Consider the following 288,358-nt stretch of genomic DNA (forward strand, 5'->3'; position numbering starts at 1 on the left):
GAAAACATAGCAATAACTATATGCTGTAGGTGTTTTTGTTGATTTAAGTAAAGCGTTTGACACAAGTAATCATTCTTTACTTTTGCAGAAATTGGAGCATTATGGCATAAGAGGTGTTATACTGAACTGGATAAGAAGTTACTTAAGGTGTAATAATAATAGGTTTCAGTTTGTGAGAATAAATAATATTGTGTCACATTTTAGAAAAGTAACCTCCACCAGGTTCTATGTAAATGATATTTGCACAGCATTGAATGGGTTGAAATGTTTTACATTTAAGGATGATACAAACCTATTTTGTTCAGGACGAGACATTTAAGAGTTGTTGAAAACAGCCGAAAGGGAGTTGATTATGTCAAAAAAAATATGATATGATACCAATAAATTATCATTAAATGAAAACAAAACAAAATGGGGTTAAAACCAATTGTGAAATAAAACTGAATCTAAATGAGGTTGAAATTAAAAGATTATATGACATTTTTTGGGAGTAATTATAGATTATGAACTCTGTTGGAATTGCCACATATAGATTAAACATAAAATGTCTAAATCTATTGGTATTATTTATAAAACAAGAGATCTTTTGGAAAAAAAATGTCTGCATATATTATATTCTGCTATTATAATGCCATACATGTTATATTGTGTTGAGTTTTGAGGGGATACTTACAGAACCTATATAGACACTATAGTTACACTCCAGAAAAACGTTATAAGAATAATAAATAAAGTTTTCTATCATGACAATACTAATACATTATTTATAGTCATGTACATTAAAATGTATAGATATTATGTATTTAAAAACATTAGAAATATTTCTTTGAGTAAAAAATAAAAACCTTCCTATTTCTGTTCAATTCTTTTTTCAAAGTAAGAGAACAAATTATAATTTAAGAAGGCTGTGGGCTTTTAAAAAGTGTCATGTGAGGACTAATGTTAAGTACAGATGTGTTTCACTTTTGGGAGTCAAATTATGGAATGGTCTGAGTGATGAATTGAAATTATAGATCTTTGTTGGGTTTTAGGAAAATATTGAGAGGTAAAATAATTGGGGTTACAAGGTAAAATAATAGACTATAATTTGACCAAGCAGAGTCATTTAGAGTTCTTTTCCTATTTTTCTTCTTTATTATTGGCATGCCAAGTAGTGGCATGACCATATTACAATCATCCAAAACGGCCCAAAGGGCAATGTTGCTAGCATTTTGCTAACAGGCTAATGTCTCAAAAATCTCACTGCGGGTGTACAGCATGACCCCTCTCTGATATGGAAGAAAAAAATCCCCCAAAAATAAAACACGCCCAAAAAAACAAGGAAAAACATGAAAATTAAGGCGATATATGGTATACAGAAAAGGTTTCCCTTTTCTTATTATTATTATTCCGCACGCTTTTTCGTCCGTTAATGTAGCCTGAACCACAACGTGCACCCACACATAGCATACATCAACAGATGCGTCTCCATCGTGCCTCGATGGGCAATACTTTTCTCAGTCAAAAGTTTTACCGCGGCCCCGCAGTGTTTACATCCGCTCCCGCGAAACTCTGAGAATTCATGTCCGCACAATGATAGAGATGCAAGAGAAACGTCCTTGACAAATCTATCTGATTTAATGTTAACATGATAATTGTGGAGCTTGATGGATAATTGGCAGTTCATAGGCACCTGACCGAAAGTTGGATGCAAATCCATCATTGTCATCATCACACGCCTCTGCGCATGCGGGTCAGTTCAGGCCGCGATGCGTTCACACTCGAGTCGGATATAGGACACATTTTAAAAGATAATGTGAACAGCCACACAAAAAAATCGGATATGGGAAAAAAACGGAATTGAGCATTAAGGACTGCAGTGTGAACGTAGTCTTACTGTACTTATTTTTATTTTTTTTCATAAACCTTTTTCATTTTCTCCCGTTCAAATCCAATCCAATAGGGTCGCGGTGGGGCGGTGCTGATCTCCGCAATCTGAAGCGTTGTATAATAATGGTAAAAAAAAAAACGTTGCTACTTCGCAGATTTCACTTATCCGGGTTCTTTTTGGAACCCCCGCGAAAAACGAGGGATTACTGTACTAACATATCGCGTTCATTATTCAGGTTTTCTCAGGCGTGTTTTATTTTTTGGGGATTTTTTTCTCCCATATCAAAGCGGGGTCATGCTGTTCACCCGCTGCTGTACCCCCGCTGCTGTACACCCGTTGCTGTACACCCGCTGCTGTACACCCGCTGCTGTACACCCGCTGCTGTACTCCCGCTGCTGTACCCTCGCTGCTGTACTCCCGCTGCTGTACCCTCGCTGCTGTACTCCCGCTGCTGTACACCCGCTGCTGTACACCCGCTGCTGTACACCCGCTGCTGTGCAGTGGAATTTTTGCGACTTTAGCTTTCTAGCAAAATGCTAGCAACATTGCCCTTTGGGCCGTTTTGGACAATTGCAATATGGTCATGCCACTACTTGGCATGCCCATATAATAATTTTATTTATAGAGCACTTTTCATTCAGAGAATCTCAGAGTGCTTATTCTCCCAGAGTGACATGTGAAAGTGATACTTCACACCCTTCACTGCAATATGACTCATCAGTTTTGGGTCAATTTTGCATGAGTTTCATCTAAATTGAATTTCCTTGCTATTGTGGATTAGTGTTTTCCCCCAGTGGCTTTTCTGATTCATTCTCTTGTTTCGTTATACGTCCTGGCTGATTCATCTCAACGGTGGTGAGGAAATGTGGTTGACACTGGTGTTAAAGTATGCCCAGGTTCAGGAAACCACTGAAAAGGTTCAGCCTCTTCTTTCCCTGTGAACAGTTGGACTTATGACTGTAATCAGACTGATTCAACTAGACAGCGTAGTGTTTTCAACCTCAGAAAGTAACTGAGTAATTTGAAAACTCGACCCCGTTAGACTCGCTGCCAATCATTAATACATTTCTAGCTTCCAGACCGGCTGGAGTTAAAACTTTGTAGATGTTTCTTACACTAACAGGACTATTCAAGCCGTCGCTATTTCAACACTTGAGGATACAGTTTATGATCTGTTGGTGTAATTAAATGAAGGATAAATGAATGTTGTGACTTCATTCATGTTAACCGAGTATGTGTTTTCATCAGTTGTGTCCACTTGAACTGTGGGAATGTGGTCCAACTAAATGAGATGATGACATTCCAACGTTCTCCTCACACAATCCACAGAAAACTAACCTTCACTCACCCAATCATTTCTGCCAGTTCCTTGGAGAAACAGACAACTTATTAGACATAAATATACCATCCGATCAAGAAGATCTCCCTGGAGACTCCCTGCTTCACTTCGAGGTTACAGGGAAATATTTGCCTCAAGTCTTTATGCACGCCGCTCTGTCCAGCTGCAGTTTCACACACAGCTGCATCATTGGACAGGAACAGGGCCGCCGCAAAGGGTGTGCGAATTGGCGACCGCACGGGGCCTCGCGCCCCAAGGGCCTCGCGCTATGGGCTGTTTTTTTTCTTCCTTTTTTCCCTTGTAAATATCAACAGTCACGTTCCATTACAGACCTAAATGTGTACTAGTCTGTGCATTTCTGTAAATATATGATGTGCTTGCTGATTGATGTCGCTGCGCAGCTGCGCGTGTCTGTTGTTCAATAGAACCATACAACTGCGTCAAGCTTGAGTTAAGGCTGAGTTATGGTTCTGCGTCAAATCGACGCCGTGCCTATGCCGTCGCCGTGACGCCGTCGTGAACCCTTCGGACTTCTCCTTCACTCCATTTCGCCACGGTGCAGTACCCCCCGTGACCGCTAATTCGCAATCTTTTCCTGAATGGTTTATCAGACTTTTTCCGGTCACAGTGAATCAAAGAGATAAGGACAACTATTGTGCAAAAAAACAAAACCAAAAAAATAACACATACACGAAGAAAAGAGCGTTGAAAGTTCACGACTGCTTCAAAACGGAAACCGAAAATGCGTTGCTATCAAGCAAACCAATCACAGCCCTCTCGTCTGCGTTTGGTCTGCATCGCCTCGACGTGTAGTTACAATTTTTGGGAGGTGCACGTCAGTGACGGCGTCAGTGATGGCGTCAGTGACGGCGTGTGGTACGCGTCGACGCCTACCCTACGGCGTATGCACGGCGTCGTTTTGACGCAGAACCATAACTCAGCCTTCAGACCAAGCGCATTGACACAAGGTGCTCTGATCGAGACGAGTGGAGTGTGTAACAAACTGTCACACAATGTCGAGAGAACGAGACAAATTCCATCAGGGGATGAAAAAAAAACTAAAGAAAATGGAAGAGTTTAATGGCTCTCTGAAAGGCTTGTTTGATAAATTCGTTACAAAAATCACCGATCCGACCGGGTCTCAAGCAGCTGCGGCCCCGCGTCGAGGCAAGCCGAGGTGATGATGAGGCAGGGGAAGGTATCCAGTATTTTGCTTATTGGAGAGCTAAAATTGTGCATAAAGACACCCGATCCGACCCGAAAAACCCAAAAATTTCGAGGGCCTCCCCCGGCCATTTCGCATAGGGCCTCGCAAAACTCCCAGACGGCTCTGGACAGGAACGTCTCTTCAAAGTCCAGATGTTCATGACAGTTTTGTGATTTTGTTTAATCATTACATGCATGTACTAAAATTTGAGTCTATAAACAGAGAACTTTAGATGTTCAGACTTCATGAAGTCAAACTTGTAAACTAAATATGCTCATCTCTCTTGGAGGACGACCTGCTATATCAGCGCACATTTAATACATGTTACTGTTCGGAGCTTCCACTGCAATGTTTTGTGCATATTTGCTGCACTAAAGGATGAACTAGTAGATGATCAGGTTTTTGCAATTGTTTGGAATTTCTCCTAAAGATCCATAACAGCACATCACAACTCTGAGGAGGATTGTGATCATAGAAATCTGCCCAAATCTACTTTGTGCTGATGAACATTACAATTATAATTACATTAAAATCAAAATTAATTAATTTTTTAAATGTATTTTGGAGTCCTATTTCTGTCAGTCAGAACAATGTCCATGAATGTCAGAATTAATTTTAGTTTTCATTCCCGGATCAATAAGAACCACCAGCCTCAGAAAACACAGATTAGATCTCAAACTCAAATAACTGAAGGAGTGAAACTAAAGTCGAAAAACCTTTGAAAGGTGTTCAAAGGTTTTGTGTTTTGGTCCTCAGGACCAGCAACATTTGTCTCATTATCATGTATAAATTGTGTTGTTGCTTTCTGATTAATTTAGAAGCTTTCAGAAATGAATTTTAGCAGGAAGAGTTTTTTTTTAGGAAACAAACTGTCATGAACATTTCCATCTTCCAGCCGTCTGTGTTTGTGGTTCAGTCCAGTTTATTGTTCAGGTGGACACCTGGATACCTGTAAAAGTGTTGTGTTCATGCTGGCTAGTGCCAGTATCATTTATCTTATCTTAGTTGGAGAACAAATTTACTTGGACTTCTTCAACATTAAAAGCCTGTTCGTAAGGGACCGGCTCAGTTGTGGGCTCCTGAACTCTGGTGGTCACTTTTGAGAAGAAAAATGTAATAAAAATAAACAAATAAAAACATGATCATCACCGTAAAAACAAATGAGTTAGTTCTGCATAGATGCTTACACGATGATGACCAGCACTTCAGGAACTTTTCTAGAGTGATAAAGTATCCTTTTTTTCTTTCAATAAAGTTGTAGAGTTTAATCAGCATGTGTGTAAGTGCGCTCACATGTGGGTCGATGTTTCCACGATGCTTCCTGAAGCCGATGGCAGGATTACAGCTGACAAATCTCCTGTAAACATCACCATGACAACAACCTTCAGCTTTACAGGTAAAGATATGATGTCCCTCGAATAATGGCTGTGGGTGTGAGGTGTGTGTTTGCACATGTGTGTATAGGGGTCTCAGAGTGTGTGTTAAGGCTGTGTGTAAATTGTAATTGGACTATTTTCTACAGTGTTTTTCTCGTCTCGCCAAACTCTCAGAGCTTCACCCGTTCACGCACTCTGAATCACAGAGAATCAAACCAACAACCCTGAGGTCTGCAAATGACAACTCTACGTGAGACATGGCAATATGTATGTGTGTGTGTGTGTTGAGAAGATGAACACAAGTGCACTTGTTGCTCCCTGGAGGAAAACACGAGCAATCGATCAGATCTGATCAAATCCCAATACATACATACAACTGTCTGGACGAACAGAAGCGAACACTGAAGTATAGAAGCATTTAGTACAAGTATCATGTTCATTTAGTCAAGTAGTCATTCATTGTTCTACTAATTATTATTTAATCAGGCATTTTTTCTCTGTTTAGAGTCTCAGAGGCATTTTACAGTTTGAGAAGCAACACAATTCATAACAGAGGATGCTGTTTCACATTCTAACTAATCACACTCATTAAGATGCAGTGAGATATGATAAGACCTTTTCATATGAGATAAGGGGGAATTCAGTGTGATAACGGCACTGCCTGGGACTTTTTTTTGAGTTAGTATCTCAGAATCACAACGTTTTCTTTTCTGTCTTTTTTTGGATAAAGAAGAACGAATATAAAAAGGGAAACATATCTACATCTTAATGGTTAATAAAGAATAAAATCTAACTTGAAAAGAAGGAAACCTAACTTATTTAAATGTGTGTACCGTCCTAACCCAACTTATGTAAAATTCTACAATCCTAACATTAAAATAAGGAAATGTATATACTTATCTACAATCTAAGCAGTTATTAGAGTATATTTTGTGGGGGTTTTTTCAAGAAGAAGGACAAACAACCTGGAAAAATTAAACGTATCAACTTTAAGCTTATCTACAATTTATAGGATAAAATCTAACTTAAAAAGAAGGAAATTTATCAACTAACTAACTCAATTACAATACTTTTTTTTTTCTTAAATTTTCTTTATTATTATTATTATCCTCACATCTTACATTACACAGCTGATGTACAATTGGTTTACAATTTTGTCAGGGAGAAAGAAAAACATCAGCATGTCAAAACATAGCTGTTGCCCTATAGTTGTGTAATGTTGAAAGAAACAAAACCTGCGTATATTTATATTTTTTAAGGTAAAACGAACAAACAGAACTAACTAAAGACAAACGTACACACAAAAAAAGGGAACAATGATGAATCAAAACGGGATGTATGGGCTTGTAACAGCGACTTAATTCAGTTGCAGGGAGACCAAACTACGATATTATAAGGGTTTGGATATACACACACATAAAATTATGTACGTATAAAACGCATGAAACCTGGCAGTCCATCAAACCAACAGAGAAGTGACCGAGAAAGTAAGTGGGTGGAGACAAGTAATTCAGTTTCTAGATAATTGTGACTTTTGTATATAGGAGACCCATTTTGACCATGACCTTGTGAATTTATCCATTTGTAGGCGAAGTGAGAAAGTAATCCTTTCCGTTTTATATATTTCATTGACAATATCAGTCCATTCCTCCATTTTGGGGGGGTCAGGATGCAACCAGTGACGTGTGATGGTTTTCTTCCCAGCAGAAATCAGAGCACCAAATAGATATTTTCTTGAGATGCCCTGTGAGAAAATTATTTTCTCCCAGAATAAAAGTCTTGAAATGATATGGTATTTTCATATGAAACATGTTTTCTAATATTTTGTGCATCTCTAACCAAAAACCTACAATTACTGGACATTCCCAAAATATATGCCAATGGTTTGCATCCTGGCTCCCACACATTCTCCAACATTGTGAATCCCCTCCTGCAAAGTGAGCTTTCTGTTTAGGGGTTACAAAAAAACAGATTAAACATTTCCATACAAATTCTCTCCATGTATGCGAGTTGGTGCATTTCCACTGAAACTCACAACAACTATACCACTCTTCCTTGGGAATTTCCAGATTACCTTCCTTCTCCCAGTTATCTTTAATGTAGTCTGTGGAGTAGGTTTTTTTAATCATGAAGCCCTTATATATTCTGGATATAGTGCCCTTGGCTCGCTCTGATGAATAAGCACGTAATATCTCTTTCAGCACTGGGTCTTCTGGATCTACTGTATAGTTTCTAATTACCTTATCAAAGTAATTACGTAGTTCTAAATACCTGTAGAAATCTTGCTTTTCCAAAGAATGGTCTTTTTTCAAAGTTTGAAAACTTTTAAGTTGTCCCTTATCTGTTATTGAGTAAAATGTTGTTATTCCCTTAGTTAGCCACTTTTTAAATCTAAGGTCCAATTGATTCGGTTTAAAATCAGGGTCGTGGGCGCACCACCTAATTATTCCTAATTTATCATGCAAATTATATATATCTTTAATTGAGTTCCAAGTTTTAATTTTGAATTTTATCCATGGATTCTGCAACTTCTTTACATATCAATTACAATACTAACAGTTATTTTGTTTTGTTTGTTTTTTTTGTGAGAAGAAAAAATGGAAAATAGAGCTTGGTGAACGTTGCGACTCACATGCGGTTGACCTCCCAGGACCCTCCAAACCTCTGAGGCCTGCTGGGAGTTGTGCTGGGAGTTGTGCTGGGAGTTGAGCTGGGAGTTGTGCTGGGAGTTGTGCTGGGAGTTGTGCTGGGAGTTGTGCTGGGAGCTGTGCTGGGAGTTGTGCTGGGAGTTGTGCTGGGAGTTGTGCTGGGAGTTGTGCTGGGAGTTGTGCTGGGAGTTGTGCTGGGAGTTGTGCTGGGAGTTGTGCTGGGCGCTCCGTCATCACTGCCCTCCCTCCCAAAGCGCAGGGGCATGTTGGCGTGAAGTGGGGAGGTGGCGCCGTGGGTGGATAGAGCTTGATGATGGTGGGCAGGCTGATCTCGCTGGAGCTAGCACTCACGTGTATGTTCAAGTTCTCCAGAACTAAACCAATCCCACTTTTCGCCTGGAAAGAGCAGATTTGGAGATCAGATTGGTTCAGTTGGCCTCATGTGTTGTTTTTCTGTTCTCTCTCAAGTCAAATGTAAACCATTTGTTGACTAGTTTCCTCAAATAAAATGTTGTCTTTCCTATTTGATAGAACGCTGAAATTCATTTTCATAAGACATCAATGATGCCTTCAGGTTACATTTTTCCTTTTAAATTTGCCCTGAAGACGAGCAAATGCCTTTCACAAGTAAAAGCCTTAAATACTCATGTTCACAACAGGAATTTGAGTTAAAATGTTTTTGTTGAAAATGTCTGAAACGATGAACTATTTCTGAATTCTGAATGAATGAAGTCTTTCATCTGATTTAGTCCGTTTAAAAACCCAAATCAGAAGCAGAAAGGGAGTGAAGGGTCCTGATGCAGAACAAGCATGCGGCTGGTTGAGCTTCGTACCTGCTGGTGCTGGTTTCCTCACATTGTGCCTGCTGTCGTGGCCGCTCTGCAGAGTGTTATGCTGCGGATGGGTTGCCCAGAGACCTGGAGGTGGGATGCTGCTGCCCCTCCAACACCTCCCAGGATCCCAGATCTCAACGTGTCCGTCAGCTCCTCTCAGGATGACGTCAGGACTCGTACCTTGTTTTGAGACGGCAGCATTATCACCTCTTATTCAAGACCCCAGCAAGCACGTCACCACGGGGTGAAATACAGGCACGTTCAAACATGCATAAGTGACAGGTGCACATACATTCTCAGCCTCATTTAAACAAATGATATAATAATAGTAATGAAGATAATAATAAACCCTCAGCAGAAGCTCCATCCCCCAAGAGCCTGAACCCAGGTTTAAATTTGAATAGGTGTCATAAAGGTGTAGAAGTGTCCCGCCACATTGAGCTACATGTTCTAGAGCTACATGTTCTAGAGCTACATGTTCTAGAGCTACATGTTCTAGAGCTACATGTCCTAGAGCTACATGTCCTGGAGCTACATTATCTACATGTGGTTTTATTGATCAGTTACAGGTTATGGAGTGAAGGAGAATGTCTGGATTATCTGTATTTTTCTTACTTGATCCTAATAGATCGTATTCAGAGAACAGGTGAAAGGTCATCTAGGATATTTTGTCTGACTTATTACAGCAGCTTCGTAGACAGTTTGTAGGGAGGGATATTATTTAATACCGGTCACCTCCACAGCCCTCTTTACCAACTAACCATATAACAGAAAACAGCTGGGACAGAATCATGCTGCCACGTGATCCTGAACTGGAAGAAGCTGATGTTGACAACAGATTGACTGACTGAAAAAATGAAATACAATACTGGATGAAAAAAAAGAAAGGGAAGAAAAAAAATCAACTTACTGGCCAAAAAAATAGAATAAAATAAAATTAACTTACTGGCTGGTTGAAAAAAGAAAGAAAAAAACTTACTGACCAGGAAAAAAAATACAAAAGAAAGAAAAAAAATCAGTTTATGGCTGAAAAGAAAAAAAATCCATACCGGACAACAAAACCCAACGTACCGGCTGCACTTGTAACGTTTGGACTCTGACATATTGTTATTTTTGGCTGTGTAAATTGCCAAATTGGAATTGAAATGAGGCAGTAAATATGTATCAAGGTTTTAGCTCTAACTAGGGTTCTACTATGGGGGTGTGGCGACATCTAGTGGCAGAAACTAAAAACTGCAGTCAGACCTTTCAAACAGCAACGTGCTCCTCACTCCCAGTTGGCCTCCTCTAAAGTGGATGAGATGGGACATGCAGTCTGTTCTTGGACAGGTCGTGTCTCCTGCCTGGATCTGCATTTGTGTCACAATGTGAAAAAGTCAAATTTCAATTGGATTAAACCGTCACACTTTGCTTGGTGGAGCCTAAAACTATCAATGTATCGCGTAAGCTAAAAGACTGCAACAGTGCTTCTGTCACATTCTGTCTGAAAGGATCATAACAATCATCTTATGTCTCTGAACTACAGAGGAAACACAGAACCTGTTCATTATGAATCCAAACTTTGGTGGTGAGAACAAAACAAATAAAGCTGGTGAGAGACGGTGAATGTTTGCGCTCAGGCTGGCCGGACGTGGACTCAGGAGGAAAACGTGTCCAGAACAACTTCAAGAGATTCAAGGTGTCCTCCAAGGTCAAGGTTTATCAGTGTCAGATCATCCATCACTGTTGGAACCAGAATGGACCACTGAGAAGGACTCAACTGATAAAAAATACAGACTGGAATTTGTCAAGGTCCATTTCGAGGAACCACAAACTTTCTGGGAGATTGTCCTTTAGAGGGATGAGACAAAACTGGAGCTTTTTGACGACGCAGGCCAGTCCAGAACCTGTACCCTCCTCTTCCTCGGCCATATCTTCACAATGAGGGCAGCCGTTAGACTTGTCGATGATGCCTCCGAGCCCAGAGATGCTGATGCAACCTCTGCACAAGGTTGACTTAGGCCTTCATGTAAAGTTTTTCCTTTACACTCCCCCCAAGATTCCTTGAGAAACGTTTTTGTGATGTATTAACGTGGTGATCGTCCATTCTTGCTCTTTAAAGACAGCCAAGTCATTATTACAATCACCGGTGTGCAAAAGTATAACTTATTTACTTGTTTCACCTATTTAGCGACACCTGCTTCAATCGTTTTTGAATGACTACACTGTTCGAAGTGGAACTGAACACGTTCTGCAGACAATTACCTCGCTGTTAACCAGCCCTGACTGATGCAGGAACGCGTGTCCAGATCCCAGGGGTCCGTGTTGTTGGCCGGCCTGCTTCCTCCCGTCAGTCATTTACTCCCAATTACCCAAAACGGCAGCCGAGGCAGCGCAGGCTGCCAGCGGGAGAGGAGCTGTGCTGCTGGAGCGTGCTGGGGCTGAACGTTTGCACACAAACACTTGTGAGCGACGGCAGTTGCTCTGGAGCAGGAGGACGTTCTGGCAGATCAGTGAGAATCATCAACGTGCCGTTTGGCTGTAATGGTTCATTAAGGAGCATCTGCTCGGCGTCTGCAGATGCAGCTGCTACTCACACATCCTGGTTGGACTCCACCAAGCCTTCGCCGCCCTTCTACTTCTCCCTCTCCTCTTCCTCTTCCATCAGCATGTCTATTAAAATACTTTTAAGCTTGTATTTCTCCCTTTCACAGCGAGGTTTCAGCCGAGACAAAACGACTTTTGTGATTTTCTTTCAAAAACAGGATTTATTTTACCACCATCATCATTATTTTTCCAACTACGTCAACAATCAAATACAGAAACGTATAAATGTTAATATTCAATTATATTAACAAGCTTAGCAGAAAATCATTTTATTAAAAATCTGTTCAAATGTCAATATCATCCATTAACAGAGTTAGATTTACACGATTTGACTGATACAATCAAAGTGATTTCAGGAGGGGTTCGGCCTGCAGGAGGCTCGTTCAGTCCCCGATGAGGATCCTGAGTGGACGTCGGTTAAACATCTGCTTCTATCGTTTCAGCTGTAGTTTCTGAGGAAGACCAGCCTGTGAGGCGGGAACTTCTCCCGACACAGCGGACACTCCGCCTGCGAGCAGAAAAGCACACAAGTTAGGAGGAAGTCGTCTGCAGATGTCCAGGTTTGGGGACGCCAAAGGCACACGCGAGCTGCTCGTCTCGGATTTCCTTGCAAATATGTTTTTTTTGTTGTTTTTTTTTATTAGTTTGCACACAATAAAAGTAACACTTGCAATCAAAATAGTAAAACAAATGTGACAGGAGAGGTCCAAAAGCCAACAGGCTTATGTAGCGGACCTCCCCTCAATTTAGGAAGTAAAACAGTAATTACAAAAGATCAAAAACAAAAACACAACAAGACGAAGACTATAAACAAAAAAAAAAGGTTAGACTACATAGTTACAGATCATCAACACACAAAAAAATAAACAAAAACAAACAAACAAACAAACAAACAAAAAAAATCAACGAAGAAAACTTGTGACATTTTTTAAATGTGAATTAAATGAGATGATACATTTCTTTTAAAAATCTCTAGAGAAGCAGAGCTTTTGATAATGTGAGATTTGGAGTTCCATATCTGCACACCGCGATATCTGAGGGAAAACTGGCCGTGTTTAGTTTTATAAAAAGGAAGATGATTAATCTGTCTAGTATTATATGAATGTATACATGTTTTTCCTCCTCGATATTTCTCCTGATCTTTAAATTGATGAAAGCCGCTTCCAAAGTGTAACGCCTGAGTTTCGGCTAACCAAACTTTACCCGTGAACAGCTGAGCAGCACCTAGAGATGTGGCTTTCTGCACCAGCTGGTGCTGGATACCGAGTTACCGCAACTTGGGGACACAAATATGATTATCTCTCGCAGTTCTCGACAGGCAAGAGGCGAGATTCACCCGCACAGATGAAAACAAACAATTGCTTGCACCGACGGTGACTTCAAGATCCCCAAAGGACGCATGTCCATGCTTTTGAAAGTGGAGAAAAACCCATGCAGACGCAGGAAGAGGAAGTTCACCATGGACCACAGACTCAAACCAGCAACAGTACCGACCCCCACACCCCTGTGTCATCCTGACCTCATTTCCATGACATAATTAAACAAATTTAAAGACACTCGTGAGAAGCTAGACAGCAAACTTGTTAAGTACCACAAAATAAAACCAAAATCATTGAGTTTGCTGGTGGAGCTTTTCTTGTAAAGCAGCATCAGCACTGGCTCATGGGAGGAGGAAGGTCTCACCTTGGTGTTGCACCACTCGGTGATGCACTCCCAGCAGAAGAGGTGTCCACAGGGCGTGGAAGTGGAGTTCCTCCTCACCTCCAGGCAGAGGATGCAGCGGGCCGCTCTGGGGTTGGAGCTCTGCACGCGCTCAGGACTGAAAACACACGGTATTTTACTCACTGAAACAGGCAGCATTGGAATAAGATTTAGATGTTTTGGTGGTGTTTTGACTGGGCGGTGGAGGTCCGGGTGGACCGGCCCGACCCGTACCTGAGGCGCCGGTGGAGCTTCCACTCCTGCCTGGCTCGCTGTCTTTGTCTGAAGTTGTTGAGCTGCAGAGACACTGTGACGAGCAGCTGGAGGAGGGAAATGGCACCCAACACGCGGTAGCAGCGCCTGATGGTGGCATCGTCGCCGCTCTGCCCCACCACACGCAACTGCGCGGGCAAACAAACACACACACACACGCATGCATTGTTAGGCAGGAATTCTCGCTAACTCTCCTTCACACTTCATTGAGGTTTGCAGACATTCGTTTGTACACAGCTCTCTAAAGAAGCCACCATAGAGTTTCAGGTGGAGATTTGAACTGTGACAGCTCCTTGTAAACACCAAATCATCATCCCTCTACCGCCGTGCTGAACAGGTAGTACAGGCTCTTTGAGTCGTGTCTATGTTCTGCCTCCAAACATCTCCACCATCGTTGAAGAAGTTCTGTGGTTTGATCACATGTAGATAGCAAACCTAAAGCTCATTGTTATGTTCTTCCTAGAGAGACGAGTTCCCCTGGCAACCCTCAAAAACTGTTTTCAGTCATAAACTTTTACATTTGAAGTGCTAACTGTGGCCTGCAGAGACTGAGCTACAGCTTCTTGGTTCCTCTGAGTGTTGCACGGTCCGACTTGAACTCAGACTCAAGCATCAACTTCATTTGAATTCATAAATCAGAGACAAATCCTCACGTTTTTTTAGTTTAATGTAGTATGCCATATTATTTGGTATAATTTCAACATTATGATGTAAAAGATGCCGCAATGCAACAGTTCATGTGAGATGAACTGATGGGGCTAAAATACGAAAATGCCCACAGGACTGACTACTTTTCTTTTTCCTGATTTTTCGTGTAGCGGTAAAAAGAAATCTATGAAAAGAAGTAGTGAGTGGTGGGTGCTACAATAACTTTTCTTTCCCTCCTTTTATAGCTGGTGCAAACCAGAGAGAACTCTGTCTGAGGACGTGAGTTAGGGGTTTACTGGTCGATGAACTGCGAGTTAAAGAGTTCAAACTCACGGCCGTTGCCTCCTCGCTCAAGCTGCTGGCCTGCTGCTACGGCGCAGAGCTGCAGATGCCTAGTGATGTCACAACGCGGCAAACTTCACACCGATTTGGACTTGGACTGGACTCAAAGTTTGGCAACAAGACTACTGAACTGGGTTGTAATTTTAAGACCTAAATAAATGGCGAGTCCCTTACGTAGCTGATGCCCGCCGCCCTCTTGGACAGCTGGTAGAAGGAGCTGGTGATGTAAAACGTTGCCACGTGCAGGCGGTGCAGGAACGTCAGGCTCTGCTGGGCCATGAACACAAGCGGCTGACACGCCCTCCTCTGGGGCTCGTCCAGTAGGCCCACCCCCCTCTGCACCCACTTCCTGAGCCAACCCTCCAGGCTCCACCACCCGGAGGCCGCCCGCCTCCGACCGATGCCGCTTCCCTGCCCCCCCTCCAGCTCGTTCTCCAGGCACACCAACACCTTCTCCAGGAAGTATGGGAAGAAGGTGTGGAACAAGACGAAGACGCCTCGTCTGGCCCGGGAGGGGATCCGGCGTTTAGTGGGATCCACCTGGACGATGTTGACATACTCCTCCCCCAGGGTTTGATAACCTGCACAGTGTAATAACACAGATCCAGGTTTGTGATACCGGTACAGCTATACATATGAAGTCAGTATTCATGTTTGAAAGATGGTAATTACCAGAGAACGTTGTTAAACCATAGTATGCCAGATCTGACAGCAGCTCTATCTCTCTCCTCCAGTCCAGCCATCTCTTGGATCCTGCAGATAAACAAACACCTGTTATTTCGTGCTCCAACAGTCACAGACGTGATCAGCTCAAGCATCCGCAGGTCTCAGTACCGCCCCCAGAGACATGATCACTTCATCTGCCACTCTTCTATACCCCGACGCTCCCATCACTGCAGATCAAGAGGAAATCTGGACTCATCAGACTGCATGATTTTTTTTTTCGATGACTCTCAGTTAAATTTACATTATAAAGAAAAATTTGTGTACATAGCAGGATTAACAGAGAAGAGAAAGCAAGTATAACTTAAAAGGAACAGAGATTTTTAAAAAAACAAGATGCAGGACAAAATTGATGGAACGTTGTGTTTCTGTGAAAGGAATCAGTTTATGGAACAATCTGAATAAAGAAAACAAAGAATCCAAATCAAACATTACATTCAAAAGATCAATTAAAGTCTGTATGTTAAGTAAATATAATGAAATATGTTAGTTTAAGTTTGATTGACATACCCATAGACGGCGGTAATTTTATCTATTTTTTTTAGTTTTTTATTTCACTTAGTTGTTGTTGTTTTTTTTATTTTTAATTTATGTTATTTGTGAAGTTATTTCTTGAAAAAAGGGGCAGATCAGATAAGATTCTTCTTCTTTCTGCTCCCTTTTCATTCACAATTTAAGAGCATTTGTATTTATTGAGTTGTTTTATTTTTTTTGAATGAAATAAAGAATAAAATGAAAATGAAATTAAATGAACAGCCGCTAAAAAAATGCTTGCTCTTCGGTGGAAACCACCACATGATGTACCAACATGTCACTGGTTTAATCTGTTTATGGACATTTTACGTATGGAACTTTCAGTGGCAAGAATTCATGGTGCGGGACCAGGAAACTAAAAATATGGACACATGCCATTGAAAAACTGAAAGAACTGAATATTGACTGAACATTTATCAAATTTTTTGTTTTTTTGCTTTCTTGTCTTGTCCTGTTGTTGTTGTAAGTGTCTTGTTGGATCGCTACAGGGTGGGTGGGGGGACGTGTGATTTAAAGGTTTTTGCCAAACAATTGCATGCATAATCTTTCGATTTAATTGTATGCATCAACAAAATAATAAAAAACAGTTGATCACAAAAAAAGGCTTCTTTTATTCATTGCTCCAGTCCAGTGTTTCTCAATCCTGGTCCTCAAGGCCCACTGTCCTGCATGTTTTAGATGATACCCTGCTTCAGCACACCGTGATAAAAGTACCTGTGTCATCAACAGAGTTGTGCAGACCTTGGTGACAAGTTAATGAGGACCTTTAATTAAAATCAGGTGTGTTGGTGCAAGGAAACATCTAAAACATGCAGGATACGGGCCCACGAGGACCAGGATTGAGAAACACTGCTCCAGTCATATCTTTGTGCATGTTACATCTAATGATCATCAATCCAAGGGTAAAAGATTAAAACTTGGGATCCTGCAGTGTAACTATCTACAAGACAAAAATCTACTTCCTTTGTGAATCAAAAGGACAATAATGGTCCTAATTAGTTGCAGACTCAAACTGTATTTGCCACTGTATGAGAAGATTACATAGCGTGGCTTTAGGGAATGACAGGGGGGATTTGTAATCAGGAAACTACAGCGATCAGCAGGTGCAGTAGCTAATGTTTACGTTTCGTCATATGGATCAGTTTTCATTTAGATTTTCAAGCGTTTTACAGAATATTAACTGTGGACGAACTGACCAGCAAGGGTCTGCACAGCCTCGTTGGCGTTGTTCCTCAGCACGGTCCGGTAGTGCTCGTCCTTCTGGCTGGAGCGGATCAGCTGAGCCGGGTTGGCCGGAGCCACAGGCATCACCGACACCTTTAACTACCGGTCCTGGAGGATCTGCAGCCGGACAATCCCCACCATGACTGCAAACACCACACAGTAATCTGACACGCAGACCCTGATGTTTTTACGCACAAATTACCAACATTTGTCACGTTTCTATCAAACAGATGCGTCCTGCAGGAACACGGGAAGCGCTTCTTCTGCTGCGGTGTGGGAGAAAGACGACGCACTAGCGCCACCCAGTGGTCTGGAGTGTTACATTATTAAATACATAAATACATAAATAAGTAAATACATAAATAAATAAATAAATGTGGAGACTTTAGCATCACAACAAGTCTAAGTTTTCATGCCTGCCTTGGGATTGTACTTCTTCTTCAGTACTTTATTATTGTGTTGTTCCAAAATGACTCTGAAAAGCCTCCAGCTGATTCAAAATGCTGCAGCGAGAACTCAGAAGACATCAATCTTAACTTCTCTTCATTGGCTTCCTGTTAAATCCAGGACAGAGTTTTTAATTCTTCAACTCGCACATATGAAGCCCTCAAGGGTCATATATACCCATCTCCTCTTAAGACTTCATTGTGCCATATTATCTCAGCGGAGCACTTTACTATAAGCTGCAGGCTTATTTGTACTTCCTAGAGTTTGAAAATGTAGACTGGAAGCAGAGCCATTATTGCCGTGATTAACTTTGTGTTTGCTCAATGTGAAGAACACCCACTGGTGCTGTTTTCTCTGCCCCAAAACACGTTCTCAGAATAACATTCTGGTCTAACAACACACATTTTCCAGCTATCCCACACAACGCACATCTCTCTTGGATTAAAGATATCTGTGCTTCTTGTCATTTGTGAAGATTATCCTTTTTATTATAATAATGTTTTGTTACACAGAGGTCACATGAACAAGCTTTAAAACTTTATTTTCAGCCTTTTAGGGAACCCAAGGGGTTACAGGATGACTCTGTTTGATTTGATTAGACATAGAAATGTTTCTTTGAGCCCCAGCGGAGCCATCGTTCTGGCACGTTAGTCAACACATCCTGGCTGGCCTATTTCCTGTTTTTTAATGAACAGGATTCATTAAACCTATCTTACCTTCTCTGGGGTTGATTTCAGTTAAAAGAGAAAGAATGAATGTTGAAAAGGTTAAATTGTTCCTCGAAGTATCACATTTACCATCTCCGTTTGTTTTCCCGTGCCAGCTTCTCCTCCCAGACATCACCTGACATGAATTTTGCTAATGTTTTATCCACATTTATCAACATAAATGTAAATATAGGGCATCTGATGTAAATACCAAACAAGACTCCAGTCTCCACCCCCTCCTGGGGAAACTTCATAATGGCCCAATTTGACTACAGCAATTAACTGTATTGTCACATTGCTTATATACCTAATTAAATGGCAACAGTTTTATTTACATCATTTACAGCGTGAACCAGCTCTCCTGTGTGTGTTGAAGTCCCAACCTTTTGCCTAGAGCCACTATTAAATACCTCACTCACATCACCTGCTCTCCAGTGGACCGTAGTTTGGGAAATGACCTTTGACATCCCCAAATTCTCAGCATGAAGAACAGAATGAGGGTCTGAACATCAGTCTGGATCTGCAGCATTCCCCAGGGTTGATGGCTCTCACGGTCTTCACGGTTTCAGACACAGCCCGGGTTCCTGGATCTAGCCAGCTGGACAGTGTGGAGCATTACCTGAATGAGGAAACCCTGCACTGCAACAATGGTTTCAAAAGATGGATGCCTCATGGTGGAGGGGGCGTGGTCAAATCAAGATGCTGACTCCACCCATAAAACCTTTTAAAACCAGATTGAATCCCACGTGGACGTAGATTGGTATTCATTTGGAGTTTCAATGCTAATTGAGCTATTTCCACTAGTTCCCACAGCTGAGGTGCTGAATCATTGGAGATTATTGCTGTGGTGTATGGTGCTTCGTTCTGCATTGGTGAGAATTCTGATCTAAGCCAGATGGATACGTTGAATCAAATAATGTATCAGAATCTTTCATTTGCCTTCTGCCTGTTTAATTTACAAGGTCAGACTTTATGGGAAGCTTTGAATTTCATTGAACTGATCTACCTGGATGGCGAGCCAACCCTGAACCTTTTCATTTCATTTAATTTCATTTCATTTATTCCATTCATGGTATATCTTCTTAATAATATTGTACACAATTCCAAGAAGTACACTTTATCACCATGAAAGAAAAGGAGCAGGAAGAAGAAAACGTATGATACCTGCCCCTCTCTGTTAATACAATTACATTGACTTACTGAACACCAATCTATCTATACATATATTTATAAACAAGAAAACAAACAAAAATACCACTCTTCTATCTATTTTTTTCTCTTTCTCCTTCTTCTTTTTTGTAGGCACTTATCCTTTCTTTTTTAAACATTTTCTTAAGTTGATACAAACTTGTGCAACTTTTCAGTTCCTTGCTTTGTCCATGCCATATTTTTACACCTGTAACAGAAATACACCTTTGTTTTATGTTTAGCCTTGCAAAAGTATGTTTGAAGTCAAGTTTAAGTCTGTTATCCTCATTCTCCAATCTGAACAAATTTTGTAACTGTTCTGGTAATGATCTATTTTTTGCTTTAAACATTATTTTTAAAGTTTGAAGTTCAACTATATCCACTATTTTCAATAAACCTGCCGAAATAAACAATCTGTTTGATGGTTCTCTGAAGCCGACCCTGCGAATGACTCTCATTGCTCTTTTCTGTAGCACAAACAGAGGAGAGATGTTACTTACATAGGTATAACCCCACACTTCCACACAATAATTTAGATATGGCAAGATAAATGTACAATACAGAGTTCTTAGTGTGTTAGTATTCAAAATAAACTTAACCTTATTCAAAATATATATACTCTTCGCCACCTTGGCTTTTACATATGCCATATGGTTTTTCCATGTCAGCTTGTCGTCTAAAATAGTACCCAAAAACCTAAACACAGACACTCTCTCAATGCTCTCTCCTGCAAATGAAAGTGCAATTTCATCCTTTTTTCGATTTGTAAAAACCATAGATTTAGTTTTTTTCAGATTTAACAAAAGCTTATTTTTATCAAACCAACTTTTAAGTTTAACCATTTCATTGGTGAACCTTGAATACCTGCAGAAAGGATTTGAGCTCAATTAGCCTCAAGTCTGCCTTGGACTTTCCTGACTTGGCCTGACTGACTGACAGTGGTTGAGAACTGAAGTAAAAGTGCACTACTTATTTGACAACTCTACATACTAGTATTTGAAATTACTAATCTGTTTGAAAGGCCTTTGTCTTTTCTTTTTTTTCTATGTTATATGTTGTGTCCTTTTTGTAATGTTTTAATCTTTTTAACAATATACTACAGTTAAAGGAGCTTGAGGCTGGATTGTGGCAAGATTTATGAAAAAAATCTGTATACATTTTAAGTTTTCTAGTAATAATGTCAGATGAAGCGTTCCAAACCCAAAAGAATGAGCCCTCTAGCGTATCTCTCCTTTGCCTTGAACAGGCTGTGTGCTGCAAAATGTGCTGCAATTCGGTCCCGAATTTCCCGCGCTGGGCTGCGGATGTGACGTCACATGACGCTGCATGCATGTTCTCCCCGTTCTCCCGTGCCGGCTTCACTGTTGGCTGCAGTACCCCCAACGGCCGTCGTGGTGAAGGGTGGCGATAGAGAGTCTCATTTCTTAAAAGGAGCCTCATGCTCCTTTAAATTCAAACCTTGGTCTCAGTGTTTCATTGTCCTTCAATCAGCTCCTTGAGTCGAGCCTTGCACTTGCCCACACTTGATTGTAGCCTGATATGTGCTACAAATACATTTCTAATATGAGCCTGTCACAAGTTTATAGATAAGGACCCAAGTGCAGGAGAGATGCAAGAGGCAGAAGTTCAACAAATTATTTATTGACAAAAATAAATCAAAAGCGCTGCAGAGCAACAAAAAACATAAGAGCAAGAATCCGAAACCATGACAGGACACAAGCTGGATGGAAGCGGTAGGGAGACGCGTTAAATGCAGCAGTAACTTTTGATATCGCCATCGATTCAACATGTGAAACGGGATATTCTGCTGCAAACGTCCATCAGCAGCTCTGCAGCTGCTTCAGCGGGGATCGGCTGACGAAGCTGGTAGCCACTGCTATCTTTGACACACGGTGGGCGTGCTCCAGTGAGCTTAATGGGCAACATGTACGCAGTACGAGGAAAAGGGGGCTTCAAAAACAGCTCTTCAGAAAGCTATGAGTCATGTGACTGATGCTTCGTCTGTGGCTACTACGAACAGAGCTGTATCAGTTTTGAAAAGGGAGCGGTACTTTGTATCTCTGTGGTATTTTTTGTTTTAAAGGGCAGAAAATATCTACTGTAATAAAGTTTACTCCAAGTAGGGTATGCCTGCTCCTTAGCCTTAAGAAATTTAAACACAACCAAAGGAGCAAAAAAACGAGATATAACGAGATAAAAACGAGAGCGATGTAAAAAGTGAATATAAGTTGTTTTAATCGAACACCTGAGTATTTGTGTATTTACTGTATGTCCCTCTTTAAATGTTGCTTTCCCCGGTAGTCCATGTTTTTTGGACTGACTTCACATTTGTCAAAAGTGCTCCAAACTGAACATTTTTGCTATTTTAATAGGAAGTCAGGTTGATCCGTCTGAAGCTCTCGCTGATTCCACAGGGACCTCAGACTCGTGTCACACTCTGTCTGATGCTGAATTGCGGTCACTGAGCCTTGCATGTGGTTCGGATCCTTCTCTGCTTCATTTTTCAGATCCAGAGATGAACTGAGGTTGTTTTTATTTGATGCATTTTTTTGTTAACAGCGAGAAAGTTCCAGACTTGCTCCATGCCGCATGAAGCTTTAACTTCTAAATGCTGTTGGCGTCAGGTATTTAACAGGTGGCTCTGGAGTAGCGGGTGCAGTTGACTCGCCCTTAAGCCAGAAGGACGTCACATCGATCCTTATCTTCCCCACGGGTCGAAGCGTCCCTGAACGGGACACTCATCGTCCCAGCCGTTCACAACGTAGGTCCCAAGCCTGGATAAATAGTGAGACATCTCTACCAAATCAATATGCAGAGCACAATGATCCACGGCAGCAACCTCTGCATAGACAAAAGCCAGACGAAGCTGTTTGCTGTGCTTTTGCTGTTGGATGCTCTTTGGTATCAACAGAGGTGTCAAACGTATTCACATTCATTACTCAGGTAGAAGTATAGATACTAGAGTTTAAAAATACTCCTGTAGAAGTTGAAGTATCAACTCAAGTTTTTTACTCAAGTAAAAGTATAAAAGTACTGGTTTCAAAACTACTTAAAGTATAAAAGTAAAAGTAATGTAAGGGGGAAAAAAGCCATTAAGGACAAAAGCCATCTTAGTATAATGCAAATATATTAAAGAACCATATATGTGTACTATTGAGCATTAACATGTGTTTCAGAGAGCAGAAGATATGATGACTAGTTGTCTATAAGTATTGTAATGGTGCAAAAAGTCAAACTTCAAAGGCATGTTATCATTTATCCTAACCTTTATTGGAATGTACATCCAAGTTTAGTTGCAGGAATCTGAGGGAACGGATGTAAGAACAAAACTGGACAAGAACATCTGAAACAACCACAACCAAATTCACTCTATCCGGATGGAGCAATTTAACTGGATAGTTTTTTTTAAAGGCCGAAATGAAATAGAGTAACGAGGCTGTTTTTAAAATGTAAGGAGTAAAAAGTACAGATAATTGCGTGAAAATGTAAGGGGTAAAATTAAAAAGTCGTCTGAAAAATAATTACTCCAGTGAAGTATAGATAACCAAAATTTCTACTTAAGTAAGGTAACAAAGTATTTGTACTTCGTTACTTGACACCTCTGGGTATCAAAAGATGAAGTTAATAGAAAGAAAAAAGAGAAACGCTTTTCTGAAATGAAGACATACTGTTCTTTATGTTCTTTACAGCGCAGCTTTAAACCTTTTTAAGTATTAAAACTACCGGTCTTGTAGTTGCTGCCACTAATGCAGCATGTTCACATTGCATCTCTTCAGCTGTATTGTTGCCAGAAAGCTCTCATCTGCCTGTGTCAGTGGGTTAAACGTATTCATGCACGTATTTACTCGCAGCTGAGACAGCTTGGTTGTGATCTGCTGGGAAAGTTGCAGAACCAGTTCCTTTGTCGTCTCAGTGCTCCTCACTAATCCAGCGGGGTGTATTACAATCTCTGCAGAGATCATCCCGTAGCCTCACCGCTATCCTGTTACCGGCACTTCTGTCAGCACTTGACTCCGCGCTTGGCAAGTTGGCCCCTCCATCCTACACACCAGGAAGTTGAACTTTGCTCTCACGGTGAGGGGAGGAGCCAGAGGTCTTCCTTTCTCCTCCTCTGTTTAACTTGGCAGCTACTTGGAAGTTGTTGCAGGGAGAAGGTGGAAGGTGTGGGAAGTGTTTCACTGTCTGGACTCAGGCACGGCCGAGAGCACGCGGAGAGTCTGCTATTTTACAGGTAGGACACAAACTTGGCTTGCTGCATGAAAAAAAGGAGTTCATCTACCTGCTTTGCCTCAGACACTTAACTTCCAGGTGGTGTGTATGAAGCCGGCCGGGTGCTTCAAGGCATTTAGTGCCCACTTTAAAAGTGAATCTTGTGTTGTGTTAAAACCGTTCAATGTGCAGTGGAGTGTTATATGAGCGGGAAAGGTAAACATCTCGGCTGACACTCCCAACAGCTAGCTCAGGTGAAGGATTTTCTTGATTTTTTTTTAATAACTCCAATAGATTTGAGATGGATGTTTTCAGTAACTGATGAGTCGGCAGATCTAACTTATGGGAGTTTACAGTCGCCGAGATGGAGGGAGAAGAAGACCTGCACTGTTCCAAGGCTACAAAATCTCAATGAACTTTATTTTTGCACAATTAAGCACCAATAATCCTAAACAGAATCATGATGATTTCCTTTCTGCCAGTAGAGACATGCTAGAACTTAAAAGCATCTTTGTGCACTTTACTACCAGTGCTGTTAATTGCCTTCTGATATCAACACACATAAAGTTAGACAGAGCAGGAGTTTCTTGGAGAGGAAATGGTTCATCCCAAATATTATATGTAACAAAACAAAAATGTGTATCAAACTATCATAGATCGCATTGCGTTGGATTCACTCAATATTGTAAGAGGTTGATGTTTTTCTGAATGTTATGAATGATATTTTAAGCTTACACATGATAATGCTTAAAGTCACATGTGACAAAAGACAATACACCTTTAAATCCTAAGGGTTTACACGTTAGGACATAAATCTGCCTGTCATATCGTAAAATTAGCTAAATACAACCTTTGATGAAGACAAAATGCACATCAGTGTGTGACAAGTTGAACACGCTGCAAAACAGGCCCGAATCATCAACCCTCCACCACCGTGCTTGACAGTCGCTATGATGTGTTGCCTTTAGTATTGAACAGGATGACAAAGGCCTGGTGAGTCTGAGATGAAGCTCTTGGATGTGTTGTAGTTTCTCCAAAACGTTGTACATCTGAACTCTTGCTGAGAAGGCCGCTCCTGAGAAGATAAGCAGTTACCTTAAATATATATGTGTATTATTTCTTGGATTGTAAAAAGATGTTCTCCGTGATAATCTCATACAAGATAACCGTTGCCCATCAGGGGTTGGCAGCTCTGCCTCGGTCACAGTGGTCATTCTGAAGAGTCCAGTGACGACGTCCGTTTCACAAAACAACAGAGAGAGAGCGGGAGCCGCTGGCCCGCTGCAGAGCGCGTGTAGGTGGCTGATTGTTTGTGCAGAAACATCCTGAACAGGCCCCTCGGACGCATGTCCACAGGCAACAACACACACATCCGGAAGGAAGCAGGCGAACTGATGCAACACCTGGCTGAGGAGAAAGAGAGACACGGAGGAGACAATGACCTCAACCAACATCTGCTTCACGTGAAGCGGAGAGTCATGTCGGGGACGGCTGTCTGTGTGCTTGTCTGGAGTTACCTTCAAAACGTTTCAAATTCAGCGTTTTTTACTTTCTTCTTTTAATCTCGATGTCTCAACAGATAAACTTACAGTACTAAACTTCAAGTTACTTTCATGCAGTGTCAGATCATCTAATTATATCAGAAAAAAACCCTTTCTGACTGGTGGAGCCTCCTGCAAGGGCTCACACCCACTTACATGTAGCAACAGGTAGGGTTACTGGTTCCTCTTTCAGTCATTGTTTACACTGCTCCCTCCATCGCTTCTTGCAAGTGCAACCCCAGGAATTACTCTGAAGGCAGACTGTCTTAAACGTGCCCAACCCCTTCTCTTGTGATAGCATTTTTGTTTTGCCTTTCTGTGTGGCCCTATGGAATAGTTAAACCCTTTGTCCAATGCTTTCAGATGCCGTGACGGGGAATTTGAAGCATGCAGGATTTTTAATGTTGACACTATATGTGGGACTGAGTCCCGTTGTTGCTACATGAAATCTGGATGCGGTTTGAATGATTTGTTTACACTTTGGCTGATCATGTTCCATCTGACCCTTTCCCCCCCTTGCTTGCTACACCTGGGGGCAGGGAAGTCATACATCCTACCTCGCCAACAGCACTTGTCCTCACATGAAATCTGGTTTAGCCCTCGGCTGAATATAAGTGTTTTATTTGAAGGCAATGGGAGGCTTGTTCTCACAACTACCACAAAAGCTGTGTGAAGTCAGAGAGCAGGTATTGTATCGTATGACTTTTATGAGACCATGAGGTCAGGCAAACAGGCCTGTGTGGAACGGGCATGACTGCACGTACTTGACATGATTGTAGGCTTCATTGTCCCGAACCGGCCTGCTTCACACGAAACACCGGGCCGCAGGAGAGCTTCTGCTTTGTTGATTTCCCTTTGTAGATTTGTGGGGATGCAGTGATGTATCCTTGGCTCTTGTGACGTTTAGAAACAGGAGCCCACACTGCTGCACGTCTTATCCATAACCGAAAGTTAGAATGGACACAGACATGTATGCCATACGTTGGTCACGTTATCAATCAAGGGTGGTAAAAATGAAGCAGCATCTTTTAGTCCAAGAATGTAAAACAATGGTAAATACTGGGTGTGTTTAGATCAGATCCCACTATTACCGCTGGATGATGAATGCGTGTTAAACGTGCGTTGGGTCATACAAATGCAAGGCGTGTTATTTGCCTCCCTGTGCCTGAAGGTGAGTCGAGGGGAGGGAAGGCGAGTCGGGAGTTGTTATCCACGTAACATAACGTAACCTGTGTGGGCGTGCAGAATGATGCATTATCCCTACATTATTATCCCTACATGGGCAGGATTCATACACTGTCAGACAGGCGTAATTTTCAAAATGAGGATGGATGAACATCAGGATGAGGGTTCTTGTCTGGGTGTTGCTTCTTGCAAAGCCCCGGTTTGTCATTTTTGTGTCCACTTGTTCAAACAATGGACCATCCTTTGCGCAGGTTTATGGCATCTTCGGGCATCTTCGGCTCTTTTTCGTGTTTTCATACAGAGACCTGAACATGTCATTGGGTTTAAAAGTAATACATTAGACTGATGTAAGTCAGATAAGGCACAGAGGTTTCCTCTGTAAAAGGGGAGGTTTTGCTTCTGACAGTCGGCTGGTTGATCAGGACCGGGATTATATTGCTGAAAAGCTTTGATGCAATCTGTTGTTTTCCTTAGTGAAGCAATAATTGTCAGTGTCATTTTCATTTTTTTGGCTTTGTATCAACTGAAATAATATAGAATGAGTGAAACTGTATTGTTATTGTTATTTTATATAAATAAAACTGAATTGAAATGAATCGAAAGTGATGTGACAATTAGTCAAGATCCCAAAGGAACATTTATACATTTATACCTCATGTGCTCAGACTTAAACATTGGACACAATAACTAGTGTGCTTTAAAATATGTTTTTGTTTTGTTTTTGCTGTCTGTCTGGTGGAGCTGCAACTATTATTTTGAAAATCGTTTAACGTGTTTGTTATTTTTGTGGCTCATCGATTAGTTAAAACCTTGCTTCTGTAAGAACTCCAAATCCCTCACGATAGTGCTGCTGTGAAATGACAGCGGTGTATCGGAGCTCACACAGGTAACTCACCTCTGGTGCACAAATCGTGGAAGATACAGACAGAAGATTTAAAGGAAGCCCTCGGTGGCATCTCCAGGGTCACACAGCTGAAATGCTGCAAGACACCTGCCATCTGGCAGCTTGTCATCCTTTAAGTCTTTGGTGGGTCACATTCAGTCACTGGGTCAGAAGGTGCACACTATACCGTTTTAAAAATTGATGCATGAGTTGGCAGTGTCCGCAGCGTTCCTGTCCATCGATCTCGTGATGTCTAGCGCTGGCCAACTGGAATCTAGGTCCATTGGTTTTGGCTGCTCAACTTCTTATCATCTTATCATATTAGCATCGGACAATTAAACTGTGGCTTCACAGCCAGGACTAGCCAGCGAGGTTTGTACATGTGGGCAGGACTTACGTTTGTACTCGGCGGGTAGAAACTAGATTATTTCTGTTACCTTGTTTGACAAAAGGCAGGTCAGGAACAGCCGCCGCCATCAAGTATTCAACAACCACACTGCACTGACGTTTTACAGAAACATAATTTCCCTTATTGCGTCAATAAAGTGCTATTGGATGATACTGAGTTGCCCCATACTGTTTCTATCAATTAGTCAGCATGGAATGACAAATGTCCCAATTAGCTCATACTGATTCCACAACATCATTCTTCATAAAGTTTCATCAAATCATCAGCTCCAGCATGGTAAATGTTCCTTCATCTCAGGAAGTCTGCTAACTGGACCCGACGGGAACCTGTAGCTGAATGGCTCATAGGCAGATAAACACAACTGTCTCCTATCCCGGGCAGATGCCACACAGGTTTTCCTGGCGGCTGTCAAGCTGCTGCGACACCACCCAGCAGTGATTAAAGTACATGAGGCAATCAGTCACCAAAGCACGAGCAGAGCAGCAATTAACATGTCTGAGGTGTGGAAATACCGCTGCTGCACTTGTTCATGAAAGAGGCGGCATGTTCCAACACGGCGCAATCACATGTTGTCTGAGAAAGTGCCCCACTTCATTTCTCCCAATGTGTCACAGAGGGAATATTATAAACCTGCGTCCCCAGAAATACCCACGTTTCAAAGTCTGGATCAGTTGAAAACACGCTTCCTGACCTTTTCACTCGCAGACTGCTGTTTTTGTTGCCTAAATTATTTCCTGCTCCTGCTTTTGTCTTCGTGTGATGTTGAATCTCGTCGTGAGGCAGCTTGACATTTTCAGTTGGATAAACCACATGAAGGCTTTTCTGCACTTTGTGGTTGACCCTGGAGAAAGGACAAGAAATCTATAACAAGCCTTTTTTTTACAAGTGTGTGCCTTTGTTTCTAAAGTCTTATGTAAATGCATCGTGCCAGACTGCCTTTAACATTTCGCCATGCCATTTTGCTTCCTCTAACATTCGTCCAGGCCACCTCTCTGATATGGCTTTGTCTCCAAAAACCAAGGGTCTCAATTTATATTCCAGCCTCCCCCTGCTGTCATGATCTGTGGGTAGACTTCAAAAGAATAAGGCTGCAAATATAAGATAATAAAATGAGCTGTCTATGAAAGGAGGCTGGGCTTATATGGTGAGGAGCTGAGTGGCCCAGGAGGGATGACTCCTCCACCCAAAGGGCCCAGTCGAGGGTTTTCTGCACATCTGGTCAGTACCATCCTCGAGAGGAGTTTTAAAAGTGTCCCATCGGAAAGAAACTTGGTAACAGGCCTGTGACTCACTGGGGAGATTATATTTCTTAGCTGGCAGAACTGGAGTAGGCGTCAAGATGGAAAGCGGTCATTCTGTTGTCTCTGGTCCTTGATAAGTAACAGAAAATGGCTGGACAGCATCTCTTTCTGGATGATATCCTGATCGCTCATCATTACTCTGAGTATTAGCATCATGTCGAGGGCTCCAGAGACCCCTGCTTTACTAGGATGTGAAAGCTTCATGATCTGCAGCTTGCCTTGGATCCGTCAGTGACAGGGAGGAGGGGAGGAAAGACCCAGAGACAGATTAAAGCCGAGGCTGAGCCGCCTAAATTCAGCATCTGAGAACTGCAGCAGCGGTATTTTGGTTTTGTCAGCTTTTTCTGCCATTTCATCAGGAATTACAGCCGCGGCTGGAAACTTCAAACTGATATGCAGATGGAGAAGAAAGCCAGACTAAAAATACCGCTCAAATGAATGTAAAGATATGAGACTGTGGAAATTAACGTTGTGAAGGAAGCATGTTGGAACATAAATGCGTGGCATTTTAATCAATTATGGTGACTTTTTCGTTAGTCGACCTGCAAAAACAGACCTGAAAGAAAACAACACACACAAAAACGGTGATTGATACATTTGCTTTATCTTTTTATTTCTCTGTGGACAGCATGAACTTGAGATTTCATGCTTTTGTTTTACAGTCAGCTTCTTTTTGTATCTTAATATTCATCAGATAGATCAACCAAATCTCTGCATGTCTAAGACAAGACGGTAATATCAGCAACTGATTTGTTTCCTGATAGATTAATAAAGTTTGGTGTCATCAGCATCAGTGGAAGTGCAGGTCAGGTTTGCCATCCCTTTTGTGTAGTTATACTTTTTGTTTTTGTATGTTAATCTTGTGTTCTTTATAACACATGAAATTTTAATATCTTCGGTGGAGGCTTCAAATAAGCCCATTGGGTTTTTTGCCTCTTCCTGCACCTATAGTATTTATATTTGATGTTTCCTGTATATTTTTAAAACTGTGCAAAGCAATAAACTAAACTAATAAACTAGGTCAGGTTTTTCTGATTGTGATGCTCAAATGAAATGTTAAAAGAGAACAGAACTGGTCCCAGTCCTGAAGCCCATGGAACATCAAAACTGACTCCACGAGGGAGATCATGTAATTGTTCAATCTGTAATCTCCGAGGTAAAGTGACTGGAGCAGTCCAAAACCGCAGCCACAACCCTGATGTTATATTCAAGTCTTTAAAATGGTAAAACAATTTATTTAGGGTAAAAATCTCAAACTACTTCGGTGTCTTTTAGTTTAAAATGCTATAAAATACTTTAACACGTCTCCAAGATGACGCAGCAGTGACGCTTGCTGTTCAGATCTCATCCAGGCGGGTCACAAGCAAATCCCTGCAGCACGGCTGGATAAAAACGACTTAGCGTCATTCTCCACTGTTTTAGGTAAATCTTTATGCATTGCAGAATCCCTGCCACAATTCTCAACCCAAATGGAAAGTTGTAATGAAAAATTGATGAAGGTGTTTGTTGTGAAAGAAAACCTAAACGTTCTTTAATACCTTCTTTCCAACTAGGTGAATAACTGGACTGAAACTGAGCATCTAAGTTTCCAAGAATAAGACTTGAGAAATGATTCAGATTTCATTTTAATTAAACAGTTGCATGCAAAAGGGTCAGAACATACATGAGGCATCTCGAAAAGAAATGTCCTATGAGATGTGTCCAGCATAAACATTTCTATAAGTAGGGTGCACCGAGGCCAGTACCCGAGGGCCGGTCTACAACACCTTTTAGATGTTTCCCTGCTTCAACACAGCCCTGACAGACATGTCTGTGTCACTGACAGACATGGCTGTCTATGACAGTGTTGTGAAGACCTTGATGACACGCCGATGATGACCAGTGATTAGAATCAGGTGTGCAGTAGACTGGCCCCCGAGCACCGGCTTCTGCACCACCGTCTGTAACGTTTGGCTTTCTTTTTATGCTGACTTATAACTTCTCACAAAAAAGCCTGTCTAAACCTGTGTTTTGGGAGTTTTTGCTACGGTGGAAAATAAGTCAGCCAAGACTCATCAGAGTCGCTCTGCCTATTTTGTTAGAGATAAAGACTCCTGTGAGGCGGCAGACGTCGGGGAGAGGGATGAGTGAGAGAGAGAGGCAGTCAGTCACAACAGGAAGTGAATGAGTTGAGCTGGTGTAAACCTGGATACAGAACTTCAACAGTAACATCGTTTAGTCATTTTCATTGGAGGATCATTAGCGGATACATCTAATCCTGGGCAGTTAGAGATAGAGAATGTGATTCAAGCAAATCCTTAAATAGATAGATAGATAGATAGATAGATAGATAGATAGATAGATAGATAGATAGATAGATAGATAGATAGATAGATAGATAGATAGATAGATAGATAGATAGATAGATTTATTATAGTACCCTTGGGTAAATTTGGTTCACAGTGAGTGCCTCCTCATACAATATAAAACCATACATTCAACAACACAGGATAAGATAAAGTGACAACAGTGCTTTGGCTAAAAGAACAAAGAACAAGAAGGACGGCCCCAAGATAAGAATCAAAATAAGTTAAAACATCAGTAGAAAAAAAACACTAAAATATTAAAACCAAGCAAAAGGATAAAAAAAAAAAAAAAAATGTGCTTTTTCATAAAAACAAAATAAAGGAAACAATACAAAACATAAATACAAAGTTATGTTGCAGTTCCCTCACTTATTAATGGCACTGATGGCTGCTGGTACAAAGCTATTTTTATAACGTTTCGTTTTATAGGCAGGTACCCTGAACCTCCGACCTGATGGAGCAGCTGAAACTCACATTTAAGAGGGTGGGAGTTGTCTTTTAAAATGGAGCCAGCTATCCTCTGTAACTGTTTAGAAAACAAGGTTCCTGGCTGAAGCTGAGACTCTCCAATCAGCTTGCTCGACCATTTCACAATTTGGTTTAAACAGTTTTTGTTTTTAAGGGACTAAGGGAATAAGCTGCTTTTATTTATTTGTTCATGAAATCAAATGAAAAACATGTCAGAGCCACATTTTCTAGGGTTAGTCTACTCAAGTTGCGAGCATAAAATTGAATTTTTATAACTCTACTGTGTCAGATCACACCATCAGTGATCAATTCTGGTGCCGATATGGATCCATGTTTAGCATTTTGATAAATCAGAGCTCTTCTGCGCTTTAAACGTTAAAGTTCAGCGCTGACAGTGAACACTGTCATAAAATGATATAAAAAAGTCAGAAACTAGCTTGTATTTGATGTGTTTCCTAGTTGTAATGATCAAATTCATGTGTGATCAAATATATGGCTTAATTAGGTGCAATTCTGAACCATTCTTCACTTAATCGATGAAGAAACTCCTTTGAGAAAGTATTTTAAGTATTTTTTGAAACTTCAAAAGTACAGTATTTTATTTTGGTACAGGAGGAGAATGCTCTATTTTATAGTTCAGTTTGGTATTTTATTTTGAAATATGGTCTGACAGTGTTTTTTTTTTTTTTTTATTGTTTTTTGTCCCTCACAAGACGCTACACTGGGGTCAGTGGTGTCAAATGCAGCAGAGAGATCTAGAAACTACTTTCTAGACACGTTTAACAGACTGAGCTGTGATGTGAATCAATGTCTTAAATAAAGAATTGATCAGGTAAGAAACTAAGTGTGTGACTGAATTACAAATGTTAATTGACCTTAGTTGCTTATTACAGTTGATATTTAGACACCAGTATCACCTGCAACATGTTTGATTGTCTGCATAACATTAATGTTTTGAAGTCTTGTGTAAATTCTGAAGAACAGCCTTTGCACCTCAAAAAAACAGGAGTTTTTAAGAAAAACTTGCCTTTCCCTCTTCTCCCGTTTGATCTCTTCTCATCTTTGTAAGCTGGACAAGACGGCTGCGTGTTTGTGCTGCTGGCGAGCTGCATGACGCAGCCTCACTGCCTTTGAGTGTCAGTGTGCTTTAATGGTGGATGGTGCTGGTTCTCGGTACCTTTGCAGAGGGCAGGGTTGCCAGCAGGGTGTTGGTTTTCAGCTGCTTTCAACCCATTCTGTGGGGACTTAACGGCACTGAAACCGAGCACCTTGCCCGGGATAAAGGACCGGGAGAGAAACAATGCTCCGATCTGGGAAGCCGCTGGTGATCTGTGTGGATTTACTCAGCAGAATGAAATGCTGAATGAAATAAAAGCTCCCTTTGGGTACAAGATGTAAAAGTAAAACTATTAGGTTTCAGTAAAATATTGTTGTTCACTACTGTTCACTGAACCTAGGTCATCCTGTTTTGCGAAAAAAAAGCTCTTTGACTGCTAAAAATGAAAAAAAAAAAACAAAAGAGCTCAGCGACTTAAACAGTCCAGGAGATAAAACAGCAAACTTGATCAGTTATCTTTATTTTCCTCTGAGAGTTTCCACTAAGATGTAGTGTTCAGGGAAGATACAGCTAACCAAGTCCAGTCAAGTCAGTTATCTCTCTGATAGTCTGCGCTGGAGTGTCAGTGACCAGCAAGGACGGCTGCTTCAGCAGTTTGAACTGCAAACGCCGTCACATCTCATACGTCTATGAGGCCTCTATTTCCAGGAGTGCACACAAGCCGGGACTCGAGGGCTAGTCTACTGCACGTTTCCCCGTCTTCAACACACCTGATTCTAATCACTGGTCGTCATCAACTTGTCATCAAGGTTTACACAACTCTGTTGGTGACACAGCCTTGTCTATCAGGGTTGTGTTGAGGCAGGGAAACATCTAAAACGTGCAGTAGACTGGCCCTCGAGTCCCGGCTTGTGTGCACCCTATTTCCTCATTTGAGTACACCTGCCATATAACAATGAGAGTTGAAGAGTCCTAATGCTCAGGATTACTGCCCTGTTAATAGATGGGGAGTGTTAGGATGAAACAGCTTCTGAACAAAGTGGGTTTTGCAACACTTCCTGGCATTCAGGCCCCTCTGGACTGGAGCCAGTAAAAGATTTGTCCAATTCAGATTACGTTATCTCCTGTGACTGTTTGAATACTTAATCTTAGGTGTATGAGTTCTTTGGGTTCTTCATCAATGCTTCATCAATTTTTTTTTTTTTTTTTTTTTTTTTTTTTTTTTTTTTTTTTAGCCTTAATCCTTGAACCTTTATCTTTTTATAAATTTTTTTATATATTTTATATTGTATGTCAGGGTGCATTGGTCTCCCAGTTTTTATCTTTTTGGTCTCCCAGTTTTTATTTGTTTATTATGCTTATTTTTCAATCAAAATGTCAAAGCACCTTGTATTTCATGTACCTGGACGAAAGGTGCTATATAAATAAAATTTGATTGATTGATTGAATGCACTTTCATTTGAAAGACATGCAATTTTTTTCACAAGATGATCAAATTTCCTTCCGTCTCGGGGAAATTTCTGATGAAATGCACGCTGCAGTCACCCTACCACAGCGATAAAGTAAAAAAGCTCCCTCATCAACCACGTCTTTACAACTCTATTCATTGCAGCCAATTTTAACAGTTGGGGATTAATTTCTGGTTCCACCCTGCTGCTTTATTTCTAGCTTCATTCATCCCACTTCTGAGGTACAAATCTGGATCTGTGATGTCACAGTATTCAGAGATTTCATTAGACGGGGCCAACGCTGCAGGAACAGTGTCATTAGTTTGTTCAGGAACATAGATTTTATTGCTCTGAAATGATGTGCACTGAATAGATCTCATTGTACGTCCATATGCTGTGCGACTGGAGCGGCCTTGTGGGTAATGTGGAAGAAAGAGCCTTTGTGTCAGCCTGACTTTGATGAATGGCCCGCAGCATCTGCCGATGCTGTCGGAGACCATGTTGAATCCAGTAAACAAAAGCTTACAAACACACTTTTAAACGCTGTAACTCAGCTTTTTAATTGCCGCCATAATAGCTCTGTGCATCTGTGCTGGCATGTCTCTGTCTCACCCATTCTTTCACCAACTGGCATTGGAGGAAGAGTGAGTGTGTAACCGGGTAGTCACAACAATGCCAGCGGTCCAGAGAACAAGCTGAAGCACTTTGCTGCTGGCAGCAGCACCGATGCAACATCCGATTGGCTGTAATTTACTCATGAGACTGATGCTCGGCAGTTGTGGCCGGATTGATGTCTCGTGTCTTCAGGCTGTACAGATACACCTTTTGTTTCCTTCTTGTGTGAAACCATTGTCCGTTCCTCGGTCGGTTTGGTCACAGTTTGTGTTGTGAAATAACCTGACCTGAACCTGATCTCAATCTTGCTGTCATGAGCAACAAATGGGTGTTGACCCACAGTTTAAAGGTTCAAGAGCCCTAGCTTTATGTGACCATCATTACTCTTTATAAACATGGAGCTTTCTGTAGAATCAAAATAAACTAAGATAAAAAAAGTCTTTGATCAGCAAAAGCTGAGATTAAAGGAGAGATGCGAGTCCTTTTTCAAATGCTGAGCAACATAGCAGAGCAAATAGCCATAAGCCCGAAGCTGTCTTCAATAATTGCCAAAACTGTGAAACTTGTTCATTTTTGACGGACTAGTGTGAAGTCCCTGGTCTCATTTCATGCAAATCTTGCCTTATTTCCTTGTTGTTCACCGTCTGTTCTCTGCCTCCAGATCCACTTCCTGTTGCTGCGTGTTTCCTGATTGCTCAGTTGTTTCAGCTGCACTGATCATCTTCCTCCTGTGACTGAACTTTTGTTCAAAACTAAGGCTATATCCACACGAAGACGAGACACTTATGATTTCAAAAACGTTCTTCGTAAAGGCGGCGATGTGTTAGTAAAATTGTGCGACCACATGAGTATACTCAATACATCTGAAGACGCTTTAAAATGTACGCCAGGCCTGTTAGCAGCGCTGTGATGCTACGTATGACAGGAAACAAGCGAGACAAGTACGAGTAGGTAGTTTGACGCAAATATTTCAGAAAAGTTCTAGCGAAGCAGTAACGGACCATGTATGAACGTAAATGGGTCCGTTCAAATCTTTCCACTCTGGAACCTGGTTTCAAAAATGATTGTTTACAGACCCCCAAAATGCTGGCTTCGTATGAATGACACGCTGGATTTATGAAATACTTTTGCGTTTAGCAACCAGCCGTTTGTATTAACCCAGTGTGAGCTAAACGTGACGGTCATTTTTATATTTCCCCATCAGGTCATCATGGTAAACATTATATTCTGCTGTAAACATCTGCCGGCAGCTCTGCAGATATTTGGTTGGTGGGCGTGTTCCCAGCAGCTTCCCGAGCAATGTGTCTACACTCAATATGAAGAAGAGACTTCAAAACTGCTCCTAAAACCCAATGGGTCACGTGACTTAATACTCTGTACATAGTTTTTTACAGCCTGTGGTTACTCCCTGTGCTTCTCGTGTGTATATTGACCCGCCCTCTAACATGGTTTACATGGTTTACCATCTGCCAAACCCACATCTGACCTGGCTGGTCGTGTAAGTCTGATTGTACTCAGCTTATTTGGATTTGTTGGATTTGCTTGGACTACTTACCTGTGAACCAGCTTTCTTTTGAAACTAAAGATCTGCTTGGATTTACTCTGTCTGCCTGATAGGTCATTTAAGTCTGTAATGTTGCAGACATTTGGTCTGGATTTAAAACAACAGCTAACGCGGTTCAGCTTATTAGTGAATCACCCAGGTAACAGATTTTTAAAGGCAGATTTTACACACTGTTTGCACCTCATTGAGTTTGTGTATTCTGGCAAGTTAATAAAACCGAGGTGTGCTCGGTGTGGACTTTTCTTAATCAAATTTCTGAGCTGTGGATTATTTCGCCATATCAGCCCTCAGAGCAATGTTATCACAATGTTGCAACCAATTACTGAGGCTAGAAGTATTTGGCCCAACACAGAACCCTTGCTGAGGTTAAGACGAACCTACGAGTAACAGTGAAAGGCTTGAAGACTTCAGAGGAACTGGAAAACAGCTCTGTTCTTGACTCTACCATGCATAATTCACTGGATGGATGAAGCTCTTGGTCCCCAAAAAAACATTGCTGCTTGTCTCAAGTTTGCCAAGGAGCACTTTTGCAATCTGCAACACAACTGAGAAGCTTTATTTATACAGCGCCAAGTCACGACAAACATCATCTCAAGGCACTTCAACATTACAGTTCAACTCATACTGTAATTATAATTCCGGGGGGTTCACATATGTTTCTTCTTTTGTTTGTGTTTTTGCATGGAAGAGCATACCTGATATTTCATCTGGAATGTCATGACTTTACCAACAGTTGACAGTTGTGTACTGATGTTATCAAACTTTCAAGTGATTGTGCCGACTCGAACGATGTGGGATGGACAGATATGCTGCCTTTTTCTTCACAACAGGTCCTGCAATCACAGTAGAAGAACCTAAGCAAAGTAAATGAAGTAGCCCTCTGGTGCTCAATGACCTGTTTAGACATTCCCCTATGAGCTGCCATACATTTTAGATTCATTGAAGAGAAATCACAAAGTGGACCTCAGAGTGATGGACTGATACCTCTGTTAGCATTTTATTCTCCGGAGTTTCATTCCCTCTTGACTGTACCAATATGCATGAAAGCACACAGAGATAAAATACCCATTTAAGGTATTTGATTTGATAAAAAAGGAGTGAGTGCTAGCGGACTCTCCTCTCATGCATGTCAAGACAAAAACCAAGTAAACATGCTTGATATAAATCTTGCGCTTGCACCCCAAGGCTGGCATCCAAATCACATCCTGCCTTTGGAAAACAAGTCCTTTTCAGCAATATACAAGCTCAATTTTTTATTGTCTCTTGCTTGATGTAAAGTTAAGTTTAAATGTCTTGTTCTGCATCTGCACCGTAGTTTATTTTACTGTTACAGTTTGTGAAAAAAAACATCCAATCAATATTTAAATCATTTTTTAAATATGCTTTATTGGACTTTTTAGCACCTTTAAAAGGTCAATAAAAGTAAATTATAATTAGATAATTTATATATTCTGATAGTTTCAGTATTACAATTACAAAAGTATTTTTTGATTTGATTTGTTTATTTGCACAACATAAAAAACGGTACAAAAGTTGAAATGAACATAAAAGCATGAAAATATGTGCAGGTGAGAAAGGAAGCCCTAAATGGGCTTATTCAAAGTTCTCACCAAGAAAATACATTGTATTGAAATAATAGCAAGAACAAAAAACTAAAATTTGAGCTAAACTTGTCAAATCAGTCTCATGTATGATTAAACACTAGTGTCTGTTCATCAATACAGCTGAATTCCCAACACATCGGTTGCTTGCAGCAATTAAAACAGAGCGAATGCTACTCTGCTCTGAATAAATCCAGATTTTATAACCACCGTGTTCACATACGTCTAAGACAAGACATATGCCGTTGTCTTATTTACATAATTGTTACATGTATTGTTTTGTTTACTTTCTGTAGAAGAATAATTTGAGTCTTTTGATGTGGAAGCATTTTTCAAACTGTTGTCACATTTTATCAGCACAAGTTCATACAGAGGAATATTTTCAGTTCACTCTCTCGTCCAGTAACTATAGGTGCTCCCCAGGGTTCCGTTCTTGGTCCACTTAAAATCATTTTTTCAAATTCAATTCATCTTGGCCGTATCGGAGATGACACCCAGCTCTTTTCAGACTTTAAATCCCAAGTGAAGACTTATTTTTAAAAACTGCATTCTTTGTAGTTTATTGTCCTTGTTTTATTTTTGTTGGAACTTCTTGTAGGAGCCCTTGGGTACGTTGAAAGGCGGCTATAAATAAAATGTATTATTAATGTTATTATTATTAATAAACAAAGCTGTTCATCCACACAGACTGAATGGAGGTGTCTCAGTGTGACATCAGTTCTTTTCTAGTAACTAACCTAACCCTTATCTATACACATTTTACTCTAAATGCTCCTTTTTTCTAATGCAAATCATACAGCCTGCTTGCATTTACCCCCGGCTGTCACTTTAGCCCACGTAGATGCATCAGATACAAGTACACAACTTGTGTTGGACATTATTTCCTTACATTAAGCACAACAGTACAGGCCAACGTCCACTGCAGCTCGATAGTTTATAACAAAAGTTCAAGTTCAAATGAATCTCTTTTTTTGTAGTGAACTTTGCAATGACTATCCAACAAAACAATAAAAACTTTGTTAGAGCTACAGACTTAAAACAAATTGCGTGTTTCCAAGACCTTTGTGGTTGTGTCAAGGTCGCCCTCCCATTGTTCAGGGGTCTAAGGCTGTTAAAAGCATCCATCTGTTCACTGTTCACAGCTTTCTCCCACTATCTCTCCTGCTGCTTGGTCCTTGAAAGACCTGTAGTCACTCTATGTTCATTCACTTTTAAACTTCTCTCAGTGCTACAGGAAGGTTTGAAGGCAGGTCTGTGCAGCTGGTAGCTGAGCGACTGTAGGATCATCTCCACAACCACGGGGTGTGTCTTCTGACAAGGTGGTTCAAATGTTACTCACTTCATCAGTTTAGACATCTCGTTGAAGCTGAAAAATCGTTATAACTGAGATGTTTTTCCAAGGGGAGACTGATTTGATTGCACAGTTAAATCCAGGTGATGACTTCTTTTCATCCAGACCAGCAGTGTCCTCAGTTAGCTTACATGGAACAACTAGCGCAGCTGGCTGTTCACGATGACACACGTTAACAGAGTCAGTACTGGCGTTCTTTCCGAGATGCCGGTATGTAGAAGAGGCCGTGCTAATATCATGCATTTCTGTGAGATCGGATTGGTTGTGAAGTCTTCATGTCCGTTCAAAGATTGTTCTGTATCTGTATTAGGAGAGTTCTTGTAATGGTCTTGGTTTTGAGTTATCTGAGTCTAGTTCTCTTGAAGTTTCAGCCTCGTTATATTTGTGCGCTTTATTTACTGTTTTATTTTGTTGTGTGACTCCCTCTGATCTCCCCTTTGGTAATGGTCCACATTTGTGTCTCATTATCCCTTAAGTGTAATTAAAAATGTAATCTATAATCTGTTGTTTTTTCCTTCTTTTCAACAATAGACATCAAACAACCACAAAGGTACAACAGCTCCCTTTGGGACGTGATTCTACAGCTCTGTTTACAGCAGTTAGATTTAAGGGTCAGACATTTAGTTTGACTCCACCCCACATCCTTTTAAATCAGTTTTACAGCTTAGCACTACGTCCTTTAGAGGCATAGCAAATGTTGCACAAAACCAAGTCGGTGAAAAAATAAACCTGGAACCTGGATAATCTCTGATTCCAGCATGTGATGTCACAGAATCCTGTGAGTGTGCTCGTTGCAGCTCTGGTCATTACAGGTGGTTTTCAGGGGCAAAGTCAGTTACACAGTCAACTCAAACCCCCTCTTCCGTGGGAGCTTGTATTCAAATGTATTTGACAGATTTGAGCTCTGTGCTGCCCACTTCTGAAGTGCAGAACACGCAGTACAACGTTAAGTTGGGTAGAAATAAAGATAAAAAGGATGCAAATTTGCACTCTTATCTAGCTATGTGATTTCACAGTATCCTGCAGATTTGATTGGCTGACTGAGAGACATTTTTAGACTTAGATGGCACCAAACAAAGTGGAAGAATATGACCTGTTACAGTTTTTGAGTTGGTGGTCACTTCAGATACTCTAAACAAAGAACGCAACGGCTTGGCATCCACGCTCGCACGCCTTCCCCCATGTCCAGGTGGGTGTGTTTAGGTGTGTGTGTGTGTGTTGGATGGTAACGGGAACATGCCCAGACGTGCGGATGATGGACAGCTTTCCTCAGACAGATCCCAACATGCTCTCCAGCCAGCCTCCCTCATCGCTCCAACTCCTGAGTCCCTCAGCACACATCTCATTCATTGCTCAGTCCTGCGCAGGCTGCTGGATTACACACACAACAGAAGGTTTTGACTTTTAAAGCCATCTTGAAGGATGCGTTCAAGCAGAGAGGTAACTGTATTAAGGTTTCTTAACCTTTTTCATGGGTGGATTTCTGGGAAGAATGGGTGGCGGAAGGCAGCACGGTAGCAAACAAAGGAAGTTTATGTAGGAGAGGCTCGAGGATTCTGGGATGTGGCGTAACACGCCGGTAGCCAGCACACCGCGTCCCAGACAAGAGCCAATTCACGCCAGAAGTTTTACTTTAAAACAATTTGTCTTTCAAAATCCTTTGCGTCAAGTTTGTTTTCTGTTCCTGTCGCTAGTTTTGTGTCGGTTCACCTCTGCCCCCAGGTTTCATTTTTACACGGCCGACATTTCACTTGTGTGACTTGTGCTCTGACATCACAACAACTACATCATCAGTAATGAGATGCATCAGTAATGAGATCACCCCTGATGGCTGGAACGGCTTCCTGTCCCCGCGTGGTCCTCGATCGTTAGCTTGTCATGTGCTGATAACCTGCACAGACGTTTGCTATTGTCTTCTTTCAGCTGGTGCTTGACATGTTTGTAAATTGTAGATGTCACCATGTAAATGTGTTACATCTAATACTTGCTTCATCAAAACGAGGCTGTACCTCTGATGAATAAGCCACTGATCATTATAAAGAGACTTTACTGGGAATGTTCAGACCACCAGACTGCATTCCTGCATAAAAAAAAAGAAAAGCTTGTGATCTTTTTTTCCTCATCAAATGATTTAAACTTCTTTATTTATCATAATTTTCCTCACATCCTTCATCCTTCATAGCTCTTCTTAAACTCACCTGGAGTGGAGTCTTATTTCCGGCCTGTTTTCAGTCAGCAGCTCTCACATGTAACAAACTTTACCGAGGTCTTGGCTGCTCGCCTTAACAGTAGTCCAAAAAACAATTAGGGGGTGAACAAACCTTTACCTTCCTTATCAATACGTTAAACTGAAATCGATGTTCCATATGCCTTAAAGGTTGAATGGATAATATTAAATAACTGTGGTGAAATACATTTCCACAAAACAACATTAATTGTATTTAATACAAGAGAGCTTTTCTGAGCGATAGTCCAGCGACACGGCCCAGACATTCCAGTCTTTTATTTTTGGATAACATTTTGAGGAATGAAATGCTTTGATTCTGTCAATATTGGGCAAAAATGTAATCTTCGAGGTGCTTCTGAGGAATGGACTTATAAATCTTGTTCTGTGACTCTTATTCCTGCAAAATGTATGTTTGTGGAACTTGTGAAGCAACGAAACAGAAAGGAATAGTACCCTACATTATGCAATGATATATCAATGATTTGTTGCCTGCCTCCAAAGCTATGTCATGCCTCTAATCTGCATCTCTCTGTTTTCTCTGCTGCAGGAGGCTGTAACTTCATGACCTGGCTGTGATTACGTTTGGATCAGAGTGACGCAAAGTATTTTTAAAGGTCTCTGTCAGATGTCACACATCACGATCTCTTCATCTCTTCAAAGAGGACAGACAACGAGTCAGTTTTCCCCCAGCAGCCTATCAGAGCTAATAAAACGTGTCGCGGCGGATTAAGCTCGACACCTTTTCAGGGAAGAGTCTGTGAATCTAGTTTGAAGACTTTCTTTTGTGACTTAAGTTGTTTTTTTTGGGATTGTCTCCCTGCAAGCCACCCACAACTTTAGAACACTTCCATACGTTTACGGGAATAATCTCTCTAGTAACATACGACATTGGGTTCAGCTTGGAGTTTGGATTTGTTTGACTGCGTCACAGGTGCGGACGGACTGGTTTTGGATGTGCGTCTGCCCCTCAGCTGTGAGGACGTCTCAGTCGTACGTCAGTAATCATGGAATCAGTGGCAGCCAGGATGGCCATGGTAACCGACTCCCCAAACCCCTCATTGAGATCCAGGACCACTGTGACCACCGACGAGGATTCTTTCGTGAGCACTGCCAGCCTTCCCTGCAGCCATTTCCTGTCAGCCAACATCATCGCTGTCGGTAAGTGTGTCCTCTGTGACCTTTGATCCACCCAACACGTTTTTGTGCTTGTTTTGTCAAGCGAGACATAAAAATACGCCTGGATTCTTCTGATGTAGGGACGTGAACAGTGTTGGACCGACTTGTCTGCAGCGTCTGCGGTCCACACTGCCTGAATCCATGCAGGTGCTTTTCTGAAAGAAGTAGTTCTGGGTTTTCTCACGTTGCAAATGGTTGTTTAAAGATTGATGATCTTATAAATTAAGATGACATTTGGAGCTGGTGTTGGAGCTTGTAGAGGTTCTGGTGTTGATGTTGAATGGACTGGATGTTTTCATGGTGTGGACAGTTCAGTGATTGGGGCATCGCTGTCTTTTTCTTAATTTGAATTTAAGTTCCAGTGTTCTTCTAATCCTAAAAGAGGTTTAATGTTGATGTGTAACATTGGAAATGCACGCGTCTCCTCCAGTTACATCTGGTACGTGACCTGTCCATCTGTTGTCCTCTCCACTTCCGTCCTCTCAGCCACCAACCCGGCCGAGGTGGAGGCCCTTCCTGAGTCTGGTTCTGCCAGATGTTTCTTCCTATCGTTGCTTTTCCACACTCACCTGGCTTTTTCTTGTTTCCATATCTTCAACTAAATAAAGGGCTGAGTCTGACTGAATCAGTTGTTAAAGCAAGTCAGCCAAGTCAGACGGCAGCGGTGACCCGGTGTGGGACAGTTCTGGCAAATGAGACGGCTGCTTTACCAGACTCACGCCAAATCAATTCTGATGTCCAAATGTGAGAAAATGTTTGCAGTATTTTCTGCAAGAAGGAATTCCTCTTTATCTGTGTCCTTGCTGCAAACTTGAATCAATTGTGAGCCTCAGACAGTAGCTCCAGGTTAATTAAGGGCACCAAATTTCGTGTCTCTTTTGTGAATTAATTATAAACTGCATAATCTTTGTGGTATTAAAATCTCTTGGTGGAGCTGTGACTCATCAGTTTTGCCAGTATTTATTAAGAATAAGTGTCAGATGTATTAGGTGTGTTTCTTTAAGAATAGCTCCTCTGTGCTGGGTTTATGAAGGTTCTTTAATTTCCTGTCGACCTGTGGCTGCTCGGTTGCTCTGGACGCCCACACGTTAATTGGAAAAACGTCATTTGCATCTTCGATTTTCTTCTACCTAATGTGATCGGGCAGGTCTCGATTGCCCCTTGACTCTTAAGTTCATTGTGTGTCCTTAGATGATCTGTGCTCAGCTGCTTGTTAGTTGAAGGCCAGGTCAATTTAAACAGTGTGACCGAGTGTTGGTTTGGTGCAGCCACAGAAACAAATGAAAAAGGATTTTATCTTTATAGACTTTTGTCTACAAAAGAAAGTCGGGGTTGACAGCATGTTCCAGAAATGCATTTTACTCACTATTCAGCAACGTAATATTAAGATACTGCTTCCCTAAGAACCAATCTTTGATGAGCAATGTGTAATATGATACCAAATAACTGAATCATTAAACGAAAATGGGGGCAATATAGCTGCACAAAGTGAGTTGGTCTACCCTCGTGTGAGACACAAGAAAACACACATCCCTCCTCATCAGTTACATCGCATCAGTCCAGCGCTGAATGTATTGCGAATAGAAGCCAAAATCTTAGAATAAAAATAAATAATCTGTAACTAATTACTGAAAATAAGTCCTTATTGAGTCCTAATTTCTACTATTGACAGTCTAATAAATCCTGATTTTAACAAACACTGATTATGTACTAATGACCTCTTCTGCACTTCCACTTCAGGAGCTAAATTGATCTTATTAGAACTAGCAATTTATTTGACAAGAAAACAGTTTCTACTGAAACTGTCAGGATTCTGATTTAAAGGAGCCGTCTGTAAGAAATGTCCAAATCTGGTACTGCAGTCACTTTCCAAATATTGTTGAGTGGCGTGTCCCCTCCCCCTCCTCCCCCGACCAGAGGTTGCCAGGTAGGCTGCAGAATGCAGCAGGAACGTAGGCTGCCATGGCTGCGATAATTAGAGCCGAGCTGGCAACCCGGATGCTGAAACAATACTGACTTGGTGATTGGGAGATAGGTGGAGGGTGGAGCTTCAGGCCAAAACAAAAAATGACAACATAAACATCAGTTGAGGGCTGCAACTCCTCTTTTTAAACTGGAATATCCTGGCTTGAGCGCTGTTGTCAGTGACATAAGTATTTGAAATGAACATGATTTTTAAAATCTGTTGACATATCGGGGTCATTTTATGATTTGTTTTATTATTGCTCTTACATACAGCTCCTTTAAAGAATGTCTGATCGTGTGTTCAAAGAAAGGAAACAATGAACTCGATCTGGTCAAACCCCAGCCTCCATCTTGTTTCACATGGTCCCCCTCATGTTCTTCTGTTCCAAACACGTGCTAGACTAAGCGCAGCTAAACAACTTATTTAATACATTTGTGATATAAAATGAAGATAAAAATACACAAGAATCAAAGCACAACTGGAAAATAACCAAAACAATGTAACATAAGCCCAAGATTCAGTACACAGTAGTAGTAAGACATCAAACAGTGGGATAAAAGAAATAAAAGTACAAAAACCAACGACATGAAAAATAAAACCTAGCGAACAATAACAAAATAATAAATGAAAGAAAATAGGTGGCAAGAAAACTTTCATCCGAACAAAACTCACCTAAGGAAACACTGGACGGCTTGTCGCTCGGAAGAGTCTTCTCAAAAGTGAATCCCACGACCGGCCTTTTAGTGCTGCTCTCTTCAGATGGGTATCAAAGTTAATGTTAATGTTTCTAAAGGCAGGCAAGTGCAACTGGACCAGGGCCAGCAAGCCGGCTCACATTACACCGGTTTTATAATGACTGCATTGGCTCCTTGTGTTTTTAAGGATCAATTCCACGTACTTCTAATGGTATGTAACAGTCTTAACGGTCCTGCACCTTCTTATCTTACTGATTTCCTATACCTTATGAGCCCCCACGGACCCTCCGGTCCTCTGGCACCGGCCTTCTTAATATTCCCACTATTAGATCCCAGGGTGGGGCAGCTTTCCAATACTACGTTTATGGACCAGACCACCGGAGAACCGGAGGGTTGCAGAGAAAGTAAATGTTTCTAAAGGCAGGATCAACACCCACCTTTGTAATCTGGCTTTTAACTAATGCCCTCTTTAAAAAAAAACCTAAAATATGTTATGAAGCGCAGAAGGGAAATTCATTAAATCAGCGCTGTGTCAATCTACTGCAGGTAAGACATAGTTCAGATCAATACATCTGGCGTTGGATTAATGCTATAGAAACTTGACTTACTCTACCACAGAAAATGTTCAGATAAACACAGATCAGCAGTGGTTTAGCTACCAACCTAAAATAAACTTTACAAGTTCCATTTGTGCTAGGGAGCAGCTGCTGCCACACATGGCAGAAACTGGTATTACGGGACTGGACAGACCCGAGCTCGTTATTTATCACGCTAACTCGGTAGATATTTCAGCAGCTAAATACACAGTCATCGTTTTTGTGACATGACTGCTCATATTTGTTCGCATTCTTTTGCTGTTTCAATGTTATTTTGGGATAGTATTGGTTATGTTACAAATACTATATTTATTTTGCTTCAAATGTCTGTATGTTCCGGTGCATTTGAATAGTTAAGATTGTTTATATCAGCTATGGGCAGTCTGTGAAACATTAACTGGTTGTTTAAAACAAAGAAAACACTTTTGAATCGAGTGTTGCAGCACCATGGTAACGCTTTAGAGTGTATGCACCTGACTCTAACCCTAGCTGATGCAAAAATTATACGGAGTAAAAATCCACAGTTTGGTAGATTTTTAAGGTTGGATGCAGCCCTGATTCTAAGTAGCTGTGAAGTCAACTCCCCACCAGCAGACCTCCATGATTCTCCAGGGCGACTATCCCTATTCACCCTATGTTTTTCTTCTGCAGCACCTTTATTCTGACTTGCTGCACTGAGTAAAACACATGGAAGTGAGACTCTTTGTTTCACCTTTGTGCCGGCTTGTGAGGCAATAACAGAGGCAAAAAAACCCCAACAAAAAACTGGGCAGACAATTTCTGTGTGTAAGGGTGAGCCAGCAGTGCGGAATACATCTCTCTGACCAGTGATGCCCCCTTTTATGCAGATGTTTGCACATATTTGTATTCTTTTATTTTGTTTTTGATTACACACTCACTCACTTACATGCATAGTTCAGCTGAGCTACAACCACAGCTCAGCTCAGCAGTTCAACTGGACTCCAGTTACCCTCATGTCTTCATTATTATACAAAAAAATATTATTTACATTACAGAGACAATATTAGGGTGATTTTGATTTTAATAAAATTACATAATTTAAAATATTACCAATTAAAAAAGGTATTTTCAGTGTATTATTTCATATTTCAGACTTTTAGGGTTAAAAACTGCGATTTTAAGAGGCAGAGAGAATATCTCAACTGACTTCCCTCGGTCACACACATCAAGCAGAAGCTGAGGTGAAACTGGACCCAGAATCCAAGCCTTTTACAAGGAGATTAAAAATGAATCCAGCCCTTGGTCTTTTGCATTTTTTTTGCAATTAAGTTTCACACCTGCTGAGGCACAAAACTCCAGCAGCAAAGCAGTCAAACTAGGACGTCCACTTCAGATCTGTTAATGTTACATTTTCTGCAGGTTGTGGGTGCTTTTCGTTTATTCTTTTGAACACAGCCTCTTTGAAAGGAGTCTAATGTTTCCTGATTTCACAGTTCGTCTCACTCGGAAGCCGCTTCCCATCACTCAGACGATGTCTGGGGCCACAGCATCTTAGCGCAGCCTCGTCTGACTGAAACTGACTCAGGCACCTGACACGACTGAGATGCCAGTCAGAACGTTCAGTGCTGCAAGCCCCACCACAGATGTTCTGTTTAATCTCCAAAGTCCTGCTTCCCAACTGCAGTTTTGGGGTGAAATAGTCCCCCTGACATTCTTTTTGGCCCTTGATTCCTGCGGCCGAGGAAACTTAACCCCTAAGAGACCCCTCGTTCCTGGAAACGGTTCATCTGATCGAATCGTACGCACTATATTCTTATGATATCAATACAGTATTAAAGCTTTGTATTGTAGCATTTCTAATTGGCTCTCAATTAAAATAATTCCATTAATTGTGGACTTTTATTTACCCTTAGCTCCAGTGACATAGAAATAGAAAACAAATATTAATATGCTCACTTTCTCAATGTAAAAATAAAAATTCTGCCATTATTTTCTGCTAACTTCATGTATAGATTCAATATAATTTACAGATTCATGTAATCTGTTACTCACCAGAAAATGTCAGAACCTTGAAATGTGATATTCTGTGGAAGTCCTGCGCAGACTTCTCTGCGAGACGTGAGCAGATGGAGGGAGTGTGTGTGTGTGTGTGTGTGTGTGTGTGTGTGTGTGTGTGTGTGTGTGTGTGTGTGTGTGTGTGTGTGTGTGTGTGTGTGTGTGTGTGTGTGTGTGTGTGTGTGTGTGTGTGAGACTGATGGATTGGAGGCTGACTGCAGGTGTTTGAAGTTTGATTGAAAGCATTTGCTAAGGTTTACCTTGAGCCCAAACCCTCCATTTTGCTTCAGCTGTAGATTGATGCTTCCCTCAGATGTAATTAAAATCCATCTGCTACGTCCCAGTGTGGTGAAGCTGCTGTCAGTCCAATTGCTGCTTGTGTGTGTGTGTGTGTGTGTGTGTGTGTGTGTGTGTGTGTGTGTGTGTGTGTGTGTGTGTGTGTGTGTGTGTGTGTGTGTGTGTGTGTGTGTGTGTTAGTAAAGTTGACGAATCACAAAGATGAAGGCAGAAAGTACCATAAATCCAATAACTTATACTGAACAGGATTGAAAGTCATTTCTTTTAATTAGTTTATAGTATGTCACTCATTGCTCATATAATAAAAGTAAAAACAAATGCAAACACATGCACACATATGCAAACACAGAGACACACACACATACACACGCATCAATAAACAGTTTAAAAACTGTATATATAATAATATAATATAATATAATATAATATAATATAATATAATATAATATAAGTTTGTTGGGATAGGCTTCTGCAGACTTCTGAATAGGATAAGATGGATGGATGGATGGATGGATGGATGGATGGATGGATGGATGGATGGATGGATGGATGGATGGATGGATGGATGGATGGATGGATGGATGGATGGATGGATGGATGGATGGATGGATGGATGGATGATGGATGGGTCCATGGATGGATGGAAGGATTGATGCATTGATGGGTTTATGGATGGATAGATGGAAGAAGAACATAAGCGGAACTGTTGTTTATCCCAAAACAAAAGTTCCTCTCATCACTATAGATGTAGATAGATATAGATATAGATCTCTGGGGTGTTTGCAATGTAAAGCTGTGTTTTGAGTCATTATTTTCCCTCTATTTTTGTACCTGCTATAAACTTTATTTAAAAAAAACAATTTAATTTAACGGTTCCAGTTTTGCTGTCTCCTCTGGGATGTTGATGCACAATATTACACACGTTACCTTCCTAATTACCTAATTACCAAACCTGTAATCCATACAGTCTTATTTTTTCAGATGATATATTTATGTTAAATTAACTATTACGTATTACAGCACATGCAGCACTCTGCAGCAGCTTTCTCTCGTTCAATTGGCCAAGATGCTGTTAAAGTACAATAAATAAAGTACTTTTCACATGCCTTTTTCTCTTTAGTTAAATTCAGCCATGTGACAGATGTCGATGCTGTAAAACAAGAATATTTATCCCACAAACTGTGAATGAACATATTCCATGGAATCAGTTTGCTCATCCAAAGTCTTGTCGGTAGTGTGATACACAGACGTTCAAATGATAGGCTCATTTGCACATTTGCTTGTTTTCAAGCAGACTGAGCCCATAATTAACTCAATAAACATGAATTAATCATGATGATGGAATTTTAATGATGCTCTGTATCTGTTATTTATTCGATTTCTATTTTTCATTTTTGTACTCTGGGTATTCTCACTAAAACATTATTCATTGACCAAACAGAAGATGTGTGTCCCCACTGGCTCTCATGACTTTTATTCAAATCCTGATGTATCTTATCTTTGCTCCCGACTGATGCAGTGTTGGTTTGTCTTATCCCAAGTAGTTTAGCCATGTCCTGGCACTGATGTTGATATGACGGGAACCTCACTCGGATCAGCCAACCATCTCCCACTCAGGACGCCGCGCTTCAAGACTTCACTTGACGATGTGAAGCGTGGATTTCAAACGATTGGGAGTCTAAGAAGTGGATGGAAGGCTCATACACTGAACATAAAAAGGCTGAATGAAGTCGAGCTGCTATCCGGGTTGGGTAAGTTTAGATCTGCGGAGACTTCAGGAAGTAGTTTGAGGAGGGGCAGAAGCGTTTCCAGGAGCTGACTAGTGGAAAGATTCATGCATAGATAACAGTGAAAATGACGGTTTTCATGTATGAAGCCATTGGTTTGGGTTTTTCTTGTGTAATTTCTGTCTCCCTTTATTTCTTCAATGTCCCTTAACCAGGGAAGCTGCTGCACTGAAATCACAGATAGCCAGATGGGGGCAGTGCAGCTCCCTCCTCCACCCATTTCTGAGCGAGATCCTTTGCTTTTCCACAAAGGCAGACTAAGCATGAACCAAGTCATTGTCTTGCCTGCAGGCTCTCCATAATAGATGACTTCCAGTCCTGCCTCTGTGTTTTCCCCGTATCGTCCAGAGGTGTGGACCTAATGAGCTCATTTCCTCTCTGCTCGTTCCGTGGGGTGAAGTGGTCTTTCTGGAAACTGTTCTTTGGCCGTGACACACTGCAGAAATGTGGTGCTTTGGAGTGAATATGACTGTCTTCTGCCTCTTCTTCACAAAGAAAAATATGCTATCGTAATTAGCAGTAAGGCTGAGACCTATCTGGTTCAAAAATGAGGGTATCAGTGCAAATTGGTCCTCCAGGAGACTGTTTTTCATCTGAATCCTTGCTCAGTATCCATCATCTGCTTTATGGTAGTAAGGTTTTTTTAATTTTTTTTTGCACCACTGAATTACAATATTAACTTGGATATTAGGAACATCAACAATTTTCATTTGGCTCATCTGCTATCCGGAACATTATCTCAAAAGCACTCCAGGGTTGCCTAGATCTATTACGGCTGAGGCAGCCCAGTCTCACAGCAAAATGTGAGGTGGTCATGAAAATTAAACTATTGATTTGTGTCCAGAGACATGATTTTCACTATTTCTTGTGCTAATGGACTGAAAAATATCTAAAAAAGGAGCAAATTGTCATCATATTTCATGAAATACTCACCAGAGCATCACATTTGGGAGGTAAATAAAAGTCCACATTTGGACCACAAGAACCAGCTACTTTGAACAGCTTTTCACGATTCTGCCGCTGTTTCTTTTGACGTTACAAAGAACTTAGTCAGAGTTAGAAAAACATACTGCTTTTGTCAAAACAGATGCCGTTATAAGGTATCGCATCAAGATTGTTGTTTTTCTGGATTACCAGCTGATCAGCACAGCCGGTAATCCAGCTGGACGCACGAATCAGATAAACTGTTTAGAAGATGGGAAAAAGGAAGTTTATGGAGAAAATATGGAGCACAGATTCTGCAAAACAGGTTATTTCAGATCTCGCTCTGGCAAAGTAAATGGCATGGCTTCAGTTTACCAATGTTTCCTATATGCCTCCTATGCAGGAGATCAACAACTAATAACTAATTTTACAGTTTATTTTATAATAACTATTAAAGGAGCTTGAGGCAAGAATAAGAAATGAGACTTATTAGCGCCATGACGACAGTCGGGTTACTGCAGCCAACAGCGAAGCCGGCACGGGAGAACGCGAATGCAGCGTCATGTGACGTCACATCCGCAGGACAGCGCGGGAAATTCGGACCCAGAATTGCAGCACATTTTGCAGCACACAGCCTGTTCAAGGCAACGGACAGATACGCTAGAGGGCTCATTCTTTTTGGTTTGGAACGCTTCATTTGACATTATTACTAGAAAACTTAAAACGTATACGCATTTTTTTTTTATAAATCCTGCCTCAAGCTCCTTTAAATGATTATTCATCTGATTTTGATTTAGATTTTTTTTTTAGCTATGCGGTTTTAAAATTGGCCTAACATTGTTTAAGGCATCTGCAAACTAACTAGAAACATTGTTAATGATTTCTTGAGTCGCAGGTATGTGATTTATTTAACTTGAATCATGGACAAACGTTGCAGTTCATAAAACTACAAAAAGTAAAGGATGGATAAAGTTCTTATAAACATACAAACGAAAGGTCATGACCATCCTGTCCTCTCCAACAGGATTCATCAGAGTACTTATCAAGAACTCCTAGAACATTTGTAGTATCTAGAAAAAAACTAGTGAAAGTGAGAGAGGACATGAAGTTAGCTGGTGTGAGAGGAGCGGATGCAGCGGATAGGGTGAGATGGATGTGGGCGATTAGCTGTGGCGACCCCTGAAGGGAACAGCAGAAAGGAAAAGAAGACCAGAAAGCTGAGAGAAAGAGGTTTTCACACATTTACGAGTCTTTAAGGCCCCGCCGGGACTTCTGGAGTACAACTGCAGGCGACCGCAGATGTGATTCACACGTATTTACAGTCCCACATTTGTAACGTATGATACACCAGACATTACGGTAGATGTCCGCTGAGCCAAGCTGCAGCTTTGAGTAGTGAGAGTTACGGAGAGTTTCATCGTGTTTTGGAGAGTAATTCTTAGACATTTAGGCTGTAATCTCAGAAAAAACATGGCTGACAAGTTTTTTCTACCCCCCTTGTGTCGGTCACAGCAGAGTTTTTCCCCGTTGGCCTCGCAAAGACACAAGCGTGTGAGAGAGAGCACAGAGAGCACGGCAGCAATATGTGTCCCCAACCACTTGAAACAGACAAAAATATCTGTTTATTAAAACTTTTTTAAACTTTAAAGCCCATTTATGCTCCACGCAGAGGACTGATACAGAGGATGGACGGACCCTTTTGTCTGTCTCCTGCTTATCCGTTTGCACCACAGAAACCGCGGGGCAGTGTTGATCAGTATAGCTAACATACAAAAGGAACAAATTAGAGAAAAGAAGAAGAAGAAGAAGAATTCTCTGTCCAGATGCCGCAATGTATTTAATGTTAGAACAGACCACTGTCTACTGTTCTCTTTCTAAGAGCGTGCATTACCATGATCTCCTCCACCATTGCCATGTTTACTGAAACTGCTTCTTCTTGGTCTTTTTGTTCTTCTTCTGCTGTTTTTGTGCAGTTGCAAAAAACTTTGTAGTACTGCATTTTCACCATCACCATGGAAGTGATCTCTGACCTCAGCACTGCCCACTAGTGGATGAACTAACTTAACAATCAAGGCAACGTCAAAGACGCATGGAAGAATGATGGCGGCGACGCACGTAAGAGGGCAGAAATCTGCCTTTAATATTGACGGATCTCATTAAAATAAACACTGACATCATTATTAGTAGGAAACAGATGTGTGGTGACTTAACAAACTATTAATCCATTATTAAATTCATTAGCAACTAATTTTGTAATCAGTTTTTGTCGACCACGTCAGTTATTCGTTGCACCCAGCTAACATATAACCTTCTAGGGCTCTGAGTAATGAATCCATCAGGTTTTGAGTAAACAGGATATATAGAATCACGTGTGGAAATTCCTGAATTCATAAATCTTTTCCATCCTCAGATATGTGTTCTCGACCCTGCTTGAAGTTACTGTTTTGTTGTATTTGTACACTTTTCTTTAGACACTAATGCGGGTGTGTGTTTGTGTGCATTCATGGACTTAAATACATGCTAAACCCACAAAAGTCGGCTTTCTTTATATTTATTTTCATTATCTATTCAGAGCAATTAGCCCCGATAACACCTCTGGCTCGCTGGAGCTCTGCGGCTGCCATTAACCAACTGCCACACGCTCCACTCATTAATAATACAGCACACCCTGATGGCAAAACATCTTTATGTGCATAATATGCAGCAGTCGGAGGAGAGGTGTGAGGTGATACCCGGGTGATAGGGAGAGATAATGAAGACGATATCATGAAATATTGAACAGTGTGTTGAATGAGGCTGTGGGTGATAAGGTTCTCGTATACATACAACATCAAAGGCTCTCTGGAAATCTTCACCAACCAAACACTTTAGCTCCTGTTTGCAAATTATTTGGAGAAATATGTACCTTTAATGCTGGATCAGGGCCTGAATAAAGCGATAATAAACCCCCAAAAGCTTTCTTTTTGGGTTTAAAGGGAATATCCACATTGAAATCCATCACTGAATCCATCAAGGGGAACTTTGTTAGAGCTGAAAAAATAACGCTGATATTGTTGCTGTAGGCAGCACGGTGGCTTAGTGGTCAGCACTGTTGCCTCACAGCAAGAAGGTCCCCGGTTCAACTCCCAGGCCCGGCAGGGTCTTTCTGTGTGGAGTTTGCATGTTCTCCCCGTGCTTGCGTGGGTTCTCTCCGGGTACTCCGGATTCCTCCCACAGTCCAAAAACATGCATACTAGGTTAACTGCAAAGGATAAAGCGGGTATTAGGGCTGTTCAATTAATCGATTTTAAATCGTAATCGCGATTGTGTAATTAGAACGATGTTAAAACGTGAAAATCGTAAAATCGATTTTTCACTTTTTTTTTTTTTTTTTTTTACCTTGTCTGCACACATATTAATGATTGATACCATATTAATGATTGATGGAAATACCTCTCAATACCTGCGACAAGTGCCCCATCGGAGAGGCTCTTTAGTGTAGGAGGGGGCGTTGTAACATGCCACCGGGCCACCGGGCATCCCTTAAGCCAGATGCGGTAGACCGGCTCATGTTCCTTGCAAAAAACTTGCAAATGTGAATAGCAAATGTAATGACTGACATTACACACCTCTACCTCCTTCATGGGTTGCATTATTATTTAGAATGCAAAGACCCAGTTTAGTTTAATTAGAAAATGTCTTGTTTTATATAATTGGAAATATAACTTACTGTATGTTTGCAAGTGCTGATTTGCTGATTTTTTTTTTCAGAGATAAATCTTTATATTTTATTATATTTTTTAAAACTTTTTTTCAACTTATTTTACAGAGTTTTGCACTTTATTCATTCATTTTTGGTTTAATAAGAGCAAAGTTTGCACTTAAAGCCCAATGGGGCAAATGTTCAATAAAAAAACAGCATATTTGAAATCATTTCTTTGCCTTTTGTCAATTCACAAAATAATCGTAATCGTAATCGAAAATCGGATTTTGAGAGAAAAAAATCGAGATTTTATTTTTGGGCAAAATCGAACAGCCCTAGCAGGTATAGATAATGGATGGATGGATTGTTGCCGCATAGAAAAAGACAAAAGCTCTTACAAGATGATCCAGCAACAACATAGTTTTACTAATGACATGGACATGTGTGGTTATGGTATTGATCTTTGGCGAGCTCACCTATTTATGAGCAACTTTTACATTCGTTTGGCTACTCATCACAAGAGATGTCAAACATGTAAATAGAAAAGTGTCTCAGAAATCAATGTTTTAATAGGAAAAAACTGAGTGGAACAAGAAACTAGAAGCAGAAGAGGTGTAACTGACCAGCAGCACTGCGTCTGACTGCCACTAGTGCCGCACCATGGTTGAACTCCATCCAAAAGGCAACACATTGCTTCTGGCTTTTTTTCTTTAAGCATCTCTACAGTCATGTCCATCTCATCCTGTCCTCTGCAGCTTCCGCTGTCAAACCATCTACCCGCATCTCTGCATATCTCTTTCACCACATCAACAAACTTCCTCTTTTGGTCTTACCCTTTTTTCTTACACCTGGCAGCTCCGTCTCCAGCATCTTTCCACCAATGTATTCACTATCCCTCCTCCACATGCATCAAAGGCGTATCAGTCTAGCTTCTCTTACTTTATATCCAAGATGTCTAACCCTGGCTGTACCTCTGTGCTTGTTGTTAATCCTATCCATCATTGGCATTCACCCAAAAAATCTTAACATCTTTCTTTTAGAGATGTAAGGCAGTCTTCATTCTGATGACTGATGTTTTATCTTGTGAAACAGATCTGACAGATCACGGCAACTCGCAGCCTGGAAGCTGCTAAGTTGAGTGAAATATCCCCTCTTATCTGGATGACAGTGATGACTTTGTAGTCGGGTTGATTAAAAGATCCAGTTCAAGCCCAGGTATTAACAAAACAGCAATTATACCTGTCTCTGAAAGTCTCAACCTCAAAAAAAGAAAAAAAAATAGACATCAATTTCTGCTTTTGGCTGCCGGTCACATCTGATAAATCCTCCTTGTGAGTGAAAATGCTCGGAGCACACAGGAAGTGTGTGGAGGGTGTTGAAGTAAATTGCCATAAGAGACACACACAGAAAGTGTTAGCCGACCACAAAATGCCAGGAGACATAAATCCTGACTCGGAGGGGGAAAACACTGGCTTTATTGGTGCATCGCAAGGCCCCTAGTAACCTGAGCTCAACATAAAAACACCAACCAGGCCAACATTAGTTTTAATGAAAGAACAGTGAATGGCTGGAAGCTTCAGCCGTGCAAGACAGCTACAAGCTGTGGTGACGGAGGATCCAGGTTGAATGCGGTAGTAAAGGTGAAGCTTTATTTTTACCACACGGGTCTAGCAGCGTCGGGGAGTGCTCGCTGGAAAGCTTGTGTCTTAGATCGCTTTGGGTGATTTTCGGGGTTTCATGTCACAACCAGTCCTGAAATCAGTCAGGGTATTTAGGATATATGATACATGTGCTTTTATGCAGGATCATTTGATGTGACTGGATGCAGTTGGATACTATTTTCTATAACAAAGTTAAACATTGGTCTTTAAACAACAGTCCAATTCAGTCTGATATCTTTCACCTCGTCGCTAAGTCGTATGCATCATGTTGTCAAAGCAGTGAGTTTCATCCAAACTGTAAGCTCATCAAACTTTTAGCAGCAAATCAAAAAACAGATTCCATATTCTCATTGACCCCCCCAGTTTTGGTGTAAACCACGCCTTTATGTCGGTTCTTGCTTGTTCTATCTGTGTTACCGCCCAGGTTTTCACCATGACATCCCAGCAGGAGCGTGATCACAGCTGTCATGTTGTCCATGTATACTTAATCGTTACTTTTTATCTTTTGAACATAAGAAAAAGGTCCTTTAAAAAGTGTCCATAACATGCGCTGGATGTGCAGATATGTGGGACTGCATCTGCATCTGCAACTGCATCCCTTTGCCGCTCCAGTAAACTGATCGTCCCGTCGGTGAACTCCAAAGTCTTGGAGTGCAGCTGGTGCTTGTCTTCAGCTATCTGATGAAAATTCAATGGGGACCCTGGCAAGGTGCTCTTCTCTGCAGCTCCTGCCTGCTCGCAGTAGCGGTGCCCACCTGTCTTAGGGATTTAATTTTCCCTTTAGCTCACAGTCAATCTGCCAGAGAGCAGAGAACAGGAGCACAACTTAACGTCACGTATGGAAACAAGAGGTAGGAAAGGCCGGGTTCAAATGAATCAAACATTCCAAATGCATGTCGGACATGGTCGTATGTGAGCGTTGACAGGTGCAGAAGGGTAATGCTTCGATGTGTTTATTGGGGCGATGAAACTGTGGGGACTATTAAGACTGGTGCCACAGTCCAATCAGTAATAAACGTCAAAGATAACAGGACAACACCAGCAACGACCCTGTCCCAAGAAACAGGAGGAAGAAAATCATGAGACAGTGGAGCTCAGAAGTAAAGTGAGGTAAAATGTGAAATATGAAACAAAGAAAAACATGGGAGGAAAAACATAAATAACACAGACAGTAAACAAAGCAGAGACAGAGGATGTGTGTGATGTTCTCTGGAGGGCTGGAGGGGATGTGCAGCATCTGCAGCCGGAGAAAAGAAGAGACATTTCTTTTCAGTTGCACCGTCACATTCAGGAGCCCACAGTCTCTGTCACACGATGCACAAGAAATGAAGGGCATTACCGTTGCTTGCAGCGTGGCATTATTTTGAAGAATTTGTTTTTTAGAAAGGGGAAAAGTTAGAACAGAAATACGCTGTCTCTTCACGCTCCATCTCTCCACGGCTCATCTCACATTTTAGCATTACAGGATCCCCAAGACTTATTTCCAGTTTTAATCATATTAAACATCAAGTGTACAGAAGACTGTGAGCTTCACAGGCCTTTTCTGCATCATTTTACATTATATTCTACAACACACAAAGAAGACGATGAACTGTTCTTAGTGGGCCACTGGGGCTAATCTATCAAAAAACCCACATCTCAAACTATATTTACGTGCTAAATGGTGCTTCAGAGGTCCTGGTTTGGGATTCTCTCACACTGCACACTACTGCGCATGTGCACAGAACACATTCAGATGCATTCAGACCTGCCTGAATGAAGCACAGTAATAGCTCAACCCGAGAGTTCATTGACACTGTAAAAAACAAAACAAAGCACAAAAACACCTAAACTCAGGAATTCGGTTGTGTAACTCACATTCCAGTGGCCGGTTCACCTCGGTGAAAGGATAGTCAATGATGACGTGTGGCAGTGGTGTATTAGTGAATCTTGTGTCCCTGTTGAAAGTTTCCTAAACTTCCTGGTGGAAATGACGCAGTAGTCTGCGTTGGTGTGACGCGGAACCATGAATCAGCCTTGAGCAGCACTGAGGGGAGGAGGGAGGAGGGGGAGCGGGGCTGCCATGCCGTCTTCACATCGCCGTCGTACAGGGTGTCTTGATGATTTGCAATTACAGGCTGAGCCTACCGTTAGTTTTTAAACTGTAAAAAGTGGGGGGGACAAAAACATGATTTTGAAAAGTGGGGGGGACATGTCCCCCCTGTCCCCAGTGGAAATTGCGCCGTGGCACTCACAGCTTTTAGCGCAGCAACGGCGTGCTTCCACTCACTCGCTTTATTTTATACTATTTATATACTTTTTCTACTTTCACTGTGACCACCAAATAATGTGGTTTTCCTGGCCTCCACCTCATCCACAACATCTCGAAATCAGTCTCCGTGAAATTTAGTGGCACAGTGGCTCGACACGTCTCATTCATCCTGACGTGCAGAGTAAAGGCTGAAATATGGTTCTGCGTCAAAACGACGCCGTGCCTACGGCCTGTGGTTTGGGTCGACGCAGACCACACGCCGTCACCTGCACCGTCACTGACGTGCACCTCCCGAAAATTGTGACTACGCGTCGAGGCGATGCAGACCACACGCAGACAGAGAGGGCTGTGATTGGTTCGCTTGGGAGCAACACATTTCCGGTTTCCGGTTTGAAGCAGTAGTGAACTTTCAGGGGTCTTTTCTTCGTTTATATGTGATTTTTTTCGTTTTGTTTTTTTGCACAATAGTTGTCCTTATCTCTTTGATTTACTGTGACCGGAAAAAGCTGGATAAAGCATTCAGAAAAAGATCGCTAACTAGCGGCCGCGGGGGGTACTGCACCGCGACGAAATGGAGTGCAGAGAAGTCCAAACTGTTCATGACGGCGTCACGGCTGCGGCGTGTGCTCTGCGTTGGTGTGACGCAAAACTTTAATTCAGCCTTTACAGGCTGCAGGAAGCCGCTGCGCATGCTCAGCAGGCTCATTCATATGCAAATACTACTTTGCATTGCCCATTTATGGTATGAAGTGGGCGTGTAGAGGGCGGGATATGAGGCGAATTCACCTGCGTAACCTTCCAGCTGGACTGTGATGTATAAAGCGAACATTGCGTGCAAGTGTGCGTGCACACGGTTTTATAAATCCAGATTTTTTTTTGCGCCTGCCATTTTCGGCTTTTGGGTTTACGTGCACTTTTAGTATGAATCCTACACACTCTTTTATAAATGAGGCCCCAGGACTGTTGAGTATTAGAATCCTGCGTCAGACGAGAATGGGACTGCGTTCCTGTCCTGTAAGATGCTGGTCTCCTCACTTCCCAGGTGTTTACAGGCAGATGAATGAGCAGATATTTTCATTAAATACTAAAATGTCTCAGTTTTAACATCTGTCTTTATTTACATTTTACACAGCATCCAAACTCTTTTTTTTTTTTCATCTATTGAAAATAATAATGCTTCACACTGCATCAGGCCCAAACGGTTAAAAACAACACACAACCGAAAATCGTTCACTGAAATGTGAAGGCGGTGCTCTTAAAAAACATAAAAATAAAATCTCTGCATGGGTTTCTCAGTAATCGTTTCGGTTCCTTTTTTCTTTTCTACTTTAAAAGTCATGGTGTGTATTTCTGTTTTTTGCTGTGATTTCTCTCTTTTTTTCCATGAAGCAGTTTTTCATTATAGGTTTTACTCCCATATCAGTCTCAGCTGAGGCTCCAAGTGAGCTGAGCTGATATTAAAGGGTAAGATGAAAACAACGTTAGAACAAAGATGATTTATGGGAGAGTGATGAATCATTGCAGGATTATAATCACGCGTATTGACTTATCATGGTGCTAAAAAGGCTGTTGTGCAACTGAATCTCTGTCAGACTTGCACACGGGTGCGATCCGTCTGGTCTTATCATTTATATATTCTCATCATTTTCCTCGTAATCCTCAAGGCAGGTCTTCTCCTGCCGGGTTTAGTATGCCCGTTTTCACTGCTCATCCACGGTATCTTTTATCTCAGATGAGTGCAGATACAGTAATCCAATTACCTTAAGTACCATGAGAGTTATTGTAGGGGGGAAATTGTAGTCTTTTATTTACACTTTTTCTTTCATTTATATCCCATTTTCCCAGACAGATAAGCTGACTTCAAAGCCCCCTTAATGCTGAACTGCTTCTGTGAAATCAACATATTTTATCCTGGAAAATATCAGCCACAAATATCTGCAAACTGAGGTGACTCTGGGAATCAGAGCGAGCGGCAGAGACGGTTGCACAGCAATCAGTGTCGCTGCGGAGATGTGGAAGAATCCCAGCACGGCATACGGCCGGAACCGTTCCCACAAAGCTGGTGAAATCCTAACAAAACCAAACCTTCACTTACATTGCCATCGTTTTCTCTTTTGCTCCATCGAGGGACTTGTCCCGAGAACCCTGAGACCCTGAACAGGATAAAACAGTTATTAAAAAGATGGACAGATGTCAATGAATCAAATGTAACTGTACTTTGCAACTGAAGCAGGCGTTAACTGAGGTGTGCGGCTGGCAGCTAACCTTTTGGTGTTTATTTTCTTTGCTGGAAGGTCCTTATCAGGACATACGGGATTTGGCCAAACGTTACAAGAACAAAAATCAGTCTCTTTGACTTAAAATGCCTCACTTAACTCTGCTCAGACTGCACTCCGCTAGTCAACGCCAAAAAAACCCAAGAGCTACCAAAAAAATCACAATAAGTATTTTTGCTTATTCCATTTCTGCGTGGTCTCCATTGGCTGTTCACATCAGCTCATCACTCACTGGTGTTTATTGTTTTCAGCTTTAGTGTGCATCTATCAATCGGTCCGTGAATATGCTCGTGTAATTGGCTGATAACAGCATGGGATCATTGACTTCCATGCTGGTATGAGGTGTGCAGGATGAGCTTATTAACCTCTCAACAATAATTGGATAGTTCAAGTGTAGAATCTTCTTAAGGGACCAAACAAACATAAACACAGATCTAAAATCAATAACTTTTTCTCATTAATTCACCTAAAAAAATGTGGGCAATCGCTGATTGTGACTGAACAAATTCAATGAGAGTAAGTTTGGTTGTCACCCAGCAGGCCAGCTCAGACCTGGGGAAGGATCTGTGGACTGAGACCCTGGAACTTGGCGGTATATCGCTGTGATGGCCAAGAATCTCCTCAGAGGTTTGACCAGATAGGTGGACAGTGCTTTACCTGGACGAAGGGGACTGAGCAGTGAAATGAGTTGCTGTCGTGTTTATCTGGAATAAAGAGCAGCTAAAGACGAGGTCCACCCACCAGCCCCTCGTTCAGGACTGGGTCGTAGGAGCAGCGGACTCTGTCCCTGCAGGACGGACAAAAGTAAACGAAGACATATAAAGTCTCCTGCAAGACCCTGTCTCAGTCTTAACCCAGACTGGAGGGCTGCGACAGAGGTGATTATTCTCAACAGTTCTTGAGCTGCTGAGCTGGTTCAAAGACTGCAGGTGGAGTTGGACACCTGCTCTGAGTCACCTCCATCCTAGCAAGAGGGAACAGCACCTCATTCTTTCTCGATGTGCTAATTTGTGCTAATTACAAATAATATAATATATTACAAATAATAGCAGTGACCAAAACACCTGCAGAAATACTGCAGGAATGACATAGCAGCAGTTAAATGCAGCCTTCTGTAAGCTTTAAATATCCACTGGACTTACATCAAATACATCAAAACACAACAATAAAAAACACTTTTCTGTTTGCCTCTGTCCTTCACAGGATAAGTAAAATGGATCACTGCAAAAACTCAAAATCTTAACAAGAATATTTGTCTTATTTCTAGTTAAAATGTCTCAATTTAGTAAAAGAAATCTCATTACACTTAAAACAAGACTCATCACTGGAAAAAACAACAATTTTCACTTGTTTCAAGTAGATTTTCACTTGAAATAAGTAGAAAAATCTGCCAGTGGAACAAGATTTTTTTGCTTGTAATAAGAAGATAAATCCCACTGGCAGATTTTCCTACTTATTTCAAGTGAAAATTTACTTGAAACAGGTGAAAATTGTCAAATAAGTTATTTTTCTGGTGTTATTTTTCTGGTGATGACTCCAAATGTTGAAATAGCAGTAAAACCACATTCATTAATGAAATGACATAAGGGATGGAAAGGGGGATGGCAGTTTTACAGGGGGGATGATTTGGACCGTTTTTATTTCAGGGGGGATGCCATCCCCCCTCATCCCCCCTCAACTCGAGTACTGCCTACACCTACTGTTTTTTCTTATCTTTGTACGGAAGGATTTACACTCCAACAGGACATTGGACACCTCTATTAGTCAGCTTTATCCAATTACCGAAAAGTAGAGTTCATATTTACTGTATGACACAATCCTAAGACTATAAAACAAAGCTGAAACAATCTAAAGTCCCACAATCTTCTTCCGTTCTTCCAGTCTGTTGTATTGCAACGGTTCGTGATGCTGCTAAAAACTGGCCTTGCACATGGACAGAGGAGACAGAGGAGATGTACTGACCCTTAAGGGTGGGATTCCCAGCGGGAACCTGAGCGGATGGAGCAGCTGCTAAACGCTTGTCACGGCATCACAGAGGGACTGGCTTCATTCCCCTGACCGCCTCATTTCTGACCTCAGACGACAGTTCTGCTGCCAGGACACGTGAAAAACATCCCGCTTTGTTGTTCTGCGATGCCAGTGATCTCTGCTGTGTTTTTTCAAAGTGCACGAATGCATCAGGAGAGATGCTTTTACCCGATCCTCGAATCACATCTTCGTGCATCGTGTATAACGTGTACAACTCCACTAACACTCCAAAATAACTCAATAAATACAAGTATCTTCAACAGTAGAGGACAAGTTTAGTGCTTTTATACTCAGATTCTTTTATTTTACATAAACATTCTAAGAAATTCATTGACTAGCTTATCTTTCTTCTTACTTTACGATAACAAACATCCTCCATCCACCTGTAAATATGACAGTGATCAAAGACTTGTGTGGGTTTTCACTGTACGCGTGATAAACCTGCAGCCAAATAAAGCGTTTCATTGGAGAATAAACTAAAGATGCCCCCTGCTTGCAGCTGTGTGATCAGCTGCAGCTCCAATGCGAGTTCTGCCAGACTTAGTCGGGGATCTGGCTTACACGGGTCCCTCTGGGTAACTGCAGGTGTTTGTTTAACAAGTAAAAAAGGAAAACGGTGTAGGAGCGGAGCGGGCCTTGCTGTCAGGCTTTTGAGACATCCTTCCGTCTCCAGAGCATCCTGTTTGTGGAACGATGATGTTCTCTAAATTTTAGGAAACCGAGGGAGTTGGGAACCTGATTGGCTTTTTTTTTTGTTTATGTGAGTATGTTAGTGGATGTGAAAGCACAAATGTTTAATAAACAAAAAAACACCTTCTCGAGTTGATAAAGATCAGATTTTACGTGATCTTATCTGAGTACGTCTGCTCTCTTTTGCCAGCTGTCTGTTGGCTTTCTTTTTCTCTTCACAGCCTGGCATGCACACAGACCTTGATCTGCCACAATGTTATTGACGGATGCTGCAAATGATGTTTGAAACTATGTGCTGTTTCCATAATTGCACAGCAATTCTAGCTGCAGCCCGTGAGAAGTGAGCGCAGCAGCGTTGTCATCGCTCAGTGTTATCTCTTTGCTCTCTGTCTCCAGTCGCCGTCTGGGAGCGACTTGCTTCCACCGTGTGATGTATTGGAGCTGGAGAAAAGGTCTTGTTAGTGCCATAAATCTTCTGAGTTAAGAGATTTAACTGTGATGAATGTCCACTGAGATTAAATCCAGCCTGGCAGTTAAATGATCCACCAATCAGTGAAGGACGGGGAGCTTATATGACATCTGCCACTAACCTTATAACATCATGACCGTCTATTTAAACCTCCGATGGAGATTTAATGCAACCTGATTCTGCTTCTTGATCCTTATTGATGTCAAATGCCTTCCCTCTAAGTTGACATTGCCTCATGCACAACCTTTTTCCAGACGGTCATGAGTAACAAGGTCAACTGTGGATTTAAGAACACGGCCAGCACAAGTGATGGGCAGAAGCAGGGCTGACCAAGTGAAATGAAGCAGCCTGAAAACAGTGCAGCCTTTATTTGAACCAAATCCAGATGCTTAGATTTGATGTCATATATGCACACTGCTTGGTTGCCCTCCAGCTGTGGAGCAACATGGTTTCATCCTGTAACTTACACTTGGATGTTGTGGGCAGCTCCTGCAGATGGTACATCCGAGCTGTCAGCTCAGAGTAAGGGGCGAGCTGCTGTCACAGTTTATGACCGCCGCATTGACTCACTCCATCCTCGCCGCACTGTCTCTGGTTTGTAAAACTAGCCGGGGAAACAGAGGACGGTTGTCGGGGGTGATCTTCTAGTTTTTAACCGCAGGAACCATCCATCGGTGGTCCATTTACTCCTGGGAGTGTATGTGAAGCCCTCCAGCTTCCACAGTCCAGCTCTTCAAAGACTGGCATGTGTTGCTGCAGCATCTGCATGCACACGCCGTCTCTGAACAACCAGCAGGGTTGTTAACTTCACCTATCAATCCATCACCTTGACATTTCTAATGCCCTTTTAGCAGATTGGATTGATTTTGGATCATTTGTCACTCAGACTTGGATCTGACTCCAAGCATCTGAATTGTGTGCGGTTTGAAGTAAAGTTTTCTTTACCAGTTGTAGGCTTGCATCAAAGCGTATGACGTCACAGAAGGAATTGGCCAACACATTATTAAAACAAATGAGTTGACGCTTGCAGAAATTCACGCCTTAATTCAGTGTGTCACTGAGCCGTGGGTCCGGATCTGCCAGCCTGAATCTGGCGGATCAGTAGAGTGTACGCTCCGACTTCATAGGCTTTAAAGGACGTAGCGTCAACAACAGTGCAGTGAAGGTCGTGGGTCGTAGATGCTGAGGGATGGATGATGGTTCTGTATGTGTTGCAGTGTGGAGTTTAACGGGCGAGGGGTGTAGATGTGTAGATGTTTTGTATTTCACACACCCCACCAACATGGGCAGCAGCGCTAAAGATCAGACTCAGTTTCTGCAATCCCACTGTTGAGGCTGCGGACATATCTGCAGGGATTCACTCACCTCGGGCTTAATCTGACTTGCTGAGTTGGTGCGTAGCCCTCCAACATCTGCAGCACTCTATTCCAACTCCCCTCTTCACTACATTTATCATTTTTTCCCTGTTTACTCTTCAGTGATTTGTATACGTAGCCGATGTTCTGCAGATTCGAACATCTGGGCAAAGACACGTTTCTGTGAGGAAGGCAGAGCGGCCAGGTAGCCGACAGATGCAAGGTTGACTAGTCTGAGGTCACACGCCTCATCAAAGGTGGAATAACTAAACAGTACAGGATTTTAATTCACAACAATAAAAAAAAAATAAAAAATAAAAAACAATAATTGATTTAGCTCAGTGTTAATTCCATGGAAACACAAACCTCTGCTTAATCAATGCCCCATGAGATGGTTTGGATCTTGTTTTGGTTCAGTACATTCAGACTAAAAGCAGGAGTTTGTAATTCCTGCGTTCACACCAGACAAAGCGAACTGTGGCGAGCAGGACAGCGAAGACGGCTCTAATGGGGGGGACTAAAACCTGCAGGGGTAACAGCCTCCCCCAACCAGCCATTTTGATGCTCTGGGAACTGGGAGTGCTCATTTTTACAGCCGTATGTTTGACAAATAAACCATCTCTGGTCATCATAGTTTGATTCTCTTCTTCAAGAAGCTCCAAGTGTTTTGTGGAGGAGACAGGTCTGGACTGCACCGGGCCTGTCGAGCACACTAACACCCCTGTTTTATCTTGATATTCCTGTTTTTAACATGTAGTGGGGGAGCTTTCACGTACAGCTGGGCAGCTGGGCAGCTGATGCTGGGGGGTGGTGGGGTGAAGAACACTCCTACAGACAAGGGGGGAAATGAAAAAGGGATAGAGAAAAGGGAAAATGGGTTTGCAGTGAAACGGTAGAGAGACATTCACCACAAGCAGAGACAGACAGGAGAGAGAAAGAGAGCGAGCGAGGGAGGTCGAGAGAGATTGGGAGCAGAGTATTCGCTGCTCTTCATCTCTTTGGTGTCAGTTGCTTCAGCGACTCTGCAGCGAGCGGCTTGGAGATGGAGCCTCAGACATTCAGTACGTACAGTAAGCTTTCACTTCTACCAACAGACGTGTGTTTGCTGCTGCTGCTGCTGTTTTTGTTGTTGTTTTGTAACATCATCAGTGCGTGTGCTTGATTTGAAGTCGTCAGTAGCGCTTTCATTGCTCCCTTTGTTTCCCTGAGCCGGTGTGCAACATTTAAAAGTTTAAAGTTTGGTTATCAGGGTGCTCCACCTGTGACGTGATGGATTTAATGCCTAAATCTAGAAAGAAAGACGGAAAATAAATTTCAGCCACATTAAACTGTTTGATATGTGGAAGCTGTGGATATATGCGCTGATTCTTTCTTTACAGGGCTTCACATCTTTTAGTTTTTTGTTCAGATATTTTCTTGTTCATTCATCGGTATGAGCAGGTGAGAGGTTCAACGGCTCAACGTCTAATTTGTTGCTTCCTGCTGGGTAGTTATGTGAGTCCAAGGGGATTTTTTTTCCCTTCAAAATGAAAATGCATACATTTCAGGCAGGTTGAATTAAAAAAAAAGTGCCACTTTTATTATAATCATCTTTAAAGGACTTGTGAAGCTTATTTTAAATTGCTGAATCCATCACCTCCTGGTTAGATCTCACCTGCCATTCCGTTGATTCACGTCCGTCTTGTTCTTTCTCTATGTTGCTGATATAAAAAGAGGCTGACGCCGGGACTGTCAGTCTGCTCACCCAATTGAACACATAAAGGTGTTTTTTTATTTGTTTGAAAAAACGCCTGCCGTGAACATCTGATGACTGAGCTCAGGAATTTTTGTCCTTTGAAATAAAAACTCACAGATTGCAAAGAAAAGAAAGAATTACCAAGCACACCAAAGTCCAGTTTTAATGTGCATTAAATGATGTGGATGTTTGTGATGAATCACTGAATATTTCATGGGGATTTTAAGTCTAATTTCAACCAACCGTCCTGGGGTTCCTTAACTGTTAAAATCTGAATATTTACACCAACACAACATCTGTTTCAAGATTCGTTCCTTGAAAAATCCCTTTTTCTGCATACGGTAGCTCATTAAAGCTGCACAAATGCAGTTTCACTTTCATCTGAAGGAACATTTGATTATTGTTGGGTCTCCCGCTGCTACTGACAGCAAGGACCGCTAAAGTACGCTTGGACTCCCATCGCAGTCATCTCACGCCACAGCTGCTTTACAGCATCATGTCACACGCGAGAACAATAGAGTCCACTTACAACGTGGAAACTGTGGCAGAGGAGCCGGAGAGACAGAAGAGCAAGTGAGAGAGAGAGCGGCAGAGCAAGAGACCAAACAGCAATAACTTAAGTGTTTGATGGATAACTGAAGTCGTTGTTATCAGCTCTGATAAGTGAAAATCTCACCTGTAACAGCTGCCGTTGGTGTGCAGGGCTAATGAGGAAATGCCGGCACGTTAGCATGCGTAACATCATGCGACAGTCCCATAACCTGTCAGCACCAGCATGCCAACAGCATGCATTAGCATGTGGCTCTGAGGCACTTTGCACCTGTCTGCTGTGCTCACACACTGCCGGCTGAAATCGGAAAGACAGCAGACGCGACACCGTGCTGGGGGGCTTTTGCTTCTCAAACATAACCAATATAAGAGTACAATTGAAGATATTTGTTGAAATGTTTTACCCTTCACACTCAAGCTGACATCTAAAGATATCTAAAGTTGGTTTATCAATATCCAACTATTTCACATTGGTGTCTGAGAATTGTACTTAAAGGGATGAGTTCATGCATAATCTGCAGCAGTTGCAGCACTTTGGAGGATCACGAGGTAATTCTGACGGGGAGCAAGGCTAACAACTACTCTGAATAAGTTACAGCGTTTTTTATGATCTAAAACTACTCCAGCCTCATAAATGTTATAGTGGTTGGAGTGATTGCAATGTAGTCGTTCTGCAGTCAGAGCGTCGGTTTATACAGTCAGGGGGAGCTCAGAAGTGCTTCTATGGCAATGAACACCACAACAGCTAATGTTGCCCTTTATTGTGTTTGTCCACAATATATTGTTGTTTTTTTCAGAACATCCCTTTCCATCAGATGCAAAATGCAGTGTTGTGTGTGTGTGTGTGTGTGTGTGTGTGTGTGTGTGTGTGTGTGTGTGTGTGTGTGTGTGTGTGTGTGTGTGTGTGTGTGTGTGTGTGTGTGTGAGAGAGAGACACAGTTTTGCAGCATGGATCTTACACATCGCGAGATGGGAACAATCTGATCCATTATCAATATTGGGATCAATGTCATTTACTGAGTAGATATTAAAATCTAGATTTCTCCAGAATCTACCTGCTCAAATTAAATTGAATATACTAGTATGTATTTGTAGCTTACTGCAACCTCATGCATCCATAGATGTAACGTGCACACACACACATACATATACATATACATATATATGTATTTATATATAAAAAGCCCCAGTACCCTAATATAATCCATAATAACAACAAAAAGAACAACGTTAATAGTAATGATATTAATACTGATATGACACTTTAAGATTTTTTTATGTTAGAATTTTTTTTTTTATATCGTCTATTTTTTTTATCTTAAACAAACATTTTGTTATTTTGATAAAGGTCAGGCAATTGGGCAGACAGTAGCTCTGTCCAAGGCTCTGCATGGAGTCGTCAGTGGTTGTTTATGAGCGTTGTTTGGAGCGTTGTAACCTTCTGTACGAGGACTGCACCGTCTAATAGTTTCTGAGCGTGTGATCGTCTGTGTTTTCAGTCTCAGCTGTGCAGGATTGCAGGATAGACATCAACAACTAAGATGCGAGAGGAATCATACAGCTCCTCATCCTTATCCTCCTTATCTCCTCCTGATTTCACATCTCGCTCAATTTCTTGAACCTCAGAAGTCGCAGGTGAACAGCTGCCCCACTGATTTGAAAAGGAAAAAGGCACACCCTACGAAGGAGAGGGCTGAAGTCAAGTGTCCAACTCCTGGAGAGCAGCTGCTATGAACTGAGATGGAAAGATATGATTGAAAATGAAAGTGTTTGCACTGTATTTCTGAGGTGTTTTGATAAAAAACATGTCAGACTTCTTATAAAGATGTCAAGAAACTGAAAAAATGCACATCACCTTTAAAGTAGCATCATTTGATACTGTAGGTTTTATGCATTTGTTTCATCCAAGTTTATTTCCTTGATACCCCTATGATGCTTTAATCACTACAGGTTTCATGTTGCTCCGGGTCAGTGTAAAAAAGAGTCATGCTTCTGTTTAACTGAACCTCTCCTGCTCCAGCATGACCAGTTGGGTCCCCACATTACAGTTGTTTTATTCCTGCTGCATGGCACCGCCATGCTTCTCTGGGTTTAATCCGTCATTAATTATGCATGTGGGGCTGCTTTCATGTTGACAAAGTAACCATGTTTTGTACACTTGTCCTGGAGACGCTCCTCATTCATAATTTAACAGCTTTTGTTTTGATGCGATAAGTCAGATAGTGCAGGTTCGGCCTCCACCCTCATCTGTGTTCTCAGATGATAAACTTCCACAGTACTCACCAGCCTGTCTGCGACTCTGTCGCTCTGCTGTTTGACGCTGAACGTGGGCCTTATCTGAGCTTTTTCTCTGAGTTCATGTTGATAATGGCTGTCAGAAAATGGAAATAATAATCATATTATTACCCATAATAGGCTGAATGACACCAAAACGGCTCCGCAGAGCAGATATGAATCTTAGAGCGCCCTGATGAGTGTCTAGGCATATCCAGATCATTTGATGCAATGCTAATGTGGATGTAGTGATTACTGCGCTGCAGTCATTTTCTCTCTGACAAAATAATGTTTTTCAGGCTGACTTTTCCCAGCACTTATCTGCACTGATACTCACTTGGATGACAAACTGCATTGATATTTTCTTATTCTATTTGTGCTCACAACTTCAAAGTAGCATGTTACTTTGGAAAGCAGAGTATTGCACATGTGGTCTAAATTTCCTTCTTTTTTGTGTGATGTTAATATCAAAATTGGCACATGTTTGGGAATTTGGTTTCAGCATTCAAAAATGGTTAATGTTACTCGTCTGATGTTCAAGAACTGTTTTAAGTGGTTTTGATCAAGTTTTGAAGTAGCTGCTTGATTTTCCAAGTGACCAGCAAAGGTGGAGATGATGGCAGCTGTGAAGAGTGAGAGCTGATGTTTGGCCTGGCCGTAGAGCTTTATTTGATATGAGTGAGCTTGAATATTAGATCAAACTGCAGCTCTCAGATGATATAACGGGAGGAACATAGGGCGGGACGCGGGAGTAATGGATAAAAGTGTCTGCCGTGATGAGATGTGCAAAAGAGCAAGGAGAAATTCAAATGATTGAGGGTTAGGGGATAAGTGAGCAAATCAAGAAGTTGATGAGCTGATGGAGAAGCGATTGGGGAATCAGGAACAAAATAGAAGAGAAAGAGGTTGTAGACTGAGAAATCCGTGCTTGGAGAAATGGAGATGTGACGATGGTCTGCCACTGGTCGGTTCAGAGTGTTCAGGTTCAGAGTTCAGCATCTGCTGCAGAGGAGCAGAGAAGCAAACGTTTGTGTTTATGAAACAGGAGAGAACAAAGATGCAATAGCCTGCTCTTCATTTTTTCCCAGTTAGAGTGGCATTTATTTATGAAGAAATCAACAGGGGAAAGAGAAGGGGAGAAAAGTAAAGCTGGGAAAGATTTCCTATTGTTGGAATGCAGCTCAGTCTGCCCTTTTGTTTCTTTTGTAGCGACTTATCTGTTTGAAGCTGTACAAAGTCTCTTGTTTGGATCTTGATTTACTAAAGAATGATACTTTCCTGCCACAGTTTCCCCTGTGGAGTCAGATCAAATGACAGGATTCGTGTCCTGCGTCACTATTCTTTAAACGGCTTTGTCTGTTTCATGGTTCTGGTAGCAACAGGAAAGTTGGAGCGTCTCCGTCACCGTCTGTCTCTCGGCTGATCAGGAGGATGACTCTGACCATTTTTTAGATTTATAGGCTTCTTACCCTGCAAGCGAACTCATTTCAGCTCTTGATATTTTCTAATCTTGTTCAGTCAGTCATTACCTGAGGTTCACGGACACAGGTGAAGGTAGGGATGTCGAGCTTTTCCATGACTCACCTCACCGAGCTATCAAACAGCAACTGCCTCGCTGCGGAAGCTTTAACCAACCAGCCATTAGCTTCATCGTCCCTGTTCCCTTCTGCTGAGGAGAAAATGAATTAAGATTAACATTAAGTTCATTTTTGAATTCAGTTTAAAGTTTGGTTCTTGCCTTTGAATGGTTTATTTCAGACACATTTAAAACCCGAGTTAATCCTTGTTTTTACGCTGCATTGCTTGTGTTGATTCCTTTTACAAGATTCGGATGATGTTTTTAATTTAAAATTAAACAGGGCTTTATTTAATTCAGCTCTGCTTTCTTTATATTGCATTTTTCCAACACAAATATTACTTTACACAGAAAAACAAGCTTAAATAAGTTAGTGTAGACTTTAACTGAATGCTTTTTTCCTGTCTTTTAAATTTGATGTCTGTTTTTGTTATTCTTATAACTCACTTTTATTTTCCTACCAACATATTTTATTTAGAAGAAATTCATGAAAGGTATCTTAGAAAAAAACTTTACTTAACTTAATATACTAAGATACTGAAACAACACCTCCTGATTAGTTGAAATAAGCGGTACGAAAGCCTTAAAACAGGTTGTTTTATCAAAGTTTTCAGTCTCGTTCTTGAAACATAATCAGAAAATACAACAATATCACTTAAGATGGTCAAATAATTAGTTGTTGGCCAGATATTTGACATTTTTCTAATAGTCAGCATTGGTCATTAATTGGTCAATAATTCATAAAAAGTCAATATTTAGTTTGATCAAGTTAGAATGTCTCAAGCATACTGTATGTGCATAAAAGGAAACCATTCTTCTAAATAACGATACTATATGTGTATATATTGTGTTAAGGTTTTGTGCTTACATACAGTCTATACACTGAATATGTGTCCCTGAATACATGAGAGCATATAATACATCAGAGTTACAAGGACATAGAAAATCAGAAAAAGAGTTTTTAGCAGTTGTTTGAAACAATCCTTAGATTCAGCAAATCTGAGGGAACCAGACATTTAGTTTCAAAAGTTTAGGGGAGACAATCTTCAAAGCCAGGTCACATCTGGTTTTAAAAATAGAACAGGGGACAAATAAGAGTACAAGAAAATGCTGTCAGTGGCTCTATCTCTGAAATCTCCTTTTGTGGCAGACATAAAAAGCACAAGAAAATATCACCTCATGTCAGTCTCAGTGGGAGTCTGCTCAACAGTTTCACATACATTATATATGGTCATAGAACTGAGGGATCCTTCTGTACAGCACAATAATGTTTCATGTCAATAAGGTCAGTGGCTGACACTCTGGCTCTGGCACCAGCATTTCAATGGAGATTGAATTTTTTTCCTTGTCATTTCTGTCTTTACTAACAGGACAATATGCAGCACAGTTAACTTTGTCCTCCTCGCTTGTTCCAGAAAGTCAATTTGACCGATGTGCCTAAACAGTTTTACAGCACAGGAAAGACAAAAAATAGATTTTATTGGGAGTTTATTTGATAATTTGATGATAGCTTCTGCTTTTGAGATAATCCTACTTTTCTGATATAGTGGCATAAACAACCAGTGTGGCTCGGCTGGGCTTCATGTCTCCAGATTTTTAAATTTAGTTTTATATGACCTGGTGGGTAAAGCACTTACTGTAAAAATTGTTCAAAAATGGAAAAATACAAGCATTTGTTAATTTTTTCAATGCACACTAAAACACACTTTGTATGAAAATTATACTTAAATTATACATGGAATTATACAATGAAACCATACTGAAAGGGAATGTTCATTTTTAATTGTAGGAATATCTTTCATAGAAAGTTTATTTTTATTATTTCTCTAATTAGCATGTGTTCAAGTGTATATCAAATGTTTTTACATGTTCAGCTGATGTGTTGCCCACAGACTAAAATGTATGGTCAATATATTTAACTGTTGCAATAAAAGGTAGTCATGATTATTAGTGTGGTCAGTAATTGTTTTGAAAGCTATAGTGAAATAACAGATTTGTAATGGCAATGGCACTGACAGCACCTACAGCACGACCAGCACATGGACATTTAGCACAAGCTTGTGAAAAAATAGACAAATAAATGACAATGTATTCCTTTAAATAAATATTATTTATTTTAGATTTAACAAGAAGACGACTGGTGGAATCTACATTCCTTAGAGAAAATACCAGTACTGTACATTTACATAGTAAACAAGAAATCATCTCTTGTGGTTTCAGCACCAAATAGTGGACAGCTCCTGAGTCGCTGCTGCTCAGCAGTTTCAGCCTGAAGAGTCAAAATAATGCAGTCTGGGAAAGACAAACGTGCCTAAATAATTAAGTACAAAATCAATTAACAAACAAGTGGTGCAGAGAAACCCTGTCCTGCAAACAAAAAAGATAAATAAATAAAAAAAGAAATAGTTGTCACATGCACCTGACCTAAGTTGTGGGTGCAGAAGGGTGTCACCTGGATGAATTGCAGCTTTGATGATTCTTTTCTGATATTTTAATCTGGTTTTTATGCTGATTTTATCAATTGAGTTTTTCTGTTCTCTTCATCTTAATACCTTTTATAAAGTAATTTGAGTTGTCGTTGTGTATAAAATGTGGTATACAAAATAAACTAGCCTGCCTGAATATACCGAATGAGCAGGGTTTTTTTTTTGTTTAGTTTTTTATTTTAAAATAAACAGATTTTTTACATCTCTGATGGAATGCCAAACTTCCAAGACAACAATGCCAGGATTAATATGACAGATTATGAAATACTGATTAAGGGACATAAGATTTTCTGTTCACACAGACTGGCCACCAGGAGTCGACAATAAATCCGACTGAGAATGTTTGACATGTGCCGGAGATGACTCCAGTGGTCCAACTCCCTCATTATCATGACAATAACTAATTAACACAACTTTGGGCAGAGATAGCTGTCTAATAAACAGTATTGACAGTATATGTATAATGCTTGACATTACACAAGATTATAGAAACAATGCCAAGGTGAATATCAAAATAAAACCAAAAGTGGCGCAACCAAATCTTAGATTAATTTTTCTTTTGTTAGGGACATTCAATAAAGGTGGTTAAAAAATACACAAATCACACATAACATCGCCCTTATTTGTCCATTTATGAAAATGTTTAAGTACTGTATGTATATTTTCTGAAAATATATTTCTACTTATTTATTGAACTATTCAAACAACACCATTACCCATTCTGCAGTTAGACTGGCCTCGCTTCTTAGATGTTTTGATGTCAAATACAATTGACATGGTGAAATTACAAGCAGTGGAGTTAAACAGTGAAACGACTTTCCATCTTCTCTTCAATTCAACAATTCAGAAGTAATTTTTCAAGTCTTCTTTTGTTTCATTGTTGGGTATTTGTAGCTGGTTTTGAAGCACTTGAATGCATCTGATGTTCTTTTATTACTTGTCGTTTTTGCTCCCATGGTATTGGAAGACCTCGTGATTATGTATTTATCAGCATCCAGCACATTCAGCGTGATGAAAATGTTCTCTCTTCTTTGGGCTCATTGTTATGATCAACTGTTTATTCCTTTCTAAAACAATTGCACTCTTCAAATCCTTGATTGAGCAAGATCATGCACATGTATGCTGCAGCAAAAGTGAATCCGTGCTTTGTGTCACAAAGCGTAAAAGAATAATTTATGCCTCTGCTCCATCTTCTGCTGAGCCTTATATTTCTACAACCAAAGCTAGGTTTGATTTGGCCTGGTGTAACATGTCTCTTTTGGAAGAACTGTTTGTTCCCACAGCAACTTCAGACAAAATTTAGCAAAAAGAGATCAGGCTTGTGTATACTGGTTTAGACAGTGGAAGCTGACAGCTGACAGGAGCTCCGTAGACCTCCATCACAACCCTTGACAGGTGACACCTTGCATCAGAAAGGCAGCTCAGCCTCCAAGACAAATTTTTCAAGCATTTAAAAACCCTTGCAGGAGAAATGAATTCAGTAAGAGGTAGATGAAAACAGACGGTTTTGCTATATTGTGATGTTTGAAAAATAAACATCTTCCAGCTAAAGCCCCGTGTGAGGAAAGCTGCCACGTGGAAGCCGTGTCTGCGGAGATGCCTGCCAGGATGTTTGCAGAGGCTCACTCGGAGTGCATCTGGGGAATGAAGGTAGTCTCATGGTTCATCTGGGATTCATTTCTACTGCAGTATGAAGAAAATAGAAAAAGAGCTCACAGTGAGGAAGACAAGTCTGAGGCCAGCGACACCAGACTGCCCTCAGCAGAGTAAACTGTGATCTTAGACATGCCACTAAAAAGGTGAGTCCATTTATCCCTCATGCACAGGACATAATAGCAAGTGTTAAAATGGCCAACAGATGTCAAACTTGGACTCGCTTTAAGACTTTGCTTCTGCTCCTGCTGCAAAATTCTAAAGAAGTGGAAAGATGCCCCGACAGAAAACTCTTCTCTTTGTTCTTCTGGTTATGTAATATACCGAGAATGCTACTGATGTCTCTTTTGTGGTGTAGATGCACCGTGGTATTTTTCACTCCTTTTTCATAAGCTCCCTTTGGGTACCACATGTTATCTTTTTTCTTTCTTTTTTTTTTGGCAGACTTATCTCTAAGCTTAACACTTACACTGAGACACCAAACAAGACGAAACTTGGATTTTATATGTCTTGTTTTCCTTGCTGTGCCTCATGTTGAGAAAAAAATAACATGTTTGAGACTTAGTTTTTCTTAGTTCCACAAAAATATATTCAAGTATTTGCAAACCTCAGGATTGGAGCTGCAACTGATGTTTATTTTTGTTACAGTCTGCGGAGACAAGTGCCGAGCCGTATGAAATGACTGGGGTTCAGGAAAAGAATGAATGGAGGAATGAAAGAGGAAAAGCACTTGATAAGAAAAAGCATGAAAATTAAAAATTTAATTTAAAAAGACACGCTCATATAATTAAAAATAAATTACAAAAATAAGAGTTTAAATATTTTAACTGCAGCATGCTGTGTTGTTGAAAAGCTTCAACCGAAGCCTCGGCACACACATGAAGGAAATCCTCATTCCCACAAAACACTTCCAATGTCACACTTTGCATGTCCATCCTGTTGTCCAAGGTACCAAGTCATTTGTAGAGGAAGGGGGGATTCCTGTGTTCAGTCATTTAACCTTCCTGATCACAATAATCCAAGTAAAGGGGACGTTTAGTTTAGTGCAGGCGTGTCAGACTCTATTTTATCCTTGGCCACATCAGCATTCAGGTCACCTGCAAAGGGCACCTGTAAGATCATTTGAATGTTTCTACCTTTTTTTCTTAAATCCTATTACATAACTGCTTGCGCATTTAACTGTCAATAATAGATACGTTCATGACTTTTATAGTGTTGCTGTCGACAAATAAACACGCCTCATATCTGGCTGCCTTTTGAACCAGATGTGTCCTCACTACTTCCATAAATTGGCCTGCAGTGGTAGATCTGATGTGACGTGATGATTTAATTTGTATTTATTCATTAATTCTTGGACCTTTTCTTGTTTCCGGTGGCTAAGACGAGGACATTTGTCTTGTTTGTTTTGGGTGAAAGCACCAATATGAACTCTATTCTTTGGGCACTGGCACTTTCCAAAAGTGATGAATATATACTTCCTTGTCTCATGAAACAGAATCATATTTTTTTCTTCCAGTCTCACTTTAAATCCCTTTTCCTTTCTTTTCACATGCATATTTTCCCCTTTCCAAAACTATTGCTTCACAATTATATTGATGTGGGCAATGACTTAATTTGAGATTCTGATATCCGATGACTATATGGTGCAGGTAAAGAATTTGTATATCTCTAAAAATGTATAGAACTGTATGTATTTTGCATGCTCTAGTGGGCCAGGTGAAGGGAGCTGGTGGGCTGGGTTGTGAGTCGGTGGCCGGTGCACGGATCACCAAGAAGGTAATGAGTGAGAGCTTGCCTTTAATTTGTCAAAGTAGAACACGCAGTGGGGCAAAAAAGAAAAGCAGAACCAGTAAGAAGTTGTAAGACCAAAACCAATATGGAAATTAAAATATAAAAATACAAATATGTGAATTAATTAACTTAATTATGTTAAAACAAATAACATAAATAATTGCACATTGTTTTATTTTTCTTAATTTCCACATTTATTCCTGACCTAAGATGTGCGATGTGCAGCTCCAGAGGCAGCGACACCTATAGAAATGCACAAGAGGCAAAGAAGTGCTACATCTTAGAATACAACTGTGCTGGGACTCAGAAATCCTCTACATTTATTCGACAGCATGCCGCATGAGCTGCGTTAAGAGCTGATGCCGGATCAGTCCTTGTCAGTAAAGTGGGGATTGGGCTTTTGTTTCATCTGAGGAGCTAATGGATCTTGACAGGGACTGGCCTCCAGCTGTTTCTGATAATGATAAATAAAAGGTTCACAATCACAGTGAGAACTGAACATATCCCGACTTTCTCCAGATTGCTGTCATTACTGAAGTTTCACCGCTGTGGGAGTCTCTGTTGTAGTCAACATGTCAGATGATGGGGGTGGGGGGAGCAGAAAGAAAAAAGTCAGTGACAGAGACATGGCAGGGAGGGAGAAAAGACATCACCTCCCTCATCACAACACATTTTAACATACATATGAACATGTTATGAGAGTCTTTTGTTCTGTCAACATCACACATACGCCCAGTAATGCTCCTCCGTAGCATACTAAAAACAACAAAGCAATAGCAAAGTTCACCTTTTTGATGTAGTGGTGTCTGTATGACATACACTAAAGTATCTCATTAGTAACGGAAATTCAAACAGTTTTGAGAACGAATAAAGACCAAGCATAGTCACTGAACTCATATGTTGTACAGTGTGGGAACTGACTGGACCTGGAACATCATTTTACAGCTAATCTGAAAGGGTTTTAATCCGAGCACATACTTTAAAACCGAACTAAGTAACAGCATGTTTGACATGTTGTCTCATTCTTCTGTGTTTGCCCATCATCAAGCTGCTTTTTAAGAACTGATATTATGTGCATGCAGTTATAACTAATAACCAACTAACTAACTAACTAATATAACTAACTAAAAAAAACAAGATTGCTGAGTCATAATAAATCTTATTTATTTGAAATATAATTGCATGGAATTACAGCACATTTTATTAGGCTTGGGCTGTACTTGAATTGAGGTGAACTGAATTGAAATTAAATTAACTTTACTAAACCAACACAAATGCCCGAGGTCATGGCCACAGAAGCTGCAATTTAAGTGCCAAAATTCCTTATAATTGCTTTAATGTGTCACATCAAGTTCACAGTAAATATCATAGTTAGCCTAAAGGCTGTTACAAAAGGTGTTACACACCTCTCCTTAAGAAATAAAACTAGAAAATCCCTCCAATTCATGTACACGATTCTGTTTGCGCTACTCCGCTGTCAACACTGAATTTACTTCTTCTTCTTATGTTTATTTTAAAATGCTTTAATTAAATCAGGAAACGATCATATTTTCTTATGTCAGTTTAATGAGATGATTCCCCACAACACGAGCTGAATGTTTGTAATCTCTGGCACAAAGGTGGCACACTTTACAGGAATGTAAGACATGTAAGTTCCTCAGAGGGCTTGCCTTATCCTTAGCTAAAAGTACCTTTAGCAAACAGGAGAGTACCCTAAAATGGAGGAATGTAACAAACTGTACCTCTACTCCTTCACCTAACTCACCTAAGTTCAAACCTAACTCGCCTAGTTTTTCCCGTCTTTTTATCCACCATTACATCATGTCAACATTTTTCGTCTGATACTTTCTTTCCAGTTAATGTAATTGCATAAATGATCAAACTCTCTTTTTATGAATTAGATGATGGGTCTGCAAACAGCTGGCAGTGGTTTCATCTGTAAGGGTGCTGAGTTGGATGATAATCAAAGCTTCTGTATCCAGGATGTGGACCCATTCCAGTCAGATCATTCATACATATTTGCCATTCTGTGAGTGAACAACATACGGTGTTCTGTGGCTCCAGGTTGGTTCACGCCGTTTTAAATTGTAAGCTTCAGTTTTTTTGCAGTGAGAACTTGTTTTTCTCACAGGGTTTCTGTTTTATACCAGTTTACCCTGTGTTTACAGATGTCACACTGAAGCAAAGCCTGTGAGCTAGTTTAGAGACACTGACATAATCTTGTTCTTATATCTGTAGTGCAGCAGACTTTATTTTGTCATCATCAATTGTGTGTTTGCCACTTTGCCACTCACCTGGAGCTTAACTAACACCTGATAAAACTGCTGTTGGTTTTAGGGTTGAACGATTAATTGCATTTGCGATAATATCGCAATATCATAAAACGCAAATTTGAAATCGCAACCTGAGCCATTATAGGGTTACGACTCGACGCAAGAGTGACGAGCACTAGACTGCATCAACTCTTCATGTTGCGCTTTACTCTGTTGCGCAATGGCCTCTGACTAGACTGTTTTATACAGTCTATGGGATAGATGGACCAGTCTGAAGCTGAATCAGCTGAAATTATGTCTGGAAGAGGAACAGCACATCCATACTGTTGGATTATTTGGGTTTTTACAAAATGATAATGCTGCACAATATCAGGTGTTCAGAGCAAGACATCCTAACATTGCTACTTCACCGAGCAAAACTTGAAACTTGTTAAAAACAAACAAGGGAAAAAGGGAACAACACACTGGTTAAATTTTCTAGCTCCCTTCCTCATATCACTCACCTGATTCCAAAGCCAGTTTCCTACCGCAGAAACTTACAATCTCTCAGCCCTACAAAGCTGTCTGATGAAGTGTGCTCTACCCTCCCTTCCTTCTCTGACTTTTCCACACTATCTGTTAATGAGGCTATGGAAACACTCTGCTCCTCACTCTCTGGATAAACTTGGTCTTCTGGTGTCCAAATAAAGTCTGTCTAAGTCAAACCAGCTGGACAGAAACCTCCCAGTCCATGGCTCACAGAGGTTCTGGAGGAACACAGAGGTGGACTTACAGTAGGGCAGCAGAAAGAAAGTAGCGCAAATCCAGAGAGCACACTGAATTGCCTGAGTACCTACAAAAACTCCCATTTTTCACATCCAGCTTAAAGGCTGCCAAGATAGCCTTTTTCCAGAACAAAATCCAAAATGCTCTCAACACCCGACAACTGTTGTTGGCGTTTAACTCTTCTCTCTCCACCACCTGCTTAACCACCCACTGCGTTGTCTGCAGAAAAGTTTGCTTCCTACTTTACTGAAACGGTTGCTACTATCAGAAACCACTTTTCTGAGCTTGACCATCTCAGCCCACTCCACCCGCTACTGGTGCCTCTCTTTAAATGAGGACAAAGTCTCTAAACTTCTTGTCGGCTGTAAACCAATGACCTGTCCTCTTGATCCTGTACGTACCAACATACTGTAGAGCATTTTATCTACCGTCTAACCTGCAATAACCCACCTTATTAACTCCTCTCTTAAATCTGGCGTCTTTCCCTCTGCTTTTAAGCAAGCTCGGGTCACCCCACTGCTGAAAAAACCCACACTCAACCTGCACAGGTTGAAAACTACCAGCCGGTCTCACTGCTCCCATTCATATTTAAACGTTTAGAACAAGTCGTCTTCAGTCAGGTCTCACAGTTCCTTTGCGACAACTACCTGTATGATCCACATCAGTCTGGCCTTATGCAGGGCCACTCAACTGAAACCGCTCTTCTGTAAGTTATTGAGTCACTACGGGCTGCCAGATCTGTTGGTCTTTCCTCAGTCCTCATACTGCTTGACTTGTCTGCTGCCTTTGACCCGGTCAACCACCACATCCTCCTTTCCAAACTCTCAAAGCTTGGCATTTCAAGATCTGTCCTCCTGTGGTTCATGTATTACCTCGCAGGAAAATCCTTCAAAGTATCATGACAAGGACGAGTGTCCAGATCACATGAGCTGGCAACAGGGGTGCCACAGGGATCTGTGCTTGGCCCGCTTCTCTTTTCATTATACACATTTTCACCAGGTGAAATCATCAGCTGTCATGGCTTATCCTACAACTGCTATGCTTTCATTTCCACCTGGGGACACTGCCGTCTCAATGCAAATATCGCCCTGTCTTTCTGATATCTCTGCATGGATAAAGGACCGCCAGCTTCTAAATCTGTCCAAGTCTGAGCTCATTGTCTGTCCAGCTAGTCATTCCTGACCTTCTCAGAAAAGCGTGCAGTTGGATTCCACCACACTTGTGCCCACGTCTTCTGCTAGGAATCTTGGTGTCATCTTAGACAGCTTTAAGGACCATGTTGCCTCGGTTTCCCAGTCTTGTCGATTTGCTCTTTCCCACATCTGGAAAATCCAACTCTACCTGACAGAACATATGGCACAGCTCTATGTTCAGGCTCTGGTCATCTCACGTATTGACTGCTGTAATTTCTTGTTGGTCGGCCTCCCTGCATGCTCGGTTAAACCTCTGCAGATGATCCAGAATGCAGCAACATGTCTGGTCTTCAACCAATCCAAAACAGCTCATGTCACTCCCCTGCTAATCTCTCTGCACTGGCAGAGAGCCTCCTATGGGATTTCTTGCTTGTGTTGTTTTCTCAGACGTAAGTCGCTTTGGATAAAAGCGTCTGCTGAATGGCAGTAGCGGTAGTAGTAGTGGATAAAAAAAAATCGTAATTAGATTATTTTCCAAAATCGTTCAGCCCTAGTCCGCCAGCTGTTGTTGCTGTCAACTTCCTTCTGTCATATCTACTGTGCTGTTCATATTTCTCTTTTCAAAATGAACAACTGTATTACTGTCATTTCCAACAGTGCCTGTCTTGTCAGCTCTGAGGAAAGGTTTGTGACTTCCTGAGATCTTTAAATTTCAATTGGAGGAAGATTTTATTATTTTTAGAAAGCATTTTGTTGTCATGGTCTCCCACCCTTAAAATAAAAAAGCGCTCAATTAACCTTCATCCCCCAGGTCAGTTGTTTCTCACATCAACAGTGATGGACAGAGTTAGAGTGGCTGTGACAGCAGAGGCAAGAATCACGAAAATTATGACAGAAGAGGAAAACAGAGCGACTGAGAAAGAGAAAGAACAAGACTAAATCTTGGACAGTGTCGCAAAAACAACTTCACCTTGCACCTGTATGACAACCCTCTGAGTTAAAAGGTGCAAAAGTCAGGGTTAGGACTAGCGCTGCGACGAATAGTCGATGTAGTCAACAAAAATGAATTGCCAACCAATTTAATAATCGATTATCAGTTAATTTCACCATCACAGGTCTTTTTCATGCAGTGTATACGAACTTGGAACACTTCTTAAAGGAATAATGGTGTTCATGTTTCTTTTAATAATATTAGCCAAAAGAACAGCTTTAAAAAGAAAAAAAAACATATTTTCATCTGTTTCAGACAGTTGACGCCAGATATTTTCTGAATGCTCTCTGTCTGCTGGTGGGAGTGAGACACTATGTCTCTGTGAGGTCATCGGGGCAGATGTCCGCCGTGAGCGACACAGAGAGCAGAGAAAACCATAAACACACCACCAAAAACATGCTCGCAGCATTTCTTCAGAGACTAAGACCCAAATGTCTCAGAAATTGCTCTCCAAAACTCAATAAAACACTCCGTAACTCTCACTACTCATAGCTCCCGGCGGTGGCTCAGCGTACATTTAATGTAATGTCCATTGCATCATACACCACACCTTCACAAAGCTCTCGTTTTCTACTTTCAGAAACCAAATGCATTTTGAATTCACATCAACTATTTAGGAGTAACGGTAATGAGAAGTTAACACTACAAATGTGTGACTACAGACTGTAAATATGTGTGTGACACGGTGAATCTTGCTCGTGGTTGTACCTCAGAAGTCCCGGGGCCTCTATAAGGACTCGTATGTGCAAGCATAGCTATATTTATTTGTTTATTTATCTGTTCTGTAAAATGGTTTGAGTTTTTGAGCAGTTCTGAATCAAATTAGTGTATTAATCAACTTTTAAAATAGTCGTTGGTTGCAGCTCCAGCTAGGACATATACTTTTTTTTCCCTTTTTTTCCATAAAATGATTAAATTGCCTGAGCACTCAATGACACGTCTTTTTAGAGCATTTTGGTCAAATTACAAATGACATACATTGTATTAGACTAGCTTGCTTTTCAGCCACTCAGACGCTCCAACCCTCTATTTTATGGGGTACCTTATAACATCTTTATGCAGAGAATCCACAAAGTTGTTTACTTGTATTATACAACAGTAGCTTATACTACACAGTCCCTATGCTGCCTTATAGATTTGGCTGTGACTTTCATATTCTTTTCCGTATACCTGCATCATCACCCATCTATATTTTTCATGTAAATGCATATAGGTAAAGTTGGAGTGAATCAACTGCCTGAGCATTGGGCCAATTTGTTTAATACTATACAGCTATGAAGAACCCGATAGTAAGTCTCTTATCTTTTCTCATTCCTCTTTCTCTCTCTCCAACCTTAATTGCTAACTTGCAGTATGTGACCTGCAGTGAGTGCAATGAACCAAACATCCGTGCAAATTCACCAGGCTGAATTCATGGTGGGCTTTGGTCTGCACTGTGTCATAGTCTTAATTGCAGAGTCCTAAGCAGGGCGGTGTGCCGCTAGAGATATGCTAGCAAGAAGACAAACCAGCCTCACCCCGCACTGCCCGCCTCACGCCTGCATACACCCCCCTCCAGCCCCACCCTGAACTGCTGCTGAGGCCCCAAACACCGCAGGCAGTTGTCTGCTGCTCTCAAGGAACTCTGGCTTTCCCAGGGAGAGGAGGAAAGAGACTTAATTGGGAAGCTTTTCTGCAAATCCAAGATGTTCAGCAGTGGATCAGTGCCAGTGCACAAAAAGTTTGTGCACATGAGGGACCTCCAGTAAGTTTTATAAAAGAATGTCAGTAAATGTGCTGGCTTCCCTGCTGCTGTGTGGCATTAAAGGAGAACGCTCCTTTGTAGCTGTTTACAGATACATCACAGAGTCAGACCGATGAACAATCGTTCTAAATGGAGGCAGTGTTCATTACATACTAACCAAATCTTGAACAAATGGATTCATAATTTCCTATATGCATTTTGTCTGTAATGCCCCTTGTACACAGGATTAAAATTATCTGGGGACCTGCAGTGATTTGTAATAATGATGGAGGACAAAAAAAAAATCCTCTCATCGCCTTTTCTGCCTCTTTCCCAGCATAGTTTTGGCAATTGCAGTCCATAATGATATATTATGGTACAACATAAGCCTGTATCCACCACTAGTAAGAAACCTATTATTATTATTTCATCAACTCAATAAACTTTGCAAGTTTTTTAAACAGAAAAGTGAACAGCACCATGAAGCACAACAACCCCCCCCCCCTCAACACACACACACACACACACACACGGAAATCTAACTCTTGTATGTGTCTGATCAGATGCTTTTACCACAGTAGAGCAGTACAGAGTCTGCAGTACTGAAAACACCAGTCTGCCTATCAATCTCTCACTCCGTTCTTCCCTCACTCATGAACTACACCCCAAGATGCTTAAACTTCTCAAGAAGCAGTACCTCATTACGAACCCAAAGAAGGCATTTCACCATTTTTCCAACTCACACAACCTTGGCTTTGAACTACTCCGATGAAAGCTGAAGATCACGGCTCAATGAAGCCAACAGGACCACATCATCTACAAAAAGCAAGATACCTTGGCCACCAAAGCAGACTGCCTCTGCCCCCTGGCTGCTCTTAAATAATACCTGTCTGGTGAAAAGAAGCAGCCTGTGAAAATAAATTGGGATAACATAAAAAAAAAAAGATACAATCGCACTGAGCCCATACCAGTGTGAACACAGAAAAAAATATGGAAGGTGGTCTCCATAATTGTAAAATACAAATAATTGTAAAATGCAAATCCAATGTGTATTTAAGGTGGTAAGATTGTAGTTGTGTTAATCTGTCTTTAACCAAAGAAGGGAAAATTATTTTTTTCATTCCATTTAATGCAAATTTTGCAGATTTTTGTAGATCTAACATTTTTTAAGATGTTTGCATCTGTCTGGGTATACAATTGAAAAAACCTCCCTGTAGCTGCAAAGGTCTAATAAAATAATGGCCACGCATCATCTTTGAAGCTTTATTTCTTTGTCGCTCTTTTCCTCTGTCAGACACCTTGAAAACTAAAAGATAAATCATATGTCCTTTTAAGCCCAACTTAAACTGACTCATACTTATAAATAACAAAATCAGTATGTTTTAGAATACAACTTAAATACCCATCAACCTCAAAAAATATATAAATAAAACCTGTTGCCCAGATGATTACACTTCCTCACTTTTCATGCTTATAAGATAAGCTTGTAGAAAATGTGCTGCAGCTCAGGAAATGAAGAAGGTCAAACCCTAACTGCTCCATCAAATAATATGCTTTTTTGGTGCTGTGGAAAGTGAGAGATTTTTGTCTTTTTTTTTCTTCTTTTACTGATCTAGCTGGCTGACTTATTGATTCACACAGCATGCGGTTTATTTGCTGCAGTGCTGTAAGAGTGGAATAAAATCCGTTAACAGGACTAAAGTTCATAAAAAGTTTATAATTAGGGCCCGAGCACTTGCAGTGCGAAGGCCCTATTGTATCTGTAGGAATTTTTTCTTTCTTTCTTTCTTTTTCTTCTGACGAAAGGAGGGCCTTTTTTGCCCCCCTAAACATGCCCAAAAACTCACCAAATTTTGCACCCAAGTCAGGCCTGGCGAAAAATTTGATATTTAATGGTTTGCATTAATGGGCGTGGCAAAATGGCTCAACAGCGCCCCCTTGAAAACTTTGTGCCTCAAGCCCCGCGATACTGTTTGACGTACATGCACGAAGATCGGTACACACCTGTATCATGGCGCAACTGAAAGAAAAGTCTCTTGGCGTCATGCCCGAAACCGAACAGGAAGTCGGCCATTTTGAATTAGTCGTGTCATTTTGGCGAAATTTATGCCATTCCTTCCAAAGTTAATTCAGCCCGAACCGTAACGTGCACCCAGGTGTGTTATACATCAAAATGTGCGTCTCCATCCTCCGACACCACTTTTCTCTTTCAAAAGCGTTACCGTGGCGACGCTAGACGCCAAAAAGCGTGCCCACCCTTCATCTGATTGGTTCAGACAGAAAAAACTTTGCGCCTCAAGCCCCATAATACGCTTTGACGTACATGAACGAAAATCGGTACACACCTGTATCATGTCGCAACTTAAAGAAAAGTCTCTTGGCGCCATGGCCGCAACCGAACAGGAAGTCGGCCATTTTGAACATTCTGAATTAATCGCGTAATTTTGGAGCAATATGAGCCATTCCTTCGAGAGTTAATTCAGCCCGAACCGTAACGTGCCCCCAGGTGTGTTATACATCAAAATGTGCGTCTACATCCTGCAACACCACGCATTACTTTTCTCTTTCAAAAGTGTTACCGTGGCGACGCTAGACGCCAAAAGGCGCGCCCCCCCTTCATGTGATTGGTCCATATTTGATAGTTCTCCAAAAGTCACCAAATTTTACATGCAAGCCAGACTTGGCGATACATTTGATATTTCATGGTTTGCATTAATGGGCGTGGCCTAACGGCTCAACAGCGACCACTAGAATACTTTTCTCCGCCATAACTTTTGAATGGTTTGACATAGAGAGTTGTGGGTGGTGTCATGGGACTCTGTAATGAGTCCTTAAGCTTCGTTGGCCTTAATTAGCCCCGCCCCTTCTTCTGATTGGTTGTCCCTTTTTTCTGCTATAACTTTTGAATGGTTTGACATAGGAAGTCATGGGTGATATCATGGCACTCTGCAATGAGTTCTTAAGCTTCGTTGGCCTTAATTAGCCCCGCCCCTTCTTCTGATTGGTTGTCCCGATTTTCTGCTATAACTTTGGAATGGTTTGACATAGAGAGTCCTGGGTGGTGTCATAAGATTCTGTATGGAGTCCTTGACCTTCATTGGCCTGAATTAGCCCCGCCCCTTCTTCTGATTGGTTGTCCCTTTTTTCTGCTATAACATTTTAATTGTTTGACATAGGAAGTCGTGGGTGGTGTCATGGGACTCTGTAATGAGTCCTTAAGCTTTGTTGGCCTTAATTAGCCCCGCCCCTTCTTCTGATTGGTTGTCCCGATTTTCTTCTATAACTTTGGAATGGTTTGACATAGAGAGTCGTGGGTGGTGTCATTTCTGATATGCTTATGGGGGGCGGTGGACGTGAGTGCGAGGGCCCGTTCATCGCTGCTTGCAGCTTTAATTAGATATGGTTTTTTCCACAGAAACTCCATGTTTTGCAATGAAATTAAGAAAACTTTAACTTAAAGGGTGGTAAAAGTTGGAGTTACGAAAGTAAAATAAAATTAAATGAATACTGTTTATATCCATTGTAGCAAAAGATGCAATTGCAGTTTTTTACAGTGGAAAAAAACAAACAAAACTAGTCTGATCATTTTATAGTGGAGCAAAAAAAAAAAAAGGCAAGCAAATGCTTTGTTCGCTGCAGATAATTAACATATCTCCTCATTCCACCTTAATTTACCTGTTGGAACCGTTAATGGGACTGTGTTACAATAGGAGGTAAATAATTGCAAATGCCAAAGCCAGAGATAAAAAGCTTTTCGACACTGACTGAAGTCTGCAGATATCAAAGCTGTGGTTCTGTTAGTGAGGGAGAAAAAGCAATGTCTTTCAATTTGTTCTTCTCTTTATTCGACCCATAAATAAGCTGACAGGTCAGAGAAAAGAAGCACATTCACACAGTTTCCATCTGAACCATTGTAACAAAGCACTGTCCTTGCATTAAGGCTCCAGGGAAAAACAAAAAGGTTTTAACACTAACACCTGTGTCAACTGCCTCTGATTAGACCCCAACACAGACATTAATTACATTGAAGATAACACGTTCACTTTCATGCTCAGACTGCCTGCTTTATTTTATTATTATTTAGATTTTTTCTTGTTGGAAATGTCGTGACTTGACATTGAAAGTGCCTTTTTTGTATTTTTTAATTCTTTTAAATTCTTCTTTAATTTTATTCATAATGCTTTTTGCTTATTTCCTCTCTAAATACCTAAATCTTCCATTAGAGATGAGCTAAAAATAGATCCTTTCACAATAAATCATATCTGATATTTTACTGGATGGTATTATTTTTATGTTTAATTTGCTTCATTAAGGAGTCCATTATTTCTATTACATGATGTCTGTGACTTAATGCAATAAGTCTGCATTAGCATGCCATTTGGGACTTTTACTCTTGTTCTTTGGAAGTCTGGAAAGTGAATGCACAGATTTCTGTGACGCTGTGCCTGCATGCTGTAAATAATACCGGCTTCATTGGCTCAGCAGCCCGATAATCCATTTGGTTTTCAACACTTTGTATGCTGGTAATGCTGCAGTTTCTTGCATAGGCTGTGTGTATACACGGAGTGCCCGCAGAGCGAATCCAGAATTATAAATATGTGGGAGGTCTGAGCTTAAAGGTGGCTCATTCCCCATTACTTCCATCCTCTTAACTTTAAAGCAGTTTGAATTGAGGTTTTTTTTCCCTTCATCCGCAAGGAGGAGAAATAATTAGTCCCTCTGCTCTAAGAAGCAAATGGTTATTTTTAATCCTGTAAACAAACCATCATTTAGTTTATGTGTATCTTCTTGGTGAAATGCCATTAAGTTCTTGTACTGTGCTCAATCACACCATGGCTCTGTCAGATTTGTTTTCGGTAAGAGAGGAAAATAATGCAATTTGACTATAAACTGAGGCAATTTTTGTACAGAACATCTGCACCGTCTCTGAAACTACTGATGATCCTTTGATACCACAATGTTAAGAACCAGTAATCTAAACATTACCCAGTTAGTTTAATTATATGCGTGCCACACTGAGAGATGCTCTACATACCATCCTCTTTTATTGCAGATTGTCAGTAAGCGGACATGCGTCTATGCAGTAATGAGGTACACAGCACTCCAGCTTGAGGATTATAACCATGGCCTGTCTTCTGCAGGGCTCAACACTGACGGAGGATTCATAGCCCATCTGGTGTAGAGACCCAGAAAACTCCTCAGGAAATTTGTATTCTCCACCCCAGTTTCTCACTTTTGACTTTTACATTTGCTGTCAGATCATGAGAAGTAAAACTTTTGGCAACCTTGACCTGTCCAAACTGCGGTGCTTAGAAAGCTCAGGATGTACTCCAAGAAACCTCCTCCAGGCAGTGAGCATGCCAGTGTGTTGCCTCCCTTTGACTTGTCAAGCTCTTTCTTCTAGTGAGCTCCTCCATAACAAACAGCTGGTTTCACCGCCTCCAAGCTCTCCAGTACGGCCAGTTTCAGTCTTTCTTCTGCTTTCTTTGACCATCAGTCAGTGCCTCGTCCTCCAAGTTCTAACAGAAATGTCTGTAGCTGAGAGTCTGATGATGCTGGAAGAGTACCTATAAAGTCTCACCTCTCTGGCTTCGGTGACCTTCGGATCATCACTCAGGAAAGTGGAAGAAAGTTTGCACTTCTAGGATTTGTGGGAATTTAATGCGCGATCAATTAATGAGACAGTGTGTGATGTCATCCCCTGAGAGCTGCTCACCTGCCTAAAAATATGAAAATCACCAGATTATTTTTGTTGTAAAAAAAAAAAAAGAAAAAAAATGTTAACGGCTAAATAGCCTGGCTTTATAAGTTCAATAATAAGCACATAATAAGCACAACCCCGCCACCCGAGAGACCAGAAGCAGACGAAGAAGAAATCCGAACCCAGGCCACCAGCAGCCCCACAGACCCCGTCCACACGTAGCCGGATATCTGCGGATATCTGCTAAACCGGAGTAATTTTCCTACGTTTGGACCTGTCATCCACATGAAAACGCAAATAAACGAAGGTTTAAAAAAAACTCCGGGCAAAGTGAAGATTTTTGAAAACTCCGTTTATGTAGATGCGTGTAGACACACACAACCGGAGTTTTGCGTTTTCGAACGTCACATTATGCGCCAAAACAACAACAAATCTGCTCTGACGTGCGCCTTTTGTTTACTACAGAACTACAGATGATCCAGCATCTGTTCTCCAAGCTATTAAATAAATGGTCTCTGGTCTTGACCACCGCTTACTGCGTTACACCGACACAGAGCCTACGCCGTAGGGTACCCGGCGACGCGCACCCTACGCCGTACCCTATGGCGTAGGGTACGCCGTACCCTACGTACCCTATGGCGTAGGGTACGGCGTAGGGCTGCGTCGATAACGCGGCAGCTCCGTGGCGGGACACGGGGGGGAGAAGGAGACGCGCCTGCCGGGGAAGCGGAGCCGCGGAGCCGCGGAGCCGCGGAGCCGCGGAGGTGCAGCTTCCCCGGGAGCCGCAGATGATCTACAGGTTTGAAATGCTTATGAATGTGGTCGAAAACGCAGATCTTCGGTTACGTGTGGAAGGGGTTTTTTTTTAAAACGATGTAATGTGGATGCAAATTTTTTTATAAACGGAGGGGGGAAATATTCGGTTTTAAAAATACCCGGCTACGTGTGGACGGGGTCACAGAGGACCAGAAGAGGGTGGGAGGAAACCCCCGCCAGCAACCCCGCCCCCTCCCAGCAGGTGGCAGAGGGAAGCCCCGGGCGGAGCCCCCCATGACCACGGGAGGAGGCAGCCAGGAAACCCACGGTGATGGACCAGGGTCAAGAGGTCCACGCCCTCCAGGGCCAAACCCCCTCACCCGGCCAAAGGCCAGCCCGCCCGGAGAGACGGGGCCACCTCGACCGTCGACGACAGGATGTCCAGGGAGGAAATTCAAGAGCCAAAGGCGTGCCCAGCTGCAAGGGCAGCGGGAGGAAGCGGAGACACACACGGAGTGCAATAACTCCCCAACAAGGAGCCACCCAGACAAGCCCAACAGCAAGGTTGGACAACGGATAGCCGTTCACACAGATACACTAACATTCACTCACTGACAAGGGCATGGACAATCAGCCTCCTCTTTTATAAACCGTGTAAGACTGCTTTATTTAGTTTAGCCAAAACTGGGCCAGTAGTATTTGCACATTGTCCTCATCCCAGTAATTTGTTTAATTGGATGATGATTTTTAGCCCCTGAACAGTTCATTACACATGACGTAGTGTAGCTTCATCAGTGTTGAGTCCAGCCCAGACACGTTATCAACATCATTTACAAGGTCCAGCAATCAAAAAAAAAGGGACCCAACCACCACAGTTGACATCTTCATTCTTGTTGATTAATTTCCCTTCAGGGTTTGATTTTAAATTTAAATCAATTTGACGTTGTACCGGCATCTTCGGCTGTGGGCACAGAGGCAGCACCTTCTTCACCGTCGGCATCCTCCGCGACGGGAGTGGAGGACGGATGGTGCTCGGGTGCAAATGTTGACCAAGCTGCCAGCTGATGTGGATTTGCAATTATGAAAGGGAAGTTTTGTTTTAACAGCTTGGTTCATCTTATCTGTTCATTACATATCTTAAAGGGGAACGATTTAAAGGAAACAACATTAACGTTAGGTAACATTTGTTTTCCCAGGTATGATACGCACTACTCTGATTAGCTCATCGGTGCTCTCACCTAAACCTAACCAATCTAATCAGTTAGAGGTACCGCAGGGTGGGTCATGGGTTCCACTGAATCATATACTTTATGTCAGAGGAGACTGAGAAGTGGGTATACCTAACGCTGACTAAAAATGATCTCCGTACATCTCCGTACATCTCCGTACATCTCCGTACAGCTACGTACATCTACGTACATCTCCGTACATCTCTGTACATCTCCGTACATCTCCATACAGCTACGTACATCTACGTACATCTCCGTACATCTCCGTACAGCAACGTACATCTCCGTACATCTCCGTACAGCTACGTACATCTACGTACATCTCCGTACATCTCCGTACAGCAACGTACATCTCCGTACATCTCCGTACAGCAACGTACATCTCCGTACAGCAACGTACATCTACGATCACTGCACCACTGGTCACGGATGGAAACTGCAAGACATGTAAAAGAAACATAGAAAAGTAAGTGGACACTTCGATCACAGCCAGGTAAATCCTCTTACATGGTCTTGCTGCCTAGATATTGAAGCAAGGAACCAAAAGACATGGCGTTTGCCCAATGATAGTATGGAAGGATTTAGATCAGCGCTAGAAATTGAATCTTCGGTCACCAGCTCTAGAAAGTAATAGGCAAATACTTTATCCAATTACATGCTGAACATTGTTTTAAATACCTGCATTTCTTGTCCTCCTTTTCTATGCAAGACTTCCAAGATGGTGCAGAGAAATGGCAAAAAATACTTAGTAAAGCTCTTAAAGCTCTGGGATTTCTGCTTGGATGGTGCTATGGTGTTACAAAATTTTATTTTGGCAAATCAGCGTGATCTTTAGTTCCACTAGAGAGGACCTGGCTTCTCTGCAGTGTGGTGCCTTCGTGGTTCAGAGTAGCGTGTGTTGTTCGAGTAACAACACACGGATCCACACTCGGAGTCAGATGGGGTGGGATTGGTGCAGATATGTCAGAAACAGTGATTTAATGTGAAGGAGCTTCGACTAGATCCGATACACACTTCAGCTCCAGTAATTCCATAAACTCAATTATTCTCTGTAGGAGACGGCAAAAAGCCAGAGCTGTTGGAACCTGGTACTGGATGTGCAGAGATTAGTTTGATCATCCGTATGTATGAAATCAAGGTAAATAGATGCCGAGCACAGTCACAAACTTAAAGGGAAGCGCTTTATACATGTTAAACACGCACAGTTAGAATCGTTTCAATACATCACAACAGCTTAGCTAATGATGAGACATCACAAACAGAGATATATACGTTCAAAAAAATATCTGAGAATAATATTTTAGAAAAAAAAGATTACTGTACCTTTAAATTACTTGATCTCCCACATGTCCACTGGGCATAAAATGACCATTCAGATAGGCAGAAAGAAGAAAGACAATACAAAACAAAAACATATGACGAAACAGCGAGACTGCTTTATTGACTGTTGTCCCTTCATCCATGTATTTATTTGTGAATTTAAACCCTGCATATTTGGCCATTTGTGACCGACAGCTGCGCCAGGAACGCAGTTGGCTATTTGCTTGTTGTTTCCATCTTCTGAGAGAAAAAAACAGACCTCTGTTCATGCAAAGCTCTCTCTTTCACCCTCGCTCTCTCATTTCTGCTGATTTGATCTGAGGATGGCTCTGTGGTTCTGGCTTGGGGCTGGTGAGAGGGAAGTCTCATGGACATCTGTGCCTTCCAACACAGCCAGAAAAAGTGGGCAGAAAAAAAATGGAGCTAAAGAAGTGGAGCTAAAAAAAACAAAACAAAACAAAAGGGATAAATCGTAATAAAACAAGACAGCATATGAATTGGTCGAGTCTGGGTTTCTGGAAAGCACCTTGAGACATTTGTATTGTAATAGATGCTATATAAATAAAATTGAATTGACAGAACGCATGGAAAGAAACTCAGATTCAACACTTGAATATCTGGGGTGCAGAGATGCTCTTACACAGGATTACACCATCTGTTGTTAACAAGCAGTACAGATCCTTGTACTTTATTTTTATCACTTTTTCTTCTGTTTTTATTCATAGACACGTGCTGGAAATATGTTGATTAATTTCCATTGGGGGATAAAGAACGTTCTTTTGATTTTGGACTGAAATATGTTCGTGCAACCATCTCATTGAAACACATAATACAGAATTTTGTTCATTCCTGCAGTGTGCTCATCATCCCTCCAAGCTCATCCATTTGCGGTGATCACACATTCTCCGTAACAATTGAGCGGAAGAAATGGTTTTACTCTATCATCAAACTCTTCATCCATGACATGGCGACAGAAACCTGCTCCGGTCTCTGATGCCCTTCTCCCTGGCCTGTGGAGTACACGAGCCAAAATAGATAGACGGAAAGCATTGGCACTCAACAGTGGGACGGCGTGACACTTGAAATTATAACAAGGGTGACGAGAACAGACATGTGATTTGATTGGCTAGTGCCTGCTTCCCCTGTGCAGCTAGGCAGACAGTTTACTCTCCTAGTAATGATACATGCAGGTAATTAACTTTAATCCACTGTAACTCATTCACTTTATTAGCATGCCGTTCATCAGCCAGACAGAGTCAAACTGAAGAAACACACACATCTGCTTAAGAAATGTGTGGATTAACAATTACAAATGAGTCACAGCAATCAAATTAACACACATTAAACATGCATTGTTAACATAAATCTTCGGATTCAAATTTGGAGGTTAGAAACTGATGAAGTCATATGGGGGAGCTGCTCTAACCTTCTCTTGTCATTGTTCAAGCGGAGATCGCAGAATTAAGTTTGACTTGCAAAAATACCACCACTCAATCCGTTGTTGCGTCTCCAGTCAGTTTTCAAGGGGAGAGGGCATCAGCGTAATATCACAGCTCTCTAACTGAATGTAATTAGAGCAGAAAATAGATCTGCTCTTGCTTCCAGGCTGGAATTAAAGCCCTTTATTAGATGATTTTGTTCAAACTCTTGTACATCAGGTCCATTGAGATGGCTTAAAGAGCTGCAAAGTCCTGGAGGCATTAAAGAATCGATGTACAAATAGATTTAACATCTAACACCGGAGAACAGGGATTGATATTTTTATATCCCAAAAAAAGCAGTTGTGAGTTAAACCAAGCAAAAGCCTCGTAATCTTTTTTTTTTTCTTTTTTTTTAACTTTCTCCTTTTATTTAAACCAGTATCTAATTAGAACTTGCATGAATCTTTCAGAGATTCTCTCGCTTTGTGCAGTTTTTCTAAAGCTGATTGAATCAGTTTCTGTATAATTGATTTTGGTAAGAAAACACAAGAAGCTAGACGGGTTACTGTGGGATCCTCTACCTGGTGGGTTGGCCTATTAAAATTTAATGAGGAACTGTGCGTGCATGCATGTGCACGTGTGTGTAGCTGTGTGTGTTCATGTGAGTGTGTATCAAACATGAATAATACAATGATGGTTTGATCCTGTCGAGTCCTTCATCAGGTTATTGTGCAACAGAAAGCAAAGGTTCGGTTCAAGAGTCTTGCCGAACGCCTGGGAGCTGAAAGAGACGGACAGACGCGCAGACACCGAGGAGTCTGAGGAGATGAAAGTCAAAAGGTGCACAAGTGCAAGTTAGAGAAAGAGGTCTGTTGGAAGGATGGTAACACAAGGAATGTGAGGTGTGTGTGTGTGTGTGTGGGCATCCATGTGTGCACGTGCGTGTGTGTTGGTGCATCTGTGTGTGTGTGAATAGTTTCCCCCATTGGCTTTTATACAAACACTGTCTCGTGTGAAGAATAAGCTGCCAACAGATGAAATACACAAGCCCTTAATCTTTCTACAATTACATAAAAAATCTTCTGACTTTTATCATTATTTGGTCATTCACCTCTGAAGACATGGCACCTCAAGTTATCTCGGTTTAAAGCCGCAAATACCAGACAAAGCAGTCTTCCACCCTGCAGACCCTTATTCAATTATTTGCACAAAGAGAAAATGTAAATCTTTTACATTTGATAGATACTTTGCTTGTTTTGTAGGCAGTGGGGAATTATTTGTTGTTAAAGTGATAATCCACATTTGTTTTCTTTTGCTTGTGATCATAGCCTCCATCTGGAGAATCAGGGAGGAGTTTGTTTTGCTAACTGGGCTAAAAACTCATTTCTCGGGGTTAAAGCAGGCGTTGTACAGTATTGTGGATTTTTACTGAGCATCATGTTTGCAAGACAGTAACACAGGTGATACAGTAGTTGTGTTGGACAGCTTCTAACACATTTCAGACAATAGTTAAAAGGACATTTATGACTATATTATTATTATTTTTTTTTTAATATCTTTTTATTTCACAATAATTTTCACAATTCACATTTTCACATGCATGATTTCTATTATACCCACATTCCTACCCTCCCCATAATTACCCTAGAGAAAAAAAAAAAAAAACATACATTAAGCATACATTAAGGGAGAACAAAATTAAATAAATATTAATAAAAAAATAAAATAAATAAATAAATAAAAAAAATATATATAATGGCAGCAACAGCAATATCAAACTATACATATATCCATACATACATACATACATACAAACATATAAGGCACAAGTTCGAACATAAAGATACTCATTGGTCCCCTTTGGAAAAATTATCCAGTTTTGAAAATAATGGGTACCAAAATTCTTGAAAAATATGACTATATTATTAAAAAAATGTTCAGTTCACTACAGTTTTAACAAGAAGTCTGATGTGCTTTGGCCGCAACAGCTCAGCGATACAGTCCAGTAGCTCCCATTTCAACCACATCTTTACAGCTCAGCTCATACTAGGTTATTAAGAGGTGGAGTTTGCAGTTGGACTCAACTGATCAACCTCACCTCATCCCACCCGCTTCAACTGGGTGAGCCATTTGAAACCTGGAACATATGGAAATACAATATTTGTATCATTCAGGACCCTGTGACTTATTCCTTATGTGCAGACATTACAGGCCCTCTCACATGGAGCCTGACGTTGTTCTACGGTAGCACAGACAAACCAAATACTAAATATTCCACCTCTAACTTTTCAACTGTAACTCTGCAGCTCATATTCTATAAACTCCTCAGGGCAACAGCGCTGTGGTTGAACATCCTGCCTTGGTATGAACACCTGACACTAATATCCCCTTAAAGGGTCAAGACATATATGTGACGGGAAATATGTTGCACTGAGTTCAAGCACTCAGGCACAGGTACAGAGGAAAGACGAGAAAAAAGCCACCTGTCCAAAGAAACTCCATTATAACATACGTTACACACGTTTTGAAATGCAGTTTAACAACAAAACTGATCAGCATCCACACAAGTGTTTTCAGCAGTGTTGGAAAATAGCTCCAATCATAAACATGACACTTTCCTTCATTGGGCACATGTGCACGGAGGAAAAAAAACACTGCTAGAAACAACTTTTGCTGCATATTCTTGCTATAGTAGCTCCAAATGGCTTCACTCCAATGGATGTATAGTTGGGGTATGATTAAATGCAGACTCTGGGTGTATAACAGCTGATACCTAAGACAATCTGTAAGTCCAGCCTGCAGAAGAGATAAGTATCAGTTATACAGATCACAAAATGCACTGAAGACAATATCAAATCCACAAGGAGCCACTGAGACAAGTCTGAATAACATCCATAGAGGCACATCCAGGCCTTCCAGTGAAGATGAGGAGTGAAAACACCTAGAAAACAATGAGATATGGCTTCATAAATGCAACCCGATGAAGAGCAGAAGCCTGGAAAACCCTGATGGAAATGTAGAACAAAACAGTACCAAGTTAAGTTCCAGTTACATCCAAGTCCATAAAGTGCATCAGAACTCAAGACATGGGCCAACATGAAATGCGCTGCCTAGATGTGCAGTTTGCAGAGGTTTTCCAGCGATTACGACACTTTTGAATGTTCTTGCGTGACGTGCTGCCTCAGCTGGTAACTTAGAGTCATCCCCTCATTTGAAACTCACATGGGATATCAGTGTCCATGCCAGTTCACATTACATATCTCTCTAACTACCAGGCTGGAACTAATTTCCACTGCTGAAACAAACGCCTTCATGACTATGTGAGCACATGGTGTGGACATTGTGCGAAAATCACAGGATGCCTCTTTTATTAGAGATAAAAGGGGTGTACGCACTGCTTCGGGTGATGGATCATTGGAGGTTTGATTTAAATGCCGAATACAATTTCATACAAATCAGGTTGTTGAATCAGCTGCATCTCCAACGGTGCCATTGATTCAGTCATCCACTGCGGAAATAACTCCTCATTTCTTCATTTCCTCTGTGGGATTTCTCTTGTTCAGACTCAGATTCCAGGCTTCAGTCCAACCGAACTGGAAGAATAGACTTCAGTGAGAAATAAACTCTTAACTGTTAATAATAGCAGCCAAGCAGAGAGTCGTGTAGAAGAAGGTGAAACTAGTCACCTCTTGCTGTCATGTTGGATACCGTTGGAATGTTTTCTCACATGGTTCAACAAGATTTGGGATTCATTTTCCACAATGAACTTCCTGTTTGGGTATACAATCAGTGCTTTAAGTGGGCCGGTACGGAGCGGTACGCAGTACCGGCACTTCTAAATTTTACCCATCAGCGTACCGGAAATTATTTACTGTGTGCGGCGCGTACCGGTACTGTCCTTCCCAGATTCCCCATCAGTCAGTAACTCCCCCCGATCTCCCCAAAGTCTACAGGTTGGATTTGTTGATTAAGGTGTTTTGATGCTCAAAGCTTGCCGTACAGACGTAAAGGTAAAGTAAAGGCGCGCTTGGCCAACCCGCGGCTCGCGAGCCGCATGCGGCTCTTGCAACTTTATTTGATAGGTACAGTGAAAGACAGACTCGTAGGAAGTGGGTGCAAAATATGCCGCGACTGGAATCGAACCCTCGTTTGCTGTACGCAAGTCACCTGCTCATCCAGTTGAGCTAAACAGACACACTGGTTGTGACAGAAATAACTTGGAGGGACAAAATGCACAGCCAAACGGAAATATGAAGGTGAACATATACACAAATTTACATAGTCCCATATTTGTATGACTGGAGGGGGAGAGTACCGGCCCTTATTTTTTCCCACTTAAAGCACTGTATACAATCAATTTATTAGCTACATCTTGCTACTAACAGGTTAGATTAGTGAAACAACATGAGATTATTTGTACTATGGTGCATTAGGCTGCTGGATGTAGCTGTCGGAGGATGGGTACAACGTGGTCTTAAAGGTTTGGATACGGTCAGCAACAACACTCAGGTCCATTTCAATAATGATCAACTGCTACAGAGAGACCTAACGTGGGGGAAGAAAATATACTCCAAAATAATATTCCAGCACCAGCCTGAACCGATGAAACCAGGAAGAACAGATCCACGCTGTCACGTGTTTCTGACCGAACCATCTGACTGACTTTTTCTTTGACCAGTTTTGGGGAGCGCCTTCAAAGGGAAGCCTCAGTTTCCCGTTCTCAGCTGACAGGAATTACACTGGTGTGGAATTCTGCAGCTGTAGCACGCCTGCTTCAAGCTGCACTCAAAGGGGGCCTGATGCATGCAGATGGTTTACCGTTGGGTTTATATAATCTGGCCAACTGGATGTTCTTCTTCTTGCAGACTTCTCTGTGTAAGCCCTGGAGGTGGTTGTGGATCAGCTCATATGGCACCAACAACCGTGCTGTTTCAAAAGCACCTTTCACCTTTTATTCTGACACTTGGTTTGAACTTCAGCTCGGTTTAAGCACGTTGACGCGTCTAAATGCATTGAGCTGCTTTACCAGCTCGATGTTTGCTTGACTCAGCAGTTGAGAGGGTGTGGCTACTGAAGGGCCGGGTTAGAGGGTTGCTGTGGAGACGGTGAGTGAATGCAGCGTTTCCGTGGGCGCTGGCTTTAATCTGATATGAAGAGTCTTTGCACGTATTTTTATTTATCACATTTGATCCTTTTCTTTGTTTGCACGTAAACAGGATAAGGTTACAACAAATAATGAATATTTTAACTGCAACTGCTGAACTGGAAAATCATTTTTCACTAGAGACAATGAATTTTTGAACCCAAGAGTTATGTTTCTATGACGGGATGATTGAACCAACCATTTTCATTCATGGGTAATCACATTTGATCCTCTTAGAAACTGCGCTTATTAACAAACTCCAAATAAGTTTATTGATGGAATATAAAATTACATCTTTCAGTAATTTTTTTAAATTTTAAATTAAAAAAAGATTGTATATTATTCCAATCCTTGAAGACAGTGTATAGATATTGAAGTTGAAGCAGAGCTTGTGATAATGACAGTTCTTACTCTTGCAAATACACGTAAAGTGGAGAAATGGAGCATTTGAAACAAGCGGTGCAGCCATGAGAGACCGCATACATCCTGCCACTGAAGGACTTTTTCACGGTAGGGTGGTGAAAAATATTGCAAGTTGATGTCATGGATCACTGGACGACTGCACAAACTCATAGAACAGACATTATTTGTGCTGAAGTATCTTTATGGGCTTTTTTGGCGAGCTTCAAGATCCAAAAAACAAAAAGATAGGTCGTATTCCCTCACCTGCAGGATTTTCGTATGTTTTGTACTGTGTAGCACGGTGAGTGCCACGGGGGCCCGACCGACAGGATGGAGAGACACAGAGTTTAATGCAGACCCTCTTTATTTACCCACAAACACCACACACAGTGCAGAAGCACCTTCACAGCAGCTCCACAGCCCCTTTCTGCTGTGCAGCTATGCCTTATGAAGGCTGGCAGAGTGGAGAGGCTGATTGGGCCCACCTGTGCCCTAATCAGCCTGAGTGGCTGCAGCTCCTCCACCCTGCCACACACCCCCAACGCCAAACTCGCGCCGGGGTCTGTCCGGCCGAGCCTACTCCCCCCCCGCCCTCTCGGAGCGGGAGAGGAACCCCCGGAACCCCCGGGCCTTCCTGGTCGGGGGGGTCGTCCCCGGCGTCGGCCCGCCCGCCGTGGAAGCTGCTCTCGGGGCCGGGCCCATGGTGGCCTCGGGCCACACGGTGCGTCCAGGACCACCTCCTCCTCCGTGACGCAGACCCGCGTCGGCCGCTGGTCCGCCTCCAGGACCGCCTCCTCCACGGCGCAGCCCTGGTCTGGAGCTGGCGTGTCCAGGACCGCCTCCTCCGTCACGCCGCCCTGCTGGTCAGCCTCCACCTCTGCCGCCGACTCCGCCATCGCATCCGACTCCGCCTCCGACTCTGCCTCCGACTCCATCCCAGGAGCCGTCGCCTGGCGGCCTGCAGCGACTGCCTCACGGCCGGTCGGCTGCAGCGCCGCCAGCGCTGCCGCGGCAAACCTCAGACGGGGTGCAGGGATGGGTCGCTCCGTTGGCCATGCCGCCTCGGGAGCCGTCGCCTGGCGGCCCGCAGCTTCTGCCTCACGGCCTCTCAGCTGCGGCGCCGCCAGCTCCTCCCGCGCTGCTGCGGCGAACCTCCGGCGTGGCGCAGGGGTGGGTCGGTCCGCGGGCATCAGCGCCTCCAACACAGCGAGCTGATGCCCGCCCTGGTCCCGGCGCAGGGCGGCCAGGTCCGCAATGGCCTGGGCGAGCGCGTCCAGGGCCCGCTCCATGCCTCTCCTCCCATCGGGCCCCACGTTGGGTGCCAGTGTAGCACGGTGAGTGCCACGGGGGCCCGACCGACAGGATGGAGAGACACAGAGTTTAATGCAGACCCTCTTTATTTACCCACAAACACCACACACAGTGCAGAAGCACCTTCACAGCAGCTCCACAGCCCCTTTCTGCTGTGCAGCTATGCCTTATGAAGGCTGGCAGAGTGGAGAGGCTGATTGGGCCCACCTGTGCCCTAATCAGCCTGAGTGGCTGCAGCTCCTCCACCCTGCCACACACCCCCAACGCCAAACTCGCGCCGGGGTCTGTCCGGCCGAGCCTACTCCCCCCCCGCCCTCTCGGAGCGGGAGAGGAACCCCCGGAACCCCCGGGCCTTCCTGGTCGGGGGGGTCGTCCCCGGCGTCGGCCCGCCCGCCGTGGAAGCTGCTCTCGGGGCCGGGCCCATGGTGGCCTCGGGCCACACGGTGCGTCCAGGACCACCTCCTCCTCCGTGACGCAGACCCGCGTCGGCCGCTGGTCCGCCTCCAGGACCGCTTCCTCCACGGCGCAGCCCTGGTCTGGAGCTGGCGTGTCCAGGACCGCCTCCTCCGTCACGCCGCCCTGCTGGTCAGCCTCCACCTCTGCCGCCGACTCCGCCATCGCATCCGACTCCGCCTCCGACTCCGCCTCCGACTCTGCCTCCGACTCTGCCTCCGACTCCGACTCCATCCCAGGAGCCGTCGCCTGGCGGCCTGCAGCGACTGCCTCACGGCCGGTCGGCTGCAGCGCCGCCAGCGCTGCCGCGGCAAACCTCAGACGGGGTGCAGGGATGGGTCGCTCCGTTGGCCATGCCGCCTCGGGAGCCGTCGCCTGGCGGCCCGCAGCTTCTGCCTCACGGCCTCTCAGCTGCGGCGCCGCCAGCTCCTCCCGCGCTGCTGCGGCGAACCTCCGGCGTGGCGCAGGGGTGGGTCGGTCCGCGGGCATCAGCGCCGCCAACACAGCGAGCTGATGCCCGCCCTGGTCCCGGTGCAGGGCGGCCAGGTCCGCAATGGCCTGGGCGAGCGCGTCCAGGGCCCGCTCCATGCCTCTCCTCCCATCGGGCCCCACGTTGGGTGCCAGTGTAGCACGGTGAGTGCCACGGGGGCCCGACCGACAGGATGGAGAGACACAGAGTTTAATGCAGACCCTCTTTATTTACCCACAAACACCACACACAGTGCAGAAGCACCTTCACAGCAGCTCCACAGCCCCTTTCTGCTGTGCAGCTATGCCTTATGAAGGCTGGCAGAGTGGAGAGGCTGATTGGGCCCACCTGTGCCCTAATCAGCCTCAGTGGCTGCAGCTCCTCCACCCTGCCACATACTGAACGTGATAAATGGTAACCCATGAACATCACCAAGACTGTCACATCCTGGTCACACAAGCTTTCTAGGGCAACTCAAACGCCTATGGCCCCGTGATGTCTGTCTGGTCTTCCCTGGTCGTATCCGTTGATGAACGAAATAACAGGGAAATCAAATCACTGTGCTGTTGGATGTAATTCCTTGTGTTTCACCTTGGGAAATACCGGGCTCAATTCAGGTCAATTTAGGAAGGCTATATTAAAATTCCAACCTCTGCATCAGTTTTGTCCCAGTCATCACTGCTGCGGGGAACCGATACAACTGCTCAGAGTCTCGCCTCAGAGCACCGACGTGCTGAAGGAGCTTCATCTGAAAAGCATCTAAACATAGTTTTTTTTCCTATAGTACATATGTATATATAATATCTTCCCTGGTAATCTACCATATAAAGATAGTACTGTTCCTCTTCAGTTGCTGCTGCCTCAAAGAGTTCACAAGTTAGATGAGTTCTAGGTTAACTAAATTATAAAGTTTAAAGCACGGAGAGGGATGCTTTTAGTGTCATGACTGCACTTGGAGTGTGAATTAGATGTGCATCCTTTTACTTAAGATCTAATACCCCAAGCACACGCGATGTGTGCAATTAAAAAGAAAATGAAAAACAAATCCTATGTTTCTTACTTTGACCTTACTCTAGTTGCAGACAGCATGAACCCATGATGTCTCATGCTTTTTTTAAGAATCACCAAACTTTTTTTATTGTAAAGTGTCTTTGAGCGTAGAAAAAGGGCGAAAAGGCATTCTGGCATTCAAGACACCGAGTACAGAGGCGTTTCAGTGGTACCTTTGTCCCAGTCTTCCTGCAAACATGTCTCAGAGAATGCAGATCATGGTTGCTGTCATCGCATCTTTCATTTCAAAAGTCAGGACGGCGGGCAGGCCAGTCCAACCCTGCACTCTGCCTCTTCACCTTGGCCTCTAATGTGTGTAGATTGTTTCTTTTGCATTCTTGTATTGAAATATGCACAAACGTTCCTGGAAGGCAGCATATTGCTCAGATATAGTTCAAGACTATAGTCTAATTTGCAGCTGAGCATGTTTTGGTGGATGTTATTAGGATAATTGTTGACAGTATGAAGGAGAATCACGATGGGAATGTAAAATCTACCTCAGTGGGGGGTTTTATGGCGATATTTCCATAGCAGTTTGCTTTAGAGAGTTTCTACAGAAGTTTAATACAACAGGCTGATTGCAGGCTGTATTACCCAGCATGCCGAGGGCTCAGCGGTGCATGTTTGGAAGCAAAATGTCATTAGTGTATAATTTGCACTGAGAGAGACAGACTCACACTGCGCTGTTGGACAACATTCTCCTGCACATTACACCCATTTACAGTGCTGTGATTTAGACGCTTAGATGCTTTTAGAAGCTATAAGACGTTCCTGAGAAAACTGGCATTAGATAGCTTTGGAATTCCAGGGTTTCATTCATTATTGCTTTTTTTCGGCTTTTTTTTCATCATTTATCTTGTAAGCTGCTCATGTTGTTGCTTTCTTGTCAACAATTGAACTTGTATTGTTTTAAACTTGATCTGAGTGGGTCATCTTCACAACTGCCTCTGCCGATGTTAACGTTCAGTGTTTGGAAACAACACATCTCCGGGTCGCGATACGGAAAAATACTCAGTCATTCAGAGTTGAGTTATGAGCTAGAAACAACCAAGAAGTGAAAAATATGAGGATCCAATAGCTTTTTAATGAAAGCTTGTTGCTTGGCAGCAGACCTTGAAACTCTTGAACTGCAGCAGGAAATGTTTTAGCATCTCTGCATCAACAAAAATAAATTAAGCTACGGCAGAAAAGACAGATGGAATAATGTCAGTCTGAGTGGGGATAGAATCCAGCAGACCCCTGACCCTGCGTTGGATTAGGCTGGATGGATGGATGGATGGATGGATGGATGGATGGATGGATGGATGATGGATGGATGGATGGATGGATGGATGGATGGATGGATGGATGGATGGATGGATGGATGGATGGATGGATGGATGGATGGATGGATGGATGGATGGATGGATGGATGGATGGTTGGATGGATGGATGGATGGATGGATGGTTGGATGGATGGATGGATGGATGGATGGATGGATGGATGGATGGTTGGATGGATGGATGGATGGATGGATGGATGGATGGATGGATGGATGGATGGATGGATGGATGGATGGATGGATGGATGGATGGATGGATGATATAAATTGTTTGTTTTCCCGTGTTCCACAGACGTGCAGTCTTTGAGTAAATCAGTTGCACCGCCATAGAAATAGACTCAAAACTGCTGGCGGGGAAAGAGAGATGTGCAGTCTTGGTTGGAGTGGGGTGTGAGGGTAGGGGGGGTGTCAGGGGAGTATTTTGGGGGGCTGTTTATTCCAGCCATTAGCCTGTTTTTGAAGCAACCCGGGTTGGGTGGAGTCAGTTCCTGACTGGATGGCCTGAAAAATGCACTTCAAACCCAGTGTTCAGAAGCCCGTGGGTGACGTCTCGGGGGGGCTGTTCACTTCTTTTTACACACTTCAGACAACCGTACGGCTTTAATCTGCTGTAACCCGGATCAGCAACAACAACATCAATGGGCTGATGCAACTTGTAGACATTATCACTGCGGCGAGCGCACTTCCAGAAACAGATAAAAAGTTTGTCTGAGACGACGAGACGGTCTCCAGCCCTGTGCTGCGGTGCTCGCAGTCACAAAAGGAGCGTCAGCGTTTGCCGAGGCGGTAATAGAGAAGAGTAAACAATCATGAAGCAAAAATGAGGGCATGAAGAGGAGAGATTAGCGCCTGCATAGAGTCTGACTGACAGATGAATTCACAGGAGGCTTCAGTTTAGATATGCATGTCAGTCACTGCATAGTCTTTTCTTTTCATAAAGAGACGGAACAAAGTTTGAACAGAAATGTGCTCTGCTGTGGTCTCTGACCTGACAGGGCGCTGCTGAAGGATACAAAACTGTATTTTTCATTTGCTTTGTTTTCCTTATCGTTAAACAGTTTTATTGCACAATGGAGCTCTTACAGAACGTATCAGTCCTTCCTAGACGGTCACAGGTTGTTGCCAAACTTTTCTCTCACTCTGGTTATTTCTTGTAAATCACATACAGAACACTTGCTTAGCAGATTTTAATGTCTTGCAGTTATTTGTATTCATATTATTCAGCCGGCTGTTCCTAGTTGCTCGCTACAGGATAATTAAACTAATTAAGCAGGAAACACATGGTGATGAGAATGGGTGGATGGCCATTCTGAAGCTGTGTTTCAAAAGAGCTGCATGGAAACTTGAAAAAGACAATTCGCGTTCACCAGAAAACTCCAAATGCTCCAAATGTTTGGTACAGTTCAGTTCTGATGTTGAAAACGCGTCACGCTGGAAACCAGTCACATGATTACTCAGATGTTAGAGTTTACACAAACATGTAAAAGGAGAAAAAATCACACCAACAAAACACCAACAAATGATAAATGTACCATACAGTATATACAGTACATATGGTCACGGCTTGGGTTTATATCGGTTCCTGTTTTATTTTGTTTATTTTGTGTTTTAGTTCTGTTTTGACGTGTTCTGTTCCCATCTGCCCTGATTGTTTGCACCTCCGTCTCATCAAGTACCACGAGTATATCTTGTTTCTTCCCGTGTCTCTACCCGTTCTTCTCACCCTTGTTTCTGTTTTATGTATTCAGTTCTTGGAAATTCCTGTTTTTGGTTAATAAACTACTTTTGTTTGGAGCTCCTGTTGCCTCGGTCTCCTGCATTTGGGTCCTACTGTACATTCCCCGACATCATGACACACACGTTCAGCATATAACGATAATAATAATGATAGCAGGGTCATGGAGTGAAGTGGAGTGGATGCTATGCCACCCATGAGGCATCAGCTGTTTCGGTTTCAAGAGGACAAACACGGCTGGGTGAAAAGCAGAGGATCCAGCTGCAGGAACTCTGTGTCCACTGTTAGCAGCGATCCATGTTATGAATTAACACAGACATGTGCTACTGTAACTACGACTGACACTGGTTGACGTCCCTCTGGGAGAGAGAGATTTAGGACACAGACCGACTGGGTCTGAACATACAGATGAAGACAATTTTTTTTTTTTTTTTTTTTACCAAATTCCTTGGTAAAAATGTCGCTTGGTCTGGGGCCTCCTCGTCTGAAAATGTGTGAAAAGCCAATTCAGATTTGGAGACGTTTACATCGACGACCCAGACTGATGTAAATCATCCAGCCTCCGCATCCCTCCCGTATTGGACGGGGGATCAGGCTAGCTCCTACAAACAACAACCCAACCGCCCATAAAGTTGCAATAAAATGTTTGACATCTTCTCATGAAGTAAAATTAGGAATAAAAAAGAGGAGGGTTTCTGAAAGTCCCAACTGTAAAGTTGACAGCGTACGCAGCTGTAGACACAGCATAATCTGCAAACCTGAGAAGAAATGGCATTATAGCTCCCGGACAAGATCTTTCCATTTTTCCTCCCTTTTGTCTAAGACCCCCGTGTTACTGTTTCATTAAATACCAAGATCGTTTTTTTTGTTTTTTTTTTGTTTTAAGGATGTTACCAGTGCCTGTTTCTTGGCTTACTGGATGGTTTGTTCCACCTGAAAACTGTAGTGTATAAAAGAAAAGAAAAAACAACAAAAAACCTCTTAAATGTGATGAAAATAAATTCACAATTAATGTCCATCAACAGAGGGAGGTTGTTGTTTCATGCGTATTTCCGATTTTGTTATGCGAGTATGACTTCAATTATTAGTTTTAGACATCTTGGGAAGTTTAGCTCTCCTGTAATTAAACTTTTAACTTCATTCCCATAAGTTTTTGTCTTCTTGTTCAACTCCAGCGAGGGTTCCCTACCGTCTGCGGCATTTTTGCTGATGGTTTTGTCTCTTATGGAGCCCACGCATCTGCCACGCTGTCATTTTCCTCTCAGCAGTTCCTGTTTGCTTGAGTGGCCAATTATATTTTTGCCCTCGAATCCGACTTTCTGAGTATTAATTGCTTTGTGCAGCGGTTTCCCAGCCTCAAGTAAGTCAGGATGGAAGTGAAGCCTAGTAGCGCCTCACATAGTGCTATCTACTCTCAATTTAGTTAAAGCAATAAGAAACAGACAGATGGCCGGTCAGTCAGGCGAACTGGTGGATTGAATTGTTCTTTCACACTAATTGGTGTGTGTTTTTTCTCTCATTACATTACATCTGCTCGCATTGTGTATTTCTTTTTGGGACCAGGTGACCCTGCAGCCTTTCTAGGCGCGTTTCCACCAGCAGGAGTTCAGGATCAGGAACCTATAACAGGGCCGACCGTCTCCTCAGCCCCTTCAGCCAGCATGTTTCCACTACAACCTTTGACTGAAAAAATAGCGCTGCCGACCACCAGGTGCATTTTTTGCAGTTCGCAAATGGCCAGCAGAACTTCATCAAATGTACTCATAGCAAAATGTCTCTGGTCCAAATGCTTAAATGATTTGTGGTTAGGGGTGTAACGGTATATGTATTTGTATTGAACCGTTCGGTATAGCGTGTTCGGTTCGGAACGGAGGCGTACCGAACGAGTTTCCACACGGACATATTAAGTAGAGGACCGCACGTTGTGGAGCAGAGCGCTGCTGCAGTTGCGCTCACACCGAGAAAGTATTAAGATTAAAGAAAAAAGCACTAACTAATGAAGAACTAAAGGGCTAAGCACATAATTGTGACAAGTCCAGTGTTTCCCCTACCATCGAGACCCCCCGCCAGGCCTAAAAAAAACAAAACAATGATCATTTACGTTTATGAGTGCCTCTGCAGCGCTGTTCTGCAATGGGAGTCAACCTGCTTCGTTGCCTAGTAAAGCCTGAATTATGGTTCAGCGTTAAATCGACGTAGAGCCTACGCCGTAGGGTACGCAGCGACGTGCACCGTACGGCCGCTGGCTGCGTACCCTACGCCGTAGGATCTGCGTTGGTGTAACGCGGCACCATAAATCAGCCTTAATGATGCGAGTACCGCTGCTGAGAGCGCGGGCATATTATTATACATTATGGGATGTATAGAGTTTGTAGCCAGCCAACTATGGCGCCGGCCAAAAAAAGAAAAAATATCGCGGGCGACAGACAACATGATATTAAGAAATGTTTCTGCCAGGTACATGTGTTTGTGTTTGCATGTGATGCTGCAGGGAAGCATGAAGGAAAACACCGCCCGACGACACGCCATACGTCCGCGGGGTCCTAGCGCCGGCACACGTAGAGCCAATGTTATTTTGTGTGTGTGTAATAAACAACTAGCACGTTTATATTTTGCATTTTGTTTTCTTACTGTACCGAAAATGAACCGAACCGTGACCTCCAAACCGAGGTACGTACCGAACCGAGATTTTTGTGTACCGTTACACCCCTATTTGTGGTCACATGATTAAAGTTCAGTAAGAGGGTTGAACATAATTTCCTGCTTTTAAAATACCCAATCAGCAGAGACCCCCACCAGGTAGCCCCGCTACCCCCCGAAAAATCTACCTGGAATCCTGCCAATGGAAACGCGATTCTGCGTTCTTTAAGCGGTACAAAGGGGCTTTTACAACTTTTAGCTCAGAGGGTCTTAGAGGACACTAAGATTTTTCTGTCACTCATTCTCTTGCTCAGCTGCTCTCTCTTTCCGTCTTTCATCATTCCCTCCTTGGCTACGTATGTTTGTCTCTGCCACGGTGCTCACTGTTGCTCGTGAGCTAGTTTCATTGTTGCTGATGTTTGACGTTGTTCAAAGCTTCTGAGGTGGAACCAGTTTCTAATTCTAGCCGCTACTCAGGAATTGAAATGTGATTTTCAAGTCAGCAGTGTTGCCAAAGCTGCAGCAAGGAAAGCAGCAGTTGGTAGCCCTAAAAGCCGCCAGAAGTCCCTCAATAATCTCGGTGCCCAAATTGCATAATTTGCCAAAACACCATGTCAAGCGGGTCTTTACATATCTATGCTGGGGGGTGGAGTCAGACACTCCGCCCCTTCTGTCTATTGTGTATCTTTTGAAATCTGTTGAAGCTTTATTTTCACCATTGTCAAGCTAGAACAAATGCAGTACGATGTATCATATGCCTACTTTATTAAGGCAGTAATAAATGAAGAGTTTAATAGTTCTGTTTTCTTGCGTTTCAAGGCGACTTGTGTAGCTTTAACATTCACAGCCTCATTCTCAGTTTGAATATCACTTTCCTTGGCCAGAGCTGAGTAAATTGTCCTACAGGCTGCCAACCACAGCGCCAGGGATTTCCGTGTAACCTATTATTCCATTAATAATTGCCTGCTGAGACAAAGAGATGAGAGGCCTTAATTGTCCGTGTCACACTGTGCTGGCTTTCCTCCTCAGGAGTTCAGGGAATACTTCTTCAGTATTTCGATATGAAGTCGTGCCAAGAGGAAAGAGCCTTCTGCAGGATATCTTGCGAAGTTCTGGCCCAAATGTCTGTTAGGAGGAAGACTGGGGACGTCCGGCGGTACCAGGATGTAGTTAAAAGTTTCTCAACTGATATTCTGCACAGAACTGATGACCATTTTCTATATCTGTGCACACTTCTTTTCCACAGTTCTGCTGTGGTCATAAAGGTTTTAAAAACATCACTACCCTCATATAAGTGATTTATCATCGCACCATGTAATGCAGCCTAGATTTATTGAGCCGCACCATGTTCCAGGTAATTCCTCCCTTTCAGAGGAAGATTGAAACGCTCAGCTCGAATCTGTACAGTGCAAAGGAGGAATGATGCATTTGTCAGTGTCATGGTTTTCAAGGAAACCACTACGGTGGCCAAAATGAAAGTGAGCCTGGGCTTCTCTGTGTCAACCGTAATCAATCCCATTTCTGGTGGCCTTTGATGCCGACACCGGTGCTGTGCTGTTATCGATGGCGTGCAGGCACGGAGCCCGAACTTCATGTTCTAATTTAAAGTGACGCACTGACACTTTCATTTAGGCTATATAGTGATTTGCAGTCATACTAGCAGGGTCTACAATCAAGAGAAGAGCTAATTAAGTTTAAACAAGTTTGCTTGATAGTTATTTAACAACACTTGGTCCTCTTGTTATGTAGAGTGAAAGGCTCCACGTTAACTCTGTCTAGATAATCTACAGGATGTAATTACTTACAATAAATTGCATCCGGCTTCTGGTTTCCCATGTGAAAGTTCTCTTGCGTGAAGCCCTAAAGCTAAACTTCTTATAAGTGCAGGAAAAAAACAGCATCTCCAGAGTTTAAGAGCCTTCATCTGCATATACCCGGTGGTAGAGTGGACAAATCTAAATGTTTAAAGTAGATTTTCTACCAGTTATTCAGGTCCAGGTCGACGGCAGCAGCTTGACCGGAGTTTTCCTAAACCTCCTTCTCCATGGCCATCGTTTCTGGGTCTACCAGAGGGACGCCGAGGTGTTCTCAGGCCAACCAAAAACACAGCCACCTCAGCTGACGGCTGTTGATGCGGACAAGTGACTTCAGTCCGAAACCCAACTGGTAGACTTCAAAGAGAGCTCCTTTGTAATCATTCTCACATTATTTTACTAACTACCTGACAAAATGATCGACTTCATTAACGACGATGGTCATGGTTCTTCGTCAACCGTGTAGTTTTATTCAGACTTTAGTTTGCTCTGTGCTATGGACATCTTTCCCTCATCCTTACTGGGGCGAGCGATGCAATTATTAAGTCGACTCCGTCCCAGGAGCCGTCGCCTGGCGGCCTGCAGCGACTGCCTCCCGGCCGGTCGGCTGCAGCGCCACCAGCGCTGCCACGGCAAACCTCAGGCGCGGTGCCGGGGTGGGCCGCTCCGCGGGTCCCGCCGCCACGGCTGCCAGGTCCGCCATGGCATGGGCGAGCGCCTCCAGGGCCCGCTCCGTGCCTCCCTTCTCCATCCCGTCGGGCCCCACGTTGGGCGCCAGTGTAGCAGGGCGAGTGCTACGGGGGCCCGACCGACAGGACAGAGAGGACACAGAGTTTTCGTGCAGAAACTGTTTATTCTCACCAAACACTCTCACATGTGCAAGCACCTTCTCCCAACAGCAGAACACCCGTCTCAGCAGCAGCTTCTCCTCTTATAAGGCTGGCAGGGTGGAGAGCTTGACGGGCCACACCTGTGTCCCGTCAGCCTGAGTGGCTGCAGCTCCTCCACCCTGCCACATAAGTTTATTCTACATGTGTGTTCCAAGTCGGTCTTACAGTTAGAAACGGTCATAAAAGCCTGCAGAGAAAGCACTGCGCTGAACAATAAACCGTGTCCAGGAGAAAGGCACCACAGCTCTGAACCCAAAGACCTTTTTAGAGTGTCAGTGTGAACACATCTCAGCTTCAAGAGCTCTGACACGAAGATGCGAAAGCAGCGACAAGTCAATGACGTACATGTTTGATATTTCTCACAGATGTGGAGGCGCATGGCTCATATCACGGTGTTGTCATGAATAAACCTGAGGGAACTGTTTGCGAGTCCAGTCGGAGGGGCCAGTGGTTTCATCCCTGGTTTCACATCATTCCTGTCTCAGATCCAACCCTCTGTGCGAAGTGTCCTTCCAACGTAAAGAGTGTCCCTGACATTGTAGCTGTCCTCAGATTTCATCCCTATTTCACTGCAAGAGGTGAGGCATGTTAATCTAAAAACTTAGGAAAAGAATATTTCGATGCAGCACTTCATGGCTGTTTTAACAAACATATCTGAGTCTTTTCCTGAAATGCAAAGTAGTTTATTACGTATAAAAAAACACTTTAAGTGTAGGTGTTGTGACTGAAGTCCCAGCTGGTTATTGATCATCGTGTTTGCAGCCTCCCAACTTCTCAGAGCTTCCGACGCTATTAAATGTGACGAACCACTCCGTTTTTGGGACATTTCAAGTGGCGTAGTTTTTTTCTCAGCAATTAGTCTGAACATCCAGCAAAGATCAAGTCTGCAGACATCAATCTATAGATGTATTGATCTCTTGATTATTTCATGGATATGAGTCTCATACTCAGGCTGACCTGAACATGTAACATGAATGATTTCATCGGTACAAGCAAAAAGATAGCATGAAACATGTTTAGGACATTCTCTCCACAACCAGCTGGTGACCCCTGGATATCATCCCACAGGCCCTGTGAAGGTCCTGACCCCCAGGTTTAGACTCTGGGCAGACATTTAGTTGCAGCCTGTCTCATTGTCTGCATGTTGCTGCTGCTGCAGTTGATCTTACGCTGATAAACCAACAAGTACGCTCCCGGTGCTCAAAGGCTTTCGTTAACATTATGCCTGAATAGTATTTAAATCTGTGTTTGATCAGTTTGACTTCTCAAGTCTGACGCTGAAAACAAACAGACGACTGAAGAAGCACTGCTGCTGCTGTTCCACTAAAGCTTTGCTGTATTTGCTGATCATTTTCCGAAGAAAGGCTTTTTAAGGACTTAATTCGCTGCCTGGATTACACAACTTTATCATCAAGATAGATAATGATATTTCAGGCTGTTGTAGAGTCACCATTTATCCCAGCATGCCTGTCTTTGCACTGTTGGAGGAAACCAGAGGTGACAGAGAAAAATCCACCCAGACAATCTCCATGTAGGAAGGACTCAGATGTGCAGGCGAGGTTTAACCTGAAGTGGATCATACCGTTATCCAAAGCAAAACTGTAGGGCTGGGCGATATATCGAGATTTTAATATATATCGATATATTTTCAAACGCAATATGGTACGAGACAATATCGTTTATATCGATTTAAAAAAAAAATAAAAATTATTATTATTATTTTTTTTTTTTTTTGATTTTGATATAGCTTATTTTGTGACAAATTGACTTGAATGTTTTATTTAAGATTTGCACAAATGTTTTATTATTTGCACAACTGTCAACCTCAGTGGAAAAGTCTGCCTGTTACTGTCTACATTGTATTAATTGCACAGTGTATTTGAATTTAATTGTTATGCAGGAAAGGGATATTTGTTTTATTTTATTCAAGAAGCATTTTTATTCTATATATGCAGGCAGTTTATTTTTATTTCATTTGTTTTATACATTTTGATATTGTGCAGACCTCTGTTAATAAAGGAACCTGTGTGACATTTGGCACGAGGCTTTGTATTAAAACTGACTGTTTCTTTAAGGGTTTGCCTCAGAAAAAATGAAGCTAACAGAGATGCTATAATGCTTTGGGGGAAACCCCAATTATGGCACACAAAAAATATCGATATATATCGAGTATCGCCATTCAGCTAGAAAATATCGAGATATGACTTTTGGTCCATATCGCCCAGCCCTACAAAACTGTATGTTTCTCTGGATCAGATGAATGTGTCATTAACAGACTTGTGCAGATGAGGTCAAAAGGTGGTGTAACCTTGCTTTGTGCTGAGTGATGTGGCTTGTGTCTCAGCCGTCGGTGGTTCTTTCAGCTTCTGCACAGACCAGCAGAAGGCCACTTAACAGAGCCCTTGTGTGGCCGCTCGCAGGGGCATTACCGCCAAGGAAATAAATGCAGTCTGGCTTTTGGAGAAGAGCCATTGTCAGCATAAAAGTCCTCGGGTGTAGTTTTTTTCTTTCCCTGTGACAGAGGAATCATTAAGATGGTTTATTACATTGCAGTGTGGCGACTGGGTCCGGTTAGTGTTTAAGGACAACAAATGTAATTTAACTGCTCAGAAGGGCTTTGGAGGCCCCGCAAGAGAAGCAGCACGTTCACGGCGCATGTGTGCCAGCTCCAATTAAAACTTATTTCATTCAGATCTTCTGTCTTTAGTGCAGGAAGTCTGGCTGTGAATGGCAGGAGCAGCGAGTGAAGCGAATTACCTTTGAGCCTGCAGAGGTTTCTGTAATCACTTCAAAGCCAGCGGCAAACAAAGCGTCGGCAGACGTGGATCCGTTACCCGCAAGAGATCTGAGGTGTCATAACAGAACAACACATACAATATCAGCTGATGGCTCCAGACAACTGCAGTCTGATTACCTGCCCCGGCGTCACCCTCTGGAAATAAACCACACACATGCAGGTCGGCGCCGTCAGAACAACCAACACTTCCTGCTGCAATTAGGAATAATATATGGATGAGCCCATGCTACAAAATATACACGAAAGATGGATTCGACCCATCACAGTTCGCACATTACCATTTTGAAGGCTTGATTTCTGCACCGACCCTTGTCACCCTGGGTGTGTGGATGTGGAGATGCGGTGTAGATTCGCCCCACTTCTTCCAAAATGATCAATCAGCTTGTTTGGTCATGTTGACTCTCCCCAGCAGTTCCTTCCCCGATCGCTGCAGTCATCACACGGTTTCAAAGAGGTTTCAAAGGTCTCAATTTCACAACAACAGCTTCAAAACTGTTCTATTACTGTGTTTTCCTCCTTTTTTTCTCAACCCATCAGCGTTCCGCATCGTCATACATGTTCCCGGATGGTGACGTCCACGTTCCACATGCAGCTTGTAAAGTCAAAAGAGTTGACGTGGACGACACTAATCCAAGAGGCCACCAATTGGAGGCCTTTTATTCACTTTTTCAGAAACTGGTATTTAGACCAAATTATATCCAAGATATTAATTTGCTGTCTTTGTACAAGTGTTAATTAAATATTATGTTTAAACCATTACAAATTATTCTGTCTTTATTTTAGTTTCAACCGCATGCAAACGTATTTTAGAAAAGGCACATGTGCCCCACAGTCGTGCAAAACGTTCTAGGTCAGTTTCTAATTGCCAAACAGCACATGACTGTGTATCTATCAGCAGTTAATAAACAAGCAGAAAACAACAGGACTGATTAGTTCACAGGCACAACACAAGAAAAAGGAGATGATGATGCGAAGATGAAAAACTATTTCAAGCGTTGAAGCCATAAAAGGCCACGTGCAACTGGTATTTCTCCTGGTTCCTTTACCAAACTGCATCATTGGTGAGTTTGATAAGCAGCAATGAAACAACTGCAGTGGCATGCTTCCAGATATCTTCTTAACAAGTATCCAGAGTTAGTAAATGAGAAAGTTGGCTGAGTGACGATTGTTGAAAGCACATGATTCTAATATTTACCAGCATGAGGAGATTTGTGTGAAGTGTTTAATAGAAAACGAAGGCAGGATCATCTCCTTCCCTACAGCGCAGAGAGAGAGAGTGGCAGAGCTGGCGCATAATAACTTCCTGCTCTTCAGTGTCTGTTTGGATTACCAAACCCATGTGAGCGGCAACCGTTGTGTTCGTTTGTTTTCTTTTTAGGAGGATCATAGTGCCCAGCTTCTCTTGTTCCTTGCGTTTATAACGCTGCACGTGTGGCAGTGAAACCAGTGGCTCCTCTGGAGATTTAGCCGCCAGCCGAGGCTCCGGGTTCACATAGCGGTTCCCCAGGACAGAGCGTCCTTATACGAAGGCACGCTTTTTAGGGACTGAAACTGAAAATATGTGTTCTGATAAGTCACCTCATGCCTTTCAAAATAAATACTGTATAGTATTAGTTTTTACTTTGGTTAAAATCAGTCCTGAATTTTGACACATCCAAATATGCCCGATGCTGAAGAGAGAGAAAGAGGAAAGATGGATGCAAATAAATTTGAAGATGTTGTGCACCCAGACATGCTGACAGGTCTTTCAGCTCATGTGTCATCTTATTTATTTCAATCATGACTTTAAACGTGTTGCACGTGGTGTTGGCAAACCTTCAAATGCAAGATTTTATCAGAGAGGAGACATGACACTCCCTGACACTCCTGACACCGAAGCGACCTTCACCAGGAATCAAACAGGCAAATTGGGAAATAACTGAAATGAAAACAGCATCTTGCAAACAAAAGTGTTCAGACAGGCTGGACAGGAAAATGACCTTGTTTCAAGTCTTGAGAAAGTTTTTATGAATCAAGACTTAAAAAAAATATAATTTCCTCCTCTTCAAGTCTTAAAAAAGGTAATAAAACCTCAGATGAACAACAAAACATATTATAGTGTCATTATTTGACAAGTAAACTTCATAATTCATCAGCTTGTAGAGCCATCTTTAGTGCATTAACTTTACTCTACGACATCCCCAGTCTCTCACGTCGCTTGCTGCTCTTTTTGACAGTACAGCTGCAGGTGACTGATCAGGACGAGGTCTGGACTGCACTTGGACTTTAGAGGTGGGTGCCATTCATCAATGTGTCAATGCATCGCGATGCATCACGTGACGATTTGGAATCGATTAATTAAAAAAATAAAATAAAATAAACATTTTTTTTTTAAATTATCCTATCCAGATTCCAGACTGAATAAGCTGCTGAATCATTTCATTTTCAAGAATGCACATTTCTTATTGTTCACTTGAAATATGGCAGATATGTTTACACTAAATAAATTTGATGGAAGTACATATCTTGTTTACTTGAATTAATGAACTCATTAAATCCAGGGCTTGACCGTTTTCAGTGTTTTCCGCCAATAGAGGGCGCTCTCATGCAAGTGCAGCTTTCCCTGGTCAAAGTTAAGTAAGTCAAAGAGCAAATGTTTACATAGTCATAAAATAAATTATTTTGTGTCTTTGAAAAAAACATGTCAAATGTTCAAAAAACCTTGTTATTTACTTAATGAGTGTTGTTAGAGGAACTGAGTTAATTGATAGGCTATTTATTTACAAATGTAGCCACAGATGAAGACAAAATCAATCTTGTATGGAAAAAAGCATTAAAAATCACAATAATCGAAGAATCGTGGCACCAATAATCGAATCGAATCGACAATCGTTATAATCGAAGAATTGAAGAATCGAAGCTCCAATAATCGAAATCGAATCGAATCGTGAGGTACCCTTGTTTGCACACCCCTATTGGACTTGGTTTGGAATTTGCCGTTTCCTAATTCATGAGCCTGTCTCAGGAAAGCTTCAGCTGTGAGGGGCATGGCCTCACGTTCGACTGGAATAATCTGGTTTTCATGGGAGTTGGTGGTCGATCTAATGGCTGCAAGGCTCCCTCGCAGCCTCCACGGCCGTGATTGGTGGTTGACGTGTTTGTGCTGCCGTGTTGAGTTTGGGTTTGTCCAAACATAGTGTCGCCGTGGTAAAAACCATTTCACACATCTACTCATGTGTTATGTATTTTAGTCCATTACCATCCATCCTGTTGGACTTTTATTTCTGGTATTAAATCCACTCACCGTTTGATCTGTAGTCGGGTGTAAGTTGGTGTCTTTTTCAATAAAACGTGGAAAAGCGATGCTGCTCCATGTGTTCTGTTTCTCTTTCCACTGATGGATTTTAATTGCTGCGGCTTTTACCGCAGCTCCTGTCGGGTCTGCTTGAATTAGCAGGAAGAGTTGAAGCCAGCTGACTTCTCAAGTTCTGGGACATTATTCGGTTTTTATATCCTCAAAAGGAGAAAAAGTAACTCCCTCCTAACTTTAAATTACAGTTTTATGAACTGCATGCAGATCCAACCTCAGCTCTGCTCCACAGTCCCGGCTAATCAAATCAATGCACATCTTCTGGCACCAGTCCTGCTCTTGGATTTATTATGGTAGCAAATCAAAATACAGGCCTACAGCAGGGATATTTTCTACTAAAGATCCCCGTCCCTCCGTTTCAGAGCTTCAGAGCTTCAGAGCTTCAGAGCTTCAGAGCTACAGAGCTACAGAGCTTCAGAGCTACAGAGCTTCAGAGCTACAGAGCTACAGAGCTTCAGAGCTTCAGAGCTACAGAGCTTCAGAGCTACAGAGCTTCAGAGCTACAGAGCTACAGAGCTTCAGAGCTACAGAGCTACAGAGCTACAGAGCTACAGAGCTACAGAGCTACAGAGCTACAGAGCTACAGAGCTTCAGAGCTACAGAGCTACAGAGCTTCAGAGCTACAGAGCTACAGAGCTACAGAGCTACAGAGCTTCAGAGCTTCAGAGATTCAGAGCTTCAAAGCTGCTCTGCTCCTGCTCCAGTGGGTCAGTCATCTCAGGGAAGATGAAACTTGCATCTTCACCACCAGCTTCCTCCAGCAGCACTGTTGGAGTTCCCTGGAAGAGGAGGATGTGTAAATGAGCTTTTGTTTTTGCTAGAAAACTTAAATGACTGTAATGAATTCTGCCTTAGCCGTTGAAGAGCTCCACTCAGGCCACGTTTACACGTAGCCGGGTATTTACAAAAACGGATATTTTCCCCTCTCCGTTTTCAAAAATATCCTTGTTTACACGGACTTGCATGAAAACGCTGGTAACGTCATGCCAGCCAATCAGAATCCTTGAAAAAACATCAACAAATGACACGTGTAACTTCCAGTTAAGGCTTACTTATGGTTCCGCGTTACACCAACGCAGAGCCTACGGCATAGGGTACGCGGCGACGCACACCGTACGGCGCGCATCGCCCCGTACCTTACGCCGTAGGCTCTGCGTCGATTTAACGCAGGACCATAATTCAGGCTTTACTTCCAAGACGGAACGAGAGTCTGAGAGAATATAAAACAGGTAAAATAAAATAAAATATTGACGGTGGCCAAACAAATTGTAAACACAGGTCGCACTCATGACGCTGCTGGTGACGTTTCTGTCGCATAATGTGACGTAAATCTCCGTTTTCCTCCGTTTTCTCTGTTTAGACACAAACGTGAAAACTGAGTTTTTGAAAATCTCCACTTTGGCCGGAGTTTTCAGAAATGATCGTTTTTGGGGGCTTTGACCTCCGTTTTCGTGTAAACGAACGGCCAAAACGCATGAAAACGCCTCCGTTTTTGCCCCGTGTAAACGGGGCCTCAATGTAATAGTCAAAACTGGGCCATCAATATGTATAAAAGGGCTCTTAATTGGCCCAATTTCTGGCTACTTATGCCCTTTCAGACTTTCCCACATATTTTAGGCGATGAAGACGTATTTGAGACCCCCTCTTCATTCTCCCTTCACTCTCCAGCTGTGTGTTCACAGCGAAAGGCACAATATTCCCTGCACACCGTGTGTTTCACAAGTATTATGGTGGTCAACAATCACGGTCACCGGCAGCTTTATTCAGTCACGCTGAATAAAACATGTCACCGAATAGATGCCGATTGAAATAAATAAATAAATGAAGTTCTTCCTGGAGGTTCCTGCGCGAGCTTCAGTTTCCCCGTCGCTGCTGGTCGTTCATTAGCTGCTGGAGGGACACAGCGGTCGAGGCTCCACAATACATCCATCACCAAGGGCATTTTGTGAATCCATCACACCCTCCTCCTGATTGAATACGAGATGTATCATACTTCATACTTAGGAGGTTCAAAGTCTGAATTGTTTGTCATGTTTCAATAAGCCTCACGTGTGACTGCGTACACCAGGAGGAGAGGCTGTGGAAAATAGAGAAGCTAAAAATGTCACTGAGGGGCAGCTCGGTGCTGTTCCAGCAGCTGGAATGGAGGCAGGATATTGAGGTCAAGAGGTCATCGCTCTTCACTGCCGATTCTTTGTTTTTAATTGGTTGTCGCTCCTCAAGGCTGATTCAACAAAAGGAGAAAATGACGGAGACAGACGGTGGTGCGGGAGGAGGATGCGTCTGTCGGCACTTTGTCAGCCACTCTTTAATCAGCTTGACTGAGGTCACGCAGACAGAACGAGAGAAAAAGCCTTTCACCACAGTTAGTGGAGCACAATCAATACTTACTCACACATACAGATTAATGCATGAAGCACACACACGGAGGCAAGAAAACACATCCACAAAGAACAATGTCTGTTTTGAGGGAAGGTTAGACTTGAAGAGAGCCTGAATACTCGCCTCAGCTTCCCGCATCTGCGGCACTTAATTGCAGCATTAGCATTCAGCAGTTTGTGGAGGCCCGTGTTGTGCAGAGAGGTGGGGAAGAGCAGTCCCAGCGGCATCCGCATCATCACACTAGGACTATTTCACAGATTATTTGAGGATATTGAGTTTCGCTGTGAAAATATTTGTTTAATTCCACGCGTACAACAGGCCTTGCTGCAATGAGTGCTGTTTTCCCATATTTGATGAAACTGTCACCATCTCTCACCCCCGACAGCGATCCGTGAGACAGGAATCAAACCAACATCTTTCTCAGCCTCCTTCTGGTGTTTTCAAAGCCACCAATAACAATTACAACACCGTGTCGCGGTGAAAACAAAACAATCAAAGCCAGGCGTCGATCAGTGAACTTCTACAGTTACCATGGTTACCAGCTTCTGCATGAACGCCTCCTCCGCAGGCGGGGACTGTTTGAAGGAGGAGCTGAAGCACAGCAGAGAGGAAAGGCAGGTGCATTTCATTCATCAGCTGTCACACTGGGTTTAACCTTCCTCTCAGGGTCACAATCCCAAATAGTATTTAACGGACAAAGACAGTCGATAAAATCAATAAAAGCAGATCATGTTATACCTCAAGGAAGCCACCTTGTTTGTCTTGGGCTAGTTGTGTACATTTAAACATGCGTACAGGTCTTTGTTGGGGACAGAACTCTGTTGGGGAGTTCTGTTGCTTTCTTTTGTGTTCTGTTGCAAAGTATGAAGCATCTCCTCAGCTGAAGTTGGCAGTAGTTGGATCCGAGGATTACTGTACATACTGGAAACTAAAACACACGTCCGCCTGTTCTCCGCGGCTGCTTCTCATCTTTGCTTCGGGTTACACCGGCTTTAACCGTCAAAAGTGACCCGAATGCCTGAGAGCCGATGGCAGGATGCTCTCTCTTTTTCCATGCCAGCCTTTTTTCAACGTGGTCGCAGTAAAGACACGAACAAGAAGCCTGATGGGAGACGTAGTGCAGGAGCAGCCAGCTAAGGTCGCTGCAGTTCGCTAAGGCTTAGCAGATGGCTGAGTTTCATGACACATGGAAGGAGCCCACTGAAATATGCTGCAGATGTGAAGCGCTTCCCTTTAACCGTGAGTTGCATTCAGAGAGGAAACGTCTCTGAGATCTGTTTTATGCTCTTACAAGAGCTCAGTAATCAATAAATACCAGATATATCCAATAAGCGGATGACAGGAGTCTGCAGGTGTTTAGACACGGCTGCTCCTTCATTTCCACGTGTTTTACCTCTATTGTCTATGTTTACGCGGACGTTTCTGTTCTCAAGTTAAATAAATGACTGATTGCATTTGTCAAGATTAGAAAAACTGAAAATTCAATTGCATTTTCCTTTGTTTAAACTTCATGATAAATAAATAAACTTTCATTTTTCAAATTGAAGCGCTGTCTGAAAGGACAAGCCTCAGCGCAGCTGTGAGACTGGGACGTGTTCGGGCACGTGGAGGATGTGCGAGCCAGCAGCAGCTAGCCCTGACCTCTGACCTCTGGCTTCAGCTCACAGCAGGAGCGGCCGGTTTCAGCCGCAGAACCACCAAGCGGCGCTGCACGCAGTCACGCAGCTTTTCTCCCTCCGAGTGGGCATCCTGTAACATTCAGGGTACACTGCACGTGAGACATTCGTCTCGTCAACGGTCTGGCGGCTGAAGCAGACTAGACTATGAAGCACAAAATTAACAACCCTACCATGGTAGAACCTGTTTCTGAATCAATCAAATGCAAAAATTACACACACACACAAAAAAATCATGATTCGAAGGTTGACAGGTTGAGCTCCAACTCCTGCAAGTGCATACAGTCATTATACATCATTGTCCGCTGTTGTCTTTGCATAACGGTAGTTGTGTAACCTGCACATGCAGCACTTTTGACCGCAGAGCATCTACAGGACTATTACACACAATTGTTTTAGTACTTTTGCCTTTTTGTAGCCTCTAAATACTTCAGAGCGAGACTTAAAAGTCATGAGACTGACCTGACTGCTGACTGGCACCGCGAGGTCTCTACGTTCAGCTAACTCTGTCCACGCTGCGGAAGAGAAGTTTAGGAAACGAGACGATCCAAAGATCCTTTTGTTCACAATAACATTTGAGCGGAGATTGTCATTGTGATCTCTGGTGTCCGAATTGTCAGAATAGATTTAAGTTACAGGATCTGAGAAAGGACATCACATCACTGTACAAGAACAGGCACTTTTGTATCTTAACAGAAAGCAGTGTTTCAAAAAACTGGGCCGTAGTATCAGCTGAGCATGAAAAATTTGACCACTGGAGTAGAAGGTTATCAAGGTGTGAAGCAGAAGGAGCTTTGCTTCTCCAACAAAGACTGTAAAACATGTTCCAGCCAAAAACGTAACAGTGCCATGCTGTTTGATTCAAGCAGAGTTTTTTCCTTTTTTTTTTTTCGTTTATCAGCCGCCACACGCTGACATCCATTCATACACTGTTGCTGTCTGGTGCTGTCGATAATTAGCTGAATGCAGCCGAAGCTCAAAATGGAATCAGCAGCAAATCTCTTCCCATTGACTGAGCTGAGAAAGCAAATTAAGCAGCTAATGAGCGCCGAGACATCATTCAAACGACTGATCAATCTCAACAGGATGAGAGCAGTTATCACGCCATGCACACACCCACACACACGCATGCTCCAAAGTTAGGAAGCTGCGCATCCTGTGCATCATCTGCATCCTGTGCATCCTTCTCATTGCAGAAATGCATGAAGTTCACTAATTATGCAGTGGTGGCAGCACATCAGGGCGGAGGACCCTGCATATGTGTCAGATTTCCTTCCAGAAGCCTGAAACACATGTGTCAGGCTTCATATGTGTCAGCATTAGCATTTTATCACACAACGCAAAGCAGTTCAGCACAAGTATCAAAGCCCCTCAGCTGCTTCCTAAGGCTGTGGAAAGAAGGAGCAACTAAAGGAAAGAGATCCACACCTCCTCTATGTATTAAACTCATTGATTTACCCATCACCTGCTTGAGCTTTGTCTGACAGAGAAAATAGTTCCCTCCGATGGGGCAGTCACAATGTAGTGAGAGCTGTGCTTTATTGAATATTCACTCTGAATTATTATCATCACTTATTTTAGTGAACATCAAAGATTTAAATGAACACTATAAAAATCAATAAAGAAATGTTCTCTGAGATTGCAAAATCAAGTTACAAGTAGGGTTATTTTCCCATTAAAGGCTTCTGTTGCAACTGCAAGTGTCGCCCCCTGGTGGCCAGCTGTCATATTAAGGCGCTTCAGCATTGACTTCTCTCTCCATTTAAACTTGTCCAGGATTCTCAAACGTAATTTTTTTTTCTCAGGGATTTATTAACAGTTTGACAATGACCCCTGAGTCCTACACTATAACAGTCTATAACAAAAACCCAGGCGTTTTTCCTTTTTGATGCTTTTGTGTGTCTCTGGCCCTTAAATTGTGTTTTTAAGGCTTTTAACTTGAGATGGCCATTACGAAATACTAGGTACATATATCCTCAGAAAGATGGTATCAGGTCTATGCAATCATATTTATTATCATAGAAACATGCAACCGTTTTTGCTTTACCAACCTTTTATGATATTTTGAAATACTGAAATCTAAGAAGCTGAAATCTTGTGATTTGTTATCAATCAGTTTTCACATTTGTATGTGATTTTAATCACAATGTACTGGTTGTGTGTATACATGTACGTGTGTATAGCGATGCAACATTCATATCTGTAAACTTTGGCCTCTTGGGAGGACACTGATGGTTTTGGGTCTCATCCACCGTAACCACAGCAACTCTGACTACTGCTGATGCAATCCAGGAAGCCAATGCTCATAAATGCGCATTTATAAAGTGTGAAATACAATTTTGGATGTCTGTGCTGCTTCTTACAGTGCCTAGCAGAGCTGTGTGTTTTCTAACTCAGATTAATGACCACGGTGGCAGCTGTTTTACCTTTCTTCCCAACAATTGGGGGGAGAAAACGTTTGAAAAGTTATTTCCCATGATAACACATTTGCATGTTGTTGGTTTTTTTTCTCAACTGCCAGCGCAGCGCTTGATGACATGGCTTTGAACTGCAGTAAAAACATGTTCAGAGTCTTTGAAGGATGACTCCGCATTGATTTTGCTACTCTTTTCATTCTCAATTCTGTTTATGAACTGGTCCCATTCAGATGAAATGGGCTTCTCTATATAAGTCTGTCATCTCTGACTTCACGATTTACGACAAAAAACAAATCTACAGCTCAGGAATCATGAAAGGAAATTACATTGATAACATCCTAATCCAGTGGTCTCTCTCTTTCTTTTTTGAAACTATCCCCCGACATGGTGCCAGCGGGGACTACAGCCCTCGGCCCGCTTCAGGAGGATGCACAAATACACCCCCATTGTTTGCTCCTTTCCCATTCCCTGTTGATTAAATTAAAGCGAATATGGGCCGTGTTTGCTCCGCAGTGGGAAAGCTTTGGAAGTCCGTAGGGAAGGTCCACATAGTGTTGAGTATCTGTAGCAGTGACAGGCCCGGGGCTGGAGACCGCTCTCCATTCATCACTGATTGCTCTCCTCCAGGCTGAGCTATTACCATTAATAGGCGTGTCACTAAGTAAGCCCAGAGGAGCACTCTGCCTCCGCTGAATTGAGCACTGACATATTGCAGTGGCATACAGCACAATTTCTTCGGCCACAGCAAAAAAAATGGGAATTGATTAGAGCTCCATGATAATTATTGACAGTTTCAGAGAATGAGCGTTCAGTCACGAAACGTTGTACGGCCGTCAGCGGGCGACTTGTCTATTGACTCGGTGTGTGTGATTCAGGCCCAGAGTGCAGGTCAGTGATCTAAACCATCCAATTAAAGCAAGTTATAAGTGGCATCAGCAGTACTCGAGTTGTAAAGAGAAATCAGGGGGGATGGTGGATTTTATCATATGGGGACAAATAATTTGTGCTGATTACAAATAATATAATATATTACAAATAATAGCAGTGACCAAAACACCTGCAGAAATACTGCAGGAATGACATAGCAGCAGTTAAATGCAGCCTTCTGTAAGCTTTAAATATCCACTGGGCTTACATCAAATACATCAAAACACAACAATAAAAAACAGTTTTCTGAACTCATCAATATGACTGTCCTTCACAGGATAATTAAAATGGATCACTGCAAAAACTCAAAATCTTAACAAGAATATTTGTCTTATTAGGGCCCGAGCACCTTCAGTGCGAAGGCCCTATTGTATCTGTAGGAATTTGGAGGGCCTTTTTGCCCCCCTAAACGTGCCCAAAAAGTCACCAAATTTTGCATGCAAGTCAGGCCTGGCGAAAAATTTGATATTTAATGGTTTGCATTAATGGGCGTGGCAAAATGGCTCAACAGCGCCCCCTTGAAAACTTTGTGCCTCAAGCCCCAGAATGCGGTATGTCGTACACGCACGAAAATCGGTACACACCTGTATCATGGCGCAAATGAAAGAAAAGTCTCTTGGCGTCATGCCCAAAACCGAACAGGAAGTCGGCCATTTTGAATTAGTTGTGTCATTTTGGCGAAATTTATGCCATTCCTTCGAAAGTTAATTCAGCCCGAACCGTAACGTGCACCCAAGTGTGTTATACATCAAAATGTGCGTCTCCATCCTGCGACTACACGCATTACTTTTGTCTTTCAAAAGCGTTACCGTGGCGATGCTAGATGCCAAAAAGCGCGGCCACCCTTCATCTGGTTGGTTCAGACAGAAAAAACTTTGCGCCTCAAGCCCCATAATACGGTTTGACGTACATGAACGAAAATTGGTACACTCCTGTATCATGTCGCAACTAAAAGAAAAGTCTCTTGGCGCCATGGCCGAAACCGAACAGGAAGTCGGCCATTTTGAACATTCTGAATTAATTGCGTAATTTTGGAGCAATATATGCCATTCCTTCGAGAGTTAATTCAGCCCGAACCGTATCGTGAACCCAGATGTGTTATACATCAAAATGTGCGTCTCCATCCTGCGACTACACGCATTACTTTTCTCTTTCAAAAGTGTTACCGTGGCGACGCTAGACGCCAACAAGCGGACCCCCCCTTCATCTGATTGGTCCATATTTGATAGTTCCCCAAAAGGCACCAAATTTGGCATGCAAGCCAGGACCTGGCGATAAATTTGATCTTTCATGGTTTGCATTAATGGGCGTGGCAAAATGGCTCAACAGCGCCCCCCGGAAAACTTTGTGCCTCAAGCCCCACAATACGGTTTGACGTACATGCACGAAAATCGCTACACACCTGTATCATGTCACAACTAAAAGAAAAGTCTCTTGGCGCCATGGCCGAAACCGAACAGGAAGTCGGCCATTTTGAATAAATTGTGTCATTTTGGCGAAATTTATGCCATTCCTTCGGCAGTTAATTCAGCCCGAACCGTAACGTGCACCCAGGTGTGTTATACATCAAAATGTGCGTCTACATCCTGCGACACCACGCATTACTTTTTTCTTTCAAAAGTGTTACCGTGGCGACGCTAGACGCCAAAAAGCAGCCCCCCCTTCATGTGATTGGTCCATATTTGATAGTTCTCCAAAAGTCACCAAATTTTGCATGCAAGCCAGACTTGGTGATAAATTTGATATTTCATGGTTTGCATTAATGGGCGTGGCCTAACGGCTCAACAGCGCCCCCTAGAATACTTTTATCTGCCATAACTTTTGAATGTTTTGACATAGGAAGTCGTGGGTGGTATCATGGGACTCTGTAATGAGTCCTTAAGCTTCGTTGGCCTTAATTAGCCCCGCCCCTTCTTCTGATTGGTTGTCCCTTTTTTCTGCTATAACTTTTTAATGGTTTGACATAGGAAGTCGTGGGTGGTGTCATGGGACTTTGTACTGAGTTCTTAAGCTTCATTGGCCTTAATTAGCCCCGCCCCTTCTTCTGATTGGTTGTCCCGATTTTCTGCTATAACTTTGGAATGGTTTGACATAGGGAGTCGTGGGTGGGGTCATCAGATTATTTATGGAGTCGTTGACCTTCGTTGGCCTGAATTAGCCCCGCCCCTTCTTCTGATTGGTTGTCCCTTTTTTCTGCTATAACTTCGGCATGGTTTGACATAGGAAGTCGTGGGTGGTGTCATTTCTGATATGCTTATGGGGGGCGGTGGCCGTGAGTGCGAGGGCCCGTTCATCGCTGCTTGCAGCTTTAATTTCTAGTTAAAATGTCTAATTTTAGTAAAAAAATCTCATTACACTTAAAACAAGAGTCATCACTGGAAAAAACAACAATTTTCACCTGTTTCAAGTAAATTTTCACTTGAAAAAAGTAGGAAAATCTGCCAGTGGAACAAGATTTTTTTGCTTGTAAGGAGAAGATAAATCTTGTCCCATTGGCAGATTTTCCTACTTTTTTCAAGTGAAAATTTACTTGAAACAGGTGAAAATTGTGAAATAAGTTATTTTTCTGGTGTTATTTTTCTGGCGATGACTCTAAATGTTGAAATAGCAGTAAAACCACATGCATTGATGAAATGACATAAGGGATGGAAAGGGAGGATGATTTTGACCGTTTTTTATTCCAGGGGGGATGAGGGGGGATGCCATCCCCCCTCATCCCCCCTCAACTCGAGTACTGGGCATCAGGTACAGCCTTCTGAAGGTGGCTGCATGAGGACATCCTTCAGGATGAACAGCAAGAAGCCATTGATCTCCCGTTGTAGCTCCAATAATCGTGGATGAGTGTTAAATGTGGACAGCTTAGACGCTGGCGAGGAGCGTCAGAGTTTAGTCCACAAACAAATTATGAGGCTGACAATTACATAAGAAATCATGACAACGGCAGTGGCTTTGTGGGAGTTTTCCTCTTTTGATTTGGACTAAGATGGTGTCTGTGGTAATATTAATGTTATTGTATCGATACTCTCTGAATGAAGTGTGGGGGAATGCTGACAGGCGAGTGGACGAAGGGAAACGCCTAACATGCCGAGGAGTTTGACTCCCACAAGGTTAGAACCAAAAACACTAAAAAATGGGTAACCCATGGAGATGTTGTCTAGCACGACTTCCTTTAGTGGTTCCAGTTTGGAACATCACTGCAGCGTTTTTACAATCTGAGTATGTTTGGAGGGTGTGTTTGCTTCACAGTCCTCTAATCAAGAGGAATTAGGCCGTCGGATTCGATAGTTCCAATGTGACATCTTTGACTCAGTAGCGCGTATTTTGTTGCTCTCTCTGCTCCGGAAATGGAAACAGACTTTCTCGCAGGCTTACGCTTCTTCAAAAATGTCCGGGGACATGTTCAAATGAGATAAACCCTTTGCCTATTCTCAGGTTTCTGCTCTCAAGTGTACAACGGCTCTCATAGTCTTAATCAAGCACAAGTTTGAAGTTAGAATCATCACATTCTTGCATGACGACTTAAAACTATAGTCTGTTGCACAACAAAAAGAGTGTTTTGAAGTTTTAACTTACATTTGTGAATTATTCCATATTGTTACCACTGCTCGTGGAGGTGAAATGCATTCTGGGATACTCTAGTCTCTATGAATATACGTCCTGAATAACACGAACAGAACAAGACGACTCCGAGGATCTGGCCAAGGGGACTTTGATGTAGAGAAGACCTCGAATGACCTTTCAAAAGTCCACAAAAACACAAGTACTGACAAGAAAGCATTTAAAAAAGTAAAGTCTGTAAGATATGGAGGGTATGTTTCTTCCATAAACACATGAGACGTCTGTAAAGGTCAGATTCTTTCCTTCCCTCACTGTTAACTACACATCGGTGTATGTAAATAAATCAGCCTGATGATGGGTGACGTTTGTGCCTCGGGTATCGCTGTTGTACAGTCGGAGAACATGCCAACATCAATAGATGAACTTGTAGGATGTCTAAAATCACATTGGTGTGCATTAGCCGAGGCTACAGAGTATTCCTCTCGTTACCCAGAGAGGTAATTTTCTCTTGTCCTGTGCCTCAGCACATTGGTCTACAGCAGGGCTATTCAATTGGCGGCTCGCGGGCCACATGCGGCCCGCCACAAGCTTTTATGTGGCCCCCGGTCATATTTCAAAAAAGGGGGTGTTTGTTGAATTTTTTTTTTTTTTTTTTTTTTTTTTATTAATAATATTTTTATAACTGGCTACTATGGACTAAAATGGTTGTGCTCAATGCTTAATATAATATTCAAATAAGGAAATCTTGGTGGAAAGTGGTGCTTTGTCATTATGGCATGTTTTATTAAAAGTAGGTCAATATTAATTTCATTAAGTTTGCACAATGCATGGTTTCAAAATGAACTTGCATTCAAAATAATATTTCTTTATCTGAATATTATATTTAACATTCACAATGACTATATCTGGAGACAATTAATACATAATTCATATGTAAACTAGATATATTAAAATGTATAATACAAATGTATTATATTTACATAAGTCTTCGTCTTTGAGTGCAAAATACATTTTGAAAACCCCCACATTTTCAAATTGTGCGGCCCTCTCCATACAGTCCTTTTGCAGATGTGGCCCCCGGCCGAATCTAGTTGAATACCCCTGGTCTACAGGAACCACGAAGCGATGACGATCATACAAAACCGGGGCAGAACCATCTCTGAGGGCTAAAGGATGTAAGGAGAAGCACGGAGCTTCACGTACATCTTAATGTGACCAGTGATGAAGCGTTGAACTGATGCAACTGATCGTGGTGTATTTGATTATTAGAAAGCGCAATAATACAACAGATGAACCCACGGTTTTCCACTGTCATCCAGTCTGCACAGTTTATTCAACTGCATTTCCTCGACCATTGTTTATTGATTTCCATCAGAGCTGGATCTTATAACAGTGAGTAATTGAAACTGCCTCAGGTCTTTACATGCGTCTAATGAAGGCACAGAAACATATTGGTCCAAGTGTGCTGGCTTTTTTAGCATGTGGTTTAATGCTGTATCACCTAAACCGCAAGATTTCCTAAGTTAACCCGAACCGTAACCCTCGATGTTGAACCTGATTGCACTGTTGCATCAAGGACAGGTTTGCTGGTCTGAAGTCTGAATGTCAACATTAATTCTGAGGGGTCAATACAGCTGACATGAAATCAGCTGATCCAACAAAAATAACAACTCTTTGGATGCTTTAGAGCTGTCATCATTTACTGTAAGTCAATGTTTTCTGAAATGGAGCTGATATGATTTCATTTTCAGCATCCGATGAAGCAGTTAGTCTTGTATGTGCTCAAATCAAAACCAGACACAGACCAAATCTGCATTTACTTTTGTCCACATTCGTCCCACGTAGCACTTGCTGTAACCCATATCAAAGCCAGATGATGTCTTTTGGACCACATGTGACCTCTGCAAGTAAATGCCGTAACCCACGTTTGTCCCAGTTTATGATGTTCAGACCACGCAGAGCTTTCCAGGGAAGTCACTGAGCCCAAAGCACCTAAACTAGCGCCTAAACTAGCCCAGATTAGAGTCAGAGGTGTCTGTTATCTGGGTTTTATATATCGGGAAGGTGAGCCTGGTAAGATTTTATTTCACACACTGTAATGATGAAGTCAAGGTAATATCTAAAGCTCGGGAAGTTACACGAGCTAGTGTTGCTTGAGTAAAAGCTGAATAAACCTTTTTTTTATGGGATTACTGCGATACTGATGCAGCAGATTCTTGCAGCAGAACTGTGTCTGAAACCTTTTTTTAGGGTATTATTCTGCCTAGCTGGGACAGGCTCCGGCTGACCCTGTGATCCTGGACAGGATTAAGCGGGAATAGAAAATGGATGGATAGATTCTTCTGGCTTCTTCCTGACAATGATAACACAGTTATTTCACACGCTGCCAGGCCCAGCTGCTGCAGAAAAGGGGGGGGGGGTTCTCTCAAACTTTCAGTCTTTAAGCGTTATCTCACTCATTGCGAGCATTTCCTTCAGAAACTGGTTTTCCTTTGATGGACTGGTGATCTGTCCCGGGTGCACCCTGCTCTTTGGCCAGTGACAGCTGGGAAAGGCTCCGGCAGACCTTTGCAACCCTGAATAGATAGATAGTTATAGATAACGGGTGGATGGATTTGGGGTACTCCAAACCTCTGCCATCGAAGTTAATGTCTTAATTATAAATGCATTTAAAAACCGGACTTTGGGTCATGTTGGGTTAAAGACCTCAGCTCCCATCAGTCTGATGTAAAAGCTAAAGCTGATAACGTTTGCATTTCAAAGTTGAGTGACCTGATTCTGTGAAAACTCATTCATGCATCCATAATGTCTTCCCACCAGAAGACTTGTTTTTTATCTTCTCTCATAAAATCTTTATTTGAAGGCCACGTGACTTGATCGCTCGGCCTTTCATCACAAAAGAACACCGAGCTTCTGTAAAGGCAACGTTGAATGTTCCTGAGTTTGTGGCGTGTAACATCATTTATTTGACATCCCACGATGTAATCATTTTAAACTACAAGCAACGTCTGTAGTTTATAGAAAAACTTTCATAGTTATCATTAAACATTTATCACTAGCATTTAAATAAGACATCTAAACCCCAGAAAAATATGCAGTTTAACCAGTCAGATAAATCCACATTTACAGATGGGCACTTGAAGAGTTGAACTTCCTTCTGTAAAACTGATGAAACCTGAAACAACCTCAGAGGACGAGCTCCAACAGCAGCACAGTCTTCATCGGCCTCTGAGTTTAATACTTTGAAATAACTAAATATATTTTAAAAAAATACAACCCGGTCCCAGGGTTTCGGTCCCAAGCCAGAGTTTTGGTCCCAAACAAGAGCTTTCGTTCGGGTCGCAAAGACGTTGGTCTAAGTCAGGGATCGGCAACCCGCGGCTCTAGAGCCGCATGCGGCTCTTTAGCGCCGCCCTAGTGGCTCCTGGAGCTTTTTCAAAAATGTTTCACCTTTTTTTCCCCTTTTTCTTCTTTTTTGCTTCTTTTTTTTCTTCCTTTTTTTCTCTTTCTTTCTCTTTCTTTTCTCTTTTTTTTCCTCTTTTTTTCCTTTTTTTCTTTCTTTTCTTGTTTTTTTTTTGCTTTTTTCTTCTTTTTTTCCTTTTTTTCTCTTTCTTTGTCTTTATTTTCTCTTTTTTTCTCTTTTTTCTCTTTTTTTCCTTTTTTTTCTTTCTTTTCTTGTTTTTTTTTTTTTTTTCTTCTTTCTTTCCTTTTTTCCACTTTTTTTCTTCCTTTTTCCTTTCCTTTTTAATCTCGACATTTCGACTTTTTTCTCAACATTTGAACTTTTTTCTCGAGATTGTACTTCAACATTAATCTCAACATTTTGACTTTTTTCTCTAAATTTTGACTTTTTTCTCCACATTTTGACTTTTTTTCAACATTTCTCCTTTCACCATTTGTCTTCATTCTAAGGTTTATACAAGACTTTTCATTTTTTGCGGCTCCAGACACATTCGTTTTTTGTGTTTTTGGTCCAATATGGCTCTTTCAACATTTTGGGTTGCCGACCCCTGGTCTAAGTGAAGGAGGAAGCGAGGGGTGATAACAGAGGACAATAAAACTCAAAACTGCAGATCAATTATGAACAAATGAATTCAAATCAGACTAATAGACATTAGTGTTAGATATTTAAAACTATTGACCGTACAGAGGTCAAAATTATCGTACAAATAGGATCATTATCCTAGATCTGGCAACACTGATTGGAAACCCTTAGACTGGTGATTTATTTCCCGCAGATTGATTCATTTTTTTTTCCAAACCACCTTCTTTTTTTTTCCATGTTCATGTGAGCGTTTGCTGAGACACAGCTGATCGATATCGGAGCGTTTGCTCCAATAAAAGCATCGCTCATGGCTCCCCTCACTGACAGCTTCCTTTTGTTTCCCATCGCCACAGACTATAACCCCTCCACCCCTCCACCCCTCCACCCCTCCACCCCTCCACCCCTCCACCCCTCCACCATGAGATGGTTCTCAGTCGGGAGTGATGATATTCAAACTATTATAGATTTTGCTCAGCATTTGTAGCGGTTTCATTTTTCAGAGGCAAAGAAATAAAAGAAAAGACTAAACTGTCAACCGGGTCCTGGTGTGCAGCCACAGCTGTACTGCTGTTGCTCATTAGGGCATCTGCATAATTTACTGTGGTTTTCTTACTTTTTCATGGGTACAAGCCTCGTTTTTCACATTTTAAACTAAAAGAAAATCTTAAAATTGCTCATTTACTGACTCAAGCAAAGTCCTGCGTAGAATTTGTTTCAGTAAAAGTTCTGAAACAAATGCTACGCAGGACTTTGCCTTTTAGGGCTCGTTTTTCGTAGGGTACAGTCTGAGGCCAGATGACGTGCAGACGGCAGAATGTGAGCCACGAGGTCTTTCAGGGACGCCGTCAACTGAAGTCCGTCCCTGAAGAGAACACACACGTTATTTCCTCTAGAATTGCTTTTAGATGAAATTACATGCATGATCAAGATTCACTGCTACGCTCTGTTTGTGAATCTTAGTGCGTATGTGAGCATGTGAACATTTTAGAAACATTTCTCTGATGTAGTTCAGCGTGCATCGCATAAGCAGTCAAGTAACACGCAAGTTTATATTCGCTCTGAGTGGAAGATACCTGATGACAGAAAGCCTCATTCCTTCCTTCCTTTTTTGTGTCCTTTGCTAGGTGTCATCCCTCTTTCTCCTGCCCCTGCTGTGTGTCTTGTGACTGTCCAGTAAAGGCTCTGGTGCCCAAAAAGGCTTTTAAAAAAAATCCATGTTTGGAGGGTCCCGAGGGAAAAGCTGGGGTTACTTTGATGCTTTATATGAACAGAAATGATGTGAAAAGGAGTTTTTCATGAGCTTCTCTATCCAGCTGCAGCTTTCTTTAGATGTAAAAGTAGAAGTCACGGCCTCCACTTCCATTAACCTGAATCAGTACTAGGACATTTTTGGCAAAATAAGCAGGTGTTTGAAGCTGAGGCCTTCAACCCACCTCCTGTTTTATGATTTCTTCAGGAGTTTACTTACAGATTTATGACAGAATAACAGGGATTATAGACTGGAAGTTGTTTAAACTCCAGAATCTCCCTCTAATGCACACAGACATTCATGTCAAACCCCTGACTCTTCCAGCAGGACAACACTTTCATTTGTCCTGTAAAATAACTCACAGAGAATCCATGAATTTCACTACACGATTTACAGCCAGTTTATCCGAATGACTGAAAAATCTGTGAATCTTTTCCAAGAACCACCATAACATTTCATCCATCCATCCATCCATCCATCCATCCATCCATCCATCCATCCATCCATCCATCCATCCATCCATCCATCCATCCATCCATCCATCCATCCATCCATCCAGATCCTGTATGTACCGTGGGTACCGTACAAACAGTGGGCTGTGTTTGGCCCGGAGCCCGGACGTTTCCCACTCCTGGTTTATAATAACAATCACGGCTTCTTTACTGAAGCGATGGTTCTGAGTTTTTCTAAATATTGACAGATCTAAAAGGAGATAACAGCGTCTCTGCATCTGGTTTGATTTCATTTCTGTGGAGCAGTTTTCTAGCGTCCTCCAGCTGAGCTAGTGGCGGGAGCTCTTGGAGGAGAACTGTCCCTGCAGGAGATGGATAACACGCAATAACTTACAATGAGAAGCAATATATTGAAAACCAGTTTTGTGGAAGAATCTGTAGTTGCTGCACTTCTTGGTGCTAGATAGATGTGTGCATGTGCGGTCGCACAAGGGTTCATGCATGATGAGCCCTGAGATTAAAGCACAGCATGCCGTATCCTATAATGCTATGCGGCACTTCAATGGGCTACATGTCACGTAATAAAACACAGTTGGATTCTCACCTCATGATACTCGCAGATATTATTTCCCATATGTATTGTTCATGCCTTTTGTTTTACTGCTTGATTATGGATGTCGTGCTCACCGCATGTAGCTTTGGTTGTAGCCTGAAGGCCTTGTGCTGTCAGACTAGGATTTGAGGTGGAAGCAGGGTAGAAAGTTTCTCACAGCATGTGGCTACGCATGTCATCCGTCTTAATGCTCCTCAGCGCCTCGGGGCTTCTGGCTTTTTGCAGGTCTCAAAACTCATGCCATTATATAATATTACTATATGTACGGCCAGTACTGGAGTTGAGGGGGGATTAGGGGGGATGCCATCCCCCCCGAAATAAAAACGGTCAAAATCATCCCCCCTGTAAAACTGCCACCCCCCTTTCCATCCCTTATGTCATTTCATCAATGAATGTGGTTTTACTGCTATTTCAACATTTAGAGTCATCACCAGAAAGATAACACCAGAAAAATAACTTATTTGACAATTTTCACCTGTTTCAAGTAAATTTTCACTTGAAATAAGTAGGAAAATCTGCAAGATTTATCTTCTTATTACAAGCAAAAAAATCTTGTTCTGGCAGATTTTTCTACTTATTTTAAGTGAAAATCTACTTGAAACAGGTGAAAATTGTTGTTTTTTCCAGTGATGAGTCTTGTTTTAAGTGTAATGAGATTTTTTTTACTAAAATGAGACATTTTAACTAGAAATAAGACAAATATTCTTGTTAAGATTTTGAGTTTTTGCAGTGATCCATTTTACTTATCCTGTGAAGGACAGAGTCGTATTGATAAGTTCAGAAAACTGTTTTTTATTGTTGTGTTTTGATGTATTTGATGTAAGCCCAGTGGATATTTAAAGCTTACAGAAGGCTGCATTTAACTGCTGCGATGTCATTCCTGCAGTATTTCTGCAGGTGTTTTGGTCAGTGCTATTATTTGTAATATATTATATTATTTGTAATCAGCACAAATTATCTGTCCCCATATGATAAAATCCACCATCCCCCCTGATTTTCTTTTACAACTCGAGTACTGTGCACGGCAACTGTCGTCATTAAAGTCTCATGCCAATGAGCCCATTTATTAGCCTGCAAATTCAGATTACCAACCAATAATGTTCCGTGCACAAACTTGAGTTCTTCAGGATTTGTTCATTGTTTATTTTGTGGCGTAGGCTGGCAGTTGAGTCTTGCAGTTGTTGAGATCTATGCTCCTCAACAGAAGCTGTGATCACGGCCGCCCTCACGGTGGCCACTCATTGCTGCTTTGTGTAAAAAGAATAGTCATCTGGGTGTAGTACAACTGGATATTTATAGATGGAGCCATATATCTCTACTTTTACGACACTTTTGTCCGTTGTTTGGGCATCTCTTCATTTTTCTTCTCCACTTACAAAGTCAGGACACACTGTTTTCTCTTTTTTCTGCCTCACCATAGCAGAACAAAGTTCATATTTGGCTGAATATTAGTGACAATCCTTTTCAAAATATTTCCAGAATCCTCTTATACATACAAGGTTTTGACTTGCGCCCTGGAGCATGATGTCGTTTACAGATGTAGTCTCACTGCATTTGATGAAGTTTCCACAAAGCTGAAAACTGTATAATGGGATGCTGTAGGGGTTTGCATTTATGTCCGTTTTTAACCTCGTTTCACTTTGGTTCAGGCATGAAAACCCTTGTTGAGTTGGAAACGTTATTGCTTGTTTCTTACAAATCTCCTGTATCTGTCTCACTGGGAAGATAAAAGGCCTCACTTCTTATTCTGAAAAATGATCAAATGCTTGTTTGGATTTTGCTTTTGGGATATCCTTGACTTCATCACTGATTACTCCATGGTCCTGGTCTTCTGAAGACCAGTCCCTGGAACTGGCTGCTGGCCAAGTAGCACAGACATCCAGTTTAGGGGACATTATGTTTAGTTAGCTGTCCAAATGAATTAGAAAAGGGCAGCTGTCAAAGTCTGAGCACCGAACACATGAAACAGTTTTGACAGTTTTACTTATCAGCCAGTTATCAGACATCAGTAACCGTACACACACACACACACACACACACACACACACACACACACACACACACACACACACACACACACACACACACACACACACACACACACACACACACACACACACACACACACACACTCTTAAAAGAGGAGCAGGGATTTTTTTTCTCCAAACCTGTAGGTTATATTCTGTCAGAAGTGATGGGTGATTTTCGAAGGCACAGTGAGTGTGTGGTCTAATGTAATCATGTGCACGTGAATAAGTTCAGCGAAAAAAAAACCTGGCGTCATCCAGGAGCGTTTCTAAAAAAGATTATTGAATTGTTCCAATACGGAGACAAATGGTGCATGAATGTGAGCGCTGATGAACGAGTTTGCTGCAACAGTATGCCTGCTGTATGATGAAGTAATGGTGTCTTTGAGAGGAGCACCTAGTTTTTCTTGTCTCCAAGAGGAAGAAAAAAATCACTACTGGAGGAAATCCTAAAAATATGCATGCAACAGAATCCCGTATATCGTAAGTCTCATCCTTTATCCTGCGTAGAGACGAGGCGTTCACGTGAGTAGATTTGTTAACCGTGCCTGATTATAATTCTATGGCTCATGAATGATTCATTATGGAAATGTGGATGAAAATGTGAGGGCCTCCTTCATTTTTGGGCTCTCCAGTTCCACCTGTCACCTCACATGTCCACACACTCCACAGCCAGTGGAAACAAAGTTCACCTCATTTGGATTCAACATGAAAAAGTCACAGATTTTAATTTCAAGCATCGTATCATTTCACCGCAGAAAACCTTGTGCTCGATGAGTAGTGGTCATCTTGCAGGCCGGAGGTGCAAGAATGGGAGTTTGTGAACATGCATGTAGGAACATGCATGTGAAAATGTTAACAAATGTTTACATACAAGTTCTGATTTTGTAAATATTCAACAATCTAACAACAATTGTATACGCTGTGCGTTTATAAACACATACTGTACCTCCATAGGTTTCCCTAAACAAGCAACCTTCCTGCACACCCACCAACCTTAGCTGAAGCGTCTTTGCTTGACCGCTGTGATGGGTTAGGGTTAGGCAGGAAACGTGTGCATCACTCAGACACATGTGCACACACACAGTTAATGAGAAGTCCCGTGAGGGCGCAGCTGGCTCTCCCAGCGGAGGTTATTACCTTCCACGCTGTTGTCCACGCACACTGGAAACAGCATGCTGGAAACAGCGGAGACCGTGACGCCACTCCCACAGAGGACAGTGACGTTTTCGTAGGCTCCGAATTAGAAAGACTAAATGGAAATGACAAAATTTCGCTGAGATGTCCTCTGCCAAAATCATTTCACACCCACATGGGGTAAGAGAAAAGGGAAGCTTAGTGTGGCTGTGGAAAACAAGGCCAGATTCTCTGAACAGATGTTATAAATCAGTTTTACACCATTTCCAAACAAACCTCTTAAATTTAATTTAACTTCTGGGGGAAGCTTTTACACCAGAGGCATGTTGGTCTGTGCAGCTTTCTTTCCAAGTCTGCAGCGATCTTCCTGTGTGAATCCTTCAATCAATACCTCTACACTTGTAAAAGTTGTCAGACTCAAAGGAAAGAGACTAGCGCCGTGGTAACAGTGTTTTTATGGTTTCTGAGGCGGCCTCAAGTTTCTTATCAGGCTTCAGAGCGTCACCCCGGTGGCTTTGGGCCTCCCGCTTCACGTGGAGATAAGCAGCTTGCAGACGGATCATCGATCCTCGTTCTTCGCTCGATCATTGCGCCGTGGCTTTTTCCTCAATCCTCTGCTTTTGCAGGAGCTCACGAGGTAACCCCACTGCGCTGCGAAAAGGTGGCGCAGGTGACTCGACAGCAACACAGTCAAGCCCGCGGAGCGGCATCGATTGGATCGTAAGCCTGTGTTGAAAAGATCGATTCTCCGATTTTAAATCGATTCTCATATTAATTCCTAAAAATCGATTCATATGTCTAAAGATCGATTTAAATTTGTTTATTTATTTATTTATTTATTTTTTCCATCATTACATTACAACTTTTGGTATTTTTTTGTTTATGCCCAAAAAATATATATATATATATATAAGAATATTTTGTTGGACACGAGAATAACTGGTGCCATGTTTTTGCCTTTAAATATGTTTAAAGGTATGAAAACATTCAAGTTTTCAGTTATAATTGCATAAATTGTCTATATTTCTTTGCTTTATATACTGTCTTGGGGTTACATTTGCATAAATGTTAAAAACCAAATTCTCATAAATGGGGAAAAAATAAAAGCGATTTCTTTCGTCCTCTGTTTCCTCCCTGGATCTGTTTGATAATTCTGCCCCACACGATGTTTCTGAAAGCAGTTCTATCAGCATTCTGGGAGCTGATTGGTCCTTACAGCATCATTAGCTGCCAATACTTGCTGTTGAATCTCAATATAATACTAGTATTAATATGTTGCATAACTAGACAGTCATATAATTCACGCAACAGCTGAAAAAACAGTTTTATTAACAGTAACCCAAATCAATATCGGATCGAATCGAATTGGATCGAATCAAAGCGTGATAATCAATTCTGAATCTTAAGAATCAGAATCGAATCGATCCTTGATATTCGAATCGATCCCCAGCCCTATTGGATCGTACCTTTCTTGACCTACGTGCTTTCACAGGCCCGAGGAGCAGAAACCGCCTTTCTGCTGCTCAGACCTTCAACGTTCTCGTCATGTTTCTGCAAACAGAGCAGCCACACTGATGCTGACACAACTTTCTGTCTGTTCCCCGCAGTCATATTTTACATATTCATTCTGTTCTATTTGTGATCTGATAACAAAAGGCGCAGGCAGCCCCCGCCCCCCCATCCTCTGAACGCCAGATCGCTCGTCAACATGCATCCACACCTTGGAGACCGCGGCGCTTCCTCGCGGGCCGCTCCCGAGCTCTTAGCTCACATCCTGCTGTGTCAGAGATGATGCCAGTCTTTGTTAGTGGGAAACCGGAGCTGCTAGAATGCTGGTCTGTGACTCAGCGGACCGCAGCTGAAGCGCAACCAAAACTCATTCAAGCAGCAGGGGGTGTTGCACGCTCATGCACCAACTGAGGAGGCATCCATAGGTCCACGGGCTTCAGCTCCAAGACCCAGATCATGGGACTGAAAAAAGTGGAACGTACAAAAGGGTTGTTGTTTCCCCCTCATGAAACATGCATGAGCGGAGACGACTCGCCGCGTGCATTATTCATGCGACACATGAAAGTTGCTGAAAATATAATTAAAACAGTGTTCTGTGCTTGACGGCGATGCATCATTCAGCTTCAGCTCCTCTCCAGCAAAGCCAGCAGATATTCCAGCAAGGTTTGGGATTAACAAACATTAAACGCTCGCTCCGTGCACTTGTACGCCTCCTTTCTGTTAATGTGTATTAGAGATGGTAAATGTGGGTTAATCAAGACCAACACTTAATGATCTAAACAGACTTTAGTTATATTTGTTGAAAAAATAAAAAAAGACGGACAAAAAGAGAAATATTGTGTATTTGCGTCAGAACAGTGATACTTCAGGATATTGAGGCTGGGTAATAGTACACAGCCCATCAGCCCGTCTCAGGACAACCAGAGGGACCAGATCCGTCTGCCTTACGTCCACAGGGCTGAACGGAGGGTTCATTTCTTGTGATTGGTATTCTTGAAAGTTTCACCAAACTTTAGCGTTGACCAAAGCTGTTGCATGTTGACCATAAAACACGTTCTGCCTTGCACTGTCTCATGTCTTTCTAACTTATTTCTACACCACTTTTCATGATCGTGTTGCTTTTTGTGTTCCAGCAGCAATTAGGAACATCATGAATGACACACGTGAGACATGTTCTACGTGGCAGGTTTCGTAGCAAACGTCTAGAAATGCCAAGGCTTGGTCTACAAGTGTCTCCCCGTGCTCTCCCACCTTCTGCTCTGCTAAAGGTACATGCCAAGGTCATTTTGGCTCTCAGCCGCGGTTAACAGCATCCATCCCCACGCAACAGATTAAGATGGCAGGCGTTCAGGTTCTCGCCCCGGACAGCCATGCTAATTCTTTTTTTTGTTGAAAAAAGAATGAGCATGGCTTCCTGGGATTCCGCTTTGATTTCCAGGGGTCAGTACCACTGGACGCAGAACACACTGTCTCTGGAGACCAGCCGGTAGACAAGCAACGGGTCAGAGAAACAACGCATGTGACGGTGAATAAGTGGTGTCATATTTGAGGTAAAAAACTCTGGGACGCCCCTTTATGAGCTGCTTAAAGCCATCGCAGTCACATAACGCCCCGCCTCGCCCCCTTGCTATTGCTTGCTGACTTTGGTACTACCAGTGTAGTTGGTGGGAGGTAGGAATGGGCGATATTTTACCGTTCACGATATACCGTCAAAAAAATTCTCCACGATAAGAATTTGTCATCTTGCGGTAAAAACGATAAATTCCCGTTGATGAGGTTTTTGTGTAAAGTCGGATTTATGGTTCTGTGTTAAATCCACGCACAACGTACGTGAAGGAAGGAAGGAAGGAAGAAAGAAAGAAAGAAAGAAAGAAAGAAAGAAAGAAAGAAAGAAAGAAAGAAAGAAAGAAAGAAAGAAAGAAAGAAAGAAAGAAAGAAAGAAAGAAAGAAATGAGCCTGAAAGAAAGAAAGAAAGAAAGAAAGAAAGAAAGAAAGAAAGAAAGAAAGAAAGATATGAGCCTGAAAGAAGGAAAGAAAGAAAGAAATGAGCCTGAAAGAAAGAAAGAAAGAAAGAAAGAAAGAAAGAAAGAAAGAAAGAAAGAAAGAAAGAAAGAAAGAAAGAAATGAGCCTGAAAGAAAGAAAGAAAGAAAGAAAGAAAGAAAGAAAGAAAGAAAGAAAGAAAGAAAGAAAGAAAGAAAGAAAGAAAGAAAGAAAGAAAGAAAGAAAGAAAGAAAGAAAGAAAGAAAGAAAGAAAGAAAGAAAGAAAGAAAGAATCTGGGAGATCTGAGTCATTCCAGTTTTACAAGTGTAACTCATTTAATTGGTTTTTATCAATTCAATGTAATTGGTGTAGTTTAGTAGTATTTAGTATCTTTTAGAGCAGTGTTTTGGGGGCTCCAAAGACTGAATGTGGTGATAGATTTATAGTTAAAAAGGTGGAGTTGAATTGGTATTTTTTGTATCGTCATTTTTATCGTTATCGGGATAAATGCGAGAAATTATCGTGATACATTTTTTAGTCCATACCGCCGATCCCTAGTGGGAGGGCTACCAAACCCATCTCATGAGAGTGGGGGGTTGCCACACTAGTCAGACGCAGGAATGGCACAGAGCGTCCGTGTGATGGGACTCATGCATCCACGTAGCATCACAGCCAGCGTAGGAAGGCCGCCGCCCATTACATGACCCTGTGAGATGAGATTTCAGTCGTGGATAAGGAACGGCTCCTTTAAGAAGTCAGAAATAGAATGTATGATGTTTTTTTGTTGATGGCTGTTCTCTTGCAACTTCCAGCGTATCCTCATGTTTCTCGTGCAACCTTCAGCCTTTCGGGAAAACATCCTCGTCAAGCCAATCAAGCAGGCGGTTCATCGTGAGGTGAATGCTCCCCTGAGGGGATGCTGAGGTGGTGCTGGGACTGGACCACAACCGTGGCTAAGCTGGCCCGCCGAGCCTCCTTTTCCCGCGGGATCCAGCAGGATTCAGCGCGATTCAGCTGCGACTGCCGTATTTGAAACCCTCAAAAGCGCTGAATGATGATGCTGAGAGTCTGTTTTGACTGCAGTGATTTACAGTAAAACTTGAGTTAAATGTTGATATAAAAGCTGGGGGTTTAATCCCGCTTCCAGTGCCAAAACTCAGCTGAGTTCAAGTGTTTAATTGAATACTGGTGAGCTGGTTTATTGACGTTGTTTAACGGCACTAAGTACTTGAGCGGCTTTAATTGTTTTCATTTGTTGATGACTGATGATGGGGTGTTTGTCTTTGCCTTTCTCGGCATCCTGCTGGGACGAGCCCATCCCTGCCCGGCTGCTCCGCTCCCTCAGCAGCTCCCCGCTGAATAAAACATGCGCGCCACACGCTCCTGCTCTTTGCTACTCACAAATCTTGGCCATGTTGCCTTCTTGGAGCCTTTTGCATCACTCTTTTTATTCCTTCCTCTTTCCTCTCTCATTTCCTTTTTTTCTCAGCCGATTGCCTTTCTCCTCCTCCAACTCCCCTTCTTTCAGTTTCCCTCCCCCTTCCTCTCTCTGTGTCTTCCCATTCCTCCTTCCCATCTCCATCTCATACTACTCGTTCTCCCAGGTGATCGGCATTAGGCAGAGAGCTTACCCCTTCTCATGCAAGAGCTGTGAGTGGTTGAATGCACTGAGCATACTCCCAAAGCTCTCCAGGCAACAACCCCCCACCCCACCCCCCCCTGCTCTCCCGCCTGTACATTGGAAGCGGAGAGAGGGAAGAAGAAGAAGTGTGTAAGATCACACTATTGTCTTTGTTACCCACCATATTAGTACACAAGGATGAGCTTTCACAAAGACAGAAACGCAGAAGAGAAGACAGACTGGACCAGAGAGGTAGAGTAGGAAAGGAAGAGGATAGGTAAGTTCCCTCCAAAAAAGAAATTAAAAAAAAAAAATCTTTCACACTTTGGATGATGACACCCGAAGGAGGAGGCATGTCTGTGACAGCAGCACATCTCCAGATGGTGGTTAGGGTGAAGCCAGCCCCTCCGTCCCTGTTGTAGCAACACATGGAGCTCAGTCTCTTTTGGGAATACATCAATGGATGATTCCGGGAATATTCGCAGCCTGAGCCGAGAGAAAGGTAAGATGAGGAAAAGCCGTCCAGTATTTTCAATGTGCTTGCATGCTGCCTTGGATGAGTGGCTCAGAAACTCCTTGTTAGGGGTGGAAGGAGGAGAATCAGAGTTCACTTCACCCTGTCACTTTAATATGCTCTCAGTTTTTGTCACTATATTGCTTGTATGAGTGTGTGCCGCTCTCTAAGGTGATGACAAGCACCTCCTACTAGAAGAGGCTCCTGCTGACCTGTGCAGGTGTCTCGTGCATCGACTGCACCTGGGGTTCTTGGACTGGATGTGACGGTGTGATTAAATGTCCCCCACTTCTCCCCCACGTGGCTCTTCAGCTCTTAATTATCAGGCAGTTATCACCAAGCTCCTGCTGAAGCTCAGCCTCAGCCAGCGAGACCAGAACTAGAGAGGGAACGAGAGCAGACGGAGATTCTGCGAAACACGTGGAAGAAGCGGGGAAAACAAAATCTATCTTTAAACTTCTCCATAACGCCTAAACAACTCCCCCCTCCCCCTGGAAGCACTCCTCCTGTCGCCACAGAGCGCAGCGTTGCTTTAGCGGTACATGGCTCACGTGAGCAGAGCAGCCATGGGAGGAAGAGCAGAGCGTTGTAATCCCACGTGCACGAAGCCGTGGAGTGCTGTTGTCTCCGGGCGTCTGTGGGATGGTTGAGGGTTGCAGCCGTGTCAGCTGTGGCTTTATCGCAACCAATTTACCTATGAAGTCAGATTCTTATAACTGCATTTAATTAATGGACATTAGGGGTGGGCAAAAATATTGATACGGCAATATATCGCGATACATAGTCTCCCGATACGATATCGATATTCAATTTATGTATCGCGATATATTGCTGTATCAATATTTTTGCCTACCCCTAGCTGCACTTTATTTTGTGATTTCAGTGTTGGTGAGACACTGCATTTTATTTTTGTCATTTTTTTTTTTTTTTTTTTTTTTTTTTTTTTTTTTTTTTTTTTTTTTTTTTTTTTTTTTACCTTGTCTGCACACATATTATTGATTGATACCATGATGACGGTAGAAACCAAAAGTGTATATATGTGCATTATTACTATATGTAATATATACATATATATACGCACACATATGCGTACACATACATAAACATACACATACAAACCCAGTGTTTTTTTTTTTTTTTTTTTTTTTTTTTTTTTTTGGGGGGGGGAGGGGGTGGGGGGGGGTGGTGACGACATCCACTGCCAATCCAGGAAGCAGGAACACACGGAGACACACGTCAAGCACTGGAAATCTGCAACAAAAAAAAACCACAAACAAAGCACGAAACCGGCACGGAGCCATCCAAAACACGAACAGCAATCGACCTAAATCTTGAGATCTGATCGCAGTCTGAGCTAAGCTATCGCTACCGCTACCTAAACCCAAAAACTAGAGAGCCAGCATGCAGGTGAACAAGCCAGTGTGTATGTCTATGCGTGTGTGTGTGTATGTATATGATCATGCATGTGTGTGTGTGTGTGTGTGTGTGTATGCGTGTGACTAAATTACTATATGTGTGTGTGTGTGTGTGTGTGTGTGTGTGTGTGTGTGTGTGTGTGTGTGTGTGTGTGTGTGTGTGTGTATGTGTGTAATAAACCAAACAAAGCTCCACCTGAAGTGTATCTATAGTGGGGGAGGGGGGGGAGCAACCCCGCCACCCGTGAGACCAGAGGCCGACAAGGAAGAGCCCGGAACCCAGGCCACCGGCAACCCCACAGAGGGGAGAAGTAGGAGGGAGGCAACCCACCGCCTGCGAGGCCCCCCCCCCCACCCGGCGGCGGCCGAGGGGGCCCGCGGGCGGGGCCCCCACGGCGCGGAAAGAAGCAGCCAGGGATCCCGCGGCGGCGGACCGCGACCCAGGCAATCCCCGGCCACCCGGTCCGGGCCGGACACGCGGCCAGGAGGCCCTCACCCTTCAGGCCAGCGACCCCCACCCGGCAGGGGGCCAGCCCGCCCGGAGAGACAGAGCCGCCCCGGCCGCCGACGCGGGCAGGCGCACCCGTCCCCCACGAAAGTGGCCCTCCAAGACCAGAGGGGCGCCCCGCCGTAGAGGCAGCGGGGGGGACCGGAGACGGGCCCGGAGAGAGGGAACCCCCCAACAAGGCGACACACGCGCAGGCCCGACAACGGAGGGCCCCAGACCCAGGCATCCCATTCATTCATCCATTCACCTATCCGATACCTATACTAATAATAATATAATATACTATACATAATAATAATAATACTAATAATAATACTAATAATAATACTAATAATAATAACCATCTTTGTATAATATAATATTGATAAATTATTAAGTTTTTGATGTCCTGCCAATGGAGGCTCAAATCCTCCATGGCAGGACCCTTCCATACCGCATTCTCACCGACACAGACATACAATCACGCACCGTTTCCCCCTCCCCGGGGGGATCCAGCACCGCCAGAAGGCACCCCAGGCTGCACGGCGGGCCCCGCCAGGCCCGGGTAACCCGACCCACCCGTCCCAGGCCCAGGCCGGTGAGGGAACGCGGGTGATGTGGGACCCCCTCCCGCCCCTTGTGTTGAGTGCATGTGATTAATGCCATAAAAACAGGGAGGAGGGAGGGCCAAGTATCGATTGACACAGACCCCCCCCCCTCCCGACTACGTGTCCTTGTCAAATGTATTTATTAAGTGTTGAATGTGCAGTGTCTATTTTGCTGTTAAAACCGTGAGGCGGGGAGTGCCAGGCCCCGCGGGACAGTGCCCCCCACGACCCGGACCCCCCGCCTTTCGCCTATGTGCGTATGAATCGTGTAGGGGGGGCAAGAGGGGGAGCGGAGGCCGAAGCCAGGAAGCAGGACCAGCAAAGCCGGCCCTGATAAGACACCCGCGTCCCCCCACCGGCCGTCCAGCAGACGGGGGCCGGCCCCCCGAGCCGGGCAAGGGCCCCACCGTACCTCCAAGGGCGCCCCCGGCGCCGCCGGAGCCCCCAAACGGAGGAGGAAACGGTCCAACATCCTCCCATTCATACTGACAACATAAGACATAGATACCTGGGAATGGTGCCACCCCGCCGTCGCGCCCGCCCGTGCACCCCCCGGTCAGGGGAAGCCCGCTCCCCGGACCCGGCCCCACCCCCCCCCGAGGCCACCCCGGCGGACACCCCAAGGGTCCCGGAGTCCCCACATCCGCAGGGGCACTTGGCCCCCGCCCAGCGACGGAGGACCAAGGCAGCAATGCCCCCCCAGCGCAGACAGCCACCCCCCACCCAGGCAGGGCCGGGCCCTCCGGGTGGGACCCCCACGTCCACGGCCCCGCCCCCCCCGGGAGGCCCGGAGACGCCCCAGCCACAGCCCCCCGCCCGAGCCCTCCCCAGCCACCCCCCCCCACCGCCATGAGGTAACCCCCCCCACAGGCCCCCAAGGCCCCCACCGGCTAGGGACAGGGCCCCGCGGCCCCCCCCACCGCCCCCCAGGGGCCACCAGAGGCCCGCGCCCCAGACCCCCCAAGCCGACCCCCAACCCCAAGGGCTACGAGATCACCACCCCCCCGCCCCCACTAGGTAACGAAGCCAATAAACGGGGACCACAGAGAGTGCAATTCAGCCGAATGTTGTTCAGTGGAGGCAGACATTATCTCACTACTAATATGATCTGATAAAAGATTCCTAAAATGGTTGATACATAAACTGGATTTTTGTTTCCAATTTACTAAAATGGTTTTCTTTGCGATACATAAGGCAGTGAGAACCCGGTGTGTCCAATTAGGATCTATTTGAGTGTCTCCCAGGTGACCTAATATACATACCGTGGGGCATACTGGGATTCTGTGGTTGATCCATGTGGATAAATCCTCACAAATCTCCTTCCAGAACCTCTGTACCGGTGTACAGAACCATAAAGCATGCATATAATTATCTGGGGTGTTCTCTGTGCACTGTGAACAGATATTAGAGGTGACAAAGCCCATCTGGAACATCCTTTGTCCAGTATAATGTATTCTATGAAGAACTTTGTACTGTATAAGTTGTAGGTTTGGGTTTTTAGTCATAGTAAACGTATTTAAGCATATTTGTGACCAAGAAAACTGGTCGGTATTAAGAGAGAGATCCGCCTCCCACTTAGAGATCGGGAGAGAGACTGAATCGTCCAGTTTAGACACTAACCTGTAGAGTTTTGATAACAACTTTAAAGTGCTTAGATTCAATAAATCTATTATCTTAGCGGGAAGTTGTAAATCTAATTGGCTAATTTTGTATGTTTTATTTATTATTGCCTTAAGTTGTTGATACTCTAAAAATTTATTCCTGCTAACTCCGTATTGAACAATAAGTGTATTGAAAGGTACAAACTGTCCTCCTACAATTACGTGCTGTAAGTACCGTATTCCTTGATCTCTCCATTGAACGAAGTTAACCATCTTTTTATCATTTTTCACGATGTCTGGGTTGTTCCATATGGGTGTACGGTCACATGGAAAAAGTGAAATTTTAGCTATTTTAAGAAATTCCCACCAAGCTGATAAAGTTGTGCTAATATTAATGCTTTTGAAACATTGATGACGTTTGATACTTTGACTAATAAATGGTAACTCTGAGATTTCTAGTTCATTACAAAACACTTGCTCTGAGTCCAGCCATTGACTATCTAAAGGATGATCTTTTGACCATTTTACAATATACTGTAACTTACTGGCTATGAAGTAATACTGAAAATTAGGTAATTCTAAACCTCCATATTCTTTGGATTTTTGCAATGTCTTTAAACTAATACGTGGAGTTTTATTTTTCCACAGAAATTTTGATACATATGAGTCCAACGATTTAAACCAGGAAAGAGGGGGTTTGCATGGTATCATTGAGAAAAAATAATTTACTTTTGGTAAAACCATCATTTTAATGGTGGCTATTCTACCCATGAGCGAAATGGGGAGAGAGCTCCATCTGGAAAGATCATCTTCTATTTTCTTTATAAGCTGAACATGATTTAATTTTATTAACTCTGACAGCCTAGGGGAGATGTTTATGCCTAAATATCTAATGTTCCCTGATTGTAATTGAGTATTGGTTATATTCCTAAAATTGCAGTTAACACACAGAACAGTGGATTTAGACCAATTAATAGAATAATCAGACAGAGATGAAAATCCCTCTATAAGTGCAATTGTCTGTGATAGTGAAGATTGTCTGTGATAGTGAAGATTTTTGTCATTTTTGTCATTTTAAGTCAGGGGCAAGTAGCTGTTCTGTATTTTTGTGATTTCAATTTCAGTGTGGGTGAGACACTGCATTTTATTTTGAGTATTTTGTATCTAAGAATAATGCACACACTGCACTTTTCATTGTGTTTCAGTGTGTTTTTTCATGCAAATATGTTGCATAATTAAAATGGAAAGTTTGAATTACATTGTTTTGACTCAGTCTGTCCAATGCATTATCACTATCATCTGATGTACATATATACAACTTGGATTTTAAGATGTGTAATGCATTTTTAAATTTTTCGGTGAACTATGTAGAATATCACGATATATCGGGATATATCGCATAATCGGGATATCGCAATTTGTATCGTATCGTGGCTCAAGTATCGTGATGCGTATCGTATCGTGAGGTCCTTGCCAATACCCACCCCTAATGGACATCTAACCTTTTATGAGGTGATTTATACCTCAGTGCATGAGTACACTTTAATGGAAACGTATCGCCTTTTTTAAGAAAAGCTGACAGAATTTCCTGAAATCTTACTGAAATGTTTGTAACATTTTTGGGTCAAAGTACAATACAGATACGGTTCAACTGCTCCTCCTTGAATTACTGTTAGCAACTTATTGTGTACTGTATAAGAAGAACTGGACAACCCTCCTGCGACGTCACCTGTCAGTTTCCTGAAAAAGGGCTTTTGGAGACATTTTTCCGGCATGTCGCACATGATCTGAGCAAGCGGGCCTGGGAAGCCCGCCCTCTTATTTGGGTCACTGTTAGCAATAATATGTTAACCGAATAAATGTTAACCGATTATGTTAGTTAATATTATTTTACATTTGTTAATATAAAATCAGTCCGGGCATCGAAACCAAAATGACATCCGACTGAAGAGCTGCCAGAGGTGAAACACGGACCAGCTCCGCTTGGACCCGAAGTCACTTTGCCGTTTCGGTGGCAGCATCAGAAATGGCTGCTGCATTTAGTTGACGTTTGGCAAACACAAGCTTCCTGCCTCATCGGCCCCTTCCACAACAAAATGTATTCTGTGTATAATGTGAAGGCTTGTGCTCAATTCAATTCAATTCAATTCAGTTTATTTGGGAAGGGACAGTGTACATTCATATACATTTAGAATTAAAAATGCAAATGCACCCAATTTTAGCTACAGAGCTAGTTTCCATTGGCAGTCCCCCGGCTAAAAATATAAAAGAAAGACAAGTTAAACAACAAGTTAGAACAAATACAAATATAGCGTGCAAAAAGTTTCTGTTCTTGTTATTTTGCTTCTATTTAAGATAGAAGGAACAGGAGAACAACCTGACACATCAATCTTACTAACACGATCTTAGACATTTACATATATTGCAATAGTGTATACATTACACACATTTCACATTTCCACTCACTCTTCCTTTACAGCTCAGGAGCTTTGCTCAGAGTTGGTCCACTTGTGTAAGAAGGTTCTGTTCTGAACGGAGAAAAGCCTTCAAAGATGAAATAAAGCCTTCATAGAAGGCATCTTCTACTAAACTGGTCAATTTTACTGTTTTTGACCTGCGACAAGCTCGAATCATCTGCCTTGGGGTGCCTCCTTGTTTATCCAACGTTCCAGCACATAAACATAAGAAATTATTATTTTATTTTAGTGTGTCCTTTAGCCTTTTCCTTCCAAAACAGGGCCACCCGCCCAGCCATTATTGTTGTGCTTTTTCAGATTTTTCTGATATTGTTCTGCAACGATAAACCAAAGATGAAACATGGATCTCAGCTCCCTGTGAAAACTCTCCTCCCACCTTCTTCACAATTGTTGTTCCACCTCCTCAGTGGACTAGATACACCAGTAAAGAACATTTGGAGTGTCTTTACTGGGACGGCGTTTGATGAGTGCGTCGGTTCGGGATGTTCCCTCTGCTACTCTTTCTTACAGCACAAGTTGCTCTTGTTCATGAAGTGTTTGACAGGATAGATAATAACTTTAGATGCAGCGCAGTGTTTTTGCTAAGACAACCCTGGGACAGAAGATAAATCGCTTCCTGCTGTTTGATAATACAGCTAGTCCATATTGTGCATTGCTTATTGTCATGTTGACATTGATTTACATTTTCTTGAAGGGCCATTGGGTTGGAGTGTTAGCCTGGTGTGCTTTGAACACAAAGTGGATATTGCAGGAAAGGCGTCTCTCGCTGATAAAATCTGTCCCAATAATCTTTTTCATCGAAAGCAACTCAAGAGTCTCCAGGGACTTTAATTGTGTTACCGTAGCATTTTTTTAAGACATCCCATTAGTCGAAAGTGCTGATCATTGTTTGATTTTGCTCCATGACGTGTTCATTTTGCCTCCGATCAATATTGGGCTGAGAGATTGGTGTTGGCTGCTGAATGTGAAAATCCTGTCACGCGACTGCCAGAAGTCAAATGTGTGTGTTTGAACGCACGTTCCTCAAGCTGAGGTGTTTTAGGAAGTGACGGCTCACTTTGGGCAGTGAAACGTGTTTGTATGTAAAATGATTAAAATCTCACATTTGATACAAAACAAATCTAGAAAAAGTTTAGAGACTGAATATTTCCATCACACCAGAACACCGCTGAGTGAAATGTCCCAGAGACACGTCCTGGTAGCGTCCATTGAGGACGCAGGTTCAACTGCGATGGCAGGAAATGAAGCCCAATGTTTTCTAAATGATCAACTTTGAGGATATCCTTTGAAAGTAAAAGAGTTTAAGTAACATCTGATCAGACACTTAAGTATTTCTACCGCTTTACTAATTAGGAGTTGTGCCATGTTTGTGTTTTGTTCCTCCCCCTTGTTTCACTGTTTTAGCCTCTGGATTGATCACATTTGTATCTGCAGAAACATGTTACTGTATGAGCTTTTCTGTTAACACATATTGTCTTTGTAAAGAGATTGTGTTATTACACAACAGTAACACAGTAATAATTGTCCCAATCATTTTTAAATTAGGATAAAATGAGGCATTAAGCACCCGTCACTCCAGAGGAGCCCATCTGCTTGAATCCATCCTGTTATCCACTGGCTCCTTTAATGATGGAGAGAAATGTGTTTTACTTACAGCTTCGGGATTTCTAAGTGGCTGGGATGTTTTTATAAAGTCATTTGAGGAAAATAAAAGTTAATCACATCAAATTTATTCATTGCATTTGCATTTAAACATCTTTGTTTTGCATGATGCATAACAGTGTAATCTCCTCCGGGGGCCACAGTCCAGGAACGTTTTTTTTTCACAGAATAACTTTACGGATGAAAATAGAAATGATCCAAGATGAATACTAGCAAGCGTTTTTTCATATCACAAGCACCCACTCCAACGACAATAGCTCATTAGCAGCTTGAACTCACGACGGAGGTGCTGCTGGAAATGCCCACACTGCTGCTACATTCCTGGGTGTTTCTGCCTCCAGATATACACTGTCGCTATAATTTAACCTGTAAAATTGTAGGCTTTTTCTGTTCCAAGTGGTGATTCTCTCTCCATTAGCAACATTGCATCAAACTGAGACACTGTCAAAGTGTGAAAGGCTGCAAATGATGCAGAACACTTGAGAGGGGCAGTTTTCTTTAGCTGTTAACACCCCCATAACTCCAGCCCTACGACCCTGAACAGGACGAAGCAGTCAGTGGTACAGATGAATGGGTGGACGTTGTGGGCTTGAATAAACTACCCCTCAGGGGCACATCCTGCCACTTCAGATCTTGCCACTTCTGTGTGGTTGCTATGGAAACGTGGCCCCAAGTTGCAATGGCATTGCACGTGAACCACTGGAGGATCATTGAATCGGCTTCCTGATACTGTCCTTTCACTAAGTATGTAGACCTGTGTTGTATTCTGATCGATACCAGCAGTTCGCCTCAGCTCTGGAAAAGTGAACACTCTTTGTCTCGATTGAAGAGGAATCCTTTTTACATGAAATGGCGCCAATATTTTGACCATTTACCATTGATTAAATGAGTCTCATGACTCAGCCATTTTAATATACCGTATGTTGCACATAAACGGATGAACAATGAATCAGACATAATTCTTGTCAAAATGACTGAAATCACATAATGGCTGAGCTGTAATGTGACCTGTTTGTGTGTTCAGTCTCCCGTGGGTATTTACTGGACATCATACACCGTGCAAATGTCACATTAGGTCTCGGGTCTGAAGGCAGAAGCGCATCGCCGGAGTGCAAAACTCTGCAAAACAGGCGATGAACCAGAAAAAAGACACAAGCAGCATTAAGACTGAAGCTTATAATTAGTTGGCTGAAAGGAGATTCATAATTCTTTCTTTTTTTTTAAATTTTCAATTTCTTTTCATATCCTTTTTCTAATTTCTTTACAGTTGAAGTGTTTGTCAGACTAAAGACATCTTCAGAGACAGGACGTACAGATCCTCAGCCATATGTATAGTCCTCTCAGTGGAGACAGACACAATAAACTCCAGGATGCCCAGAAAATGTCCATGGCTTCAACAAACGGCAATAGGGATTTATAATAGACTGGTCTTCACTAATGTGACTTAGCCATCATTCTTTTTCTATTGGATGTTGAAACAAATAGATGGCAAACAAATCCAAACTGATTTATTTAGTTGGTTTGACCTGATTAAAATACTGTACCGCTCAGTCCTTCCACCACACGTTTTTTGCTCAAAGTAACATCCAACGTTCAGTCTGGTGCAGAGAGAAGCTGGATGCACAAAAAGGGCAAATTTAGGCAACGTTTCAGGTGGGTTTACCACGACTGTGGAGCCACTAGTTACAGCAGCCTGGCTGGGATTGTACGGAAGGAACCAAGACGAGGGCCGGACGTGGTGTTGATTCGGCACTGATTACGTACACGTATGTCACTGTGCAAACAGAGCTGCAGCGGCATCGCCGCTCCTTTTATGGTGATCTCATGGTCTTACACTATGATGGAGACCCAATAGCTGAAAGAACCAAGGAGGAGGTCGGCGTCGCTGGAAACGCAGCGTCGGGAATTCTGCCCTGGCAAGATGTCGTGGACAACTCCGCGTGCAAGATCACATCCATTCGAAACAGTATTTAATATCACGGTTGAAGTTTGAGGCGGACGGTGAGTCCAGAGGTCAGAGTGGACGTGACTTTACCAGACAGGCATGAGCCCCCCCCCACCCATGAAGCGGCTTCTATAAGGAGTGCTGTTTCATTTGCACCAGTGTGAGAAGAATGCCAGAGCAGAATATGAGACATATTTTATGTGGCCTTGTGAACTGCCCTCCTGAAGGAAACGATGACAAAGCAACGACACAGAGGTGTTATTCAAACTTCACCTTTGAGTAAGAGCAGGACGGCAAGAATACCAGGGCTCTGCTGTGAGGCTGCGCCGCCTTTCTGTCTCTTATCACAAATGTTGCTCGGGCTTAGATATACACCTCCAAAACAAAAGGAAAGCAGAGGATTATGAAGGAGCTGCTGTTAAGTTGTGGAACCAAGGTTATTACTTGACAGACTACAAGATGGTCCTTGTTCAGGCTCCAGCTGTGCGGCTCCTTCAGTGCCTGAGAGGTTGTTTTTTATTTTATCTTGTGTCAAATATTATCAAAGCACAAACACCAAGGGAAACTCTGTGAAAGTTTTGGTCTGGCAGTTGTAGCTGACACGCTCATAATGAGAATAAAATGCCATTTCTCAGATTTTTTCCCTCACCGTCCATACGTCCAATTTACTGCTAAAATTTATGTTTTCCTGTGTTCAAATAGTAGTTTAATTTTCAACCGGTGAAAGTTCCTATAGTTTTTTTTTGTTCTTTAAAGAATGACCTATTCAATCTTATGGATTACAATACTACTCAGTCATTTGATTGCTAAACATGATATCATTTTAGATCGAGATTAGAGGGTTTGCCAAATCAATATGTTGAAAGTGAAGACCCGCCGTGCAACCCGTACAGGGGAGAGCCAGAAAAGCCCCTAAGTTATTTTTCTTAACTGTGGTTTAGGATGGTTTTATTAGACCAGACTGTTTATACCAAACTGAAGTTTTGAGCAGTACAAAAATCATTACTTTTGACCCAATTTTGTAGCTTTTCTGAAATGTTGCAGCTTCCCCCTTTTTTATAAAGCATGTGAATATTGCATCTTTGAATTACCAGAACTTCAAGCCTCTGGCTCCAGACATTATTGCAGTATTACAAAGTTAATATTTTCCTCCTCAATTGCCACGAATATGAACACAAACAAACACAAATTACATTCACACGTCTAAACCTTGATGAACTGCTGATCTGTAGCTCCGTCTGATCATGATGTGCGGCTCTGATCTTTGTCCAGAAGAATAAGAGCCGCTGACAATCGAGCGCTTTACTAATTTGATGTAAAGCAACCAGTGTTTAAGTATGTCACTGATGCTGCGGAGGAGTGCTTGAAAATCACCTTATCTAGCTGATGAGGAGGCTTTTCTAAGTGCTGCCCACTCACCGCTAATCTGGAGCACGCAGCTTCAACATGAGGCGAGCGAGAGCGCCTTCATGGTCCGTAACCATCCATGTATGTGGGAAATGCTGTCATGTGCTTGGAGGTGTTAGAAATTACGAGAGGAGGGAGAGCACTGGAGCATGACACACACACACACACACACACGTACACACATATGTGCACGTGTGCTTGTGTATGTATTTGTGTCCGGCTGAAAAAAGCCTTGGCTCATGCATTTTTTTCTCCAAATCTGGTCTTTGTTCAGCTCGCATTGTGATAAAAGTTGTTGATTGCTAGTGGGAGTTCCATACAATTCCAGTTATGGAGGACGTCTGTCCGCGGTTGTGTGTCTAAATGGAGCCTCACGGTTAACGGGGGCATTTCCCCCCTTTTCACTGTTCCCCGGAGATACTTCTACAGCAGCGATGCCCAGCGTGTTGAAGGCGCCCCGATCATATGAAACCACATGTCAGAACATTTATTTTGCTGCCAGGGGACTTGCCTCCAGTGCCTTCAGGCCAGAATTGTAAGTGCATTGATGCATTGGTGAATTGAATTTGCCCAGGCACATCACGACCAGCGTGATTGTATGAAAACTGGACTCGGACCGCAGTGGCGGTCCTCGCAGATGACTGAGTGTTCCCAGGTCCTCACACGCGACAGCAGCCTGCCACATTACTCAGATCTGCAACGTTCTTCCCTCGCCCCTCTACTGCTGTTGTGTTACTGTAGCTGTGAATGTAGCTTCCTTTCCGTTGAGGATGTCGAAAACGCTTTAAAAAGTTAGACTTTCTGCTTTTTTTCTAGTTCGCAGTTTCAAAAGAAGATGTAAAGAGGAGTCTGAAGGAATACACGTACAGTGTAACCGAAGAAAAATCGAGAGCGTGACCAAGCAAGAGGGAACAATGTTGAACGTGCATTACAATTAGAAATGATGTTTTTAATGCAGATTGATCCATTATTTTAACTTAAGGTAGAGTAAGTGATTCTTTGTGATCTCTAACCCAAAACACTGTTTGTCACATTCTGTGAGTGTCTCCTCACCGTTCACCAGCTGCCATTTCACAAATACACAGTATTAATGAGGTATAATAATAAAGTATATACTCATCGGTCTTCAGCACAGCCCAGGTTTTGTAAACGGAACACAAACAACTCCAGCCAATCACAGACAGGGGCAACAGTATGATGTACAATGTGTGGGTTTTTGTGATGATTCGCTCTAATCCACTTTTGACATTTTTGCACTGAGACACTTATAAACTCTGCTTCATCAAAATAAGCTCAGGCCTCAGGAGATGGTTTTCGGCTTCTTTTCCAGCTGCTTGACATAATGTCTTCTTAAAGGAGCATGAGGCAAGAATAAGAAATGAGACTCATTAGCGACACGACGGCTGTCGGGGTTCCTGCAGCCAACAGCGAAGCCGGCACAGGAGCGTGTGTGTAATCTCATGTGATTTTCAAATCAAGCTCTAAATATGACTTACAATGTTATCTTACCTGGTCAGTAGGAAATGAGCCATGTCAGCATCTGTTTTCAGTCCCATTCAAGTTGAAGCTGCCTCCATGACTCAAACGCGTATCCAATGTTTACTCGTGCACCGCCGAGAACGTGCATGCAGCGTCATTTGACGTCACATCCGCAGGACAGCGCGGGAAATTCCGGTCCGGAATCGCAGCACATTTTGCAGCACACAGCCTGTTCAAGGCAACGGAGAGATACGCTAGAGGGCTCATTCTTTTGGGTTTGGAACGCTTCATCTGACATTATTACTAGAAAACTTAAAACGTATATATGAATTTTTTTCATAAATCCTGCCTCATGTTGCTTTAAAGGGATGTTGTATTTTGAAGAGGCATTTCAATCACCACCCAATGTAAGTCAATTTAAAGTGGTACAGCGGCACTCAAATGACAACACTGCTTTCAAGGCCACTTTTTTTTTTTTTTTTTTTAATTAAATTTTATTTATATAGCGTCTAATACAACAGATGTTGTCTCTAGACGCTTTCCAGAGATCCAGAACATGAACATAAACATAAACATAAACATAAACATAAACATAAACATAAACATAAACATAAACATAAACATAAACCCCGAGCAATTATTATATAAACAATGGCAGGTAAAAACTCCCTTAGTGGGAGAAAAGCCTTAAGCCAAACAGTGGCAAGGAAAAACTCCCCTTTAGGAGGGAAGAAACCTTGAGCAGGACCAGGCTCATAAGGGGGGACCCTCCTGCCGAAGGCCAGAGGGTCCCCCCTCATTTTCATTGGTGTACCAATTACAACAGAAGGTGCCAGTCCTTTATCTCCCAGGAATCAGGTTAAGCTTTTGTCTTCCCACATTTATCATATATCTGTCTTTATTTTCTCTGATTAGCCACAATTGATACCCACTCCCTGTAGTCTGTGGGCATTGGAGCAGGTCCCAGTTTCCAGTTGGACAGACTTCAGGTCCACCACGGTGCCAACACAACCACACTCGCATCTACAACCAGTTTAGAATTCCAGCTGAACCCCAACGTGCACATCTCTGGCTTCAAAACCGATGCATGCAATCTCCCTTTCCTCCGTGAGTTGACAGATAAACAGTACTCCACCCTGCCGCCTTCTTCATCTTTCATCTATCCTTCTATCCTTCTGCTATCCTTCATCTTCATCTTTTCAGGAGATCTGTTGAGCTCAGCATAATATATGTGAGCCTTTTAAAGATATGTTTAGGTTTGTAAGAAAAGCTTGCCATGTGGGAGACATGTGATACATATGATATCCTTCATGTTTTTGAGTCAGTGTTTAACGTGTGACAATCATTCCTGTCAGACTCGAGGCTTCCAAGCATTCATGCAGTTAAAATTCCATCTACAAATTCGCAAAACATATTGTCAACCTGGCTTCATCAAGGTTTCAAATAATAAATCCAGTCACATTTTGTGAAGCTAAAACTATGAGTGGAATTTTCCAGTGTGCCATTGTGATGATGGTAATGACACAGTTGCCAGTAAAAATGAGCTATGATTTCCCTCGACTCAACCCTTTACAGGACAAGGGACCGTACGTGGTCACTTCAGTAAAGCTACTGTCTATGGTTATTCGGAAAAAAAGTTACAATGTTCGTACAGGTCCTTTAATATTCTCCAACAACCCTGTAGAGTTGGCAGTTCAAGTATTTTATTGACTGCCCTAGAAAGGGTTAAAGTTGAATGAAGCCTGAGAAAAGGAACCCATGAAAGCTCTTACTTTCTTCTAAGAAAAAAAAAGCAATGATTTACTTTTTTTCTGGGCTACAGTTAAAATTTGGTCTGTCTTTTTCTTCCTTTTTTAGCTCAATTTGCATGCATCTTTCTGAGAAAATGATCTCTGGCTTTACTCTGTCCCTCTCTTGAGGAATTTCTGCTAAATCCACCCCCATGTTGATAACCTTGCTGCTCAGAGGTTCACTACCTGCAGGAAGACATTTCCTTGACTTTCCCCTCACTTTTCACATGTAAATATTCAGGTATTTCCATAATAGCTCACCTCTTTACATCGGCCCAACTCTTCTGGTCACCACAAGAGCTGGAAGATTAAACTTTGGCTTCTGTCCAAACAGAGAGCTAATCTGAGCCATATTTCAAGATAACAAGCAAAAGAGGAGGCTAATAAGTTTTGAGCTCCAAATCATGATGTCAGAGAAGGAAAGACTTAGGATAAGGTAGGATAAGCTCCAGTCCCATGCAACCCTGAACGGAATGATGAGATCCAGAAAAGGGATTGAATGGCAGGTGGTGCTGTGTGTAACCTGGGTGTAGGGGTGGGCAAAAATATTGATACGGCAATATATCGCGATACATAGTCTCCCGGTACGATATCGATATTCAATTTATGTATCGCGATATATTGCCGTATCAATATTCTTGCCCACCCCTGGCTGCACTTTATTTTGTGATTTCAGTGTGGGTGAGACACTGCATTTTATTTTTGTCATTTTAAGTCAGGGGCAAGTAGCTGTTCTGTATTTTTGTGATTTCAATTTCAGTGTGGGTGAGACACTGCATTTTATTTTGAGTATTTTGTATCTAAGAATAATGCACACACTGAACTTTTCATTGTGTTTCAGTGTGTTTTTTCATGCAAATATGTTGCATAATTAAAATGGAAAGTTTGAATTACATTGTTTTGACTCAGTCTGTCCAATGCATTATCACTATCATCTGATGTACATATATACAACTTGGATTTTAAGATGTATAATGCATTTTAAAATTTTTCGGTGAACTATGTAGAATATCGCGATATATCGCATAATCGGGATATCGCAATTTGTATCGTATCGTGGCTCAAGTATCGTGATGCGTATCGTATCGTGAGGTCCTTCCCAATACCCACCCCTACCTGGGTGTGATGTAGTTGTGGAAGGTAGTGCGTGATTCATCAGATGCTATATGGGATCTGTAGTGACACAAAGTAGCAAATAATGGCTGCAGCTGAAACATATTTTAAGTCAGTCAAGACAGTAGAGTAACAGTACATGATCAGTTATAAGCAAGGCTACATTAAGGATTCTCCTAAAACTCTTACGGGCTGCGGTCTCTGAAACAACGTTCACTAGTCCAGGTCCTCGGGGGCTACCGCCCTGCATGTTTTAGACGGTTCTCTGATCCAGCGCACCTGATTTAAAGGAATGGGTCATTAACAGACTTGTGCAGACCTTGATAACAAGCTGATGGTGGCCCCTTCGTTAGAATCAGGTCTGTTGTAGCAGGGAAATATCTGAGACATAAAGGGCAGTGGCCCTCGAAGACCGGATAAGGGAAGACTGTTCTTTACACGAGACTGTGCCTGCACATACTCAACAGCAGAAGGGTTTGCTAAACTGAGAACTGGATTTCAGGGTAGCCATGTGCGAGGATATGCAGGTTGGTGTGTGTTTGTGCACAGAGGAGATGGTTGTAAGGGATTCTACTGCAGCTACTCCTCTACTCAGACTCCACACTAACACACTAGCACACACTCATGCAGTGAATGTTGCCCCTGCAGAGCGAAGCAGCGAGCCCCAGCTTCCTCAGTGCCACACATGCCATCTGGCAGCTTCAGATGGTTCTGTAACTCCACACCAAGATCCTCCTCTTTCATCCAAGGGGACCCAGTCAACTGAAGAAAAGCAAATGCCTCCTCATTCAGCGAGTCCTAAAACGCTTCCAAAGGGCCAAACATTTGGTCAAATTGCATACCCTTTTTTCTATTCTTGATGATAGAGTTTTTTTTTTGCTCATGATATATGAATGTATGCATGTATACAAATATCTATTCAATCAGAGCACAGAAAAAATGAAACAAAAAGAGCATTGTGATCAGAATATGAAATTATTGCTGATGATTAAAAGCATAGTTAACATACGATTCATCCAGTGGGGGACTTTTCAACAGAGCAAACCTACTCTTTGATGGGCAAGCTCAAACTAGTCAGAACTAACAGAGGGACTACTTTCACTTAGATAAGCACTCACAACAAATGTGCAGCGCAAAAAGCAAACAGACAAAAACAAACTGACTTCTGGCTCAATAATATGAAGTGTAGATGTTTGTCATAATACCCAGAACAACGTTTGGTGAAAGCAAACACACCCTATCAGCACAAACTCCTCCATATCAGCTGTCAAGCACGGTGGTGAAAGGGTGAGGATCTGAGTTTGCTTCGCAGTGGGGCCGCAGTCGTGAAAGCCCATAGTGGCTCTGGTCATGTTCGGTTTTTCTTTGGAAGATCTTGAGATTTTCAACCAAGATTTTTTTTTCCATTAAAACATTCACTTTTTTCTGCTAGATTCTGAACTCTTTACAGGATATCTTTTGACCAAAAATGTCAAAAATTTGAAAAAAATATAGTTGCCTACATATGGGAGCAGCAGATGATACTTTATTTTAAAGATCCAGGTCCGTACAGGTTGAAAACAAAACATTCGGGTAGTTAACAGAGCACAAGAAGGAAGGCATTTAAAATATTATCTACTATCTAAACTGTATATGAGATGACTAGAACATGAAATGGAAAACCTTGCTGTACTCAAGACAGGTAGGAAGCACTACTAAGACAGGCCTGCAGGGACAGTCCTGCCCAACTTTCATACAGAGAGACATAAACCACATTCAAGAGTAAGACTTGTTAACAGGTGTAATACTGCTCATGTCACTGTGAAGGAACACCTCTGCACCTGGATACTGAACTTCTGGCTCTGAATGTCCATACATATCTTCTATTTTAAAATGTTACTTGTTTGACTTTCCACTACTACATCAAACATCATCAGCTGGGCTGTTGCCAGGCTACAAACGCAGCATCCCGATGCTCTCATGGGCACTTTAACTCACTTTTATATATTTTTTATTTTCTATTTACTTAATCTCATTTTATACTGCAACAATATCATTTCATTGTGGGGATTGAATAATTCAGTTGATTTATATTCTGTTAAACCTCACAAATGTCAACAAGCATGGCTGAATGTGATATAATGAATATAACAGTGACTGGGCTGGGCTACATTGTTCTGTAAGGGAACATAAGTGCAGTTGTTGCTTTGTTGTTCGCCGATCAGATACCTAACGGGTTTCGCAAGTAGCAAAAACAAGCAGTATGAAGCAAACCATTGCACTCCATGATTACATTGCAGTTCCCAAGAGGGTGAATCCTAATGACTCTTTTCCTGTCCTACATCTTTTACCATCCATTATAAGCATCACAAGTGTAATAAAAGCCACAGGCTCTGCTTGGTCAGGAGGATGGTATGAACTACAAGGATAGCCCCCCCCCCCCCCCCCCCCCCCCCCCCCCCTACAGAACTGAAACGCTGAGGCAAATTGTAAATCTGCTTGTTGTATTTAATGCTTTTTTTTGTCACATTTTGAAATAAACAGCGTCACTTCAGCTATCTCAGTCTGTGGATGCAAACACTTTTCATTCAATAAGCAGTCATCATGCTAAGTGTACAGGGGCATCATAAACTGCACAGATTGAGGTCATTCTGGCTTTAATATGCCCTGTGCCCATGCAATAGTAAATGTAATATGCTGTTCCTGTTATTTATAGCTGCCAAGAGGGAGTTGATCCCCCTCTCCAACGTTCCATCTTTTTTTTCTGTTGGAACTTTTGAGACTGAGATGTTTTAGAGGTAAATCTCTTCTGACTATTTGTGCATTTCTCTGCGCAGGCTTTCACCCTGAATCGGTATCTTGGTTTGAGGGTATGAGGTTCTTGCAGCGTTCCAGACTCATTATTTCTAGGACAAGGCTTCCTGCAGTAATTCCTTTCTGCCACTGTCAAAGGTAGATTTCTGTCTTGGATTTCTTAGAAATCGAAAGACAGACTTGTGCCAAAGATACTCAGTCATTACTTTTTGCTATTTCTTCACCCTGCTATTTTTTCCTTTTTCCTTTCTGGTCCACCAGGCAGGTTATTATTAGTTATTAAGCCTCCAAGATCCTTAAGTCAGACTAAATGATGGAACAAAAGTGTTCATTAAAGAGGTAGCAAATAAAGCATCTTTAAGTGGAAATTCCTTAATTCTCACGCGTTTCAATGTCTGCAGCTCAGAAACGCAGCAGTGCCATTATTTTAGAAGCACATTCTGAAACAAATGATATTTTCATTTTCATTTTGTACTTCATTCTCACTCTTTGCCCCTAATTTGAAACCCTACTCTAACATAAAAAAAATAAACAAAACTAAATGATTCCTTGGTTTGTGTGAAACTTGGAAATTTGAATGCTTTATAATGTCACAGAACAAGATACTGTGAGAAAAAAAAGATCAAGTGGATGAAAAAGTTAGCAGAATGTTGTTTGAGAAATTCTGGAATGGTATATATGTTTGGCTTAAAAGACACCTGCACATAAAAATTCAAAAACACTTCAATAATCCCTGAAGGGAAATAGTAGTATAGTAGTATACCATTTTATTTCAAGTAAATTTAAAAAAAAAAAAAAAAAACAATGGCAAAAACAGAAAAATATACTTGAAAAGGAGCATGATGAAGTTTAACTTATATATATTCCTGCCCCCTTCCCCCTGTCATTTTACCTCATATAGCAGATTCTATAATTAACAAATGTACTCTATTCATTCCATAACAATAATCAGGAGATAAAATGTCCATCTGAGTATACCAGAAATGAATGAATGAATTAATATATGCTAAGAAAAGAAATGACAAACACATTGGAGGTAAATTACAGTAACAAACATGACAAATATTTAAAGTGAAACCAAACTAAATTAAAACTAAAAGAATGCAAGCAAGCACTAAAAAAAAAACTACCCAAACGACACAATAAAAGTAAAACATGGAAATAAGTCAAATACTAGCTAAACTCAAAACAGCACCTATACAATAGAAATAATCAGAAACAAGTAAACCAACAAAGCCCCTAAACTTTGCTATAACAAAACATTTAAACCCACTGTCCATAAAAAGAGTAACAACGACATTTATCGTGATGCAGAGGTTGACTGTGTGAACAAAACAATGAAGCTCTGTTCAGCGGAAGCTTTGTTTTCTATCCGGGATGGTACACTCTTAATACAATGAGGAGAAGAAGTAACACTGCCTGGATCACTAGGTTTCAGAAAGAGGTATAACTAGAGTTTATAAGCCCAGCAATGCTGGATGTGTTTTATTTTCTGAGCAATAATGCCCTGAATGACAGGACGTCTGCTCTTGGTGCAAAAATGTGGCACCCTGTTCTATGCATTCCAGATGACAAAAAGACAAACTTCATGAATTTATGGGCGCCCATTCAGTGTCTTTTCAAACGACAGAGATTCTGAGGCTTTCTGTATCTATTTTTTCTTCTTGATATCATGCTTAAATGTTACTAAGAAACTAGCTTGCAAGCAATGGTGGCTATTTTGTATTTGGTTGTGATAGTTGAAAAGTAATAAACAGTGATGTTAGACCTGATTTTTTTTCGCACAATCTATTCAAAATCTATTGAAAAACAATGTCAAAAATACTTACAATGGTTTGGCCCTATTGATCACTGATAGACCTTTAATACCTCCTCCCCCTAAAACATTTACCATAGCTACCTGTAACAATGTCAAACTCATAAAGCTTGAAGTTTTTGAATCATGAGAAGTAGAGAGCTGTCACACATAATATCCCTGTTTATAATGTGTGTTTAAAGATAGTAAGTAACCATGTTCTTACATATGCAACTACTGTGTCTAGTCTTGTTGGAGCTTTTCAGCACCACGGCCAGCACCCTGCCTCCTCAGTAAGGTGACCAGGTTTCTCTTTAAGGGGATATTAAGCGAATAACAAACGCTGAGGTCTGTGAATCCCACCAGGGGTTTTCTCACCGCTTGTCAGCACTAATCACGCCCAAAGCTTCCTCGTGTGCACACTTTAATGAGCAAGTGCACACTCGTGTTGGCTGCTAGAACTATCATAAACAGACAACACCATGTCAAGAGACATGTCTCCCACTAAAATTAGCCACCTGGGCTTTGGCCTACTTTCCACTAGCCTATTTCTACCTACTTGACATGTTCTGCTCTGTTGTACGGGGCTACTAAATGAGTTGTTGTCTTGTGGTCCGGCATGATGATTTTTTTATTCTTTTTTAAAATTGTGTCCTCATACTAAACCACATCATTTAAAGACGAATGGATGGATGGATGGATGGATGGATGGATGGATGGATGGATGGATGGATGGATGGATGGACGGACGGACAGATATACTTTATTTATCCCAAGCTGGGAAATTGTCGTTTTTGTTTTTAGATAGATAGAATGTCCCAGACACCAAACAAATGCTTGGCACACACAACCTTAGCCAGTTCTGCCGTTGAGCTGTGAGACTGAAGAGTAACATAAATGAGGCCCAAATTTGTATCTTATGTGGAATCAGATATCTATCTATGTATAGACCGTTTTTGTTACACAATTATACAAAATTTTCACGAAGATAAGACTGAACAGAAAATTACAACGAGTCCATTCATTCATAATCTACACCGGCTCATATCTATTCAGAGCCACATGTCTCGCCTGGAGCCATCACAACTTTCTTTGAGAGAAACGCAGTAGAATCTGCATAAAAGGCTAATGATGAGTCGTTTAAAAACAACATATTTGAGCCTTAAGCCAAACATTGTTTCCTTATAGGCCTTATTCGACAGTGGAAAATGTAATTCAATGTCAGAGGTGTCACGTTTCTACGGAGGAGTATTAGGGCCAGGCTGGAGAAAAATAAAAATAATATTTTAGAGGAGGAAGATTTTTTTTTAATTATGCACTTCGAGAAAAAAGTCGAAATGTCAAGAAAAAAGTCGAAATATTGAGATTAATGTCGAAGTACAATTTCGAGAAAAAACTCGAAATGTATTTCAACTTTATTCTCGAAATTCCGACTTCATTCACGAAATTTTGACTTTATACACGAAGTTTTAACTTTATTCTTGAAATTGTATTTCAACATTAATCTTGACATTTCGACTTTTTTCTCGAAGTGCACAATAAAAAAAAAAATCTTCCCCTCTCAAATATTTTTTCTCTCTTCCGTACGTTTCCCATTTTTCCAGTGTGAGCCTGAAAGCACCCTTGCACGTGCGCGAGCTTCCTAAATAATAACACCCATAACACCTGGGAGAGTGTCCGCGTGCGCGCTGACATGTGTCGGCCGCGCGCCTTCAGAACAGCACCTCTTCATGAGAGTCCTCTAATTTGAGCTGTCATGCCGGCACACGTGAGTTTCTACAACCTGGACCACGGCTGGTACCTGAAGGACAAGACGTCCAAAGTTCACATTTACGCCACCTGGTCCAGAGTTAGGAAACGATGTCACGTCAAAGCCCATTTACTGTCTGAAAACAGCGTGTCGAGATGTCTCCCTCGCAGACGTGGCAGGAGGGTCAGGCCCCGGGGCCACGGTGAGTTAACAAAATGCACCCTTTGGCCCTCGGCAGGAGGGCCCCCCCTTATGATCCAGGTCCTGCTCAAGGTTTCTTCCTCAGGGGAGTTTTTCCTTGCCACTGTTTGGCTTAGGGTTTTTCTCCCACTAGGGGAGTTTTTACCTGCCATTGTTTATGTAATAATTGCTCGGGGGTCATGTTCTGGGTCTCTAGAAAGCGTCTAGAGACAACTTTTGTTGTATTAGACGCTATATAAATAAAATTGAATTGAATTGACTTAACCAGCAACTATTCTACACGCCATGGTTATTTTTATTTTACTTTTAAACATAATGCTCTAGTTCCAAAAGTTAGATTTCTGGCACCATTGTAGTTGAATCAACACATTAGATTCTCGGTTTCCACTTTCACCCGTGATAAATTTAAATGCAGACTATATGAAGTTAACAAGCTGTTCGACGTGATGAACGGTTCGTAATTGAAACGCAGCATCCCCGGCGGTTCAGTGGCTGCTACACGGGGATGCGCGCGCAGCGGCAATGACACGCAAAGCAAATTGGAGTAAGGATGATTTATGGTTCCGCGTTACACCAACGCAGAGCCTACGGCGTAGGGTCCGCCGTCGATTTAACGCGGAACCATAATTCAGGCTGTGTGAGGGCGGGACTGCGCGCCCCCCACACCCCACTCTAGTGTGCTGACACTGCAAGGAGCCCACGCGTGGGCCGGATTAACCAGCTCCTCATAATTCCAGTGCAGGCATTCTGTGCAATTGTAGATAACTCTGCAGGTGTGGAGAGCAGGATTTAACCATGTGGTTGCAAACAACGTCCTAAATTAGAGAGGTTTAAGCCTCAGCAGTGGGCTGATCATGGTTGTGATTTATCTTATTTTTGTGTGTGTATATATAAATAATCAAGGGGAGCTTTCAAGTGTGTAATAATGTGTCACGAGGAAATAAGTGCTGCAAATTTTCCAGGACAGCTGCTGATGTTTGTAGTTAGGAGTTAATGTTTTATGTTGCTCCTGCATTCCCGCCCTTGGAATCTGGAATCCAGTGGCTTCCAATATTAATAGGAAATTATACCGATGTGGGTTTTTTTTCTTCGATATGCAAAATTTATGATCAACTGAAACATGATTTTCTCACAGTGCAGTTACTTTTGTGATGCTGTTACACTTTTCACTTCTTGGATGAAGCTTTCATTTCAATTTTCAACTGTACATATGCAGGATTGGACTAGTCCAAAGATTTCACCCGCTTCTCTGGAGTTTCTGGAACTCGCTATACTGTAGCAATATTCAAAGTGAGGAAAAAAGACTAGTGCAACACAAAGTGTAGCATGGACTTGTTACACCGTGTCCTAACTGCATGCGAGCGTCCAACTATCGCGTCGCACTGCGTGACATCGGACGCTCTCTGTCCACACTGAAACATTTAATATGCAGTTAGTATTCTGGGTGTGGTGATCGACCTCCAGACCTGCTGGAAAGTGTTTCACTCCCCAGTAAAGATTAAACATCTCCTGAATTACAAAGCATTACATGTTGTATATTGCTTTTTTTTAAATTATTGTGAAAAGCTTGGGGCAACAACTACAAATCCTCGCTCCTACCGCTGTGCTCAGTCCAGGAAATAACCGCCAGACCGGTTCATAAGGCAGGTTTCACTGATTATTTATAGGTTTCCAGGACCTCACTAATGACTATTCATAGGAGCTTCCAGCTCCCTGGCGATTTCCCTCCAGCCAGCTGCCACTTTATTGAGATTTTTGTAGTGAAATGGAGAGGTATCATAGAGATAACTTCTCATTTCAACTAACTGGATCAGCCGTTCCTTATCCATGACTGTTTCCTACAGCGCTTTCAACCGGCTTTCAACGCGAGCGACAGTAAGAAAATAGAAGCAGGGCGTCCGACAAATGTTCAGCTCAAAACGGCACGCCGCGTCACTCGCGGCCAGTTAGGACAGTCCAATAGAAAATAAAGCAATGGAATTGATTTTGTCGCTGACGCTCGCTCGCGTCCCATGCAGTTAGGACACGGTGTTAGCCGTATTGAGGTGAAGCCACTACGTGTTTTGTTAAATGTGTCTGAGAGAAAATAGGTTTTAGGAGCACTTCTTTTGAATGTCTGCATTTATGCCTCCATTTAAAAAATAAAAAACAATAATATGGATATATTAAAGGAAATAAAACCCAGTTCAGTGTAGAATTATCAGGTTTTTCGTTCATGATCTCCACCCAACCTGAAAACTGGCTGCATTTCTGTACCTGGTGCATGAACACTGGCTCTTTTGCACTTGCTTTTTCAATGATTTGCTTTGAATAGTAAGTTCTCGTCAGTAGCTTTAAAGTTCTGTTAACGTAAGGAAATAATGCTCTTACAGTACCAAGTTTTATGTCGCAGCCGAACCGACATTACATTACTGCAGCATTCCCATCTGTGTAGTTTTAAAAACCTGGGCCTGGTCAACAAGATTGTAAAAGGTTACATATCAGCTGGAGAGAGAGGAAAGTGAGGTATTTGAAAACAAAATTGCCTGTCGGCTGTTTTTCTGTCAGTTTGACATGTGTTGGTTTGAGCTCTGCTTGTTGTGGGTGTTCCTGTGAGCTGTCAGGCTAGCTGATGTGGGCTTGTACATAAATGACATGCTTGTAGGGGTGTTGGTGAGTGTAATTATCTCAGGAATTGTAATTGCATAAAAGCGCAGGGTGGAGGGGAGATGTCAAACAAAGCACAATTGCTTAAAAGATTCGTGGAGTGTAATGGCTTCTTGAACCAGTTTCTATAAAAATATGTGGAAATTCATTATCCCAATTGCACAATTTTGGTCCAGAGTTGGTCTTCCGCCCTTACGTGACAGTCATCTCAACATGTAAACCCGTTGCACTGCCCTTGGCTCTTTTGGTTCCACCTGCGGCCTTAGGTTTGCTTGATCTCAGCTGCTGTCCTCTTTTAAAAAACGAAATCACTTAAATCACAAGAGGTGTCTTGTCCTGCATGTTTTCTTTAGCCTGATACAGGTACGTTTTAAACTACATTTATTTAACCCAGTGGGAGACGTTTCCCACCTTACACACTCATTTTAACATTAGCCCTTTTTTTATGTCCATGCAAGGTTCTGTCTAAACTAGAAAATGCATATTCTGCAGGATCATAACAAAATATTGAAACATTGCTACAAACTTGACTGGTGACATGTATAGCTTTTCTAGATGTTAAATTGGGGGTAGTGATTTGTTTTCTGCCTGTAAGGCCTGACTTTTTCTTCAAAGTCAATTAAAGTTGTCTTTAAAGTGTTGGTGTCTGTCAGTAATTACTAGGCATTTTAATTAGACGGTTAAAATGAAATCAGTACGCCAGCTCCATTTCAAATACTTTGACAGGATTGAGTACATGTCCCTTTTTTTTTTTTTTAGAGTGCATGAACGGATGGATCATTTAGTTGATGTATAAAATGTTTGTCTCGGTCTGACTCCTCTGGTCTACAGCTACGCTTGTGGTTGATCATGTAAAACATGTCCTTGAACTCAAATTCAGCTTTGAGCTCAGCAGCAGGTTAAACTTGAAAGATTGTGTTTAACACTGCGTTAAACTGCAGCTATGTTAGTCTCATGATAACTGACAATGAAATTGGATCACTGATGTTGCAGTTTCTGGTCACGCCTGAGGATTGTTGTTTAGTCATCTGTGTGCAGCCTGACGTTTTGCACTATCCAAACTCTCTCCATAAATAGTGCTCTAATTGCAGATGTTCTTTAAGTAAACGTCTTGGATGCGTGTATGTATGGCACCATGTTTGCTCTTTTCCAAATTCTTCCATGTTTCTTCTTCAGTGACGTTTTTTTTTTAAATAAGCAAGGTAGCTGCTCTTGTCATAAGGTTGCCATCAGGTTTTATAGTGCACAATACCTGTGCACTGTAATATAAAGGTATTATTGTCCGTAACTTTTAGCCTTGAATCATTGATATTCAAAAGAAGCAAAGACGGCAACACACTTCAGTTTGTGGATGTAGATTTTTCATCTCAGACCAGCTCAAAAGATGGAATTCTCTTATGAATGTTTTATTTCTCTGCTTATTTCAGCTGTGGTCTTACATTTGATGTCCTGGAAAATGATTTCTTGATTAAGTGAGCAAGAACTATTGTTACTGAGTATTCCCAATGGCCTGAGGGTTGAGCCCAGCTATAAATTACAAATAAAGATGGATGATACAAACCTAAACCAATGAGAAGTTAAATTATTGTAGAAAATGTGGCATCGTTTACACTGGGAATCAGAATTTATGGGATGTGAAGTCCTCCTGGCTTCCATCGTGTTTTGTGAGAGAAATTCATTATCTGTTCTTTCTTTTTTTTTTCCTAGCTGAGGTGATTTATGACACGTTGTGATTGGCCACGTTGTGCTTATGTTGAGTGATCAGCATTCCTGTTAATGAAAATAAGAAGATGCTTACAAAAAAGATTGGTCAATATTTATTTGTAATGCAATTATTGGTTCAGTAATCTCCGTTTTCCCCAAAAAGTAAAAATAAAGGTAGAGTTGGTGCTGGAGAACCACTGTGCAGCTCCAGCAGGCGTAAAGCAAGCTCGTTTCTGTGCTTTCATTTTGCCGAGATGATAGAAAAACCCTCCGATTGTCCTGGCACGTGTGACTTCTTTCTTGCCTTGCTAAGTCACCATTCCTCTCTGTCAGAGGCGTTTTATCCAGTCATGTCAAGCTGCTTTGGGGGTTATACATCAAGTGAAATCATCATGCCCTTACAGTACATTAGTACATTTACACACAGAGCAAAGTTCCAAAAATGGGCGAGATCAAGACTACACTGCAAAATTGTACTCCGAGGGAGCAATGATGAGGCTTTGTGAGGTTTTCTCAGTCGGTCGATTATTACAGTATGTGGACACCTCGTGGCACACTTCACTCTATCAGATTTTTCACGGCATCCTTCAGCACAAACTCTTGCTTCATGAAGTACATACAGGATAGTGGTAGGGAAGATGATGTGCTTTGAGGTAAGAAACAAACCTCACTAATGCTCCTAGTGTCCTAAGGGGCATGAGTATCATTAGTTTGGCCACTTAAATGTGTTTGGAGGGCATCATATGGTCATGTGGTGGTAATCATTCTCTGTATCATGTAAATGGGAATATGACTGTGATCCCAGCTGAGACTCAAGTAAAACATAGTGATGTATATCTTCTAAGTGAGGTCGACAGTTGGAATACTGCTGTGAATGTGGATGTTTTCGTACCAAAGCGAAGTGACTATCCAAACTTGTTTCTGCGTTTTCATGGCTGGTGTAGTTTTGCGGTGCAGTAGGTGAGGGTTATTGGATTTGTGTTGCTAGATGACATTTATTAATGAAGCTACATAAAACTAAAATAAGCTCTGCCAATTCGATACTTGTTTGTTTTTTTAGGTAGTTCATTTGTTCCAGTGCATGGACTCAGTGGAATGTTTCTGATGGATGCAACGCGCTGTTGCGTTCAGAGATGCAGGTTAAAACTTGTAACGCTGAAAATGAGGCACCACACTGTTAAACATGCCTCTGCCCCAGCTAGTTTTAAAATGTATTGTTTGAAAAAAATCAACTAAAGAGGTACTGTTGATTTTTCTTTTTTTCTTCTTTCTTCAAGAAGTTATTTAATTGCAGCTGATGCAATGAGACACTTGCCATCCCCTTAAACACGTTGGACATGATTGAAAAGAGGTATCTCTGTCTCAAAAACGGCAAGTTAAGACGTAAAGAGGACATACTAATATATTCTGTGACGTCACATGACTTCATCAAAATGACGCTGGTGTGAATGCGATCAAATATGAAGTTGGTCCAAACAAAATGTTCCCCTGTGTGACGTTATTTGGCTAGATGGTATACATCTGCTTTTATCATTCCACACCTTTTCAGTACTTTACAGCGTAATTTATTTTACCTAACACTTGACTATGAACACTTTTTAAAAAGTATCTCTTTCATAATTTAGCTGTAGATAATTATCATATTTATTAAATCGTTTTTTCCTCCTAAAGCTGTCAACCTGCTGGAGACGCAGAAGCGCTTCCGTATCCAGGATGTGCGGTCGTCCATGTGAGGGTGGCTGGTCGGGGGGGGGGGTCTCGCATGTTCCACTATGAGCGTGCTCTGAATGATTTACTTTCTTCAAAACCGTTGCAGTTTACAAAACCATTCCCACAGCAAATCCACAAGACTAACTCGTTCGTTTTATATACTTTTTTATCGTTATAAAAGTGAGAAATACAGTGTTAAATGATGTGTTGTGACACCTGTTCAGTCCCAGTGAAGCTTGCAGGGCCGTACAACGCCTCACCTGGTCTGAGCTTTTATGGAACACTAGTGATGGACTTCAAATGAGCATAAAACCAGCTCCGTGTTGTCAGGGGTCTGTGATGTCCTGCCGTCCTTCCTCTCTCATACTCTGTGTGTCAATGTGTTTCACTCGACACGTTTAGTAAATCTCCTTCGACCAGGATTACTGCTTCCTGGGGATTTAGGATTTCTGCCCGCCCAACACATGTTGCACAGTTACCTTTTGCATGTTGTGCTTTCATGTCTGTGCTGCTTTCCAGTGCCGCAGACTTGGCCTCTTTTCAGCTTAATGCTCACCGCTACGAGGAAGCAAAGGGATGCCAAAGCACAAAGATGAATCTTTCTTTTGAAAGAACTACCTCGTATCTTTTTTGGGAAATGGACAGATATTGAGATCACTATGCAACAGGACAGCATCGCTTGAGCAGGAACTTTAAGGGGTTATTAACCAACTGTTGATGCTGTTTGGGGACGGAGGATTCTTATTTTAGCTTTTTTTTTCCCACCCCGTGGGGTTCTTTCCATGTTCTGCTTCAGACCCAGGAAACTGCCACAAAGTGTTTCTACAGGAATTTTTAGTTTCAAATCTTTATGAAAGAAGTGCATTCACTTAGCTGTTGCCAATTTTCAATATTCTGCTGGAACTCCTTGAATTGACCAAAAAAAGGAAAAATTAAGATGAGCACATCTAAGCGAACCAACTTTGGCCCCGTGCCCTCAGTCCTGATGCGTTCGGCTACTGCTGCCGCCACTGGAGACAAACCCGGACCTCCAGCTAGAGGGGCTTTCACCCTGGAGGAGCACAAGGGCAAACCCAAGGAGGGGTGTTGGTATGAGAGCCAGCAGCAGCCGTCTCTGTCCCGCGTGGTGGAGGACTTCTTCTGGATAGGCAGCAGCATTGTGGCATTTTCCAAGTGGCGGCTTGGCTACATGGGTAAGCCTAGACAGATGCACCACATTGAGGATGCTTTTAAAAATAGTTTTTAATGCCTGGTTTGTATAGAACTGGTTTTTGATAGTCCCTCTATGGTTTGTTGCCGAACAACATGACTAGAATGGGAGAAGGGCTGTTGTGCAACTGAGGCTGTAGGTACGGACTAGGTAAGGGTTGTCTTTTTACAACCTGAATCCATGTCTGGGTATCACCTTTCATCTTGGTGTGTGCATGTTGGGTAAAAATCATTTTGACAAAGTTTTGACAAAACTTAAATATGCAGGATATCTGTTTGTTTTGTGTAACATGAATGTTTTTACTGCCATTAGATAGAGACATATGAGTCACTCTTCATGGTCTGCACTGTTGAGTTCGTAGGTGATGTTGGGTGACGTTACAGTAACGTTAACGTGTGCATTTGAAAGAAAGCCGACTTTAAGGGCTCGCTCCAAACTTGTTCAGATCAAGTTTATTGTAGACATTTTGATAAATGGGTTGGTCAAACTGGAAAATCTGCAGATTTTTGCACTGAGCGAACAAGAAACGGCTTATTCCAACGTTGATTGATTGATGCAATCCTCTTAAGTTTAACTTGGATATAAATACAACTGTAAATGTGAATATTAAATATGAATATGTAAGTATTTTCTGCTACTTGTCAGCAGTGGAGACCAAGTTAAATAAGTTTTTCTGCAAGATATAAAGAGGGTGTGGGGGGAACAAAAACATGAGCTTGTGCAGTTTTGGCAAAGCAGTGGGAGGGTGTGAAGCTAATCTAACTGGCAGCGTGCTTGAGGTGAGGTCACGACATCGGCATTCTCAAAGCCATATGTTAAACTGGTGCTGCTCCTGACATGGATCTGTGACCTCTTTGCTTGCTTGCGTGTCAGGATGGTCAGGATTTTTCATTTGTGTTTGAAGTGTCCAGCTCAGCTCTTCTGCAACCTCCAGCGACTCATGGCTCACTTAAACAATCACGGTTTGATTGTTTTTTCTTTTGTATTCCGCCACTGATTTTTGATCATTCAGTGTGTTCAGAGTTTACACTTACAGCCCTGCCAGCTGTCTTTTGTGTCTTTTAAATCTTCATCACCTGATTTGGCAGTGTGTAGCGTGGAGTCTTCCATTGGCTGCAGCATATGGTCAGAGACAATCCCCACGGGTTTAACCTGGAGCCCTGACAAAGTGGCTAATTCCACCTCCTTGGCACACGTTCTGAGGATGATGGCAGGTCAGCGGCCCCGCAGGTTGAGTTGCCACGTCACTGGGTTGACACGCAGATATCTGGCTGGTCTAAGCTCTGTTCTGGTGGAGAAGTGTTTCCTGTGCCGCCGCCTGTTGTCTGCTTCCTGATTTGACCTGTTTAACGCGCTACAGCAGCTGCAAGCTCCATCGTGACTGCTAATCCCCATTAAAAACTCCAGTGTTTATGTCTGTGCCCCCAGTAAGGGACCTCAAGGTACAGTTGCAGAACTGTTTCAAGCCCAAAGGGCAAAAATTCAACTCCACAGATTTGTTGTTACTTTTAAACCTTCTGGAAGGCTTTCACGGCCCAGTGACCTGTTCCACAAGACTAGCAAACTAAACCATTCCTACATCATGACCACCTTTCTTTGGTGTCATTTCAACTTCAGCCGCACTCTACTTTGCTTGAAGAGGTGTGCCAGGATCTGCCCCTCTGCATCAAATTCTGACCTGATGAGTGCAAACACTCCTGACGGAGCTTGGGATGTTGTAAAGAACATGTTAACGTTCAGTAACTCTCTTGTGCGCTCCTTCATCGTGCTCACATGCTGGTTCAGAGCTTGCTTTCATCCATTTTACCATCCAGCACTTCTCCATATCCACACACACTTTAAACGTGATCATGTAACCATGGAAACAAGCCCAGATCCCCACCGGTACAGACTGTACGGCTTTCTGCATGTCTTGTGCACCACCTTTGTGTCTCCACCTCTGTGTGAGAGAGAGAGGGTGAGCGTGTAAGTTGCTGTGGTGTAAGTAGCATTTAGGTTTTTTTCCTTCATCACTATGATATTCAGTCCCCTTAATTCCTTTTTCATAGCTGCTTGTTGGATCCATTTTTAAAAGGTTAAAAAGTAAATTTGTTTCATTAATTGGTCTGTAAACATCACACAAGCTAAAGTTGACTTTCAAAAGCAGCTGCCTGTTTGTGATTCATACATTTCAGCTGTCCCGCTGCCACAACAGGTGACTTTAATGCGCATGGCGAGTGGATCAGTCGACCAGCCGGCATATGGTGTGGGCATAAGAAGCATCTTGCCTGTCAGTTTTAATAAGGCAGAGAAGACGGCTGTGTGGTCTGAATGCTGAGAGGATGTAGCATTCTGAAGCTGGAACCATGTGATTGGTTAATTGAGAAGAGTTCCCCTTACTATCCAGGCGCAGGCATCTTCCCCGAGGCAATCGCTAACCTTTCCACTTGGCAGGTGTGGGTACAAATGCATTTCTTCCACCACTTGTACCTAAATGAATACTGCTCTGGGCTTTCCCCCTCGCCGGTTGCACCTACAGTCCTCATTTTAATGGTTTTCTTCCACCACTTAGGTTAAGTCCCTGAATGTTGCTCATCCTCTATGGGCTCTGCACTGTGCAATGCAGTTGGAAGATATTTCTAATGTAAAGGTTACCCCAAGTGGTTGGTGAATGAGGGTGTTGGTTAAATTATTTCTCCATTAAACATGCACTGATTAACATGTGGTCCGACCCAGCTGGTATCTTTACCGCTGAACATCTGTACCAATTTATTACAGCAGGAGGTTTACCCCAGCTGAGCATGCCTGCTGCTCTGCAGGTAACAAAGGCTGAGGCTGAAAGCAGGTCGAGCACAGAACCGTAGACTCAGTCTTTCATTTTGATGTCAGTCTTTGCAGATGTTTGTAGTTGAAAGAACATTGGAATCAACCAAGATATTGGTTGCTGAAGGTCAGATCTGAAAGGAAATCAGAAATTGTAATTATTGCATCTCTACTTTTTTAACTACCTTTGGGTGCAGGACACTTTGTCGTCATTGATGTAACGATCAGTTTGAAGGCTGCTTCACGCTTTGATTTGATTCCTCAAATCTGAGGGAACAAATATTTCTGAAACAGTTTAGTTTAGTCAACTTGAAGCTGGTCCTTTTCGTTTCTTTTTTAAACTGAGAAAATCATGCAGAAATGCAACTCTTCAAGCCACACAAGAACATTTTCACTGTTATGGGTCCTAAGTCTGCTGTAGAAACAAACCGATCTAGATACAGGAAAAGAATTTCGTATTGTGTTGACATATGGCAGGCTTCCATTAGTTAGCGTATGGCGTTATCTGTATGGGGCCTCAACCACGGATACCTGTCTCCATTACGGGAATAGAATAAGTGCCTGCTGTAGTGAAGTACATTAGTGTGAGCCCTAAACAGTGGATAGGGATGTAGTGTGTACTTGGTGCTGACAGTGTTTGCTCTAGGTTGGAGATGATGATCATTGCCTGGGTGGGGGAAGTGAGAACTGGATTTAGTTGCAGCTCTAGACCATTCTGCTTACTTTGAATGAATGCATAACATTTAGTTGTGATGGTGTTTTGTGCATTTCTTACTTAAACCTTCCTAATATCTTCAGGTTTGAGTTGTCTCTTATCCGTTGCCACCACTGCAGTGCATGCGAAGCGAAACAAATCAACCCCCCCAGCTCTTTTAGTGTCGATTACAGCATTCCTATCTATTTTTCTCTTTTGTGCAGTTGTTGAACAGCAAAGGTGGTGAACTATTTCCATCAATACTTATCAATACTCGTCTTTATAATGATTAGTTTCAAGATAGAGGTATTTTATTACTTTATTTCTTTTCCGAAGCAAACAGAATAGATCTGAAACATTTTTTAAAAAGGGCACAAGATGTTTGTGTGTAAATTAATTTTAGTTTGCTTGAAGAGTAAATTTGTTGATATACATGTTGGTATTCTGCTACTTTTACCTTCCCTGATTTCTACTCTGGAATATAGTATAACACAAAGTATATAAAGTATGTTTTGCCTACTGTAGCTAAACCTAGGTATTGTATGGTGCTGGGTTTGGCATATATTGCATTGAACGTGACTCTCCTGAAGTAGTAACATGAGCCCAAGCTGCAGAACATTTTAACCGTAAACTTACGTGTGAAATGATACGAGACGCACGCGCACTTCAGACGTTGGTCACCCTCATCACACTTTATCATTCAAGAGCCCTAAAAATTAAGCATCATCTTTCAATATAATAATGTAAAAACATGAAATTCCCATAAGTGCACAGTTGTTTTCTGCTTATCTGTATGCCAGTACTGACTTGATTTAGGCTCCGGCTCAAAAAATGACCAGTACTTGGTACCTGTCCATATTTATCACTTTTGCTTGATAAGTCCTTTATATGCGTATCAAAACGGTACAAGAGGTTGCTGCAAGAATTGTACAGAAATGTGACTTATTCATTAGATGCAACATAATAATGGATTAATGTGACTAAGTGTTGGGTTTGGTATTGGTTTGGGAAGCAGGAGCATTGCAGCAGAGCAGTGATTCCATTCGAGGCCACCTTTTCTACAGGGTCTAGGACACTTTGCTGGATGTGAGAGAATGCTCTGTTAAACAAGAACGGACCTCCTCAGCGTTGGTCAGGATGAGTCCATCCAGAGTCTGTCAAAAGCTCATTTCATGGCTTACAGCTGCCTCTCTGGCTGAAGGAGGGCAGATCGAAAGCTCTGTTACAACCACTGAACATGAAGCACTGCAGGAAGCCAATGGCCACAGAAATAACTCTTCCTGTGAGATCAATAAAAAGCTGTTCTACAACCATTTATTCTGCATGAGTTCACTCTGAAATCATTAAGGAATAGCACAAACTCTCTTTCTTTCAGTGAAAATAAATTACTAGAAGCATGGATATTTGAATGGGTGTTTTTAGTAATTATAAGCAAAGCTGAGTATTAGAAAACAATAATTCCAGTGCCCTCTTATCACCGCTCACATCAGAAAGGTGTATATATTTTTTTTTTCTCGATCTGTTCTAGATTTTGATGCGACATCAGTGTTGCAATTATGTAGCATCATAACTCCTTCTAGGCTGACTGAGTAGTTATTAGAGGTTCAAAGTATATGCAAAACCAAAGAAAATTGTTCTGTATTGGCTAGTGTGGACAATTTGCTCATGACTTCACAACTTGTCATTTTATTTTAAAGAGGACATGACATATGGAAAAACACATTTGTCAAACTGACACAATACAACCTGTAACTTGATGGCAACCGCCTGAATTTGAAAATATTGTACGAGTTGCTCAGATTTCCAGGGTTTGGTGATGTCAGTCTCGGATCAGAGATAATTTATTCAAGCTTGCATAGCTATTAGAAGAAAAGATGCTCACCTTTCAAAGTAGATGAGCCAAGTTGAATGAAATGATGGTCACTACCCCTAAAGTTGCTATGAACAAAGCTCCATGAATAAAGAAATGAAGGCAAGGCCAGTTTATTTCTATGGAACATTTCGTACACAAGGGCATCTCTAGGTACTTTACAAAGGAGTAATACTGTAAAGGTAGCATAAGAATGTAACTCAAGTCCACAATGGAGCCACAAATAACGCTGATTTTGGAAAGGGTGAATAAAATAAAGCAAATGGCAGAGCTTTAATTTTTATCATTAAATGTGGCTAGTCTGGACACAGTTGGCATGAACAAGGAGTTTATTCCATCTGTGTACCCTTCACCCGCCAAACCCAGGTGAGGTTCCACCAGCTGACTGCCACGTAAAGATCTCAGACCCCGACTTGGCTCATAGTCTGCAATGAGATCAGGAATTTATTTTGGTCCCATATTATTAATTGAAACTAAAACTTAAGTCTACTCTATAGACAGTTGGCAGCCAGTGTAAGGACTTGAGAACAGGGGTTATGTGTTCAGTTTGTTCCTGGAGGCATTGTTTTGAATAGTTTGACGCTGTCTTGTAGTCTTTCTGGGAACACTCGGCAGAAGAATGTTGCGGGAGATGAGGAGCATGGATGAGCTTTTTAAAAATCTGATCCGGACACTTTGATACCTAACGGGTTATGGACCTAATACCTCTGAATTCAAGTTGGGCAGCGAGCTTTATCCTTTTTGCTCCAAATAGTGTATTTGCCTCGTCTTCATTTAATTGAAGAAAGCTTGATTGGATCTAGCTGTGCAGATCACTGCTTCAAGCACTGAGAGTCGAATAAACCATAGTCATTTGGTAAGTAAAGGTGTCTTCTGCATAGCTATGGTTAGAAACATGTGTAACTTTGACTGAAGGGGAAACATGTAAAGATTGAGTAACAGTGGTCCAAGAATTGATCCTGGAGGAACTCCACAAGTCACAGGAGCAAGCTCAGACTTATGTTCATCCATAGAAACAGGCACTGCCTTCATGATGGGATGTCTAAATAGCGTGTTGATCAATTCCAATTTTTAATCATCTTCTCCAGAGTTTTAGCACCAATGGAACTTAATGTTGGCAATCTGATGAAACTGTTGCTGCAGTACTGTAAAAGATTCAGTGTTTTGTAGGTGATTTTAATAGTAATTTGTAACAATCTGAGTTTTAATTTTTGCATTAACTAAAAGATGCAAAGTCATTACTTCTTGTGATATGTCAAAATGTAATTGTACTGGTAAATAAATAAACCATCAAATACTTTCTTAATGCTAGATAACTAAATGTAACCTAAAATAAATCTAAAAGGACATTTAAAAAGAAAATAAACATCACATGCATAAAATTAACTAATATAGATTAATTACATGAATTATGTAATCCTTTTTAATGGAACAAGATGGTTAGCTTGCCAAGGTGAGTCAGCCTCATTCCATTCGTTGTTTGCAGCCCGGAGAGGGCTGCTTATTCAGCCATTCTGGGTCTCTACAGGCAAACATGCATGTTTAGGAGCGGGCATATGCCAGTTTTGCACAGTTTAGCTGCACTGGGTCTAGTGAGGAGAATGGTGTAGAATTAATCTCATGTTTCACTCCCTGAACGACTTGTTAGAGAGAGTTTAGGAGGATTCGTGTCATTTGCTGTTCAAGATAATGATCATTTAATATCTGGTATTTTTGTGACCTCAGGAAATCCAGCCAACCTTTTTGGAGGAAAAACAACTTGTATGACTTCTTCAGAATATTTATAAAAGGAGCATGAATGTTAAGCATCACAAACATCTAGTGTGGCATGCAATCAGAACACGGATGCGTTTTTCAGTACCAGTTATAATTAAAACACGTCTTTGACAACGAGTTTCTCTGAACCAATTGTGCAGTAATGTGTCCTGTGCTTTCACCTGCCAGCCTCTGGGCTCCTCCAAATCAGCACAGTGTGCTACAGAATGGATGACACAGTGACAGAATGTGACAACCTGCCGTTTCGGGCCTCATTAGAGCGTTTAAATCCACAAGCTGAAGATTCACAGGGAGGCAGAAACTGATGCACACAGTGTTACGGGCTTTTCCCCATTTTCACTGTTGCAGTCTGATTCTGCTGAAATAAGCTCAAGATTGTATTTGTGATTTCAGTGATGAAAAAGAGTAGTTTAAAGCTAGGCAGTTTCTGTTTTTGAGAATCGTTTTGTTTTTGTTGTTTTGGCCCCTATTACATGTCTGTGTGAAATTGTGTTCCAGCCTGTATGGGGGATCAATAACGAAAAGCTGCCCTGCTATCACTGTGGTCACCGCAGCATCGATCCATCTAAACAGGACAGTCGTCCTCATAAGCTGTGAGAGAAAAAATAAGGCCACATCAGTTCTTTTCTGTCAGAAAAGTTATTTTGTACTGGTTCAGTAACTTTACTGTGCCAGCTTCTTCACATCTAGTTTACATGCAGCCACAGGATGTTCCCTTTTGAAAAGTGGTTCAGGTTTAAGCTATGCCTCTGTCTGAACAAGCACTATTACTTTTAAGACCTGTTAACATTCGCATTGTATGACCTGCTGACACAAAAAGCTTGTCGGGTGCAGCGCAAAAGTGGATTTGTGTCTTCTGGTTAAAAATACACATTTATCTGCAGGGTGCATTAAGATGATTTTTTTTGAGTCCACTTAGTGACCCTGTTAGTTTATATTTGCAATAACTCTACAGTAGTTTGTTAATCTCCATAATCATGCAGAGAATGACAAGCATTTCTTTTTCTGCTGGTACTCGAGGGCCAGTCTATTGCATGTTTTAGATGTTTCCCCGTCTTCAACACACCTGACTGTAATCACTGGTCTTCAACACAGCCTTGTATATCAGGGTTGTGTTGAGGCAGGGAAGCATCTAAAACGTGCAGTAGACTGGCCCTTGAGTACCAGCTTGTGTGCACCCCTGGGTGTAACAGCCTTCAGGCAGCCAGGGGGTATGAGATGGACTGGAGAACGTTCGGGAACATTTATTCCTTTTTAGAAAACCAAAATACAAATAAATCGCCGGGCTCTAGTGTAAAAATGCAGCATCTGCACACAGAAGTGCATTTGCACGCAGGACAAACAGACAAAGTGGAATGTTCTGAAGGATAAAAGTCTTATTAATAACATTTGAGAGAATCATTAACATTCTTATTGTACACACATATAATGCATGCATATATGTGGCAGACAATCTCTGTATTCAATGCATTTTAAACTAAGGTGCATCTTCCATGCACACTAAACTTAAATCTCCACAGTCTGCATAAATTCATGACAGAAAGGAAAAACAATTAACTTTCAAACAGTAAAACAAATTCCAGGTAAACCCTTATAATGCATGTAAATTAAAGGGAAAGTTCGGTTTTTTACAACCTGGACCTTATTTATGGCATTTTTTATGGTCGTATACTCACCCAGTCAAGTTTGGTGTCATTTGGAGTCCTTCGGAAGATATTAGGAGTTTTGTGCGAGCTGCTTCTCCATATAACGGTAGCGGATGGGGGCACAGCGGGACACAGACGATGCAGCGTCTAAATAACACATGATTGCCGCGAAACTCGTTCATTTATTTTATGAATCACTAGATCTGCTTCCAGGACCTGTTGTCTACATCCGGGACTGTGTGTGTAACAAATAAATCAGTTTGTAAACAAGACCTCTGAACTGCATGACGTCATCTCTGTGCGCGCATCGCAGACACAGCTCTGTATACAGCTGGAGTTCGCTACTGTTAGTTTACTGTTAGTTATTTGAAACATGTCTGAATATTTGTCAAATTCTGAGGTTGTGTACGACGACTTTGAATATGATGGACGTCCTTACAGTTTTGAGCCAGAGTATACGGCTGAAGAGCTCACTGAACGGAGGACAGAGTGCGCGCACAGAGATGACGTCATGAGTTCAGAGGTCTTGTTTACAAACTGATTTATTTGTTACACACACAGCCCCGGATGTAGACAACAGGTCCTGGAAACAGATCTAGTGATTCATAAAAGAAATGAAGAGTTTCGCGGCAATCATGTGTTATTTAGACGCTGCATCGTCTGTGTCCCGCTGTGCCCCGTTCACTACCATTATATGGAGAAGCGGCTCGCAAAAAAACCCCTAATATCTTCCGAAGGACTCCAAATGACACCAAACTTGCCTGGGTGAGTATACAACCATAAAAAATGCCAGAAATAAGGTCCAGGTTATAAAAAACCGAACTTTCCCTTTAACATGTACTATGTCGACATTACCAACGTAAAACTCATTTTACTATTAGAAAATTGACTAATGTGGAGGGCTTTTACAGAGAATCTACCCAATTTAGAGTTTTTCTGATCAAGTACGGCAACCACTCAAGGACAAAACAGCAAACTTGCAGTACACCGTAGCTCCAAAGGAGGCGCAAATCACCAGAGCGCCATTAGGCTGCCCAATTGTGATGCAAATCACATGAACATTAAACTACTTTTTTTTTTTTTTTTTTTTTTTTCTTTAACTCTGTTGCACTGGGTTTATGCACATGGACACAATCCGCTGACTGGATGTGCTTTCGGAAGTTAAAAGGGAGAAATCCTTGTACCTTTTTAGCTTTATTGCCAATCTGAACACTTAAAAAATGTAAAAACTCCATCAGATATTAGAGTGCAAGTAGCCATGTTGGTCATTAGTTAAAAAAAAAAAACGTGGCACGTTTTTTTAAATGTCAACCCAATAAAAGGTTTTAGCTGACAACCACGTTTTCTAGAAAACCTAGCAGCTGGTATGAATAAATGGGACCATGTCTACTTCTGTCATGTGGTACGCTCCTGACTATGGGCAAGAAGCAGATTTTAAGTTGCAAAACGATCCTATGGGCCATCTCTTACATCAACCTCCGAACTTTATTCTCTATCACACACTTCCTTTATCTTTTATTCATTTATTTTTTCCCTATGTCGTCTGGTTTATTAAGATGTATATAAAACTTTCCTCTGCGGGGAACTCGTGTGTTGTTAAGCAGTGCTACATCTGACAGGATAACTGAATCCTCGGGGAGCTCCGAACCCAGCACATTTTAATGAACAGGGCCATGCTGCCTTTGTTGTTTGGTCAGCATTGCATTGGTTTTTTGGGATTTGTTGAATTTGTTGAGACTTTTCTGAGCAGGAATTCGATAGCGGAGGTCAGGAGAGTGCTGAACTGCATTAACAATGCCCTGGGGGTGGGCCATCTGCAGCAAGACCAGAGCTATGCTGAATCAATCCTCGGAGTCAGAGATGTGCGTCTCTGCTGCTCTCATTTTCTTATTTTTTAAGCACTTATTTATATGTTCAGCGAACCAATTTTTTATTTTTTTGTGGGAGAAAGCTGTTGTTTCTGATAATTTTCTGTGGTAACCATTTTTAAACCTCTGAACTTGTGATGCTGGGGTTGCAGAATAAAACGACCCACACCTACAGCTCGTAGGCTGTCCTTGCAGGATTTTTATGAATTTATGGTCAGTAGTCTGTGAGAATGGTGGGAAGGTGATTGTGGGGAAATGAGATCATGACATCAGTGGCTGGAAATATTAAGTGAGCGCAGGGGAAGAACGTGTACTAAAAACAGCGTAATGGAGAGTATGAAATGAACTGGTAATCACAGATACAACTCTTCTGTATAATACATTTCCAATATCTGCAAATACATTATTTGCAAGTATAATAATTACTCAAAGAAGGCATGTCCAATTCCATGTCCACAGTCTGACCTATTGTGCGCCTGCTGAGTGGCCTAATTTCTTCCATGTTGCGGGGAAATGGTTTGATGTGATGTGACGGACGGATGATAGTTGATGATATAGGTGCAGTGCGTGTAACTGCAGCTCTAGGGCATGCAGCAGCCCTGCTGCAACAACATGGCTGCACAAGTGGATTCCTGTGGAGAAACTGACAAATATTTAGTCCAGTGTGTTTGTTCTTCTCCCAGTGCCACCCCCTTCATGATTTTAGTACAGCTGTCTGAAGTCAGTTTAGTGGGTTTTTGCACTGCTGGAAAATGACCAAAAAGAGAAATAAGATGGTATTTACAGCCAAAATGGCAAAATGTGGTATTCATCCTTTAAAATGTTGATAAACATTTGCATTCCAAATAGTTCTGTAAAATACTAACTAACCTGCAGTCACTGTTGGATAATTGCTTCTCGTCTTTTCAATAAATGTTTTTAATAGTAATGCAGACAATTTCTTTTCAAAAGCATTAACTTTTGTTTCTGTGAGCTGTATTCCGGATATGTACTTCCAGGAACATTCACATGTCGTTTGAGTTCATGAGCTTTTGGCCTAAACTATATGTACATTGAACATCCAATAATCTTGAGACTAAACTGTAGCCTGTTGACTTATGCGAATATTAATAATTTTTCCATGGCCAACTGGTTGACTTAGTTTTTTGTTGTATTGATTCATTACAGTTAAAACTGGATGTGTTAGAAATATTAAAGTGCACGCCTCGATGTGACCAAACAGAGGGAGCAAAATCTCACTCACAGATGCATACATATATACACTGCTCAAAAAAATAAAGGGGACACAAAAATAAGACATCCCAGACCTGAATTAATGAAATATTCTTATAATACTTTGTTTTTTACATACTTGAATCTGCTGACAACAAAATCTCACTAAAATGATCAATGGAAATCAAATTTAGCAACCCATTAAGATCTGGATTTGGAGTTACACACACTACAGGCTGATCCAACTTTGATGTAATAATGTCCTTAAAACATGTCAAAATGAGGCTCAGTAGTGTGTGTGTGGCCTCCAGGACCTCCCTACAACGCCTGGGCATGTTCCTGATGAGGTGGGGGTGGTCTCCTGAGGAATCTCCTCCAGATCTGGACTGAAGCATCCACCAACTCCTGGACAGTCTGTGGTGCCAAACTGGTCCTACTAGAGGTTGTTGCAGGCAGCAGGACGTTCTCCAGGGGGAAAAAAAAACAAGCAAAACTTTTACGCAAATTGCCGTTCAGTTCTATTGCGCGTTTAGAGTCAATTCCGTTTTTAATCTCCAATTCTGCGATTCCGTGATGCTGGATTCCATAGTGGATTTCAGTGGCGAAGTTGCCAATCATGGTGTTCTCTTACAAATGCCAAACGTCCTGCACGATGTTGGGCTGTGAACACAGCCCCCATGTGTGGACGAATAGTCCACAGGTGCCACCCTAATGCCACCCTCATGGAGTCTGTTTCTGACCATTTGAGCAGACACTTGCACATTGGTGGCCTGCTGGAGGTCATCTTGCAGGACTCCTCGTTGCACAAAGGAGGAGGTAGCGGTCCTCCTTGGTCCTATATCCATGCTCTGGACAATACGATGACAGACAATGCAAACCTTCTTGCCACAGCTCGCATTGATGTGCCATCCTGGATGAGCTGCATTCCCTGAGCCACTTGTGACGGTTGTAAACCCGTCTCATGCTACGACTAGAGTGAAATCACTGCCAGCAGTGAAAAGTGACCACAACATCAGCCTGAAAGCAAAGCCACTGAGACGTGGTCTGCTGTCACCATCTGCAGAACCACTCCTGTTATTGGGGGTGTCTTGCTAATGGCCTATAATTTCCACCTGTTGTCTATATTCCATTTGCACAACAGCATTTGAGATTGATTGTCAATTAGTGTTGCTTCCTAAGTGGACAGTTTGATTTCTAAGAAGTGTGATTGGCTTGGAGTTAAACTGTGTTCTTTGAGTGCTGCAGCCAGGTGTGATGCCCTAGCTGTGGCTGGCTGGGGATAATCAGCTAGGTTGCTTTATAGGAAGAGGGCTTCACTAGGATCCCACTATTAGCCTGGTTGGAATAGACTTTTGTTAACCTTGCCGTTTCCTTGTCATACTCTGGAATGTTATGTTGAGGTCTTGTTAAAGGACTTGTCATGGAGTTGTTGCTCACTCTTGTTTGCCTTCAATACATTTCTCTTCCCTCCCACAAGACGAGCAAAACCCTGTCAGCAGTGAGGGGCAGATTCAGTTTCTCCTGTGCCATCTTGTATTCATGTGAAAGTATAAGCAATGCCAATGCTGCATGAGAGCCCAGATGGAATTTTGAGGAAACGCACAGTTCGCATACATGCAGACACATTTGGATGCGTTGCACACACAAACAGTTTTTTTTTAAATTTATTTTAACAAGTTTCTGATCTTTTTCCTTTTTTCCTTGCCTCCAGTGGAGAAATGCATGAGCACCATGCAAATGGGGACCCAGATGGTGAAGCTCCGTGGTGGCTCCCGGGGACTGGTGCGGTTCTTCTTTCTGGACGAACATAAGTCCTGCATCCGCTGGAGACCCTCACGCAAGAATGAAAAGGCCAAAAGTGAGTTATACAAATTGTTTGAAATGTATCTGTGGTTTTACACATCTGCATGCCATGGAGAACCGTTTGACCATATTTTGTAACAAGGGGTTCATTCAATGCAGGGGTCTTCAACTCTGGTCCTCAAGGGCCAGCGTCCTACATGTTTTAGATGTTTCCCTGCTTTCTATAATTACCCTGATAGAAATGACTCATTAATTCACTTGTGCAGACCTTGAAGACATGCTGATGACGACCATTTGAATCAGGTGTGTTTTTAAAATGGAAAAACATGTAAAACGTGCAGGACCCCGCCCCTGGAGAACTGGAATTAATGACCCCTGATTTAATGTATCCTGGCTTTCCTTTGAGCAGGTTTTTGCTCTGACTCTGAATATGTCATCACTGCAAAAGGTTCAACCCAATTTTTAATTTTCTATGTTTTTTCATATGCAGATGCTCCATCTGTACACAATTAGTTGGACAGAGTTGAAAGAAATTTACATTTTCAACATTTTTCCTTTTGTTTGAGAGTCGACTGGTGCTGGATTGAGAAACTTTAAATAACTTTTAGACATGGCTGTTGGTGCCATTGGTTTTAAACAAACCATCAGCATCTACTATGTGCTGATGGTTTATTTAAAAAGCCTGGAAGGTAAACAGATTATGATTTTTATATACCTCGTTTTTTGTTTTTAACATATCACTGCTATTCCTTCTAAGGTATGCATGTGTTATATTGCAAGTGATCAAACTGTCCTTGCCTGTCCTCATTGCTACGGTAGCCTGAACCTAGAACTGATGTGAACTCACTTTGCTACACAGACTGCAAAATACTGATAATACTTGCTTTGTGGCATGTGGCTCGTCACATGCTAAGCTGCTAAGCTGGCTGTCAATCAAAAGTCTATGGCCCTAATTATACATGAGTTTGTTGCTTTATACAAATTTACCCAATGTGGTTCAAAACATGTTTACATGCATGTTAAATCTAGCCTTGGAGACCAAAAGTTTTTTTTATTTATTTTTTTTTAACCAGGCTGAAAATATTTATATTTCCCCTGTAAAGTTGGACCTTTTAACATGGAGGTCAGTGGCGATTGACTGTTCTGAGCCAGACACCAGTGGTGAGTCTGACTGCACCGTGCACTGATTTGGTATTAGCCTCAATCTGGAAGTTAGATTCTTGGCGACTTACGTTTTCTAGCAAAGGAAGCCATCACTTTGTCAAATCCTCAAGTGAATCCAGTCCCAGGAATCGGGGCATGACATTTTTTTTTTTTTCAGGGGGTGGGGGCTTGACATTCTTTTATTTTTGTGCGTAATATCTAACACCCAAACCAAAAAATATTACCATGGCATTGTTTTAGTATAACCCAAAGGAAAAGGACTTTTTTGTGGCTCACAGTGGGGCTGGGCATCCCATGGGGGCTTAGGAGATCAGTTTCCTGTTGCTTTCCATCCTCTGTAGTCCTGGAAATAATAAGCTTCTTAAGTCGATTTAATTATTCATCCGCTTTAATCTGCCCAAACAGTGTCTTACACACATGCCACTAAATATAACTGACACACACGCTTCACTGGTGGGTCGGAACAAATACGGCTTTCCTTTTATAGAGGCGGGAGGTCGGGTCGGGTGGGGTGGGTGGGGAGGGGGAAGCATAGGTTGAGTTCAAATATCAGCCTCCAAAAGAAAGGGAGCCTGGCTCACACTGAAAGATCTTAACACATCTTAACATGTTGCAGTTCATGTGTGGTGATTTAATTAAAATAGAAAACAAATATGGAAACGGAATCTTGGGCTGTTTTTTTTTTTTTTCAAACTGTATTGGATATGCAATTTTTTATATATATATATATATATATATATATATATATATATATATATATATATATATATATATATATATATAAAAAAAAAAATAATCCCACAGCGTGGATGTTCTGGTCCTTTTTAGATGGATGTTTCAGATGACCCAGCTCCACCGAGCCACAGCCCATTGGGCAACAGATCAAGGCGCAGCGTGAAAAGCTCTGCTCACTCTCGCATCACATGACAACTTTGTAATCGCTCACGTTGCTATTACGAAATCACGTTTCATGCTATTGCGATATTATCGCGAATACGATTTATCATTCAGCCCTGCATGGATGCCAGTCGGCCATTTTCGACATACATTCTTGGAGGACAATGGAAGGAAAACTTATTATAGGCTTCAACTATGAAATTCACTTGTCTGCCCGCACTTCTGACGAACAGAATGCACCCAAACATCAGGGATAGCAGATCACCAGTGGAAAACATCCACCAGATTATAACAGGCCATGATGACAGCATTTACCAGAAGTGTCGTACTCTCCCTCAGTTGTGTGTGCAAAGCCCCTGTGTGAATCTAGTGGTAAACCACTACACTATGGCACAGCCAAAAAGCAGCCATGTGACCACTCTGACGAGCTTTCCCTTTAGCGATGCATGGCATGATGGGATAATATAGTATATAAGGCAAGGTGGTCAATTTCACACAATTTTTCAGTCGCACATCTGCTCGTTTCTCATGTACTGGATTTTGTGCATCTGATCTCTTTTGAAGAAAAGAGATTTGCTTCAACAGTTTTAGTTTTCATATGTGTAAGCATCTGTTGTGTAAACAGTTTGATATCATAAATATTCAGCAACATGAACATTTTACAGTTTGAGATCAGTCTCTCTCAAACATTCTTCCAGAGAAGATTATAACACTCAACACACCCGACACCACAGAAAAATCTGATTTAGGTGATCTGAAGAGCAATCAAAATGATTCAGACTTTACCCGAGATGGTCTGACGGCGGACAATTGAGTTAGAATCGGCCCTGATTACCTTGTTATCTGCGCTCTGGCTTCAAATTGAATTGTGACATTTCAGAATTTCATAACACTCAGAATAAATGAATACTCTTGAGGGTTATATTTAGGAGAAGTAGGAAGAGACGACGTAGTATCATCACAGAGTGGGGGGAAAAAAAAATTACAATTTAAAAAGTTGTGCATGTTCGTAGCTCTGCATGAATATTATGTTCCGGTTCCACCATCTTTGTCAGAACGGCTGAGATGCTGACCAAAGTAGCAGCTGAGAGATGGAGAGGATTCTGACGTTTCAGCTATATTTGGTGACTTCATTTGTAGTCAGACACTGACAAAAATCCTCATCCTTAGCTGCTCATCATGTACTGTAGTCCAGATAATAGGTATACTTCCCCTCGGAAACCACATTCCAGGGGTCTACTGGTGCATAATTTATGAAAGTGCTGCAGTCCAGAGAGGCAATTTCTTTCATTCTAGTGTTTTTTTGCTCCTGGGGTTTGGGAGAACTTTGATGGCCACATGGGAGCATACACAAGCCAGTGGCAGCATCTCAAGTGGGAGGATGAGGGCATGTTTGACATCCACCAGGATATATTCAACCAGCTGTCTCATACCCTGAGGGTATGACCAATCCTACTCTAAGGCGTGGAGACGAGCTTGTATGTGTGTAAAAACACTGCATTTAGATGAATGTGTGATTGAATAGTGTTTAATATGTTATGAACTGGGGATGTCTGCTCTAAATATTGCTTACAGGGGGATAAAACTGCTCTTTTGTATTTTGACAAACGTAGGACTCAGGTACTTTTTGTTTCATGCTAAAATATTGGCCGTCTTGAGACGGGTACTTGAGGTAAAATCTCTTCAATGCGAAAACCCAAGTGGTTTTTTCTCATGGTGGTGTCCACCCATGTCCTTGTACTAGCCATGGTTATCTCCCACACAGACGACTGCAGTGCCTATTATCTTTATTTCAATCAAAGCTTGTCACAGATTTCATTAAGATGTCAGGAAATTATCTTTTTTATCTGCAACTAACCATTTTTTTAACTTCCTCTTTCCTCAGTCTCCATTGACTCCATCCGTGAGGTGTGTGAGGGCAAGCAGTCTGAGATCTTCCAGCGCTATGCAGAGGGCAGCTTCGACCCCAACTGCTGTTTCAGCCTCTATTATGGAGAACACATGGAGTCCCTGGACCTGGTCTCTGGCACTGGCGAGGAGGCACGGACCTGGATCACCGGCCTCAAGTACCTGATGGCTGGCATCAGTGACGAGGACAGTCTGGCAAAGAGGCAGCGCACTCGCGACCAATATCCTTGACTCGTGATCAATGGACCTGATGTTTAGGCTGGATTGGTCACTTCAGTTGAATGAAATTTTACGCTGACTTTCCTTAACATTTATTTTTTCCATCACGTGGCTGAAGCAGACGTTCACTGAGGCTGATAAGAACGGTGACGGAAGTTTAAGCATCAGCGAGGTTCTGCAGCTTCTGCACAAACTCAATGTGAACCTGCCCCGGCAGAAGGTCAAGAAGATGTTCAAGGTACAGACACAGAATCAGTGTGTGGTGGTCTGTATGAAAGCGTGTGCTCTCACTGCTATTTTGATCAAAGCTAGACAGGGATTAAATCAGCTTGAGCATTTTCCGCATCATAGAATATAAAGGAGACGGCTTTGCTTGTAATTGAAGTAAACAAAACATCTTTCACGTAGCCACATTCATGTGGTTTGTGGTGAATGGCATTGACTCTGTTCTTATTTAGAGTATGTCGGTGGCTCTGGTGACAAACGTTAAACAAGGTCAAAGTATGCTTTCTGAAGCATTCGTGCCGCCTTGAAGATAATTTATGCATAACTATACTGCTTCACCGTTTTATAATTCACATCACAAATGAAACAAAGTATGGGTTTAACGCTGTAAAAAGTAAGATTTCAATAAATGACTGACATTTACCTTGAGTACATAAAACCAGACACTCTTGTTTGCACATAAAATGAAAATGATAAATCTGTGTTTGAGCTCACCGCACTTGACTGAAGTTTTTCTGTCTTGAAGCTGTTTCTCCAAGTGTGGAGTATGGAAGATGTTAAATCTACCGTTTTTATTCTACTGACTTTGTATTCTGCCTTTGAGAACCAACCTCCTAAAAAGTTAATTGTATTTGTGTAATTGTATATTACTTAAATCAGAGTAAGAAATGATTGAATCACTTTTTAATTTGCATGTCTAAAACAAATACTCAATGTGCAAGTGTCTTCTCAAACCACAATGAGTTGTTCCAGCTGGCTGATGTCAAGGCTCTGACAAGGAAGATCCGTTTTAAAATATGGAAAATCATGTTTTGGATTGGCTTTGTGTTGGACTCAATACAATAACGAGCAGCATGAGGTTCTGCTTCCTGAAATGGCATTTTTAGATCTCTTCGTAAGTGTGAGCTAATTTTAATTCTACAATTCTACAATTCCCAAAAGATTAATACTTAAAGCAATACAGTAACATCTATGCATATTTGATCCTTTCATCTCTTTCTCAGTGAAGGTTGCTGCAGCTTCTACAATTTAATGAGATTTGATGCACTTTTAAAATCTGTGCGACCGAAGCAGTGCGGAGTGCAGTCCACCTCGTTACTGACGGTAAAGGGGCTTATTAGGTCACTCGGGTTTGAGGAAGACGCTTCTTCCTGGCAGATTGTGAATGAGTGGCAGAGACGGCAGCTGCTGCAGATGTTGGTTCAGCCACTAACACTTGAGCAGCACAGGGATTAACATACTGACACGTTAAACATGTTGGTTTAGCCTTCTTCCTACAACTAGTCAGCTTGTTATTACTAATTCTGGCTGCCTGTTTACGGTCAGCCATATGGCGCTGTCGGGACACAGATGGCCTCTGGTGTAATTCGGGTAAACACACCAGGGACCAATCTGGAGCTGCGTGTTTGTGTAGGTGTGTGTCTGTGGGCATTAATGAAGATTTGTGTGTGTTGGCAATCTCTCGGGTAGTTTCTTGGCTTAACCTACTTCGCCTTTCCCAATGGCCAGTGCAGCTGGCTGTCCCCGTATCCGACCACCTTCCAGTGCACGTTGCTGCATGTTGCACGCTGGTTAGTATAACTGATAGAAAATGCTTTTGATTTATTATTTTTTATTAACTTTTCACTTGGCTTAGAAAATTATGCCATGTTTTTTTTTCAGGACTGACAAAATACATGACAAAATGAATTAAAAACAGAGGTCTGAAATGTGAAAATGGTCCTCTTTTAGTCCTCCACAGGCTTGTCCTTGGAAGGATTTATTGTAATTTAGGCCCCAGAGTCCTCGGGGTGATTGCGCTGCCCCTAGCAACCGACACCAGCATATTCCATTTCCACTCCTTTTGTCCTTCACACTTTTTTTGAGTGAAAAGAGCGGTCCATCTCTTTTTCAGCAGTTTAGTGAGAAGAACGTGTATTTCTGTCCAGTGATGATACTTTTGTGTGCAGGTTAATATCTTCTCCCGCTTTTAGTCTGAAGGAGACATCCAGTGTGTTTTACTCCTGTAGAAAGTTTTTATGGTTAAACTGTGAGCTAGAAAGATAGAAATGTTGAACTAAGATTGAGGCGTTTTCAGCTCAGCGTTTCTTTGACAAGTCTTTTTCCGGCGTACACTCTTGTTCTAATGCTTGACTGACAGATCCTCCACCTGCTCTTCCGCTGCCGGCGCAGCATTTAATCAGCGATGACGGACTGCGTGATCCCTCCCACCGTTAAACCTGCTACAGGATGCTTCAAACTCCAGCAGGGGAAACTGAGCAGATTGATTTTCCTTCAGACTCGCTAACACAGGTCAACAGCAGGGGCCAGCAAGGTCAAATGAAGGCTAGCGACCCATAACACAGTGTTTTTGGGCCAGAACTACAACCATCTGAAAGCTAAAATATACTGTACAGACCAATAAAAAAAGAAGTTAACGTCATGTAGACAATCTGACTTAAAAGTACAACGCAAAGGAATTAACAGAAAAAGAAGTGTAGGCACCAAGTTTGTGTGTGTGTTTCTTCTTTTTTAAATGTCCGGGGCACGTCCAGCCCAGCAGTGCTGCTGAAGGAGCGGTGGACTTTAATAAGTGAATCATGGTGCGATGCGCAAAACATGCTCATTATCAAACCCGTGTTACTGTAATCCAACGTTTTCTCTCCTCCTTCTCGTTGAAGTAAACAAATTACATTACATCCAGCTGCATGTTCGGTTTTATGAAACCGCAGGCAGATGGTTTTCAGTGCTACATTGATTAAAGAGAATTATTAGTAAATTTGCATTGTTTATTTATGATTGCTTAAAAAAAATCCACTATACAAACCCGCTTGAGACGCCAACCTGTGTTTTACAGAGGCTGCACAATATTTTGATGTTGGTCGTCCCATCAGGAATTTTTCAATTATTCAGAACTGTCATCACAAAGGAAAACATTGATTTATTTTTAACCAGACATGTATAATCAACCATCCTCTGACCTGTCACGATGACAGAACAGCACGTTGAGTGGTTGAATATTACAGCTGGAAGGCATTAGTACAGGTTTGAATGAATGCAAAAAGCAGAGCTCTTTCTCTTGAGGCGTTACTTAAAGTTTAGTCGTCCCAGAGGCACTTGCGTGTGGAGGTGTGTGTAGAGCTTTGTTGCAAAAGGAAGCTGCGGCGCTAACGGGGGAATTATTACACATTAGCTGTTGAGCGAAAAGAGCAAGCTCTCTTAACAACTTAAGTGCTGAAGTTCATGCATAATAAATGGAAATGGTGGGACTAAAAAATGCTCGACTGATGATTCTTCAATTTAAAGAAAAAAAAAAGTTGTCTTAGCTGTGTGTTTTTCAGCTGGGCCTCCGTCACTTTAACCATATGGGAGCGAGATGCTTCCAGGGTGAGATTATTTCTGCTCAAACTAATGAATTCTGATCCAGACCAACCAGTGATGTTTCTACTTCACCGCTGGTCAACACCAAGTCCTGGACATGGAGAAAACAAAGTGAATACATAGGCTCTTCCTCAGTGCCGTCGGCTCTGAGAACATTTCTGTTTTAACTCTTTCCACATGACGAATACTGTCTCAGTGCATCTGTGCTTGTCAGATGTCACAGCTTTTCACCAAGTACATGTCATCTATTCAAGTCCATTTGAGTCATGTAGGTTCTAGGAGGATCTGGTGGTGCTGACAGTTGGAGGCTGAAGGTGTTGGTTCATGTGACTGATGGGATGCTGTTGCCTGCTCTGTTGGGGGTGCTTGCAGCTTCACTGGGGCTCATGTTCCTCGGTGTCCAACTTCTCGTGTTCATTACACTCAGAATTAATCTCTGCATGTTTAGATAGAGGATACATTTTCAATACAAGTAGTTAAATACACTCTTGTTCAACTTATAATCCAAATATTGTACAACTGAGTCAAATTCATTATCTTTTAATGCCATTTCTTAAGGCAGCCCAGCTAAGGAAGCCAACCGATCTGTGTGAAATCCTTCTGTTACGGCTGTGGCCGGAACTGGGCCGAGGGCTTGGCCACCGACCAGAATCAGGCGATTTTTAACTTGATCTTCTCTGGTCAATCAAGCACGGAGAAATCTGCGAGCACTGAGAGTGAAGGAGGCTGCAGGCGCCGAGCGCAGCCTGCAGCCTCCGTCACTTGGATCAGCAACTTTTTTTTTATAAGGTAGACGATCAAAGTTAAAAAAGGTCTGCACCAACAGAAAGCAGGGAGCACGCTGTCAGGCAGGAGATGCTGGGCTGACATCGTTTTGATCTTGTCTCATGCCCCCACAGTATCTGCTGATCATTTTCATCATACGGCGAGGTACTTGGACGTCTGTCTGCATGTCCAGGTACATCTGACGGGTCAGGTTTTGTTACTTATTTTTGCAACTTTCAAAACTGCAGAAGTTGTAAACATGTGACCTGAAGGCAGAGATTTGGGAATACCGGTATTTCAAGAGAAGCTGAAAACTGGTAAATGTATGTAAGGGGGGTATTTGAGGAGATGAGAGCTTGTATATAGTGCTGAAAAAATGACCAACCATATTTGTTCCAATTAAAGATTTAGAAATATGATACAATAAATTATTTAAGTTGGTCTTTTTTTCTTGTAAGCAGGAATATTTCATACTGAGCTTCTCTGGATGTTATGCAATCTCTCCAAAGAGAACGATTAGTTCAGCTTTTTCTCTACATAATCACAAGTTTTTCCATTTCAAGTGTCTCTGAGAGAACCAGAAGTTTGTATCTTCATCGTCGCACTTAACGCTAGAGTTTAGGATTTACAGCTGGGAAACACTCTTTACCTGACATGCATTGTCTCCAAGAATGACGGAGCAAAATTACAGTTTACTCTGCTTTCTTTTTTTTGTTTGAAGTTTCCCCTGGAGATGATTTCTGCACCTGCTCATCAGATCCTGTCAAAGGTGTTGCACTTGAGGGAGCTCAGTTGCTTTTGATATCGAGAGACCATTAGGACAGAGAGACTTGTATGGGCTGTTTGCTCGGTGTTGGATGCACACTGAGCCGAACTGCTCGTAGTCCAAACTCACACTGCCGCAGACGTCACTGCCCTGCAGCACGCGGCTGCCTCCGGTGCTGCTCGGCATATGGAGCCCATCACGGAGGGCCTCGTTAAACTCGGGCGTGGATTACATGGGTCACAGTGTGATCCGCTGAGCTCATTCTGGTTGTTTTACAGCCTGCGTGTGTTTTTCCCCCTCATTACAATGAGAACACCTGGCTTGTAATGTGAACTAGAAATGTCCACATATTTAAAGCACAGTGCTGCTTATACCTGCTATGCTGAAAACTACACAGGCCAGTTGTGACATGTTACCAGCAAATTGCTTTTGTTTGGACCTACCAACTGCAGACTCTTTGAGAGTATGGGGGGTCTAAAGTCACTGCCAAATCAAAAACTTGGAAAACATTTTGCTCAGGCCTGCCCAAGTGTCCAAGTATCATTTACTAAGCTGTTTAGATAATCAGTGGACTGTGACATCACAGACCCTGACTGAAATACAATTACCCCGCCCCCTCTCATCTCTAACTCCGCCCAGCTTCACATTGCTACGTTTGCTGTAGTTTGGAAGTGAGTAGTGCAAAGCTTTAGCACCGATTTCAAGACACAACCTGCAGTGCTGAAGATGAAGATTGTCAGCATCAGCTCTAGTTGATAGTGATCACCTCTGGTTGTGTCTGCTGCCATGTGTGAACATGGAGCTGCTGCAGCATGATTTTCTCTTCCCTCTCAGCCTCTGGGGAGGAAACTCATGTTCTGAAGACGGAGCTGATACATCAGAGCTTATCGATGCAGCAGCTCCACGAGTGTGGGCCAGGACGGTTTCAGCCGTTTGCCCTCGTCACTCATGGGACATTTACATGTCTGCAGCCACATATATGTTTTCTCAAAGAAGCGGACATACAAAGCCACAGTTTTCTTAATCTGCAAACTAAAACCTTTCTCTCCACCCGTCCAGCTCTGTTTATACTCACTCATGTCACTCCATCCATCCATCTATCTTCTACCACGGATTTCAGCAGTTAAAGCTAAAACGCATCCATCTTTCTGCACAATCTGGTTATTGTTAGTAACTCAATAGCTTCAGGTGTCAGTCAGGCTTTAGACTGTGAATCAGAGGGTTGCTGGATGGATGGATGGCAAGGGAAAAACACTGTCACAATAGAATTTAATTTAAACAATGTTGAGGCTTAAGTAAATGATACCGAAGCTTGAATACAGGATTTTAACTTTTAAGCTGCCTGCTGACACATAGCTCAACACAAGCTGCAAATTAGACTGGCATGGCCTCTCCTAGTGTTCATGGGAGGGTAATTTGAGCCCTTTTATCAGAGTAAATTACTCCGTGGCTAAATGATGGATGCCAATGGAATCAAACAATAACCAACTGCAACCAACTTAGCCTTTCCTTTCTCCTTCTGTGTTTATCTTGTCTCTCACGCTACTTGATTTAAGCTCTTTAGATATGTTTTTTTTTTTTTGAAAGGTGATGTATGTTACAAGTTTATTAATAAAGCATATTTCATGCGGCAAGTACAAACTCAATGTGTATAAATGTTTTTGGGTTGTTTTTTTTTAATTCTTTATGTAGCTTACACCAGACAGACATTTGCTAAAGTTCAGTAAATCTTTGTGCCTACAGTTTTTTTTTACGTGTGTTGATAATAGATTTATCAGGGTTTGTTTAACCGGACAGAATTAGGGTTGTCTGGTTGAAATAAATTCAGATTATGTAGTTTTTGCACACAAGTGAAGTGGCCACATCACAACCCTGAAACCATCCATCAAATGTGAAGAGACCCGCTCCGCCCAACACAGATTTCAGCCTCCGTTCCACTAAGGTTCCAAAGAGACTAAAGATGAGTTTTCCCTCTCTAACATTAACTCCTCACATCTAAATGATTTAACAACATGAAAAGAAAAGAAGACATTTTGATAATGAAGCCCAAACAAACTTTATTGTTAGGTGGTCTGAAACTCCTCAGAAGAGATTCAGTAAGTGAAAGAAAACACTGATACAGCGACACATTATTAATGTACTCTGTGTGTGATAAGGATATGCTTAACTAAATGTTTTTGTGCTTTGAGATTGGGCATCTCGGACTACATCTTGGATATATGAATGTTCTTTACTGGCACTTTTAAATTAATAATTTATGGAAGAGCCTAAGTGCTTGAGCAAAGTTGTTCCAGTTTTGGATCTTTTCTGTCTGAAAAGTACTGAATCATTAAGCTTTGATGGATGTATGCTAGTTCCCTTCATTTGAAAGTGAAGAGACAGAAGTGTGCAGAGAGGACGTAGACATGCAGTAAAGGTCCAAGACCCAAACCTGGTCCTGCTGCAGGATGCTCGCTCAGCGTCTCGGTCCTTGAGGTTATTTTTCTCAGTTTAGGCTGAAGCGGCAGGTAAAGGTAGCTGTGGTTTGGATATTGAAGCCTGTGTTGCAATGTGGGTGTATGATGCAGAAAGACTGAATAGTTAAATGTGTTTAGTAAAGTACTGTGACTGGTGAACACTATAACATTGTAGTATTACTGACTTCTCACTCATCTGATCAACAGACCAGGGGCCTTATGTACTAAGAGTGCGGCGCACAAAAAACGTGCGTACGCCACTTTCAACGCTCACGGTCGGATGTACAAAGAATGACGTGAACGTAGAAAGCTGCGGTCCGTCACTCACACATTAGGGCTGGTTCACGCACTTTTCTGAGGTTCTGTCCGCTGGCGACACTCACTGGTGATGCAGTGAAGTGCAGAATATGAGGAAACTTAACGTCAACAATAAGTTTACGACCACGTGAAGGACATGACAGTCCCGACATCACCAGATAAATTACACAAGAGTGGAGCTGCAACAATCTCACAATCAACCACATGATCTGAACAAACAACTAAAGGCAACGATGGAACCCGCAAATCCTGATGGAGCTTTGGCTCCGTTAGAGGAACCTGCTGATGCAGGATCAGGAGCGAGTCCTCAGGCACCACACCGATCTGCTGGTCCAGGACTAAGACTGGACCATCAGCTGGTGTAGGTACCAAGAGGATCCTCCTGGATCTCTGCCCTGAACTGGACCAGCTGCTCCGGTTCAGACCAACATGATGCTTCAGCTGGAGCTGCAGGTCGGACATATCCGTCGTCATGACGACCGTATTGGAGGACTACTGGAGATAAAAGCCAGACCCTAAACATCCCATAACTGTGTCTGGACAGAAAAACATTAAAATACATTTTGCAGCAAAAACCGCTTCTGTAAAGATGTCTTAAATAAAAAAAAAGGTGTCACGGAAAGGTTGGTTGCGAACTGATGTGATTCAGCATGAAATAAGTTTTTATTGAATGTTTAGGCAACTTTCAGAGTCTGATATGGAGTCAGCTGCAGGTTCTGCAGGATCCAGAAAGTGTTTCTCCCGTGATGGACCGGTGATTGCCTGCCAGAATCTGATTTCTTCTGATTTCTGGCCGCGGGAGCGCGCACAGCAGCCCGTTGAACGACAGCGCTACAACGTCAGAGTTTCAGATTATGAAAATCAAGAATGAGATCAAGTCAGATTTGGGCAGAAACAACTTTTCATTAACTGTATTTGGCCTTCAATCAATATTTGGCAGGTAAAAAGACCCATTTTCAGGGGAGAAATCAGATTCTGGGAGGCAATCACTCTTTGGCACGACACGGATCTAGACCCGTCTCTCCTCCTGCGGATGCAACACTCCGAGTTACAGCAATTTTGCTCTTTATTTCTCACGTTTGCACCTCGATAATCCCGTTGGAACAAATTGTCTTTATTTCTGCAGCAGAGGAATCAGATCGTAATGCTTCATGTTTTAAATATAAATTGTATATTGTTCACATTGTTATACTTATGAGAGAGGTGATCGCGGACATCCATAATGTGTAAGACTCTATAAACGTGTACATTGGTCTTAATCCGTTAGTATATAAAACTGAATCCCAGAAGGGCCGGTGTCCTGCATGTTTTAGATGTTTCCCTGCTTTAACACACCTGATTCTAATTAATCATTGTCACCAACTTGTCACCAAAGTCTGGATAGTTCTGTTGATGACACAGTCACTTGTATCATGGTGCAATGAAGCAGGGAAACATCTAAAACCTGCAGGGACACCGGCCCTCGAGGACTGGAGTCCGACACCCAGCTCAGAGCCGATGTTTTCTTTTTTTATTTGTTTTACCTGTTTTTGCACATTTCTTGTTAGGATGAGCAGTTTTTAATGGATAATTATCTTCATTATCATATTCAAACATATTTGAGGGAGGAGACAAGGCGGAGTGTTGTGCTCCCGCATGTGCGCTCAAATCCACGCTGATTGGGATGTACAGAGAAACCCGCGTGGATTTGGGCGTACGCACAGCTTTGTATATATGAATTTTTGCGTTCTTGTTAATTCCACGCACGGATTCAAGTTGAAATCCATGCACTCTTAGTACATGAGGCCCCAGGTCTCTTCTTTGTAGCTTTTGCCATTTGCAAATGATTGACCATTATTTGTTGCAGCATTAACAGTGAAGACTGATTCAGTTTGGTGTGCTGGGTTAGAATAATACGAACCTGGACCCTGAGTGTGTTGAAACTGTTGCTTTGTGGAAACCTTTTATGTCATGTACATTTACAGTGGTAAAGGGTGTTTGAGTGACGCCGCCCGTTGTTGCGTGTCGTTTCTTCCTCTCTGTGCACGTAGGAGGCGGACACTGATGACAACCAGGGAACACTGGACTTCGAGGAGTTCTGCTCCTTCTACAAGATGATGTCGACGCGCAGAGATCTTTACCTCCTTATGCTCACCTACAGCAACCACAAAGACCACCTCGACGCGGACGACCTCATTCGCTTCCTGGAGACTGAGCAAAAGGTACACGCGGGGTCTTTTGTCCATACAGCGCGATATTACAGGAAAAAGCAATATTTATAAACTTCAGGTGGCGTACAATGATGGCATGAGGAGGCTGCTTAAGGTGCTGCGATGGAGTAGAGCCAGTCAGATGTTCGTAAATGCCAATGTACCAACTTTTGCTTGGAAAACCAATTTGAAACTCATAACTTACTTACTTATAGTCTTCCTCTCTCATGATGCTAACACTAACCCTCAGTCAGTTGATTCCCTGCTACTCTTTCAATTTGTAAATCTCAAATTGAGCGCATTTTCGCTGGGCTACCTTTGCCGCATCCTCCTGGCACTTCTTAGCAAAGTGGTCAGTGTTCATGTGTCAACTTTGCTATTCCTCCTCTAAATCCCTGTCCAGGAAAAAGAACCAAGCCGTTTTGTCTGTAGATAGACTAGTAACATTCATCATAAGAAGAAAAGACAGCGCCTCTCAAAAGGAAACGCTGTTCCCACAGCTTCACTGCAGAACCAGCTCAGGCTGCCACGGTGACATCCACGCAGACGCGTCGCTGTCAACTCCTACGAGACTCAATGTCATGAGTCTTGCAGGATTTGCTGGGAAATGGAATCTCAGTCACCGCCAAAGTTACATTCGGCGGCGTTTTACTTTAAGTTGTTTGCAACCTTTGGAATTTGTGTTAAGACATTCATTAACATCTGTGATTAGTCAATTTTCCCAGAAAGTGTTCATATCCCAAGTAAGTTGGTGTGTAAGGATCACAGCATCACCAGGCTATTTCCTTTACATTAGAAATTGCCACTCCCAAATAGCATGAGCTACAATTACTTGTTACTACTGTACTACTGTCATTTAGCAGACGCTTTTATCCAAAGCGACTTACATCTGAGATGCCATGGAGCAATTAGGGATAGGGCCTTTCTCAGGGGCACCAAGGTTCATCTTGGGCCCCACTACTTGTTGAGCCAGGCATGGGTGGAGGTAGGGCTGGGCGATATGGACCAAAAGTCATATCTCGATATTTTCTAGCTAAATGGCGATACTCCATATATATCTAGATATTTTTTCTGTGCCTTAATTGGGGTTTCCCCCAAAGCATTATAGCATAGCATCTCTGTTAGCATCTCTGTTAGCTTCATTTTTTTCTGAGGCAAACCCTTAAAAAAACAGTCAGTTTTAATACAAAGCCTCGTGCCAAATGTCACACAGGTTCCTTTATTAACAGAGGTCTGCACAATATCAAAATGTATAAAACAAATGAAATAAAAATAAACTGCCTGCATATATAGAATAAAAATGCTTCTTGAATAAAATAAAACAAATATCCCTTTCCTGCATAACAATTAAATTAAAATACACTGTAATTAATACAATGTAGACAGTAACAGGCAGACTTTTCCACTGAGGTTGACAGTTGTGCAAATAACAAAACATTTGTGCAAATCTCAAATAAAACATTCAAGTCAATTTGTCACAAAATAAGCTATATCAAAAAAATGTTATTTTATTTTTTTTAAATCGATATAAACGATATTGTCTCGTACCATATCGTGTTTGAAAATATATCGATATATATTAAAATCTCGATATATCACCCAGCCCTAGGTGGAGGTAACTCAGAAGATGTAGTACATATACGTGTTTCTTGTAGCACATTAACACGCCTGTTCAGAGCTCAACAGAATCAACACATGTATTACTGCTACAGTCAGTTGGTTCAGTGAAAGCCTATCGCTACCACACAAGCGCCCAGTCTGCCTCGTTATTGTTGAAATTATGAAAGACACAGCAGAACTTTTTATTCAAGCTGTTGCTTTCTCAAGCATTGTTGGAAGTCTGCAACGAATTAAACATAACCAAAAATGTCGACCTGTCTGCTGAATGCACATATCCAGTTCATATCTGATTTATTTCCTCATATGAATGCGGCCTGAAACCAGTCTGTAAATATCTGAATCCATGCTCTTTTCTGCTGCTTACACATCCACTGGTCATATCCAATTTGTGCCACATGGGAGGAAAATAAATCAGAACTGGGTCACTCGAGCCCCGCTTTGGTGCCAAAAATAGCTTTTAATTACAAATGTTGGCTTTAATACAGATGTCTGCATTGATTGGCCGACCAACTTGGCCTCGCCTAAAAAGGCTTTACAACATTCCAGTTTCTGTTCCTTCCTGTAACTTAACGCTCAGGTTTGTGTATATTTTATTGATTGTAAAACTCAGCTGACACTTGCTGATTTTTCATGAAATTCTTTTTAAGTATTTGGGCCACTGCGATCTTTCAACTAATTCCATACCATTCTTCATATTGATGTCTATGTCTCTGACTTTCTTCTTTGTTTTGTTTATATGTACACGTAATCTTAAATACCATGTTTGTGATTGGGTTTACATCATTTAAGAAAAACCAGTATGTGCATGCTGTACTGTGAAATTTACTTCAGAAAAGCTTTTGCGGTGTTGTGTTGGTGATGAGAGCCAACACGCATCTGTGGGCTCTTTAACGGTCGCCCATGGTAACTATGGATATGAACTCAGGTCCTCTCCACACGGCTCTGTCATCCAGATTATGAGGAGAAGAATTATTTTTAAAATGAGGATAGACCTGCGCTTTATTATGAGAAATGGGGGTTGGGACCACCTTTTCTAAGATGGGAAATGCCCTAAAACTCTGCTCTGTGTGATTTGAGGTGTCTCACACTCCCACAGCGTGAGAGCGACCCAACACAGGAAAGAGACTGCCCACTTTTAATGATTATCAGAGATGGAGTATAAACCAATGTAGAGTTAGAGAGCAGCTACCAGACAGATGGTTGAATTCTGCAACAAAGATGTAAAAGAACAAAGACATATAGGATCTTAATGATATTTGACTTATGCTCTTCAAAAGGGGTTCATCTTTGACAATGATAGCTTAAATGTTTTTGTAATGTGCATTTCCATATTTTGCAGATGACCAAGGTGGCCAGGGACCATTGTCTGGAGATAATCAACAAATTTGAGCCTTGCTCTGAAAACCAGAAGCAGGGTGTTTTGGGGATTGATGGTAAGTAATCTTAATTTCTCTCTGAGGTTTGGCTGAGTTTCTCAGCTAATTGACTTTCAGCACTGAATATCGTGTGAGGTCAGTTTCAACAATTGAGCCTTTTGACTTAATAGAATCACAGCACTGTTGCTGCTGTGCATCTCTACTGCCACTAACAAGTCCATTTAAATGTGATTCTGTTCTCTCATACAAAAGTGAAAAGATGATGATACAATACAAATGTTGACACCGGTGGAAAGTTTCATACAAAGTTTAACACAGCACTGGGCAGATTTATGGATTTTCTTCATCTATTTTAAACATTTGTTGTGATGCTAGAAAGGTCACCACCCACTGGATGCTGCCCAGCAGACCTGCTGTTTTTCTTGCTATTTCAGAAAATCAAAATGGCACACTGGAACTACTTGTACTTTTCAGTAGCTTTTCCTCATTATTTGATGTCAAACGACTTCATTCCATATTGCCAGTTGTTTATTGGAGCCCAAGAGTTAGATGGATAATTTCATCACTTTTATCTTACCTGTCTTTAGCTAACATAAGTGAAGCAGTGCACCATTGTTTTTCTTTTTTCTCGCTAAACATACTGTTGTGTGGGTGAAAAGGTGAACAAGAGCCCAAAGCACTTGAACTCTTCCATGTGAGGCACCGCCGCAGCCCCAACCCAGAAAGGATTGATTGTTAGGGCTTTTCAACCAACTCAAGATCGGTGCTGGCGCTAGAGCCAATTCCAAACACGTTTTTACAAAGAACTGGTTTGCTTTGCCGCTGTCAGGACAGCACTGGAGACCCAGGAACCATGTCATTTGTTATGTCACTATTGTGCAAGCAGGACATCTTTAAATATAGCACGAAATCTAATCTAAAAACAAAAACCGATAATGGAAACATCTCTCATTTGAAAACTTTTTTTACGCTTTCACACGGTGGTTTTGCAGGAATGTTAATCTATTTTAGCACAAAAGTGTAATGGAAACACTGCTGATAGAGAACAACACTGTTCAATGGAGACATCGACCCCTCACAGAGGCTCCTTTTTCGTTTCGCTTTTCTTTTATGAAAAGGTGTAATGGAAATGTGACTAATAGACACTGATCTTGGCCTAAAAATGTTGTTTAGAGTCCAGAAGTGATTTCATGCAAGTTTCTGTCGGCATATTTCATGTATTTTTGATTGCTTACTAACCGGTAAGAATGCATCCAAAATGTCCCGGTATGAGGTTGTTCAAATATGTTCATAGCATTGGTTGGTTACAATGACTAGAGTCCCTGCCGTGACGTAGCGGTTCCTGCATCTGGCCCAGCAAGGTTTGAGGGGCCAGAGTTTTGCTTCAGTCTGATCTGCTCTTTGTGTCGTGGGCTGCTCCTCATAGGGCCAAGCCTGTGTCCCGACAGAGACTGTCACACTGGATTGTGGACGCTACTCACTTGTCTTACAGGTGTAAAGGTGCAGAGCGGCCTTTCAGGTCTTCACACATTTATGAACAGAAAAGGGGGCCCAAACATTTGCACATGCCAGAATTTAGGGAAAACTGTTTCTTTGTTCCAGGTTTTACAAATTACATGCGGAGTCCGGCGGGGGACATCTTCAACCCGGACCACTATAACGTGAACCAGGACATGAACCAGCCGCTGTGCAACTACTTCATTGCTTCGTCACACAACACCTACCTGATGGGAGACCAGCTGATGTCGCAGTCCAGGGTGGACATGTACGCCTGGGTGCTGCAGGCCGGCTGTCGCTGCGTGGAAGGTCAGCACCGTTTTTAACACACACACACACACACACACACACACACACACACACACACACACACACACACACACACACACACACACACACACACACACACACACACACACACACAGGCACAGTGCCATGACAACGAAAGCAGGAACAGTGCTGATATTTCTGGATGGATGTGTTTGTTTAATTCACCTGCTGGAGCTCACTGTGCACGACGGGATTGCTGTAAAGTTGTTTCTACCTCTCAAAGCTGTCAGTCAGCCTGGTCCTTGTGTTACGTTTGTGATTCAGTGACATTCCTTATTTTCTTTTCTTTTCAATATGTTTTCAAGGTGTTGAGGAATGAAAATGCAGCCTCGTAGAACCATACAGGAACATCATTCTGTGGGGGTACAAGCCAATGGCTCTGCATTTCTCTAAACCAGTGTCCCCCATGTGCTGCAGCTCAGCTGACTCAAGTCAAACGATCACCATTAATGTTTATTATCCATCCATTTGATTTTGTTGTGTTGGAGCCCAGATGAACCCAAGACCTGAAAGGGTGGAGTTGGGGGACAAATCCAGGTTCCTCTGTGATCACTAGATCATACGCGGTCATTGAGAACCAAACAAAGTAGTACTTTTTTTTTTTTTTGGGGGGGGGGGTTCTCTAAATTTAGGAGTAAATAATGTGTTTTATTTTGGGTTTTTAGGAAGTAGCACAGCACAAACACAATATGCACTTGTATATTAAAAAGGGAGAGAAACATTCAGATAATGGCTCTTGGAGGCAAAATTCTCAATATGATGCTACTAAAACTACTAATACAAAGAATTATATAATAAGATAAGACACAAAATGAGACGGTCTCCCCATTCATCCATATTGTTTTTAAAAATGTTGATTTAGAGATTCAGCATGTGTTCTCTGAACTGATATGAGGTCTCGTAGAAGTCTTCACCAGAGGCCGGATGTAAAATTTCCCCATAATGTCACTTAGGAAGCATGTTTAAATGAAGGACGCAGGCTTGGCCATCTGACATTATCTTCTGTAAAAAGGTCACCACCCACTCGAGTGCCATCTGAGCTCGAGCACCGAGGGCAGCAGAGATCAAACTGAACCGTAGGTGTTCAAGTGTCTGCTAAATGTAAGCGCACGCACGGATGAAAGGCCACTGTAGTGCCTGTACACGGTGAAATGAAGAACTATTCATCTGACCTTACACATACAGAAGTTTCTCTCCAGCTGTTCAGAGTGTGGTTGCAGAAAACAGCTTTTGTCCTCCACTCCGTCCTCTCCCTCTAACTTCAGCTTCACAGTCTGCTTCCCTTTGTCCACTCAGTCGATGTAAAAAAATCAACATTTGTCATGTGAGTTAGTGAGCTCTGGAGTACACGAGACATGTCAATACGACACGTGTTAGCAGGATGCATTGATGAGATTCGGTTGTGTAATGTCCAAATCCAGCTTCATTTGGTCTCACTCGGGGGTCCCTGCTCACTTCTTCTGTCCACAGTTGACTGTTGGGACGGTCAGGACGGGGAGCCCATCGTTCACCACGGCTACACCCTCACCTCCAAGATCCTCTTCAAGGACGTGATTGAAACCATCAACAAGTACGCCTTCATCAAAAGCGAGTAAGTTCAACCAGACGAGCACATCGTGTGTCTCGCTGATCCTTTATTTGGGTGCCACCTCAGTCGAGGTCCCGAGGGAACTGAACTGAATGTTAGTAGGTAACGATATAAAGGTACGTGGTGCCTCCTATTGAGCAGAATCATTACGGGACTTCTTAAGATGAACTTTAATTCAAAAGAAAAATACGATTTAATTTTTTTATTAACCCCCCCCCCCCCACCGAAAGATCTTTAAGAAATGTGGACCTACTGTACGTCTTAGTTGATATATTTCTGAACACATCATACTTTTGATCTATATCATGGAAAATTGCTGATACATGTTATCTTTATTGATAAGTGGGACATGTGTTGGACAGCTGGACCGGGCCAGGATCAAGTTTTTCATGTGCTCGTCACAAATGAACCTCGTCTAGAAATGAGTAGGGAGCAGTCGTTGGCCGAGACATGAGGGCCGGAGCCCTGGCAAGGTCCCAACGGTCCGTCACAGATACACGTGGTGTCATTGGCGCTTCCACAGTAGGTCCCACCCAGGCTTTTCCTGCAGTAAAACTCTCGTTCTTTTATCAAAGAACCAGGGATTACGTCACGCGGTGGTTTGTTGCTCAGAGATCTTTTCTTGGATCTGTTTTTAGGCACCATTATTAATCTTAACTCTGTTAACAAACCTAAACGCCAATTCTGCACCTCAAATAAGCTTGCAGTTAAAATTTAGGTCCATTTGTCACAATTCACTAATTGTGGCTCTTCTTTTAACATTTGTAACTTCAGGTGCTGTTTTTAGATCTACAGCATTTAATTTTGCACTTCTGATGCTCTTTTTATGTCAATGATGCTTAAGGCTTATCTGTATTCTATAATTTGACATTAATCATAAACTGCTTCTAACTGACGGTGTTTGTTTGTTTTTTATTGATTGATATTGAAATTCCACCCTGAGAAACCTGGATCTTTTGACGTGTGTTCCCTGGAGCACTGAGCTCAAAAACTACCTCCCTTCTTTTCTCACATCATTATCTCTACTGTTGCTCAGTTTCCCTGAAACAATATATTGTTTTCTTCTACATTGTCATAAATAAATCATCGATCCCTCATCTGCAGTCTAATAAGCAGTCCTCCCAGTCATCGGTGACTTCGGCAGATATGAAAATACATCAGAGGAAATGTACGCAATATTGAGCTTTTATTAAAAATGTTATACTCCTAACCAACATAACGCCATCCTTGGAGCTGCACAGACACGCCGACAGAAATGAAAGCATCCACAGAAACATTCCCGTCTCCACAGAATCTGCTTCAGTAGGTGATAATCCCATTGACACGCCTGCAATGAAAACCGCTATTTATAGAACCTGTCTCTTCAAGTGAAATGTAGGAGAAACGCTGGCTTTGTGTGCACGTTCACCCTCATCGTGCGTTTATGAAAGTGTGATTGTGGACGTCCTGTTCCACTGATAACTGGCTAGAATGGTGCAAGAAGATCAAAGGGAATCCGATTCTCCAAGGTGCTAAATAAAGAAAAGCTCAAGCGAGCGCCGTCGGTGGCGGGGTGAAAAGAGACTGAGCGTTCACAGCCACGATGTTGTAAATGAGTCGTGTGCGTAGTATTGAATGTGGCTGAGACTAAGGATGTGTCACGGTTCGTTTTTAAAACGCCGTTTATCCTGACATGCAAATTTGTAAACATTAAATTGCATATAGATAAAAGAACGGTGGAAAATAAAGTAGAACTCCTGTCCAGTTTGATGATTCAGGTGATGCTGAAGTTGACTTCCTGTCATACAGCAGCGTTCCATTAAAACCGCTTTCTGCCAAGATAAATATAAATCAACCCCCCCCAACCCTCGACTTCAAGACCTTTAGAAAAGTGATGAAACAAAGTTGGAGTTTTTATTTTTTATTCTGTTTATAAATTATCTCAAATCCTTGTGCATGCCCCAGTTTCAGCCGATACTTCAATATATAGCCGATACTTCTGTATATCTCAATACTAGGGTATACAGAGGGGGTTCAGTGTTGACTAATGCTCATAAGGTAACCCAGGTCACGTGTCTGACAGTTGCAGGGTCTCATCTTGTGGAGAAATGGCCTTGTAACCTTTCCCAGTTTGACAAGTAGGAGAATTTGCTTCCATAAGATCCTTGTCATTGTGTTAACACTAGGGTTGCACGGTATACCGGTACCAGTATAGTACCGCGGTACTAGAGTTTTGAAAACGGTACTATACCAGCATTTAAAAACAAACGGTACTTTTATATATTTTTTCTATGCAAACGAATTGGTAAATTGGAGCCTGTCTCTTTAAGCACGGCAAGGTCCGCGAGTGTGACGTAGTTGCAGAAGCAGAGCCGCCTCCCCCTCCCACTCGCATGCGGAGCGTTATTATAATAGATCCATGATGCGGAGGAGAGAGAAACGAGACAGACAGAGCGGGTTGAAATAAAATTGAAATAAAAAGAGATGGCAGCTGCAGAAAAGCCCGTACTTTTGGACAAAATGGGGGCCCGAAGTATGGTGTGGAAATATTTCGGGTTCAAACCGAGCGATAAGGGCGAACCACTGAACCCAGATGCACCGCAGTGCAAGCGCTGCTACAACGCGTGTCTCGCAAAAGGAGGCAACACTTCAAACTTGTCCAAACGTTTAAAGGACAACCACGCGGACTTCTTCCACGACTTCAGTCAAGAACGACAGCTGATAACTTTGTTCACAAGTTCACTGCACTGTCATGTCAATGAAAGAAGTACAGAGTCTCTCCCAGCCCGTAGTAAACCTACAGCAGCCTATACAGAGAGTTAAAACATGTCCATGGTTAATAAATGCAATTTTTAAAATATTAAAAAAAAAAAAATTACATTCTTAAAATATTTAAATAAATTCCACACACTAGAATATAACTTTAATATATTTTTTATATTTTAATATTATTTAATGTTTCATATATATTATAAACCATTAAGGCAATGAATTATATTAATTAATATTATATATTAAAACACACTTTTGTAAAACATTCCACTAGCCTACAATATCTAATCCTATCCTAGAGGACTATCTCAGAAAATTAGAATATTGTGATAAAGTTCTTTATTTTCTGTAATGCAATTAAAAAAAAAAAAAAAATGTCATACATTCTGGATTCATTACAAATCAACTGAAATATTGCAAGCCTTTTAATATTGCTGATTATGGTTTACAGTTTAAGATTAAGATTCCCAGAATATTCAAAATTTTTGAGATAGGATATTTGAGTTTTCTTAAGCTGTAAGTCATGATCAGCAATATTAAAATAATAAAAGGCTTGCAATATTTCAGTTGATTTGTAATGAATCCAGAATGTATGACATTTTTGTTAGAATGTTAATAGAATGATCCTCAATTTATTTTTCTAGTTATGCCCATTTAATGTTTCATGTGGCCTATAGTTTCAAAACACAAACCTTTTGAACAATGAGAACAAGTCAAATAAAGCAATGGAATTCAAATTAAAATGACCATGTTAATTAAAATACTGTACCCCCTCCCTCCCCCAATTACAGAAGTCCAGTGCTCCTGGCTCAGAGAGGGTGACACCACCCACTCAGAAGCAGGAGTTTTTGCTGCTACAGTATTTTATTTAACATGGTGACTTTAATTTGAATGGCATTGCTTTATTTTACTTGTTCACACTGTTCTAAAGGTTTGAACATTTTAATATCCCATGCCAATTATTTATTTTATTTATTGTTGTTATTGTTCCCAAAGTCTGCTTTAAAATAAAGGAAAATATTGACATTGAGAGAGTTCCACCTTTTTACAAAAAGTATCGAAAAGTATCGAAATACATATTGGTATCGGTATCGAAACAGAAATTTGGTATCGTGACAACCCTAGTTAACACACATTAATGGTCCAGAATATTTTTCTAGAGAGATGCTCAGACTTGCTGCTGATGAGTTAAACCGGTTCCTTTGATGAGCGGCGCCCAGATGCTGCTTGCATCTTAATTCTGATGGAAGCATTGAAGGTCTGCTTAGTTTTTCCACAGTTTCTCCCTTTTTGGATTTTTTTTTTCTTCTTGTTCCCAATGTTTGACAAGGTACAAACCTGTGTTAGATTGAAATGGTGTGGTATATTGGTGGAAACTGCACATCATTCTTAAATGTATCATTTATATGTGACGTGTAGACTGCTGGTCCACAAGCCACTGGTGCAGCTCTGCAGCGAGAATGGGTTGCATGTGCTTATTATTAAGTCTGTCTATTTTTTTCCCTCAGCTATCCGGTTATCCTGTCCATAGAGAACCACTGCAGCGTTCCTCAGCAGAAGAAGATGGCCCAGTACCTGACTGAGATCCTGGGGGACAAGCTGGACGTGTCCCACATAAGAGCAGAGGAGTCTGGGCGATTGCCGTCACCAGACGCACTTAAGGGCAAGATCCTCGTGAAGGTGAAGCCACAATGCAAATGTACTGCGAAGCAGTTTAGAGTTTGGATGACTCTCCTCACCGAGATCCTTCACTGTGAGAGGAGTCGGTCCTCCGGGCAATTATCTCAGCTCACAGCTTTATTATCTGCAGTTTACACCTCGGAGGGAGAGGAGGGAAAAACAATTGAGCTGGAGGAGGAAAGGCTCAGGTTGTTTATGGAGTGCTTGTGTGTATAAACAGCAGAGTGCAGAAAAGCTTATCTGTGATTTTATGTGCATCGTTGAAAACCGGTAACCTGAGTGGAGGTGAACGCAGATAATTGGTCGAGGTCTGAGCTTCTGCGGCATCGGGTTCACAGCCGAGACGAGTCGTGGGGAGAAGAAAATACCGTCTCAGCTTCAGATAACGCAAACCTTAAAGGGAAATATGAAAGTTTGTGGGATTTAAAAACGCGGCGTTAACAAAAAACAGGCAAATTAACAGAACATGCAGAAATAACAGACCAGTGTTGCATCAAACACCAACAACCTAATAAATGTGAGGCTACATCAAGCCGAGTGGCATGATGGGGTGCCATCTGGTGAGGTTTACCCCCTGTTTCATACAGGTCAGGATAGAAAAGGAAAATGTTGCCCCACTGGTCACCGACACGACAAGTGAGTGATGTAGCCGGGTCTGAAGCCAGATTCACACCAGCTGCTGTCTGGAGACTGATTACAGCATGGTCCCCAGCTGCACGGCAGACCTTCAGCAACGGCTCTGGTTTTCATGCAGTCCCTACTGTCCATGAATGACCTAACCAAATCTACTTAAAGGGGACCTATTATGGCATCTACTACCTATTTTATACAGGCCTTGAATGTCTTAAAAACAAGCTTTTGATTGTTTTTGCTAAACAATTCAGCCTCTGAGCCATGTCTTTATCTTCCCATTCTCTAACCTCATTATCTATGTGGGATTCTGAGTGGGCGGGGCTATGATAATGAGGCACTGTTCTGATTGGCTGCCTGAATGACGTGATACACCGCTCCGAAAAAATGGCGGAAGCTCTGGCCGGCGGAGTTAGTTGTGGGTGTGGTTTCACGCATCGGAGGCCAACCTATGCAAATTGCATTTTCTTTACGTAACGAAAGGCAGCAGAATCTGAACGGCTCGTAGAAGCCACATCACACTGGACGGCTCATCCGGGCGGCTGTACAGACACTGCAGAATCTGGTTGCTTTCCTCCTTCTCTGAGTTGGCAGGCTGAGGGGAGACCACTTTATATATGTTAAAGCAAGAGAAAACGTGTTTTTCATAATAGGTCCCCTTTAAGACATACAGTCGCAGCTTTTAAGTTCCAGTTTGGGCCTTGAGCAGAAGCCAAAACCTGAAAGGTGGGGATCTAAAAGTAATAAAGGTTGAAAAGGAAGGGGACCCCACAGCTATTTGTAGATACCAGGTCCAGATCTCAGAAGCTCTAACCCTGGTGTCTATGGTTTATGTTCCCCACTGGGGTCGGGAGAGCAGCCCCTGCTGCCCGTGGTCCGGGGAGCAGCAGTGAGGTTAATGAAGCTTTATTAACACCAGATGCTTTCATTAACGAAAAGGCGCCTTGCCAGTTCCGAGCATCCTCAGGATGGCACGACCAGCTTTTGCACTTGTGCCTCGGTGATGGTTATTGCACTGATATGTAACTAGTCCAGAGAGCACACGTGCACCATTTTAGCTTGCTGACTATGTTGAGATCCTCTCAACATAGTCAGAACATACCGCGGCCACAAAGCGTTCCTGCAGACCTCCCTGACACAGCGATAGGAAAGCAGGGTTTGAAGCAGGTACCGCTGTGGTTCAAGAACATGCTCATGCTGTCAACTTGAAGTAAGAAGGGCAAACTTTTATCAGACAGAAGTTTAATACATGTTAGTTGAGTTGGACAGTTTTTCATGATTTTTTTAATATTTACAACTGAAACCAGAGCTTTGAAGTATTCTGCAGAAATGCAACAACCCTGAATACCAGAATTAGTACAACGTAAGATACCTACAGTATAAGGGTTACAGGGGAATATTGAAAGGCAAACTGCGTTAATTTTGCGTATAATACGTTGAAATGCAGCACAGTAGTTGGAGGGGCTACACGCTGCCTCAGAAACTCAGAATTCTGCTCGACGGATCGAAGAGGCGATTTCCCAGTCTTGCACTGCAGTCGTTATCAAACTGTGTGCATGCAGCTTTTCAAGCAGGACACCATAGGGTCATCTTGTTAAAATCTGATGTCACAGCACCAGGGCTGGACTCGGAGAACCCAAGTTTGCAGGAGTTGTGGTCACAGTGATGGATGTGATTATTTCTTTTCTCTTCTCTGAAAGGGGAAGAAACTGCCTCCCAATATCGATGAAAACGCAGAGGAAGGAGACGTGTCTGACGAGGACAGCGCCGATGAGATGGAGGATGATTGCAAGCTGATGAATGGAGATGTAGGTATCCTGTTGGTCTTCCATCGCGTTTCCAGCTCATCTCCTGTTTTCATGCTCGGTGGATGAAATGTAAAATGTGCATGTATTTCCTGCTTTGAATGGTTGATGTTTAAATCGAGCTGTGGTGTCTCTGCCGGTTGCTTCTGTTTCTCTCTTTGTGGCCATTTGTTCTCATTTCCTGCCTTTTCTCTCTTCGTGTTTGTCTTTTTGTCTTCTCTTTGACTTTTGCTTGCTTCTTTCAAAAACAGTGGAAGGTATTGTATACAAAGCTCATATTCAGTCACCTCACCCAGCCATGCGCCATACTCTCACCCTGCCTGTGAAAGTGTACAGTGGTATGTCCAGAAACACTCCATCAAGTGAAAGGATTGCTCATGTGGAACCAGACATGCACATGGAGAACAAGGAATACTAAAATAGTGCAGCTGCAACCTGAAGTCTCCCTCTGAGTTATGTTAGTTTGCCCATCGTCATTGATGCTGATTTTGAGGGAGATGCATCACCATGTGCTGGTTAGACGCTCTGTCGCAGCTAGACGCTCACTGGTTAGGGTCTTCATACTCTCCCATTGCCTGCTCGGTATTCTTTGGGTGCTTCAGCTTCGTCCTGCATTCCAAGAATATGCCTGTTGGGTGGATCGGTTCTGAAATGACTGTGGGAGAGAGTGTGAGCATGCACAGTTGTCCGTCTGGTGTTTTCTGTTGCCCAGTGATGGACTGGTGACCTGTCCAGGGTGTAACATCTGCACAATACTGCATGCACGCTGACATGCAAGCATGACAGAATCAATTAGGCTTTCCACAAATTGTAAGGCTTCAAACACTATTTATCAAAGTTATGAGTAAAATCAAACCTGTCTGAATCCATATACATGTTCATATCTCTGCACTTCATTTTGAAGTGTAAATCCGTGTTCTCCTTCTTTAATTGCTCCATGAATAGACTCTGCCATCATGTGGCTGAACTGAGTATGTGCGCTATACCCAAAGTGGAGTTATTCTGGGTAACATCATTTATTTATTCACCCTTTATGCTTAATCCTGCACAAAGATTTATACTTATACTCTTTATTCTTATTATGAACTGTGGTTATTGCAACTCCTGCACAAAACTACATTCAAATGTTAAAGCAATATTCATTATATGATCTTAAAAAATGACAATCACAGCCCCTAAGCATCTGATATGACGCAATCGTTAGTTTGAAAGTTTATTTGAGCATAAGGAAAATAGGATAAACTAAAACGGGGAATAAAACCAACAACGCTGATGCCAACAAACAAGAGAAGGCTATGAAAGGAGGACAACTTGCATGTTGAACAGCATATCTGCAGAAAGATGAAGCCGTGTCAGTTCCTCTGCAGTTCTGAAGTTCCACCCGGTTAGAGGCCATATCTGACTGAACTTGATACAAGTTTAAATGCTAACGGTGAGAACGTGGTGGCTTGCTCGTTGCAAATAATTTTAATGGCAACATTCTTGGACAGAAATAGTTTTTATGGTTGTATTTCAAGGCTAAAATAATTGATCAGGAAAAGGGAGAGCATCCCAAACATTACTTGGTGAAAGGCTGTAAATAGTTCAACAATTTGAGAATGTCTCGATGTGAAAGCGTTTAGAGATTTAATCATTGACACATACCACTGAAAGATCTCAGGGTCGATATAAATGTCTGTTCCTTGTGTCCTCAAGCATCTCTGAATGAAAAGCAGGAGTGAAAATCATTGAAAGGAATAATATCCTTCTGTAAAACTGTAATTTCAACAGAACTGCATAACAGATGTGCCTCCATTGTTCCCTACTGTGGTCTTGCATGAACATCATCAACATCCTGGAGGTTGTGGTTTATGCCGCAATGTATTGCTCCATCTCTGAACGTCCAAGTTCCCGTGGGATTCTGTTCGATGCGTCTTCCACTTAAAGCGAACCCGACTGAGAACACTTAGCAAAGAGATCTCCTCAGTAGGATTCTCAGACAAAACAAGTCCTTCAGTCTTATATAAAGTTTATTCTGCTGCATCTCAGGTGGTTTGGATCACGTTATGCTTGAAGTTTTGGTTGTCAAATTCAGCCATAAGGTAGAAAACTTAACATTTTCCTGATTTTTACAATAACTGTTAAAGCTACTTTTATATACAGCTAAACATAATTTGATGAAAAGACAACTTATTTATCCACAGTCGTTTGCTGCACACACTGTCAAGTCCAGATGGTACTTGTTAATTAATTTTTTAAGCAGACAGAAGTTCTCCTGGGCAAACTCTCACCTCTGGAATGATGTCTTGTTGCTGCAGCATGCGTTCATCCTACAGCCTGGACTGATGTACATGTTATGTAACGCACGTGTAGACTACTTTAACTCAACTGCAGACTGAGATGTCCTTCTCAGCAGAAGCTCTTTACTTTAATAACTGACTCCATATGCAGCGCTGCCTGGAGTTTGATCTGAAGTTTTCCTGATTGGGGAAAACTAAAGCACACAAAAAAGTACAGGATGGGTCTAAGTCCCTAAAGTCCTCTCAGCCATGAGTTGGGAGACATGGCCAAATAAAACATGCCTTTTTGTTTTCATGCAGAATGATAAAAGGTACAGACGTGTATATCACTATTTCCTCTAAATATTATGATTGTGACATGCAGAGAAGTAGTACAGACTGCATGTATTTGCATTGGACCCAACCAGCATCAGCGGTTACTGTTTTCTTCCTGGTTTTTATCTTCTCTCATACTGTTTAAAAAAAAAAAAGTTATAGCTTTTATTTGCCTTTTTTCAGACATCGTACTCAGTCAGAGACGGTGATTAAAATATCTGTTAAAGCCACTATATGGATTGATATCACTTCTGAACACATGGGGGCGGCACATAACAAATGTTCACGTGTCTGTCCCAGGTGAAAGACCTCCAGTGAGACAAAATAAGATCACAAGGCATGCAAACCCGTCCTCAGCACTACTGTCGGTGGCTGTCTTACCTCGTCTGTGTGGCTCCACATGGTCACAGTGGAATGACTTTAAGAATGCTTGTTAAAGAGCCAATTTTAGATGATGAAACTGACTGTAAATGTGTCAGTGTCACCTAATTATGCTTGGAAAATGCCCTTGTTTTAGATGTGCACCTCAGAGACGAGCTGCAGCTGCTCAGTAATGGAGGCACTCCTCCATGAGTTTAGCCACAGTTTGATCAACCTGCTCTTTTTAATGCTGATCATGTCGTTGGAGAGCGTACTCAAGAGATTTTTAGATTTTTTAAGCAAGTTGGCAGCCTTGACGACCGATGTGTACAGCAGGAGGAGGCGGGTCCAACCTAAGTAGTGGAGAAATGAATCATGTCAGATTATGTCGGTATAAACACTTTATTTTTAGCAGGTAAATAAAAATGTATCCATACTTTACTAAAATGCAACAATCTATTTCTGATGACTCAAAATCTTACCTTGTTATTTTGTGATGTAAAATAGGAGTGAAATTGAGTTTATATTTGTAAAACAACTCCTACAAATGCTTCGTCCTTGCAGACTTCTGCCAACAGGAAGCAGGTGGAGAACATGGCAAAGAAGAAGCTGGACAACTTGATGAAGGAGTCCAAGATCCGGGACAGAGAGGACCCAGACAGCTTCACCATCGCGGCGCTCCCTCCTGGGAAACCTGCAGAGAAAACCGGCAGCAAGGTAACGGGAGTTAGCATACGCAGGTTAAATGAAGGGCTTGTCTGGTGTTGGTGTTAGTTGTTCTGAACCAGCGTTTCTGAACTGTAGGTGAGAACAAAAATGTCATATTTTTACATGTACAACATACGTGGACGAGTCTGGAAGCTCACATCAACATTATTGAAAGGCTTGATTTAATAATTTCACTTTTTAATCTAAAATAAAACCAAAGTTTTAGTGGATTTTCATGGTTTTCTTTGCAATTTTCTGCCTTTTTAAAAAAAAAAAACAGAAAAAAAACAAACAAAAAAAAAGTAATATCTGAGATTTAAGTGGTCAAAAAGCAGTAAAAAACATGACACAACAAATACTAGGTTGAACCGAGAAAGTAGACGTGAGACGGACGTTTGAGCGGGTAGGAGAGGTGAAGTCCATGACTGAACTAACTGTTGGCCGATACACTCGATCTCTGCATTTGAATATTTGAATTACAATGTTCTGTTGAGTATAAGTGAGAAGACCGTCCTGTGGGCATAGCGCTGTATTAACAGTGTATTACCACCAACCGAACTGTATGGTCTGAGAAATATTGAGATTTTGCTGTGTATAGCATGTCTTTATAGTGGAGGATGTGACTATAAACCGTATTCTTCTGGGTGGCAAAGTCGTTCCAGCTGACGTCCTTGAGCTGGCGGGTCTGGGTGTTAGTATCAGGGAGCAGGATGAGGCGAGACGGTTTAGTTTTGGATAGTGTGGGGTTGACACTAAATGATATGAGCTTAAAGGGGACAAGGCCAGAGCAGCAGATCAGGTCCAGGATGTGTCTTTGGGAGTGTGCGGGGAAGTCGGTGAACTGCTGTAATCCAAAGCTGTCGGCATACGAAGGCCTTCGTTGATATTTACAAGGTGTGTCACCAAGCAACATTGTGTTGGGGTGAGCGAGCGGAGAATGTGATGATTTTAAGAGTATCGGGCTCAGGTGGACGGTAAATAGCCGGAGACTCAGACGACCGTCAGGCTGGGAAAGGGACTGGGACAGGCGAGACTTTCCAGTTCTTGCGGTAAATTGTTGCGATACAGCAAAAGCTGCAGCCTGTTTTAGGTTTCGTCGTATCGTTCCTCTGCCCCTTAAAGAACCCAACATCATTGTGAAAGGTTTAGGAGCAGAAAGGGACATAAATCACTGCACGGGGACATTTAAATCTCTCTCATTGTACACACACACTACACTCATCCTTCCTTAGAAATACAACATTGAATACTGTCGCTTTGTGAGTGAAGTATTGTTCTTGCTCCTGCCAGCGCGCAGTTTGTCTCCCCTCCCTGACCTGTCCCCCTAAGGCATCTGTACCCTGGCAGTAAACGGTTTTAAACGGTGCTCGATTGATGAGATATAACCACCAGGTTTCTCCAAACAAGTGTTTATATCGTTTAAATAAAAGCAGTTCTTATTAATGTGTCACACATTTGCTTAATTCCTCATAAAATCCCTTCATTACGTTCAGTGTCACTTCCTCTTGGTCCGTTCTGTAAGCTATTCCAGAGGGACTGCCAACGAATTAATCCCCGAAACTTAATAGCCGAAGAGCTGAGTTGAGTTTTGTAAAAAAAAAAAAAAAAAAAAAAAAAAAGTCTGAGTTGAAGGTCTCCATGTGACTTATTGTCGATCCATAAGTGTTTTTTTTTTTTTTTTTTTTGTTTAATTTTAAAGCTTTAAAGCTAAAGCTTCAACTACATCTTGTAATATTCAGTGTTCTACTTGTTTAAAGAAGCTGGTGAATCCAGTTTTTACTTCATCGTGTCGCCGTAGTCTCGTTATGCAACCTTTGTATCCCCACGCAAATATCTCTGTTGTACTGGAGGAGGATGAGAAGTAAAGACTGGTGGGAAAGAGTTGTCTTCACGAATTTACTGATGCAGAAACTCCATTACAGTGTTTACCTGTGTTCATAACGCGACTATGATCGGCATGCTCCACCTGCCTCGGTGTGACTGTTGCTTCCTCTCATCAGACTTTAAGTAGATTTAGGCTGGCTGCTTCTTAATTGGAGTGTTGCCGTAATCTGATTATGACTGAAGTATTGTGGTCCGTGTAAACGTGCTCATCGTCTGACAAAAACGATCCTCTTTTTTTATTAATGTTTCCACAATGATGGAAGGAGCTCCTAAGCGCTAGTAGCACGGAGGAGCATCGTCTTCTCTGAGAACAGGCTGTTTCCAGACACCACTAACCTGCAGGACTTGTCCTGCTTGTACCCTTCATTTAAAAATATTAAAATGCTGTGTGTCTCATATAATGAAGGCTTTATGAGCAAAGCCTTTATTTCTAATTTCATTGTTAACTCTGTTCTCAGGGCAAGAGCGACGATGGGACAGACACGGCGGATGAAGCCAATCCCAGCAGCACCAAACGTTCCAGCCGTTCCTTTATTGGCAGCTTCTCCAAGCGCAAGGTTGGACTTCTCGTCTCACTGATCGCGACGTTGTCCTGCTTGTATCTCAGTCGATGAATCCAATTAGTCTGGTCATGAAAACATGAGCTGTGGAAGCAGGATTTTTCTTTACGGCTGAAAAGATCCAGCTTTCCTCTTCTACAGAATAAACCAGTGTTCATTTGTCTGTCTGTTATCCGTCAGTCCTTCTCATGAGGTCAGACTGATATTGATAATGTCAGATAAGCGATCTGTTCTTCTCAATATCACTTCCCTCCTCTGCATTAAAGCCGTGTCCTTGGACTGACATCAGTCATTCCCACGCTGGAAATCTACACTTGTGTTTGGTCACATAAGTCTGAAATGTGCCAAAGTGTCCCAGGCTGCAGGGGACGGAAGGTCACCCTCAGCAAATCTGTCAGCCCTTGTAAAATCCATATTCAGCTCACCACATTGAGGGATGACAGATCACCTGAAAGGAATCTGTTTAAAGTAAAATGAGTTGACATTTAACGTTCCCTAATTTTGGTCATGATTTTTACCACCAACGTCTGAAATGCTACTTCATAGCTGTTTCTCTTAAAGAGAGCGCTTCCTCTCCGTTTCATGGGTCCCTTAAAACTTCAATCTCTGTCAGCAGAAAAAGCCGTCAAAGTTGAAGAAGACGTCAAGCTTTGAAGACACGGACACGGACCCGGAGAGCACGAGCAGCGCCTCCCGCGCACCGCTGCACCACAGCAAGTACGTCGGGAAAACACACGCTTATACAGCGAAGCAGGTTTTCTGAGTCTTCTGTGGGCGTTCACAAAGTTCCCCACTGATTCTGCCGACTCTGTTGACCCTTTTCTTACTTCTCATGATTAAACGACAGAAATTTTGGTACCACTTTTGACGATTTCCGTTGTGATTTTAACCATTCTTCAGTATTATGCCGATATCAGATGGATCCTTTCTCTGATTTTACTTGTTTAATGATCTTAAAACCTTTGTACATCACTATGAAAGCATTTCATTTCCTTGTGCACACTCTTATAGCTGCTGTCTTTTATTGGTCCCTCAGAAAGAAGAAAACCATGAAGCTTTCTCGAGCCCTGTCTGACCTGGTCAAGTACACCCGCTCTGTGGGTTTCGATGACATTGAGACTCAAGGTGAGCAGCTCCGGTCGTTGGACGTGGCTGCTGGCGCTCCGAGCGGGATCGGCCCGATCCAGCGGCTGTGCTTTTCTTGGCTGGTTGACTGTTTTCTTAAATATCTTACCTCAAGAAATATAATCATTAACATAAAACATAAACTAACAAAAACCACATATGACAAATTTTGTCCCAATTGTTTTAAATCCAGTCTTTTTAAAAGTTTGCGTTAGTTGCTTGGCCGGATCGAGTGTTTCCGTCTGACTTTTGTGCACAGCAGCTTATGTCCAGCGTACGTTGTGGAGGTTGCTGGGAGTGACTGGGACCTGTGCTTGTCCGTTGCAGCAAGCTGCAGCTGGCAGGTGTCGTCGCTCAGCGAGACCAAAGCCCACCAGATGATGCAGCAGAAAGCTACGGGCTTCATCCAGTTCAACCAGCGGCAGCTGTCCCGCATCTACCCGTCCTCCTACCGCGTGGACTCCTCCAACTTCAACCCCCAGCCCTTCTGGAGCGCTGGCTGCCAGCTCGGTACGTGCCTCCGCTCCGCCCAGGGAGCTGCGTTGATTGCTTTATTCCCCCACCAAAGCCGTACAACATTTATGAAACCTGTTACCACTGGATAAAGGTAACGGAGTGGGATATTTTAATTTCAGTTGCACTCAACTACCAGTCTGAGGGGCGTGTCCTGCAGCTCAACAGAGCCAAGTTCTACAGCAACGGCAACTGTGGCTACATCGTCAAACCCGCCTGCATGTGTGAAGGTCTGTACAGGACAGGGACTCCAGTTGAACTCTGACCTCTAAGCAGCTCCACTCATGCTGATCAGTTTTAGAACTACAGATCTGACCTTCTGTCCTCTGATCTCAGGTGCCTTCAACCCAAATTTGGAGGACCCCATACCAGGTAGGATGAAGAAGCAGCTGGTGCTGAAGATAATCAGCGGACAGCAGCTGCCCAAACCCAAAGATTCGATGTTGGGAGACAGAGGAGAGGTAGGATACTCATGTCCAACTGTAGTTAGTTTTATTCACTTTTAAGTAACTAGACGCGCTAACAAACAGATGCACTGTGCTCCTGTTGGTCAGTTAATCTTGGAGAGTTAATAGGAGAAACATGAAGCTCATGAGGAGAGTTTCAGTGGAAAAAGTTTGAATGTCATTTGGTCCTCGAGACTAAAAGTCTCTAAAGTATAAAACTAGGAAGACGTGAGCTTGAACATCCCTGGGGTTGCTGCTCGTCTCTGAAGGTTCTGAGTGAGCCAAGCAACCAGGAAACCGAGGAAAAACCCAAAAGCTCTGGATTAAATGTGTCGCTGCCTTTTAAATGTAAATGTTGCTCCATTGATTACTGAATATCTTGATATTCAACGCATTGTTTTTCTTTCTAATTACAGAAACCTTTGCAAACTTGATGCATTGGAGAGTCTTAAATGAAGTGCAATAATGTGATTTCAGATCATCGATCCCTTCGTGGAGGTGGAGATCATTGGCCTCCCGGTCGACTGCTGCAAAGAACAGACCAGAGTGGTGGATGATAACGGTGCGTTTAGCATTTAATGGTTAGAAAATGATCTGGCTGCCTTAGAAGAACAACCAGTATTGATTTTAAAATGGGACAAATGCAGTGGAAATGAATCATTTTGTTCAATTCTGATCTTCTTGTTAAATAAGATTAATCTCTGTGCGTCTGTCGAGGTTTAAGGTTAAAGGCCTTTCAAGACCTCTCCACTACAGCCTGGGGGCGTGTGCGTGTGTGTGTGTGTGTGTGTGTGGCTCTGGCTCGCCGGCCCAGATTTAGTTGTTATTCCAGCCTCGTCCAGTGACCTGCTCATGTTTTTGCCCAGTGGACCTTGGAGCATAAAAGAAATAAAAAATATGATTAATGGTTTATTTTAGTAGAGTAGTTACATGGTTATTACACCAAGATCAATGAAGGGTTTATGTCTAAAATAAATGAATTACAAATGAAATGAGATCAGGAAATGCATCTTGATCTAAACTGACAAAAACGATCCGTATCATCGTTTGTGTTTTAAAAGGGAACTTAAAAAGTTGCAGCTGTCATTCAGTCCAGCTGTTGACGTCATGTTGAGGATTGAAATCCCATGTCTCTCGTGTCTCGTAGCTGTGATAGATCCTCTGGTTGGAAGAACTTCATGCTGAAGTCCAGTGAGGTATTAATGTCCGCAGGTCCGAGCACAGCTTCCCCTCCGTCTATCCGCCCGTTTCCTCGTGGGAAGCTGTTCTGTGTTTAGATTGTGTGATTAGGTAACAGTCCAACCTTGATGCTTTTGTGTTAGTTTCCTGAACTGTATTTCTGTTTAATTATGTTCTTTTTCAAGTGACTTGACGTAAAGAACATTACACATAGACGTCTGAAAAGTTCCATAACGGCTGCAGTCGTCGATCTTTGCAGCTTTAACTGGAACTGAGCAGTTAAGGCCCAGTTACTTTACTAATCAGTGATGTGAGCCGGTAACGGTCTGGGTAGGGGCACGGACTGCATGGGCTGGTTGCAATAAAGCGAGTGATCTTTGTTGTTGTAACTGTTGTGTTGGCCAGGTGTGGCCCAACCCCCCCCCCAACCCACCCAAGAAAAGAGATTTGGTTGCTGTGTGGATATTATTTTTTTGCTGTGGAGGATGTATCGTGTTTGTTATTGGGAGTATCTCGCTGTATTCTTCTGAGTGATGCCTGGGATGTCTGTTTGTTGGTTAAACCAGTGTGATTGACAGCCCCCTCCCCTGATGCTCATGGGAGGCTGTTACTCCATGATGCTGTTGGGCAGCTGAAGCGCACATGTCTGAGTGAGGAGAACTATGGTTCGTCTCCGTCAGGTGCTTCATGGATGTGGCACCTGATGCAATACCTCGTCTTAACGTGATTGTCTTGTGTGTCTGAGCTTCCTCTGATGTATAATTGATAGTTCAGCATGAAGAAGAAGTGCTGACACAGCACCTCACCGGCTGCTGTTTGTGAATAATTGATGAATGCTGAGCTCGCTCTCTGATTCCCTCCTGGTCTGTCTTCCGTTGTCTGAACTGCTTTGTGTCCTTTTGTCTTTCTGCCTTACCTTCCTGACTCGTCCTCTCTTCCCGTTCTCTCCCCTCTCAACCGCTCCCTCCCTCCCTCCTCCGTCCCTGACCCCCTCGGGACCATTTTTCAGGGTTCAACCCGATGTGGGAGGAGACTCTGGTGTTCACGGTCCACATGCCGGAGCTGACCCTTGTGCGTTTCCTCGTGTGGGATCATGACCCCATCGGCCAAGACTTCATCGGGCAGCGCACAATCGCCTTCAACAGCATGATGCCAGGTAAGACGCCACGGCGGAGTCCGATCCGTGTCCCGTTCCTGGCGTGACCTCCGAAAACATTGATCCTGCCTTTGGCGTTGACCTCCAGTAACACGAGTAGCAGGCTTGGAAGAAGGGGCACGGTTACGTTTTTCTTTATTGTACCGGTTAGACTTTCCACCTCAAACGGCGTCACAACCTCTTTGTGTTGTTTCTAAAACCAGTGTTGTGCTGCTTTGATTTTTAAGGAATGTGTGCCGACTTTTCTGAAGCTTCATAAGCAGCCACCATATCTGTCTCTTTAAGTTGAGAAAAAAAAGTCTTTATGCTGGCTGCGTATCACTTTACTTCACCATCGCACATCAACAAGAGAGAGGAGAGGAGAAGAGAGGAGAGGAAAGGAGAGACCGAGCAAGAAACCTAACAAGAGTAAATCTTGCACAGGACTTTAGAAGTGACTTCAACTGAGTTTACGGTGCACTGTTACACGGGAAGATGTTTACCTGCCTGCGAGATCCTGTCTGAGACATAACTTACGTCACTTCCACCTCCAATAAATCACCAAACTTGATCATAACATTAACTTGAGGAGAAAAAAGTTTGGCAGGAATTAGGAACTGTATTTTCTGTAACGGTTTGAGGATCAACATGTTCGTTTTCATCTCCTGCAAATCCTTTCACTTTGGTTACTAGATGCTATTTAGCAAAAGGCACCAAAACCTTTTTTTTTATGTTATTTATTTTTATTTTTTTATTTCTTTTTTATATTATTTTTTGAGCAGAATCAATTTGACAGCCTGGGTTTTGCAAACCAAGATAGTTGACGTCTCCATCACGTTTGTGTGCAGGTTATCGACACGTGTACTTGGAAGGTATGGAGGAAGCTTCCATCTTTGTTCATGTGGCTGTGAATGACATCACCGGTAAGGTGAGTACTCCTGAGGAAGTCGCTGAATATCTCGCACCTAAAGTATCAGGACAGGTGACATGTGTCAGTTGTTACAAAATAAATAGCAAAGCATCTGGAAAGATTTAACAACATCCTGCACTCGAGCGAAGCCCTCCTCCTCCTCACGTTACCGCCCAATAACTGCTGGGCATGTCGTATTTAGGCGAACTGATCAGCAGTAGTGTGTTTTGACTTTGCTGTTATTTCCCCTAACTTGAGTAAGGGACATTTTTGTTGGTTATAATGATGTTCTTCATCTTTAAATCCAGCAGAAGCCGCAGTCACTGTTAATGTTTTTACTGTATTTGGCGTTTGTGTCTATGCTCTTGTACCATTTCCAGCCTTTAAACTTCCTCTTTCTCAGCGCTCTGTGTGCTTCTTGTCGTGACTTCCGTCTTACCTCACCCCAGCATATTGTTCTCTTTCATCCTCTCTGAGTTTCACCCTCTCTCTCTCTCTCTCTATGTCTTTGTGATTTCAGTGGACCCCTCTTTTATCAAACGCTCCACTTAAAAGCAGGAAATTGTTAGGAGCCTTGAAGCTGCCACTCAGAACCCAGGTGTAGTGAGACCCAGTTGGCATTTTGCATGAGCAACTCCCACCTTATTAATATTCTGGTAGAGCACCCCCCCTCTTCTCAACCAACTAATGGCATTAAAAATGTTAGGCCAACTCATGCCCCACATGAGTTATGAAGGCTTGGCTACATCTCATCAACCCAGCAAGTAGATCCAATGCTGTCAACCTCACAACCCAAAGTTTCTGTTGGGTTCAGCACAACGGGGGTTTATGGAGCTGGTACATTTGAGGGCTTATGTTTCCATCATGCCCCTTAACTGTTAACGTGCAACCATAGACTGAATCAACCACAGGTTTCATCAGGAGTGCTCCTGAAGTCTCCGTTTCCTCGTACTGCTTGGTGGCATGTTAAAAATGGTTCAGTACGAGCAGGCTGGCTGGAGTATTCCTGCCTTAGTTTCCCAGTTCACCTCGGCTGACGTGGCTTATGGTGACCCATGATGCTAATGAATCGGTCCAAACGTCCTTCTTGCCGCCGGCACTGAAGCGAGGACTAGCTGAACCCTGCTGAATCTGCTGAACCTGCTGGGACATGCGGACCCGTAAAAGTACAGTAAAAAAGACAAATCCCCATTAATTCACCGAAGCATCACAGCTGTTCAACATCATGCTTTAATTTTGACTATTGTATAAGTAATCACCAACACGAGAGAACAGGGCTTTTAGCGCTACCACCGTGTCGTCTGGCTCTGAGTAAGATGGGACGTAAGCACGTTTCAAAAGTTTGAACATAAACGTTTGCATCTCAACTCACGTCACTCACTCAGCCAGAAGTATCTTTGTTTTCCATCCTGTCTTTGTGTTTGCTGTTGAATTCTCTTAATCAGTCTCGCTAGTGACCAGCAGTCCGACCAGTTGGATCTACTTCCTTTCCATTGCCCCTCCCCTTTTTTTCGTGATTTAAAAAAAAAAAAAAAAAAAACCCTTTTCAGTGTTGACGTGTCGCTGCACTTCCACTCCATGTTTCAGGATTTATAACCTCAAACATCCAGGAGCTTTCCCAGGGGTAGAGATCTCGCTCCTGCATTTTTCACACACGTGGACGAATCAAAAGTTAGATGTCGTTTCCAGTCCAACTTCCCTCATTTAACTGCTGGTTGGACACAGATAATTGGCAAAACCTCTGCAGCTTCTCATCTCATTTCCCCAGTCAGAGGTGTCCCACACGAGAAGTTCCTGAACTTCAGGAACTGTGTCCTAACCACTTCCTGTCTGGAACTTGAGGAAACTGAGGTCTCTGTACTGTTCATCTGGGAAATTTCCTGACGCCCCGTGATGCCTTGCCTCACTGAAGCACCGTTTGGTTTCACGTCTGTCGCCTAGTCCAACGTAATCATCAGAAATCCCCACTTTCATTGCCTGTGTGTCTTCACCCGACGGTCCTTGAACCCTGCCGTGTACCACCGTCTGAAAGCCAGCTACACACACCATAATACACCAGCTCCCATTATCGAATGTCTTTTATTTTGAAGGGCTGAACAGTTTCACACACCGAAGTAAAAGTTGAAGCACTGTGTTTGGTTTTATTTATTTAATTAAATTATTTGTCTGCAGTCAGATCCACCCTCTCTTGATTTAGGCAGCATCAGAGTAGAAGAGCAGATGAAAACCTCACATTTTATTGTAGACCGTCTGAGAAACACTGTGCTTCCAGCATGTTTGCTGTTTCTCCAGCTGATATTCTGCTCTGAGACTGCAGCTGCCGTGCACAGATGTGTAGGAGCATCTAGCTCTTTGAATCCACTTGGAATTCAAAGATGGTCAGCATGTCCAGCATCACAGCTGAATGATCATGCAGCAGTTTAATATATGATCATTCTGGGATGTTACGTGAATTTCCTGGGTAAATGCTGTTGGACAGTTTTCTTTAAGCATGCTCACTGTGCAAAGACTACTCGTGTTGTGTGGACTCATGTCACTTACATTAAAGCAAGGACTTTTCTTGCCTCTGACTTACTGTCATCGAAGATTTACTTTGTGTTTTACACTAATCTGTTGTTGCTTTTTTGTTTTCTGTCAGGCCAGAGTAGCCAGCGGCATAAAAGGGCTGTTTCACAGAAACCCAAAGCAGGCTTCCCTGGACAGCCATGCTGCTGTACAGCACGGCCGTAGACACCCCTTTGGTGCCCACCTCCTGCGCCGCACTGCCAGCGCCCCCACCAGAGGTCAGTCCAAAATTAGGAAAGGCTTTCCAGAGATTCCCATCGACACCAAAGACAACAGCTCGGAGGGTGCGAGTGAGGAGTCTGAGGACAGGGACAAGGCCTGTGCTGCCGCCTCGTACAAGTTCACTCCACCACAACATCGCAATGGGGATTCACTCGCATCCCATCCAACCAAAGGCCCCTGGGACCACCCTGACACAAATGGAGCTTTCCACCCAGAGGAGGGTAAAGGTAAGAGCTCACGTTTTGATCAGCGGCGCCCTATGAGCGAACCGCTGAAACGGGCCAGTCGTCTCCGTTTTCATGAGCCGCTGGACACGAAGCCGGGGGTGTTTGCCCGAGTTGCACTGAATAGCTCAGGCAGGGTGGGGATGTCCTCCAACTGCATCTCGTGTGTGATTGGCTCCGAGGAGAGTCCGGAGGGTGAAAGGGAGGGTCAGGTTGACGAGAGACAGGGGTGCGAGTTCAAAAGTGCAGATGAGGAGAGACAGGAGATGCTCTCATCCACCAACAGACACGTTCCACCACAACCTGCCAAGCCTCGGCGCCAAGCTGCGCATACAGACTTACAGGAGTCTCCCCCCGAATCCAGGTCCAGCGGGGAAGAGCAGTTTCAGTGCTCGCCCCAGGCCTTCCTTCGAAGCGCCCCTTTCTCCAGATCCAAAGCCCGACAAACTCTGGGTCCCCAGTATTTCCGGCCTCAGACCGATGTGTCACACAAGAAACCCCGGTCCTGCAGCGTTCCCCGTAAACGCTCCTCCAACGCGGTAACGCCAGCCCCGGGCTTCGCACCCGACTCCAAGACCAACCTCTGCTGGCGGCAGCAAACGCCGCCCAGCTACGGTGCCGTCTGTGGTTCTTCGCAGCCGTCGCTGACCAGCGTTAACGTAAAAGAAGCTCTGCTGCTCAGTGACAGCAGCAGCTGCGACAGCTTTGGCAGCCTGAGCAGCTTGGAGTTTCCTCCGATGCTGCCGCCGCGATCCATCCTGGACAACCGCAGGAGGGCTGCAGGCACCCTGCAGCGAGAGATGAACGCCCTGTTTGCCCAGAAAATGGAAGAGTTGCGCCACAAGTCGCCCATGTTTTTTGCTGGTAAGATGTATCCGAGGAAGACGTAGCGATAGCCCGGTAGAGTTGTAGCTAGCAGAGATGGTCGTGCTGTACGTGTGTAGGTGAAAAGTTCTGCTGCGTTCCCGTGTGTAAGGAACCCTTCTCCCTTGTGGCCCTGGTAGTATGAGATTAGATCCCACCCATCCTTCCATCAGTTTAGATGTCGGCTCTAGTTGTCGTTCATCTCATCCTCTACGTTTTAACTGATCTGAGTTTGTCTCCACCTAATGCTACACATGCTTGACAGACGAGAAAAGTGGTAAGTTTTAAAACCCGAATGCAGGTTACATTTTGACGAGAACCGGCTAACTTGAGCAGCTACGTGTCCAGAATACATTAATAAGCATTTAATCATTTTTAGTGCACTGTTGCTGCCGTCCTCACCTGGCCACAGATGGTACTCTCGTTCCCCGGTCTTGAACGTTACCCATATTACAACCCGGGTAACTTTGGCTGTTAGCAGGAGGACGGTATGCAGGTGACGTTAGCTGCGTGGAAGCGCTTCAGATTGAGAGATGAGTCAGTCTGCCGGATGTGTAGTCTCAGTCTGGTTTACGGTGCCGGACCGGAGGCCCCGGGACCGGAGGCTCGTGGATGCTGCAGGTTCTACCGACGGCATCATCAGTTCAGTAGGCTGATTATTGGTACAGCTACCAAAAGCTCGGTTAGGAATCTTAATCTCAGGGGGGAAAAAATCACACCATTAGACCCAATGAATTTTTTTAATTTGCAAAAAAACGATTAATTGTATCCTAATCCTAAAATTGTCATCAGTTATTTTTTTGCTAACTGTAAGTCAGTGATTGCATCGTGTTTTTATTTCTTTTGCAGTTTTAGACATAAAAAACATACATTTTTAGCAGCTCTTGGATCACACAGTGCAGATGTGTGCACTGCTCCCAAATGGATCCCCCCCACCCCCCGCACCTTTTTGTCCCTCACATGACAAGGGAGTCGTCTTCTGGTTGGACCCCAGCTTTTAGGACTAAAGCCCCGCCCTCATGCCCCTCGTTTAATATGCCGTGGCCAACATGTTGTCATCAACAAAATAACACGGGATGTCACCAAAATGAAAAAAAATAAATAAAAATTGTGACGCCCACCACACGGACAACAAGGGTGAGAATTTCGGGTCATGTTACACCAGAAAAATGTTCTGGCATCTGTTTCGTCCCAAGATGCTGGCAGATGCTGTACTTGTCAAAGGTCGATCACATCCCCGGCCTTTTTGTCTGTCTTTGTCTTTTCACTTTAAAATGCTTTGAAATTCATGCTTGGAGATAAAAATGCAATAACCTGCTTTGATGATGCTTTTTCTGTTCTCAAAGCTCTTTCCTTGCCTCCATTTTCCCCCATCCCTCTTTCCAGTTTGGCTAAATTCATTTTTCCTCTTTGTCCCTTTTGCACGCTCTCTCTGTTCCTAGTGCAGAATTAAGAGGATGACCAGAGCCAGGTAAACTTTCTGAATGCATGCAGCCTTTGAATCCCCCCCCCCCCCAGTAGTTCTGTCTCAACTGCTTGCTCCTCTGACCTGAACACCTGACCTTGTGGGGGTTGACATCAATGTTCCTCTCCATTTTCACTCGTTCTCCAATTGCACCAATTTGAAATGACACCGGTGGAAGGTGTAGGAGCACCAATCCCGTTTTCCGTCCACATCATTGAGTAAAGGGTGGAGGCCCCACAGAGCGCCAATGCATGGACCACACAGTTCCCAGAACTCTGACTTGTGCACGAATATGTAAAGACCTGTTGAGTATTGGGTTTTTTTTTTGCATCACTGGTTAATTTTGCAGACGTTAATAAAGTTTTTTATTTTAATTTTTTTCATTTGGTTTTGGTCCACCACATCTGATGTGACTTTTAGGCAGCAGTTTGGTAGGTCAACATGTCAAAGCGATATCCTCCATGTCATCTGCGGTTTGACATGAAGATGTTTGTGGCGTGAACTGCTGACCCATGCTCTCTCATGCTGTCTCACGCTGTCTCATGCTGCATGTGCTCAAAGCTGTCTCGCTTTGTCCTCTACTTGTATTTCAGTCTCAGTTATTTCTGATCAATAATCCTTGATAATGGTAAAGTTTCCCCTGCTAGCTAATGATGTAACAGTAACTTTAGCGTCCCTACCCTGGCATGGTTTCAGCAGCTGGCCAACAACCGATGTTGCTCTGAGTTTGTTGCGTTTGTACTGATGAAAGTAGGGCTGCAGCTATCGAATATTTTGGTAATCAAGTATTTTATCGAATCTTCCATCGATTAATCCAGTAATCGGATAAAACTTAGTTTTGCTTAATTAAAGCCCAATTACAAATATACAATAGAAAACAAAGCGATCACTTTAAAAAACTACCAGTTTGTTTCCTTTTATGAGAACAATTGACGGTTATTTACGTATTATGCAAAATAGTAAACTGTTAAATTTTCCAATAAAAATAAATAAAATTAATTCAAACTATATTTTTTGAGACAAAAAATAAATACAAATTGTTTCCCACTTATTTTAGTATTCGAAAAAGATTAAAAAATATTCATTGCCTTTTAATTGTGCAACTTCACATTCAGAACCAATACGTTTAAACAGCAATGCTTGACTGTGGACACAATAGTCTGGAACAATAGTCCTACGCAATGTAGACCGGGACCTTAATTATTAATCTAAAATGATCCCACACCTCAGACATCTTCAGTGTCTTCCTGTTATTACTTTCGCTTTGCTGCGTTCGGCTGGGGCCGCTGTCTGTACAGCAAAACTGTTCACAATGTCTTCTTCCAGTTTATGGCGACGCGTACGTGTAAGCATGTTGTGTCACACTAAAAAGAATCCGTGTGAAACGTGAGCTTTAAGTTTATTCTTTAATTAAACTAGGCTTCGAGGCAGAGGAAATCCCTCCCGCAATGATATATATATATATATTTATTTTTTGTTACTAAAGGAATCGTTGCAGCCGTAGATGAAAGTATTCGTACAGCAGCATACTTCCAATCAGTTCTGCACTGCTCTCCCGCTCCAGGCGTGCAGGCTTCATTGCGTCAGTTTTCATTTACCTTCTTGAGAGATGATTGTTTTGTGTTCCCGGGAATAGGTCAGGTGTTTACCCATGACCTCATCCCTCCAGGGAGGTACGGACCTGTTCCACAAAACTTAGTTCTGGTTGGATTTCATCTCAGCTGTTTATATCAGAAACTAAAGTATCAGCTTACTCCATTCTTGTTTCCTTGTGTATTTGTTTGTTTTTTTATGGACCTGTTTTTGTAAAGGGGAAATTTTTTTTTTTTTTTTTTTTAAATTAGATCTATGACTATTATTTTTTGCAGATGTTAACACTTGAGGTATTGATATTTTGATATTGATATTTAACCTGGTGTTCACGTGACTGGGGTCATATTCACCTAAAGTCACCTGCTTCTCTTCTGAATCTGATCATCAGTTGTGATTTCAGATGAAAACTGTCTTTTACCCGTTTGGTCCTTAAATGGATATAATCAGATTCATGGCCATAAATCAGATTCGTGGCCATGAGACACGAGACATGAGAGAGGACAATTCATGTGGATTTTTGTTGAATGTGGGTGGGTGGGAGGGGTCACACTGAACTGGGCTTTTCTTTGGCGTCACCCAGAACCAAATTGCACTAGTAATACTGAAAGAGAGGCTTCCATGCTCAGATGTGTGTATCCTCTCTCAAACTCGGTGTTCAGTTCCCAACTGCTTCCAAAAAGTCTTGTGTACGTTGTCAAGTATCATCGAGCTGGAAAGATGTCAGCAGCAGAGGACACAAACTAATAGGAGCAGTCAAAAGTTTTTGAACAGGTTGTATCTTTTTACTGGATTCAGTTTTTCAACTGATGTCTCTTAGTTTGTAACATTAATGAAAAAAATCAATAAAAGAAGTTAATGTTTTAATTTGAGCTTTCTCTGCTTTTAAAATAAATGACCACGATTTCCAAATATGAACATAGCCCCCCTGCACCCTTTCAGAGCAACTTCACAAGCGATTGTAAAGCAGTTAAACTGAAGTGGTGAGATGGAGCGGGTGTGTATCCGTGTGTGGTATCTGGTTCTGATGAGGTCAACATGCAGGCAGTTTCCAGGGCAACTCTTTGGGTTAGTCTCCTGAAATCTCATGTTGCTATGACCACAAGGCTTGAAGTGATGGTGACATCTTTGACAATAATGCGTTCTGTTGTCTCTCTCTCCACAGACTTTTCCACAGTGCGAAGACCAGCTGTCCCTCAATATCCTGCACCGAATGCAGAAGATACCAGTAGCAGCCGTTTTCTCCGCAGCGCCTCCACTCGAGATGAGAGGCCCTCTTCACAGCCCTTCACATCTACACCACTGCACTCACCTTCCACAGCAATAAATGCACTGTCCCCACTGGCTCTTACTACAAATGGAGTGGGTAGCAGTCCCACCAAGGTGTTGGGAGAACCTAAGGAAATTGCTACCTTTTCCCTAACCTCGTCCGTCCTCGTTAAAAACCCTGATGAAGAAAAACAGTACACCCAAACAAGCAAAGGCACTCTTTCACCCATGAGGGACAGAACAGACCAGAAGGATAACCAAGAAACGATGACGGGAAAGAAAAGTGATGCAGCTGACGTGAAGGCGAGCTGTGAAGCACAGCCCCCTTCGGCAGCTGCGTCCACAGGAACCCCTGCTGTCCCACCAGTGCAGGCCAGGAGGGCACTTTTCAGCCCTCTGCCGTCACATGCACCGGTACGCCGAGCAAAAAGCGAAGGCCATGTTCTGATGGGTGGAGCCCCGGCTGGCCGGACCCAGTCGGCGGTGCCAGTGGTCTTTACAGATGCCACCATGACCGACCGCCTATGGAGCAAACTGGACCCTGGAAGCCACAGAGAAAGCATGTCGTCCTCCTCTAGCATCTCCTCCAGCGACACCGTCATCGACCTCTCGCTGCCGAACTTGGCCCGGAAGAGCCTCGCCACTCTGCCCAACACCAGCAACTCCTGCGAGCCTTCCTGGGTCAGCTGCCGTCACTCTGCGTTGGTTCCTCACAACATGTTCAGCAAGAGCAAGTCCAACCCAAATCTTCAGCAAAACGATTGTCTCAAAGATGAGCTTAGGCCACGCCCCCTGCAGGCAGCTCGAGACGTTTCAGAAGATTCGGTCAGCAGACTGACTCAAAGGAGACACACCTGGAGTCGGCTCTACATGGAAGGCCTCAAGCAGTCGTCGGCCAGGGGGCCGCCCGCTCCCGCTAAAGCCCCCACGCCCGCCATGTCCTCCATGTCCAAAAGCCTCGGGGATCTGACCTCTGACGACATTTCCTGCAACTTTGACAGCAAGTACCGCAGCATCAGCCGCAGCTTCATTGTCAGGCCGAGCAGGGAGCAGCTGCGCAGAGGCGGTCCGCAGAAGTGTCGGCCGCAGAGCGACCTGACGGAGCAGCTCCGCAGGCTGACCGACGTGGAGCCTCTGACCGCTCGGGACTTTGCACCTGAAAGCAGGCCTGAAGACTCGCAGGAGGATTCAGTGGACGAGACCCTGCGACGAAGGACCTCGTCACGGAGCCAGAGCAGGGTGCGATACATCGCAAACAGGGCCAAACAGGCCCAGGAGAGGCAGAGGCTCCAAGGCCTGGTCCAAGCCAGGAGTGCAAGCTTCAGTCTGACTGGTACGAGAGGTCCTGTTTGCCCCATTGAGGAGAGGGGGAACCCCGAGGGGGCGTGTTGCGTGGCTCTGAGTCCCTGCAGCGGCCTTGACCTGCTGAGTCAGCTAACTCCCTTAGAATCTCCCTCCCCGATAGCATCTCGCTCCTCCCAGGACCCCGAAAACAGTGATTTCTTTTTCAGGCTCAAACTCTGAGAACTGGCTGACTTGGAACTGAGCGTGAGAAACACAGCTAGAAACATTTCACTTTTCTTCCTTCAAATCTTTTTCTGTTTTTGTTTGTTCAGGAAAAAAAAAAAAAGAATTGCATATCCTGTAAACTGGTTCACAAAACCACATCCAGGAGGAAAATGTTCCACGGTCCATCTTATCTGCATCTTAAAGTTGGGCAACATTCATTTCTTAACCTGCGAGGCAGAAAACATCAGTGGCCTTTCCAGCGGAGACGGTGGAAACGCCTCCACGCATCTGACTCCTCAGCCTTGACAGTCCCCCGGTAGCGTAGAGTCCACTGAACTCGGGAGGCGACATCATGACTTTGACTGTGGGCAGATTCAAGCCCACTACAGTGGTACCAGTTATGAATGCTAGCGTGGGTCTGTGCACCTGAAACATCTCTGGAGGTGAAGGAATCAAGGTGACGGCTGCAGTGTTGGTTGCTCCAAGTCCCACCCTGGCAACACATCTACCCTGGTGCTGGTGCTGGTGCTGGTGCTGTTCTCTCCCCTGAAAAAAGCCCCATTACATGTCCAAATGTGGAAATCCCTCAACAGCACAACAGTAAAGGTGTGGACTGCTCTAGAACCATCCAGCAGGTTCTGCTGTGGAAAAGCTACGTTGTGTTGGTGTGGTCCTTTCAGGGGAACCGTGAGTCGATAGTCAGGCAGTTGTAATTGTAATTAGTGAAACATGCCACAACCGTGTCTGCTGTTCATGTCGACTGTCACCTACACTCATGTCTGAGTCTCACATGAGCGCACCGTAGCAATAGATCCGAATTAGAAAACAGGATTTTAAAGAATTGTTTTTATTAACTTGAACTGTAATATTCTTTTTAACTGTGCTGAAAATTAGATACGTTATGTCCAGGCATTATTATTATTATTATTATTATTACTAGTCCATCCATCCACGAGCAATATTTTGAAAATGATGGTATGTTACCATTGCCGATGTACAGTTTGATGCTAAAGCTAAGGCTCGTCTCATGTCCTTGTTGGTGGGAGAAAAGGAAAGATTTAATTCCTACAATGCAGGATTGAAGGTGTGGATTTTAAGTTTGTGTAGTGGTTACGTTGTAATTTGACTGAGCTAGCAACATTTAGCTCTCTTCCTAACCTGCAGCATGTCACAGCACTGAGATCCTGTACTCTGAAGCAACGGCTTCCACCAGTGGACGACCTCACGCAATGTTTAGCTGTCTTACGTTGACTGCATGCCTTTTATGCACCGCATCATTTCTCAAGGCTGTGCTTTATTTTACAAGATATTTTATATAAAGATTTGCTATGATTCCAAGCTTCTCATTTGGATGGTCTCATGGTGGTCGGCAGGGCATCGTGTCTGAAACTGTTGTTGTTCATCTGTGGTACTAAAATAAGTTGGGAATGATCTTTGTGGAAGCACGTTTGTTGAGCAGCTGTGTCGTTCGCCCCGCCGCCCGACTTCTTTGTGCAAAAATTTAATGATATTGAATTCAAACGGTGTGTAATTATGACCTGAATAAATCTTAAATCAATATTACAGACATTTTCACGCCTCATTTATTTCCTTTGTGCATAAACTTTTAGTTCCGAGGGACAAGCGGGTCTGAGCCTTATACAAACTGACACGCAGGAGCCTCTGGCCTTGATCTTGGCCCGGTCTGCTTGCTGTTCTAATTATGGACTCGGCTTGGGTCTGTTTTCCAGCCATCACCTCTCACAACCCCTCCGGCGGGGGTAGAAACTCAAAAAGGAGAAACTGACCCCCAGCAGGGAAAGAGACTTTTGCTCAACAAAGACATGAGGCTCCACAAAACAAGACAAGCTCACTGTGTCGTTACAGGAAGAGAGATGTTTTCACGCCGTACTTGCCACCCAGGATCAGATCTTTTCAAAGGTTTTCTTTACCCAGTTTCATGTGTTTGGAAGATAAAGTCCAGTCATGGAGATGTTTAGCTGACTGAACATTTATTCAGTTTCCTCCATGCATGAGGCCTCGGTGAAACTGAAACCTTAAAACAGCGTGACACGGACACTAAAACACAAAAGCAGCTGGAAAGATTCCTGTGTACTCCGAAGGGAGTTAATGATTGTGTGTTGGTGGAAGCTTCATTTGGATCGGAGGTATAAAGCTATAAATCTAAGCTGTAAACAACCTGTCACTGGAGTGTGTAAAGCCCTGACTGGATATGTTGTTGTTGCCCTCCATGTTTTCTCAGGACACTGGCTTGTCACTCAGAGGGTTGTCCGTTGTCGCCGCTGTGGTTTCCAAAACTGACGGCCACCTCTGGCGCACTGTCAGACACTGCCGGCCCTTCTTCAGCTCTCTAAGGCTCTGTGAAGTCCGACATGCTCATTTCAGCACCGCGGACTCTGCTCCAGCCAGTACACAAACACAAAAGACAGATTCATTAGAATTCCAGGAAAACCACAGAGTTCCTCTTCAAGCCGTATTTATCCAGACGATTTGGCACGTCTGGGGCCCCTCGACTGAAACCTCGCAGCCCTCTCGAGCACTTCGGGCCTGAGAGAATGCTTTGGTCTCAGTGAATGGGGCCCCTCCTTTTCAAGATGAAAATACTGCTTGTTTTCAAGGGATTTCTGCAAATAAGTCTGAGACGTGCAAGCATATGCTGCAGGAATCTCACCAAGACGGATACAAATAGAGATTTAGTGTATTATGTTTCAAAAATAGAATTGACGATGGATGGTCAGGGTCAAGTTGGGTTGACAGTGTCTTGATGTGAAGACTTATTTTAGTTTAGCACCCTGCCGTGCTGTTTGTTTTTCGTGAGTAGCAGATGTTCTCACGGTTGCTGTAATACAGGAGACTTTGGGTTTGTGTTAAGGGGGGCCCCTCTGGGCGAAGAGGGAGGGAGGATGTTTTCGAAATCTCCTTCCTCTGATACTGTGTGTGTAAGCCCACTACACACCCCCCCCCCCCATCCCAACATGCTGCAACCCCATCCCTTCACTACCACTTCTCCGTTTCAACACTGCAGCAAGAAAAAGTCATTAACTGGTTTTCTGAATTGATTTTCCACAAAATGTGGACGACCTCCCTGACGTTACCCAGGAGCACGGTTTGCCAAATTTGGGAATCAACCCGTCCAGCCTATTTTGAAAGCCCATCTGCTTCTCTGGAGCAGGATAAGTTCCCCCCTTGATGGTGATTAGTGGTCCAGGCCCTGATGTAATGACGCAAGCCCAAATAACGATGCTCCCTCCACCATGCTTAACTGCTGGGGTGTTTTCAGTGGCGTTCCCATGTTGTGCCACACATGGTGCTATTCTTGACAAACAATTCAACTTTTTTGGCAAATGTTTGGTGTGCAGCGTTTACTTCCTCTGGGATGTCTTGCCACAGTCGCAGTTTGTTTACGTAGAGATTGAAAACATGATTGTGTGTGTGTGTAAGCTTAAAGGGGACCTATTATGAAAAACCAGTTTTTTCTTGCTTTAACATATATAAAGTGGTCTCCCCTCAGCCTGCCAACTCAGAGAAGGAGGAAAGCAACCAAATTCTGCAGTGTCTGTACAGCCGCCCAGATGAGCCGTCCAGTGTGATGTGGCTTCTACGAGCCGTTCAGATTCTGCTCCCTTTCGTTATGTAACGAAAATGCAAACCACGCCCACAACTTAACACCGTGTAACTGCATGCGAGTGTCCGACTATCGTAGCACTGCGTGACATCAGACGCTCTCTGTCCATCTCCCTCCAGCCAGCTGCCACTTTATTGAGGTTTTTGTAGTGAAATGAGGAGGAATCATAGAGATAACTTCTCATTTCAACTAACTGGATCGATGTTCCTCATCCGTGACTGTTTCCTACAGCGCTTTCAACCAGCTTTCAACACGAGCGACAGGAAGAAAATAGAAGCAGGGCGTCTGACAAATGTTCAGCTCAAAACGGCGTTACGTAACGACGGGAGCAATTTACATAGGTTGGCCTCTGATGCGTGAAACCACGCCCACAACTAACTCCGCCGGCCGGAGCTTCTGCCATTTTTTCTTAGCGGTGTCTCGCGTCATTCAGGCAGCCAATCAGCACAGAGCCTCATTATCATAGCCCCGCCCACTCAGAATCCTGCATAGATAATGAGGTTAGAGACTGGGATGCTATATGGCTCAAAGGCTGAATTTCTAATTTATTTAGCAAAAAGAGACATTCAAGGCCTGTTTAAAATAGGTATTATATGCCATAATAGGTCCCCTTTAAGCACATTGTGTTCATCTTTGACTTAAACTAGATGATCACATTTTATAGCAACGTGAAAAAATTATTAGAAAGGTTACAGTTGGGTAGTGGTATAATTTTTTCAGTAGTCTTACTGTAGCAATTAATTTACCTTTATTCCTCCCACAAGGGGAAATTATTCTCTTTTTTTAACCCATCTCTATAGACTAAAAGCAGTGGGCTGTCATTTGTACAGCAGCCAGGGTGCACCCGGGCCCTTTGCTCAGGGGGTCAAAGTGCTTCACTTTGGTAGCAGTCCAGGGACTTGAACCTGGATCCTCCAGACCCAAACCCACCTATGTAACCACTAGGATAAAATCTACATTCTTAAAGAGTCAACTAGTATGCAGCAACAATATGTAAAAAGAGAGATCATGTCATATTAACAGTGGGAACCACGATTTATTTAAAAAAGGAAGCATTACATGTACTGAAATATTTGAATAATAAAATGTTCTTCAAAAGGTTCTGCATTTTTTGGGTTCTTGAAATCAGTTGACACACAGGGTTGACTGGAGCTGACATTCTGAACAACTTCCCTTGTCCTTTTGGCGCTGGTCCTGCCCCAGCTGCCCTTAGATTAGAACCAGAAAAACAGTGATCTGAGATCAGAATTTTGATCAAAATACATCTTTTATCACATGAGCGAAAAGTCATGGTTCATCATGCAGCAGGTGGAACAAATGTAATAGAATTTTATTGCTACTTTGAGTTGTGCTTGAGCTTGAAAAGGTCCTAAATAAATAACACCCTTCAAACACAAGTGCAACTGAAAGTGCTTTACACTATAAAACAAAACATAATAAATGATTAAAGTAAACTCAAGTGAAAAGAATGATAAAATGGCTAGATGCATAAAAATGTAGTATAATTGAACAAGTATAGTTTTTAAACAAAAAAACAACCATGAGATCACAAAGGAATGGGTTAGTTTAGACTTAAAAACCACGATAGTCAGCATTTTGTATCCAGACTGGTAGCTGGTTCCACGAGAAAGGAGCACGAAAACTAAAAGCTCATTCTGGACTTGGACATTCTGGGAACTTTGAGTAAACCAGCAGACTGAGACCAAAGTGCTTTGGTAGGTTGGTTTAGAACAATGAGGTCTTTAAGATAAGAAGGCCACTTAGAGCTTTATATGTCACAAAGAGGTTTTAATTGAATTCTAATATGAACAGACAGCCGGGGGGCGGGGGGCGCTGTGTGATCTCTTGGCAGTACCAGCTATAATTCTGGCAGTAGTATTTTGGATCCACTGAAGCATTTAAATAGAATTATTTAGACATCCAGCTAAAATGGCATTGCAGAAGTCCAGCCTTGATGTAACAAGATGCATGTTTTTCTGCGTCACATGTTCCTGATTTTTGAAACATTACCAAGATGGACAACATCCACTCTAGAGACCTGTTTGATTGTGGTTTAAATGACACATTCTGGTCAAAGATCACTTCAAAGTATCTCACAGTGGTGTAGGAAGTAAAACTGATGCCATCAAGAGAGATCATTCATTTATGACTGCCCCCATCCGACGCAACAACACCATCAAGTTTGCGGATGACACAACAGTCATCAGTCATCAGTGGTGGGGCTGAGACAGACTATAGGGAGGAGGTGGCTCAGCTGGCATCCTGGTGCCACACAAATAATCTCTCCTTAAATGCAGAACAAACTAAGGAGATGATTATCAACCCGAGGAGGAGGAGAGACCAGCAGCACAGCCCACTTTACATCGATGATGCACAGAGAGGGTGAAAACCTTTAAATTACTCGGCAGCCACATCAGTGACGACCTCTCCTGGTCACACAACACCCAGCACATTACTAGGAAGTCTCAGCAGGGGCTCTACTTCTTAAAGGGGACCTATTATGAAAAAACAGTTTTTTCTTGCTTTAACATATATAAAGTGGTCTCCCCTTAGCCTGCCAACTCAGAGAAGGAGGAAAGCAACCAAATTCTGCAGTGTCTGTACAGCCGGCCGGATGAGCCATCCAGTGTGATGTGGATCTACGAGCTGTTCAGATTCTGCTCCCGTTGTTACGTAACGACGGGAGCGATTTACATAGGTTGGCCTCCGATGCGTGAAACCATGCACACAACTAACTCTGGCCAGAACAACAACATCAACTCCTCCAGCTGGAGCTTCCACCATTTTCTTGTAGAGGTGTATCGTGATGGCGTCTGTTCGAGCTAGACATGATAATTACTCTGTTGTTGGTTGTAAAAACCAACACAAGCGATGCTTTGTGCCCTCCCCTGCTACGCGTCATTCAGGCAGCCAATCAGCACAGAGCCTCATTATCATAGCCCCGCCCACTCAGAATCCTGCATAGATAATGAGGTTAGAGAATGGGAAGATAAAGACATGGCTCAGAGGCTGAATTTCTAATTTATTCAGCAAAAAAAAAATCAAAAGCTTGTTTTTAAGACATTCAAGGCCTGTTTAAAATAGGTATTAGATGCCATAATAGGTCCCCTTTAAGAAAGCTGAGGAAAATTGGTCTGTCCACCAAGCTCCTAAGCAACTTCTGCAGATGTACGGTGGAGAGCATCCTGACCAACTCCATCAATGTGTGGTTTGGAAACTGCCCAGTACAGGAAAAGAAAGCTCACCAACATGTGATTAAAACTGCACAATACATCTGTGGAGCAGCCTTCCCATCACTTCAGGACATTTACAAAACCCGGGTCACAAAGAGGGCACACAACATCACCAAAGACACTACACACCCCCAGCATACACTGTTCACACTGCTACCATCTGGCAGACGCTATAGAAGTATGAAAGCCAGAACATCCAGACTTAAAAACTGTTTTTATCCACAGGGCATCAGGCTGCTGAATGTCTCATGACAACTCTTGCCTCTACTGAATGCGAACTTTGCACAGGCAAACACACCACGACTCTTATAAGTGTGTATACACCTTATGAGTGCATCTACATATTATAGGTGTATATACATCTTATAAGGAATATTTGGTATATTCTATACTTGTGTTTTTAGATTTTGTTGGGATATTTTTGCAAATTAAGAATTTCATTGCATGGTGTAAACTATGTGCATATGACAATAAAACATCTTGAATTACTGGGTATTGAATTCCTGAATTGTGATGATTTGGGTTTTGCTAGATGATAGGCAAGGCAAGTTTATTTGTATAGCACAATTCAACACAAGCTAATTAAAAGTGCTTTACATCAACATTAAAAGCGGCACGACTCAATTAAACAGTAACGTTTGCACAATCTGTGTGGGAGGAAACAGACATTGGGGTTAAAAGGTAAATCATGACATTTTTAGTTAAAGAGGAACTGAGAATTTCCATGTCTGGTGGACAGAAGTTTAAAGTTTTAAAAAGGACAATGGGGCCCCCCGACAAAAATGGGAAGTCTTGAATAGCTGCACCAGGCTAACCTTTAGCCTTTCAGCCTCTCCGACCACCACCAAACATTCATACACATTCACACGGGGCAAGGTGGATAAGGTGTCTTGCCCAATGACACTACAACAGCAACTGGGACAGAGCGGGATTCGAACGGCCAACCTTCCGATCATTGGACGACCCGCTCTACCACCTGAGCTACTGCCTTGTCTTCCAATGATTTGAACAGGTAGAATGTGTGCATGCAAAGCTCAACATAAAATATATTACATAAATAAACTTTTATATCTTCAATAATGCTACTGTATTGATAAAATCAGTGCATCTAATTTCACTTGGCTAAAAGAATTTAAGATTTGCTATGTGCGTAAAAGGTCATATTAAATGCTTATTTTGATCTTGAAATAACATTGTTTTCTAAAAGTTCTTTGGTTCTTTGGCAGACATAATGCTGTACTTAATTGTATTGGGATAACAGGAGTGAAAAGCACACATGGTCAGGCACTGAAACATCTTAATCAAGTGTAATACTAGTCGAGTCATCAACCTCGTACCGAGCAGTAATGTACAGATCAGCCACTGCAACAGATGGCTGTAAGGCAGAGATTACTACATTTCAGTTAGAACAGTGTTTCCATACGATAAGCTTTAAGATGGCAACGATTCATTTTGTCACACACAATTAAATCTTTGGAAAAACAATGGAAGAAAACAACTAACATCTGTTGGAAGGATGAGCCAATTTGTGTTCTCCTTGTAGTGGGCGTGAGTATCCTCACCAGAGAGGAGAAGGACAGAGCGGTTCGCACGTCTTTTTTGGAAGGATCACAACTGAAGCGTAACTCACTCAGAGGAGACGACTCGCCGTTATGTCAACACCAACCATTCCGGCTTAAACCCTCTTGGACGGGTCACCACAGCGGATCATAGTCTGCATGTGGACTTGGCCCAGTTTTTGACCCATCACGATGTATTAACCAGAAATAAAAGTCGTGAAAATTCTCGCCCAGAATACATTGTATTCTTCAGGGCATCACCATTTTAATGGGAAAAAAAGTAAGATGCAAAAAAGTTAATGGAAAGAATCTGTTAATTCCAAGGGGTCCACATACTTCTTCTGGGCTCTCTCTACATATCAGACCAACACAGGAGCAGAGAGACACTTATTTAGCTCAGTGTATTTGTCGGCATGAACTGGACTGGTGGGAAAAATGTGGTTTTCCTCAAAACTCTTTAATCCTTAAAAACATGAGCACTACTTGACAGCTCATTTTTTCACGAGCAAACATCCATATACTTCCAGTAATTTGATATAATCTCCTTTCAGACTTCATCTGGCCAACAGTTGTGGGTGTGTTTTCCTCCCTCCCAAAGCTCCCCCATATAAAACCCCCAACTACTTTCTGCAGCCCACAGTTCTTTCCTCCGCTCTGTTGTAAACTTCTATTGGAGTCATCCCTTATACATAAATCAAATCTAATCCACACTGTGCCTGACGAAACTAAGGTAAGATAGTTCTTACTGTGTAGTTTTAATAAACCTACAGTATTCTTTGTTGTCTGCAGAGATTTGTCATCCGGAGTAAAAATAAGTCTTATATGAGGTACCGACCCGTAAAGGCTGAACTTAGAGATGAATTTGTGTCATTTTTAGGGCTGTGGCAGCATGCAGGTCTCCGTGGCTTTGGTTTTGTGTGCGGCAGTGCTGACTGCATGGGTCTCCATTGCAGGTAAGAACAACACCTGCAACAATGCACACTGCTTATGTAACAGAGTTCAACTTTGATGTACCCGTGGCCTCCACATGGAAGTCCCCAAGGGACACATACTCCCCCAGTAAATCACATTCAGAGGAGCCTTGGTTCATGTTTTTGTTGCAAAACCTGATGTTACGCAACGATATACAGAAATCCCAAAGTGCACGACGATTTCCATGACAAACCTCAATTGCTTCTCTTTCTTTGCTTCTGCTGTGTTCATAGTAAACTCTATAGAAGCGATGCCAGTTAAGATAGGAATTAAAATAAGCTTCGGTCAAAAGAATTTCTTTTTCATTAATCCATTCCATTTCTATCCATAATAGCTTTAGAGATGCGCGGTCGCTGATTCAAGAGTGTGTTGGTCTTACGTTCTCTGCATCACTGCATTGTCGCCCCGGTGGAACTGTTTGTGACTAGATTTCCAATTGTTCTTGTGTTGCATTGTATCTACATGTTGGACCTTTCAGACATCTAAACAATCAAACAAACAAACCCATCAGTATCTCCTCCCGTCCTCCTAGCTTTATGACAGGCAGAGTAGAGGATTCTGTGATGACCTTTAGGGTCACCACGTGGAGAGATCAAATATATGACTTTTAGAATAAAATGCCCTAGAAAATAAAGCTGGAAGAAGAGAGTTATGATCATATGATTCAAGTTTTAGCTGTACGAGAAGAAAGTAGTTATTACAACAGTTCACTTAAAATAACAAGATTTTTTTTCTACAAAGCAAAAGGTCATAACACAGTGGCGATTGTTAGAGGAAAAACTTGGCCTGCTATGAATGATTTGAATGCAAGAAACCTGAATGAAGAAGTCATTATGTTACAAGAAAAAAAATGGATGGATGGTCTGAAAATTGACTTGTAGATGTACAAGGGGGGGGGAGCAGTTTTTATAATTGACTGCGAAAAAGTCAAAATTCAAAAGAGAAGAAAGTCATAATATGAAAATGAAAGGGACATTGTATGAGAAAAAATAGGCATAATTTCTTTATTTTATTAATTAGAATTTTTACAAAAATAATCTTTCTTTTTATATTTAAAAATTTGTTTGGAATGAAGTCACAATTGATAGCGACATTTTTTTAATTTTCTGACTGAAGAAGTCATAATTTTGAGAGAAAGGTTGTCATGACAACAAAAAGTTCATAATTTCACATTAAAATTTCCTTTTCATAAAAGAAAAGTTCTGTGACGATACCCATAATTTACCATTATAACAATTAACTTTTAATTTCTATGCAAGGTTTTTTTCAATGTGAATTTTTTTTTTACTATGGCAATAAAGTCCCAATTGTTGGAGGACAAAAGAAACACTGAAAATATTCTTAATTTTAGAAGAAAAAATAAATCATGTTACTTTGAAAAATAAGTTGTAGGTGTAGTAATAACCACAATTAAGGTTATCTTACAAAAAAAAGAAATTTAGCATTAAGAACATCATTTTGGGAATAAAGTCGTATATTTCTAATGAAAAACTTTGGTATCCTAAGACAGTATTTACTGTGTCTGAGTGAAAAAAGTGTAGTGGTAGGGAAAAAAAAATCACTATTGACTCATGACAAGAGAATTGAGTTGTAGTACGAGAAAAGAAAAAGTTTGAATAAAGTCAAACCTTTGTAATATTATAAAAAAAATCCTTTTGTGAACAAATATTTATATTAGATACATAAAAAAGAAAATAACATGAAAATCAAGTTGAAGATGAAGGTGAAAAAAGTCGTCGTTAAATGGTCATTTTACCATAATTGAGCCATACGGAGAGTTTAATACAAAAAAGCAGTGGAGATGACTTTGTTAAGGTGCACTTGATTATACCAGGAACTACTTCATCACCATGACATCATCACGAGTAACGAGCATATCCAATAATATAAAGAAACTGTGTTTATTCAGAAGTAATGTGCTGAATTTGCATAACTCTTGCACTGACAAAGCCCTGACTTTAATCTTTCACCCTTAGTTTTCCCCTTGGCCCTAACACTCATGAAATAGCCAGTGCTGGTTCCGAAGCCAGTTTTCTCCTTTATGTGGTTATAGCTGAAGAAAGTGAATAGAAAGAAAGCTAATCTGTGAGGCCATAACCCCAGTCCATGATAATAATAATAATAATAAAATCTTCAAAAGCCTCAAAAGTGTAATTGGTGAGTTGTAAAAGTGTTTTGCTAATGTTAGTCTGATGGATTTAAAAGTAAAACAATGTTTTTGTGTTTCTAAATGAGCTTAGTAGTAACTGATTTGACCTGTTTTGAAATCCTATCTTAGAAAATCTTTGGGCCAGTTTTTTTTATCTTGTCCTGTTACTCCGCCCCTTAAATTTTCACTCGTCCGGCGAGGTCATTTCCTCCTGCAGACCGTCTGCACACTTCATACCAAGCCCCGTGCCAGCAGGCTCTGGTCGGCCAGAGGCAGGGTTGTGCTCCACAATCATTCCCCACATTTGACTGGCCCTGCTGGACTACTGGAGTCCTGTCAAGGGGGGGGGGATTCTGTCTCATTTCTCACCAGTGGAGGGGCCACTGCCTTGCTGTGATCCAGAAAGCACTGTGATAAATCAATTAACCGTGAGGGGGAAGCACCCTGCAGGCAGGCGGTGAAATGACAGGCATCTCCGCAGATTTTCGATCCTGCCATCTTCTCAAGAGGAGGTTGACGGGGTGTCATGGAGTTCAGATGATCCAACCGGACCTGCTTTTGTTCGGCATGCAATCATGAAGAACTTGAACCCCTGGCACCCCCGCTTGCTCTCTTTCCCGTCCCGGACCAACCCTGGCAGCACATGTTAGGTCCCGCCGGACATGCTGGCACTGCCGTCGATCATTTATGACTAAAAGAAAACAACTGTGAATGTCATGAGGACTGAAACGCGGGTGAATGAGTAGGGGTGTGTTCGCCCCCCGCTCTGATTACATGCTGGAGGCAGGGGGTTGAAGAAGAACGGGTCTCTGCTTTGATTCCTTCACAGGGGCCCCGTTACCAACGCCCCCACCTCCAACCCCCTTTCATTGTACCTTGCAACCTCCCCTCAGTATGGAGCCACTTTCTCAGGTCTCCTGAAAAACAACCTTCAACAAAACTATCACTGTTCTCCGGGACTCTTTGGCTAATTTACTGCTGCCGCTTAGAAAAAAAAACACATGAAGGGGATTCAAACAAACAAAATGCTTCATTAGGATTTCAGAAGTTGCTCTGCACGTAAGCTCGTCTAAACAAAACCACTAATCAGCCAAAGAACTGGCATAAACCAAGTCCTCTGACTTTGCTGATGCTCATGCTCGGGTACGGTGACATGCTGATTAAAGAAATCACTAATGTTTTGCTTTCTTTCTGTTCTAGATGCCAAGGAGTTATCCATCACCACGATAAAGGTACTCTCTCTTTGTACCTCCCCTGAGGCTCGCTTTGGATCTGAATCACTACGAAAACATGCATTCATTTAAAAGGACATATTTTTAGCCCGAAAAAGAAAAAGAAGAAAACAAAAGGAAAGAACTTGGCACATATTTAGTCTTCTGAAGTGACCATTAACTCAAATAACACAATCCTACCCCTCACTGTTACATTGTCAGAAATGAGTTACAGGCTCAATTAAGAGTAAAGTTATCCAGCGTTTCTGTGTTTTATGATTATTTCCACCCATATTCATTGGATTTGCAGTTCTCCAGACGTGACTGGTGTAAAACTGGAACATCCATTTCAAAAGCGGCCCAACCCGCAGGAGATGTAACTTCACTCTTGAAATGTTTGCTAATACAAAGGTGTTAAATACTACTACAGTGATTACCAAATCTGATTACCTGTCAGGTAAACAACGCTACAATGTTGCTGCAGATCAGTGATCACCACAGTTGTACAGACATCTTTCAGATTTTGGGATGGAGCATTAAAACTTCCGGTTCAGTCTGCTTTTGTTATAACGGCAGGACGCGTTCATATCCCAACATCTATAAATAGCTTACTGAGTCGCCAGGTGATGTATTGAAGACACGGTCCTGTCAGTGAAGCATCACATTTGACTCTTAACGTCACAGACTGTCGCTTTAATGACCAGACGTACGTATACGTAACAGCTGACGGGGTTCCCCAGACCCCATGTACATTCTCCCTCCGGATTGGCCGAGGCCATGCATCTCTTCTTTTATTGCCCTTCTCTCTTTGGGGAAGTAAACAAAAATAGAAAGTATTACTTATTTATTTATTACAATTTGATTTGCAAAATCTGACAAAGCAACTTTCATGCATGTTGCTGTTTTTTTTCCCAATATGCCAACTTAACAGGGTTTATTAAAAGGGGGTGTGGACATCTTTATAAGGGAGACGTAAGGTGTTACTTGTTCTCATCTATTCTCTCAACTAAGACCCTGTTACAACCAAAAAACGTAATAACGGCCAATAACGTAATAACTGCCAATAATGTAATAATTTTGGCCATTTCAAATGTAATAAAGCCAATAGTGTAATAATGTGCCAATAATGTAATAAAACTTTTGAGTCAATAATGTAATAACTTTTTGCCGATAATGTAATAATTTTTTAATAATTTTTTAATACCAGGCCAATAACGTAATAACCAGCAAATAATGTAATGCCTTATTACATTATCTGCAAAAAGTTATTACGTTATTGGCTCAAAAGTTTTATTACATTATTGGCACATTATTACACTATTGGCCTTATTACATTTGAAATGGCCAAACTTATTACGTTATTGGCAGTTATTACGTTATTGGCCATTATTACGTTTTTGGTTGTAACAGACCCCGCATAGTCAAGAGCACAATAGCCCATATAATCAGAAGTTGGTTGTCGTTTGTCTGATTAGTCAGTCTGTGGTGGTCATGTGTGGGAGAGTTCTTTCAGCAGAACTTTATCAACTGGAACAGTACAACTCAGTACCACCAGTCTGTGATGCTCATCTAAAAGTGTTTATTGCTTAGCTTTTCATGTTCAAGATATACAGCAGCAGCTAGAATATTTTTCCACAGGGATCCCTGACTGACAGCTGTCTGCTTTTCTCAGGAGGATCCATACACGATGAGCCGGGGCTCTCAGCTGGAGGGCTACTGCGTTGATCTGATATCAGAGCTCTCCAAGAAGCTGGGCTTCAAATACAAAATACACATGGTGAAGGACGGCCGATACGGCGCCATGGACTCCAGCGGCCAATGGAACGGTATGATCGGTGAGGTTATCAGAGGGGTAAGTCATCAACTACAGACTACATCGTCTCACTGCGTCTAGATTCATGTCAATGAGTTAATGTGCAGTTAGGTCCAGACGTATTTGGTCCAAATGACACAGCCACTTTCAATTTGCAATCAATACCACACTTCCACCTTTAATGTACAGTATGCACTCTTACAAATGATGGAATTTAAAATGTAGGAATTTCAGTCATTTTAAAGAAACCATTTACATTTTTTAAGCGAACAAAATGTTTGGACTATTAACTGACAGAAGAAGTTAATTAGCCGGGAGCAATCCATCATCTTGTTACCTTGAGACAAATGAAGCAGATTAAAGCTCTGGAGTTAGAGTTTGATATTAATATCGACTTTTGATATTGATTATTGACATTTAGCAGCTGATTAACCGGAGCTGCCAATATGAAGTCTCAGGGGATCCCAGTTCAAGTGAAAGAGGCCATCTTTAGGCTAAAAAAGACAACATAAGTCTATGAGAGAGCAAAGACGTTACATGTGTCCAAACCAACGGCTTGGGACATTCTCCAAAAGTGAGAAAGCACTGATGACCCAGACGATGTCCAAAGACCTGGGAGTCAACTAAAGTGGACGATCCTTCCCTTGATGAAAACAGATCCCATCACATCCTAAACCGACGTTGAGAAGACTCTGGAGAAGGAAGTCAAAGTCTGGAATCAAGAAATTCGTAATTGTATGGATTTACAACAAGGTTCAAACCACTGGCAACCTCCAAAAACAAGAAAGTCACATTAGCCTTTGTCATAAAAACATATAAAAAAGCCTCAAATGTTCTGGACTCAGATTCTGCGGACGGATGAAACCAAGATCAACTTGCATGAGCACGCTGAGATAAAGCAGCTAAACGTGGTGGAGGCAGGGTTATGGTGTGGACATGTCTGCTCGCCACTGGGACGGGCTCACTGGGGTTTATTACTCATATGACTTCCGAGGCGTACAGAACCAAACGCCCTGAACAATCTGCGAAAGTAATTCAAGACCTTTTGAAGGAAAAGAAATGGAATATTCTTCAATAGGAAAGTTTATATCCTTAGCTGAGCCCAATAGAGCAACTTTTCAGTTATTGAAGACAGAAAACCCACAAAGAAGCCCCAACCGAAGTTGGCTGCAGTGAAGCTCTGGCAACGTCAATGACAGTCAATGACTTCAGGCAGTCTGAAAAACTATGCTTTACAATCCCAGCACTTTGTCCAAATACCTCTGGACCAAACTGTACAGTCAGGTATGGGCGCTGTCCTGGGCAGTCCTTAGTCTTCACTTCAGAATTCGCTCCACGTGCCACATCCGTTATTTACAATTGATGGATTTCTCCTAATTAAATATTTTGGCCAATTGTTGATTTTGTTTGGCTATTTAGGAATCTTTAAGATAAATTTAAGATTTGGACGTAAATTGACACCCAACGATAAATCTAGGGGTTTTTCTTTCTTTCTTTTGATGAAAAAACGTTGCCATCTAAATTCCCTTATAAGAACGAAGCCTATCACCAGTGGTGTGGATCTTAATCCCATTTTGCTTTCCCCTCTGCAAGGAAGCTGACTTGGCTGTGGCCCCGCTGACCGTCACCGCGGTCAGAGAGCAGTATGTGGACATGGCTGCCCCCTTCATCCAAACGGGACTCAGTTTCATTCTGCACAGAGACTCAGACTCTGAAGAGAGCACATTCAGCCTCCTGTCACCCTTCTCCACCGACATGTGGGTTGGTGTTCTGGTCTCCTTCCTGACTGCAGCTCTCTGCATCTTCCTGGTGGGCAGGTTAGTGCCGGTTTGACATGGTACCTCTTAAATTCACCAGGTGATTTGACAACAACTGTTTTTCTCAAAGCTTACTGCAGAAACACCTGCCAGGGCCTGGATGTAGTGCAGCTGATTGCCGGGGTTTGTCCTGATTCTTTCAGCTTTTCCTCTTCGGGGTGACTACAGTGGATCCCCTTGTCTTCTACTTCTTCCTCTGCCACACCAGCCAACTGCATATCCTCATCCAGAAAACTCCTCTTTGATTCTATCATCTCTCTCCTGCCAGCAGCTCCGTCTCCAGCATCCGTCTTGTAAACATTTTCCTTCACTCTTGCTGCTCGCATCTAACACAGACAGCCCAAGACACTCTCCTCCGCCCACTCCATCCTACCTTCCCTCTCTTCTTTACCTCTTTATCAAATCCAACAGCTGAGATCAGGCTGCAGACCTTCTTCACCTCTACTCCATGCATCCTCAGTATCCTGCAGCATCTCTGCAGTACTCTGCCTCAGTGTTGTTTTAAAAGACAGCAGGAGCAGATAGTTTAAGAATTAATGGTCAAGTGGGAAAGTCAAAATGTAAGGTCAGGTCAGACAGTTTGAGGGCAAATGGAAACCTTTCTTCTGGTCTGATGATTTATTATTTGAGCACCCACCTCTGTATCATTGCAGTTAAAATCCAGTTTTTGTGAGCTAACACTGCTTAAATGGCTTTCTTATCTCAAAAGATGTTGGTATAAAAGCATCCCTGAGGTATTAAGAAAGAACGTTGGTTGCAAGTCCGTGGATGATCCTGATTTGCAGGTATTCTGGGAAAACCAAGGCAAACTATATTTGATGAGTGTGAATCAAACACCATTTTTGTTGACAAAAAACTTGAAATCAAACCAAAGAAGGTCAAAGGTGTAGAGGATTGTGGGGCCCTGGCAGTAGGTCTTTACTGGTTAAATCTCCAGTCTGCAACTTCTCAAATATCAACAGGAATTATATAAAACTGAACTGTGCTGGTTTGGGGCACAGAAGGCCCTTTTGCTTGTAAAGCCTGTCATTTTTCTTCAGGATCAGTCCTTCTGAATGGGCCGAGCCGGAAAAAGACGAGCACAGCTTCACTTTGCTGCACAGTTTCTGGTACATCACGGGAGCACTCACCCTGCAAGGTAACACAGTGATCATCTCGGTGAAGTACAGAGCCACGTTCAGCTGCCGCTGGATGCCTCTTCATCGTACTCTCAGAAATGAACCCAGACTAAAAGGACTGCTTGAACTACAGCGTCCACTTCTACTCTACATGATCACTGCCTGCTGAGACCATGGGGATGTCATGTGTCCACATTTGACACTGATTTTGCAGCTCTTATGAGCCATTTGTAAAGATATAGATTCATTAAAGATGGCGCCGCTTGAGATGGAGACTCCACACAGTGTCGGAATAATGCCCTCCGGTGTTTGTTGTGGGGAAATGCATTTAAAGTCAGCTGGCTTGTTGGAAAAATGGCAAAGAACTTGAGCTTTTTCTTGTTTTTTGTTGGTAAATTAAATATTTTTTTATGTCTGGTCTTGCTAAATATAATAATAATAATACATACGTTTTATACAGCGCTTTTCTGGGTATCCAAAGACGCAAATATGCAAATTGAGGACCTTTCTCAGTGATAAATTAGTAAAGAGATAGGATCTGTATTCGTGCATGAATAAATGTTTACTTTCATGTCAGAGATGATTAATGATATGAAGCCTTTCTGATTAAATTATCTCTTCAAAATTGACTTCCCATAGTTTCCTTAATAATTGATATGGGGTCATCTTCTGGGTTTCTGGAAAGCACCTAGAGACAATGTGTAATAGATGCAATATAAATTGAAATGAATTTAAAATATGTTTTGTTGATGCTAAACTATTATTTAACAAACTATCCCAGTCGTGCATTGATTCATTTATTTATATTTGTTTAGAATGTTCACATTTTCACAGTTTGACAAACGACATTGTCAAGGAACTTGAGATATAATTGAACTTCCTTTGACTGCCGTCTCTCAGAACTCTACAAAAAAGTCATTGCTGTGTTTGTTTATTTTTATTTTTGATGGTTTTGGACACTTTGGGTACACCTGAGCTGTCTTTGTCCTCCCAGGCGCTGGTCCTCACCCTAAAGCCCTGTCTGGACGTGTCATCAGCGCCATCTGGTGGATTTTCTCTGTGCTGCTGCTCGCCTCCTACTTCTGCAACTTCAACGCCATGGTCCATTCCAACAACAAACACATCTCCATCACGACCTTTGAGGACCTGGCAAGCCAGGATGTGATCGATTACGGCACGGTCGAATCAGGATCCACCATGCTCTTCTTTAAAGTACAATCAGCGGCTCCCGACGAGGCCTCAAAGCCACTGCAGGTTTACAGAAGTGATTCTGGGATGGCTTACTAAATGTCCTGTTTTTCTTTCTTTGCCTTGCAGAACTCCAACAACCCTGTGTTCCGGCGGATCCACCAGCACATGGAGCGCAAGAAGAGCTACGTGGCCAGCACAGCGGAGGGAATTCGTCGCGCCCAAGAGGGAAACTTTGCATTCATCGGTGAAGCAGTGTCCCTGGACTTGGCAGAAGCTCGTTACTGCAACCTCATCCGTGCACCGCAAGTGATCTCCATGAGAGCCTACAGCATCGCAGCACCTCTGGGTGAGTCGTGGCGGTCTGTCAAGGGGATGCTGGTTTTATCAGGCGCCACTCAGATTTCAATTTATTCGGCTTGTTTTCTTGAGTTTCAGTTCAAATAAATTGTACAAAAGGACTGTGACTGTATAGGAAGAGCTGGACAAACCCACCCGTAGGTGTTTTTGTGCTTTTGAAGCCTCTTTTTCCTCATACGCACTGCCATGTTGCAGCTGAGCCGAACCAGCAGGGCTGGAAACCGGCGTGAACACTTAGTTCAGATATTGATACTGAAACTAATATTCTGATCAAATCTGACTGCCGGAGTGCCGCTGGGGTCTGCCAACCACGGGGCCAAAGTTACCAGCTACCTGCCAGCCGGCCTGCACTCTTGAGCAGTAGGTAGTCCTCATAAAGCTCTCCCTTCAGCTCCGGCAGCGGTCGTGTAAGTCGTTGGTGGCTCGTGGTCCAGTTCGTCAACTCGGAAGGTTGAAATGGCACAAGTACCCAGTTGCTGCAAGAGGCAAAAAGGCAAGAGGCAAAAGGCTGAGCTAAAGGCAACCCCGCTGTGTCCCTCAGTCAGAAGACTACCGTACACAAAGTTGGACATTTTAACACGGGGGTCAGGGATGTCAACTAGCCTCTGGAGTCAGTCCTGGTGGCCTTTGAGGAAACTGTGTTTTTTCTCACTTCTGTGATGAACTCAACCAGAAAATCAGATGTTGCCCCTTGGAAATCCCAAACCCAGATCAGAGCAGATGATTTTGGTTTCCCCACCTTTATTTCCAGCAGGTTTCACGTCCGCTACATTTGCTGTACCTCAGAAATGTGTCGTGGAAGCAGAGCCGCCTGGGAGATTTGCGAGGCCCTGTGCGAAATGGCTGGGGGGGCCTGGGGGGGCCCTTCCAAAATGTTTGGGGTTTTTCGGGTCGGATCGGGTGTCTATATGCGCAATTTTAACTCTCCAATTAGCAAAATACTGGATACCTCCCCTGCCTCATCATCATCTGGGCTTGCCTCGACGCGGGGGCCCCACGGCTGCTTGAGACCCGGGCGGATCGGTGATTTTTGTAACAAATTTATCAAACGAGCCTTTCAGAGAGGCATTAAACTCTTCCATTTTCTTTAGTTTTTTTTCTTTTTTCATCCCCTGATCGAAATTTCCTGATTCTGTCTCGTTCTCTCGACATTGTGTGACAGTTTGTTCCAACTCCACCCGTCTGGATCAGAGCAGCTTGTGTCTGCGCTTGGTCTGATCAGTTGTATTGAACAACAGACACGCGCATCATTGCACATATATTTATTGATATGTACAGACTAGTACACATTTAGGTCTGTAATGGAACGTGACTGTTGATATTCATAAGGGAAAAAAACAAAAAACGGCCCATAGCGCGAGGCCCCTTGGGGCGCGAGGCCCTGTGCGGCCGCACGGTTCGCACACCCCTTGCGACGGCCCTGCGTGGAAGGCTGTTAGACTTTTAAGGAGGCACACCGTGCGGAGGAAGTGACGTCAGGTTAAGTAGCTTGCTGCGCCCCCTAAAAGCAGAGTCCATGGACAGTATTGAGCACATGGTTGAGACGGGAGCTTCTACACTGTACCCCTGCAGTAATGTGACCAAAGAACATCCCAACCATCCCACGGTCACAGCTAATGTTTAAATAATTAGGCTGTAAACGTTTGAGGCCGGTCCTCCAGGGGAGTAGGAGCTGATTTATAATGTTGCACACAAGTGGAAAGAAGACAAACCTGAATACTAATCTATCTGTCACTTCCAGAGACATTGTTTCTGCGATAGATGAGAGTAACCTGTCGTGTGACATTGTTCTCAGCTGCTAAGATGATGCGAAGGTTAGCGAGGTCAGCTGTTCCAATTTCTGTCAGTTTTGTCTCGGCAGATCAGCACTTAGCAGACCGTGTTCCCCCGGATCATGGCTTTACGGGAGGAATGATTCATTCACCCCCTTTTATAGCCCATCCCCAATGTTTGAGAGCCCTGTGGACCTGTCTTGGCCCTGAGCTGTCAGTCCTGGTTTATTCTGGGCCTCTCGGCTCCAAGGATTAGTCTCCCACTGCTCACCGATATTCAAGACATCAAAGCGCTCCCGTTCTCTGCAGTTCCCCCATCTGTAGCCTGGAGCTCCCCATCCCATGAATTCATCAGGCCTAGCAGGGTGAAGGCAGCTACTGCAATTCATGAGCTAAAGCAGATTATAGGAGGTATCGTCAGTTTTATGTTTGTGTATTTTTCATTCTGAAAATGTTCACACCGTACCGTCTTTGCTTTTTGTGGTTACCGCAGTTGAGTTGCAGCGATTTCTTATCAGCTACATGGAATTGTTTATGAACCCACCAAGCTCATGAAGGGGATTTAGTTATGAACCAAACTTCTTGTATCCAGCGTGAGGGAAGGGCGGAACAAAGAAAGACTGAAACCTAAGTACAAGTGATGCAGGTGTCAGCCTGCAGCCGCGGTGGGAGATAACTAACTCCCCAAATGATGGTATTAACACGGACACCATCCTACATGTCAGGGGTCAAGTCAGCCAGATCAGCATCCGTGTTTGACGTTTGCAAAGTTTCTCGCCTCGTCCTGCAATTTAACCCATATGTTTTACTCTTGCCCACTACTTTCTCGCTTTTGGTGGAATTATTTTGACACCATGTCAAAAATACTCTCGGTGAATATAAAAGTCTCCCCCCATGTTGCCATATTCGGGCTCCCAGAGGACCATGGCCGGTTTACTTTAAATCAAATAGACATTTTGGCTTTTACTTCCTTACTGGCAAGACGCCACCTTCTTCTCCACTGGAAGTCGACTAAGGCTCCTTCTAGTACCCAGTGGCTCAACGACACCATGTTTTTTCTGAAGCTGGAAAAGATTAAATATTCACTGAAGGGTAGTTGCAACAAATTTTATAATAAGTGGCTTCCCTTTCTTACATTCTTCCACTCTCTCCAGTCCCTACCTCCTGATTGACAGATCCCCCCCTCCCTCTCTTCTCTCATTCCTCTCTTTCTTCCTCCTTTTCATTTACTTTTCTTTAGTTTTTGGGTTTTTTTTTTTTTTTTTTTTGCTTTGGCGTTTTTTTTTTGTTTTTTTGTTTTTTTCTTTTTTTGTTTTTTTTTCTCCCCCTTTTTATTCATCTATTTTTTAATTCATACTGTTTAGCTTTAATACTTAAATATTACTTATATATAAGAATATAATAATTTTCATGTATTTGTCATTATTTTGTGTGGATTTTTTGTTCTGTTCTTAATCCAAAAAAAAAAAAAAAAGGAGTTAGACTGTATATGTTTTTTTTTGTTTATTCCTGTTCAACTGTGCCTTACCCCCTAATAAAAATATCAAAGTAAAAGTTTCTCAGCGAATCGGCTGATCAGGCTGAGACCAGAAGAACCAAGACTGCCGCTTGATGTTTTCTCCGTCACAACATGTCTCCCTCCAGGTTCTCCGCTGATGAAGAACCTGACCATCGCCATCCTTCAGCTCAGTGAGTCTGGTGAGTTAACGCACCTGCGTGCCAAGTGGTGGGCCAGCAGCTGCAGCGGTGCAAATGTAGACCAGACCTCTGGCGCTCTGCAGCCTCACGACCTGAGCGGCCTCTTCCTCCTCCTGGGACTGGGACTGGGCGTGGGGCTCCTTCTGTCCCTGCTGGAGCTTTTATCCAGAGCCCGTAACCAAGCCAAGGACAGTAAGGTCAGGACACGCACCTCTCGCCGTGATCAGGTCACCGGCTGCTTCCGTTCTTGATCTTTCATTTGATCTTTCGCAGAGATCCTGCTGCTCGGTGTTGACGTCGGAGCTGAACCGGAGGTTCGGCAGTGAAGGAGAGAATGCCGAGCAGGAGAGCTCAGACAAGAGCAAAGCATAAAAGAAGCATCCACAGCTGCTTTGTGATGAGACGAAAGTAGGCTGGGAACACCCGTCCTGCTCGTCAAACACCCTAGCTTTCTGTTTCTTCACAGTAACAACCACTCTTCGTTATTGTCGTTCAGTGTGTCTTTTACTATCGTAGGAAAAGCTAAACGACCGTTTGGAGTTGCTCTGATACCGGCAGCAACTGAGGACTGTAGGTCTCCAAACCACGAATGCTAACCACCGTTTTTATCTACATGCCACTTCTGATTGACGTCTGAACAAACTTGTGCTTGTGCTTGTTCCAAATAAATCCTCCCGTATTTCAGATGGGTTTTTTCTTCTTTTGTAAAGTTTAAGATGCTATTGGAGCTTGTTTCAGACTCGTGTGTGAACGTGTGTTGTTGTCTTACAGAAACATTTCCTGTATAAACGTGCGCTAATCAATGTGTTTGTTAGCAACTGATTAAAAGACTACATAATGTGAATTGTGACGTTTATTGTTACAAAGCCCCACGGCTGTCAACATGGCTGGAGAGCTTTCCAGTAGCTTACTGTTGCTAGCTTTGCATTTGTGCTACACAGTATCTACTGAACCAAGGTCTTATAAACCCACTCCACACATTATCAGAACGAGCTCACAGAAGTGGGAGCTGAAAAATGACAAATTCAAGATAAAAATTAAGCAGAATGAAAGACAGGAGACGGATTTATTTGCTAACTAGACTCTTAGAAATAAAAAACACACAAAGTTTAAATTCAGCAACAACTATACATTCAATCTTACCTGGAAAAGATCTCAGTGAAGCAAAAACCATTCAAGACCATTCTCAATCTTCCCAGGACTGGACATCCCAGCAGGATCCGATTGTATAACATACCTTGCGGTCACCGAGTTGACCATGAGCTCCTTTGCGCATTAAAAGTATATTGGACTCAAATGTGATCCCAAACACACCAGCGGATCTACAACACAATTACTGAAGAAGACAAGAATCAAGACCCAGCAAAGCTGCAAAATTCCAGACCTCAATTATTGCAAGTAACTGATGCTAAAGACGGTGTTACATCTATTAAACCCACTGTCTGCATTTGAACCTTATTTTAAACAAAGACATAGTGTAATATATCACATATTGTTTAAAAAGAAGCTTTTGCAGTGTTTACCTCAGCAGGTCCCCCTATGGGTGTGGAGGTTAAGTTCCCTTTGTGGTTTACTTTTATTCCTTTATTCCTTTTAGTCCTGCTGGACCATGACGTTTCCTAAAACTACGTTCTTTAAATGCTTTGTGTTCCTTTAAGGCCTGGTAATGACCAGACAATTCCTTGTAGAACTGGAAGAGAGTGTACTTTCTTTTTCAGAACTGTAGATCAGATAGCAGAAACTAGCATCAACAGCTACATTTGTTATTTAATGAATAAAAGAAAGAAAGGTGTCCACTATGCTCAAGTAAAGTAACCCAGATTAACAGAGCAGCCTTTGACTTGTGTATTTTCAGGTGACTGTGCATGAAGCTGCTCCATTTAAGGTATTGATCCACTGAGTATTGCAAACTGCTGGTTTGATCCCCAATTTCACAACGTGAAAAACTACACCCAAGTGTTCTTGGAAGCCGCTTCGATTAAAAGCATCAGCCAAATGAAAGTGATGTAAACCTGACAATCATTCATATTTTGTAAAAAAAAAGACACAATGTAACTTTTGCACTTTCCCTTTGTTGGATGGCTTCGCTAAGAACCTTCAAATTTGCAACAAGCACATTGTTGCTCTAAGACAGCATCCTGGTTTCCTGCACACCTGGAGCAGAGGCCACCCTGAACCCACTCGTGATTCTCTGTGGACACACGTGTTCTCTTGTAAGACATTGTAGGACAGGATGTTTGAGTCTAGACAGGAGCATTGTGATCGATGTGCTTCTGGTGCAACTGACTATTATTATTTGTTCCTCTTGAAAGAAGTCCACCTGTTTATCCAACTCAATGCCATTTGTTCTGGGCTCTTTGTTCACGATTAACATCATTGCAGAGGAGAGTAAACTCTGACGCCAATGCATGGCCATGGAGCTTTGCACAAAGGCCAGAGAAGTCAGTCAAAAATGGAAAAACAAAAAGACATCTGCACTGCATCTCCACTTGGAGGCACTACAGGACTTTTATTGGCACAGAAGCTCAGTGAGGAGTCCCTCATGTTCTCAGCATCTGATGGGAAATCAACCCCAGTAGCTCCACCACCCTCAGTATTAGACGTAATAAATCGTTTTACGCAACAATTTCTATACAAATACAAAGATATGTGAGCTACAGGGCGGATAGTCAGTACTTTCGGTGGGAGTGACGTGGTAGTTAATAAAAGACAAGGTGAACTTGCAGAGCAAAACAAGTTATGTAATAAAAATAAAACTGGGAAGTGTTATTAATTCAGAATCAGCAGCATCATACAGTAAAACTTTGAACTACCCATGTAAGAAATGCTGCTACCTACACGTAAAAATAAAAGAATAAAAGATGACCCGTAAAAAAATATGTGATCAAAAAAAAGTTTCATCCAAATCCATCCAGTTTTTTTTTTTTTGGGGGGGGGGGTTTCCAGTATTTAAAAGTTTCAAAATGGATAAAAATAATTTTTGAAAAGGCACTTTGCATTCACTTTAGCTCCCTTTGAGAAGTACTGAGCTTAGACTCACCGGCATTTTCCTTTCTCGGCACCCAGATCAGCAAGGTTCCACGTCACCTGTCATACCGTGTCCTTTTACAGGACTCCTCACAGATTTCTATTCTGCTCATGACAATGGATCGTGAGGGTCACGACGAAACGCTGAGCTTCTGCCTTTCGAGGCAGTCCTTTGTTGGTTTTGAGGAGGCTGCACCATCGAACAACGCGCCACCGTTTCAGACATCCTCAAACATCCTGAAGCTCGAGTTTGACTTCTTCCTTTCAGCAGTTTTACGTTCACTTCTGTAGGAACGTTTTCTTAATCACTTTGAGTTCATGATATTGTAACAACTGTGTCTAAAATGTGCAAAATAAGTGCTTCTACGGGAACAAATTCCAGCCTATTATAACTCGCGTAGCCTAAAAAGTTCTGCTTGTTGCAGAACCCAGAAACAAAGTTCATGTTTTATAAAATGTTTCGGAAAGCTGCAGAATTTGCTGAGGCCTTCATAAGATTTCTGTGACATGACATGATAGCCGCACTTCAGCCGCTCTCTTCTCAGATGCACATATTGGTCTGTTCAAAGTGGCCAGCTTTCTGGGGGCCGACTCATTTCCTCAACTCCACTCTTCCATGGGTGCGCTTATTTTGAAATCAGCATCCGTGCTGCCCGTTTCCAAGGTACGAGAAATGCAACAGGATGTGATGTTGGCTAAAGACGAAGATGGCGAAACAAGGTCATTTTTCTTGGAGTTGAGTCTGTGATGTCACAGTACCGTGTACATCTAAATACCTTGCTGAGTGACTTAAGGAACCTCGAACAAAGAGAAAAAGTAGCGCTATCACAACGTTTTCCAGGTGTTTGTCACTTCAGATACACAAGAAAATACACTTAAACACAGACAAAGTGACTTTATTTCATCACGTGTCCCCCTCAAACAGTTATCATGCTGCTTTGTCCTCAATTGGGTGAGTAAAAAGTGTATAATCTTTTCATTCGATAAATGTCAGTTAGTCAATGATCTTCTGCTTCTCAAGTGTCACCACAGTAAATCTGATGTCTTTCGGGGGTAAAGATGCACAAAGAGACCTCCGACGGTGCGAAATGACCTGCACTTGAACCTGCTGACGAGCTTCAGAACTCATTGATTAACCGCCAGCAGCAAAAGCTGATGGTTTGGGGCGGGGGGTGGGAGACGGAGAGGGCTGCAGAGACACTCAGAGGTGGAAGTGGAAAACGAGTGGTATCGATTCGGCAGCGAGCAGCTCCTGACAGCACGTGCACTCCTCTCAGTCACACAGTCTGCAGCTCGGCCGACAGGGAAGTGCTTAAACAGATTAAGCTGTAAATCCTGCAGATTTCCTTCCCAAACCTCCCTGCTCCCTCCACCCCCTCATCCCGTTCCATCACCTCACCAGCACGGCCTCCTGGATTAAGAACTTATTGATGTACTTAACAGGAATGCAAAGGTGAAGGCGTGGGTGAAAAATATTGTCTACCAATAATAAAAAATAAAATCTGGATGTTGCAAAGAAACAAAATCCAGGGCTTCAGATTTATATGTGCATTTGTTGGACACAAAAGTCAACATCCAACATTTTTGGGCACCTGCTGAATTTTCAAGGAAAATAATTTTGATGACCCATCCAGTGGTGTGATATTATGTCATAAAATCATTAAACAGAAGGTGACTTCTATCATCAGAGGTGGCCCGACACTTCTTTGAAGTCCTGACTGTGAAGAGTCACACCTGGGATATTTTCGTACACCTTCAAAATATATAACTATATACCACTGCAATGGATCTGAATCAAGAACAACAATTACAGTAGGATGTGATCAAAGTGTAGACTCACAGCTTTAGCGACAGAGTTTTCACAAAAATAAGGCATTTACCATTTAGAAATGGCAGACATCTGAAACAAAGTTCTTCCAGTTTTAGGGGCTAAAAGATCCATTCCCTCATTACTTCACGACAAATGAAGCAGATAAAAGGTCTGGATCTCAGGTGTTGAGTTGGTATCAGCTGTTTGACTGGTGCTACCAATATAAAGTCCAAGAGGACCTCAGTACATGTGAAGGAAGGCATCATTAGGCTAAAACAGCAAAATAAATCCACGGGAGAGATGGTACAAAGCTTAGGTTTGGCCTAATCAACAGTTTCATACGTTAATCAAAAAAAGGAAAACACTCACGAAATCAACAATTTTCAAAGGACACAAAAGACCACTATAGACAACTGAAGCGGACGACTACGGAATCCTTACCTTGGAGAAGAATTACCCCCACAACATTGACAGAAGGCGAGAACATCCTGAAGATGTTGGACGTTTCATTGACATCTGCAGTGCAGAGACGTCTTCATGAAAGTAAAAACAGAGATTTTGTGAGTGAATAGCAGACGGATTAGACTCACCTGGAGGGCTGTGATAAAGGCCACTCTGATGTGAATCTGGGTGGTGTTATGCTGCTGGACTTCTGTGCTAGCTAATTGACGAACACCATGTTCAGCTCATCTCTGGCAGCATATATACTCGCTTTCACTCCTCTGTAACAGTCATTCCAATCACTCCATCCTGTTCACAGACCGTTAATGCTTTTCTGGAGTTTCTCACCTGCCAAGCTAGTCTCCTCTCTTTAACTCCCACCTCCTCCCCAGCTTCTACCTGGGGGCTCCAACTGTATGGAGGACATTAAGTTTATCATCCCCAATATCTCTACATAACCTGAACTGTGTCTCAGACAGCAAATCTCCAGTCTATCATTAACAGAGTATTTTCAGACTTCGCTGCTTGGGTTGTCTGCTTAGTTTGTAGTTGTAGGCTACGACAGCCGGTGCATAGGAGCAGGTGCAGCTCAACTGAGAGCATGAGAATTATTGCTGAAGATGGCTGGAGCTGTCAATGAAAGTAATGCCCACAGGATATTCTTTTTTAATTTTTAAAGAAACACGGCTATGCTCAAGCGCATGGATGGGGAGGCCAGACGGACTCCCTCAGATCAGACATGGCAGCACTGAATTTAAAGGCCTTGTGGAAGTGCATGATGGTTGATGAGCCAAAAGCACTTGGGGACCAAATGAGGCATGGACCCAAGAAACCCAGAAATGCCAACATTCCGGCTTAATCTGACAGTTACAACAGATAACAGAGTGGCAGTCTTCTCCCAGCAGGCCGGATCTCATCAGGTATCGTCTTTGGCGTCGTCATTTTTGTATGTAGATGTATGTTTCTACACAAAGTAATTATGCTCCAAAATACATCATAAACTATGAATATGTATGTATGGCATCAGTGTAAATGAGGGTAAATATTAGCAAAAATTATGTGCAGGATGAAATACATAGATCCTTGTGTTATTGAAATGACTTTGATTGTTTAAAACATACCTGTATCAGGTTTTAGAAAACACAGACCTCCAGTGGTTGTTGGGACTTGTTGGGATTATGATCAAGCTAATCTAAGGTGCGGGTTAAACCGCAGCTGCAAACAGGAGTGCAGTGGGTTTAAGATGTCACCGAACTCTCTCTGAATCTCATCTCAGCAAGTGAGAGTTTGGACCAAAAACGTTAAAAAAACAGAACTGCTGAACATATAAATTCAAGTCAATTCTGGGAGAAACATTTTTTTTTTTTTCATTCATTCATTATCTTACCCGCTTTATCCCTTGCGGGGTCACGGGGGTCTGCTGGAGCCTATCCCAGCTTATTTTTAGGTGAGAGGCAGGGGATACACCCTGGACAGGTCACCAGTCCATCACAGGGCCACATATAGACACAAACCATGCTCACAATCACACTCACACTCACACCTACGGACAATTTATAATCACCAATTAACCTAATATGCATGTTTTTGGACTGTGGGAGGAAGCCGGAGTACCCGGAGAAAACCCACGCAAGCACGGGGAGAACATGCAAACTCCACACAGAAAGACCCCTGCCGGGCCTGGGAGTCGAACCGGGGACCTTCTTGCTGTGAGGCAACAGTGAGGCAGCACGGTTTTTTTTTTTTTGTTTTTTTTTTTTTTTTCCCATGTTGATGGTTTTAAAAGTGTACAGTGATTTATTTATTTTATTTATTTTGTTTTTTTTCTGGGAGAAACACAAAAAATAAATCACTGTACACTTTTAAAACCATCAACATGGGAAAAAAAAAAAAGTGTATAACAAAGAATATTAAGAAGAGCAGCCGTGGTTCCTCTCAGCTCCGTCTGCAGCCGGAGAGACCTGTCGATGCAATCAGAATCAGAACTTCGAATGGACGTGTCACCGAACTTCGGCCCAGAACTTCGGGCTTGAAGAGCTTTGAGTCTGGCGCTCCCTTGGATCTATAGGGCCAAGTCTGCTCACTGATCCCTCTGAATGTGGTTGACTTTGATGGTCTCTTCATTTCGCTCCTCGAGCGTCACTCATTCTCTTGCTTGCCAGCTCATCCTCTTTCTGTTTCTCTTTTTCTAATGTCCCTGTTTAACACTTCACCGCAGTCAAAGATGTGAGCACACATCGCACGTACAGTGCAAGTGGTGCAGACCTAAGCAGTTTGACTTAAGTACAGCCCTCATTAGTCATTCAGGGCAGGTACTTCCTCCTGCTTTTCTATGGCTCCCTTTCACTGCCAGCTTGTTTAAGGATGCACAGTATTTCTCACTTTTCCTAACGACCTCAGCGTACGAAATACTCAAACAGAGTGGGCCTATGCTTTGTGTTATAGTAACAATGATCTTGATGGGCTTTATGCTTCCTGAGAGAGAATTACCTCCAGGGAGGTAAAGGGACAGCAGATTTGAAGTTTCATCATTTTAGAACAGGATGCCTTTTTTTCAAGACCTAAAACGCTGAAGATTGAAGAGTTTGCACAAGTGTAGTGTAACTCTCAGTAATGCACAAAGTTTGACTAACCATCTGAGGCCACAGATTTTGGTGCAGTTGTTTACGTTGTTCCTTCACAGCATGAAGGTTCCTGGTTCAACTGGGTTTCAGTGTGAAATTGCATCATTTGCAAATATATGTTGCAGTATTGGTTCAGGGAAATTTGACACAAATGAGCAAAATTAAAAGAAGCTGTTCTAATCAGAGCTTTGAGAGTGATACAAATATGTTGAATGTTATTTTGTTAATACCAAAGGGATATTCTATTTTCACAGAATGGAGAAAGAAAGAAAGTCTAGCCGAAAGAGTAGCAGCGCTGACATTTCCAGACACCCTCATAATACCACTGGTACGAATAAAGTTAGCCTTGTTTTTGCATCTCAGGAAGTAAAGGCAGAAATTATAGATGAGGAATAATCTCTGTACTTTGACCACGGCTATTTTTATACCTGGTTTTAAAGTCCTTCCTGGGTGACCCAATCACAAGCGGACAGCTTTCTGTACTGGTGTGAGCAGGCCCCGGACACATTCAGATCCCATCACTCAGACCACATTCATAGGTGGTCCTGGTCCACAATCATATTCTTTTAAACATTAAACATTTAAACATTGCAAACATAATGAGTCCTGGTCCTTGGTAACTGCCATCTTCTGTGCATCATTCATGCGTCAATAGTGCCATATTAAAGAGAAAAACAGTAAGCAGGAGCCAAAATAACCGACAACGACGCACAACTACAACATCAAGGACTTGTTTACATCTGCTTCGGTTGTTCTTTTTTTTATTTCGGATGCATCCTATTTCTTTTTCACTTTTTCTGAAGACTTCTATGTTTTTGAATGTTTTCTCACTGCTACTAGGCCAGCTGTTGTATTCATACGGTCCATCAGTAAATAAAGCTGGAAGACCATCCAGCACACAGGGAGGGTGAAAAGCCTTGTTCAGAAGTGAAAATAGAGCCAATAAAAACAGCTAAAACCAGAGTAAATATCGGCAGTGCTTTCCTCCATTGGACACAGCTCATGGACGGCAAAGACAGGAAGGACGATGCGGAACTTGCAAAGTTTCTTTTAGGTTGGTAGATAAACAGCTGCTAAGTTTGTTTCTCTAAACATTTCTGATGGTAGAGTTAGTCAAGTTACTCTGGCGTTCAACACCAAGGGCCTGATTTACTAAAGGTTTGCGTGTGTTAAAACGTGTGCAAACTTGACAGCACCCGCAAACCAATGTGCGAGCTGATCTACTAACAGCGTGCAAAGAGGACTGCGCCTCTCAAATGCGCAAAATAGCACATGCTGTTCATTAAGTACTTTTGCCCTGATGAATAATCAATATGGGGCGTACCTGCCAGAAAGCGCTAAATACTGGGAGGGGAAAATGCAAATAGGTTAATTTACCACACGCAATGAGATTTACCAAGCCTGAAAGTAGTTGCGGGGATTGTGATTGCGTCTGTATTTAATACGTTCGAAAGGAAAGTGCTAATCTGCCCAACATTACGCACCGATGGCTGCTGTTATTGTGGCAGGGAGGCGACATGCCAAAATCAAAGAATACGCAGACAGAGAGTCTCTAAAGAACTAAAGAAAAAGTGGCCTTTAATAAAACTTGTGCAACCATTTTTAAAATAGCATGCAGCAGAATAAAGACTCTCTCTCTGCGTATTCTTTGATTTTGGATGTCGCCTCCTTGCCACAATAACAGCAGCCATCGGTGCGTAATGCTGGGCAGATTAGCACCTTCCTTTCGAACGTATTAAATACAGACGCAATCACAATACGCGCAAAAACTTTTAGGCTTGGTAAATCTCATTGCGCGTGGTAAATGGAGCAATTTGCATTTTCCCCTCCCAGTATTTAGCGCGTTCTGGTGGGTACGCCCCATATTGATTATTCATCAGGGCAAAAGTACTAAATGAATAGCGTGTGTTATTTTGCGCACGCTATTCTTTGCACGCTTTTAGTAGATCAGCTTGCACCTTGGTTTGCGGGTGCTGTCAAGTTTGCACAGGTTTTTACGCACGCAAACCTTTAGTAAATCAGGCCCTTAGAGTTGAACTGACAAGGATGGCTGCATTTTCTTGTTTGTTACGCGACTGCCCCCGTTTTCATTGGCATTTGGAGAATGAATTTCATTTTTGGCTGTGTCATTATCAGTTGTGTAGCCCTTTGTGATGTATTGATAGTGATCTTTAATTGGTGTGTTGAAGTATTGAAACATCTAAAACGTGCAGGACCTTGGATACCATTGAATACTCAGGAGCCACACCCTCACTGTGCCATGCACTCTCTTTCCTCACCTCCTCTCCTGACTCCTCCTACCCTGACACCTGAACCTGTTTATAAACTTAAATTTCTCATTATGGATCTGCTGGAATGCATTTCTCAGTTTCAGCAGAATTCAGTTGTTCTTCATCTCCCGTCCCACATCAACCACGCCACAAGCAAGTTTGCTAAAGGGAAAGTCTCAGCTAGCAAATGTATTTGTATTGAGCAAATTTGCATTTAAAAAATCTTAAACTTGAGCATCCAGCCATCAATTGGCACACATTTGCAGTTCTTGGGCCTAAACATAGATTGCATCCGCAATTTTTAGGGGTTTTTTTTTGAGTGTGAGAGCCTAAACTCAGCCACATAGTCACCAGATATGGCCCACACAACACTTTCTGTAACCCATGCCAAAGCCATTTTATGACATTTAGGGCCACAATATGCCCCTACAGCACACATTGAAACTGAAGGTAAGTCCAGCTCATAATTGTTGGCCCACATCTGGTCCACATTACACTGTTCAGTGCCATGACTGACATATAAGTGCGAAGGTACTGTAGATTCAGATTAGGCCGCAGATATGTCCGCTATTATAAATGCTAGCTGCGATAACATTTTCTTGGGTGTGACAGCAGAACATGCTGTCCTTGGTGAGATCCACACGTTAGCCACTTTTCTCATTCGCGGATTCATTAAATGCAGCTCATCTTACAAAGCAAAGCACTGAAGCAGGAGCAGACAAACTGCATGCCGGTGCCAATCCATGTATGGCGTTAACCTCTTTTTAGGGCAGCCAATAAAATACTTGAAATACTTGATATTTCAACTCTAGGGCTTTATTGTAGAATATAACAACGGACCATTTTTTTTACTCTATAACCTTTTTTGTAATAATCATATGTAGTTCTCCTGAAAGTACCAGATAGGAACACTTGCCCTGTGAAGGGTTAAAAACAAATAACTGGGCTTTGAAGAAACAATACAAGATAAAATTAACTAGTCTTTTGTGGTTTCAAAAATTGGTAATGTCCTTTTGGACAAAATACCAAAACAAATATAACACAAGCCATTTTCCAAAATGTTGCAGCATTTTCTTTGAATCATCATTTATTTTCCTGAATATGGATTGCTCCAAACATCCAATCTTCCCAATATAACATGTAAGTTGAACCTGTAAGATAATAATCTGTCCAATGTTTCGTTTAAACTAAGAACAGGTGCAATTATTCAACTTGAATAATTCATTTTCTCATGTGTGATTTAAGTGTTGCATTTTTGTTTTGAGCAACACATATACTGTATAACACACACCTATATATAACACATATAGTTTTCTCCATGAGAGATGCAGTATAGCATTCTTGAGCTGTATGTTATCTAGTGCCAAAAAGCCTGTGGATGATCAGGAAGCTGGTTCATGATGTGTGTCAGTGTGTGAGCTACTCCCTGTGGAAACCTGCTTTTCTGTGTTTGTATTCAAGTTGCCATGACAACCACAGGATCTAGTATTCCACTTTCTTAGGAAAGTGTGCAGGACTTTGAATCCCAATTCTGGTGTGTTCCAGTGACATTACATGCCACTGTTCCTGCTTTTACAGATGAGATACTGTCAGGAAGGTTTCAGTGAGGACCCAGATGCAGGAGAGCAGGAGGCAGGAGTTCCAAAAAACTGAGATTTATTGGAGGGAGACACAGTACGGACCAGCAAGGAGCAGGGGAAAGACAAGACTAGATATACACCAGGTCAACACATAGTAAAAGTTCAGGGGCCGTCCTCGGGACCGGGCAGACCGGCGAGACAGTTCGGGAGGCCACCCTCGGGACCTAGGCTTGGGCTGTGGTAGTGGCTGTGGCGTGGAACTTGGCTGTGGCGTGGAACAAAGACTCCGAGGTGCCGGCTTCGTGGCAGACAGAACCCGAGGGGCCAGCTACGGGGCAGACAGAACCCGAGGGGCCGGCTTCGGGGCAGACAGAATCTGAGGGGCCGGCTTCGGGGCAGACAGAATCCAAGGGGCCGGCTTCGGGGCAGACAGAATCCGAGGGGCCGGCAGAGGGTCAGACAGAATCCGAGGCGCCGGCTGGGGGGGACACCGGGTCCTCGGCGCTGGCTCGGGGGGACATCAGGTCCTCGGCGCTGGCTCAGGGGGACACCGGGTCCTCGGCACCGGCTGAGGGGGACACCGGGTCCTCGGCACCGGCTGAGGGGGACACCGGATCCTCGGCACCGGCTGAGGTGCGTCCAGTACCCCACCCTCAATGAACGCCACTCGGCGATGCACCCGGCCTGTCTGGGAAACGGCGTAGGCGGGGTGACCAACAATGAGTCGGCTGGGAGGCGGGGCGACGGCCGGAGAGCTAAGCTCGCTTGAGCCCACGGGTCTCAGCAGGCAAACATGGGGAGTTGTGTCCGGAACCACCGCCGGAACAGGAACAGGGGCCGATGCACCTGGGACCACCGCTGGAACAGGAACAGAGGTTGTCGCGTCCGGGACCACCGCCAGAACAGGAACAGAGGCTGTCGCGTCCGGGACCACTGCCTGAGCAGGAACAGACTCGGGCTGGCGCCGACACCATCTCCCCTGGGGTTGAACACATCTGGGCCCCCTTTGAGCCAGGCGTGTTCCCCAGAAAGGAGGGTGAGGCTGGGGTGCGTCCGGGACCACCTAGGAAACAGAACGAAGTGCGTCCAGGACCCCCACGAGAACAGGCTGGGGTGCGTCCAGGACCACCCCCGAAACAGGGACAGGATGGCGTTGCCGCCGCCGTCGTCGTGTCTTCCGCCTGCACTGAGCCTGAATGCTCTTGGGCCCACCAAAAGCCAGGTGCATTCCCCTGAAGCGGGACTCCTTCTCCCTGAGCCGCAGCGTGGTCTTCTCTGCCTCCCGGTGGAAATACTCCCATAAGGTTATCCACTCTCCTACTGGGTCCATTCTGGCTGGTCCGTTCTGTCAGGAAAGGTTTTAGTGAGGACCCAGATGCAGGAGAGCAGGAGGCAGGAGTTTCAAAAAACTTAGATTTATTGCTCAAAAGCAAAACCAAAAACGCTGCTGAGGTAAACAAGACACAGGTGCAGACGATCAGGGCAGATGGGAAACAGGAAGGTCAAGACAGAACTTGAACACAGTGACATGGCCTTTCAAAATAACAGGAAAATTTCAAATCCTGACAGATACAGAGGCCGGTTTATTATTGACCTGATAAGTTGTTTTAACTGCATAAGGTGATCTTCTTAACTAGATGGGCCATTTCCTCAGTTATCCAAGATCTTTAGTTTTTTGAGTTTTTTGTTTTGTGATAGATTGCGTCTTGTGATAGAGATTGATACACAAACAATGAATTATAAGTGTTTGGTCGAACTATTTTCCTCAGTTAATGATCTACCTCTTCAACTGACCATGGTAGACCTTTCTAGATGGGTTTTGTGTATGTCCCATTGAAAGGTAAACTGAACTTTTTGTTCAGCCTTGACGTAATCTTGTGAGCCACATTGTAGATCGCTTTTCAACAACAGTCTAAGATGTATCCTTGGTGTACATGACTTGAAACTGCTCTTTGGCCTCTCTGCTGTTAATACACATGTCCTAGAGAGGCCCCTTGCTCTTTCTTCAACCGCCAGCGGACTGACTGACAGCCGAGGTGGAACAACGACTAAGCGACGCCATTTGTTGTTGGATCGTCTCGTGAAAGGCTGTGACAGTTTGAGAAGAATCCTGCTGACTTCAGGGGCACCCCACAGGGGTGACCCTGACACCCTTTAGACCCCCTGCCTTACTTATTGATGTCTGCAGATGTGCCTGCTTGCATGATAATGGCCTCCACTGGAGAAGCCCCTTACAGTGCCCGTCTATAAATCACACAGGGGACACAGAGTGAACTCAGCCTTCTGTGTGTGTACATGTATTTCTAAGACTGCATACTTGGTCTTGTTGTGTGTGTTGATACTTGGTGTGTGTGCTTACACTGCTTGAGAAGTTCCATGTTGCATTATTGATGTCCCTCAGGGAGGAATGAAAGTGTGAATAGTGGCAGTAGAGGGAGGGGCAGAGGCAGGTGCAATAGACAGATATCAGGGATCCTGGATGCGTTTGGAAGGGTTGCTAAGAAATCACGTCCACATTCAGGGACGCTTATAGATTTCTGTGGAGTCAAATGCTAAAGTCCCGGGAAGAAAGCAGGATCAAGAATTAGCAGGAGGTGGCTGGAGTGGATGTGACATCTGCTTAGCAGCCTTGGAAAGAGGAACAATCACCTGATGTAAAAATGCACAAACACACATATATATATATATATATATATATATATATATATATATATATATATATATATATATATATATATATATATATATATATATGTGTGTGTGTATGTATGTGTCAATTCAAACAGAAAGAAAAAGGAAAAAAAGGCAATTAATTCAAGTTCAAAATGCTTTCACTTATTCAAACCCTTCCCAAAGTTCTTATTCGCCATAGTCCGTTAGTGTCAAAAGAACCAGAATAAAGTTTAGCTTTGTTAAATTATTTGTAAGCAAGGACGTGCACAGGGCAAGGCTAAAGTTGCCTCAGCATAAAACCATCCAAAGAGAAGAAAGGCTGGGTGAGGGAAGTTTTGCTGTGCTGGATTCAGACACTTGATAAAGCTTTATTTTATCTTATTTTATTTAAGAAATGCAAATAAACATTTACAATTGTTTGTGGTAGCTAATTTACCAGCTAAATAGAAATTTTAATTATATTTTATTTATTTAAATAAATACATATGCTAACTTCAGGAACAAATTACATGTCTTTATGTTTTGCATGCTTGACAATAACCTTCTGGTGTGCAACATTTGTTCATAAGTGTTTTCTGAAGAGTGGTTTGTAAGCCTGTTTCCCAACGTTCTGCAGCAGTTGGCAAGCCACAGCTGAGGAGCCTGAGTCCAGCCGGTCAGATGTTATAGGGAGGCCATAAGGCTGCGGGGCAAAGGCTGGGACTGCTGGCTGGACAAGCTAGCGGCTAAGGTAGCGGCCATCCGGCCAGCTGTCCACTCATTGGCCAACCTGAACCCTTCCAGGCTGCGAAATGACTAATCCTACTATTTCCATGCCAAGACCCTCCCTACTCTGTCTGTTATTGCTCAGTGAGGTACAGTGAGGTAAGGTTACAATACAGGACAGCGTGAGACATACAAAATGACACGCATAGCCAGCTAATCAAACACATAATAGGTCAGGTCTTAGCGTGGCCACAGCAGGATTCAGAAATTCGCTTCCAGGCCAACCCAGTCCATGAGCCCTTCATATTGCTCTATTGGTACAATTAACGACAACATTTTGTCTTTGAAATAAGAAAGATTAGCTCTCTTAAGTGTTTTTTTAAAGTTTGCCAAGTGCCCCAAGTAGCTAAAGTGATGACAATTAGCCCAGCTGAAGAAAGTTCAACTCGTTCCAAAGTAGTCCAATTAATACAAAGTCAATAAAATAACAATAACGATTAAAGCTACAAGCAGCGATGAACGGGCCCTCGCGCATGCAATTTTCACCAATAAAGCTCAAGGACTCAAAACCGAGTCCGATGACACCACCCATGCGTTATACCATTCAAAAGTTATGGCCGAAATTAGGGACTATCAAATATCGACCAATCAGAAGAAGGGGCGGGGTTAATTAAAGACTCCTCTCCCTGGCCCTGCCCCTTCTCAACCATTCCCCGACCCTGCACCCCAACCTGGGACTTGCTGATTGGGCCGGAGCTTCGGGAGCTGCATGCTGGCCTGCGGTCCCCACCCCTGGTCATCCCGTTGCTGCTTCCACCTGCCTGCTGTGCTGTCCTGACCCACCAGTCTGGCCCTCGGCAGGAGGGTCCCCCCTTATGAGCCTGGTCCTGCTCAAGGTTTCTTCCCTCCTAAAGGGGAGTTTTTCTTGCCACTGTTTGGCTTAAGGTTTTTCTCCCACTAGGGGAGTTTTTACCTGCCATTGTTTATGTAATAACTGCTCGGGGGTCATGTTCTGGCTATGGGTCTTTGGAAAGCGTCTAGAGACAACTTTTGTTGTATTAGACGCTATATAAATAAAATTTTATTGAATTTAATTAATTCCGGCCAATGAAGGTCAAGTACTCAAAACCGAGTCCGATGACACCACCCAAGACTCTATGTCAAACCATTCAAAAGTTATAGCAGAAAATAGGAACTATCACATATCGACCAATGAGAAGAAGGGGCGGGGCTAATTTGCACCAATTATGTTCAAGGACTCAAAACCGAGTCTGATGACACCACCCACGAGTGTTTATGTCAAACCATTCAAAAGTTATGGCAGAAAGTAGGGACTATCAAATCTGGATCAGATGAAGGGGGGGCGCGCTTTTTGGCGTCTATCGTTGCCACGATAACGCTTTTGACTGAGAAAAGTAATGCCCATCGTCGCAGGATCGAGACGCACATTTTGATGTATGAGACACCTGGGTGCCACGTTACGGTTCGGGCCGCATTAACTGCCGAAGGAATGGCATAAATTGCGCCAAAATTACACGATTAATTGAAAATGGCCGACTTCCTGTTTAGTTTCGGCCATGGCGCCAAGGGTTTGAGGCACAAAGTTTTCTAGGGGGCGCTGTTCAGCCATTAGGCCACGCCCATTAATGCAAACCATTAAATATCAAATTTTTCGCCAGGTCTGGCTTGTGTGCAAAATTTGGTGACTTTCAGAGCACGTTTAGGGGGGCAAAAAGGCCCTCATTCCGTCAGAAAAATAAAAATAACGAGAAAAGAAACGAGGAAAACAATTCCTACAGATACAATAGGGCCCTTGCACTGTCAGTGCTCGGGCCCTAATTACTCATACAGATACCCCTTTTCCACCAAACCGATTCCAGGGCTGGTTCTGGGCCAGTGCTGAGTTTGGAACCGGGCTTTCTGTTTCCACTGACAAAGAACTGGCTCAGAGCCAGAAAAACTGTTCCAAGGTAGCACCAACTCTTTGCTGGGCTAGAGGAAAGAACTGCTGACGTAAGCAGAGGTGGCAGAGTTACAGTGTAAAGACCAACGGCAATAGCCAGACTGCGAGACGGCGACATTATCACGGCATGCAGCAATCAGGTCCTGCTGCAGGACAACCTGCAAACTGTTTCCCTCACACACACACACACACACACACACACACACACACACACACACACACACACACACACACACACACACACACACACACACACACACACACTCAAAGGGAGGAGGCCAAATTCCCAGAACATTTGCAAGAGCCACAACAACAGACTAATTAACAAAAGCGAATCTAAATCATCTTAAGTTTGCTGTTCGTACGAAGCATCTGATGATGTCATGTGTTGCAAAAAGAAGGTCTCTGAAGGCATAAAATCAAGAGTGGTTTATATAAACAAGGCTTGAAAGGGATACAAAGACATCTCGGTGTGTTTACGCATCCATCAGTCCAAAGGTGGACACACTGTCTATAAACTGAGAAGTTTACTGCATTAACTCATCCTGGAACTTGGCCCTGTAGCCAAAATGGCTCCAAAGACAATACACAATCCTCAATGGGGTAAAGAAGAACCCATGAGCAGTCGGCATCAGCCAAGAAAAGCCACAGTAGGTCAACCTCAAGACAAAATAAAATTTTGCACAAAATAAAGTCTGGAAGCAGAAGTTAGCGTTTGGTGTGGGCTGCATCAGAACCAGCCACAGATTTAATTGTTCTTCATACAGATGCTTGCAACGAAATTTATTTGCATTACGCTACTTAAAAAAACAAAGTTCCGTAAATACCTAAATCAGCTAAACATGCAAAACTGAAGATTTGAAAGAGAATGAGAAAAAGGGGTAACAGTGCAACAAAAACCTAAAATGGACTATTTTCATCCGAATAACAGAGGCTGTATGAGTCAGTGTGAGTGTGGCTCCAGGGCTTGCTGCCATATGCACCACTATCTCTCCTCAGCATCCAGGTAGCTGGAGGTGGCAGCTCCTCCACCCCTCAGCGTTGGGCCATCTGATCAGCTTCCAGCCACCCACTCTCCCTCCAGGAGCGACGAGTCAGCCTCCACCATGGAGCCCAATTTAGCCAATGCTAACACTGACGCTGTGGGGGAGAGCTGCCAGTCCTCTGGAGCTTTCAAAAGGCTCTCTCTATCAAAAGCCCGGATGACAACTTGAAAGCCAATAAATGAGGCAGAGACAGCGAGCATGTCTGCTCAGGGGGAGGATGTTTGAGTGGAAGAGAGGAGGATGAAATGTTGAGGAGAATGAGAAGAAATCATAGAGGAAAATGTGTGAAAGGAATGCCACTCACATGACAAGACGAACTTGTTTTCAAACTGGACATCATATGTACTCGGAGATATTTCCAATGTCAGAAAAAAGATGTAACTGTGTCTTGCATAGTCACTGTTGGTTTTGAGCCCTGAAACGAGCATACTCTTCACAATTTGGTGGATTTCCTTCCATCGAACCTTTCCACAAAACAAAACAGACAATTGACCCATTGTCAGCTTTCAGATTGGTCCCTGACGGACCAATCAGAAAAAGAATTCTCCCTGACTGACCAATCAGAAAAATCATTCCCCGTTGCTACATCCGGGTCAGAATATCCGGTTGGACAAAACATCAACGGAAAAAGCATATTTTTTACTTGCCTTGTATCAAAATTTAAATCACTGGTTTATTTTTGTAAAACTTTGTATTAGTAAAAGGAACACTTGGGAACACACTGCACACAGTGCAGTGAGGGTGCAGCGTATTTTTATCCACAAACTGGCAGAAATCCGATCTGTACTGCGTTTATTTATTTATTTTATTTATTTATTTTTTCCTTGGTTAAGCAGTGTGCTCAGGGTAAATTACGGTAAATGTTTAATTTGGATAAAGCTATGTGGACAGCCAGTTCAACCCTTCCACAATGCTATTAGCTAAACTAATCAAAATATCTTGTTTTTGCCGAAAACCTCTGTTTTTTTAAACTCACTACACGGTACCCGAAGTGTTCCTTTTTTTTTATATCTAGTTGCTGTTGATTTTCTTTGGTAAAATAATTGGAAATAAAATTAAGTAAGACCCTGTTTTTACAATAGAAGTGGATGGGAGAGATGACAGTTTTGTCCGACCGAGCAACGGGGACGGGGCTTGACAACGGGTCAATTCTGAAAATGAGAGAAAGGTCCCGCTGCCGGGGTTGGGGGTGTTACCATCAGACGTTGTTTTTCTGGTTATTAGCCTAACTCTCCTGGTTCTGTTTCATCATGTGAGACTTTGCTTCAAATCAAAGAAAAAGATCTCGATTTCAAAGAAGATGGATGAAAACATCTTTAGTCGTTGACAAATTACTGTGACTGCCGCTGTTGAGGAAATAGTCAACAAAAGACAAAGGCAGCGGATGATCGTTCAAAAGATTATCAAAGGCAAAGCCTTTAAGTAATGCTGAATGACTAATTCTCCTGGTGTAAAATTATTATAATACACTGCGTTAAAAAAAATTAAAAAGCAAAAGACAAAGTCCAAGATATTATATAACCTTAATGAATGAATGCCATCACAGCAACCAAAGACTTCTCCGAAGTGCTGAAATGATTTCTCTGTATCTCCCCATAAAATCCAGATACTTTCTGCAAGATATCACCAAGCCTTTAGGTTCTCAGAGCTGCTCAAACACAAAGCACCACTGCACAGACTGGACCCTGGCCGCCCGTTCAGCCCACTGTCTTGCCAGATTAGGGTCAAACCTCGTTAGCAGTACAATTTTTCTCATGCACTGACAAAGTTGCCTGGCCATCCGCCAGGCTTGAACGTGGAGAGGTTATTTGTGTTCCAACCGGTGTATTACTCAGCGGCTAGCTGTTAGCTAGCCCTTAGGGTTCATGCCTATGGTGTTTTAGCAGCTAATTCCACACGTCTTACAACGTCAAAAGTTACTTAATGTCATTTTTATCCCAATCTACATTTTCTTGGAAATGTAAAGCTGTAGGACTGATCTCAAAAGAGGGAAACCCCGTGGAAACTTCCACAACTGCTGAGTTGGGCCTTTTGTGGGCCAAAAGGGATGAAGAAATATAACACTGAATGAAAACATCATCATGGACAGGGTTGATTTTATTCAACCTCGTTTTTATTGCTTTGACGAGTCAAAATATCTTCTGTTATAGAAAATGATATGTTCAAAAGACAGGTTTGAATGAATTACTAACAAGTCTTTTCATTTTTTCGTCATTTCACGTGGGTGAGATAAGCCGGTTTGGGTCTAGATTTGTTACATATCGGTCCAATGCTTACAATATCACGTTGCCAACGTTCCCGTTGAGAATCTGCTGAAAAGCCTCTGGCTAACTTGACGAGAGACAATACCATTTAGCCTGCAGAGTACATCTTGTTCTCTTTGAGGTGTTCAGAACAGCATGGGGCCTCACTCTGGATTTAAGTCTGCCAGCTCTAAGCATCCACGTCTGAACAGCCTAAAAAAAGACTGCATTTCAGACAAAATAGTGAGAGTTTTGCTTCCCAGAGGCATATTGTCACAGCCTTTTAGTCACTGACAAACATGACGAGGGCGTAGGAGCACACGGACTGGCAGACAATCAAACCAAAGTCCATTCTCTCCTGACATTTACATTTGTTCACCACCTCTCATGGATTTAGAAAGCATTGAAGCAGTTCGAGTGTGGGCTTGAAGAAATGCACCAATCCAGTGATTAAAAAAAAGGAAAAGAAAGAAATCCATATTAAATAGATGTTGTCAGGTGTCCAATTCAAATGGTTGTGTCATTTTGGCACGTTGAGATCCAAAGCTGGCAGAGAATGTCATCACCTACGAGGGCGTCTGGATGCCGGCTCCTTTGATGTTCTTGGCCAACTTTGGCAGGCTGAAAGACCGCGTTGGACAGACATCAGGCCTTTGGATGACTGTTTGATGCCTGCTCCTTTCATCTGGGTAAATCTGATTAATTTACTCAAATTAAGTCTAATTTCTTAAGAGCACAAATAAGGACTAAGGTATTTTGGGCTTTTTATCACACGGATATGATTTTATGTTTCATCAGCCTCTATCTGTTTGCATGGTTCCTACAGACTTTATGCAATGGGTTGAGAAACATCTATGCCTCGGGACATCAAATTGTCAGCTTTCAATCAGTAGGTTGCTGATTTGATGGCTCCCTCCTCTAGTTTGCTCGCCTAAACTGAACTGAAGCAGGTATGGGAAAGGAATGAATGAGGAGCCCACGGAGAAGCCGTTTAATGAAGGAAACGTGTGCACCAGGGTGTTTCCCCTTCTTCTTGCCTGAGACTGGGGCAGGGGCCTGCTGGAGCCCATCACAGCCGAAAGGCAGGGCTACACACTGGACAGGTCGCCACTCTGTCGCAGGGCCACATATACATTGACAAACAACCGTACACAGGGGATATGGAATCATGAATGAACCTAATAGACATGTTTTTGGGGTGCGGGAGGAAGCTTGAGTACACAGAGAAAACCCACACAAGCACGAGGAGAACAAGCAAACAGAGAGAAACTCCTGCCAGGCCCGGGAGTGGAACCAAGAACCTTTTTGTTGTGAGGCAACAGTGCTAACCACTGAGCCACTGCACTGCCCACAATTCATATATTCACATTAACCCTTGGTAATGTTAAAAAAATAAAGTCATTTAAATGATAACAAACTTGTTTCTCTTGAAATAATATCATTGGAGTAAAGGCGCACTGAATTCGTCTTAAATAAATTAAAAAAAAATGTTCACCAAATCTCCAGGTCCTATTTCATTCATCATGTCCTGGCTTTGCTGGGTAGCGGAAAGCTTTTCCAGTTGCTTCCATTCCCTCTCCTCACTGCTTCAGGGGGCCTCTCCTTTGTACATCACCTGTTATCTTTCTTTCTTCCCGTCTGCGTACAAATAGCTCTGGACTATCGCCAAGACGGCACCTCCTTCCACCATTTTGAGGCGCCACCTGTTATATACAAGCAAATTTCAATGTCTAATCAGTAACATTCACTTTCTCCCCAGTGCTTCATGTTGGGGGGGGTCACGTTTCAAAACCCCCTTTTCAGCGGCAACTGTGAATTTTCATGGAACTCCAAATGCTCATTAACAGCACTTGAGTGGAAGCTGGAAATTCAGCGGATCGGGTCAGAGTGCTTTGAGCAGAGAAGACAGGTCTTTCTTGCTCTCTCACGCTGAGCGTCTGTCTGGAAGCCCTCAAGGTTGGCAGATTACAATACAATATCTGATGTGGGTGCTCAGGTGTCCAGGAGGCCGCTCAGGTCCTGCCTCATGCATGCATGTGACAACGGTGTTAGCATGAACACCAGTTATCAGCCTGACAAAGTGGGTCTTGTGTCATGTTATGTCATGTCATGTCATGTCATGTCTCGTCGTCTCTTGCCGTGTCATGTCATGCTATAAAATTGCCACATCGTGAGACAGATTCCAGCTGCTATTACATACAGTATTTCATTGAGAAGTGTCTCTTGTGTGGAAAAATAAAGATAGCTCTTCCAGAGTTAAAACGAGCACGAACAATTAAATCTTCATCGTACTTTTCGTCACTGTTAGCTCCCCACAAATTGATTGTTTAGACTTCAAAGTGGAGTGAACTGATTCATTTATCGATGATTTTTGGTCAAGGCTGACGCTTTTTGTGCTGAAAATCAATATTACTGCCAGGCAACGGCCCTACTCTTGAAATGATTTAGTAGCTTTGCAAAAAAGATTGGTTAACTGACACGAACTTGGAACTCTTGGATTATAATTGTTTTCTTTTTTTTTTAGTCCTCTTTTCAAGAGGACTTAAGGAGCTCATCAGACATTGAAACATTGTGAAAACAGATGTTAAGAACGAAAAGTTTTCTGTACAAAATTTGAGATGGAGATTTTTCTTAAATATTAGTTTACAAAAAAATCAACCTAATTTATAAAACATTGGTAACACCTCAGCATCGCTTTTCACCTGCCTTATGTCTGTATCATATGTGCAACTAAACCTTCAGCCAGCACACACTCCAAGACAGTACACACAATTTTTGAAGAACAGACTGGAGCGGGATGACGAGTCGAGAGTTGATAAACCTGCCAACCCTCAGCATCCCTGTCATGAGCTATGAGCAGAGGAGAACAGGTGCAGCAGTCATTAGGACTCATAATATGCAATGTTGATGGGCTGAGGGGAGGTGGTAGACGCTGGATAACAAAGGACCAAAAGAACTGAGAAAAAAAGATCAATAAGCGCGGGGGAGATGGGGATATGGTGGGTGTCCTCGCTGACAGCAGTCATTACTGTGACGCGCCAACAGATGCCATGGCTGCCATGGCTGCCAGCAGCCTAATATGCCACTTTATACCCCTGTCAGGCCCCAGCAGGTTTGAGGGAGTCAGGCGGTGTGTCTGTACTCATCTGACATCTCTGTGCATATGCACACATATCCATGCACACTACATCAACATGTTGCTTGCATGTAAACAATCACACCTGCCAATCTGATGTAAAAAAAAAGACAACTTCAGAATAAAGTGGGCAGGATGGGGATGGGATGGTGGCAGAGTGGAACAAATGTTAATGTTGTACTCTGAGTAAAAGCATTGTGTCATCTCCACATCCCTTTTTTTTAGCTCTTGATGATCTTGATTTTGTTTTTAAAAAGAAAAAAAACAACTGTATATACAGCACACTGATAAATAACATGACAATATGGATATACTTATCTTTAATGACAGACAATTTACATGAACTCCCATGTACAAAAGTGTCATCCAGGTCTGCAGCCCTCACCAACTCCCAACCGGTCGATGGCCACCCTTCCTAAGTTTTGTTCTGCCAGAGGTTTATTCCTGTTAGAGGGAGAGTTTTTGCTTCCTACAGTCACTTGGTGCTTGATCGGGACAGGTAATCGTATCAAAGAAATGTTTTGATGCAATCTGTTGGTTTCCTAAGCATGTCTATAATTAGGGCCCGAGCACTGACAGTGCGAAGGCCCTATTGTATCTGTAGGAATTTTTATTTCCTCGTTTTTCTTCCGACGAAATGAGGGCCTTTTTGCCCCCCTAAACGTGCCCCAAAAGTCACCAAATTTTGCACGCAAGCCAGGCCTGGCGAAAAATTTGATATTTAATGGTTTGCATTAATGGCCGTGGCCTAATGGCTCAACAGCACCCCCTAGAAAACTGTGCAATTTATGCCATTTCTTCTGCTGTTTCTTCGCCTGAACCGTAACGTGCACCCAGGTGTGTTATACATCAAAATGTGCATCTTGATCCTGCGACAATGTGCATTACTTTTCTCAGTCAAAAGCGTTACCATGGCGACGATAGGCACCAAAAAGCATCCCCCCCATCATCTGATTGGTCCATACAGATAAAACTTCATGCCTCAACCCACACAATACGGTTTGACGTACATGCACGAAAATGGGTACACACCTGTATCATGTCGCAACGTAAAGAAAAGTCTCTTGGTGCCATGGCCGAAACCGAACAGGAAGTGGGCCATTTTGAATTAATCGCGTAATTTTGGCGCAATTTATGCCATTTCTTCGGCAGTTAATGCGACCCGAACCATAACTTGTGTTATACATCAAAATGTGCGTCTCGATCCTGCGACGATGCGCATTACTTTTCTCAGTCAAAAGCATTACCGTGGCGACGATAGACGCCAAAAAGCGTGCCCCCCCTTCATCTGGTTGGTCCATATTTGATAGTTCTATAATAAGCTTTATTAAGGACACAGGGTCCATAGCACAACAGACAAAGGGTACAAAAAATAAGGATAAAGTCCACAGTAATCACATCATATTTACATAAAGGCTGATACGCCAATGATTCCAGATTCTGGAGAAGAACCTGACTGAGCTCTGTGCAGGGTTAGTCAGTTTGAAAATGATATTGTTCCCAGAGTCCGACAACCTGCACATAAATCTGTGCATAAGGTTACGCAGTACAGCAGTGCAGGTAGGCACACCGACACTGACAAACAGCTGACTTGCACTGCTCCAGCGTGGCACCTTGAGCAACAGCCTCATCCCATCATTATAGGCTACATAAAGTTTCTGCATACTGGTCTTTTTATAGTGACGCCACAAGTGAGCAGTATACATGGGGGTACAATATGCTCTAAAAAGTGTGTTCGCTTGCGCATACAATGCATGACGCTGTCTATAAATGTCCCTATCATCAGACAGGTCGTCATTAAAATAGTGTCCCAAGTATTTGATCTCATTGCACACTTTGAGGACAGTGCCAGACAAAAAGAAGTCAGGAAATGACAGTTTGCTGTCCTCTTTGGTCCTGACGATCATTATGTTGGTTTTTTTTGCATTATAGAGAATGTCAAAGTCGAGGCCATATTGTGAGCAGACCCTCAGTAGCTGTTAAAGACCAGCACTATATGGTGAAAAAACAATCATCAGCGTACATCAGGTGGTTGATGATGGTGTTACCGACCACGCAGCCTGTACCACAACCACTGAGCAGCTTGGATAAGTCATCCATATAAATATTGATTCTACTTTCTGCTATAACTTTTGAATGGTTTGACATAAAGAGTCGTGGGTGGTGTCATCGGTCTCGGTTTTGACTCCTTGAACATAATCGGTCCAAATTAGCCCGGCCCCTTATTCTGATTGACGGGGTGTCTTACCCTGCAAGAGAACCAACTCCATCAGGACAGTCCACAAAGCTTTGAGTCTGCCTGCAAGTGGGGGCAAGACACTAAAATGTGCAGTTTTACACAAAAACAAGACAGGAAACACAAAGCTATTGCCACCTCTCCCCAGCTACAGCTGCACATTTGATACTATTCAGAAAGAATACAATTTGGTTCAGGAAAATAAATATAACAATTTAAAGAATATTATAGTCTCAAAATCCGGCTTTGAGGTTGATTACCTGATAGAATTTAGAAAATATATTTATTTGTCCGGCAACTTCGATCCATGCCTATATTTTGTCAGTTACGTTGCTTTTTTCCTTTAAATCTGCTTCTCTCTCATTCTCAGAGCCTTTTTTCTCAGAGACGGTTAGCAGACCAATTGCTGCAAGAGCCTGCAGCGTGCTGGTATGAAAATCAAAGAGTGCCAAAGACTGCCTGTGGCTCTGCGAGTCTGCAACTTAAAACACAGCTTGGTTAGTGCGATACACTTATGTGTTATCCACAAGGATCCCGCGAGTTCTGGGAAAAGATCTGTGTCTATCAGGATTTGCAGACATCTCAGTTAGCGGAGGAGGACATGGCCTTGCAACACTTTCTTTCTGGTGAAAAGAGCTGGGCTGTGAGATGGAAATGTGAAATGCACACATTTAAAGGAAAACACATTTCAGGGCAAGGACTGAGATATTGGAAAACTTTGGAACAATGAGTGGTTTTGAAAGAAAAGGTTTTTGTCCAAATTCAATTCAGTTCGACTCAATTCAGGTTATTTGTATTGAACACAGTCGCAACAAAAGCAGTTTCAAGGCTCTTTATAGGAGCAGGACAAAAAAAGGATGTTCAAGGTGCTCAAATTAAATGGTCCACTTTAGCCAAATAATAATCGAGTCAGGTCAAATGAAAGCAAATAAATTTTAATCTATTGATGATCTAATTAGTTTCAATTCAAATAAAGTAGAAAAGAGAAAGAAAAGCCTGCCTGAGGAACAGAACTGGGTTCATGCACAGTGGCCACAATCACGACAGGAGAAGAGACAGTTGGACAGAGACAAACACAAATAAATTAATTTAAACAACAGGTAACAGTAATAGCAACATACACAACAGTGAAGAAAGCAGAATGAAGAAAGTGCCCAATGCATCATGGGAGATCCCTGCAGATATCCGGGCCTTCCGAGCTTTAACTATGAGCCATGAGGGCTTTTTGGTAGGCAGTGCAGCAGTCGGCACTGCCCTGGTCCACAGGTGATGGTCCGAGTCCTGTCAGGGTTCTTCCTGTGTGGAGTTTGCATGTGTCCTCTGTACCTCTGGGGTTTTTTTGTGGGTTCTCTTGGCCCCTCCCACAGTCCAGAAACATGACTGTAAGGTTGCTTGGTGATTCTGAAGTGACTGTGTGAGTGGGTGTGAATGGGCATGGCTGTTCATCCCATTTCTCTCTCTGTGGCAGGATGCATCCTGGTGACTGTGGGATGGATGTACAAAGGATAGAATGTGCTTCGCTTCCTTTCAAGTAGCTATAATGGAAAGAAAGTTTGTGTCCAGCTCAGGGAACTCTCGCTGACATACAGTGTCACATCCACTATACAATCCTAGGGGTGTCAAATTAGCACGTTAATTTGCAATTGATTAATTAATTACAGGCATATTTAGCGCGTTATGTTTTTTAATCGCTTAATCTAATCTTAATCTTTTTTTGTCTCAAACTTGTTCTCTTTGCGAGTTGCCTTTATTTTGGAATCTGTCTTTGTCCGGTGAGCTTCTTGTGCTTGAGTTGTGGGTGGAAAACAACGGTCAGCCCCACCTTGAAGTGGACATTTATTGAGTGTCACTATGTTTGGGCGTGTTTATCATAAGCTGGTAGGCTGCCATTATAGCTGGACAGGCATGGGGAGGAACGGTGAGTAGCGGAGAAGTGAAAATGGAGGAGCATGTGAAAGTTGTTGGTCCAGTGAATGGGGAATTTACATTTCTAAAACGCCCCGACGGCACCATTGATAAAGGTAGAGTGATACAGTATGTGTTGTCTTTGTGGAAAGGACTTTGCTCATCCAAAGGAGCTCAAGTTTAGCCACGTAAATGCAAAGCACCCGGTTGCAAGCGCAGCTGCAGCTAATGTTAGCAGCAACGATGTTGCCACAGCAACGCTCTTCCCCAAACTAGACTTAAGGAGAGCAGCCCGCGAATGCGCACGTCTGCGACTGAGAGGCTGGCGAATGTTCTTGCCAAGTGGATATAAATGTTTAGGACTGCATCTGTTCAAGTCTGTTAAAAAAAATAAATAAATTACTTTATTGTGACCAGCTGTTACTCAATACACAAGACCCAGAATAAACTAGAGCCCGAGGCTGCTATACCAAAAAATATAGATTGTATTAACAATGCATAGAATAAAAGTTTATGTCCAGTTGGAAACCTACATGCAGGCCTCAATAAAATGGATGGATTAAACCACACAGTCAAATCAATAAACCAAATCAACAGTAAATGTACCCACAAGGAAAAATACACAATGTGGGATCAAGGCTGCATCATCAGGGAAGCTGGGGCAGAGTTATGCATAAGAAGGAGAAACTGTCACAAAATACGTAGGCAAACACCACTACACAACCCAATTCAGCTCAAATCAAAACTGTCTGCCACACTCAAGTATACCTACTCACAGCAAGCTAAGGTGACTCAAACCACACAATAAAGTGCATTCGCCAAATGGCTACTCTACCACTCAGCCCCTCCTCAATGCAGCCAAAAGCCCAACATGAAAAATAAATAAACAAAAGATGGCCCATTCATTGACTAGTTAAAGGAACAATAAAATATGTTAAGTCTGGGAAAAACAGTGGTTGGCTCCTCAAATAATGTCCTTGTTTGAAAACTAAAAGAAACAAAAGCACATTAATATACAAAAACAAACTTCAAAGAAACATTCTACAAAAACACGTGCAATATATATAAAAGTAAATATACCTTGCTAGACTGGAACACAGTCCCCTCCCTCAATCAGAAACATGTAAGTGACTGGAATCTTGTTCCTTGGCTGATGTGCATAAACAATGACTCAAAGTTTTAGTCCCTCACCAAACATGAAGGTTCAGATCAAGCACCAAACGAAGGCTGCCCTCAGCTGCTCTCTCTCAGGTGTGTCTCAGTGCAGGAAGAAAGGCCCAGGCGCGCTTCCCGCCCCCTTTTATAGACTCCGCCCCTTGCCTTTATGCTAATTCTAGACTGCCTGTTACCTTCCCTTCCACATTATAAAGACACTTTTTTGTTATATATCAATGATTTGATCTTCCACAATAATGTAATTAATTTAAAGGAAAACACCTCAAGTTGAGGGCTTTTCCCTGCAATTTTTAGGTGCG

General features: G+C 42.6%; 3 protein-coding genes across 3 annotated transcripts; 2 read left to right on the forward strand and 1 right to left on the reverse strand.

The window, feature by feature from the left end:
- Nucleotides 1-12,023: 12,023 nt before the first annotated feature.
- pex10 (peroxisomal biogenesis factor 10) lies at nucleotides 12,024-17,570 on the reverse strand. Its single transcript, XM_061734767.1, has 6 exons — nucleotides 17,277-17,570; nucleotides 15,496-15,576; nucleotides 14,998-15,404; nucleotides 13,795-13,961; nucleotides 13,543-13,678; nucleotides 12,024-12,367 (listed from the first exon to the last, which is right to left on the reverse strand). Exons 1-6 carry the CDS (start codon nucleotides 17,386-17,388, stop codon nucleotides 12,299-12,301), a joined length of 972 nt encoding a protein of 323 aa, XP_061590751.1. The 5' UTR covers nucleotides 17,389-17,570; the 3' UTR covers nucleotides 12,024-12,298.
- Nucleotides 17,571-23,789: 6,219 nt separating this feature from the next.
- On the forward strand, nucleotides 23,790-238,272 carry plch2a (phospholipase C, eta 2a). The gene is made up of 23 exons (XM_061735579.1): nucleotides 23,790-23,877; nucleotides 42,398-43,008; nucleotides 187,952-188,098; nucleotides 191,990-192,233; nucleotides 192,340-192,469; nucleotides 202,152-202,322; nucleotides 205,270-205,363; nucleotides 206,909-207,112; nucleotides 208,604-208,724; nucleotides 212,981-213,152; nucleotides 215,483-215,590; nucleotides 219,106-219,258; nucleotides 221,592-221,690; nucleotides 222,310-222,410; nucleotides 222,730-222,818; nucleotides 223,146-223,328; nucleotides 223,454-223,561; nucleotides 223,668-223,792; nucleotides 224,255-224,339; nucleotides 225,966-226,112; nucleotides 226,940-227,019; nucleotides 229,640-230,015; nucleotides 235,097-238,272. The coding sequence occupies exons 2-23, from the start codon at nucleotides 42,855-42,857 to the stop codon at nucleotides 236,722-236,724; spliced, it is 4,719 nt and encodes a 1,572-aa protein (XP_061591563.1). The 5' UTR covers nucleotides 23,790-23,877; nucleotides 42,398-42,854; the 3' UTR covers nucleotides 236,725-238,272.
- Nucleotides 238,273-245,742: 7,470 nt separating this feature from the next.
- On the forward strand, nucleotides 245,743-260,068 carry si:ch211-251b21.1 (uncharacterized protein LOC571720 homolog). The gene is made up of 10 exons (XM_061735578.1): nucleotides 245,743-245,856; nucleotides 246,004-246,079; nucleotides 249,448-249,479; nucleotides 251,131-251,310; nucleotides 252,865-253,088; nucleotides 254,129-254,226; nucleotides 255,201-255,418; nucleotides 255,524-255,743; nucleotides 259,171-259,421; nucleotides 259,498-260,068. Exons 2-10 carry the CDS (start codon nucleotides 246,016-246,018, stop codon nucleotides 259,594-259,596), a joined length of 1,386 nt encoding a protein of 461 aa, XP_061591562.1. The 5' UTR covers nucleotides 245,743-245,856; nucleotides 246,004-246,015; the 3' UTR covers nucleotides 259,597-260,068.
- Nucleotides 260,069-288,358: the final 28,290 nt, after the last annotated feature.

Source organism: Cololabis saira, chromosome 12 (assembly GCF_033807715.1).
Source record: "Cololabis saira isolate AMF1-May2022 chromosome 12, fColSai1.1, whole genome shotgun sequence".
Classification (NCBI taxonomy): Eukaryota; Metazoa; Chordata; class Actinopteri; order Beloniformes; family Belonidae; genus Cololabis; species Cololabis saira.

Coding starts and splice junctions, on each gene's coding strand:
- pex10 (XM_061734767.1), bottom strand. CDS start 17,388: ATGCCTGTGGCTCCGGCCAACCCGGCTCAGCTGATCCGCTCCAGCCAG. Junction 15,405..15,495: donor TGGTTTAACAACGTTCTCTG/GTAATTACCATC, acceptor TACACTGTGCAG/GTTATCAAACCCTGGGGGAG. Junction 13,962..14,997: donor GGGCGGCGGGCATCAGCTAC/GTAAGGGACTCG, acceptor TTGCCCGCGCAG/TTGCGTGTGGTGGGGCAGAG.
- plch2a (XM_061735579.1), top strand. CDS start 42,855: ATGGAATCAGTGGCAGCCAGGATGGCCATGGTAACCGACTCCCCAAAC. Junction 213,153..215,482: donor AGGGCAAGATCCTCGTGAAG/GTGAAGCCACAA, acceptor CTTCTCTGAAAG/GGGAAGAAACTGCCTCCCAA. Junction 221,691..222,309: donor GCAGCTTCTCCAAGCGCAAG/GTTGGACTTCTC, acceptor CTCTGTCAGCAG/AAAAAGCCGTCAAAGTTGAA.
- si:ch211-251b21.1 (XM_061735578.1), top strand. CDS start 246,016: ATGCAGGTCTCCGTGGCTTTGGTTTTGTGTGCGGCAGTGCTGACTGCA. Junction 253,089..254,128: donor TGCATCTTCCTGGTGGGCAG/GTTAGTGCCGGT, acceptor ATTTTTCTTCAG/GATCAGTCCTTCTGAATGGG. Junction 259,422..259,497: donor ACCAAGCCAAGGACAGTAAG/GTCAGGACACGC, acceptor GATCTTTCGCAG/AGATCCTGCTGCTCGGTGTT.